At 43.0% G+C, this 288358-nt stretch overlaps 6 protein-coding genes across 26 annotated transcripts; 2 read left to right on the top strand and 4 right to left on the bottom strand.

Annotated features, from left to right (window-relative positions):
* Positions 1-17054: 17054 nt before the first annotated feature.
* Positions 17055-23864, bottom strand: ITPRIPL2 (ITPRIP like 2). The gene has a single exon (XM_066274735.1). It carries the CDS (start codon positions 23361-23363, stop codon positions 21765-21767), a length of 1599 nt encoding a protein of 532 aa, XP_066130832.1. The 5' UTR covers positions 23364-23864; the 3' UTR covers positions 17055-21764.
* A 20726-nt stretch (positions 23865-44590) lies between these two features.
* Positions 44591-68888, bottom strand: COQ7 (coenzyme Q7, hydroxylase). 4 transcript variants are annotated; one of them, XM_066274731.1, is made up of 7 exons: positions 68747-68888; positions 63234-63412; positions 61701-61815; positions 60839-61014; positions 60095-60163; positions 55688-55766; positions 44591-44609 (listed from the first exon to the last, which is right to left on the bottom strand). In XM_066274731.1, exons 1-6 carry the CDS (start codon positions 68793-68795, stop codon positions 55689-55691), a joined length of 666 nt encoding a protein of 221 aa, XP_066130828.1. In that variant the 5' UTR covers positions 68796-68888; the 3' UTR covers positions 44591-44609; position 55688. The 4 variants fall into 4 exon arrangements, with proteins under 4 accessions (XP_066130828.1, XP_066130827.1, XP_066130826.1 ...); XM_066274730.1 differs by lacking the exon at positions 44591-44609 and adding an exon at positions 44656-52258; XM_066274729.1 differs by lacking the exon at positions 44591-44609 and adding an exon at positions 44656-52198.
* A 4227-nt stretch (positions 68889-73115) lies between these two features.
* TMC7 (transmembrane channel like 7) lies at positions 73116-134842 on the bottom strand. Of its 5 annotated transcripts, none has more exons than XM_066274723.1 (16): positions 134621-134842; positions 119542-119785; positions 118031-118179; positions 110038-110205; positions 105559-105641; positions 100600-100745; positions 97329-97476; positions 95999-96172; positions 94769-94926; positions 91501-91618; positions 91098-91195; positions 82827-83013; positions 80420-80550; positions 78638-78796; positions 76129-76207; positions 73116-75226 (listed from the first exon to the last, which is right to left on the bottom strand). In XM_066274723.1, the coding sequence occupies exons 1-16, from the start codon at positions 134685-134687 to the stop codon at positions 75161-75163; spliced, it is 2175 nt and encodes a 724-aa protein (XP_066130820.1). In that variant the 5' UTR covers positions 134688-134842; the 3' UTR covers positions 73116-75160. The 5 variants fall into 5 exon arrangements, with proteins under 5 accessions (XP_066130820.1, XP_066130821.1, XP_066130824.1 ...); XM_066274724.1 differs by having other exon boundaries at positions 78638-78793; XM_066274727.1 differs by having other exon boundaries at positions 119542-119781; positions 134621-134780.
* A 19301-nt stretch (positions 134843-154143) lies between these two features.
* On the top strand, positions 154144-235707 carry TMC5 (transmembrane channel like 5). Of its 12 annotated transcripts, none has more exons than XM_066274715.1 (22): positions 154275-154412; positions 178127-178260; positions 182881-183933; positions 185980-186137; positions 188482-188568; positions 192412-192511; positions 194787-194874; positions 195285-195533; positions 197580-197731; positions 199406-199550; positions 200233-200388; positions 203284-203435; positions 207978-208056; positions 208833-208930; positions 210687-210782; positions 213868-213943; positions 214126-214259; positions 224851-225024; positions 226112-226190; positions 229319-229423; positions 234548-234590; positions 235177-235706. In XM_066274715.1, the coding sequence occupies exons 3-22, from the start codon at positions 182921-182923 to the stop codon at positions 235221-235223; spliced, it is 3231 nt and encodes a 1076-aa protein (XP_066130812.1). In that variant the 5' UTR covers positions 154275-154412; positions 178127-178260; positions 182881-182920; the 3' UTR covers positions 235224-235706. The 12 variants fall into 12 exon arrangements, with proteins under 12 accessions (XP_066130819.1, XP_066130812.1, XP_066130810.1 ...); XM_066274713.1 differs by having other exon boundaries at positions 154280-154462; XM_066274710.1 differs by having other exon boundaries at positions 154280-154551.
* Positions 235708-240358: 4651 nt separating this feature from the next.
* On the bottom strand, positions 240359-255427 carry GDE1 (glycerophosphodiester phosphodiesterase 1). Of its 2 annotated transcripts, none has more exons than XM_066274707.1 (6): positions 255016-255427; positions 253551-253726; positions 250622-250727; positions 245960-246052; positions 243331-243542; positions 240359-241910 (listed from the first exon to the last, which is right to left on the bottom strand). In XM_066274707.1, the coding sequence occupies exons 1-6, from the start codon at positions 255274-255276 to the stop codon at positions 241763-241765; spliced, it is 996 nt and encodes a 331-aa protein (XP_066130804.1). In that variant the 5' UTR covers positions 255277-255427; the 3' UTR covers positions 240359-241762. The 2 variants fall into 2 exon arrangements, with proteins under 2 accessions (XP_066130804.1, XP_066130806.1); XM_066274709.1 differs by having other exon boundaries at positions 253551-253722; positions 255016-255149.
* Positions 255428-256832: 1405 nt separating this feature from the next.
* Positions 256833-285052, top strand: CCP110 (centriolar coiled-coil protein 110). 2 transcript variants are annotated; one of them, XM_066274705.1, is made up of 16 exons: positions 256833-257010; positions 258573-258717; positions 262619-262774; positions 265865-265993; positions 268284-269928; positions 272499-272629; positions 273156-273333; positions 273898-274037; positions 274297-274413; positions 274764-274865; positions 275043-275159; positions 278409-278482; positions 279122-279184; positions 279851-279910; positions 280395-280480; positions 283151-285052. In XM_066274705.1, exons 3-16 carry the CDS (start codon positions 262634-262636, stop codon positions 283201-283203), a joined length of 3036 nt encoding a protein of 1011 aa, XP_066130802.1. In that variant the 5' UTR covers positions 256833-257010; positions 258573-258717; positions 262619-262633; the 3' UTR covers positions 283204-285052. The 2 variants fall into 2 exon arrangements, with proteins under 2 accessions (XP_066130802.1, XP_066130803.1); XM_066274706.1 differs by lacking the exon at positions 280395-280480.
* The last annotated feature ends 3306 nt before the right edge of the window (positions 285053-288358 follow it).

Here is a 288358-nt window from a genome sequence, read left to right as displayed (position 1 = left end):
TCCCTCTGGTCCCCATGACACCTCACCACATCAGGAACAACAGGACCTCATTGTCGACATATTGCATCCCAATGGCAGGCCCATTAGTTCTTCACTTCAATGGGAAGTCCACGAGTGAGATGGGAGGGACTTCCTTAGTCCATTCCACTCACCCCTCTTAGCATGGTTCTCCCTCCTTTTCTCTACTGGCATCTGGAGCCCTCAGACCCTTTCTTCCACCATCCCTAACTCGCATCCCAGAGCGCTGGTACTTGCGAGGTGAGGGAGCTGGAGTATCTATCCGCCAGTCTCATCATCATCAGCTGAGGGCTCTCTGGGCCTCTGGCTCCAGCAATCCTGTCTGGTCCTGAACGTGGGTGGAGTGTCTTGCCTCAGCGGGTTAAGAGCCCTCCCGCCTGAGGTGCAGGTGTTCACTGGGGGAAGCGGTCAGAGAGGGGAGGTGAAAACCGCATCACTGTGCATGCTGAGGGGGGACTTCGGCGGCACATCCCCCAGACCTCAGTATGCAATCAGGGTGTCGGTCTCCTTCCCAGCCTTGACTTATGCCACAAAATGCCCTCCCTTCATTGCCTCTTCCTTGGCAAGTACCAGCCTCAGGGAAACGAGTGCCCCAAGGAAAAGCACACTCCTCCTTATTCTGTGGATTCACGTGGAATCCCCCTTCCTGGGGGAGGGGGGCGGCTGGAAGCCCTGCCCTCAGCCCCAGCCCCACAGAGGAGTGATGGAGATGGGGAGGGCGCAAAAGCAGGGGGCACCAAAGCCAGGGGTAGCCCTGCCTCTGGGAAAGGAGAAGCTGATGGAAGAGATCAAAAGCAGCTCCATCCTTTACAGATGCAAGCGCTTTCAAACACGGAGATGAAATAAACATCGAAAACTATCCCTGGGCTGAAAAGAAAAGCTGCCTGCAGGCGTGATCACACCCTAGAACAGGGGTCTGGAACCTATGGCTCTGAGCCAGATGTAGCTCTTTCGATGGCTGCATCTGGCTCGTAGACAAATAAATCTTTAATTAAAAAAATAATGTTAAAAATATAAAACATTCTCATGTATTACAATCCATTCATTTCCTACTGCTCATATTCATGGTTGCAGGTGGCTAAAACCAATCACAGCTGTCCTACTGGACAGGACCAAATTTTTATTGGAAAATGCGTAACGTACACAGGTTGTTGTATGGCTCTCCTGGAATTACATTTTAAAATATGTGGCGCTCATGGCTCTCTCAGCCAAAAAGTTTCCCGACCCCTGCCCTAGAAACTCCCGCGGGAGAGTCTGAGCTGTTCCTCTGCTTTCTCTCCTGATTTTGGATCATCTGCCAAAACAGTCAGATTCCTTCCCACACTGATGAAGATGATGATGGCAACAGTAATAACAGTGGCCCTCACCACTGAGGCTTGGGTATGTCACTTTGGTACTTTACATCCAGTAACTTATCTAATCATCCCACTTTTCAACAGTGCAGGAGGGAGGTTCTATTAGCCCACTTTTACCATTGAGGAAATTGAGGCTCAGAGAAGGGGGGTCACAGCTCACAAACTTAAATGCTTACAGAGGCAGGCAGGCAACATAAATGAGGAGGTGGGGTGAATCTATCCATTCTGATTAATGTGAACCATGTGAACTGGAGATGGGAGCTCGTGCGCAGAAGAAAGGGGACCTTCCTCAGCGCCATCCCTGATGTGGACACAAGGGCAAGTGGGCTCAGGGTGGCCAGAGCTTATTCTTCAAGTGAGGACAGAATTTTGGATTTGAATGTGACATCTTCCCCTTTTTGTCAGTAGCTACATCAGTTAGGATTAGGTTCCCCTCCTTATAACAAAAAAACCTGAAAATAACAAGGCTGAGATAAAAGTTTATTACCCTCTTACATAAAAAAGACTTGGAGACTCAACGTCTCCAAATACAGTTACATCCTGGGTACTAGGGGTTAGGACTTCAACATATGAGTTTTGGAGGGGCCACAATTCAGCTCATAACATTGTCCATCTCCCTCACCCACCTACAGACTCCATAAAGGTAGAATTTATGTCTGGTCAGAGGAACTTTTGTGTTTTTTAAAAATAATTCTTGAGGTGACATTGGTTAATAAAACCATACAGGTTTCAAGTGTACAATTCTATAACACACCATCTGTATACTGCATGGTGTGCTCACCATCCAAAGTCAAGTCCCTTTCTGCCACCGTTACGGGCTTCTTCACCCTCTTCTTCCTCCCCCACCCCCTTTCCCTCTGGCAATCACCGTACTGTTGTCTGTTTTTATTTTTATATTTTCTTAATCCCTTCACCTTTTCACCCAGCCCCCGATCCCCTCCTCTCTGACAGCTGTCATCTTTATGTATCTATGAGTCTGTTTCTATTTTGTTTGTTAGTTTAATTCATTAGATTCCACATATAAATGAAATTATATGGTATTTGTCTTTCTCTGACTGGCTTGTTTCACTTAGCACAATGTTCTTCAGGTCCGTCCATGCTGTCACAAAAGGTAAGATTTCCTTCTTTTTACGGCCCAGTAGTATTCTATCACTATATGTCCCACAGCTTTTTCATCTGCTCATCTACTGATGGGCACTTGGGCTGCTTCCAGATCTCGGCTATGTCAGTAATGCTGCAATGAACATACGTGTGCACATATTCTTTCGAAGTAATATTTTGGGTTTCTTTGGATATATTCACAGAAGTGGAATTGCTGGATCATAAGGCAGTTCCGTTTTTAGTTTTTTTGAGGAACCTCCGTACTGTTCTCCACAATGGCTGAAACATCTTGTGTTATTTTATAGTTGAATACATGTATAATTGGTAGAACATGTGACATACATGATTTACTTCAGTAGATGTTTAATTATAACTAGCACAGCAAACCAATCATTTTACAGGTATTGTTTGGAATGAGGCTAGAGGGGGAAAAAGCAACATTAAGAAAAAAGATTACATACGTAAGGTATGCTAGTGTGGCCAAGCCTATGCCAGTGGTACCTCACGGGCCGGAGTAGGGGAAACTCGGTACTGAGAGCTGGTTCTAATGGCACATGAACTTAAACTTTGTTTTTGGATCTCTCCTTGGCTGTATGACCCTGGCCAAGTCACGCAGGCTTTCAAAGCTCCAATTTCCTTATGTATCTAATGAGCATTCTAAATACAATGTCCCATAGGGCTTTCTGAGAGTTCCATAAGGCTTGTCAAGAAGACCTCAAGGCTTGGAACCAGATACCAATCCTGACTCTGATGCTCACCAGCTGTGTGACCTTGAGCAAATTACTTTACCTCTCTGAGCCTGCTTCATCTTCTGTAAAAAGGGCATATAATGGTACTGTCAACGTAAGAAATGTCCCAACCTGTAGAGAATTTTTATAAGTTTATTTGAGCCAAAGTGACAACTGCCAGGGAGCAAAATCTTATCAGCTTGAGAAAACACTCCAGAGAATGGCAGTTTTGCGGCTTGTTTTATACATCGGAATCAAAGGAGGAGACAGAAGGAGGGCTGCGTGCAACCCACTGGTGGTAAACTAAGGAAGCAGAAGAAAGCAAAGCAGGAAAATCTCTGGGATTGGATAAAGAGTGAAACAGGAAACACACTTCCTTTATATTGGTGGGTACAGAATAATTAATACAGCACGTAGAGATGGTACGGGGGAACCAGATAACAATGTGGGGTTCCGCGCTCTGTGCTCTGACGGAGGCTGTGCCCTGAGGGGTCTGGGAAAAGGGATTACTCTGACATTTTTCTTTTTTTGACAGAGACAGAGAGAGAGTCAGAGGGACAGACAGGACCGACACACAGGAAGGGAGAGAGATGAGAAGCATCGATTCTTCGTTGCAGCTCCTTAGTTGTTCATTGATTGCTTTTTCATCTGTGCCATGACGGGGGGGGGGGGGGGCTGCAGCAGAGCAAGTGACCCCTTTCTCAAGCCAGCGACCTTGGGCTCAAGCCAGCAACCATGGGGTCATGTCTATGATCCCACGCTCAAGCCAGTGACCCTGCGCTCAAGCTGGTGAGCCTGTGCTCAAGCCAGCAACTTCGAGGTTCGAACCTGGGTTCTCCACATCCCAGTCCAACACTCTACCCACTGCACCACCACCTGGTCAGGCTACTCTGACATTTTGAAGGTATGTTATCATAGATGCAAAAAGACAAGAGACAGGCCCCGTTAAGGGAAAGATTAACCTTTGTCAAGGAAGCTACTGGCCTAGGACGTGACTACCACCATGACTTGCTTTGTTAGGAATTTTTATGTTCAGGTTATCCTATGAGGTTACTTTCGGTCGCAGTTTGTTAAGGACTGCCATCCAGGCCTCCACTGAACTTGTCAGGTTTAGTACGTGGCCCTGAGGATTTGAAGAGTTAATTCACCTTTTGAGTGATGTCCGCTGTACTGTGAGAGTTCAGTCACCATTACTACTATTGTCGCTCTGGGAACAGCTCTGGACACAAGCTGAAATAGTCCCTCCTAGAGGCAGGCCTTGACCCAGTCAAGTCCCAGCTCCAGGCTAAGCCGTTTCCAACTAGGCTGACGTCAGAATTCTAAGTTGGAAAGCGGAGTCCTGCTATTATCCCTAACACCATGGCCTCAAGGCAGGGAGATGATGTCATGGGAACTGATGCTTTTGTCCCCAAAAGATCGGCAAGGGGCAGTGGTAGGGGCTTCCTAGGGAAGTGCTTTCCCCCCAGTCCTGCTTGCTCTCAGCAGGGGAGGTGGGGAGCTTGGGCCAGAAGTTCTAGAGGTGTTCAAAGACCTTTACTTCTTTCTCATAGTCTTTGGCATGATTTGAACATTTTACAGTGAGTATATATTACTTCTATGATCACAAACAAACAAGAAAGCTATTTTCATTTTGAAAAACCAATCCAGAGCCAGCTGGTACCCTTCTAGAGTCTCAGGGTCAGTTTCTGACCTATTTGGGTCACTTGCTCCTTGGCCTGGCTCTCTGTGAAAATAACAGAACAGGGAGTCTCTGGTTCCTTCAACTGTAGCCTGCTCTGACTCAAAAGTGAAACTAAGAACCCTAGCTCCCTCCGAGGCCCAAATGAGCTGTAGACTTTGTAGCAAGGTGCCAAGCACATAATGGGTACTCGATAAATGGCATCTTTATTATTTTCATGAGTGTTCGTTGTTCCATGCCAAATACTTTGTATGCTTTATTTTACTTACTCTACACAAGCATCCAAGAGGCAGGTTCCCATTTTAGAGATGAGGAAACTGAGACTCAGAGAGGTAAAAGGACTTCCCCAAAGTTCTCAAGTTGAACCACCTGGCATCTTCTGCCTGGCATGTCCTTTCTCTAAGTCTGAATTCAGTCCAATGTCACTTCCCTGAGGGGCCCCTTCATTAGCTGATTCCCTCTGACCTTGCTTTGGACTCTTTGACCTGCCTTCCCGTTTGAATCATCTGGGGAGCTTGCAAAAATCCTGTTGAATCATAATCTCTGGGGGTGGGACCCAGACACTGGTCTTTTAAAAATCTTTCTAGGCCAATATAATGACAGGCTAGGGCTAAAAATGGCTGTGATAGATAATCACCCAATGAAGGAGTAAAGGTAGATGTTTCTTCTCTGCCTCGTGTGAATCTCCCTGGTGTCTGACTCACAATGTGTGGAGAGCATTTCTATTCTACCTGCTCTCTACAGCCACTAAGAAAAACCAGTATTGAAGCCATCAGTATGTACCTCAATAGGTGAATGGATAAACCAGGGGTCAGGAAACTTTTTGGCTGCGAGAGCCATGAACGCCACATATTTTAAAATGTAATTCCATGAGGGCCATACAACGACCCGTGTATGTTACGCATTATCCAATAAAAATTTGGTGTTGTCCCGGAGGACAGCTGTGATTGGCTCCAGCCACCTGCAACCATGAACATGAGCAGTAGGAAATGAATGGATTGTAATACATGAGAATGTTTTATATTTTTAACATTATTTTTTTTATTAAAGATTTGTCTGCGAGCCAGATGCAGCCATCAAAAGAGCCACATCTGGCTCGCGAGCCATAGGTTCCCAACCCCTGGGATAAACCAACCATGGTACATGCAGATGATGGAATGTTACTAAGCACTAATAAAAAATGAGCTGTCAAGCCATAAAAAGACATAGAGGAACTTCAAATGCATAACATTAAGTGAAAAAAGCCGACTTGAAAAGGTTACGTACTGTATGATTCCAACTATATGGCATTCCGGAAAAGACAAAACTATAAAGACCTTAAAAAGATCAAGGGTTGGGGTGATGGATAGGTGGATCACAGGATTTCAGGGCAGTGAAAATGCTCTGTATGGTACCATAATGATGGATACCTGTCATTACACATTTGTTCAAATCCATTAATTCACAGTCCAAGAGTGAACCCTAACATAAACTACGAACTTTAGATCAATGTAGATTTATCGGTTGTAATGTGTGTACCACCACTCTGGTGGGGATTTTGATAATGAGGGAGGCTGGGCATGACTGGGGGTGGGAAAATTTGGGAAATCTCTGTGCTTTCCTCTCAATTTTGCAGTGAACCTAAAACTGCTTCTAAAAGAATAAAGTCTTTTTTTTTTTTCTTAAATTCAATGCTGAACAAATGCTTCCAACTCATTCATTCATTCACTGGGCACCACTGAGCCCCCAGTGCCCGGCCCAGCTGAATACTGGCAGGTTGGTGTGCACTATCAGCTCAGTGGCTTCTGTTGTTTGGCACGGGGCAATGTACTTAACTCCTGGACCTTAATGATTCCCTCCACATCCAGCATCAACTGAGGTGCCTGAGTTTTAAGTCCTACAGCCATTACAAGTGGGACTGGGGATTCAGGGTCCTGGACCACAGTAGAGGGAGACTGCACAATGGTGGGAAGGCAGCAGGCCTTTCTGGCACCAAGAGGACAGACACCTTGTGCAAAAGGGAAGAGGATGAGGTCTGCTGAGTACCTGGAGGAAATGACTGTGGTCAGTGGAGAAAGGGAGCAAATAGTGTATATGTGTATTCATGTACTCAGGTACATGATTATGTACACGAGAGTGGAGGGGGTATCTCTGAGGGTATAAATGCCAGGAGTGTGTGTGTGTGTGTGTGTGTGTGCATGCAGTGGAGTGTGTATATGCAAAAGCTTGTCTACAAATATTAATGCATGTATATATGAATTTGCATTAGAATTTGGTGTCTATATGAGGATGTAAACATGCGACTATGTAAGTGTATTACAGTACTTATGTAGATTGTGGATGTGTATGCAGTGGATATATATATAGTATATATATATATATATAATGTGTGACTATGTAAACACGTGCACATTTGTGTGTGTATGAGGTTGTGTGTATATTACTATCTGGATATTGGTTGTAAAGATATTCATCCTTATGTGCCTCAGTTTCCTTATGTCTACAATGAAGGTAAGTAGTTACCATGGTGGATTAAAGGCCACAAATTCTTTGCTACTCCTGCCATTGATTGATAGGTGGGGGAGGGTTCTTGTCAGTTGCTCTTCAACCTGGGCTGAGCTTGTGATTTATACTGACCAGTGGAATCTGGGCCTGGAGAGATTGCAGTTCAGCATTTGCACACGCAGAGCACTGCCTCCCAGAACCCAGTGCCCGAGCTGTGAGAAGCTAGAACCAAAAGGTGAGGCCACATGGAGGGGAAATGCCAGCTGAGCTCATCACCTACAGCAGCACCAACTGCCTGTCATGGGAGCGAGCCTTCTTGGACAGGACAATCCCTCTCAGTCAATCCTCAGAAGACTGTGGTCCCAGCTGACATTAGTAGGAGCAAAACTGTCAGCAGATCTCAGTTAATACACACAATTGTGGGAGAATGGTGGTGGTTGTTTTTAAGCCATTACATTTCAGAATAGTTAGTTATGTAGCAAATTGTCAACAAAAGGTCACTGCCACCAATCCAATGCCAACACGCCAACAGGAGTCCCCAATCTGGGGTGAGGTAAAAGGAGAGGCTTTATTCAGGTAAACAGTTTGAAAACGATAAGCAAAGCCTCCACCAAGCCTCTGAAAGAAACTAAAAGTAGCTCCTCCAGACAAAGAGGCCTACTTATATAGAGAAAGTGCCCACCCTGGTCCCAGATTGGTCCATTTTTATACAAATGGAGGATCTAACTTTGTACATTTGATTGGTCCAAATTGCTGGATTGATCAGAATAGTTTTTCTTGATTGGTCGCTCCTTATGGCACCACTCTGATTCGTCAGGAAGGATGCAAATGAGGATATTGCTGTGCAGCTCCAATTTGATGGGCTGGTCTTAGCCCATTGGTTGAAATAGGACACCAGGAACTCCTACACAGCTGACAGGAACAGGAGGCATGAGGCTTGGCAGTATAGCCTGGGGCTTTTCCCTTAAATGCAAAATGCATGTGAGGTCCTTTAAAGCTAGCAGTCGCTCTGCTGTCATGGCCATGCACATGCAGGTTCACATTAGATTCGGACAGACGGTAAAACAGTGGAGCCAAAAAATGGTGGCCATTCCTTTATTAAAATCTTACACGGGCCTACGAGCAACAAACAGGGAAACCACTTCCCTTTCACTCAGGGCTCTCAAAGCCACCAACACACTCTCCGGTTCCACAACCAGGAGAATCTTCTCCGGTTTCTCCTCGAATCAAAGGCCCCACCAGTGTCAGTGGAGCTTGCAAAAGCCCCTCACCTGTGGTTCCCCATCTGCACACCTTCTCCCTTCTCTGCACACGGCTTCTTCTTCAGCACTCTGCATTCTCTCAGCTCTCACTCTGCAAATATGGCTTCTCTCTGCCTCTTCTTCTGCTCTTTCTTTTCAAAACTTTCTGGCATGAAAACCTCTCCTCCAGCAAACATTAGCAAAATAATGGCCTTTCCCAAGCAGAGAGATAATTTGCAATTTGCAATCAACTGCCCTGCTCCAGGGGCAAGCACACACGTGGCTGCCCAGCACCATATTTTAACAATAAAAGTGAGCAAACTCAAAAAATACAAATTTTACAAACTAATTTTCCCAACAGGTCCCCTTCAGACAACGGCTGATGATTATGAACTTGGGCCCAGTTAACCACAGGAGCCCTTTTTGACAAGTTTATTCCTTCTCAGAGTCAACAAAATAGATACCATACTTTGTAGAAGCACTTTGTTAAGCACTTACAACAGGAATCTTGAAAAGGGCCAGGTATTTCAGCTTTGCTTTTGCTGTTGTAGTGCAAAAGCAGCCACAGATAATGACTGTTGCAATAATCAACAGAGTATGGGTGTTACAAAATGTGACTGGCTGTGTTCCAATAAAACTTTATTTACACAAACAGGCAGCAGGCTAGATTTGACCTATTGGCAGTCATTTGCTCAGACTTACAAAACTACCTGGAACACACTAAGAGCTATGAAAGTGTTAGCTATCAGCTTTTAAATGTGAGTTCAAGAGCATGGATGTCTATGCATGCATATGTGTACATGCATGTCTGAATGGAAAGCATGTGTCTAAATGGGTATAAATGTGTCTGTGTGCTTAATATGTTTAGTTGTGTAAAAACAAAGCCATAAACTTGTACCAGCCAACATTTCAAGGCAGCTACCTCCGGCCTTCCCGCTTCTATTCTGGGGAGAAAGGGAAGCATCTTAGAAGGCCAAGAGAAGAAAGAGCTGGTATGTTCTAGTCCATCTGGGTTAAGTTTGGAGGGAAGCCATCGTTGGTGGCTGGGCTACTGTAGGGCCAGCAGCCCACGCCTTTCCCTCTACAGGAAGGAGGATGAGGTCAGCCCTCTGGGGGGCAGGGGGAGGGGCACTGTAAAACTGAAAAAGGAACTCTGGAGCTTTTAAGGAAGGGTTTGGGAGTTGGGAGAAGCTATTCCCCCCCCCCCTTCCTGGGTGGGTGGCTTTTCCAGGCAAGTTGTAAACATCTGCCTGCTGGTTTCATTTTGATCTCCTGCTGTGAGACTCAAAAGAGGCTACTTCCTGCATGATTAACCTCCTAGGCTGGCTTTGCAAGGGCCAGAAATGCAGCAAGTGTTCCTTTAGGAAGCGACAGATGTAGATTCAAATCCCTGTCTGTACTTACTTTGCTAAGTGGCCTTGGGGCACGCGACCTCATTTTGCCCAGCCTCAGTTTCCTCATCTGTAAAATGGGGGTGATAGTAGTACCACTTCCTAGGATTTCTGCAATGACCAGCTAAGGACAGTATGTGTCACACATTTGGCATGGAGCTTTGCACAAAGTAAGTGCTTTGCAGGGTGATACCCTGAGACAGACCCGCATGGTGGTTTAGTGTGCTGGGCTTCAAAATTTCAGGGCAGCCTGCCCTAGTCCCTCAGGGCTTCGATAAGGTCCCTTCGGATATACAGTGTCACAGGAACCTGTTTCTTTCCTTCAAAACATTCACCTCTGTTCTTCAGCACTCATTGGCATGCTTATTCGATGGGTGCCTGTCTCCTCCAGCGGACTGGAAGCTGCAAAATGAGATGGTGTCTGTTTTGCCAACCACTCTATCCTGAGTGCCAGCCCGGCCTAGCATGTAGTTGACACTCAGTGATTATTTACTGAATGTGTGAATGGGGATAGAACACTTCATAATTTGGAATTCCTTGGGGCCTAGGGAAAAGCACCTTCTCTCCATTTTTAGTTATCACATGAAATTGAGGGGCTTCCAATGGGATCTTCCAAAATGGAGTTATGATAGAAGCCCTCTTCAGCATCTTGTTGCATTAGTTAGGTTAGGTGGGACTACGCTGTAGTATCAAAGAACTCCAATGTTTTGTTTCAGAGGATAATATCACAAAGCTTGCTCTCTCACTCATGCGAAGTCCAGTATGAATCAGGTGACTGTCAAAGGCAGCTGTTTGCTTTGTAGTGAGTCAGTTCCATCTTGTGATGCTGCCGTCTTCATACGTGGTCTTTATCGCCTCTGTAGGATCACACGTAAGTCCCTTCTGCTCCCGTCCATTGGTCAGAACCAGTCACGTGGCCCTCCTAACTGGAGGAGTCTGGGAGATACTGGGTTCCTCAAGGATATTAAACAAGCAGAAGTGTACGTGCCACGTGAGGGAAGGGCTCAAACTTCTTGGCTGAGTTTAGTGAGACAATACCCAATGCATTTTGAAGATTTGGCAAGTGAAGATTCCTACTAATTACCTTGCTTTTGAAAACCAGGTATTTATCAGAGGAAAAATAATGAATCATCACAGATCCTTTGCTTAAAATATGGAGCAGTGCTTTCAGTGCTGAGGGATCCTATTCTCCAAATGCTACACTAGTTTTCTATGTGGTTGAGATACATTTTAATGGTTTCATTTTGATAAAGATCAACAGTTTACTCATCAGAGGCATAGCTCCTAATTTGAGGTGACCAATGATTAAATAAACCCCAAAGATAAAAATACTTTGATGAGAGTATTTAACTTAAAGTCCTTAAAGGCTTTTAGTTTGAGTCTGGCACACAGTAGGACTCTTAATTCTTCCCTGATCCCCCCACCAGTTTCATTGCAAGGCATCTTGATGGACTTTAATTTTTTTTAAGTGCTAGCTCAAAATCCCTGCATCTAAAGATGGTGGGGGTGGAGGGGGCAGAGATTGAGACAAAGTGTGGGAAAAGTCATTGAATATTCATGAAAAGAGCCAGCATTTTGTGAAGACAGGCTGTATCTGATATATGTTGTCTCTGGGCTAGACTAAAAGAATGAGGTTACTGTCCCTCCAAATATAGAGGCTTTTCTTTGCTGAGAAATATCAGTATAACTCTGATGGCTTTTTAAATTTTTTTCAAAATATTTTTCATCATTTCCATCTCCCTGGGTTTGAGGAAAGGAGAACTGGCAACAGGATTAAACTGTGTGCCTACTTCGCAATGACATTTTGCCTTGTGTCTCTCAGCCACAGAGTTCTGTCCTAGGGTTTTTTGTTGTTGTTTTTTTGTTTGTATTTTTCCGAAGCTGGAAATGGGGAGAGACAGTCAGACAGACTCCCGCATGTGCCCGACCAGGATCCACCCGGCACGCCCACCAGGGGCGATGCTCTGCCCTTCTGGGGGGTCGCTCTGTTGCGACCAGAGCCACTCTAGCACCTGGGGCAGAGGCCAAGGAGCCATCCCCAGTGCCTGGGCCATCTTTGCTCCAATGGAGCCTCGGCTGCGGGAGGGGAAGAGAGAGACAGAGAGGAAGGAGAGGGGGAGGGGTGGAGAAGCAGATGGGCGCTTCTCCTGTGTGCCCTGGCCGGGAATTGAACCCGGGACTTCTGTACACCAGGCCGACGCTCTACCACTGAGCCAACCGGCCAGGGCCTGTCCTAGGGTTTTATTCCACCCTCATCCCCCCACTCCCTGCTTCTGCTATCTCTCCCACATAGCAAACTTCACAACACCTGGTGGGGAAATCACAGGTTCTCTACTAAAAGGTTCCAGAAGGGCCATCTGACCTGTCCGTGGTTCACAATGCTGGCTGCATTCTAGAATGATCCAGGGAGCTGTGGAAAGAATCCATGCCTGGGCTGCACCCCGAGTCTCTGACCTTACCAGGTCAGGGTAGAGTGCTGAGCATGGGTAATCTTATAAAACCCCTTGTATATTATTTTAAGTCCAGATTGAGAACCACTAGCTAAAGCTTTCTGCCAGGATTCAAGCGATGCAAATCAAATTTTACTTGAGAAATAAAATGGGGAGAAGGCTTAGAAGAACATGACACAATTTAAAAGAAAGAGATATGAGGGCGGTCAATCCTCTCACTGAATGCTCTCCCCTCTGGAAACATGTACAACAAATATTCACAACTGTGGCATACTCCCAGCCCTGTGGGAAGGAAGGTTTGGTGATGGGGAGGCAAGGGGTAGAGTGCCCCAGGGTGACCCCCCCTTAAGAAATGGATTCCCCTTTCTGTTGTCCCAAAGCTGCAGGGCACTACTCCTAAGAGAACACAGCTAGCATTTGGGTAGCACATCTCAATTTCACACGCATCACTCTTTGATTCTCCCAACAAACCTATGAAAGGAGGAGCTGTCATCTCATTTTGCAAATCAGAAAACTGATGTGCAGACAGGTTAACTGACTTGCTCAAAAGTTTATGGCCACTGAATGGTAGAACTGAGACTTCAGTACTAACATCTATGGAGCGTTTATTATCAATATATGCTAGGATTTAGGCAATATAAATTATATTATTACAGAATTATAAATTCCCTAATTACTTCTCATTTTTTTGACATCATCTATTTGTTTCTAGCACTTATGTGGCAGAATCTTATTTACCCACAAATACCCATTCTTCCTGCATATTTTGCTCAAGGCTGCTGTTTGACAGGTGCCAGGCTCTTTCCTAGCTTCCCTTATTAAGGGTGGTCATGTGACACCATTCTGGCCAATGAGATGTAAGAGGAAGTATACCGTGTTCCCTAATCCATTTTTTCTTCTTCATGCCTGTAGCAGCCACTGTGGGCTCTTGACATGACAAACACAAGGATAAAATAAAAATAGCATATGAGAAGCAATCAATGAGCAACTAAAGTGCCATAACTATGAGTTGATGCTTCTCATCTCTTTCCCTTCCTGCCTCTCTATCTCTCTCTCACTAAAAAAAAAAGAGAAAAAGAAAAAAAGTTCATCCCCCCCCCCCCCCCCCCCCCCCCCCCGCTAAAAATGGCAGAGCAAAGTGATGCCTGGGTTCCTGATTCATCCCTGCACTGCTGGCTGTCTACCTCCAGGCTTCCCACTGACAAGAAAACAAACCTCTATTTGTCACTATCAGTTAGGCTTTTTATAAGTTGTGGCCAGATACATTCCTAAGTGATACCATTCCCTAATTGCGCTTGGTCACCGCTGCTCTGTTCCCGTACAACTGAGCACCTCCCACCACCTTCACACCAGCCAGCATCTGACTGAAGCTAAGCTCAGCCACGTTAGGGATACTGAACCAGTGTCTTGACTGTGTTACCTTCAAGACCTGCAACACTTCATCACCTGAATCAGCACTTCAGTTTCCCCGGCTTCCATTTGTTTTTACAAGATAAGGACAAATACAGCTGTGTAAACATACTGCCTAAAGATGGCAACCATACCACAAGTGACACCCAGTGGGAGGCTGGCACCCCACTGTGCTTCAGCTGAGGTGAGAAACCTGGGTTGCTTGGTGGTTCACCTCAGTCAAGGGCTTGTAGCCAAGTCTGGCTGTTTGAAAGTCAAATGCACAGAGGTTAAGGACAGCCTTTGTTTACTTCAGCGGCAGCCCTAGCACACCAGGTTTGTTTTTAAGCTTCCAAATCAGTGAGCTGTTGCTGAGCAAGAAAACTACCTCTAACTCAGTGGCTTACAACAATGTTAATGTGACGGGCCAGCCGAGTGGTTCCAGTGACCTGGGCCAAGTTTAGCTGGTCTTGGACGGGGCTTGTGCAAAGTGTTTCAATCCGTCTGTTGTCAGGTCCGCTGTGGGGGAGAAGGGGGTGGAGTGGGGGCTGGTCTGGAATGGCCTCACTCACCTCTCTCATAGGTGGCTGGCTAGCAGCTCTGGTGAAAGGGCTGGATGGGTCATGAGGTCTCTCATCCTTACGTGGTGGAGGCAGGCTTCCAAGAGAACAACCCGAAGCAGGCAAGGTGCCTTGAGGCCTAGGCTAGGCACTAGCACAATGTCTGTCGTGGTATTATATTATATTGAGCTATAACAATGTGCAACACCACAGTCTGTTGACTAAAGAAAGTCACAAAGCCATTCCGATCTCGAGGCAGGCAAAAGGTCACCCCCCCCCCCCCCGGATGGGAGTGACTGCAAAGTGACTTTGCAAAGGGCATGGGTACTGGAAAGGTTGGAGAAAAGACATTTTTTTTTTTGTCATCAGTCCACCGTAGTACCCCGAGTGAGAGCTTTTCATAGAGGGGAACACCATGGGCATCAAGGAAAGAGATGAACAAGATCTGGGTAGCGAAGAGATGCTTGGGTGGCCAAAATGGAAACAATCCTGCAGCGGAGAAAGAATGAGCAGCAAGAGGAACAGAGGAAGAGGCTGGACACAGACCGAATGGCAAGTCCATTCCGATAATTACTCCTACACTGACTTGGAGCAGGTGCTCTTAACGTGTGTCGGGCACTTTGCAGGCACAAGCAACCTGAATCCTCAGTTGTTCCTATAAGGGACATTCCGTTATGAATCCCATATACAGAGGAGGGACTTGAGATCTACAGAGGGTGAGGTCATCTGCAGAGAGACACACAGATGAGAAGTGCAGGAAGCAAGGCTTGAGGAGGGGTTTCTGGGCATTCAAGTGCTGACCTTCATTGCAACACTGTTCTGTCTCTAGGTAACTTGTCTCCCTGTCCCTATGTCGGCTCCGATCACCCTGCCCGAGCCAGGCCTGGACCACTGAGACATCTGCTGACTTTCGGTTTGGTTACGTACAGCCAACCTTTTCTGGAGAGAGCCAGGGAATAAATCTTTTCAGTGTTGTGTCCCAGTTACTCAACTCTGCCCATGGAGGGTGAGAGCAACCGAAGAGTATGTAAATGAATGGGTGTGGCCGTGTTCACATGAAATTGTATTTACAAAATAATTTTGTAAATAAATCACTTGCCAATCCCTGCTTAATCCATTCTCCATCTTGCAGCCAGAGTGAGCCAAACTCAAATGCTGATCGTGCCATTCCTTGCCCATCGGCTGTCTTCTGGATCAGCCCAACTGGCAGCATAGTTTACAGCAGGGGTCCCCAAACTACGGCCCGAGGGCCACATGCAGCCCCCTGAGGCCATTTATCCGCCCCCGCCGCACTTCCGGAAGGGGCACCTCTTTCATTGGTGGTCAGTGAGAGGAGCATAGTTCCCATTGAAATACTGGTCAGTTGGTTGATTTAAATTTACTTGTTCTTTATTTTAAATATTGTATTTGTCCCCATTTTGTTTTTTTTACTTTAAAATAAGATCTGTGCAGTGTGCATAGGGATTTGTTCATAGTTTTTTTTATAGTCCGGCCCTCCAATGGTTTGAGGGACAGTGAACTGGCCCCCTGTGTAAAAAGTTTGGGGACCCCTGGTTTACAGCCTTGTAGTCGAAGCATGGCCCCTGACCCAGCAGTACCACAGTCACCTGGAAGCTTGCTGGGAATGCAGCGGGTCAGGTCCCACTCAGACCAGCTTAATCAGAATAACAAGACTCCCAGGTGATTTGCACACCTGGGGTGTTCCTACCTCTCCCAACTCATCCTTGGCCACTGAAGCCTCCTCGCACCCCCTCATTTACCAGCCAAACTGAAATGCTTCTCTCCCCCCTGGGCTTGATGCATCCTCCAGCTCAACCCACTTCCTTCACTTAGCAAATTCCTGCCTAATTCTGGATCTTGATTTAGATATCACTTGTTCCAAGCAGCCCTCCCTGAACTGCAGGTGGCCCTCTTCGTGTTTTTATAACCTTCCCCTACCTAACACTCACCACACTGTATGGAGACGTCTCCTTTAACTGCCTGCCTCTCACAATAGTTTGTGAGATCATATTGGTCTGGGTCATCGCTGCGTGTGTTCTCACCCCCCCCCCAATAGCTACTAAATAACTACTTGTTAAAAACTGAAGGCAACATACCCCACCCACCTTTCCCCCTGGGCAAGCATCCTACACAACTACTGTTTAATCAGCCTGTGGGTACAAGTTTCCCTAAACTTTCACCAGCGCCAAGGCTTTGAAGAGTCCTACACAGCCTCCAAGACTCCATCTCTCACTAAGCCTGGTGGTTTTTCATATTAGCGAATGTTTACCATTTGCAAAGCGCCCGAGGACCTAAGAGATTTCTGGGCAAAATTCTTGAGATATAAATTAGCCACAGGCCAAGACTTGAATTACATTTAGGAGTGTGTGTGGGAGCAGGAATGGGGGGGGGCAGGGGGGCAGCAGAGGGGCATAGGCAGAAGGGTCTAGGCAAGGAAAAAGAAGACCTTAAGACAGGCCCCCAGGCCGTATGCCTACAAAGCTCTGAACTGGCATCTTTTCCCACCTGTGTACCGAGCCAATTCTGTGCAGTGACCCCAGCTTGCTGCATGGGGGATGACTCCCATACACCCAGGCGCCGGGGTCAGGTGAGGCTTCCATAAGGAATCGTCAGCCAGGAAGATGAGACCCCTCCCCAAATCTAATGTCCAGTCCAGAGGTTTTTATAAGTTCCTTTATTAGCAAAGCAAAGTATAAAAGAACAAGGTCCCCCAATGACCCAGATGATTAAAAGTGCAAATTTACTCCCCCCTGAAATAGAAAACAAATGGCAGGCCTTGGTTATCTGGGCCATGGTAATTTGGTGATTAAAACGCCTTTTAATCACACAACTGTAGCAGCTGAACCATATTTGATTAAGTCTTTGGTCTCTGTTATTGGAACAAAACATATGCTATGACTGTAGCTGACATACTGCATCATAATACGTACACAGTTTGAGGTCAGAACACACATCAAAAATCACATTAAAAATTAAGAGGAATGTTTTAAAGTCAAGTGACTGAATCAAGGCACATTTTTGTTTAAAACAAAAGGTGCTAAAAATATTCCTGAATATCTGATAACATCAAAAACCAGATTATATATAATTTAGACGCATATTGTCGTCTATTCTCTCTCTAAAGATGATCACATATATCTTTACTTGCTCCCCATTTATACTTGCTTTATCCCCACCAAATCACGTGCCATGGAGGTATGAAAAAAATAAACAGTCGTGTCTAAGTAACAAGCATGCAATTTTTAAAAAATTAACAAGTGCCACATGAAAACACTGAACTTCTTTCCCGCTCAAGGGACACTGGAAATGTTAAGAAATTCATTTTTTCCACTACTGGGGAGGGAGATAATAACCTTCCTCTTTGTGGGTGGGGATAAGTTAAGTCTTTGGCATCAAGGTCAAAGCCACATTTTACAGAAAAAGTGACTTACTTCAAGAGGATAAAAGAGATGCTTTGGAAGCTGTTGGGTTCATTGCTTCAGAACACTAGGCTCTTAATTTTGGCGGGAGCCACTGAGTCAGAAAGGGATAAACGCATCTTGTCAGAACAGTGTTCTTGCCTACTGGAATGGTAACAAGCCTAAGAAGCTTGGCCTAAAGACCCAGCACTGCTTTTTCTGGTGTTCCAAGGTCACCAATTCTCATTGCTAAGACACAGATAAGGACATTACTAATAAAATAAAATAATAAAATAGAATAAAATAATAATAATTTTAAAATAAAAATACAATGCAAATAATAAAGAAACAAGTTATTCTTCAATCCTTGCCGATGACTCATCTTTAAACTCTGACATAGCCTAGGAGTTCAGCCCAGACTCACCAGGAAGGAAATGCCAGGAACTGGTCCCCAGTGGTTTGCAGGAGGATCTGACTGCAAAAAACAGCTCCGGGGTAGAGGGTCCTTCTGGGAATTCTGAGTGAAGTGTTATCTGTAGCCCTGTTAATTTTTTTGGTTTGTTTCTACAATAAAGCTTAGCTCTGAGAAATAAAGAAGACTAAACTATCACTCCCCCAACTATGTATAACATCATATCCATAACAATAAATACAACCTTATACATACATAGTGGAAGGTTAAGTGCGAGGCAGGGGTCGTAAACTGGTAGCCCGCAGGCTCAACCAAATGTTTTGTTTGACCCACGTGGTGTTTTAAACATGTTTTAAAATTACTTTGTTTAAAAGTCAAGAGTTTCACTTTTAAAAAAAAATCCCGATTTCCGGTCCCTCTGTACTCCGTTTCCCTGTATGGAGCGAAATAATGGCTGTCCCCTTAAGACAGGCATTCCCCACTGCCCACCCACCCCCTCTCGACCTTGCTTCTGCAGGCTGCTGAGTTTGCGACCCCTGATTTTGAAATAGCACATATAATACCTAAATATGTGTTTCTTAACCCAAACCTCTCTCCCACCCTCATATGATTTCCAACCCATCTCCCCTTCCTTTCACTTCCATCTTAAGTCCTCCTTCCTGAGTCCTTCCGGCTTTTCTTGGTTCCCTCGCATTCTCCCTTCCTTCACTTCAGTTACATTTTGCAAAAAACCTCCACCTCCTACTCTCAGCCCAGGAGCATTCCGGCAAGACTCCCAACACATGGTCGGTTCCGGAAGGGCGCCTCGTGGCAAAATGGCTGAGTCATTTTCCCCAAACACTTCCTTTGGGCACTGGCTGGACAATTAACCCCATCCCCTTTTTTAAACATGAGCCATTCTGAGCTTTCCTATATAAAAATATTTGCAAATATCAATCTCCAGTACCAAGTATACACCAAAAATGTGCACTTTTCTGATCAAGGTCATGACGAAGCCCTAATAAAATACAGAACTGAGCTTAATTTAAGTGCCCTGGGCAACCATCATTCCTGGCTAATGTGCCATATTATTTCATTTGTACACAGTACATGTTTGAGATTACTAAACATTGATCAAAATTGATCAGAAAACTCTTAAGTTTTGGTTACCATATACAGAGAATAATTGCTCAGCATGGCATTTAAATAAAACATTAATATTTAAAAATTCACAAACACAATGTCCCATTAATTTAAAAAAATAATAACATTTTAAAATCTTGAAGATGGGTGAGGTTTTGGGTAATTATGAAAAACCTGAAGAAAAAAATAATAATAAAAACCTACAAGAACAGTATGTTAGCAGATTTAAAACTTCAGAACACTATTGAGTTTAAAAAGGAATCTATTAACTCAGCTAAAAATCTTTGGAAAATTCGGCTTTTATAGCTTTATAATTGCTCCAAGCGCCTTGCTGTCCCCTGCTCCAGTAGACTTACTGACTACAGGGACATTGTAGCTGACTATAGAAGCATTGTAAGATCTAATTCCTATTAGCATTTACTTTAACGAGTGATTTTTTAAAAACACTATGCAGTTTATATCTTTGCAGGGAGTTAGTAGACGGATTCCTTCCCTTATGTAGTACCTTGTAAGCTAACACTGACCTCAAAAGCTAGGAATGATCTTTTGTGGTATTAAGGGGAACTCTACCCAAAACAACCTCAAAGAGAAAGCACAACATTTGCAACTGTTTCTCTTACGGTCTAAGGTTGCAAACGATAGAAGTCTCTGCAGTTCTGATGAGGCTTTCCTATAAATTTTTTATTCACAATGACTTCCTGCAGTGGCCGATTAGGTCCCCGAAAGAAAGTTTAAAAGAATTTCCTCAAAATAATTCAAAAATTAAACAATGGCCCTATTCAGGTGGTTACTTCTGTCTTCCAAGTTTTACCTCTAAGAGTCTAAGGGAGTACATGTCTTTGTTTAAAAAAAGAGAAAGAAAAAACTCAAAGTATAACACTGGGACTGGCTGCAGTTTCTATAAGGCAAGCATATGATGGACCATGCTAAACTAGGAATTGTGGGCTGTTAGACATTAGGGAGGACAAGGGATTTCAGAATGGGCTCTGAATCCTGGCTGCAAAACACATCCAACCTGGTGATATTTCTGTCCAAAGACTAAAAGAGCTGACTGCTGACAAAGGCTATCTCGCTTCGTCTCTGCACATCTCTTCTTGCCTCCTCTACTGTATTTGTCCTCTGCTGACTAACCAGGGAGTCACTGATCTTCAAGAACAGAGCCCAAGATACTGAACTACACATAAGTGAAATGCTTTGCAAGACCTATGCTGAATCAACCACTCCTCGAAGTCGCCGGAGGACTTCTTAAAGGCAGCTCGGGCAATGGGAGACTAACTTTCCGACCACTAACCATTACTGAGCACTGAGAGTGCTAACTACATGACAGGCAGTCTCAATGCTCAGCCTCCTGCAGTAGGCACTTCCTCTTCCTTATCTCGTTCAACTCAGAAAGAAATCTCACGCAGGGTCTGCTTAAAAGCCTTAAAACAAAAAGGTTTCTGTCTCCAGCCAGCAGCACGTCCCAGTGAGACACCTTGAGAGACAAAGACTAAAATACATCTTTCTTGAGACCCAACATGTTTTCTGCCCTCTCCAGAGTTGTCTTAGACATGCACTTTGATGTTTCTTTGCACGGTGCCTGGCTCACAGTATGCGATCAATGAATGGGTGTTGACTGGTACATATCCTGGCGTGTGCCTGGAGGGATGTAGGGCGAGCCTGCTTTTCAAGGCTGCAACTTCTTAATAGTAAATGCAAGCTAGCCTCTCTTTGCAGATGCAACACTTGGCACTAGCAATTACCACAAAACAAAGGAATTGATCAAAATAAAGTGCTATTTGCTCTGGAAGTTTCTCAACCAACTCTTGACTGCCTCTCAACCTGTGACTTACTTCTTCACAATCCCATCAAACACCCGTGATTGCACCATTTAAAAATACATTAATATTAACTTGAAGAGTGGAAGCTATGGTCCTCAGAACAGTAGCCCCTAGAATAGAACTTCAATTCCAGTTGTAGATATTCGTATTTTTTTAAAAGAGAATTAGGAACCCAGGACCTAGCAAGTAGTTATACCAAAAAATACAAACTTCTTTAAATTTGAGAGCCAAGGAGATCTGTGTCTCAAAAACCAATAGAGGGAACTTTCCCTGCTGCTAGTTCTTGCTTCCTTCACTGGACTTCCCTAAAATCCACGGATCCTTCTACAGAATCATTCCACACAAACCAACATTTGGACCAACTCTGAGCTGCTGCTTTTGGATGTCTTTCCAGAGCCTTCCTAGGACACCCTGGTGGGTGTGAAGAAGATACCGTTCACTATACTGGATTGTGGACCTAAGGGTGACATTTAAACCACGAAATGTCATTCTCCGAATTTTCCAACACATTCTGCAGCTCATCTTCCTGGAGTTGAACTGGCTTCATTGCCATCTTCACCCCTGGCTGGTAGGAGAGGTTTTAGGAGCATTAGGCCAGGTAGGAACACCGTCAGGATTTACGGGTCATCTTTAGGGAACCCCTGGGTGCGCTGATTCCGGGATGTGGGGCACCTGGCAAGGTAGCGAGGACCCCCATATGCCCGGAGTAGCTGGGGCAGCCTTCGCCAGGTGGACAATAACCGTGAGGCCGCGAGTTCCCGGGTGTGACCATTGAAAGCAGCCAGGAGGTCAACTGGGGCGGCTTCACGCAGTACCTTGGGGAGTGGGCCCACTTCGGCTGCTGCCCCGCCAGGGCCCAGGATGCAGTGGAAGAGTGTCTGGCGTCGCAGCAGGCAGTCCCTAAGAAACCGCACTAACTGTTCCAAGCGCTTGACCAGGTGCGCCTCATCCCAGCCTTGCTCAGGGGCCCTCTCGCGCAGCAGCACCGCCAGCAGTGCCGTCTTGAGCACGTATGAGGACAGGATGCGTCCCCACTGGGTGGCGGCAGTGGGGTCCAGCCCATGGGCGCCCAGGTCTCGCACGGCTTTAAGCAACTGCAGGCACTTGAGGTAGCAGGCACCTGGAGGTGCCCGTTCCTGCAGCCAACCCAACAGCTTCTGCTCCTGGCGGGCTGTGTTCACGCCCCATAGTGCATCCGCCCGCAGGCCAGCCGGGAGATCTGACAGAGGCCCAAAGGGCGAGGATGGCGGTGGTGGAGACACGAGAAAGACGCCGTCGCCCAAATGGACTGCGGGAATGAGACGCACCGCCATGGAAAGACGGCAGCAGCCGTAATCGGTGCGGCAGGGCAGGATGTGCAGGGTGGGAGGCTGCTCCAGGCCGCCCGGGGTCAGGCTTACCCGACAGCGCCCTTCCAGGCTGTAGCGCACAGTGGCCAGAGAGCGCTGCAGATGCGACTGGAACCAGCGCAGCACCAGGGTAGCCGAGAGATGGCGCCGCCCGCACATGTCCACACAGAAGCCGTCGGCGAAGGGTTTGCAGTCCCGGAGCCAGTGACCCCCGGAGATCCCCGGCGGCGCCTTGAGTGCGCACACGAAGCAGCCATTAAAGGCTGGAGCCAAGTCAGGCTGGGCACCCAGGCTCCGCGGCTCCAGCGCCACCAGCGGCGGCAGGCGCAACGGTACCAGCACGTCGAAGGCGTCGGGCCGGCGGATTTTATGCTGCTCGTAGGCGCTGCCCACCTGGATGAAGTCACCGCGGAAGGCCAAAGCCAGTGTGCCCCCGGGAATGGGGCCTGGGGACCCCCGGGTGCGTCCAGCCCGCACCAGCTCGCCCACAATCCGGCTCACGTGTGCCTTGCTGTGGCCCAGCACGTGCGGCGACAGGCGTACCTCGTGCTCGTAGTAACTCTCCAGCAAGATGCTGAGGCTCGGCTCTTGGAAGTGTCTTGGAGAAAAAGCAGAGTGGCCCCCCAGGCGGGGAGAGCCGGGCAGAAAGCGCTGCCGGACAGCGTGGCGACAGCGTAAAAGGATGTAGCCGAGGAGGAGCAGAACAGACACCTTGAGCAGCGGGAAGCCGCCGTCCGCGCCGTCAGGGGGGTCGGCCCGGGCGCCCCCACTCCCTCGCAGGACATGGTAGAGGCACACGAAGGCAGTGCACAGGCCGGTCACCAGGGGCCAGAAGACGCGCAGGTTGAGGGTGTAGTGCACCGACATTCCAGGCGCGGGGGCAGCCCAGGGCGCGAGCCCAGGGGGCGTCCCCGGCCCAGCATGCGCGCAGCGCCCTAGCAGCACCGCTGTCCCGGTGTCCTTTGCCTCCGCGGCAGCTCCCGGGGTCTCCTTCGCCTCCGCGGCGGCTCCCCCCTCGCAGAGCCGGGGGAAGCCGCCCTCCAGCTTGGCCTCCTCTCCCAGCTCAAGTTCTCTTTCCAGCTGAGGCCCGCTCTGCGCTCCCAGGCTCCCGGCCGCGCCCTGCGCCGGCTGCGCGCCGCGTCCGGTCCGGCGGCCCTCCCGATCCGGCGCCCTGGCGCGCTGCCCACAGCCAGCCTCTGGCCCGGCCCGGCTCGCCTCCTACCCGAGCGGCCCTCCTGACACCGGGCTCCCCCGCCACTCTCCTCTGCGCTCTTTCCCGTTACTTGGGCCCCGGGAGTTTCCTCTTCCGAGGGTAGGCGAGGCCGCGCCAGCAGGGAGGAAATGCCGAAGTCTGGAGCCGTGCGGGCGGGCGGGCGGGCGGGGTCGGCCCCCTCCCGGGCCTCCGCCTTAAAGCGACGCGGGACGGCGGGAGGGACTTCAGGACGCGCTTGGAACTGGTCTCCTGCGAGCCAACCCCCTTCTCCCTCCCCTAAGGCAGAACCGAGAAGGCCCTGATTCCGGGGCGGTGGCCTGGTCCAGGGAGCTTCTGGAGTTGTGCTTACATGAAGTTACACTGGGAAGTTAAAAAAAGGGGGGCTCGCACCCAGACTGTCCCTCCTCCACCCGGGCAAGTCTTGTCGGTGTGGTATTGGCCAAATGGCAGGCCCCCAATGAAAGTGGCCTCTGCCAGAGTGCTGCTTTATTCAAACCAATATTTATTGAACACCTACTATGTGCCAAGTGGGAGCCTAGGTGCTGGGGAAATAGCAGTTGACAAAATAGACAAGATTTCTGTCCTTCGTAAAGCTTACAGCCTATTTTGTTTGTTTGTTTTTTAAAGGAAACCAAGAGAAGGGATCCTATAGCAGAAAATGCTCTGAATAAAACAAAACTATATGAGGGAGTGAGAAGGTGGGATTGCTCCGTGGAAGCTGGAGGCTCTGTGAGGTGACATTTGGTCTGAGATGTGAATGAGGAGGAGCCAGCCTTGGAAATAATAGTAACAGCTTTTACAACAGACTTACTGTGTGTCCTACTGTGCTGATCACCTTACACGTGTTCACTCTCTCCTGGTGTGAATCCTATCAAGGGGGCACTGTCCTCGTTTTTTCAGATGAGGAACCAGGCACAGGCAGGTTCAGCGGCTTGCAAGCTGTGCCCTGAACACAGGCACCTAGCTCCAGAGAAACCAGGGGTCAGGACTCAGGGAGGGGACCAAGAATTCCCCTTCCTCAACTGCGGGAATTTGTCTGTATACTTTGTCAGGACCTACTTGGGACCTCAGTCCAGGGAAACTGTGTTTTGTTGCATAACTAGGGAGCACTCCCTGAAATAATCTAGGTTTAAATAATTATTTTTATTTATTTACATTCATCACACCTTCCCTGCCCCCACCATCAACTAAAGAGAGCAAGGGTGAAGGCAATAAAAATGTTTAGAACCCAGCTGCCCCCTGGGAATCCGGACAGAGGATGGCTCCTGGATTAGGCACCAAGATTACTCCCAGGAAATCCTGAGCTGAGCCTCTTAGAGCTAAGCAAACTTGCTTTCAGATCCCATCTCCACCACTAATAGCGATGAGACTATAGTAGATTAGTCAGGATTCTTTGCCTTGTAAGTGACAGAAACACAGCTCAAAAAGAATTGATTGTATCATGTAAACAGAGGTAGGGGATTCTACTTCAGTAATGCCGGATCTAGTTACTCTCCGTAGGCGTCTTAGCTCTGCTTTCTTCCAGCTGGCTGCACACTTTGCCAGGTCCTCACAAATGCCCCTGGCTGCTCTTGCCTCACATTATCCTCAGTGCGGAGGAAAAGAAAGCTTTGATTGCCTGAGAGTTGCAGCAAATGCCATACAGCTTTGGGTCGTATGCTAAAAGTGACCAAGTCAGAGACTGCACTGATTAGCCTGGCTTGTGGTGGAGCGATGGACTGCATTATGCCCTTCTCAAAAATTCACAGGTTGAAGGTTTACCCACCCCCCCTCCACTGAAACTGTATTTGGAAACAGAGCCTTTAGGAGGTAATTAAAATTAAATGAAGCCATAGTGATGAGCCCTAATCCAACAGGATCGGTACCCTTATAAGGAGAGGAAGAGAGAGATCTCTTTCCTTGTGTACACACCAAGGAAAGGCCTGTGAGGACACAGGGAGATGGTGACCATCTGCAGGCCAGAAGGAGAGCCCTCATCAGAAGCCTGACCGTGCCAGCCCTTGATCTTGGACTTCCAGTCTCCAGACTATGAGAAAATAAATTGGTTTCTCAAGCCACCCAGTCTGTAGTGTTATATACGCAGCCCCAGTTGACTAGACAGTTGGATCCCCAACCCTAGAAACAGGAGGTAGGGTGAGCCCTGCCCAACCATGGGACCATTGGTGGGGTGTCCACCAAGGACGGTCAGGGTGTTGTGCTGGAGAAGCAGGAGGGGATGTCGGCATGCAAAAGCAACAGGCCGACACCATATTTGGATAAATCCCTTCGTCTCATTTTGCTTTAATTTCCGCATCTATAAAATGGGGGGTAATTCTAACAGAGTGACTTATATTTTCCCTAGTAGATACGGCAGCGTGCCGTCATCAACTGTACAAAAGAGGGCGATGCTCTAGATCAGAGGTCAGCAAACATTTTGTGTAAATATTTTACGGGTGTGGGCAGTACACTCTCTGCTACAACTACTAAGGTTGGCTCTTGTAGTTCCAAAGTAAAGTTACACAAACCGGGTGGCTTAGAACAGCAGGAATTTATTCTCTCACAGTTCTTGAGGGCAACAGGCTTTACTCCCTCCGACGCCTGTTGGGAGGAATCCTTCCTTGCCCGGTTCAGCTTCTGGTGATGGCAGGTGCTCCTTGGCTTGTGGCTGCATCCCCTTATCCTCTGCCTCCATCTTCACATGCCCTTCATGTGTCTGTATCTCTTTCTTTTCTTCTTCTTCTTCTTTTTTTTTTTTTGTATTTTTCTGAAGCTGGAAACGGGGAGAGACAGTCAGACAGACTCCCGCATGCGCCCGACCGGGATCCACCCGGCACGCCCACTGGGGCGTCGCTCTGTTGCAACCAGAGCCACTCTAGCGCCTGGGGCAGAGGCCAAGGAGCCATCCCCAGCGCCCGGGCCATCCTTGCTCCAATGGAGCCTCGCTGCAGGAGGGGAAGAGAAAGACAGAGAGGAAGGAGAGGGGGAGGGGTGGAGAAGCAGATGGGCGCTTCTCCTGTGTGCCCTGGCCGGGAATCGAACCCGGGGCTCCTGCACGCCAGGCCGACGCTCTACCACTGAGCCAACCGGCCAGGGCCATTTAACTTAATTTTGAGTCTACCCACAATACTGCTCCCCCCTCACTTCAGATGCCAATTGCCAAGTTATAGGCCTCCAGGTTTCCTACAACTGCTGCCCAACTTGGCTACAATTCAGAGGGTCCCTTTACCGTCTTCTCGAGTTTAATTTTCTAGAGCGGCTCACAGAACTCAGGGAAACCTTTACTTGTTTTCCAGTGGATTAAAGGACATGATAAAGGATACAAATCAACAGGCAGCTGCAGAGATACAGAGGGTGAGGTCTGGGAAGGTCCCAAGCACAGGATCCTCTGTCCCCGAGGGGCTGGGGTGCGTCACCCTTTTGGAGTGTGTCACCCTTTTGGAGTGTGAACGCTTCCTGAAACCCCTACTACTGGGGTTCCTTGGAGTCTTCCTCACACAGGCAGGATCCTTGTTAACTCCCTTTCTCTCTGGAGAAGAGTGGGGAGGCGGAGCTGGAAATTCCAAACTTCTAATCATGGCTTGACCAGCCATGGTGACCAGCTGCCACCCAGGAGCCCACCCAGAGTTCCCTCCTTAGAACAAAAAATGCTCCTAGAGCTGTCATCACTCAGGAAACAACCAGGGCTTTAGGACTCTGTGCCAGGAGCCTGGGGCAGAGACCAATCTGCACATATTCTCCTTTCTGGTGACCAGCTGCCACCCAGGTGACCAGCTGCCACCCAGGAGCCCACCCAGAGTTCCCTCCTTAGAACAAAAAATGCTCCTAGAGCTGTCATCACTCAGGAAACAACCAGGGCTTTAGGACTCTGTGCCAGGAGCCTGGGGCAGAGACCAATCTGCACATATTCTCCTATTGCACAGGGGCCAGCATTCACCCACTGCACCGAGTAAACGCTGGCTTACTGTCGCCGCTCTTCCTACCTGTGCTTGGTCTCCACGGCTCGCTTCCTCTGCAGAGTTCAAGGTACAGGCCTCAGAACTTTACACCTGGAAAATCTACTGTATGTGTCAGAGCAAATACAGATCCACTTAGTCGTTAGTTTGCTCGCCGCTTCTGTGGGTTCTTAAGGTGTGCCAGGCAGAGGGGAAGCTGAGGGGAAACAGGGCACTCCGAGCTGTCAGGTTCAAATGCTGCACAGCGCGCGGGTGTATTCAGAAAACTGCCACTCTTTTGTGAACTTTTAATAATTATTTCGTTAAAAATTTCTTTTAATGTTTCATCCTTAACAAAGACCACTCCACTTTTGTTTTGTTTTTTAATTTTTATTTATTCATTTTTATTATTAGAGAGAGGAGAGAGAGAGAGAGAGAGAGAGAGAGAACAGAGGAGGAGCAGGAAGCATCAACTCCCATATGCGCCTTGACCAGGCAAGCCCGGGGTTTCGAACCGGCAACCTCAGGGTTCCAGGTTGACGCTTTATCCACTGCGCCACCACAGGTCAGGCTTTTGTTTTGTTTTTTAACACCTTAGCAACTACATAAATACAGCTCTCCCAACACTTCTGATATCCCAGAGGTGTGTCCCACGGAGGAAGAATGGCCACACAACACCGATGCGGGGAAGAGAAAGAGAGGATGACTCATTTTCCATGGAGGCCCAGGGAGGGGTCACAGGAGGGGACATATGACCAGGCTGTGAAGAATGGGGAAAGACAGTACTGTGGATCACATCGATCACGTGCCTCCCGGACACAGCCCTTCCCATGCAGTACCTCCTGAAATGCTCAGAACCAGCTGAGGTAGGCGCTGTTATCAATGCCATTTCAAATAGGGGAAAAGTGAGGCTAGGAGGTGAGTAACTTGTTCAAGGTCACAGAGCTGGCAAGGCTACCTGAGAGCTGGGCTTTTATCCCTGGTGCTTCTTCCCCTTCCACCCTGTAAAGGGTTCTATTGCACAGAAAGAGAGCATTCTGGGAAGGCAGGTTCATTTATGTTTGTATCTGTCTCCCTAACCAGCTGATGAAGTTCTTGGAAGCAGGGACTTGGCCAGTCATCTTGGTATCAGAAGCACCTAACACCTTGCCTGGAACTATAGGAATTTGTTGAATGAATGGACGAATGAATGAATGAATGAATACTATTATATTTTTACCAGCAGAAAATCAGGGAGGCCATTCCAGGCAAATGCACAGCAGTCCAGGAGCAGGTGAGAGTTGCGGGGAACAGGATAGCACTCCTATTGTTGCAGAAGCCTGGAATTTGTGAGCGGAGACTGTGGCATTCACTGGCCATCCATTCCAGCCTTCTCTCAGCAAGCCCCTTTTCTGCAGCTGTGGCTGGAAAGCAGAACACATTCCCACATTCCCTGGCACGGGGACAGGAGCTGCCAAGGCACCTGCTTTGCTAGTGCAGCTGGCAGCAGAGGTGGGTGGTTTTGAAAGCCACAGCTGGGCCCTGACTCCACAGGCAGCCCCCTGGTGGGGCAGAGGCAGCAGCTCCCTTGGTGGCCCCGTCTGCTGTGTAACTTAGGGATTCGTCCTGGAAGATCTGGAGTCCTTGCCTGCAGCTTTCCGCAGCTTCTCAAACTGTCTGTAATAAATGATCTGCTGCTGTTTCTTAAAATTTCCTGTTGGTTCTACTATGCATGGCTGTTACACAGCACATGTCACATGCTGCTCAGAACACCCACAAGGATATGTCCTCTAAGAGAGACGAGCCCATTCATCACACTTCCGTGCATGTCACAGCAATGTTAAGTTCATGCAGATGTCTCATTCTTGCTCTAAAGTGACTGGAGCGGGGCAGCCAGTAACAAGGGGGCCTGACACACAGCTTTACCAACAACGCCACCCAATACTGGATGGTGACTAAGTGACCCAAACCTATCTGCGCAGGCCTGAGGGCAGAGGGGAAGTAAAGCGGGGGGGGGGGGGGGGGGGGGGTGCATATGCTGCGGTGCCTTAGGAAGCTGCCCACAGCTCTGCAGCGCTTTGCAGCAGGCACAGCTGGCTCCCCAGTCTGAATGGGACGCAGAAGCCATTAGGAAGCAGAGCTGAGAACTAAGCAGAAGGCACTGAATAGGCAAAGGCTTTGAGAAAACAGAAACCACAGCAGGTCAGGGGAGGGCAGGAAGAAGCGAGGAGAGCAAGCACCTGTTCTAAGAACGGTGGGAATCCGAGTAGACGTCGGGCACCAGGGCTGCTTGTGCCCGGATGATAGTCTAGATCACCTTCCCTTCTGAGTGAGCAGCTGCCGCCTGGGTTCCCTGTGGGTCCTTATCACAATCCCTGGCCGAACTCAGGCGTGGCTGAGGCGTGGCATGAGGCGGGGAGACATTTCAGCCCGGTCCCCTAGCAAACAGAACCTAAGGGGGCAGCTCGCATAGGAATGTGTTCTGGGGAGTGCAAAGCCAGTAGAGCAGGGGAGGGCAGCGGGGAAGAAAGGAGGGAGTGTACAATGTGGTGCGTTACTGAGCTGGCCACAGCCCTGCGGCAAACACAGCTGGCTCCCCAGCCTGACCTGTGGTGGCGCAGTGGGTAAAGCACCGCCTGGGATGCTGAGGTTGCCGGCTTGAAACTCCAGGCTCGTCCCGTCAAGGCACAAACAAGAAGCAACTATGAGTTGATGCTTCCTGCTCCTGCCCTTCCACCCCACCTTTCTTTCTCTCTCCTCTCTCTAAAATTGATAAAATCTTCAGGGAGAAGAAAAAGAGTCTACAAAGATGCTGCATCAGAGCCCCTTTACCTCCAATCAGCCCCGGAGAGGAGGGGGCAGCCAATTCAATGGATGGTTCCTTCCTATCTCCTGCCCCTCATCCTTCAAAGTATGCCCACTGGGCACTAAATGTCTGCACTTCCTAGCTGGTCTTCAGGCTGATGGAGAAGCCAGAGGCTCTCTAGGTCTAGCCTGGTCGGTGCACGTGCGGGCAGTCTCTCCTTGGTTGGCTCCATGCAAAGGAAGTCCTTGGTTGGTGGCAGTGACGGCAGCTGGTTCTTTCCAATTGTGAAAATGGAGTCAGCTGGCACTAGGGCTGCTCTGGGCAAGAAACAAGGCAAGCAGACAAGGCCAAATGGTCTGGGTGGCCCATAAACTGGGTTTGGTACACAGTGCTCCCTGGAGGAGGTGGCTGCGAAACTGATTCTGAAAGATGAATTGATCATTGCCAGACAAAGGGGATTGAGAAGGGCAAACCTGCAGAAGTGCCTTCATGGATAGAATCCTGGGCAAGTGAAAGAGCATGGTTTGAGGAAAAAAGGCCTAGCCTGTGGTGGCACAATGGATGAAGCATCGACCTGGAATGCTGGGGTTGCTGGTTCGAGACCCCACGCTTGCCCAGCCACAGCACATATGAGAAGTAACTATGAGTTGATGCTCCCTGCTCCTCTCCCCTCCCTTTCTCTCTTTCTTTCCTCTGTCTAAAATCAACACATAAAATCTTAAAAAGAAATAAAGTGTGTGGTTTGGATTTCAGTAGGTCTAAAGGTTGGGTCTGAAGGGAGAAATGTTGAGAGATAAGACTGGAGAACTGGTCACGGCCTGTGTATCATGCTATTTGTTTAGGCTGTTGTTGGCTGCTAGTAACAAAAGACCCCCCCCCCCCCCCCGCTCAGTTAATTTAAACAGCAAGGATATGTTGCAACCTCACAAGATGGAAGTCTGTGGGTAAAGTGCCTCCAGGTTTGCTTAATTCATTTTTTTTCTTTTTTTTCTTTCTTTCTTTTTTTTTTTTTTGTATTTTTCTGAAGCTGGAAACGAGGAGAGACAGTCAGACAGACTCCCGCATGCGCCCGACCGGGATCCACCCGGCACGCCCACCAGGGGGCGATGCTCTGCCCCTCCTGGGTGTCGCTCTGCCGCGACCAGAGCCACTCCAGCGCCTGGGGCAGAAGCCAAGGAGCCATCCCCAGTGCCTGGGCCATCTTTGCTCCAATGGAGCCTTGGCTGCGGGAGGGGAAGAGAGAGACAGAGAGGAAGGGGGGGAGTAGAGAAGCAAATGGGCGCTTCTCCTATGTGCCCTGGCCGGGAATCGAACTCGGGTCCCCCGCACGCCAGGCCGATGCTCTACCGCTGAGCCAACCAGCCAGGGCGAGGTTTGCTTAATTCAGTGGCTTCACCACATCCTCTGGTTCCTTCCATCTTTCTGCTCTACTATCTACAGACGAGCTCTCCTCCTAGATACCAAATGGCTGCCATGTTCCAAGCTTCACATCCAGACACACAAACATCCCTCAGAAGATGGACCTAGCACCATGCCTGATACTTCACTGAGGTGGCTGTCTCCTATGGATCTCTATTTTAGAGCAAGGAAATATTTCACAGGAATTCCCCAGCAGAACTTTCTGAAAGCTTCATGGCCTAGAATTGCATCATGTCCCGGCTCAAACCAATCACTGGCAGGAGGACTGGAGCTGCTCTGATTGCCTTATATTAATGAGCACTTACCTCTGAGCTAATGCTATAGTCAACCTTTGTTGAGTTGATACCTGAATAAATTCGGGGTTCTCTTCATAAGGAAGAAGGACTGATGGATGTATTATTTAAACTGTAAGTTCTGTTGTGACAGAAACCCTTTATCTCTCATGGGTCAGTCATGATGTCAGGAACTCAGATTCCTTCTGTCTCCTTGTTCCATCACACCTAGGTGCTGCCATGACATCTCTAGTGCAAGATGGCATTCCAGCCCGTGGGAAGGAGGAAAAGGACGAAGGAAGGGCATGGCATGGAACTGCACATTCCACGTCTGCACATTCCATTGGCCAGAACTCAGCCACATGGTGTAATATTGTGATAGTTAATAAGAAATATAGATTTGGTCTTTGTCCCATTTCCGGCACAGAGCTCCTAAAACCCTTGGGATTTCCTAAGTGACAGGAGTGTTGAGGTGTCATTGTTACGTTAATGAGGTGACTTTATTTCACTAGTATCTGAGGATGAGCTTGTTGCCAGGAGAACCAGCCATGGGTAAGAAGGCTGGGACTTGCAGTCCTCTTCTCCCCCTTAGCCCCTCCCCCACCTCCAGGGAGGAGGAAAGGGCTGGAGATTGGCTCAAATATCAATGGCCAGCGATTTAGTCAATCAATAATGCAGTATCCATAGCAACCTGAGAGGATGGGTTTGGAGAGTTTCTGGGTTGGTGAACACGTGAAGATGTGGGAGAAGTGGTGAGCCTGGGTGGGCGGGGCATGGGAGCTCTGGGTCCCGCCCCCTCTGCATCAACTTCCGTCTGGCTGCTCCTGTTATAGCCTCTCATAATAAAATGGTGACCTAGGAAGTAAAATGTTTCTTTGAGTTCTGTGAGCTGCTCTAGCAAATTAATCGTATCCAAGGGGAAGGGAGTTCCTTGCCTGGCAGCAGCACAGGGGACAACCTGAACTTGCAAGTGTCATCTTAAGTGGTACGGGGGGGGGGGGGGAGGCATTCTTCTGCGACTGAGCCCTTAATCTGTAGCATCTGACGGCACAGATCACTAGGCAGATAGTGTCAAAATTAGGGTGAATTGTAAGGCACCCCGTGTCCAAGAATTGCTTGGTGATGTGGGAAAACGCCCTGCCACACACTGAAACTGGTCCCAGAAACGTGTATGGCCACACATAACAGCCAAGGAGGCTGAGAAATGTACTCATTGTCCTAGAGCACGTATCCTGCTAAAAATAAGTGTTTTATTGTGTGCAGATGATGTTTTATTGAGTTGTATGCTTGAAACCGGTAGGTTTTGTGAACCAATGTCACACCAATAAATTCATCTTTAAAAAGTGTTTTATCACTTAGGAAAAGGAAGGGAATAAATATAAGGAGTCAATCATCAGCCTCCTGCCATAGCAGGCAACCGGCAGTATCTACTCCATGGGCTGCTGCTGTTGGATTGGTTCTGTCCTAATTGTGATTCATTATTTGTGTGATTACTAATTAAATGTTTGTATTTCTAAGTCTACTATATGCTTTTCTTGTGACCAGGAACCATATCAGTCCTGTACACACTCAATTACTAATTGTTGACTGACGGACTGCCTTAAAGAATAAATGAATGATTCTTATTTCAAAAGTCCAGCAAGTTAGCCCTATATAGATAAAGAGCTTTTCACTAGAGAATGTTCTTCTCTGGTCTTTATTTCCAAAGGCACCATTTATATGAGAGTCATGAATAATGAAACCAACATCAGTCAAAGGAAAGCTTCGGTCTGGCAGAGATGAAGGGCCAGGAGAGAGCTAATGAGTCTGTAATGCAATTTCTTGCCAATAAAATGGCACGATATTAAATTCAAGGCCATGAGATTTACACTATAAATCCAACACAATTAGAGAGTAAGAATCCAATTCTCCACCTGCTCCAGTTCTTCTAGTTTGAGTCATTTTATGGACATAGACTTCCCACTGGCATTGTCTGATGAGGTCACAATGAGAATTTTGACAGTCATTTAATTTCTGGTTGGAGGGCCAATGGAGCCAAAAGAGACTCAGAACGGAGTGGAACATAAAATCACCAAGTTCAGAAAGCCACTATCTGCAAAGTTAATGAGTCAGATATGAGGCCCCTTCTTCCCTGCCTCCTGCTATCAGTGTGGAGATGAGCCTGCACTACTCCAGAGGCAATGTACTAATTAAATTGAGCACTTAACATGGTTTTCACTCATTCAGCCCTCACCACACAGAACACCTTATGAGGTGGGTTCTATCTTTATCTCCATTTGTACATAGGGAAACTGAGTCATAGGTAGGATACATACTTTGCCCCAGGTCGTACAGCCAGAGAGGGGCACAGCTAGGATTCTAACCCATGCCTCCATGCTGAACTTTTAACAACCTTCCAAACTGCCTTGAGTCACTTGTTTCCAGATGGGCCTCACATGTTTTCCAGGGTCTGGGGGAAAAGACCGAAGACAGACAGGGGAAGGGAATTTTTCATAAAGCCCAATGTACAGTGGAGTCTCCTCTTACAGGACAGGGACATTTCAAAGTCAGCATGCAGCAAAATAAAATTGTATTTAGTTCAAATTGCCTGAACAGATTGGCAGGGGTTTGGGCTACACATCTGTCAAAACTCAATGAAATGTCTGACTTACACATTTCACTGTGGCTAAATTTTATCTAAAAAAAAATTATAGGCCCTGGCCGGTTGGCTCAGTGGTGGAGCGTCGGCCTGGCGTGCAGAAGTCCCGGGTTCGATTCCCGGCCAGGGCACACAGGAGAAGCGCCCATCTGCTTCTCCACCCCTCCCCCTCTCCTTCCTCTCTGTCTCTCTCTTCTCCTCCCGCAGCAAGGCTCCATTGGAGCAAAGATGGCCCGGGCGCTGGGGATGGCTCCTTGGCCTCTGCTCCAGGTGCTAGAGTGGCTCTGGTTGCAACAGAGCATCGCCCCCTGGTGGGCAGAGCGTCGCCCCCTGGTGGGCGTGCCGGGTGGATCCCGGTTGGGCGCATGCGGGAGTCTGTCTCTCCCCGTTTCCAGCTTCAGAAAAATAAAAATAAAAAAATAAAAAATTATAAACCCATACTGGATTCTGGTGAGTGCAGTTCATGTTAAAGTGTTTAGGGGTGAAGTGAACTGGCTTCAGCAATAGCCTTTGAAATATATCAGACAATCAGAGGGACTGATGGGTGGAGAGATGGATGGGTAAGTGACAGATACACTACATGATACAGCCAGTGAAGTTAAATGTTAACGGGAGAATCTCAGTGGTTATATGGTGTTCTCTGGACAGTTCTTTTGATTTCTCTGTTTGCTTGAAAAAATTTTAATATAATGTTGAGAGAAAAAAATACATTTGAAAATCCGTTAGGAAGTTGCCAGTTTGGAAACTGATACTCTGTCTCTCATTAGCCATCACAGTCAGATTTTTCTCCAGCATTGAGACCAAAGTTCGATTAGTCGAGCACCCGATGAGTTCACTGGCCAAGCTACGTAAATAATATGTATCTTTAAGCACTTGGCATGGTGAGTGGGCGAGTGTAAGAGATGGACAATGGGAGACAGTGAGATCAGCTCTTTACCTACAGTCGTTTAAGTACAGCAATATTGTCCACACTATTTAAAGTGCTCTCTCTAACACCTCAAATCATTTTATTTATGTAGCGAATCCCAATAATTTTAACTTGCATGTAATTTGGTTTTAATACAGTCATTTGAAAAATCTTTTAAGAGTATGCCTCTCCACTCTGTTGAATGTTAAAATATTCACCTCTGTGGGCAGAGCGTTGGCCCAGTGTGTGGATCTGGGTTTGATCTCCAGTCAGTCAGAGCACACATGAAAAGCAACCATCTGATTCTCTCTTCCCTTTCCTTTCCCCCTTCTCTCTCTCTTCTCCTCCCATGGCCAGTGACTTGATTGGTTCAAACATTGGCCCCAGGTGCTGAGGATAGCTCAGTTGGTCAAGCATCAGACCCAGGGGTTGAGGATAGCTCAGTTGACTTGAGCATCAGCCCCAGATAGGGGTTGCCAGGTATACCATAGTCAGGGCACATGCAGGAGTCTGTCTCTCTATCTCCCCTCCTCTCACTTAAGAAAAAAATAACCATTTTCTTTTAAGGAGAAATTGATAGAAACAATAAGCATGGGAGATTGGTTTATCTCCTTCAGTACTAACTTAGCAAAATGAAAAGTTGGTGATCCTAGGTCAGTCTCCCAAATCACTTCACCTGCCACACACATGTGGTCAGGGCTTTGTCTGCCTGCTTTGTGCCCTGTTATCTCCCCAGTGCTTGGCACAATTTTCACTCCATAAATAAATATTTGTTGAATTCATTTTACCAGCCTGTGAAATCTAAAGGGTTGGGAAGAAGAAAAGCCTGTACCTGGGAGCAAGAAGTCATTCCTAAACCCACGATTGATCCAGATGGGACTGCACTAGGGCTCAGTCCCACACAGACACCCTGTGATCATTTGTCTAAGGATATGGTCATTGATGCGTTCCAATCAGCAAGAACAGAACTGTACCCTGGCCAGAACCCCCCAGCGTAACTCACTCACACATTTCACCTGGGACAACCTTCCTTCAAGGACGGAAGCACTGCTCTTTTATTTGCTTCAAAAGCCAAGAGGACCCTTGTGTTTTGACACCAGAAAAGGATCACTTGGCATTTGCCTTTCTCTGGGAAGAGGAAGCACAGCAGAGAGAACCCCAGGACCCCTATCGAGGAGGGTATTTCCCTGCACTCTGGGTGGCCACAGTGGAAATTCTGCCACTTAAACTTATGAGACCTGGCTTCTTGGCACCTGATGCATCTACAGACCCAACTGTCCATGTTCCTGACACCTGCTATGTGTCAAGCACTGTGCTTTCCACATGTGTTTTCCCTAATGCTCACAGACAACTTTTATATATCAGGTGGGTATTAACATCATCTCCCACTTTACAGACGAGGAAACTAAAATTCAGAGGAATTATATAACATATCCAAGGCCATCCAACAATTTAACTCAATTACATCTGGCTCCCACCCCAGTGCCCTTACGATTACACCATGACAGCTCTTTGAATTGAATGTCAAAGAGGCAGTGTTGTCCTTAGGGCTATGCTGCAAATGAGAACTAGAACTGAGGCCATTAATGCAAGCTCCCATAGATTACCAGTGGGTTAGAATGCTCTAGTAGGCATCTCTTGTTTCCGCTTCCTTGGCATCCATCTGATGATAGCACCTTAATTTTTCTTGGGAACTTCCCCTCCTTCAGTTCTCTGTTTGATTTGGGTGGCATTGGCCATACCCCCCAGCTCCAGGAGCAGACACATGACCTAGGCTGGTCTGTTGAAAGTACAGTATTCCCTTGCTCACTGATTCAGAATGAGAAGGTGACCCAAGTTGATCCATAAGTACCAGTTAGTGTTTGCTGCATAACAAACAACCCAAACCTTAAAAGGCTGAAATACAAATATGTTATTTTTTATAATTCTGTGGGTAGATAGGGTAGTTTATCTCTAGACCAGCTCAGTTTATCTCAGTGGTCTCTTGGTGGCTTGCCTAGAGCTGAATGGCCTAGGATGGCTCACTCAATGCCCAGTGGTTGGTAGGCTGGTTTGTCTAGGGACACATGGAACAGCATGTTCCTGATCTATGGAATTTCTCATCTTCTGGTAGGCTGTTCCAGGCTTGTTGCTGTGGCAGCAGCATTCAAAGACATCCAGAGCACCCTGGGCAGAAAGCTTGGTTGGTTAGTTAGAGCATCGTCCTGAAGCAGCAGAGGTTGCTGGTTCAATCCCTGTTCAGGGCACATATAGGAACAGCTCGATGTTTCTCCTCTCTCTCTCTCTCTAAAATTAATAAAATAAACATTAAAAAGAAAGAAAGAAAAGAAATTCAGATCTAAGACTGTAAAGCACATTGAGACTTAGACTTGGAACTCCTACACTGTCACTTTTACTGCATTCTGTCGTTCAACCCAAATTACAAATCCAGCCCAGATTTAGGGAATGGTGTAATAAATTCTACTTCTTGGTCGAAGGAGCTGCAACAAATGTGAGGCCATTTGCAGTTTATTACAGGGTCAATCTTGGGACTTTCACTGGAAAACTGAGAAATGGAAGTTCTTTTTCTATCAGAGTTGCTGCTCCATTGGGCTGTAAGCCTGCGGATGCTGGCAGGCATCTTGTCAACACAGCGTTAAGGCTTACTGGAGAGGAAAGGATCACCAAGGCGAGAAACAGAAATTGCTGATGGTTTCATTTGCGCCCCTGGATCCAGCCATGCCTATATTTAGTGTGGTTTGAGTCTCTCCTCTAAGAGATTGGAAGTAAGAGAAATGAGGGTTTCCTTCCTTCTGAATACCTTACTCAGACCCCCCAAAGCCCACCTCTTAAATGGTGACAACAGCTATCCTTCATAATTGGATGTGCCTTGAGCTTCTGTAACAGACTCCCATAGACTGGCCGGCGTATACACAAGAATGTCTCTCTCACAGTCCTGGAGCCTGGGAAGCGCAAAGTCAAGACACCAGCAAAGCTGGTGTCTGGTGACAGCCCACTTCCTGGTTCATAAACAGCCATCTTTCACTGTGTCCTCACACAGCAGAGGGGTAAGGGAGCTCTCTGGGGTCCCTTTTATAAGGACACTAATCCCATTTTGAGCGCTCCACCCTTGTGACTTAATCACCTTTCAAAGGCCCCATCTCTTAATATCACACTAGGGGTCTGATTTCAACATATAAATTTGGGGGTACACAGACATTCAGGCTTGAATTCCATCTGAGCTCCTTGCTTATCTTTTGTTATTATTCTACTGAAATAAATGATTTCCGTGGAGATGGGAGTGAGGGACAGGCTGGTAAAGAAGATGGCCATGGTGGGTTTCACACAAGTGCTTGCTTTGAATTCAACAGAGATGGGGTAAGGCTGCAGGGATTTTTCAGAAAAGATGCCAGGAATATAGTAACATACAAATTTAATGATGATCAGGCACCTGGAAGAGGTCTCTGGTTTTGAATGCTGGTCACTTTTTTGGTAATAACTGACTCCATGGCATCCAAATCTCTACCATGTAAGTTTCCCTGTTAGGGTGAGAGAAACCCCATCCCTTGTAATTTATGTGAATTCAACCATAGTATGTGGCAGGAAGAGGTGGGAACACGAAGAAGAGAGAAAGAGAGAGAGGCGTACAATGTAAACATCACAGGGGAATCGCTCATCTACCTTTGGATCTAGCGAGCACGTGCTTTTCAGTGGGCGTAAGGTGGAGGCTGTGTATCTGCTGTTGCCATCCTAGTTCTCACCTGCTGGGTGCAAGTGGTATTAAAGCTGGCTAGTTCCCTTCAACATGGTCCTAAGAAACAAGTTCCTACAGAGGCCAACCAGAGAAACGCAGTGATGGGTTCCAGCCCTGGCAAAATATCAACCAGGTATGTGGAGTTTCTGGGAGACAGCACAATGCTGTATTTTCTAGGGAGTTTTAGAAATGATTTCATAGGAGGGAATCGTTCCCAATGCATGCTTTTCACCCACCATCCTTACTGACTTTGGAACCTCCCCTATTCCATCCCCACACTGGAAGGGATAGTAAATAGGAAAAAGTCATTCGCATTCTCTGAAACCTTCCACCTTCATCCTTTGTAATGGCTTCATCAAATGCAGTTTTGATGATTCCTACTGGAGGGTATGACACCTATGACACCTTTCACTGGATCACTTGAGTCCATCACAAATGCAGACGTGATTTCTTTTTGTATTTTTTGAAGTGAGAAGGGGCAGGGGAGACAGAGAGACAGACTCCCGCATGCGCCAGAACAAGGTCCACCTGGCATGCCCACCAGGGGGCGATGCTCTGCCCATCTGGTGCGTTGCTCTGCGGCAATCGGAGCCATTCTAGCGCCTGAGGCAGAGGTCATGGAGCCATCCTCAGCGCCCCGGGGCTAACTTTGCTCCAATGGAGGCTTGGCTGCAGGAGGGGAAGAGAGATACAGAGAGGAAGGATGGAGAAGCGGATGGGCGCTTCTCCTGTGTGCCCCGGCCAGGAATTGAAACCAGGTCTTCCACACGCTAGGCTGATGCTCTACCACTGAGCCAACCGGCCAGGGCCTAGATGTGATTTCTAAGACCCCAAAAGTCAGCATCGCCAACAACCTCAGTTTCCTGGCTCTGAAGATCTTGAGCAGCCTTCCCAAACCGCGCCCAGGTCCCAACCTGACAGTGCCAGAGGGCCGGCATGAACAGATGCCCCTCTGCTGACTGCTGCACTGTTGCGTTCTCCCAGCCACATCAGGCTGCCTGGAACCCAGGTGGCATCTTATTTGTGGCTTGGTGCTCTAGCCATTAGCTTGACAAAACATTGAGTTGCCTTTGTGTACCTTTCATGTGGACACAGAAGGCCTTTACATTTCCTCCTTTGTAAAAGGCACACTGCGAGGAAAGGAGTGAAATCAGCTTTTTATAGCCCTCTCCAAAGGTCAGGCTTTCTTCTGCGGCTGGAAGTGGCCACGACACACTGAGCATAAAAGAGATGGATTATCAGCCTTACCTTAAAGTCAGGGCTGTGCTGAGCACAGAATCTATCTCCCTTTTCTTTTGCAAAGCCACAGGGGGCTCAATTTCATGTGTTCTATTTCTGACCCTGCATGAGGGATTTATCCCCCTGCCCCTACCCCAATAGTCCCATTCTGTAGGAGGCTTTGAACAATACTCACTTCCTTCTTCACCTGGGATGACCAGTTAGGACCCTCCTGGTTTGAAGCGATGTTCGATTTGCATAAGTAAAAACACAAGACCGGAACTATGCACAGCTTGCTGTAACCACATGGAGGAACCAAGCCCCAGGCATCCACGTGTGTTGAGTTATTTTAAAAGAACAATCCTGGTCCCACTGTGTGACTTTTGTTCACCTGACAGGTACCTATGTGAATTACTAAGAATTCACTCAATGTTCATTGATTGAACACGTACTTATTGACCACCTATTCTGTGCCATACTGTTCTAGGTGCCTGGAATACACTCAGTGGACAAAACAAAGATCTCAGCCCTCACTGAGGGCTGACATAGAAAGCCTTGTCCATTACAGTGGGGGCCATAGACTTTATTGTTAAAATTCAGACACTCTTGGGAAGTAAACTGACTGTCAGAGATAATTAAGTCAGACAACAGACACAGACCAGAACCACCCTGGGCAAACTGCAAGGGAGGTGTGCAGCGGTCTGAGAGTTTGCCTGTAGTGAACACAGCTCAGTAATTAGGGGCTTCTATAGCAAAAAGAGCACGTACTCTGGAGGGAAGCTGTCCTGGGTTTGAGTCCCAGCTCAGTGACTCGCTGTCATCAACTATTCATCCTCATCCTTTCTTTTTGACTTTCAAATTCCCTGGTAGTATGGATTACATGAAGTAAGATATAGAAAGATCTAGCACACCCGGCACATAGTACAGTTAAGTCACTGATGGCTCTGCGACTTAGAGCGAAATGACATAAAATGAAACCAATTTTACCGCAGGCTAAATGATATAAACACGAGTTAAGTTCCTGCAGCATCTTATCACTGTTATAATGAGACGATGTTGAACAAAATGATGCTATTCAAGGACCTGCTGAAGAGGCTTAACCACCGCTGGTTTCTCATCCCTTAACTCAATGCCAACACCAACTCCCTCCCCGCAACACACACACACACACACACACACACACACACACACACACTAGATTTGGAAGTTACCCTTTAATATCTAAAGCGATCTACCTGGATTTGCAAGAAACTTACGTTGGTTAAATAGCTACAAGAAAGCTTCTACTGGAGGAGAAATAATAAAACCAATGAGAACATCATAATCACTACATTTATAGAGTTTACTATAAATGCTAAGTTGTTTGTATGTTCATTGTGTTTTTGAATCCTTACAATCTCTATGAAGCAAGTCATGTTTTTTTGACATATTTTAAAGATGAGTCAGGCCTAGATCAGGGGGTCAGCCAATGATTTTTGTAAGGGCCAACAGGAAGTATTTTAGGTTTTGCAGGCCATAGGCATTCTGCTGCAACTATTCAAGCCTGCTGATGTAGTGTATAGTAGGAAAGCAGCCATAGATATGTGTTCCAATAAAACTTTATTTATAACAGCTGGAGTTGGCTCCAGAAACAGTCTGCTGACTTCTGACCTAGAGATGTAAAACCAGCCCTGGCCGGTTGGCTCAGCGGTAGAGCGTCGGCCTGGCGTGCAGGAGTCCGGGGTTTGATTCCTGGCCAGGGCACACAGGAGAAGCGCCCATCTGCTTCTCCACTCCTCCCCCTCTCCTTCCTCTCTGTCTCTCTCTTCCCCTCCCGCAGCCGTGGCTCCATTGGAGCAAAGATGGCCTGGGCGCTGGGGATGGCTGTGGCCTCTGCCTTAGGCGCTAGAATGGCTCTGGATGCAACAGAGCGACGCCCCAGAGGGGCAAAACATCGCCCCCTGGTGGGCATGCCGGGTGGATCCCGGTTGGGCGCATGAGGGAGTTTGTCTGACTGCCTCCCCATTTCCAGCTTTGGAAAAATGAAAAAAAAAAAAAATAGAGATGTAAAACCTAGCTCAAGCTATACACACAGTTCTGTGTCTTGGTTTATCCCCACTAGTGTCAATGCTGGAGATTTTTCCCTATCACAACCAAGACACCTCATTCTTTTTAATGGCTACAGAGTAATTCTTGTTATGGCTGAACTGTAACTTGCTTATCTAGCTGGTCGCCTCCTGGCAGGTACAGAGGTCAGTTACAATAGTTTGCTATCATAAAGTATGCTGCAGCCATACCTTGAATACATGTCATTTTGCACATGTTGAACTGTATTGCACCTTCAGAATGGCTGCTGGAGTTCCAGCCACAATATCCATATCCCAGGCTGGACGCAACATTTGGAGGAAGGCAGAAAGAGCAGGTTCCAGTTGTCAGTCCCTCGCTGAGAAGCTTTCCTGAAAATCCCACCTTGTTTATACTTCACTGACCAGGCACAGTCCCATGGGTACATGCAGTGTGGAGGAAGGCAGTCCCAGAGCCTCCCCTGGGCTCCCGTGGAAACGGTGGACAAACACGATGTCCCATGTCACTCCAAGGAGATGGGAATGGACCAAGCTGTCCCTTCTTGCTGTGGCTTTCTTAAGGTTCGCTTCCCTCAGATGGGGACAAAGTATGAAATGATCCTCAGGAGGCCAGACTCTCAGCCTTAGCTGTCACCCAGGGTGGGTGTCTTTTTCTATCTGGAGATGCTCTCTCTCCCCCTCCCATCTTTCTTCCACTTTAGTCTGTTTTGACTAATGGCACTTCATAGAAAAAAATGCAGGTAATTTTCCTTTGGACACTATCTCTTCCCCTAAAAAACATGTAACATTGTTAGCAGCACCCTTTCTTTGTCACCTTAAGTAATGCAGAAGTGGGAATACACTGAGACCTAAGTGAAATCATTACGAATGTTGTGGATCTTAAAGGGTGGGGGAAGGTGATTCCAGTGAAAGCACTCTCTACCAGGAAATGGATTTGACAGAAATTTGGGGAGGTAAAATTACAAATCTTAAGATTAATTCAATGTGGCGAATGATGCTGAAGAAAGAGCCAGAAGGCTGGATTCTAGCCTCTAGTTTACACAGCCACATAGGTCCTTTAATTCCCGGTGGCTGGCCCTTTACCTGGCATAGGGCAGATGCTTGATAAATGATCTGTGAGTGAAAAAGAATCTTTTCCTCCCAAAACTAGTCACTTCCTTTGATACGATTTCCTTATTTCTGTCCTATGTTTTGCTCATTTTCCTAGTTATTCAGCCTGAAACTCACCACTGACTTATCTTTCCTCTAGATCCTGTATTAGTCAGGGCTCTCCAGAAAAACAGAACCAATAGGGTGTGTATATATACAGAGAAAGAGGACTTATAAGGAACTGGCTCACATGATTACGGAGGCTGATAAGTCTCAAAATCTGCAGTCAGCAAGCTGGAGATTTCAGAGCCAATGGTGGAGTTTCAGTCTGTAAGCTGGCAACTCCAGACCCAAGAAGAGCCAATGTTTCAGTTCAAATCTGAAGGTAGAAAAAGACCACTGTCCCAGCTCAGCAGCCAATCAGGAGTTCCCTTTCCTTCTGTTCAGGCCTTCAACTGATTGGCTGAGGCCCACGCACAGTACAAAGGGCAATATACTTTATGCAGTCTACCAATTCAAATGTTAATTTTAACCAAAAACACCCTCACAGACACACTCAGAATAATGTTTGATCAAATATTTGGGCACCTGTAACCTAGTCAAGTGGACACATAAAACTGACCATCACTAGTCAACTTTAGGTGTCCACCTGACCGATGAGCCAACAAGTCCTGCTCTTCTGGAGAGGTGCTTTCTATGCAGTCAGGTCCCGGCAGGCAGAGAGGCACTCAAATGGGGATGCTTGAATGGGATTTAATGAAGAGAGCTGTTCAGAAAGGTGCGGACAGGATGGAGAACTTAAACTTGATAGATGGTGAAGCCATCAAGGTCCTGAGACAAGTGGAAGCTGCCATAACCTCTGGGTCTGCTGGGCAGAAACGGGATGAGCCAGACACTGTTCAAAGCACTCTGACACATATTAAAAGGTTTTATTAAGATACAATTCACATACCATACAATTCACTGATTTAAGGTGTACAAGTCAATGGCTTTTAATACAATCACAACATTACACAACCATCACTGTGGTCAAATTTAGAACATTATCCTGAAAAGAAACCCTGAACTCCCAGCTATGACCTTCCAACACCCCCCATTTCTCCCAGCCCTAGGCAATCACTGCTTTCTGTCTTTATTGATGTCCCTATTCTGGATAGTTCATGTAAATGAAATCGATAAAGTGGTCTTTGTGACTGGCTTCTTCCACTTAGCATGTTTTCAGGTTCATCCAAGACAACCCAGGTGCAATCATTTTACAAGTGGGTGAATTAAGGCACAGAAAGGTTAGGTAACATGTGGTAGACGGTAAAGCAAGAATTCACATCCAGGTGTTTTGGACCATTGTTACACCGTCTCTGTCATCACAGAGCCTCACCCAGCTACTCATCCACCATCAAGGGGGGCACATAGTAGTGCCCCCACCCAGGTCTTACCTCCCTGATCCAGTCCATCCTGAACCCACTACCCCATTTAAATCCCCTCAAGTTCTGTCTTCATCATGACCTCTTGGGCTCAGGGTACATAGGCCTTTTTACCTGCCCAACATCTGTTCTCCTTCCTGGTGAGGGGACTCTGGCTTCCTTTGTGGGAACCATCCCTACCCCACTCTACACCCATGTGGCTTGAGTGAAGTTGTCCCCACTTCACCAGCTTCAGGTGTAACCATGGGACTAGGCCTGGCCAATGAGAGCACCGCAATTCCCCAGGCCACAGTGATTGGTCAGGGGCCAGAACATGATCTGATTGGAGAAAAATGAGACTAGGGGTGGCCGTGGGGGTGAGGGGGAGTATATGCTGTGAATTCTGGGAAAGCAAAGTTTTCTCCCTTCTGCAGAAGCTAGAGGAAGAGACACTCACCCTTGCTGTGGGTGGAGGTGATTAGGAGGTGATGGCTGCAGCAATGCTGCTGCCACACACAAGGGGCAATGGGAGTCACTGGGAGCCCAATTACAACACTGTGTAAAGCAAAGATAGGAGAAAGAGAAGCCAGGTGTTTGTTTCCAGGAGCTCAAACTATACCTGAAGAAAATGACCTCTGGACTTCTCATTTAGCAGAGCTAATACTCATGAGAAGCAAAGGTAAGCCTGACCTGTGGTGGGGCACTGGATAAGGTGTTGACCTGGGATGCTGAGGTTGCCGGTTCAAGACCTTGGGCTCGCCCAGTCAAGGCACATACGAGAAGCAACTGCGAGTTGGTGCTTCCTACTCCTCCCTCCCCCTCTAAAAATCAATAAACAAAACCTTTTTATTTCATTTTAGGTGAGAAGACGGAGGATAATGAGGTAGACTGCCGCACGCGCCCTAACTGGGACTCACCCGGCAAACCCCCGTCTGGGGCTGATGCTTGAATCAACTGAGCTATCCTCAGTGCCTAAGGTTGATGCACTCAGCCCAACTGAGCCATCCTTAGTGCCCAAGGCCAATGCTTGAACTAATTGAGCCACTGGTTGTAGGAAAAGAGAAAGAGAAGGGGGAGTTGGAGGGGAAGAGAAGCAGATGGTCCCTTCTCCTGTGTGCCCTGACTGGGGATTGAACCCGGATGTCTGCACACAGGACCAACGCAATTATCCACTGAGCCACCAGCCAGGGCCAAATCTTTTTTAAAAGAAGCAAAGGTGAGATGTTTTGTGTCTCTTCTAAATGACATAAGGGAGTGAGAATTTCACGTTCTAAAATCCTTTTATTGCACAGCACATAGAATAATATGGTTCCCTAAAGCAGCCAAATAAATGAGATAATTAGTCTTTTAATGCCCATACTGTCTTATTAAAACACATAAACACACAGAGAGCATCAGCAAGTGATTGCAACAGGTGGCATCTCCACGCAATTTTTTATTGTTTCAATAGGGCCACTAGGAAATTCAGCATGGAATACCACACAAAGGGTGCAACCCTCCCTGCCCCCAGTAGAACGGGGAGCACTGCTGTCACAATTGTTTCCACCTGATAAGGACAACTTGGTCCGGAACGTGTTTCCAGCTGTCATGGCAAAATGCGCTGGAGAAAACTGGAACAAGAAGTCACATCTTAGCAGAAAACAGGCCAGGAAAAGTGGAACAGAACAGAAACCCTGGATCAGCCCAGAAAGTAGGATGTAAAGTAGGGAACAGCATCAATTTGGGGGCAGATACAGCCCCTGTGGAATAAACCAATGGTGTGAGTCTTTCTTTTAAAAAGAATTTTTCAGTCAGTACATATTGTCCTTTTTTTTAATTGATTACTTTTAGAGAGAGAGAGGGAGAGGAGGAGAGAGAGAGAAGCATTCATTTGTTGTTTCACTTAGTTGTGCATTCAAAGGTCGCTTCCCATATGTGCCCTGACCAGGGATCGAACCCACAACCTGGGTGTTTAGGGATGATCCTCTTAACCAACTGAGCTAACTGGCCAGAGCCTAAACCACTGATTCTTAACCAGGGTGCATATTAAACCCTTGTATGAGTTTTTAAACTATAGTCATCCCTTAGGCCAGTGTTTTTCAATCAGTGTGCCGCGAGTCATGGTAAGGTGTGCCATGGGGAAATTAAACATGGGTCCCCAAACTAGGGCCCACGGATGCTATTTATCCGGCCCGCCGCCAGCCGCCTCTATCCGAACATAAACATTCCCCTCACAATCCCTCCAGCTATCTGCGATAGGAAGAGTGGAGGCACAGGGAACGCTCACTGACCAATCACCTTCTAGGATTCATCCTGACCACTAGCGATGAATAGCAGGCCGCCTCTCATCCACACCCAGGAAGGTCCCCGCTCGGGCTGCCACGCACTTGTCATTGTGTGGCCGCGGGGAGTAGTTGAAGCTGCTACTCCTCCCCATGGCCCCAATTTCTAATCCTGGTCAGGACTGGAGGTAAATGTTGCCACCACTAGATGAAGCCTCAGCCTCAGCTGGTTATGTCTATCCTGATGGTGTATATAGATATTTGACCTTTTTCTTTTTAAAAGAGGCCCCTGCAGAGGGTGATATACAATGCATCACAATGTTATCTAACTTTAAAGCTAAAGTTTGCTGATCTTCCTTTGGACAATTTTTGGTTATCTGTTGCCAAGGAGTTCTCCATTCTGGCCAACAAAGCTATTTTGACATTGCTCCCGTTTTCAACCACATATCTATGTGAGCTGAGCTTCTCAAGCTTGATTGTGATTAAAACTAAAAACAGAGACTGAGAACTTTTGAGGAAGAGCTTTGTGTGTGTCTTTCTACCATTCCTGCCAGGATATCTTTTTTGTGTTCATGGAAACAGGCCCAGGTTTCACACTGTGAGTATAAATACATTTAGAAACTATATTATTAACTATATGTATAGTATGTACTGTGTTAGAGTGTCATTTTGGTAGGTGGTGTGCCCCAGGATTATGTAAATGTAAAAAATGTGCCGCGGCTCAAAAACGGTTGACAATCACTGCCTTAGGCCAACCTTATAGCGTCTGCTTTAGTAGGACTGGGGTAAATTTTTTTAATCTCAAGAGTTTAGTCTGATGTGCACGCCTAGTTAAGAATTCTAAATTAAACATTAGGAAACTCTGTATAACTGGAAATATAATCAAAATTTTTAAAAAAGAAAAGTATGAAGAGAAATTCTTAAAAAAAACCCAAACACAAAAAACCAACCACAACACAGCAGCTATAAATAAAAAGCATTTCAAGGAAGAGTTGAGATGCAGTTACAGGTGAAATGTTTGTCAGGCTTCAGATGGGTTGCAGTGCAGATGGACAAGAAGACTGAAGGACACTCACAAGTTTGCCCCTCCTTCCTCACTTCATACTTTCATCCAGAAGTTTCTAGGTGTGCTCATATTAGATCAGGTGACTGTCATTAATTGTTTTGATTCATTTTGTTTCACTCTAAGAGCTCACATGGTTTGTTTTTAGCTTAGGTTCATTTATCAAATGTTGGCCAAGGGCCTGCTAAGCTTCAGGTACAAATATTGATCGACTTACGACCTATGCAACTTATGACCATTCGATTTTACGACCACAATCACTAGCCACGACTGCTCCACGTCAGGCAGCACAAGCGTTGCCCAGTTGGGCGTACGACAGTGCAGATCAGCTTCCGGCAGCACTACCATCTCCACGTGCACCATTTCAACTGTTATCCCAGACTTGGTACAGCAATTTGTGTTTTGTGTCTTTGATCAAACCCCTCCCAAGATGTCTACCAAGAGGAAATTGTCTTTGCAAATATTAAACCAATTGTACTGGTAATGCAGTGTTTTACTTAAACCTGACGAATGTAAAAATAAGAAACAAAATGGTGTAGAGATGATACAAATGGCATAAAATGGACAAAGAAAATTATGATATATAGATATAACAATAATGAAAGAAAATTATAAAATATGACTTAAATATTTTTATAACATAATTTCACAGTACTGTACATATAGCCTATTCAATTTACGACCAAATTGTGTGTTACGACTGCTCTGTCAGAACCAATTGTGTTCATAAGTCGAGCACTAGCTGTACTAGGGATAGTCCTTGACTTTGAGCAGCTCACTGACAGGCTGGAGAAACGGTACACAATCATGCAATGAGAGAATGCAATACCAGTGCAGGACAGCTAAGATATGCAGGGATGGGAGAGAGGGTGTGGGATGGTTTCACCTAAGAGATGGGGTTTGAAAGGGCAGACAGCCTTCATCAGAAGGGCAGAGCATGTGGATCAGAAGGTGGCAGTGAGCAAGGTGAGTCCAGGGAGCAGTGCCAACTAATGAATGCATGTTCATTGTAGCCCACTGGACACTGCTTGGTGCTTGATGCTGGTTTCTCCATACGGCAACCCTAAGACAGAGACTCATCAACCTACTGTGTTTTACTCCCTCCCTTTTCTGAAAAAGAAAATGCCTCCTCCCTGAAAGGATCAAGTCAGTGGCCCAGCACAGAGAACAGCCTGCTGAGTGAGCCCTGGGCATCTTGTAGTATGCAAATGTGACGTTCCCCTCTCATCTAACAGCAAAGATCAGGAGGTGGGATTATTGGGGCCAGATGATCACATGCAGCAATTGCCTGTCCATGCTCTCCAGTCATTGTCACTACAACATTCTGGAAATGACTAGTAGGGTTGGTATGGCTGTCGGAGTTGGGAATTCACGGTAAGGGTGCCCTCTGGTGGCCGCAGGTGGGTACGGGAAGCCCCAGACCTTCCTTGCCCTAGGCATGCCCAGCAGCAGACCTTTCTTTGCCAAGCAGGATCAAAGCACCATCATGTTCAGTCACAGTCCTGCAGGGCTGCCATTTCGGGAGGCAGGAGTGGGAGGACGCATGTCCCCGAAGGCAAGAGGGGCCTTTTAAACCTTTGAAAACACATCCAATAGAAAAGTGTTTTCCAGCAAGCCAGAAAAAGGCCTTTTTGAGGAAAGATTTCTTTTGTTCCCCTCTGTTGGGAAAGGTCGTTTTCTTCCCTGCAAATCAACCAGGTCCAAGGGTTTTAAGGAGGACCTTTATGATGAGTTTATGGGGTGAGGGTCCAGTTTTTATCATATTCTCAAGGAGGTATGGGATCTCCAAAAGGATTAAGAACCCTGCAGGGTCCCTCTTGAAACTCCATAGAAACTATGTTCAAATGTGGTCTCCCTGAAGTATCACAGGTCCCCAAAGTCTGTTAATAATCCAAATGTCCCCTGATGGAGAAAGAGGAAATAAGATGCTGGACTGCCTTGTGGTCATGTTCAAGCCTCTCCAGCACCTAGCAGACTCTGTTAATGGGGGACGAGCAGACTCCGTGCACACAGGTGGTCCCGCAAGTCCCGGGGGCAAAGCAGTTGAGACAGTCCACAGTCAGCAGCCAGTGCAGGTGGCAGTGGCTCCGCTGTGAAACGGAGGAAGAGCATGGCAGCCAATCGTGTACATACTGACTTGGAAAGATGGGCAAGTAGGTCACCAAACGAAAAAGGCAAAGTGCAGATCAGGATGCACAATCCCACTCCATTTGGGGGACAACACAAACCCAAACATGCATGTGACTGGATAAGAGGTTTTTAAAATAATCTGGAAAGGTACACAAAGAATTATGAATAGTGGTTACTTCTAGGGCAGCGGTTCTCAACCTGTGGGTCGCGACCCCGGCGGGGTTGCCTAAAGCCATCGGAAAATACATAATGCATATCAGGTATTTACATTCCGAATCATAACTGTAGCAAAATTACAGTTATGAAGTAGCCACCAAAATTATTTTTTGGTTTGGGGTCACCGCAACATGAGGAACTGTATTGCGGGGTCATGGCATTAGAAAGGTTGAGAACCACTGTTCTAGGGAATACGTTTGGGAGAGGTGCTTTCTTTCTTATATGCAGTTCATATTGTTTGATTTTGAGGCATTACTTCTGGAAGGGAAAAGAAGGAAAAAAATGTCTTATGTGGCTAGCAATCACAAAGGAAGGTCAGTGGTCAGATGCCTGTTAGTCAACAAGCAGTCTGCAGGGAGACTTACCGGCACTGTAAAGGTGCTAACAAGCACTGCCGGAGTATTCTACACCATGTGCATTCATGTATTTTTTTTACAAAAAAGGTTTTAACTTTTAAAAAACAGGGCAATTTAACTTTGTATTTAGTCTAAGAAAAATGTACTGAGTGTCAGATGCTATGCTAAGCGCTGAGGAAATGGAAGGACTAAGACGATCTCTGCCTTCCATCCAGATCATGGTCTAGTTCAGGGCTTTTCCAACTTTGCTTCCACATCGCCTGCAAGTGTTGCATACTGGTTAGCAACTGCTGAAGAGCAAATCGCCCCAAACTCTGCAGCTGAAAACAACATTTATTATCTGACAGTGAGGAATTCAGGACTGACTGAACTGGGTGACCCTGGCTCTGGTGTCTCGTGTGGCTGCAGTCAAGATGTTGGCCGCAGTCATCTGAAGGCTTGACTGGGGCTGATGGAGTCATTTCCAAGATGGCACACAAACATGGATATAGGCAGGGGTCCTCAGGTCTTGGTAATGTGACCCTCTCCAGAGTAACTACCTGAGTGTCCTCATCAGGTGGCAGCTGGCTTCCCCCACAGTGAGTGATCCTGGAGAGAAAGGTGGAAGCTGCAGTCTTTTATGACCTACCAGCCTTGAAGTCATACTCCATCATTTCCACTGTATTCTGTTTGTTAGAAACAAGTCATTAAGGACAGCCCACACTCAAGGCAAGGAGAATTCAGTTCCACTGAGCAGAGGAGTGTCAGGGAATTTATGGACATACTTTAAAACCACCACATCTTGTTCAGAGGCATATTCTGATTTGGTAGATCTGGGGAGGAGCCCAAAGTTTGCCATTTCCAGCATGCTCACCGTTGATACCACTGCTGTTGGTCCATGGACCGTACTTTGAGTAGAGAGAGAATCACACATACCAACAACGACAGTTCAGATCACGTCTTTGGAACTACAATGCTTGCAAGAATAACATCCTTTGTCATCCTGGTATCATTTTTGGATGGTGTCCAATTTTAAAGTCACATTTCCTCTGAAAGGTCAGAGCAGTAAAGCAAAAGACAAGATTACCTTGTTAATACACGAGGACAAGCTGTAATGAAATTAAAAAACAATCAAAGGGGAATTAAAAAATTCTCTCTGGTCATGTTTTGGAAGCTCTCAGAAGCTTAAAACATCAGCCATCAATTCTGAAGGGAATGCTAAACAAACAGCAACAAATCTGAGCTTTTAATAAAGATGGTACAAGTGCTTTCCTAAGCCTAAGACTCCTGCTGCAATACTTACAAAATCAGCTTTAATACAGGAGGCAACACACCACCAGCATCTCCAAACCAGGGCTGCTATAAGCTCTGCTGGCTTCTAGGGTGGTAATTAAAGAAGGCATTTCCCCATTCAACAGCCTGTACTGAAACTTGCTTTCAGATACCACATAAAACTAGAAATCCTGCATTGTTTTATTGCTATGATTCACATGCCACAGAATTCCCCATTTTTAAGTGTATGATCCAGTGGTTTTTAGTATATTCACAAGGTGGTACAACTACCACCACCACCTAATTCTAGAACATTCATCACCCCCAAGAGAAACTCCATATCCTTTAGCAGTTACTCCTCAAACCCTTGTAGCCCCAGCTAAAGAATTTACCACTTTAACCATTTTATGTGTAGAGCTCAGTTGCATTAAGGATATTATTGGGTAACCATCATGACCATCCACATCCAGAACTATTTTCATCTTTCTAACTGAAACTCTGTACCCACACTTCATTTTTCAAGTTCATCAATGTTACTAGCATATCAATACTTCATTCCTCTTTGTGGCTGGAAAAACTCCCTTGTATATACATACAACCAAAGGGGGGTTCTGAGCTGCACAGTGACATGGAATAGGAAAAACAGCTGTGTTAGGGTTGATGGCTAGCATTCTGCATGATCAGCGTGTGAGCCTGTGGCAGAACCACGTGTGCACAGCCTATGTAAGGCTAGGGTGCTTTCCTCCAGCGCGGTTTTGCACGGATTGCTTGCCCGCCACTGTGAGGGGCAGTTTTGCTGTTTGTTCACCTGCTGCCGTGAGAAGCGGGTTTCCCCTGCCTGTGTGCTTGTCTGCTGTTGCAAGAACCTATTAAATAGGAAGGACCCAAAGCTTTCTGGCTCTGCTGTTCCTCTACCGTCTGCCCGAATCCAAGGAGAACCTGCCTGGCCTTGGCCACCAGCATTATACATGGTCTGGCTTATGGATCAAAGGATCACTCACTCACCTGCTGCGCTGAGAAAGAACTGTAGGAGGACAAGGGTAAGGCAGAAAATCCTAAAATAATCCAGGTGAGAGATGAGGATGGTTGGGCCCTGAGAGGAAGCACCAAAGGCAACGAAAAGGATTTGAAGAGCCCACAGGATGGCCCAGGCAATTAAACAGGAGTATAATAGAGGCAGGCGCCAAAGGTAACGCCAGAGGTTTTGGCCTGAGAACCGGGAAGGTGGAGCTGCCACTCATTATGAAGGGGAAAGCCAACGGGGAAGCAGGACTGGAGGTCAAGGGAGGTGAGTTCAGCTTGGGCAGCTGGAGCCTGACATTCTCTTCAACTTCCAAGTGGAGGATCACGTAGGAAGTGGGCTATCTGAAAATAAAAAATCTGGGGTGGGAATACACATGTGAAGGAATCAACCGCAAGGTAGAACGAGCTACTAAGAAAAAGATGTAAACAGACAGGGCCAGGGACCTCAGCCTGGGTCCCCTGGCACCGAGAGATACATAGGAGAGGGGGAACAGCACAAGACGCTGTGTTAACAGCAGTTTGCAGCTGCTTAATGGGAATGTCTTGATCTTTCCCTCACCTCCTTTCTCCTCCTTTCCTTTTTCCTTCTCCTCCTCTGTCCTTTAAACAGGCACTACAATGTATCTGGATCAGAAAAGATTGTTTGCTCCCAAGAAGCTCATGACATAAAATAATGTAGTCACTGAATAGGAACTTGGCTTTTCAGTTGTTAACCAACTACACTAAACTACACTACAGACCTCTGTTCCCTAGCACTAAAGACTTGGGAATCTCCAATTGTCTTCAACTGTTCTCTCTCCTGTTTAATTTATTGCAGTTATTATCAAAAGACTGATTTACTCATCATATAAAGTTAAACTCGCTCTTGGTTTAGAAAAAGAGATCTTGACTAATCCAAACTATAACAGTACCCAGTCCTACAGAACTGGACCCGCTGGGGGCAGGTCATGCCCCCGCATGTGGTGCTGATTAAACCCGGACGCAGGGGGAAGGCAAAGCCTTACTGACGTCATCCTTCACAACAACAGGCTCAGAGTCTAGGCCAGAAGTCCCCAGTCCTGATGCACACTGGAATCACCTGGGAGCTCTGGTAAACCATTCTGATCCTGGGCTCCACCCTAATTCAGAATTTTGGGATTACCACCTGAAATTGTTAAAAGGTTCCTCAGGACATTCTAATGTGCAGCCGGAAAGGAGAATCACTGATCTAATAATTTGCAAAATTATTTCAAATTTTGCAAACCATAAAAGATTTCAACACAATATGAAAAGTTTAGTCTGTTTTGCTCCATTCTTTTGGTAACAGACCTAACGAAAAGTATTATAATGCAACTTTACAAATACTCCACAATTTAGTATATTCTCTAATGGAGGTAACCTGACCTCAACCCACAATTCAAAGTAGAAACAATGACAGTATTCCACTTACCTAATGACCGTGACAGTCTTGTTTTGTCACACTTAAACACCATTGTGTTTTCAATTTCCTTTTGTTACCAGCAAACTCTAATTTTTTCTCTAGATTCCTATTACTTTCTTAATGATTAATTCTTGATGTTTTAGGAAAAAAATAAGCTATAGACCAAACAATGACCAGCTTTGTTTGCTGCAATGTGAACGCACCCGGTGAACTGTCAGCCTTATGGCATACACACAAAAAAATCAACACCAAAGAATTTTATTAAAAAAAAAAAACTTGCAGTTTATTAACAAAATTACATCACAGTAATGTAACTGTAAAACTAGCCTTGTTCTGTTCCTAAAGAGATTATGTTGTTTTTCAAAAATCTCAAAATAAGGCTGAATATTATGCAGACAGGACAACCCACTAGAGAAAGAATTCAAAGTCACTGGGTCAAAATCCACCATGCAATACACAACGCCCACCCCTGAATTCAAACAGCACGTGAAAAGCTGTGATTCCTAAGCACCTGTGCACCAGGCTTTCACTATGTTTAATCAATGTAACACTATGACCATGAACAACTTCCTCTACTTCTTCCTTTAGATGTTTCCCAAAAACCGTTGGTCAGGGAGACAGATTTGAGCCTTGCTTCCTGTCTCAATTCTGGTGGACCTCGCAATTATAATCTTTTTTCTCAAAAGATGATGCCATAGTATTGGCTTCCATGTGCATGAGGCAGTAAGCCCTTGTTCAGTTACAAGAACTGTACATTTCTTTTCTGCCAACATCACTTGTTAAATTACTACCATCTTTTATAGACTGGGGAAAGTGGACATACCTTAAAATCTTTCTGATAAATATATTGCCATGCCACATCCAGCCTGGATAACCTTCTTCAAAACAGCATATGCTGGAGCCTATTAAAGATAATAATGAGCACACTGCATCAAGAAAAAATAACAGAAAAATTATAACTAAATTACAAAACAACGATCATTCAGAACTGCCTAAAATCGGGCTGAATTAAGTCCTACACGTAGGGATTTAATGAACAAGCCAAACTGAGACTGGCAGGAAGGGCAGAGACACAGAATGGGCTGGTCCCACACCCACGTGCGGAGGATAAAAATCAGGAAGGGTAATTGGCTGCAGAGGTTCTCTCTTAAGAGCGAAGGGCCCAGCCCCACAACACGACTTCCAGCCCAGGGTTCCAGAGCCAGGAAGAGAAATCCCTGTAACTTCTAGCTGTAAAAACCAGGGGGATTGTGGCTGAGTGAGGTGGAGGGCTGCTGGAGTCTGACAGTTCCTCTTAAAGGGCCCACACACAGACTCACTCCCTCTGAGCTCCAGCACTGGGACAGCAGCTTGAAAGGCACCAGGAACATAGGAATATGGGAAGGAGCTGAACTGTCTGCCATCAAGGCAACTGCTGGAGAGGGGGGCAGCTTTCTGCCAGACAGTAGTGCTGGTGGAGGTCACTTTTCCTTTTCTGAGATCCCCCTGGCCCCCAAAGAGCTGGCAGGCAGGTGCCATATCTGAGTCTCTATCAACCCGGTTCATATTGTTTTCCCTGCCCAGATGATGGATTCCCTGAGACTCCTCCCCATTCAACTTGTGAGCCCACCCAAGCTGTTCCAGTGACTTTCCATACAAATGGCCTCTTTTGCCTCATCTTCAGACCTTCCTAAAATCTCTCAAACAAGCAGCATATGGGCTCAGTGTAGCCTGTATCTTTTGCTAAGTGGCCCCAGGTCTGGCACTAGCAGCAGCCTGCCTTGGGTTGCAGCCTGGCCATTCCTTGGCAAATCCAAGCCCAGCACAAGTAGCAGCCATCTTCAGATTGCCCTATAGCTCGTATTGGGTGGCCCCAGGCAGAATACAGGTGACTGTGCACCTCCTGGGAGTGCCCAGAGCCAGTGCACCCTGTAGACAGCTTCAGACCACACTGTATCACAACCCGACCAACTATGAGCAATACCCTCAAGGTGTGGACTAAGTGAGCACCAGACCCCCAATGAAACAAGTCCTGCTCCATAGGGTTGGCTCCTGCACAGCAATTCCTCTGCCGTAGCCACAGCTAGTCCTCAAAGCTTATCAGCCTTGGGAGGGGGGGCACAGCATCAAACCCTCCTATTGATGCCAAAATCAATTAGGTAAAGTTCAACTACAACAGGACAGTGCACACAGCCCACACATGGGGGCACCTCAGGTTCCCAGCTCGGGTGACTGCAGAGGCTGTGCACTGGGCATCTACTACACAAGGCCCCTCTACCAAGTCCAAGAGACACGGCTGCTCTACCTTCTACACAGAAACAAACAAAAGGAAGCGGTTAAGATGTGGAGACAAATGAAAGAACAGGAGAAATCTCCAGAAAAAGAACTAAATGAAATGCAGGCAAGTGAACTACCGTATATAGAGTTCAAAACTTATGGCCCTGGCTGGTTGGCTCAATGGATAGTGTTGGCTCAGCAAACGGATGTCCCAGGTTCAATCCCTGGTCAGGGCACACATGAAAGCGACCATCTGCTTCTCTTCCCCTCCCTCTCTTCCTCTCTTGCAGCCAGTGGCTCAACTGGTTCAAGCATCAGTCCCAGGTACTGAGGATAGCTCAGCTGGTCTGAGCGTCACCCTCAGACACTGAGGATAGCTCAACTGATTTGAGCATTAGCCCGAGATGGCAGCTCCCAGGTGGACCCCAGACCCTGTTGGGGTGCATGTGGAAGTGTCTTCTTAATTTCCCCTCTTCTCACTTAAAAGAGACAAACAGCCTGACCAGGTGGTAGAGCAGTGGATAGAGCATCATACTGGGATGCAGAGGACCCAGGTTCAAAACCCTGATGTCACCAGCTTGAGTGTAGGGTTGTTAACTTGAGCGTGGGATCATGGACATGACCCTATGGTTGCTGGCTTGATCCCAAAGGTTGCTGGCTTAAAGCCCAAGGTCCTGGCTTGAGCAATGGGTCGCTCGCTCTGCTGTAGCCCCCCAGTCAAGAGGCACATATGAGAAAGCAATCAATGAACAACTAAGCAGCCACAGTGAAGAATTGATGCTTCTCATCTCTCTATCTTCCTGTCTGGTTGTCCCTATTAGTTCCTCTGAAAAATAGATAGATAAATAAATAAAACAGATAAACAAACAAAAACCTTATACTCAATGAATTTAGCAAAAATTTCAAGAAATTTGTTGAGAATTTCAACAACATGAAAAAAGACACAGAAACCATAAAAAAGAACCAGTCATAAATGAAAGATCCACTAACTGAAATTAAGAATAATTTACAGTGAATCAATAGTAAAGTAGATGAAGCCAAGATTCAAATCAGCAATTTGGAGTATAAGGAAGCAAAAAACACCCAATCAAAACAGCAAAAAGAAAAAAAAAAATCCAAAAAAAAAAAAAAAAATGAAGACAGTGTAAGGAGCCTCTAGGACTGTGATGGCAAACCTTTTTATAAAAACCACCCACTTTTGCAGTGCTGGTCAACCTGGTCCCTCCCACCCACTAGTGCAGCGGTTCTCAACCTGTGGGTCGCGACCCCGACATATATTAAATAAAATATGTATTTCCGATGGCTTTAGGCGACCCCTGTGTTTTGGTCGTTCGACCCCCGCCGGGGTCACGACCCACAGGTTGAGAACCGCTGCACTAGTGGGTGTTCCAGCTTTCATGGTGGGTCATAGCAGAGCAACCAAACTGCACTGTAATTGTTTGTTTATAAAGTAAACAAACAAGAAGAACAGAAATAGACTCAGATACAAAGAACATTATGACAGTTCCAGATGGGAGGGGGTATAGGGGGATAGGTGTAAAAGGTGAAGGGATAAAGAAGTGCAAATTGGCTCTTACAGAATAGTCAAGGGAAAGTAAAGTACAGCAAAGGGAATACAGTCAACATTCTAATAAATATCTATGGTGTCAGATGGGTATGAGATTTATTAGGATGACCACTTAGGAAGCATGTAATGTCTATTCACTGGAGCATATACCTGAAACTAATAATAATAACACTGTATGTCAACTGTAATTGAAAAATAAATGATTAAAAAAAGATAAAGATATAACACTTCTCAATATATATGCACCCAATCAGAAAGCACCAAAATATATAAGACAGAACTAAAGGGAGAAACTGACAAAAAAACAATCATAGCAGGGGGTTTAAATACTCCATTGACACCTCTAGATAGATCATCAAACAGAAAATCAATACAGAAATATGAACCTTAAACGACACATTAGATCAAATGGACATAATTGACATTTACAGAGCATTTTATCCCAGAACATCAAATTGTACATTCTTCTCCAGTGCAAATGAAACATTCTCAAGGACAGATCATACGTTGTCATAAAACTAGCCTCAACAAATTTAAGACTGAAATCATTCCAAGCATATTCTCTGACCACAATGCTTTGAAATTAGAAATCAACTGCAAAAAGTAAAAAATACCCACATATATGTGGAGATTAAATACTATGCTACTAAAAAAAAATTGTCAAAGAAGACAACAATAAGCAAACAAAAGAAAGACATCTATGTTCACTTTTAGTTGTGAAATACAGGCCTAGCAGGATTGAGACTTCTCAGGATAAAAAATAAGATCTAAGAAAAAATTCATTTTAATTTGGAAAAAAAAAGAAAAACTTATTCAAAAAGTTCAAATACTACTGCCAAAACATTAAGTCATCTGGTTTCTCAATGTAAAGGGAAAAGAAGCTGCTAGGGCAAAGGATAAGGGAAGAAGCAAGAAATAAGAAGGGCTTGTTCTTTGTCAAGGCAGTGTATTGGTTTTCTTTCTTTGGCAATCACTTTGAAATCTTTTTTTTTTTACAGAGACAGAGAGAGAGTCAAAGAGAGGGATAGACAGGGACAGACAGGAACGGAGAGAGATGAGAAGCATCAATCATCAGTTTTTCGTTGCGACACCTTAGTTGTTCATTGATTGCTTTCTCATATGTGCCTTGACCGCAGGCCTTCAGCAGACTGAGTAACCCCTTGCTCAAGCCAGTGACCTTGGGTTCAAGCTGATGAGCTCTGCTCAAACCAGATGAGCCCGCGCTCAAGCTGGCGACCTCGTGATCTCGAACCTGGGTCCTCCGCATCCCAGTCCAACGCTCTATCCACTGCGTCACCGCCTGGTCAGGCAAAATCTATTTTTCTAAGAACAGAAACCTTCCCACCCCTCGACCTTCCAAATAGGTGCTCAAAGCACCACAAGCAAATAGTAAAGGTAGGTCCTTACCAGTTCTGCATCGTGTTCAAGGCCTATGTCATGGTGCTCAAGCTCTTCATCCCTAAATTTCTTTATCAGCTGGTTAAATAAAAAAGAAATTGAAGCAAGTCAGCATTACACCTCTCCCGGTGTTCTGTCTTATTTTGGAGGCTAAGGACTCGTGATTATCTAAGACAGGGTAGGTAAATTCTTCCTATAAAGACAGAATCAACCCTTCATGCTCTGTATGGTCTCTCTCACATCTACTCATTCTGCCATTATGGAGGGTACAGCAGCCACGGACATGTAAACAAATGGGTGTAGCTGTGTTCTAACAAAACTTTATTTACAGAAACATGTGGTCAGTCACAGGCCATAGTTTACCAACTCAATTTAAGCTTTAAAGAAAAGCCAGGCCTGTTTCTGTTTCCTTACCTGCTATGGAAAACTATCTGAGGGTATCTTTTAATTCATTTATTTAAACTGAAGGGTTTGTGTGAACAGCATTTGCTCAGGATCTACCAATAATACAGCAATGGAGAGAAAACAGGACAAGGCTCAGAAGACACAGTTTCCTGACCTCAGCCCAAGCATATTGCGAGAGCACACAGCTTCAGCTCTCTGTGCCTTAGTGTGCTTGCCTTTAAAAATGAGGCACTGACCTAGATCTCTAAGGTCTCATCATTCCCTAACATTCTATTTTTTTCTTCTTACCAAATTGTATGCCTGCCTCTTTACCCCTTACCAGCCCCTTTTCAGAGTGTAGTCAAATACCTGAAGAAGCTCCTCATATTTTTCAGAATCCTCCTCCATCAGTGTTCTGATTTGGTTATTGTAGTGATGAGCTATGGACTCTTCCACAGCAACAGTGCAGGCCATCGCTCCCTCCTTCCCAAGTAGAGCAGTCCCTGCGCCTGGAATTGTCAAATACAGAGCAGCAAAGGATGGGGCTGATAACACAGGTAAGGGAGAGCATGTCAGGTCAGGGCCTGTCAACCTTGGCACTACAAACTCTGGGTCCAGATAATCCCTTGTAGTGAGGGCTGCCCTGTGCATCAGAGTTGTTTTTAGGAGCATGCCTGGCCTCTACCCACTCGATAATGGTAGTATCCCCAGATGTGACACCAAAAATATCTTTAGATATGCCAAGTGTCTTCAGGAGCACCTTGCCCCTGTTGAAAACCACTTTTATGAGGTACAAGGTCAGTGTTAAACCTTTACTAACATTGTAAGAATACTATTCTCTTTTCAGTGATCTCCCCAACCTGATCAAGGCAGGGAGAAAGTCATCATTGGGGATAAGTCTTTCATTCTCTTTTTTAAAGACTGAGCGGATTTCAGGTTCAGAGCCTTTGTCAAGAAACATCTGGCTACAGCTGAATTAGTTGAGCTTTGTTTCTCCTTCGGTTGTATTTATTTTTATTGAACCTTTTATTTATAAAACTACTGATTTTAAGATTCTATCTAAAATAAATTTAAGCAAAAAGAACAAGTCAGGCAATTTAATTTTAGAAAAATATTAAGTAAATTAAAAAAGGCTGTAGGAGAACACAGCAAGAATTGTGAAGTGGTACTTAAAGGACACAATCATCCCAGACCCCTCAGCTCCCATAAGCTCTCCTGGACAGACACACACCCAGCGCAAACCCCACCACGTTCCAAAAGGGCATCAGAATCGTTGGCCGGACCCTGAAAGCAACCATCAATTCACTGAACTTTTTCAAGTGGTCCTTTTCTTGATCCCACATTTTCTGTAAGAAACATAACAATAAAAACATGTAAGTAGTCTATACAGGCTGCTGCTGTATCCGAAGGAAGCTACATGCCCTATCCATGACTCAAGGCTCTGGCAGAGGCCCCTCAGACCCACAAAGTGCCTATTAAAGGGCAAGGGTCCATATTCATGAGAAATTAGATGTTTAGCTAATTTCAAAATTATCAGCTATTGTGTAATTTCCTTCCAGACTGCTAGCATATAAGTATCATTAACATCAAAAGAAAAAGGGAGGAGCCTGGCCAGGTGGTGGCGCAGTGGATGGAGCGTAGGACTGGGATGCGGAGGACCCAGGTTCGAGACCCTGAGGTCGCCAGCTTGAGCGCGGGCTCATCTGGTTTGAGCAAAAAGCTCACCAGCTTGAATCCAAGGTCGCTGGCTCCAGCAAGGGGCTACTCGATCTGCTGAAGGCCCGCAGTCAAGGAACACGTGAGAGGGCAATCAATGAACAACTAAGGTGTTGCAATGCGCAACGAAAAACTAATGACTGATGCTTCTCATCTCTCTCTGTTCCTGTCTGTCTGTCCCTGTCTATTCCTCTCATTGACTCACTCTCTGTCTCTGTAAAATAAATAAATAAATAAATAAAAAATAAAAAAATAAAAAAGAGAAAGGGAGGATGGTAATAACACCTAACATAAGGCACTGCCTAAGTACCAGGCGCGGTCAAACAGTTTTATGTAGGCAACTCATTTAAGCTGCACAACTGCTTTATGAAGAACAAACTATTATTATCCCCACTATACAGATAAAGTGAGGCACAGAGAGGTTAAGTAACTTGCCTAAGGATTCAGAAAAGGAAATTTAATTTGTGTTGTCTGTTACATGCCAGGCATGGTATCAGCTGCTCAATAGCAGCTCATTTATTCTTCACCAAAACCCAAAGAGATGTTACCAGCCCATTCTGCAGATATGGAAATGAAGACCCAGAGGTTATGTGACTTCCCCAATGTCACACAGCTAAGAAGTGAGAGAGAGTTAGGCTGGGTCTGTGTGACTACAAAGCCTAGGTCTCTCCATTGCTTCTTAGTATAAAATATCTCCACGGGGCTCCACTGGGGGCAAGAGTACACCTCTCAGCAACCAGTACTTTTATCTAACGCAGTGAGTCTCAACCCCTTTTTCATTTTCACCCGCCCCCACCATGAAAATTTAATTCTACAGATATACCGTGAACCTGTTTTCTAGATGTCCATCTATGTACTAATCATAAAAATAACATGCTTTTCACTCCTCTCCCCCCAATATCCAACTTTCATTCGTTTAGGGACAAACAATATGTCCGACCCCTGAGAATGCATGACCTAATGTGACTCATTACTTGAAGGTGTTTGGGTGCCTCCGCCCCCAGCCCTGTTCAGTAGACCAGACTGAGAAAGATAAAGCAGCACCCACCTGAATGACTGGCCCAACACTTGTGCGACCTAGGACAGCCATCTGCCCTGCATAGATGCGATTTGCTCCATATTCACCTGCATGATCCACACGGATAATTCGATCCACAGTTGCCCGATTGATACCGTCTAAAGTCGTTCCTGAGCTGCAAAATCGGACACTGATCCTTCCTCCATAAACTGCAATGCAAATGTTTACTATCATCCTCAAGTAAAATTGAGATATCTCCTTTTAACCCATTTATGCTGGAGGTTGAAATTCAGTTCAAAAACTTTCCAAAAATCCATACCACTTTTTTTTTTTTTTTCTTTTTCTTTCTGAAACTGGAAACGGGGGGAGACAGTCAGACAGACTCCCGCATGCGCCCGACCGGGATCCACCCGGCACGCCCACCAGGGGCGATGCTCTGCCCACCAGGGGGCGATGCTCTGCCCCTCTGGGGCGTCGCTCTGCCGAGACCAGAGCCACTCCAGCGCCTGGGGCAGAGGCCAAGGAGCCATCCCCAGCGCCCAGGCCATCTTTGCTCCAATGGAGCCTTGGCTGCGGGAGGGGAAGAGAGAGACAGAGAGGATGGAGGGGGGCGGGGGTGGAGAAGCAAATGGGCGTTTCTCCTATGTGCCCTGGCCGGGAATCGAACCCGGGTCCCCTGCACGCCAGGCCGACGCTCTACCGCTGAGCCAACCGGCCAGGGCCACACCACTTTTTGACAAGCTCCCAGCACACCAGTATCTGCAGCAGAGACTAACTCTGCGGACCATGTGACAACAACGTACTTTCAGGAGGCAGACATGTGTGAAAAATCAGACCTGGGGCTGACCCCAAGCAGTAGGATATAAATAACTCAGTCATAATGGAACATGAGGCATAAATGGGTCATGGACAGAAGTAAGGGGCACCTGAGAACAAAGGTAACAAATGAATTCTCTGCAGGCACATGCCCCTAAGCATATTGTTTATACTGCAGTGGGTTTTTTTCTTCAGAAACAGTTGCTTAATTGTTTTGTTTTTAAGTGAATTAGTTACCTACACAAAACAGAAGACTTTAGCCAACTAGGTGGATTTCTAGTTTCACTTTAAGTGTAAAGTGAACATCTGGAAATTATGAGTCTATCTTCTCTCCAGGCAGCTGGCTCTAGACAGGAATGGTTCTATAGTTCACCAGCCCACCTGGCTGTGCTGAACCTTCTAGCGAGCTTTCAAAACCATGACTGCTCCCCCCAGTCAATTTGTGGGAGGGAGCACTGATATTTTTAAAAAGCTCTGTGCCCGAATCTTGTCTGCAGCCAAGGTTGATAATCATAGATTTAAGTTCTCTTAAAATACCCACATCCATGGGCATCTTATTTTGAAAAATAAACCTTGGAATTCTGGTTTCATCACATATGGTACACAACCAATTCAACTGACTTATTCTTGCCATCAAAATGTCAATTCTTTAGGACAGATTAGATTTTGTCTTTAAAAATCTGCTACAAGTAACTCCTGGACTGTATTCTTTGAGCCTCGTATGAGGGCATACCAAAAGTTTTTTTCCCCAAGAGAAGGGTTCTGTAACGTGTCCAGGTAGGTAAGGTGTTTTCACCCCATTTTGCGGATATGGAAATGGAGACCCAGACAGACTAGTTTATAGTGTGGACTGTGACCTGTACTGGTATCATCTTGAGAAGTGTTCCGATGCTTATGTACTACAACAAAGTCTTTAATAGATACTTTTCATTTAGGCTAACTTCAACACCCTGAAATTGTGTAGAAATTTTCATTTTGGGTACATCTGTGGTTTTTTCATTAAAAAGGATTGAGTGCTTTGCACAGACCGTGATGGGTAGACCTGGTGGGATTTGGGGTCAGTTGTTCTGCATTTCAACTTTTTGGCCAGACGGGGTTTAAAATGCCTCACTCTAAACAAAGAAGTGTGGACATGGAGGTCTGAATCAGCGTGGTGACCCAGCTTTGATCTACTCCTCTGCACAACCTGCTCACTGAGCATATTTGACTCAAGAACTAGACTCCAGTTCCTGAACTCCAAGTTCTGCCAAGTGTAATATATCACTCTGTTCTGTGCTTTCAGATAATGGGTCACTGTTGTCTGTGGTCACGCTATCATGTGGAGAACAATTTGTGACATTAGTCAAAGTCAAGGTAGCTTCTTGCAAATTTTTGCCTTCTAGTCCAAGGACAGGTGCTTCCATCAATCTGACCTCCTTGAGAAAGATGGGGCCCAGGAACTGAAATGGAAAATGATGAGCTGGCTCTATTTCTCAAAATAATCTTATTTCCTTGTTCTTTCATTCATCCTCTGTTCTCACAAAAACATGTCAATAGGAAAGAACTTTAAAGATAACCCCGTACTCTTTTTAAAAATTTGCTGCCTGACCAGGCGGTGGCGCAGTGGATAGAGCATTGGACTTGGACATGGAGGACCCAGGTTCGAGACTCCCCGAGGTCGCCAGCTTGAGCATGGGCTCATCTGGTTTCAGTACAGCTCACCAGCTTGGACCCAAGGTTGCTGGCTCCAGCAAGGGGTTACTCGGTCTGCTAAAGGTCCATGGTCAAGGCACATATGAGAAAGCAATCAATGAACAACTAAGGTGTCGCAATGAAAAACTGATGATTGATGCTTCTCATCTCTCTCCGTTCCTGTCTGTCTGTCCCTATCTATCCCTCTCTTTGACTCTCTCTCTGTCTCTGTAAAAAAACACACACACACAAAAATAAAAATTTGCTGAAAAAATAACAAAGGGCTGAGAACATAGAATGCATTCAAACACAAAGTTGACTTTTGATGGATAGGATTATATGTACATTAAAAATATACTAGACTGTTCCCTAGCACTGTACCACCTTTCCAGATTTAGGCACTTAATAATGATGGGGGAGTTAATATGGAGGATTGAGTATCATATTTGTCATTTCTATCGTTTCACAATCTCTGCAAGCTGTCTTAAATAAGTACAGAGGGACTACAAAAAGGCATAGAGTTTGAGTTAGAAAATACGTGTCTTGTCTCAAATGCTAATCTTGGACAAATCAGAATTGCTATTTCTTACATATCAAATTGATAATAATCAGATTATTTCCTTTTTGGCCTGACCTGTGGTGGCACAGTGGATAAAGCGTCGACCTGGAATCTGCTGAGGTCACCAGTTCGAAACCCTGGGCTTGCCTGGTCAAGGCACATATGGGAGTTGATGTTTCCTGCCCGCCCCTTTTTCTCTTTCTCTCTCTCTCCTCTCTGAAGTGAAAAATAAAAAGATTATTTCCTTTTTAAGGGAAGATGTATGATAATAAAATCTTTCTGAGTTATCATGAAAATAAAATGAGAAACAGAAAGCTGGGTAACTATCAATGAAAAATTATCGTGTTATGCTTACTGGCTCAACAAAGCATTAAAATTCATGTTCAACAATCTGAGTTTTGCCTGTACTGTCACACGCGTTAAAAAATAAACTAAACTAAACTTGAGGGCCAGAACTAAAAGCTCTCAAATGCATCATTTTATATTTGTGTTTTCCAAAGTTTGAAAAATATACTAATAATGTTACCCAGGAGATTTTAAGAGGTACATGGGAAGATCTTATGTAGCTTATAAAAGGACATTAAATAATACATAGTAAAAATTAGTTTTTTAAATTCTCTTCCAATTCTTTTGATTTAATCAAGGAGGTGCTGGTCTCTTTTCAGCTGACAGATCTTAAACTTAACACTTGCTAATCTCCCTTTTTTACAAAAAAAGAAAAAAATTTTAAAAAGATAGCTTTGGGTTCAAGCCTTGGTAGGCAACAGTATCTAATACTACTTAGTAACTTTTTGTTTTCTGCCTATTAGTTGGTTTTTTTGTTTGTTTCCGAAGCTGGAAAAGGGGAGGTAGTCAGACAGAATTCCACATGCGCCGGACCAGGATCCACCCGGCATGCCCACCAGGGGGCGATGCTCTACCCCTCTGGGGCATCGCTCTGTTGCATCCAGAGCCACTCTAGCGCCTGGGGCAGAGGCCAAGGAGCCATCCCCAGCGCCCGGGCCATCTTTGCTCCAATGGAGCCTTGGCTGCGGGAGGGGAAGAGAGAGACAGAGAGGAAGGAGAGGGGGAGGGGTGGAGAAGCAGATGGGCGCTTCTCCTGTGTGCCCTGGCCGGGAATCGAACCCAGGACTCCTGCACGCCAGGCTGACGCTCTACCACTGAGCCAACCGGCCAGGGCCTGCCTATTAGTTTTTGATGATTATTTGGGGCAGGCATTACTGGTCTTCTGTTTACCATAAAGATTTAGTTTCCCTTAAATTATTTTTCTTTTTTGTTTTGTTTGTTTTTTGAGAGAGAGGCAGGGAGAGATAGAGAGACAGGAACATCCAGCTGCTCCTGTATGTCCTGTGACCAGAGAATGGAACTGGCAACCTCCGCGCTCCAGAGGACCCTCCATCCAACCTGGCCGGGGCTTAATTATTATTGATTTTTAGAAAGACAGAGAAAGGGGAGGGAAGGGAAGCATTTGTTCCACTCAGTCCTGCATTTTTTTTTTTTTTTTTTTGGTTGGTTGCTTCCGGGTGTGCCCTGACCGAGGATCCAACTCACAACCTTGTTTCTGGGTGGCACTCTTAACCGACTGAGCTAACTAACCGGCCAGGGCTTTCCTTAAATTACTTAATTTATAAATGGTACACGGACTGACCTATGGAGGCGCAGTGGATAAAGCGTTGACCTGGAATGCTGAGGTTGCAGATTGGAAACCCTGGGCTTGCCAGGTAAAGGCATATACCAAAAGCATGATGCTTCCCGCTCCCCCCCCCCCCCCCGGTAAAAAATCAATAAATAAAATCTTTAAATCCTGAAAGTGTTACACAAACGGTTTAACTTTGAGAAAACGACCTCAGGACAATTTTCTGAGGCAGCTCAGATGAAACTAGCAAAGGGAAAGCGAAGACCCAAACTCAAGTCTCCCTACTCCAAATTCGATGCTCCCTCTCCCCCGGTGTTACTCAAACTAATGTATACACTTCAATCCAAGGGCTTGTTAAACACTAGACAGGTATAGACTCAACAGGTCAGTGGAAGGACCTGAGAATCGCAATTATTTCTAACAAGCTCGGGGGTGGGACTTAGGGGGAGAGACTCTGGCCCGCGACTACATTTTGCCTGGCAAGGCCCTCAGCGAAGGCAACGATGTCACTCATGGGGCAGCGAACTTTCAGTCGCCAACTGTCCTCAGCCGGAAACTCCGACCACACCTGCAGTGATATGACGGCACAGGTGTGCAATTAATTCCCCAGCGCGTCAACCCTGAGCCACCCCAGAGTCCTTGCAAAAGACCATTCCGTACTCTTCCGCATTCTCCCCAGCACTAAAGGACACACGTCGCAACCCCCGTAGTTCCAAGACTCGCAGTCGCGCTCCGTCGCAGCCTTGTGACGTATTAACGTTTTCCCCGTGACCTCTGCGGTCCAAACACCAGGAGTAAACTCTCTGGCTTGCCCCCCCCCCCCCCTCCCAGCTAAGGACCGCCGCCGCGCTCCCCCTTTACCTGAGAGGGGCCCGCGCGCGCGCAGCCGCCACAGGGAGCGAGACGCCATCACACGAACACAGCTCACAGCCGGGACAACAAAGCAACTACACCCCTGACCCAAGCCCGCCAACCGTGCCCTTGGCGCAGACTTGTGGCGCAAGCAGACACGTAAGGAAGACGCAACTAGTATTTGCATTGGTGGAAACGCCCCTAGGCCCCTGGTTCTATTCCATTGGTTAAAAAAAATAAAATTACAAATGAAAAGATTCTATTGGATGCGGGCACTATCAATCACTTAAGAGCTCGACAGTGGTGAAGGAACTTTGGGTTGTTATGGAGGTGAGGATGCTAACCTACTCTTTCCAAGATCCCAAAAGGGTCAAAAATTTTAATTGTATATATATTTAAAAATTTTAAATTACACTTGATGTACAATATTATATAATGTGTCTGTAAAGTCATGGTGCGCTTTCAACCGGTCACAGGAAAGCAACAAAAGATGATAGAGATGTGAAATCTGCACCAAATAAAAGGAAAACTCTCCCAGTTTCATAACTATTCAGTGCAGTTCAATGTGGGCTCACACAGATTTTTTAGGGCTCCTTAGGTAGCTATCCCGTATAGCCTCTACAGACTCGTCACTGACTGATGGCCTACCAGAACGGGGTTTCTCCACCAAACTGCCGGTTTTCTTCAACTGCTTATCCCACCGAGTAATGTTATTCCTATGTGGTGGCGCTTCGTTATAAACGCGCCGATATTCACGTTGCACTTTGGTCACAGATTCGAATTTAGCGAGCCACAGAACACAACTTTCCTCTGTACCGTCCACATCTCAACTGGCATGGCCGTGGGCTGCTCCACTGTATACACTGTGTAACGTCATCATCTGCGCATGCGCACATGCTGCCACATCATCCTACAGAAACTCGGAGGGTTTCCCTTTTATTTGGTGCAGATTTCACATTTCTATCGTCTTTTGTTGCTTTCCTGTGACTGGTCAAAAGTGCACCATGACTTTATGGACACACTGTATTAGTTTTAGGTGTACAACCCTCGTGATTAGATATTTATGTAACTTACAAAGTGATCGCCCTGATAAATCTATTGATAGTAACCCATCTGATACCATATGTAGTTATTACAGTATAATTGACTGTATTCCCTATGCTGTACTTAACAACCTCATGACTATTCTGTTACTACAAATTTATACTTCTAAATCCCTTCACCTTTTTTACCCATCTTCCTCATCACCTCTCCCATCTCTGACAGGGTAAAATAAAGCTTTCACACCTTAATTCCAGGGAAAGAGGACCATGAATGAATGAATTTATTGGCATAACCATTGTACTTTATTTTACCAACATGGGAAAGATTTTTTTCTTTTTATCCTACATCCACTTCAGAACAGTAGAAATGATATGCTGAAATTAAATTCACCACATGGCCAAGTGTTGTTATCTCTAGGTATTGGGGCTCACAGATTACTTAAAACTGATTCCTAATGCTTTTCTCAGTTTTAGATTTTCTGCAGAAAACACGTTATTTTTCGTGGTTGCACTTATATCGGGTGCAAACTTTTGGGAAGAGATTTAGCAACATATATCATACTTTTAAAAGTGCATATCTGCCTGACTAGGGAGCGGCCAGTGGATACAGTGTCAGACTGGGATGCAGAGAACCCAGGTTCAAAACCCCAAGGTCGCTGGCTTGAGCGCAGACTCATCCAGTTTGAGCGCAGGGTCTCTGGCTTGAGCATGTAACCATGGACATGACCCCATGGTTGCTGGCTTGAGCAAGGGATCACTCACTCTGCGGTAGCCCCCCAGTCAAGGCACATAGGAGAAAGCAATCAATGAACAACTAAGGTGACACAATGAAGAATTGATGCTTCTCATCTCTCTCCCTTCCTGTCTGTCCCTACTTGTCCCTCGCTCTGTCTCTGTCACAGTAAATAAATAAATAAATAATGCATATCTAATGTGTCAATTAAATTCATCAGTTGTAACAAATATACCACTCTGGTAGGGGATGTTGATAGCGGGGGAGGCTATGCATGTGTGGGATAGGGGGTATATGAGAAATCTTAATTTTACCTTCTTAATTTTGCTGTGAATCTAAAACTGCTCTAAAAAATAAAAACGTTAGAAGGAAACTTGTTGGAAATGTTTTAAAAATGCATATCCACTGATACAGCAATCCTACTTCTAAGGAGCTAACCAACAGAAATAATTTTTTGAATGTGTAAAGTATATAAGTGAGGGCAAAAAAAAAATCAAGGATGCATATCTGGAAGGATATATAACAAAATGATTAATTTTAGTAACTTCAGAGAGTTGGTATTGTGGGAAAGCCCCCTTCAGTTTCTATTTTGCGCCCTAAGGTTTTATATATACTGTAAAACATTTATGATACACTGCTATTGTAAAATAACTGAGTTTGCTAGTTGTTTTCAAATTAACTTAATACACTGCAATAGCTTAAAATTATGATGAACTATTATATAGCTTTTTATACCCAAGTACTTAGTGAAAGTGATGGTGATGTAACATTCGCATGTATAGCCCTAGAGTATAAATCTGGCTCTCCAAGCCTTAAAATGTTATGAGCTTCCAGGTCTCTGTCTCTGAGAAGAAAAATGTTGACAAAGATTTATGGATGTCCCAGCTATTTATTATCAGGAAAATTTGAAAATAAAATGTTAAGCAGAGGCCCTGGCTGGTTGGCTCAGTGGTAGAGCATCTGCCTGGTGTGCGGGAGTCCCGGGTTTGATTCCTGACCAGGGCACATAGGAGAAGCGCCCATCTGCTTCTCCACCCCTCCCCCTCTCCTTCCTCTCTGTCTCTCTCTTCCCCTCCTGCAGCCAAGGCTCCACTGGAGCAAAGTTGGCCCAGGTGCTGAGGATGGCTCTGTGGCCTCTGCCTCAGGCGCTAGAATGGCTCTGGTTGCAGCAGAGCAACGCCCCAGATGGGCAGAGCATCACCCCCTGGTGGACGTGCCGGGTGGATCCTGGTCGGGCGCATGTGGGAGTCTGTCTGACTGCCTCCCCATTTCCAATCTCAGAAAAATACAATACAAAAAAGAAATGTTAAGCAGAAAGGGGATGTGTTTTTAAAAAGATTCATTTGTATGATGTTAATATTATGCAGCCCATCGAAGTGTTTATAACTTTTTATAACAGAAGAAAACACTTAAATGAAAAATAAATGAGAACAGCAACCTATTTTTCTTTCTCTTCTCATTGTCCTTCCCTCTCTGTGATTATCGTAAAAATAATTTTGCCAAGTTTAAAAGTGGCAATCTGGGTCCTGGCTGGTTGGCTCAATGAATGGAGTATTGGCCTGGCGTGCAGACATGCTGAGTTCTATTCCTGGGGAGGGCACACATGATAAGCCACCATCTGCTTCTCTTTCCCTTTCTCTCCCCCTTCTCGTTCTCTCTCCCTCTCACAGCCAGTGGCTTGATTGGTTTGAATGTTGGCCTCAGGTGCTGAGGATAGCTCAGCTGATTCAAGCACTGGTCCTAGACAGGGTGGGGGGGGGGGTTGCTGGGTGCATCCCAGTCAGGGTGCATGCATGAGTCTATCTATCTCCCCTCCTCTCACTTAAAAAAATTATGTTTATATATATTATATACATATATATATTATATATATATATATATACACACTTCAATATGTATTATAATTATCTGGGAGAATAAAATAAACATCATCAGCCATCATAGTGGTTCCTTTGGGAATGCTTGAAATAATTTTATGAATTTTAAGTTTAAAACACACACATACATCCCCTGTAGCTTCAACAGAACCAAGGAGCCTTAAAAACTCTCATCGGGGCCCTGGCCGGTTGGCTCAGTGGTAGAGAGTTGGCCTGGTGTGCAGGGGTCCCGGGTTCGATTCCCGGCCAGGGCACACAGAAGTGCCCATCTGTTTCTCCACCTTCCCCCTCTCCTTCCTCTCTGTCTCTCTCTTCCCCTCCTGCAGCCAAGGATCCATTGGAGCAAAGATGGCCCGGGCTCTGGGGATGGCTCTGTGGCCTCTGCCTCAGACACTAGAATGGCTCTGGTTGCAACAGAGCAACACCCCAGATGGGCAGAGCATCGCCCCCTGGTGGGCATGCCAGGTGGATCCCGGTCGGGTGCATGCGGGAGTCTGTCTGACTGCCTCCCTGTTTCCAGCTTCGGAAAAATAAAAAAAAAACAAAAACAAAAAAAAACTCTCATCAGATGATTTGCTATAATTAAATACTTCTCTCTGATTCTAGGAAAAGGCAAAGAACAACTTTACAAACTTATAATTTTCCATAGTCACTAGATTATTGACAAGAAACCTCCGTGAATTCAAATATATACAATCACATTGAAAAACCTTCAAGACTGTTTAATCATTACTTTTCATGCACATTTGTTATTGACAGCTGCACTTGAACAATTATACAGACATCACTTAAAGTTATTAAAGTTATCAAAATACATATATTTTATATAAAAACATTCATGTAAGAGGTATGCAAATTAGCAGCATTTAATTAAAACAAATATATTAGTATATTTCAGTATCAGTTTTAAAATAGGAAAACAGAGCTCCCATTTCTCTCTCTCTCTCTCTCACACACACACATACACACACACACACACACACAGAAAATTTGACTATCCTCGGAACCATGGTGAAGGTAGAAACATTATATATATATATCTATAAATATACTAGGGAGAAATGCCCCAAATTGGAATTTTTTAAAAACTGAGGGTGGAATGACCCTTTGTTGACACAAAATTCCATGACACTAGTTATTAGACTAAGAAAGTCATAAATGTTATGACAGAAAAAGCTTAAGAAGCTCATTGGTCTCATGGGTACAAAAATCACTCAGGTTACTTTATATACATACTAACTTTGCAGAACGACAGTACATGGCTGGGCAAAGGGACAAGACAGCAATGTGTAAGCCAGAGTAAGCTTGCTTTGCTTGTCATAGCGGTCATTTTTTTTCTCAAGTGAGGGGTGGAGGGGATGGGAAATGTCCCCACAGCAGCAGCTTTCTGAAACCTGCACTCGTGGCATCCCAGGCCATGAGTCAGTGAAGGAGGGCAGCCTCCAACGGACTGTTACAAAACTTACATACAGTACTTTGCAAATGATCTGAAGGTACAGAAAGGAAACCTTATTACATTAAACAATAATTTAGGCTTATGTTAAAAAGTTCAGATCGATCAGTTGTGGAAAGCTTCAGATGAGGTATTTATTGCATACGGTTTTTACTGTAATAGAAATCTTAAGAGGTACTCTGCATGTTTTGTAACATAAAGGCACTTGTGTTTAAAATTTTAAGCACAAGAAAACCAACAATAGCCCTTAACAATTTGGATATGTGTATTTAAGATAACATTCAGTCGAATTTGGTACACTTGCACAGACTGGTCTGACTGAGAGGCAGAGCTGCAACCCACATCCCCAAAACACTAGTACATATAGACCCACAACTCAAATAAATACTCAACAACTCTTTCCACCGTGGCTCTGAACTGCTCAGTGTCCTTCAGAAATAGAGACCTCAGTGCAGAAAGGGAAACGGTGGTATTTGGAAGACTGAGAGATAAACTTTGTCTGCCTCTTAATTTTTATGGGACAGGGCTCTCTGCTAAGTCTCTGAATTCAAGCCTAGACGGGAACTAAAGGCTTGTGCACATCCAGCCCCTGAAAGGGATCTTCTGCCTGAGTAATAAGGTTCAGCTCAGAAATCACTGCCACCCTGCAGCAGTCCCCCTCCTCATGAGGCTCAGTCTAGGACATTCACAGACTGCCTAACTTACACATCCAGAACGTCTTTTCTCATATTACTACCACGGGGCTGAAACTAGCTAGCCATCCTCTCTCCATGTTCCTACCACCTGTCCCCAGAAATCATGATTCAAGTCTTTCTCTTCATTAAAAAAAAAAATCAGGTTTCATTTTGAGTCTACAGAACCATTCAAAGGAGTCACTATTTCTCAAAGAACACTTCCTAAACCCCTAGAACCTGGTTAAAAAGAACTACCCCTCATGAACAGATGACCTCTACAGTTCACATTAGAAGGCAAAAAAATAAGCTCTTAAAAAATATGTAAGGTCTCTCTGCCGTCTTTGGTGTAAATGCTTAACTGGCTTCATGAGTCAGAGTTTTGGTAGTCACTGAGTGGCTGGTCAACAGGCAAAGACCTGCTTTTAAACCTGCTTTTCTAAGTCATTAAAGCCCTAAGTAGGAGCTGGGTCACACAAACATGGCCACCACAACTGCACATTATGACGCCACCTTCAGAGAAGTCCCGAACTCCAGAAAAATATATATTTTTAATTTCTCCTAAAACCTAGGTGGACTTTTTAGGTTCTGCAGGTCACTAAGTCAGTATCTAAGCAACACAGAACGACATCTTCACCATCCGTCGTCAGTTCCTCACATCCTTCTGGGCTTCTGTTAGTTTCTGGATTAGATAACGCTTGTCACGACTTTCCTTAAAAAAAAGGAAATAGGTTCAAGAGCACATCAATATACTTGGAAACAAATGCCATTATTTCGACCTAATAAATTACCTGTCGGACATGAGACTAAGGATTCTAAATACTGGACGATTGTAATGGCCTTCAGTCTAGTCTGTGTCTTTCACTCTTGCTCCCTCCAGAGCCCCTTGGCCAGAGTGGCCAATACTCTTTTTAAAATGTACATCAGACTTTTACCACATCTTCATGTGGCTTCCTATGGTGCTCAGAATGACGCCCAGACTTCTGAGCAGAGCCGTCAGGCTTATGCTGTGACCTGGATGCAGTCCCGGCATGATCTTGCCTAACAGTCACACTGCCCTCCTGCCGGGCCCCATGTCATCCCTCGCTGTAGCCTCTGTCTGTTACTCTCATCCCCAAAACCTCCCTTCGGCCCCTTCTCATCATTCCAGTCTCAACTACAATGTCAGTCACCTCCTCAAAGAGGCCTTCAGGGGCCACCATCTACAGCAGCAAGTGGCCCACCTGTCACTCTACCTTGTTTGTATTACCTTCAGAGCAATAACTGCTATCAGAATTTATCTTTTTTCTTCAACTGCTTGACAGTCTTGTCTCCCTTCTTTACTACTATATCCCAGCACTGCATGAGGCACAGATAATGCTTCATATATATATACACACATATATGTGTGTGTGTGTGTGTGTGTGTGTGTGTGTGTGTGTGTGTGTGTGTATATATATATGAAATGAATGAGTCAGTAAATGAATGAAGTTGGGGAGGCCTGGCCTGAAGGCAGAATTCTGGGTGGTGGTGGTGAGGGGAGCATTAACATTCCTGGGAAAAGTGCCATTTTCTATTAGGTGTCCTGGGTGAATGTCCCGAGCCACGACCCCCCAGACCTGCGTGCTTCCTTACCAGGGACAGCTGCTCTCGGAGCTGGACGACCACCCGCTTGTGCGCTCCGGCCAGGGCAATGAAATAAAACATAACGAGGCTGCAACACAAGGTGGAGTGGTCACTGGGAGTCTGTACCATTTGAAGGTCACTAGAAAAAACAACCTGACAGATTTTTCCTGGAATGTTTTTTACTCATTAGGAAATTCAGAAAAGAAAACCCACACCTCTTCTAAGCAGAGAGCATCAGAAACAGCCAAAGGGGTGAATGATTATTGTGGAAGCTCTTTGGCCTCAGTTTTCTCAGCTGTAATATGGGGATAATACAGTAGAACCTAGTGATATCAAGCTTAAGATAATACAATTTTAAATAAAAGCAATTAGCAAATGGTTCCTGTTTTCTGTGCAGCCCCAAATCTCAAATGAGGGGAAGTGGGTGCTTGAAGTTCTATCTTTGGGGAGTGGGGCATGTGGAATGGAGGCATCAGGCAAACTCATTCTATGAAGGGGAGGTGGTTTCCTGTCTAGTCTCCCCAGAAAGAACCACTGGAATTACTGATATCAATGACACTCTTCTGGGAGTCCCCACGGGCAAGGACAAGAATGGTCCCCAGAGATGCTGAAGCCAGATCAGGTAAACACCACCAGATGGTGCCAGCCAAAACACAGCTGGGGTGAATGACTCAGGACGGACTAGCTAAATCCCAGAATCCACGGAATTCCAGGCTGGTTGGCTGCACAGCTCCCCCAGCCCATTTTCTTAATCTCATCCAAGGGATCCTGCCTTAAACAAGTGAATTTTCCCCCCCACTTCTTGTATTATGGTGGTGTTTTCCTGTAACAACGTCTTCATCATGGGTAATTGTGATGATTTCACGAGTTAGTACATGTAAGCTACAATCCCAGTTATTTGTGGCAGTCTATAAAGTCTCCAGGAACACCAAATTAGTGAATGTTGAACCAATGCCCTTAGGAGAAATACAGGCTTAGGTTCCTATACGGAGTCACTCCATTTTTGTCAACTGACTAAAAACTTGCCTTATGTTTCCTGCTTATTGAAAAAGGTTATCAACATATAACCTTGTTTCTGTTTAAAGACATTTAATAGTCACTAACACTGAACTGACAGCCGACAGCACTGCAACTCATGACTGAATGAAGCTTGTCTAATGTACATTTTTTTCTCTGTAAAGCACAACACAGTCTCCTCACATTTGGGAACACTAGCCAGCACTTTAGCACTATGTGAGGGGCCATTTCAGACAGTGAAATCACCTACCAAACACATAAAATGAAAGCAACATGGCCCTAAATAGACTATAGAGAGGACACTTGTTTATGGCATGATAACAGAAATAACATGGCAATATACTTATGGCCTTGCTCAACCTCAGCTGGGAAGGTGCATGCTATGGTCTACATATTTGTGTCCCCTCCCTAAATTCACATGCTAGAATCCCAATGCCCAATGTGATGGTGTTAGAAGACAGGGCCTTTGGGAGGCCGTATGTCATGCGGATGGAGCCCTCATATTTGGATTAGTGCCCTGGTAAATGGGACTCTACAGAGCTCCCTGGCCCCTTCTGTCCTGTGAGGGCACAGTGAGAAGTCTATGAGCTGGAAGAGAGTCCATCTGGCACAAAAACTGGGAGAGATAAATTTCTGTTGTTTATAAGCCACCTAGCCTGTGACATTTTGTTATAGCAGCTGGAACAAACTAAGACAGTGCACACCAGGAGACTCAGAAATTTCCCTACTCTGTGCACATCCACAAGTGAACGTGAAAACTGCCGTGAGTACCGATTTTGTGATTTCAAAAATCTTTCAGTGAGTTGGCACACAGGAAAAAAAAGAACTGAATCCGTGAATAATGAGGATCCACTGTAATTAGAACATGCCTAGCACATAGTAAGCCCTCAATACACACTTGCGATTAGAATTACTTTTACACAAAACGAATCACTGTGCAGCAAAGACCCTCATCACCCTTGCATATAACTCCTGACATTTACTGAGTCGTTACTGGCCAGGTCCTCTGCTAAGCACTTTATGTGTATGATCACATTTCTTTCCTGTCACAACCTTAACAGGTATGTGCCATTCTTATCCCCACTTTCCAGGCAAGGAAACAGAGGCTCCGAAAAGATACGCCATGACCCATGGCTACACAGCTTCTAAGTGGTACAGCCAAGGTTCAAGTTTATGCCCTGTTCTCTGCTCAATCATAAGTTTTTCTTTTTCAAAAAGCAAGCGATTTTGTGAATAATCAGTAATAATAATAGGCAGCATTTATTAGGTTTTTTATGTCAGGCATTGGGCTAAGTGCCTTATATGTGGGATCTTACTGACCCTGCTCAGTGATCTTCTGAAAGAATTAAAATTATTATGCTTTCTTTAGAGATGGGAAGGTGAGGCTCAGAGGGGCTTAGTCACATCTAGGGGGTAGCAAGCAAGTCCCGTTTCCCAGTGGAAAGACACCCAGCTGCTTCAATGGGAAATACTCACAGGGGTCCAGGTGGGTCCCACTCACCAGATGATCATGAAGAAAGGCACCGCAAAGGCTTCAGACGTAACGCCGTGGACCAGGGACTGCAGCGAGCTGGGGAAGGTGCTCACCGTCTTGGGAACCACCTCCCAGGTGGTGTTGAGGTTGGTGAACGGCCCACAAGCTTTCGAGGAAGGGATGCTGCTGGGACACACAGACCAAGGAGCCCAGGTGAGGCGCGCTCCCAGGCTGAGGGCTCCTCCTGCACATGCCCACAAGGCTTTGTTAACAGTAAACAGCGAGAAGTGAGGAGCGGCCTGACCTCATGGCCTTCTTGGAATATTCTGGTCAAAAACGCATATCTTAAAATGTTATCAAGTCTCTAGCCCTGACTTTCGATTTACAGGAAATCCAGGACAGAACAAGTTAAAGGACACCACGAGAAAATAGACAAGTTCAGGATGTGGCAATTTTATTTTCTAGTCTTTCATTTAGGGGGTGAGGAAACTGACCTGGACTCTTCAAAAAGAATCAAAGATTAAAAGAGACTAAAAACACATAACTACGGGCAATGGGTAAAACTTGAAAGATCTTCATTTTAAAATAAAGCTAGGAAAGACTATTTGGGGACGACTGGAGAAATTTGAAAATGGCAGGATATGACATTAGTATTAATTCTCTCAGATGTGACAATGTTATTGTGGATGTATAGGTAGGAGAATGTCTTTATTTTTAGGGGATGCATGCTCAAGGATTTAGGGGTGAATGTCCTGGTGCCTATACAACTTAATTTCAATTGGTTCATCACACACACAACAATGTATGCATAGAGAGAAAGAAAACAAATGTAACAAGATGTCAACAACTGGGACATCCAGTTGAAGGGTATATGTTTTCACTGTGGCTATTTCTTCAACTTTTCCATAGATTTGGAAATTTTCAAAGTACAAAGTAGGGAAAAAATAAAATTATGATGGAAGGAAATTAAATTAAGCCCCACAAAGAGTTGCCTACATTCACATCACAACGTTCTGTGTAGGCCCTGGCCGTTTGGGTCAGCAGGAGAGCATCAGCCCGGTGTGTGGAAGTCCCAGGTTCAATTGGAACACAGTCATATTCATTAGTTTCTATATTGCCTGTGGCTGCTTATAGACATTTTATAGCCCACAAAGTCTAAATTATTTACTCTGTTGCCTTCTGGTATAAACAACTATACACCTAGAAAGTGGCACCACTGGGGCTTGAAACCTGAACTCTGATCCTTAGTCTTGAGCGTTTCTGCTCTTCCCAAATTCCACACCAGACCCTGCATTCCTATGTCATACGGTAAATGTCTTTACACCCCTAGCATCTAGCACAGTGCTTGGTACACAGAAGGCGTTAAATAAATGCTTGCTAAGTGCAACGCCTCAACCAACGTGAAGGGACTATGGGTGACTTCTTACTTTTTTCTTTTTCTTTTTTCCTATGCTCCAAGTTTTCTACAATGACCATGTATTATTTTCATAATCAGAAATAATCCAAGAGGGGATGAGAAGAGAAGTTTCAGGAAAAAGGAGCTGGATAAGACAGACCCAACTGGCACTCTTGAAAATAATGGCCACCCAGCAAGCCCAAATTCTAGAAATAGACCAAGACATTCCAGCAACCAGAGAGAGCTTCCAAAACAAGGGTGGGCTGGGCTCAGCCAGGAGCAACTTAATAACCTGACCCCTGAAGGTGGTGCACTGTGAGGAAAGCCCATAGAAAATGCAACGGTCCCTTTAACATAAATGAGGACCATGTGAAGAAGTGGGGAAATGTTTTAGAAAACAAAGTGGTACTTACTGTGCCATGCTGATTGTCAGTGGTATTACTGCCAAACACAGGCCAATCAACAACACCAACAGGAAGAAGAAATTAGAATTGGATGCTCTGAACTGCCTTGGGGAGGGTTTGCAGGTATAAAGAAGACTCATCTAAGGGGAGAGAAAGAAAGAGGAAGAGTTAAAAGTACAGCTTCCTTGAGAATAAATGAGCACATCCAAGCATTAGAATGGGAATGTAAATTGGTCTAACTTTCTAGAGTGCAGTCAGCAATATAAGTCAAAATGAAAAATATTTAATCCAGACCCCAACATTGGGCCAAAGTACATGTATGTAGATATTACTGCTACAGTTGTTGATAATAGGGAATAACTGAATTGGAAGCAACCAGAATAGCTCTCAAGTGGTGGGAGCGGTCCTTAAATTACACTCATACAATGGAATACCATGTAGCCCCTAGAAGGGATGAGAAAGCAAGCTTTACATGCTATGAGGGCTTGTAAAATGAAAAGAGTAGATTTCGGTACTCTGTCCTGTATAATCTCATTTAAGATTTTATTTTAATTTTAAAATTTTATTTATTATTATTATTTTTTAGCTAGAGAGAGAGAGGGACAGACAGGCAGGAAAAAGAGAGATGAGAAACATCAATTCTTTATTGTGGCACCTTAGTTGTTCATTGATTGTTTTCTCATATGTGCCTTGACTCAGGGGCTCCAGCTGAGCCAGTGACTCCTTGCTCAAGCCAGCGACCTTGGGCTTCAAGCCAGCGACCTTTGGGCTCAAGCCAGAAACAATAGGGTCATGTCTATGATCCCACACTCAAGCTGGTGACTCCATGCTCAAGCCAGCAACCCTGCACTCAAGCCAGCAACCTCGGGGTTTCGAACCTGGATCCTCTGTGCCCCAGGCCATTGCTCTATCCACTGCGCCTCCACCTGGTCAGGCTCATTTGAGTTTTTTAAAAAAGTATTCTTCACAGGGGTTTAAATGTGTATTAAGTGTATCTACAATAATCTATAATAAATTAAGAGATATTTTACTTGAATTTTTATAGCATGTTTATTTTTCCAATATTTAAAAATAAACATTTCCATTGAGGGAAAGAAGACTTGAAGGAAATATTGAGTAAGGAGGCGGAGAGAGGTATAGTAACAGGCATAATATTTCTCCTTAATATTTTTAAATGCTATATTACTGGGTGGAGGCACCAAGCTCTTCTGACTTCATCAGCAGCCAGAACCTCTGTGAGCAGAGGGCACTGAGTAGCAAGAACGCTCAGTGTCTGGTCTGGGGGCAGCCGGTCAGTCAAGCTTGGAGTGAATGCCAGAACTCAGCCCAGCGCCCTTAACCCAGCACATCCCCCTGCACTGCCTTACTGTGCTGCACACTAGAAAGCCACTGGCCAACCAATATTTTCTGTCAAAGGAAAAAGTTCCTGTGAGTGTTTTTCTTCTCTATTTCTCCTTTGGTGACTTCAGCCATTTGAAGTTTCCAAACGAAAGCATCAGAACATTCTTCAAAGGTCAAAACATCCAGGTAGAAAGTCTGGCCCAATTCAAGGCCCTGCTTACCTACCACGTTAGTGGCTCTGGAGTAAGATAAACCTGGATTCAAATCCCAGGAGTCATTTATAAGCTGTGTGACCTTGGACTGGTTACTTGACCTCTCAGAACTTTAGCTTCCTAAGAATTTGGCAGAGTGGGGGCAGATGGTGTTATTAGTATTCGCTATTATTATTGTCATTATTATTAATACTATTATTATTTCCATTTTGGAATCCCCAGGCCTTGGGATTAGAGGTAACCAATAAATGTTGGGCTCGTTAACAGAGGGTACCTCTGGAAGAAGGGATGAAGATTACTGTATACTGTATATTATATCTGTATTGTTTAAATGCTTAACATTGAGCCTCTGTTGCCTCTTTAATAAGGAAAAGAGAAGTCTGGTTAATAGCCCAGATAGGTTAATCATATGCAGGACCACTTTACCCATTAAGCACTTACTTCAGGCAAATGCCTAGGGCCTATGAGCTGTTCAAGGACCTACACGAATAATTGAGCCCTCCAAATAAATTCACTGGCTCCAAAATCCAAACAAAAAATTACAAAATTTAAATTAATAAGCATTTCGTCAAACATTACCAAAATGTACCCCTGTCAACTGATCGTTCAATTGCAACTCAACTCTTAGTGAGTTACATATAAAAATACAACATTTAAACCACAGGAGCAAGACAATGCTTAACAAAACTCTCAAAATTATATAAATGTGAAAATCTTTTTTCCAGAAAAAACAAACAAATAAGGAATGCAATTTTGATATGTCTGACAGAATGTGGGTGAGCTCCGAATATGTGTGCTGAACGCAGCCACACAAGGTCAAAAGTGGTACAGAGTATCAGCCCACCACACCCACCTCTCCTTACCTCCTTCACATAAAAGATGATGATGAGTTTCAAGGTTGCAATGGCAGGGATAAGGGGGGAGAAAAAGGCTCCGATCCAGCATATGGTTTGCCCATAAACGATCCCTAGAACATTATCGGGAATGGCGAATTCCTGCTGCCCCCAGCACTGCATCAGCTTCCACGAGGAACAGTAGGTCACCAGGAGCCTGGAAACAAATGAGACCATTTCTCACTTGGACCACCAGTGTCTTCCAAGGCCACGGAACCATGTCCACAAAATCAGGCCTGTTTCCACATAGAGTCTTTCATGGAAACTGGTCAATCACAAGTCTAGAGTAGATGCAAAATACAGTGAATTCCAAAATCATTAAGGTCTGAGTCTCAGATCTGCAACTGACCAGCCAAATATATTTAGACAAGGCTTATTTTTCTTATCTGTGGAATATGGGGAGATTAAAACACAGTTAAGTTCACAGAGTTGTGGTGACAATAAGTAACATGAGGAGTATCTGCACTCTGGCTTGCCACTCAGTCCACAGTGTCATGTGCATCCATGAAGAAAATGCCTTATGAGGACCCTATGACCTGGCATGCTAGAATCCTAGAGGCTTCCTACAGATGCCCAAGGACCCGGGGCCTGAGATAAACACACACCATTGTTCACTACAGCATTGCCACGTATTAGCAAAAATACTGGAAACAACCTAATGCTCATAAATAGGGGCTGGATTGACAAATTATAGCCATGGACATAGTGGAATATTATACAGTCCTTAAAATAAATGAGGGAAATCCATGTGTCCTCCCATGGAAAGTTCATGATATTTTGTCTTTATGGGAGATAAAAAAAAGCAAGCTGCAGATCAACATGGATATACCATGATCCCATTTTAAGGAGGAAAAATGAGCACGTCTAGTAAGACTGTGTGTCTATTTACATATGTATTTATGCAAGTGAGTGCTTCTATTTTTAAGGACTGCTGGATCTTTCCTAAAGTATTAACAACGTCCATCTCTGAGGAGTGGGGTGGGATTGCGGAGTTAGGGGGTATGGTAACAAACAAGAACTCTCACTATTCTCCCAGACTTCTGTGTTTGTTTAAATTCTAAATATTTAAAAATTAACAATAAGCACATATTCATGTCATATTTGTATACTTTTTTAAAGGACAGTTCCTTTTTGAATGTTCATTTTTTTTTTTTTTTGTAGATTCAGAATCTTTTTTTTTTATTTTTTTTATTTTTTTTTTAAATTTAATGCAGTGACATTGATAAATCAGGGTACATATGTTGAGAGAAAATATCTCTAGATTATTTTGCCATTTGATTGTGCTGTATATCCCTCCCGCAAAGTTAAATTGTCTTCTGTCACCTTCTCTCTGGTTTTCTTTGTGCCCCTCCCCTCCCCTAACCCCTCTCTCCTTCTTCACCCCCTCCCCCCTCCCCCAACCCCCCCCCCCCCGCCCCTGTTGCCATCACATTCTTGTTCATGTCTCTGAGTCTCGTTTTTATGTCCCTTCTATGTATGGATTCATCTCAGTTTTTTTTCTGATTTACTTATTTCACTCCGTATAATGTTATCAAGGTCCATCCAAGTTATTGTAAATGATCCAATGTCATCATTTCTTATGGCTGAGTAGTATTCCATAGTATATATGTACCAAAGTTTTTTAATCCACTCGTCCTCTGACAGACACTTGGGCTGTTTCCAGATCTTCGCTATTGTGAACAATGCTGCCACAAACATGCGGGTGCATTTCTCCTTTTCGAGCCGTTCTATGGTGTCCTTGGGGTATATTCCTAAAAGTGGGATAGCTGGGTCAAAAGGCGGTTCGGTTTTCAGTTTTTTGAGGAATCTCCATACTGTTTTCCACAGTGGCTGCACCAGTCTGCATTCCCACCAGCAGTGCAGGAGGGTCCCCTTTTCTCCACATCCTCGCCAGCACTTATTCTGTGTTGTTTTGTTGATAAGCGCCATTCTGACTGGTGTAAGGTGATATCACATTGTGGTTTTAATTTGCATTTCTCTAATGATTAGTGATGTTGAGCATTTTTTCATATGCCTATTGGCCATCTGTATGTCCTCTTTGGAGAAGTGTCTATTCATCTCTTTTGCCCATTTTTGGATTGGGTTGTTTGTCTTCCTGGTGTTGAGTTTTACAAGTTCTTTATAAATTTTGGTTATTAACCCCTTATCAGACGTATTGTCAAATATGTTCTCCCATTGTGTAGTTTGTCTTTTTATTCTGTTCTTGTTGTCTTTAGCTGTGCAAAAGCTTTTTAGTTTGATATAGTCCCATTTGTTTATCCTGTCTTTTATTTCACTTCCCCGTGGAGATAAATCAGCAAATATATTGCTCCGAGAGATGTCGGAGAGCTTACTGCCTATGTTTTCTTCTAAGATGCTTATGGTTTCACGGCCTACATTCAAGTCTTTTATCCATTCTGAGTTTATTTTTGTGAGTGGTGTAAGCTGGTGATCTAGTTTCATTTTTTTGCAGGTAGCTGTCCAATTTTCCCAACACCATTTGTTAAAGAGGCTGTCTTTACTCCATTGTATTTCCTTACCTCCTTTGTCAAATATCAGTTGTCCATAGAACTGTGGGTTTATTTCTGGGTTCTCTGTTCTATTCCATTGATCTATATGCCTGTTCTTATGCCAGTACCAGGCTGTTTTGAGTACAATGGCCTTGTAGTATAACTTGATATCAGGAAGTGTGATACCTCCCACTTTATTCTTCTTTTTTAAGATTGCTGAGGCTATTCGTGTCCTTTTATGGTTCCATATAAATTTTTGGAATATGTGTTCTATATCTTTGAAGTATGTCATTGGTATTTTAATTGGTATTGCATTGAATTTATAAATTGCTTTGGGTAATATAGACATTTTAATGATGTTTATTCTTCCTAACCATGAGCACGGTATATGCTTCCACTTGTTAGTATCTTCCTTGATTTCTTTTATCAATGTTTTGTAATTTTCCGAGTACAAGTCTTTAGTCTCCTTGGTTAAGTTTATTCCTAGGTACTTTATTTTTTTGGTTGTAATTGTGAAGGGGATTGTTTCCTTAATTTCTCTTTCTGACTGTTCATTGTTGGTGTATAAAAATGCTTCTGATTTCTGAGTATGGATTTTATATCCTGCCACTTTGCTGAATTTATTTATCAGGTCCAGTAGTTTTTTGACTGAGACTTTAGGGTTTTCTATATACAATATCATATCATCTGCAAATAATGATAGTTTTACTTCTTCTTTTTCAACTTGAATGCCTTTTATTTCTTCTTCTTGTCTGATTGCTGTGGCTAGGACTTCCAGGACTATGTTAAATAAGAGTGGTGAAAGGGGGCACCCCCGCCTTGTTCCTGATCTTAAGGGTATTGCTTTTAATTTTTGCCCATTGAGTATGATGTTGGCTGTGGGTTTCTCATAGATGGCTTTTATCATGTTGAGGTATGTTCCCTGTATTCCCACTTTGCTGAGAGTTTTGATCATGAATGGGTGCTGGATTTTATCAAATGCTTTTTCTGCATCTATTGAAATTATCATATGGTTTTTCTCCTTCTTTTTGTTTATGTGATGAATCACATTGATTGATTTACGAATATTGTACCAGCCTTGCCTCCCCAGAATAAATCCCACTTGATCATGGTGTATGATTTTTTCCATATATTGTTGGATCCGGTTTGCTAATATTTTGTTGAAGATTTTAGCATCTATATTCATCAGAGATATTGGCCTATAATTTTCTTTCTTTGTGTGGTCTTTGCCTGGTTTTGGAATCAGAATTATGCTCGCCTCATAAAAGGAGTTTGGAAGTCTTCCTTCCTCTTGAATTTTTTGAAATAGTTTGAGAAGGATAGGAGTTAGTTCTTCTTTGAATATTTGGTAGAATTCCGTTGTGAAGCCATCGGGCCCCGGACTTTTCTTTGTTGGGAGTTTTTTGATAACTGTTTCGATCTCCTTTGGTGTAATTGGTCTGTTTAAGTTTTCTGATTCTTCCAGATTGATTTTTGGAAGATTGTACATTTCAAGGAATTTGTCCATTTCATCTAGGTTGTCCAGTTTTTTGGCATACAGTTCTTCATAGTATTTTCTTACAATATTTTGTATTACTGTTGTGTCAGTTGTTATTTCTCCTCTCTCATTTCTAATTTTATTTATTTGAGTCCTCTCTCTCTTTTTCTTGGTGAGTCTACTTAAAGGTGCATCAATCTTGTTTACCTTTTCAAAGAACCAGCTCCTAGTTTCATTGATCCTCTGTATTGTTTCTTTAGCCTCTATGTCATTTATTTCTGCTCTGATCTTTATTATTTCCTTCCTTCTACTACATTTGGGCTTTACTTGCTGTTCTTTTTCTAATTCTTTTAGATGCAGGGTTAAGTTGTTTATTTGAGCTTTTTCTAGCTTCTGAAAGTGTGCCTGTAGTGCTATGAACTTCCCTCTCAGCACTGCTTTCGCTGTGTCCCATAAATTTTGAGTTGTTGTATGCTCATTGTCATTCGTTTCTAGGAATTTCTTTATTTCTTCTTTGATCTCATTCTTAATCCATTCATTATTTAACACCCTGCTATTTAGTTTCCATGTGTTTGAGAATTTTTGAGCTTTTCTGCTGTGATTCATTTCTAGTTTCATGCCGTTGTGATCGGAGAAAGTGCTTGATATGATTTCAGTCTTCTTAAATTTGTTGAGAGCACTTTTGTGCCCTAACATGTGGTCTATCCTAGAGAATGTACCATGAGCACTTGAAAAGAATGTATATTCTGCTGCTTTAGGGTGAAAGGTTCTGAAGATATCTATTAAATCGAGTTGATCTAGTGTTTCCAATAAGTCTGCTGTTTCTTTGTTAATTTTCTTTCTTGAGGATCTATCTAGTGATGTTAGTGGGGTATTGAAATCCCCTACTATTATAGTATTGCTGTTGATCTCGCCCTTTAAATCCATCAAAGTCTGTTTTATATATTTGGGTGCTCCTATATTAGGTGCATAGATATTTATAATAGTTATATCTTCCTGTTGGATTACTCCCTTTATCATTATGTAGTGGCCTTCTTTATCTCTTACTATATCCTTTGTTTTAAAGTCCAATTTGTCTGATATAAGTATTGCTACCCCAGCTTTTTTTTCATTTCCGTTTGCATGAAACATTTTTTTCCATCCTTTTACCTTCAATCTGTGTGTGTCTTTTGTTCTAAGGTGTGTCTCTTGTAGACAACATATGTATGGGTCCTGTTTTCTTATCCACGCAGCTACCCTATGTCTTTTGATTGGATCATTTAATCCATTTACATGTAAGGTTATTATTGATATGTAGTTGTTTATTGCCATTTTCTTCTTTAAAGGTGTATTCCTTTTTCTTTTTCTTTTTTTTTTCTGTATTCTTTTCCCACTTTATCTGTTTACACCAGGCCCCTTAATATTTCCTGCAGCATTGGTTTGGTTGTAATGAATTCCTTGAGTTGTTTTTTGTCTGGGAAGCTTTTTATTTCTCCTTCAATTTTAAACGATAGCCTTGCTGGATAAAGTAGTCTTGGTTGTAGGTTCTTGTTCTGCATTACTTTGAATATTTCTTGCCATTCCCTTCTGGCCTCAAGTGTTTCTGTTGAGAAGTAAGATGTCATCCTTATGGGGGCTCCTTTGTAGGTGATAACTTTTTTTTCTCTTGCAGCTTTTAATATTTTCTCTTTATCGCTTAGCTTTGGTATTTTAATTATGATGTGTCTTGGTGTAGGTTTCTTTGGGTTTCTCTTTAATGGAGTCCTCTGTGCTTCTTGGATTTGTGAGAGTTTCTCTTGCATTAATTTAGGGAAGTTTTCAGCTATGATATGATTGAACAAAGTCTCTATCCCTTGTTCTTTTTCTTCTTCTTCAGGAACCCTTATGATGCGGATGTTATTTCTCTTCATGTTGTCACAGAGCTCTCTAAGAGTTTCCTCTGACTTTTTGAGTCTTTTTCTCTTTTCTTCTCTGCTTTCATGCCTTCATTCCAGTTGTCTTCTAACTCGCTGATTCGATCCTCTGCTCTATCTATCCTGTTTTTAATTCCTTCCATTGTGGTCTTTATTTCTGATATTGTATTTGTCGTCTCCAACTGATTCTTTTTTATACTTGCTATTTCTTTATTTAGGTTTTCAAACTCCCCCTCCATTGTTGTTCTAAGATCCCTAAGCATCCTTACAATCATTATTTTGAACTCCGCATCTGGAAGTTTGATTATTTCCATATCACTCAGTTCATCTCTCGAAAGTGTCTCTTGTGGTTTCATTTGGATTGCACTCCTTTGTTTTCTCATCTTCTTCTTCTTTTTTTTTTTTTATTTGTAGAGTTGATTGAGTCTAGGCTTGGTGTTGTCTGCCTCCAGTTTTCAGTTGTGTTATTTTTAGGTCTTCGTGGCTTGGTATCAGCTATTATTTGTAATCCACTTTCGGATTTGGGCAGCTTTGAAGTCTTGATTTGTTTGTTTTCTTAACAGGTGATAGTCTTGTTAACTGATCTCAGCAGGGGGCTTCCTTGAAACTGTATCCAGGAATGCTGTGGGTGTAACCTGAGACGCTGAAGGTCTCTTCCTCCAACTAATCTCACTGGGGGCAGGGTTTTTTCTCTCAGCTTCAGTAGGGGGAGGTGTATCTCAGATCTCCATGGAGACCTGAGTTACTGCCCCTCCTCCCCACTTCTTGTTTTCAGCTGTGTCTTGTTGTGCTGATTGGAGCTGGATAGATGTCCGGAGATCTCTGATCCGGAAGCACTTCAGCTCTGTTTTGTGAAAGGTTCAGTCCCTCCCCCAGCTATGGCCGCCTCCAGCACGAATGAGTGAGCTTTTTTATTTTGTTTCTTGCATACCTTAGCCCCTCACAGTCTGTCCCTCTCCCTGTCTTTTCCACTTGGGAGATAAGCTGGTCTTTTCAACCCACCTTGCTCCCTGGTCGCCAGGTAAGTGGCTGTGAGCAGTAGTTTCTGCTCTTTTTCCTCTGTGAAATCCTCTCTGGGCTCTCAGCCTCACCCCCCTCCTTCCCTTCCTGTAAGCAGAGGAGATTCAGGCACTCCTTACCAGGATTATTGTGGCTTCCTCTTTGCTCCTTGGTTTTTGAGAGCTGTTCTTGCAGTTCAGTGTTGGTTTTTCATGCTGATTTTTTCTTTTTTTTCTTTTTTTTTAAATTATTTTTTCTTTTCTTTTTTTTCTGAAGCTGGAAACTGGGAGAGACAGACAGACTCCCGCATGCGCCCGACCGGGATCCACCCGGCACGCTCACCAGGGGCGACGCTCTGCCCACCAGGGGGCGATGCTCTGCTCCTCCGGGGGGTCGCTCTGCCGCAACCAGAGCCACTCTAGCGCCTGGGGCAGAGGCCAAGGAGCCATCCCCAGCGCCCGGGCCATCTTTGCTCCAATGGAGCCTTGGCTGCGGGAGGGGAAGAGAGAGACAGAGAGGAAGGAGGGGGTGGGGGTGGAGAAGCAAATGGGCGCTTCTCCTATGTGCCCTGGCCGGGAATCGAACCCGGGTCCCCCGCATGCCAGGCTGACGCTCTACTGCTGAGCCAACTGGCCAGGGCCGATTTTTTCTAAATTGATTTGTATTCCAGTTTGGTGTTGAGAGCTGGGTGTCTGTGCATCCGCCTACTCCGCTGCCATCTTCTCTCCCTGAATGTTCATTTTTAAGGGCTTACTGGACCTTTGACATGCTTACAGAATTTGTACATCTGGGCAAAAAAAGCCATTAAGTGAACAGTGTTTCACTTAAGGGTCAAGGAGATGCTGAGAATAATTTTTTTTAAAAATAACAGCACACTAATGATAACCATCATGGTGCTAGTCAATGTTTTGCTGAGTTTTGGAGTGTTCTTAGTTCTTTCATCTGTGTTTTCTCATTTAATCCTCATCACAGTGCTGTGAGGCAGGTACTGCTACTGTACCCATTTCACAGGTGGGAAAATAAACACAGACCTTAAATTACCTGCCCACGGTCACATGACTAGCAAACAGCAGTGCTGGGAAATGTGGTGTCCACTGAGGTCTGGAGGGTTTTCATTGACCGGGCTAATGAAAGGAAGTCATCTCCATGGAAACCCCATGGGAAGCAGCGCCATTTCCAATCTTCACACTGCCTTTGGGGGTGGCTAATGGACTATGGGGTTGATGACCTGGAATTGTCTGAAGCCACTGACAGTGGTTGTCAGTGGTTTCCCAGGACTGTGGAATTATCCTGCACTTTATGGAGAGCAGCTGTGAAAGGGTCCTTCAGCTGGGGCAGGGGTGGGAGGAGTGGAAGAGATAATTGGGTTACCTCTCACACTTACTTTCTAGGAAAATCCACAAAAAGTGTCACAGCCAAGATGATGATGAGGTCAAATATCATCAGCTTGTACATTTCCTGCCCAACTTGGGTCTCCCAGCACTGAAACCAAAAACAAGGAGAGACAGTGAGACCCAACGCAGGGCAGAGAAAACTAGGTTCTCAGGCTCCTCCCAGTGCCCATCCCCTCCCCAGATCCTGCTGCTGCTGGAGGCTATCAGCTGATGTGCCTCTGAGCTCCAGCACAAACTTGAGTTTTCAAGCCTTTAGAAGTGTCTGGTGCAACATGGTGAGAAAGTAGCTCGACTGAGATGCGAACTCATGGCTTCAAGGCATTTCTCTTGACCTTGAGGCTATTGCTCCAAAATGACCCACTCAGCAGGATGCTCCCATTCCCTCGGTCTCACCGGGTAGAGTTTCTGGTTGTAGCCACAGAGCTCACAGGAGAGGTTATCACAGGATGTGATCTTGGAGCCCAGGGTAAACACCAGCACACAGATGGTGGCCAACCGCATGAAGACACACCTGCAGGATGAGAGGGAGGAAGGAGGAAGGGAAGAGGAGGCCATGGGGCAGGCCAGGTCCTTGGAACTAGCTAGGGAGCAGAGAAGCTGCCCTTTTAAAAAGCAAACTCACCCTGACCAGGCGGTGGCACAGTGGATAAAAAGCAAACTCTCAGGCCCTGGCCGGTTGGCTCAGTGGTAGAGCGTCGGCCTGGCATGCAGGAGTCCCAGGTTCGATTCCTGGCCAGGGCACACAGGAGAAGCGCCCATCTGCTTCTCCACCCCTCCCCCTGTCCTTCCTCTCTGTCTCTCTCTTCCCCTCCCACAGCCAACGCTCCATTGGAGCAAAGTTGGCCAGGGCACTGAGGATGGCTCTGTGGCCTTTGCCTCAGGTGCTAGAATGGCTCTGGTTGCAGCAGAGCAACGCCTCAGATGGCAGAGTATCGCCCCCTGGTGGGCATGCCGGGTGGATCCCGGTCGGGCGCATGCAGGACTCTGTCTGACTGCCTCCCCGTTTCCAACTTCAGAAAAATACAAAAAAAAAAAAAAAAAGCAAACTCACAAATGGGTACAATTTCTGTTTGGTGTGATGAGCAAGTTTTGGACAAGGGTCACGGTGGCTCCATATTAGGAATGTACTTAAGACCAGTGAGTAGTACACTTAAAAATGTCAAATTTTATGCTAATATATTGACACAATTTTTTAAATTTCAGGAAAAAAAAAAGAGAAGAAAGCTGGGAACTCCTGAATCTATGATGTTATAGCTACATTTTAGAACATTCTATATTTCTGAAAAGAACTACTGTAGTTGAATCTTCTAAGCTGAGAGATTTCTGATAGATTGAGAAGTGAATACAGCACACTGCAGAGTTTCACACGGACATGAATCTGTTTTTTAAAGAAAACGTGTGGTTGTTGGCACGAGCAAGAGAAACCGTGCCTATGAGGACTGTCCGGGTAAGTTGAATTCAAGAGAAGAGGGCAGAGTGCACTATTATTCTTTTTTTAAAGATGCTTTCCTATTATTTGGTTTGTAATAAAGAAATAAATAAAGACATTAAAAAGTGGGCGATAGAGAAAAGCAAGCCCACACCATGGGCTCGCCTCTCGCATTACTTAGCATGTTGCCCGACACTTCGTGCCCCATGGTGGGATGAGAACCCGGCAGCTCTGAGGAGGTTTCTGTAACTAAAAACTGAAATGGAATAAAGGAAAATGTTTGAATCTACACAGTAGTTTACCATGACTATGGGTACGGAAAAACAAAATACGCCATGAGAAAACAATGAACTAAATGCAGACGAGGGAACCTTCTATGGCAAATACACCGGTCTCTCCCACAAATCACTAGCATAACACGAGGGGAGGGAGAATTCATTAAAGAATAAAAGGGGTGTACAGTTCTATAACACATCATCTGTACACTGTATATTATGTGTCCACCAACCCAAGTCAAGTCTCCTTTCATCATCATTTACCCCCTACACCCTCTTCTACCCACCCCTCCCCTTTCCCTCTGGTAATCACCATGCTGTCCTCTGTGTCCCCGTTTGAGCAAACCAATCCTACAGAGCCATCTGCAATGCCCTCAGGGAACTGACTTAATTTTATTAAGGGTCATGATGCTCATATTTAAAAAAAAAATCCTTGTCACTTAGAGATACACTGAAGTGATTACAGGTGAAATGACATATTGCCTGAGATTTGCTTAAAACAATCAGCAAAAGAGAGGAGAACAGATGAAACAAGGCTAACAAAACACTGGTATGGAAACTAAGGGAGGGGCACGTGGGGGTTCATTATACCATTTGTTCAGTTTGAAATTTTCCAAAATAAAAATATATCTTTTAAAAAGATGCAAATGTAATCTGAGGCATTAAAGCAGCAGCAGAAACTGCTCATTTTACATGGCCCCAACCTGGTCCTCTTCAACTCATTTGTGTTAACTCCATGCACTCTGTTTTATACCTGTTTTTTAAAATAAAACTGAATATCTATTTAATATGGAAAGAGATATTACAACTTATAAAAAGTCAACTGTAGCACACACTACAGCTGTGGGTGACCTGGCCACATTTTGTCAGCACCCACTATGCCATCAAATGCCTCAGGTTCCTCCCGTAAGGACTTGTACTCTCCACCCAAGGCCCACGCGTGGGGGTAGGGGGGAGCACACGTGGGGCGTTAATGCTCCTGGGAGCAGCCATCCTTAGGTGGTAGAGGCAGACTATCCGGTTTGGTGGGAAAGGGCTAAGGTATTTCCCACACAAACTCCCAGTTACCCAGTAGGACTGAGAACCAGCTGTCAACAGCAGCAACTTGCCCGGTAACACACCCTATTCCACAGGGGTCCCCAAACTACGGCCCGCGGGCCACATGTGGCCCCCTGAGGTCATTTATCCGGCCCCCGCCACACTTCTGGAAGGGGCACCTCTTTCATTGGTGGTCAGCATTTATATCCTGTGCTCCTGGAGTAGTAGCAGCGTCGCTCACGTACAGTACTACTTCCAGTGACACGGGATGCACGCGTTACGGCTCCGGAAGTGCATCATATCACTTGTTACGGCTAGCAGTGACAAATATGGAACCGGACATTGACCATCTCATTAGCCAAAAGCAGGCCCATAGTTTCCATTGAAATACTGGTCAGTTTGTTGATTTAAATTTACTTGTTCTTTATTTTAAATATTGTATTTGTCCTCGTTTTGTTTTTTTACTTTAAAATAAGATATATGCAGTGTGCATAGGGATTTGTTCATAGTTGTTTTTTTTTTATATTCTGGCCCTCCAACAGTCTTGAGGGACAGTGAACTGGCCCCCTGTGTAAAAAGTTTGGGGATCCCTGCTTTACTAGCTGTCTTTCCTTCTCTCCCACTTCCTCACCTCCCTTGTCATTTCTAATATCTTCAGAGCAACACCTCCTCCTAGGGGCCTACCTCACGCCCTCAGGTGTCAATGTGCAGATACGTGAACCAAAAATATAATACTGATGTAAACTCTTAGGTCAAAGAGCCTTCATTGCATGTGCAATTCTGATTCATTCCTGGGGGATGGCTGAACGTTGAAGAGGATTCTTGGCTTAACAGGAAAATGTGTCACAATTGATTAGCAACGTTTGCCATGGGAAAAGGAGGGGCAAGTGGTGATCTGTTTGGCACGTCTAGACCTTACCTAAGGATTGTCAGCCGGATCTCAAAGCCTGGGGAGTAGTCCTCATAGTGGATGATCTTGGCGAAGATCACTGGTGTGATAAAATTGGCCAGCGTGATCACAATAGAAGGCAAGTACAATATCAAGAGGTTTTCCCCAAACACCATCTTGTCAATTTCCTAGGAAGATAACAAAACTGGTCAGGAGTATAATAAGGAAAGTCGCATCACAAATGAGTTGATCTTAAAAGAACTCAACTATATATAGTAGGCTGTGTATTTTTAACATACACAGTGCAGTATATCAATTATACCTCGGTAAAACTGGGAAAAAAACCCTCAAATATATGTTTATTAGCAAACAAACAAAATAAAACATACATGCCATTCAACAAGGCCTTTAAACATAAGCCATCTCCTTCCTCCAGTGTTCTAAAAGAGGACACATGATCTAGCATCATACTAGAGGAAAAATGAGCTCTATCAGATTTATTTGAGTTATAAAAAGAAATCCATGTTTCTGTATTAATGGGCAATGTATTTTCAAGGCTGTAATAATGACTTAGAATAGCTATATTCTTCTTCTTTAGACTATTTAGCTATCTATATATATGGCTATCCAGGACAAAACTAAATTTTCCAGCTTCCCTTGTAGCTAGGTACAGCCATCTGACTAAATTCTGCCAAAAGGATGTGAGTGGAATTTTTAAGTGCAGGTCATAACCTTGAAGGGGAGGGGTGTTCCCTCCCAATCTCCTTCCCATTGGCTATATGGTAAGCTATCAAGTACCATACAGAAGAGGGCCACACCCTAAGAACGGCAGAGCCACAGGATGGAAGAAATCCGGGCCCCTGATAATTGATTTCATGAAGCACAGCCATGAGACCAGCTGGAGTTTTTCTTATTTTTATTTTTTTTCAGCTGGAGTTTTTAAAGCCACTTTTATTTTAGGTAAACCGAGGCCCCTATCTGTAAGTAAAGGAGTTGAAAATTAAATTAGGAATCAAGCTGGATTTAAATATTGTGAATTTCAGGGAGAATAGGTACCTCAAATACTCTATCTTGGATGCCTTTTATTTCTATTAAAAGTAGAAATTGATCACTTCTGATTTCTGGTTCTGTCATATCAGCCAATTTTATATCCATATGTAAAACAGAAATGATGATATTATCTGTCTCAGAAGTTTACGATGTACTTAGCATAACGTCCGACCATAGTTAAAGTTAAATTGACTTTCAAGGAGTCCTTACTTTTTTCATGTGTTCTTGTGAGAATATAGTTGCTCTGTAGATTGCATAAAAGCATGCCGCTAAAACAGCCAGAACAACACAATTCAAAAGTAATCTCAAAGAGTAAATTCGTATTGTGTCTTCAGAAGTCCTTTCTGCTATCTTCTGGCGTATTCTTTCTTCCTCCAGATCTGCCTGAGGAGCAAAGAAAACTGCTTTGTAAGCATGGGGCTGAAGGGATACTCAGGGGTGGAACCTCTGACGTATCTTTATACCCTGTCCATCTTTAAGACTTTCCTTAAATGTTCATCTTTCCCAAGGTACCTTCCCAGAATGAAGCCCAACTAGTTTTTGTGTCTACTAAAGGCCAAAGTCAAGGTAGTATCTCCTATTTAAGATTGCAAATAGACTTTGCAGTAAATGTGGAAACAGAACTGTTAACCTATTCATGACATTACTTATATGTTACATGCATTATTTCCTTTTTTATTATTGGTTGATTTTAGAGAGACAGAGAGAGCAAGGGAAAGAGAGACAGAGAGAGAGAGAGAGAGAGAGAGAGAGAGGCATACATCTGTTGTTTCACTTAGTTGTTCATTCATCGGTCACTTTCCATATGTGCCCTGACCGGGATCGAACCCACAATCTTAGTGTTTCAGGACAACACTTTAACCAATTGAGCTAACCAGTCAGTGCCACATGTGTTATTCTGGAAATTGTATATAAAGTGGGTGGAGTTTTTTAAAAAACTCAGTTGGGCTCTGCATTTAATAGAAGGATTCAATCTGTTAATATTTAGTGTAACAGATAACACATTTGACTTGATTTCTTCTATCATACTTTATTAAGCTTTGATATTATTGTCCCCTCCTCCTTTTCGGGGGGGATAGGTTTGATCATGATGTTATTTATTACTCCTTCTCTCCTTATTAGTTAATAAATTCTCTCCTACTTTTTCATATTCCTTTCACTTCACCTTATCATCGTAGCATTCCATCCTAAGTTCCATTTTCCCTGTTATAAAAAATGTCTGTGATCGGATCTCATGAACTGGAAAGATAACAGGGTGGCAAGGGGAGGACGGGAAGTACCACTTCCTCCCACTCACTGTGGTGTGTCCCCACCTCCCTTCCCAGCCCCAGTTTACCAGCTCCATGCTTGGGTGGAAGGCCATCAACCCCAGGAAGCTGTTCTTGGTGAAAAGCTCTTGAAAACTACAAAGGGGGAAACTTGCAAAGCACTGCAGATTGCCTGGTCCACACCCAGCTCTGCTGGAAGCTGCAAACCCCACCTCCCAAGGCACAACCTTGCTGGCAAGAGAGCCCCCAAGAGAAAGGCCAGCAGCACTCACTCGGAGCTCGTAGCGCAGGCTGCTGTGCTTCAGGTTGGCCATGCTGCGGTTGGTGATGCAGAAGTCCCAGCCAGCAAAGATCTTGTTGCAGTAACTCTGGAAGTGCTCCTCACTCTGGATCAGGTTGACTTTGAACCCTTCCACTGACCTGACCCCAAAACATAATTATGCTTCTTTTAAGAACAACAACAAAACACAGGCCCATGGGTTGGCTTTGTCAAGAATAAAATGGTTACCCATGGCTGCATTTTCCACCCATTTTGACATGGTCAAGTTTTAAACCATACTAAATATATGTGGTAGCTAACCAGGCATCTCATGGTTGAAAATCATTTCCTTTCGTCCATCAAAGGGCTCTTCTCATAGCTGGAAAAAATGCAAACTCTCTAACACAGCCTAGAGGGTCTACGTGATCCTGCATGATACCATCTTTCTTCCCAGATGGCCACTCTGATGATACTACACTGGCTTTTTTTTTACTTTCTATAAACATACAAACCTCAGCTCCTGCCTCAGGGCCTTTGTACTTGCAGTTCCTGCTACCCTCTCCTGGGACAGTTCTTCCCCGCCTCTTCCTATGGCTGCCTCCTTTCCATCTTTCAGGTTTCACCTCAAATAACCCCTCCATGGATTCCCCACCACCTCATCTAAAGTTGTGACTCGCACTTCAAGTTAGCTTCTTTCATTTCCTTTAGAATAATGAACAGAATCTGTAATTATCTTACCTGTTTACAGCTTATAATCTCTGGAGCCTGACTGCCTCACTACCTTTATATCCAGAAAGCCTGGACCATAATATGGCCACTACCCAATTGATGGATAAATGAATGAATAAATGACTTTAAAGAGTAAATAAAACTCAATATTTAGTGATCACTTGTTCCAATCAGATGCAATGCTTGATAACTCTATCCATTCAAATGCTTTCATGGAAGAAAACATCCTGGCATTTGATGACACAAATACATCAACTGCCACACACTAGATGAAATGGGGTGTTTTTAGGATTTTTCCAGTGAGTTCTGGGACAATAAAAAGTGGAAGGAATAATTTATTCTGCCAAAGGTTGCAGCAAAGAACTTCTATCAGAACCATCTGAGTGCTTTTCCAAAATGCAGGCTCCCAGGTGGGTTCATACCCTGAGATTTTCAATCAGTAGGTCTCGTGTAGGGTTCAGAAATGTGCTCTTTTATACAGCTCCATGGTGACTCTGAGACCCTGCATTAGATCAAACCTACATCTAACAGATGAGAACACTCAGGTCCAGAGAAGAGAAAATGATTTCCTTAGAATCAGAGAGTTAGTGGCAGAACTGAGGCCAATTTGAAGATGATAATTTTAATTTAATGAATGTTTACCAGGTGTCAGGCCCAGTGCTAAGTTCTTTACCTGCCTTGTTTCAGTGAATCCCCTCAACAACCATGTATGTAGAATAGATGAAGAAATAAGTTTAAAGAGATGAACTGACCTTCAAACCATGGTCTTGGGACCCCAAAGTCCACTCTTTGCCACTCTAGCACTTCCTCCTCCAGGGGTGGGCCTTTCCCCATCACACCACCCCCAGGCCACCCCCGGTCATCCCCAGGGAGCAATCAAGTGAGGAGCTTGAGCAAGACCTGGAGAAGGATTCACTGTTTGGCTAATAAATCTTATTGCTTCGTCAGGGCCCCTTCCAAAAGCCCTGAGAGCACTTCTGGTAATGTCTTCATCTGGTCCTGTTGTCTGTATACTTTCTAATTTAAAAAAGAAATTTTTGTATTCTTTCTCTTAAAGAGGGCTCCTCCAAATTGTCCCACTGCGAGTCTCTGAAACTCGATTCACCCACCAGCACTATAGAGTGGTGCCCAGGTCAGCCAGCACTTCTTCACCAAACATCTCTCTGCCCCTCAGAATGAGCTACTGCTCCTTCCTGTCCATACGCTGCCCATTCTGATGGGGAATGGACACACACTAGGTAACTTTCATTTCATGGCTTCTGACTCAGGATATGAGTGACCAGCTGCGCTCTGGGGCTTTCTCTGTGGTGGTAAACCCTGGTCTTCATGGAAGGCAAACTCAGTCCCGAACATCTTGGTCTCTTCAACTTCTATGAAAAGGAGCGTCACTGCCCCATGGCTCGTAGCACAGTTCATGCTCTCACATGGACAATGAAGTGGGTAAGAGAGGTGTCCATCATGATCCTGTCTGCCAAACAATCGCCCCTGGGGCAGAGACAAAAGCTGACCATGAGAAATATGTGTTTCCCATTCCATAGCATGTGTTAGTGCTGGGAAGTGGCCACCAGCCAGGGGTAACATTTCCCAGCCTCCTTGAAGTTAGCTATGGTCATGTGACCAAGCTGTTGTCAATGGAATGTGAGTATGTGGGTCACTTCAGGCCTAACCCGTAAACACCTTCCATGGGATACGCCCCCACACTTCTCCTCCCTTCCAGAGCTTAAGAGGAACGCCAAAGCTGCATGCTGAAGAACTTCGGCCCGCCTGAGTCCCACAACGACTAAGAAGATGTCTACCACACTAGCCTGTGCCTCACTCAGAACTTTATGTGAGCAAGACACGCACTTCTGTCGTGTTTGGGCCATTGTACTTTCTGGGGGAGTTGTATGTTAGTAATTAAAGTAATTAATATTCCTCACTTTTGTTTTCTTGGGAACGGACACCCTCACTAAACCACTTGTTTACTAGAGAAATACCATGGTCTAATGTGACCCTAACCCAATGGCCATAGCTGAAGGTCAGGGTTGGGGACCTGAATCAAGCAGAGCCAACACATCTCTTCAAAGGATTTCTGAGCCTGTGACCCAAGGAGTCCTTATATAGAAGCCACCACCAGGAGGCTCAGAGATGAACAAGCTCTTGTTTTTGGATATCTCAAAGCCACACCTTTACCTGTGTCCTCCCTGCCTTGGTTATCTGAGCCACTCAATTACCCTTTGCCCCAGTTAGTCAGAGTTGGGTTTCTGCCATTCAAAATCCAAGACAGACCTGGTTACATACACACACCAGATCAAAGATGAGGTGAGGGGATGGTATTGGCAACTGTGCACAGTAACGATTGAGTAAAGATCTCAGGCTGCTCATCCAGCTCCCAAATACTGCCTCCATTGCCTCCGGGTCCCCTGAGTCTCCAAAACACTGACAAATCTTCTTCCACAAAGCCCACCCTCCACTTGCCTCATCTTCTGAGCAGTGGCTCCCAGAGTCCATGGCCTCTAATCATCTTCAGCCATCAGGATAATTCAAAGAGAACACAATGATAAGATAAACTTTACCTTTTCACTATCCAAAGAAGACTCAGGACCAAGTACATAACTGTGCTTAACAAATAAGCCAGAGGTAGATCATAGGTGAAATTTTGAAATTTCACCCCATTAATGGTGTAATGTCCATAAAAGAGGCAGGTCTCCTCCAAGAAACCCTGAAAAAAAGCCACAAGCATGAGATCAGACTGGTAAGTTCACTGGAAGGAACCAGGAGATCAGTCTTTGCCTCAAGAACTCACATTTCAGTGTCATTGTTTATCCTAGATCCCCCGATACTGGAATAACCCCAGAGGTGTGAGGGGTGCTTAGTAATCACTGACAGAACTTGAGCACTAAAAATACACAGTTCTATGATCCAAAAATAAAATTAAGAAAACAATTCCATGTGCAATGACAGCAAATAATAATAATAACATACTTAAGAATAGATTTAACAACTAAAATGTAAATCATTTTTTATAGCTACAGAGAGAGTTGGACAGACAGGAAGGGAGAGGAGAGAGAGATGAGAAGCATCAAGTCTTCATTGCAGCACATTAGTTGTTCGTTGATTGCTTTCTCATATGTGCCTTGACTGGGGGCTACAGCAGACTGAGTGCCCCTTGCTCAAGCCAGTGACCTTGGGCTCCAGCCAGTGACCTTGGGCTTCAAGCCAGCGATCTTTGAGCTCCAGCCAGCGACCATGGGGTCATGTCTATGATCCCATACTCAATCCAGCGACCCTGTGCTCAAGCTGGATGAACCTGCACTCAAGCTGGCAACCTTGAGGTTTCGAACCTGGGTCCTCCACGTCCCAGTCTGACACTCTATCCACTGCACCACCACCTGGTCAGGCTAAATCTTATTCTTAAAGCTACAAAACATTGTTTAAAAAACTTAAAGAAGATCTAAATAAATGAAGAAACATCCCATGGTTATGGATCAGGAAATCTATGGCAATACTCCTCAGGTTGATTTATAGATTCAACACATTCCTATCAGAATCCCAGCTGGCTTCCCTGTAAAAAGTTACTAGCTAATCAGAAAGTTCATATGGAATTGAAAAGGACTCAGAATAGTCAAAACAATATTTTTAAAAAATGTTGGAGGACTCACATATTCCAATTTCAAAATTTGCTATAAAACAACAGTAATCAAGACAGTGAGGTACTGCCTGACCAGGCGGTGGCGCAGTGGATAGAGCATCAGCCTGGGATGCTGAAGTTCGAAGCCCCAACGTTGCTGGCTTGAATGTGGGGTTGCCAGCTTGAGCATGGGATCATAGACATGACCCATGGTTGCCTGCTTGAGCCCAAACGTCACTGGCTTGAAGCCCAAGGTCACTGGCTTGAGCCCCAGCCAGGAGGCTGGCATGAAGCCCAAGGTTGCTGGCTTGAGCCCACGGTCACTGACTTGAAGCCCAAGGTGGCTGGCTTGAGCAAAGGGTCACTGGCTTGGCTGGAGCATCCTAGCCAAGCACATATAAGAAAGCAATCAATGAACAATTATGGTGCCACAACGAAGAGTTGATGCTTCTCATCTCTATTCCTTCCTGCTTATCCTCCCCCACTCCTCGCTTTAAAAAAAATACAATGAGGTAGTAACATAAGAATAGCCATATAGATCAATGGAAAAGAATTGAGTCCAAAAATAAACCCATACATTTCTGGTTAATTGGTTTTTGATAATAATAATGGGCTAAATCTTCATGACCTTAGATTTGGCAATGGATCCTTAAATATGACACTAAAAGAAATAATAGCAATGAAAGAAAAAATAAATTGGACTTTATCAGAATTTAAACTTTTGTGCTTCAAAGGACACTATCAAGAAAGTGAAAAAACAACCCACAGAATAGAAAGAAATAGTTTTAAATAATATACCTGATAAGGTACTTGTATTTAGAATATATAAAGAATTCTTATAACTTAACAATAAAAAGACATATAATCTAATTAAAATGTAAAGAGGATTTAAATAAACATTTATTCAAAGAAAATATGCGAATAGCCAAAAGCACATAATAAGATGCTCATTAGGGAAATGTAGATAAAAACCACGAGGACATTTCATTGCACACAAACCAGGGTGGCTATAATGAAAAAAATCAGGTAATAGCAAGTACTGACAAGGATGTGGACACATCAGACCCCACATACAGTGCTGGTGAGAATAAAATGGTGCAGCCACTTTGGAAAAATCTAGCATTTCCTTAACAAGTTAAAGATAGAGCTACCATTTGACCCAGCAATTCCACTCCTAGGCATATACCCCCAAAGAAGTGAAAACATATCTCCACACAAGAAACTCACACATGAATGTTCATTCCAGCATTATTACTAAGAGCCAAAATGTGGAAACAACCCAAATGTTGAATAAGCAAAATGTGGTATTTCCATGCAATGGAATCCTATTTGGCCATAACAAGGAATGAAAGACTGATAGATGTTACAACATAGATGAACCTTAAAATGTTAAATAAAAGAAGCAGAGACAGAAGACCACATATTACATTATTCCATTTACGTGAAATGTCCGGAATAAGCATTTCATAGAGACATAAAGTAGATGAATGGTTGCTTAGGGCCAATAATGGGGATTGGGAAGAGCTAGGTAAAGGGCATAAAATTTCTTTTTGAGGTGATGAAATGTTCTAAAATTGACTGTGGTAATGATTGTACAACTCAGTGACTGTACTAAAAACCACTGAATAGAACACTTTAAAAGGGTGAATTATACAAAGGTAAACTATATCTAATAAAGCTGTTAGCAAAAAAAAAAAAGAAAAAGAAAAAAGAAGTGACTTTATGTAAAAATATAGCACAGAGTAGTCCCTGACTTCTTTTTTTTTTAATTTTTCTGAAGTGAGAAGTGGGAGGCAGAGAGACAGATTCCCACATGCGCCCAACTGGGATCCACCTGGCAAGCCCACCAGGGGGTGATGCTCTGCCCATCTGGGGTGTTGCTTCATTGCAACCAGAGCCATTCTAGCACCTGAGACAGAAGCCATAGAGCCATCCTCAGCGCCTGGGCCAACTTTGCTCCCATGGAGCCTTGACTGCGGGAGGGGAAGAGAGAGACAGAGAGAAAGGAGAGGGGGAAGGGTGGAGAAGCAGATGGGTGCTTCTCCTGTGTGCCCTGGTCAGGAATCGAACCCGCGACTTCTATACACCAGGCCAATGTTCTACTACTGAGCCAGCCGGCCAGGGCCCTAGTCCCTGACTTCTTATGGAAAGAATAACTGATCACCTCAAATTCCTCCCTGGATGGCAGGAAAATTCCAGGAAAACGCGAAGAGAACCTACACAAAAGCAGTGTTACAGGTATACAGGTATACAGGTAGTGCGAAGATGTTCACCACAGCATTGCTTACAAAGAAGGAAAATGGAGGCAACCTGAATGTCCAACAACAGGGGCCTGGCTAGATCATAAAAAAATCCACATTGTACAATATTAAGCAAGACCTCTAAGGTGCACGAGAAAGGGCAAGAGGGCTATGAACCATAGTGTTCAAGGTGCGGTGACTTTTGGGGAGGATACTTTGACGTTTTATTCCATAAATTCTGAATTTTTTATGACAACTGTGTATTCTTATATTAAGTAAAAATTTTAACAGGAAAAAAATGTAGAAACAGAACATTCAGGATTTTTTTTAGCTCTTCTGAAGCCGGGGCACACAGGCCATAAAAACTTGTCCAACGATCTGAAACCTGTTTATATTTCCCAGGCGTTGATATCAGGATTGCCATTAATCTCTCTCTCTCTCAAAATTATGTAATATTATAGGGTCAAGGTTCGCTGGGCCAGGAAAAGAATTTTTCTGATTACAGCTTGTCTCAACTGTTTTTAGCAAAGACAGAACACTGTTGAATTCTCTGGCTATCTCTCTCTCTAAGGCCAATTTAAACTTAAACTTTTCATAAAGTTAAAATTCAGTCTCTCAGTCACACCTGCCACATTTCAAGTGCTCAAGAGTTTGTGGCCATCGCAGTTCCAGAACATTCTTGTCATTGTAGAAAATTCCTTTGGACAGGGCTGTTCTCTCTCACGCATATTTTATTAAACACTGATAATCAAGTGCATCTAAGTCTCCCATAAAGTATTTCCTATAAGGTGGAAGGTTATGATGTGTGAAGCTCTACAGCAGGGGTCCCCAAACTACGGCCCGAGGGCCACATGCGGCCCCCTGAGGCCATTTATCCGGCCCCCGCCGCACTTCCAGAAGGGGCACCTCTTTCATTGGTGGTCAGTGAGAGGAGCATAGTTCCCATTGAAATATTGGTCAGTTTGTTGATTTAAATTTACTTGTTCTTTATTTTAAATATTGTATTTGTTCCTGTTTTGTTTTTTTACTTTAAAATAAGATATGTGCAGTGTGCATAGGGATTTGTTCATAGTTTTTTTTTATAGTCTGGCCCTCCAACTGTCTGAAGGACAGTGAACTGGCCCCCTGTGTAAAAAGTTTGGGGACCCCTGCTCTACAGATTGCTCTTTTGGGATGTAATCTAAAGAAATGAGGCTAACAGCAGTTTTGGGATTTGATCCCACTTTGTCTTCAATAGCGGTGTGACCTTGGGTGAGTCACTGAATTTTTTTTCTCCTTGCATAATGGACATCTCAACACTGATCTGACAATTCCTCTCAGTTATTTTGAGAAAAATGTGACACATGAAAAAGCACTTTTCCAGGATTAAACAAACACAATGGACAAATTCAATACTTTCTATTTATCTATTCAGAAAAGTGGAAGTTCAATGACATAGTATTTTATACCAATAACTTTCACAAAGCATATTTCCTGTATATTCTAGCAGGGGATGGGTGAACTTTAACCTTGCAGATGAGTCACTGCAAATCCTGTCCTTTGCACTGGTACTTGTGTCAACACTGAGTTTGGCTCTCACTAAAGACATTCGGGAAACTGATGTTTACATTAACCTATCTTCAAGATCTTGAGGGCCTAAGTACAGAATTATATTAAATACTTACAGTGCCAGAGAGCAAGTCTATGATATAACTGTAAAAGTAGATGAGTCCAGAACTACTTATTGGATATACTGTGCATTGAATATCTGTAAAAAAAAATCCCAAAGAACAAAAACAAGGTCAGTGGAAACAGTCTCTATAACTTGTCTATTACGTTTTATGTAGATAGCATGTATACATGTCTATACACACTTAGATGTCATATATATTGATATGTCTGTGTAGAAATGTGTCTATATGGTTGTGACTTTCTATTTTCAGACTAAACTCCAATGCACCAAGTATAGTAGCATTTTCTCTTTCACTATTCTCCTTAAACATCTGGGGATGTGTGTTTTTTCTGTACATTTTGCATGTGGATCTACTTATAGTAATGTTTTCTGCTTGTATTGGTATTTTGTGTTTGGGAGTTCATGTTTGTGCATGTTTTAGAAAATGTGATTGATATCATTGTTATTCCATTTTAATCACATCCAATTTTAAAAGATCTCTATGTGCTCTGGCTAGGTAGCTCAGTTGGTTACAGCATTGTTCTGTTATGCCATGGTTGCAAGTTCAATCCCTGGCAAGGGCACATACAAGAATCAACCAATGAAGATCTAAGTAAATGGAACAACAAATCAATGTTTCTCTGTTTCTTTCTCTAAAGTTAATTAAAAAATTTTTTAAGTAAACATGAAGTTTCATTTGAGAAATACATATATTTATATATGTGTAATTAACTAATAAATTATATGAATAGAGATTTTAGTGATACTACCTTATTCATGAATTAATTCACTTCCTCTATATCAGTCAGCTATTGCTGTGTAACAAACAACCTCAAAGTCTTCAGTGACTTCACATGCCAACCATTTATTTTCTCATTCACGGACCTGCAGTTATGATTAATTCAGCTGATTTAGGCTGAACCAGGATGACTCCAGGCTTCCACTTGAGCACAGGTCTGCTCCCCAGGGACTCCATTCTGGAGCCCAGGCTCAAGAGGAAATGGCTTACCTAGGGGATGCTCTCCTCATGGTTTCTCTCATAAGGCGAGTCACACAAAAGCTATTTCAAGCTAATACTCCACTAGACAAAACAAGCCACATGACCAAGTGTAATATCAATGGAGCAGGAAATATTTTCTGCCCACAGAGAGAGGCCCTGCAAAGTGACAGTTGCAATGGAGCGACAAATTGGGAAAAATAATTCAATATACTACCCATTTTCTAGGTCTTAGTTTTCCCTTTATTAAATAAGAGAATTGAACCAGTTTCTTCAAGGCCAAATTCAGCTCTTACATTTGTAATTCTAACATACATGTGCTCATTTATTCATTCAACAAACATTTCTTAATCACTTAAATACTGGAGTTAAAACGACAAGCAAGGAGCAGCTCCTGCTCTTGAAAAGCTCACCATCAGGGGTAAAGAAAGACAAGTAGTAGTCAGGCCTACATAAGGTAGTCAAATGGTTGCATGAACATAGTATATGTAGAGGAAGGCAGCCATTCTGTTTGGAGTCCAAAAAATGGAATGAGATCTCTGCCACTCTGGTCCTCACTCATTCTCTTCTAGCCTAGAGGTCAGCAAACTATGGCCCATGGGTCAAATGTGACCAGCTGGCTGTTTTTGTTAATATAAAGTTATGGGAACACAGCCATGGCCATTCATGACACCTGCCTATGGCCACTTTTGCGCCATGATGTCAATGTTGAACAGTGGCAACAGTAAAACAGTATGGCTTGCAAAGCCCGAAATATTTACTATCTGGCCTTTTATAGGGAAAGCCATGCCAGGCATTTTGTTTCTCTAATATGTTGAGTTATTTCCCAGCTGGGGACCTTTGCAGATCCTGTTTCTCTACATGAAGACGCTTCCCCAAGTTCTTCAACAGTTGACCTCTCCTCACCCCCCTGGGCTCAGCTTAAATGTCTCTGCCTTCACAGAGGGATCTGGGGATGCCTTAGCCTCTGGGGTCCTGTCCAACTTCTCAGGACTTTATCACTTTCCTTTTCCTATGGCCCAATCCATCCCTTCTGTACTTCGTGTGCTTAATTACCTAAAGTTCACCTTCTGCTAGAATATATCAACACTGTAGATGCAGGTGTGGTGCTCCCTGTTGTAGCTTCAGTGCCAGGCTCAAGCTGAGCACACAGCAGGTGCTCAGTAAACACTTGCTGAAGGAATGAAGACAGGCAGAAAGGTGAGGAAAGGAAGAGAAAGATTTCTGGTCCTTTTCTTAAGGGGCAGTATTTACTAGGTAAGTATTTTTTTCATTTTTATTTTTTTATTATTTTTTTGTATTTTTCTGAAGCTGGAAACGGGGAGAGACAGTCAGACAGACTCCCGCATGCACCCGACCGGGATCCACCCGGCACGCCCACCAGGGGGCGACGCTCTGCCCACCAGGGGGCGATGCTCTGCCCCTCCGGGGGTCGCTCTCTTGCGACCAGAGCCACTCTAGCGCCTGGGGCAGAGGCCAAGGAGCCATCCCCAGCGCCCGGGCCATCTTTGCTCCAATGGAGCCTCGGCTGCGGGAGGGGAAGAGAGAGACAGAGAGGAAGGAGAGGGGGAGGAGTGGAGAAGCAGATGGGCGCTTCTCCTGCGTGCCCTGGCCGGGAATCGAACCCGGGACTTCTGCACGCCAGGCCGACACTCTACCACTGAGCCAACCGGCCAGGGCTTGTTTTTTTTTTTTTTTTTTAAGCGTCTGTGTGCAGGGGGAGGATATAACACGAGGAGATAATGATGAGAAAGACGGGATGCACGCCAACCACACTTAGTCCAGCTGCATTTCCTACAGCGGATGCCTCCCCTACAACCAAGGCCCGGCCTACGGCTGAAGGGAGAAGTGACCAGGCAGTTGAGTCTACTGGTTCAGTGCTCAGGCTCCGGGTTCACAGAGTGACAGAATGGCACTCAGTGCTTCTAGAAAGAAACAGCACTAAAAAATAAGTAAATAAAAACAGCTGCCATTTATTGAGTGCTTTCCATGTGCTGAGCATTGTATTTTCTTATTTAATACTCATTTTTAAATTGACTATTGCTTAATTATTTAACCACTTTTATTTTCTAATTTAAATAATATCAAATGTATAGTATTATTTGCAATTATCATATATCAATATTTATCAATTAAATAAGTATTCTTTTTAATGAGCTAAGTATTAGTGGTGTTATCTGAATAATGAAATTAATCATATCATTATTTAAATTGCCACCGCCAGTCTATGGATTGAAACCGAGGCTCAGAAAGTCTAGTCAACTAGCAGAGTTAGGCCTTGAAATTGAACCCCAGGTTTCCACATAGCAGCAGGTAACACTGATCTGTAAAATGAACTTCTTAGAAAATGAAAATGTGGCACCTGGCACACAGTAGGCACTCAATCTGAGTACCAAAGCCCTGAACTAAGTCAGTTTCTACATTATTCTCATTTTATTTTGAAGTGTAATAGAATTAAGACAGGACTGAATATGATGAAGAGGAATGTTCAGGGCCACGGAAATGATTCTGGAGAAGGGTTCTTCTAGGGAAGGGAGTTATGTGATAAAAGAAGCAGGAGGCTGCCCCTTCTAACCCAAGTCCAGAACCTGGTTCCTAGAGCAGTGGTTCTCAACCTTTCTAATGCCGTGACCCCGCAATACAGTTCCTCATGTTGCGGTGACCCCAAACCAAAAAATAATTTTTGTGGCTACTTCATAACTGTAATTTTGCTACAGTTATGATTCGGAATGTAAATACCTGATATGCATTATGTATTTTCCGATAGCTTTAGGCGACCCCGCCGGGGTCGCGACCCACAGGTTGAGAACCGCTGTTCTAGAGGGTAATCAAATGACTATAGAATGACTGAAACTCTTCCCATCTGAATTAACAAAATGTCTAGAAGATCTGACTTATGTTGAGAATTCAAAAAGAAAACACAGGTCCAACACTTACTATTGGCACATGATTGGTGTTTAATAAATGGTAGCCTTGAGCATCACTATTATTGAAAATGAAAGTCTTATAATGAAAACACTAGCATAGATTGAATTATGTTTGCTAAATGTTCCACTTTCTGACCCTACAGTTCTCTTCCCAAATGCCTTGCTGAACTCAGGAGTGGCCAAGTGACTTGCTTTGGCTAATGAGATGTTGCAGATACGATGTGTATGATCATCAGGCCGAAGCTTTAGGAGTCAGTACATTTGTCATGGCTCATTTTGCTTTGGACATAGTGACTGTCAGTGGTCCAGAAAGAGGCTGCTCCATCAGCTTGGGCCCCAGCATGAAGATAACATGAAAACACCACCAAAGAGTGATGGACATGGACTGTGAGCAAGAAAGAAACCTTTGTGGTTATTAGGTGCTGAGAGTTACAGGGTCATTTGTTCCTGCAGCACAACCTAGTCCACCCTAATACAGTAACCCAAGATTAAGAATATACATATTTCTAAAGAAGGAAGCATTGCAGCCAGTAACACTGCTCAGGGAAAAACCAGGCCTTAGACTCACCTATGTCTTTGGATGGAATGAGCACAAAGCTGCTGTTGGTGATCTTGTGTTTGGTGAGCAAGACTGGGAGCAAAATCAGCATAAAGATGATCAGAAATATCACCAAATTCAGCAACACCAGAAATCTCAAGAAGGAGAAATAGGACTGAATTCCAGTGCCAAATTTCCCTGGAAAAAAAGAAATCCAGCCATCAGTGACCAGGAGTGTGAGCCCTACTACCCACTGTAGATTTAATCAGCCACACAGGGCTGAAGTTAGAGGAATCCTGGTAGGAGGCAAGGAGAAAGAAACATTTTATTTTTTCTACTGTTGGCTTGAAGATTCTACTTCCAACGGTTTTAAACTTGAACTTGTAAATATACAATCCTGAATGAACCATTGGAGAAAGGTGTGCAGGGGTACTCAACAGTTACCTTTTCTCATGTGAAAATCTAATTCATTTCTGCGTTATTTATTGAAAGACTATCCTTTCCCCAATGATGTGCAGTAGTGCTTTGGTAACTGACCATAATGTATGAAGCTGTTTCTAAATTCTCTGCTCTGCTCTATTGGTCTAATTGTCTTTCCTTGCACCAATACCAGACTAATTACTGTAGACCTGACATACAGTGTTATAAGTCTTTCAGCTTTGTTCTTCCATGCGTACATGAGGTCCTCCGCATTTCTATATAAATTTTAGAATCAGTCTATTAATTTTCACACAGACACAAATACACAAAATCTGCTGAGATTCTGATAGAAATTCCATGGGATATATATGGGTCAACTGAAGGACAAGTGACATCTTTCTAGTATTGAATCTCTGATCCATGAACATGATTTATTGAGGTTCTTTAATGTCAATATTATATATTTTATGTGCAGAATTATTCAGATCTTACTTTTTTTTGAAAGACTTTATTTATTGATTTTACAGAAAGGGGGCAGGGGGAGTGAGAAGTATCAACTCATAGTTGTTTCATTTTAGTTGTTCATTGCTTGTTTGTCATATGTGCCTTGACTGGGCAAGCCCAGGGTTTTGAATCGGTGACCTTAGCATTCCAGGTCGACTCTCTAGCCATTGTGCCACCATAGGCCAGAGAGATTTTTATTTATATATATTCTCGATTCCTTTTTTTATTTAATTTATTCATTTTAGAGAGGGGGGAGAGAGAGAGAGAGAGAGAGAAGGGGAGGAGCAGGAAGCATCAACTCCCATATGTGCCTTGACCAGGCAAGCCAGGGTTTTGAACTGGCAACCTCAGTGTTTCCAGGTTGATGCTTTATCCACTGTGCCACCACAGGTCAGGCCTTAGGTACAACGTTTTGCAATTGTAAATTATATTATTTAAAAATATTCATTTTCTAAGTGTTTGTTGCTGGTAGATAGAAATACAATCGATTTTATATAGAGATCTTGTATCTAGTAACTTTACTAAAAAAATTTTATTTTTCCATTCCACTCACTATGCCTTCCCCTCATCATTGTACACTGGCTGAAACTCCCAGAATGATGTTCATTATTAATGATTCAGTGATAATTGGCACCCTTTTTCTCATTCTCAATCTTGGGGAAAACTTCAATATTTCACCATTAAGTATGATGCTTATTGCTGAATTTTTATAGACAGTCAGAAAGCACTTGAAGAGTAAGGGTGTTTGCCTATTCTTTGTGGGGGCAAAGAATTTATCTTCTGAAACAGGAGATATAAGAGACCACAATTTTGGCTTCTCTCTAAAACCAGCAACCTTGCCAAAGCAAGGAGCCTGCCTATCACATCTTGACTTCCTGCCAAGTGAGTGCCGAGCCAGCCAAACAATCACAGGAGTGGAGTCACTGAAGAGAAAATCCAGGTGTCAGTTCCCAAGGGAGAAACTACCCTCCCATCCATAAACCATTTTCTGAGTGAAAATCTCCAAAGGCCACCACTTAGCAAGAGAGGTGTTGTAAATAAAACCTTAGTCTCTGAAGCTTTGTAGGAATATGCTGTGAAGACTTGCAGAGTTAGGACAACAATTAGAGACAGAGAGGTGCCCTAGGCCACAGTGGTCAGCAAACTCATTAGTCAACAGAGCCAAATATCACCAGTACAGCGATTGACATTTCTTTTGAGAGCCAAATTCTTTAAACTTAAACTATATAGGTAGGTACATTCCTTATTGAGGTAGTGCCCACATGTGGTATTTTGTGGAAGAGCCACACTCAAGGGGCCAAAGAGCCACATGTGGCTCGCGAGCCGCAGTTTGCCAACCAGGGGCCTAGGGTGAAAACCCTGAGTGGACAAGATTCCTGGGGACTCTCTGACCCATACTGGAAACAGTGCGTGCTGGAAACACCAAAAGAGAAGGATAAGATTCAGCAACAAATGCAGCAACCAAGAAATGTTTAGGCTCTCAAAACAGAGATTAGAAGTCAGCATGTTCCTTGTCCTTTACTTTACTACCTGAGAACTTCTTTTGTCTGTGTCCTTGAATTATTTGTACAGGCTAAGAAATATCCGAGTAAGGCTGGGGACAGGGCTTCAGTCCTTGGATCTGCTGATCAGAGCTCATCCCCTCATGTTGCCTCCCCTCACCCCCTCAGAGCATTTCATCTGGTCTCTGAGTAGTTCGTTGTCACTACAACAAGTGGTGCCCTGTGTGAGGAATCAGAAGAAATGAAAGCCTGGCAAAGGAAAAGGCTGTCCATTCACCCTGTTTGGTAAGGGACACAAGCAGCAGGGGAAAAGCCCTTGAATGCTTGCAGCGAGGTCACTTTTAGGGATCAGGACAGGGGATTTCCCTTTCCCTTCATCGCTCCTTCATCATGGGGACTTCCCTTTCCCCTGAGCAGCAGAGTCTCAAGTTACAGCTACAGTGACTCCTCCCAGCTGCAGGGTGTCTGATGGGAATTTAACTGCCCTTTTGCTCACTATCCAAAAAACAATGCCCTTGGTATCCAGAGGAGGGAAGTTTATATTTAGAAGATTGGGACAGCACTTTTACCAAGGGGATGGTTGAAGCAATCGGGACAAGATATGAAACGACCCCTTGGGATTGGAAAGGTCTTATAAAAACTGTTCTCACCACCTAGCCCGAATCTCAGACAAGCCCCTCTAGATATTTCACTGATCCTAACAGCAGGACATAGCTACAGAAGAAGAGACCTTTGCCTCTTTTTCTTAATAAACAAAAAGCTGGAATGGTAGGTTTGGGTCCAGGGTGCCTTTAAACTCAAGGCCCTTTTAAACTCAAATTCCCCTCATTCAACCTCCCACTAGGGCAATTTCTTCATTAAGCATCTCCCTCACCCAATCCTCCCCTTCCTTTAAGCAACTCCCCCATCCTGGGAAGGTTCTGGGAAGTGTCCTTGGGACAAGGCCTTCAGGAGGGACCTGAGGGTTAGGAAAGGGAGACAGTTTGTGACCAAGGCCACAAACCTGTTACAACTGTGGGAAAGAAGGACATTTTCAGAAAGATTATGGGCAGAGCCTGATAGCAACTGTGTAGCTTGGCTTTTGTGTGTGCCCTGAGGAGTTAATTAAAACACAATCTAAAAATTCCTTATAAAGTTCCACTAAAGCAGATTGTAAAAAGCCAGTATGATCAATTACTATTCTTATATTTATACAAATTACCAGGCCACTTAAAACTAGACTTAATACTGTAACTAGGATAATCTTAATTTGGCTCTTTGGAAAAAATAATAATAATAAGGGTAATTTTAGGAAGAAAAGAAGAGAAACCAGGTCATTTAAATATCTTAAAGTAGCCTGACCTGTGGTGGCACAGTGGATAAAGCATGGATCTGGAAATGCTGAGGTCGCCGGTTCGAAACCCTGGGCTTGCCTGATCAAGGCACATATGGGAGTTGATGCTTCCAGCTTCTCCCCTCCTTCTCTCTCTCTCTCTCCTCTCTTTCTCCCTCTCTGTCTCTCTCTCTCCCTTTCTCTCTCCTCTCTAAAATGAATTAAAAAAAATTAAAAAAAAAATATCTTAAAGCCTTCCCCTAGCCTGACCAGGCAGTGGCGCAGTGGATAGAGCGTTGGACTAGGATGTAAAGGACCCAAGTTTGAGACCCCGAGGTCGCCGGCTTGAGCACGGGCTCATCTGGTTTGAGTAAAAGCTCACCAGCTTTGACCCAAGGTCGCTGGCTCGAGCAAGGGGTTACTTGGTCTGCTGTAGCCCCCGGTCAAGGCACATATGAGAAATCAATCAGTGAACAACTAAGGTGTCACAATGAGCAACGAAAAACTAATTGATGTTTCTCATCTCCATTCCTGTCTGTCTGTCCCTGTCTATCCCTCTCTCTGACTCTGTAAAAAAAAAAAAAAAAAAAAAAAAAAAAGCCTTCTCCTAGAAACCTGGGAACCATTGTAATCTTAAGAACAATTGGAGAATTAACACTTCTCGGGACCCTGGACAGGCTGTAAAGATGGAAGGGATAATGCCAAACCTCTAGTAAAGGAAGAAAAATGTGCAAATGACACTTTTAAAATCCAAGCAGCTCAGTAATACCCCATCCCCTTCTCTTCAGTCATCCTGGAATGTTGCCAAGAACAAATGAAGAGTCTTGCCTTCCCTGCAATTATTAACAATACTGTAAAAATAAAACTATTCCAATTTCCTGGATCTATAAAAGGTTCCCGTTATCGCTGTGATGTCTTTTTAAAATACAAGTGTACTTGCCAATGAAAGAATCTGTTTCTAAAGGTCATAAAATATGTTCCTAAAAGTAGCAATCTAAAATTGCTAATTACTGACTTAGTTGTCACTGAAAGTAAAGGTTTTTTAGAAATTGAGAATTTTAATTAGAAAGAAATTGTACAGTTTTAATAATAAAAGGTATAAGGTATAGAGGTACTTTTGAAAGAAAAAGGAAGAAAGTAAATAAGTTCTGAAAGCTAGTTATTTCTGAATAGAGAAGGTTTGTGGAAGTTGCAGAAGGTTTGTGCTGGTTATTGAAGGTTTGTGCAGAGGGGAAAAAAAACAAAAAGAGAAGGAACTGATAAAGTAGACTAAGGTGAGAAAAAAAAGAGAAAGGAAGGACATTAGAAGAAGAATTTTCCTGAAAGGAAAATAAAAAGGAACATTAGAACATTCTTAGGGGTCTCAGGAGCTTGATAAATTCACCCAAAATTACAGGTATTACAGAAAGAGCCAATGGCCTTCTTTACCCCAACTACGCAAACAAAACAGGGGGAGTCAGAAGGAGAGACTCACCCCACAAGAACAATTGTATGAGGCTCTTTTTATTCTTAATTTTTTGAACATTTTCTCATCTGGACTTACTATAGCCGAGAAGCATTTTATACCAGCTGGGCCTAAGTTTCTCGTGTTGTACCAGGATATATTAGCTGGTCCTGCGTGGCAGAATCCAGTCAAATTACTAACCTGGGAGTGAGGGTATGTTGCAATTTTGTCATCAACAGATCCTCTTTGGATACCAGCAAGAAATGTGAAGCCTTATCATGAGTTGGCATCAGCCCCTAGAAAGTAACCTGGTTTCAGAGGTCTGGAAGCTGATAGTGAATCCACCTCTGGAAATGAACCCAAAAACGAGAAGGACTCCCAGCTCACTCCCAAGCACTCAGGGAGCACCTGATGTCACTTTAAAACATCTAACCAGGCATGCTGAAGAAGTTTTGCAAAATACAAGCACGCCTGTGGCCACTGAAAACCTGCTTCTCTCTATGCTTGCCCTTCACCTTCCACTGCAACCGTCTAACCATCTTACCCTTTGTTAATCTTTACTAAAACAAAAAAAAAGGGGGATCTGTAGGAATATGCTGTGAAGACTTGCAGAGTTAGGACAATTAGAGACAGCAAGGTGCTCTAGGGTGAAAACCTTGAGCGAGCAAGTTTCCAGGAGACTCTCTGACCCTACTGGAAACAGTGCATGCTGGAAACAGCAAAACAGCAAGGTAAGACTCAGCAACAAAACCTGTTTAGGCTCTCAGCACAGAGATTAGAAGTCAGCATGTTCTTGTCCTTTACTTCACCCCTTGAGAACTTCTTCTGTCTGTTTCCTTGAGTTATTTGTACGGGCTAATAAATATCTGAGTAAGGCTGGGGTTGGGGTTCATTCCTTGACCAGGGCTGTTGCCTCCCCTCACCCCCTCAGAGCATTTCATCTGGTCTCTGAGTAGTTCGTTGTCGCTACAACAAGTGGTGCCCTGTGTGAGGAACGGGAACCAAATGACAGGTTTGCTACTCTTGAGTAGTCATTGTCACTGCGACAAAGCTTGACTGACAGGGGTCAACTTCTGGGTCTGCTTCATCCTAGCCAGCGAATTTGCACAAGTATTTTAATGTCTCTGAGCCACGCAAGTGATAAATACCTGAATGAAAGGAGCTTCCAAGGACTGAGATGATGTGAGCGAAACGTTTAACACAAGGCCTGGTTTGTAGTAAAGGCTCAATAGGTTAGCTTTCATTATTAAATTTTATTCCAAACATGATGTTCACTTAACTTTCAAAAGCGCGTGGTTGAAGGTATAAGTTTCTAATGAACCTCCCTAGAAATATGTTTACATTCTTTCAATAAAACAACCACCGAAAAAGGTAGTTCATTGAATAGATGTTATAGGTCTTGTCATAGTAATAATGGGGACAATAATTTCTTCCATTTAAACTGCAGCATTCCTTATAAAATTTCCATTCTAGTAGTGTTGAGGAGATACTTGTAAATCATTTTGCTTTGTGGTAGAAACTATATAATCCTAACAGGTATTTTCCTCTCTGGTTCTGCTATGCCACCCAAATGTGGAAATGTGTTTTTTTCTAACTTAATATACATATTTTGGCACAACTTAAAATTTTTGTACACTTGCTATAGAATGAGTTGTATTCTCCCCCCCCCAAATTCATATACTGGAGCCCTAAATTCCCAATGTGATGGTATTTGGAAGTGGGGCCTTTGGGGGTAATTAGGTTTAGATGAGATCATGGGGGGGCCCTCATGATGGGATTAGGGCCCATGTAAGAAAAGACATCATTGAGAACCTGCTGTCTCTCCCTCTTCCTTTCTCCTGGTGCATGCATTAAAAAAAAAAGCATGTGAGGCCCTGGCCAGTTGGCTCAGTGGTAGAGCGTCGGCCTGGCGTGCAGGAGTCCTGGGTTCGATTCCCGGCCAGGGCACACAGGAGAAGCGCCCATCTGCTTCTCCACCCCTCCCCCTCTCCTTCCTCTCTGTCTCTCTCTTCCCCTCCCGCAGCCGAGGCTCCATTGGAGCAAAGTTGGCCCGGGTGCTGAGGATGGCTCTGTGGCCTCGGCCTCAAGCGCTAGAATGGCTCTGGTTGCAACAGAGCGACGTCCCAGATGGGCAGAGCATCGCCCCCTGGTGGTCATGCCGGGTGGATCCTGGTCGGGCGCATGCGGGAGTCTGACTGCCTCCCCATTTCCAACTTTAGAAAAATACAGAAAAAAAAAAGAAAAAAAAGGCATGTGAGGACACAGTGAAAAGGTGGCTTGATCTTGAACTTGCAGTCTCCAGAACTGTAAGAAAATGACTGTCTGTAGTTTAAGCCCCCAGTCTATGGTACTTTGTCGTGGCAGCTGAGCTGCCTGACATAATTCTGCATCCCACTGTCACATTATGGAAAAGTAGGGATTCTCAGGGTCTTCAGGGCCATGGGCAGCTGTGGCAGCAGGGGGAAGCCGGATGAGCCACATCGCAGAACAGGGCTTTAAATGCACAAAATACAAACAAAACCAAATTCCTGACAGAACAACGCATGGGCATCTTCGTTAGCACATTAAATAACAAGATCGAGTGGCAGATCTAAAAACTGCTGTAATGTGAAAATAGTGATGGCCATACGTGGTTTTCCATGATAATTACAACTGGAGGAATAGGAAAATATCTGTGATTTTCCTGGTGATGAAGACACGGGTTCCGTTAACCCTAACTATACTGTTGTTCATACTCATCAATGGAAGGAAATGCTAGATTTCAGCTATAAGTGAACAACGAAGCTGTCCTCGCCCCCCAGCACGGTTCTGGAGGAGCATGTGCAGTGTGGGGTGTGGTACCTTCTATACTGCGAAGGTCCTCCCGCCACAGCTCCAGGTGGGTCGTCATTTCACGAGCTCTCTCTAGGAACCTCTTCCAAGACTTGCTGCTGTACCGTTTCCACTGGTCCCATTCAGATAAATACTTCATTTGGGTCTCCTGAATGTCCCTGCATTAAAAAACGAGCATGACAGTGACTATGGCACCCTTGCCAAGCCTCAGCATCAAATAAAATGCCAGCAGAGAGGATGTGGAAACCCTGGAGCCCTCATACATTGCTGGTGGGAATGTAAAATGGTGTGGCCACCAGGGAGAACAGAGTGGACAGTCCTCAAAAAGTTAAACCTAGAATTAGCATATGACCCGATAATTCCACTCCCAAGTAGATACCCCGAAAGAATAAAAAGCAGGGTCTCACACAAAAACTTTTACCGGAATGTTCATAGTAGCACTATTTACAATAGTCAAAAGGTAGAAACAAACCAAATGTCTGTCAACAGATAAACAGATAAACAAAATAAACTATATCCACACAATGGATTATTATTCAGCCATAAAAAAAAAATGAGGGACTGATGCATGCTAAAACATTATATTCTGGACTGGCCTTATAACCTGTTCAGACCACAGAAGGCATTCTGTGCCAGTTCCAAGCCAAGGCTTCAAGACTTGCAGAATTCTGCTCCTCTCCTAGATGCCAACTGCTGCCACGCAAACAAGCCTGAGCTCAGCTGACGGAGGATGAGACCGTTCCAGACCAGCCTACAGCCAGCTGACCCTGAGCCTAGATGAGCGGAGCCACCTCTCTGACCACAGCTGGCCACAGACACATGGTGAGCCCAAATTAAACTATAATAATTGCCCAGGGATGACTTATAGACTTGTGAAATTGTTGTTTTAAAACCATTAAGTTGTGGGATGACTTATTACGCAGCACAGCTAGCTGGTGCACTCATATGCCATACCCTGTCCCTTTCCACTGGCTAGATGCAGACAACAGTGGAGCTGTGGAGGGTTGCAGAGCCATAAGATGGAAAGAACCTGGTCCCTAATTGATTGCAAATTCCTTCATTTACCTAACCTAGGACGTTTATGTGAGCAAGAAATGACTTCTAATAGATTGAGCTTTTATATGTTTGGGTACCTTTGTCACAGCAGCTTAGGTTACTGTAAGTACCATATTTCCCCATGTATAAGATGCTCCCATGTATAAGAAGCACCTTAATTTTGGGGCCTGAAATTTGAAAAAAAATGTATTACATAAAGTTATTGAACTCAAGTTTTATTTATCTACAGCAATGAGTGCAAAATCAAGCACAAAAAGGCAGGAAAAGCAAGTTAAACAACCTAAAACCACTATATAAGATGCACCCAGTTTTTAGACCCCAATTTTTTTTGAAAAAATGTGCATCTTATACATGGGGAAATAAAGTAATACAGTTTTTATTATGTGAGCTCTTCAAGAAATGCAGTCCATGCATAGAATGCATCTGCCCAAAGCCTACATCAGATAGATGGCCACTAAACAAACCTTAGTCTCCGCTTCTCAGAGATGTTTAGTGCATACTTCCGAATGGATTGGCTATCGAGGTTTTCAGTGATCCCTTCCTCCAGCTGGGAGCTGTAAGAGTCTATCGGCTTCAGCAAAGTGCCACTTGGCTTGTCTCGGGAAAGGATATTTGTCCTCTTGCGTGCAGTGGACCGGTAACTTGGCAGTTCTTGGAGGAAATTCACAGGTGGAGAAGAAAAGCAAGTGGAGTCCAAAGAGAGACTGTCTGGGTAGGAAAGAAGAAAAGCATCGTTCACCCCCAGTGAGCCAAACAACAAAAGTCGAATAGGAGACTTGGACCTCAGAGATCAAAAATAAATCTTGCAGATAGCCACTAGCCTGGGCCACTGATAAAAGTATTTTTATCTTAATTATTTTATTTACTAGCATGGTGTTGAGGATAATGAAATCATCTGCAAACTGGTTTCCTTTCAACAGATGTGTTTGCAAATATGCTTTTAAGTTACATGATAGCTGAGTGCTCGTATTTGGCTGCAGCCCTAGCTAAATGTGTTAGCTTAGGCAGCACCTAAACCTTTCTGTTCTTCATTTGTCAAATGGGGCTGGTAATATTGGCCCCAGTTATCCTCACAGAGCATAGGGTAGAATGACATATGGAATAAAACAGTGAAAAGTATAAGGTGTTATGCACAGTAATAACAACAGTAATGTTTACTGAACAATTCCTATGAACCAGGCACTGTGTGTAAGAGCTTCTCCTGCACTCATAGGATCTGGACTGGCCCTGTGACCTGCTTGGACCACCAGAAGGAGTGGAAATGATGTTATGCCAGTTCTAAGCTTGTGGGTTTCTACTGCTCTCTGGCCCCCAGCTACTGCTGTGTGAACAAGCTGAGCTAATAATGATCAATGCCCCGAGACCTCCCCAGACAAGCCTACAGCCAGAGGATGCACATACACTCTATGTACTGGGGAAGGGTCTATTATTCCCATTCTATGGATGAGAAAATAAAGTCATTGATAGGTTTACCAGACCCTTGTGTAGGCCCTCGAAGTCCTGCCTGATCTGATTCCTGCCTGCCTCTCCATCCTCAGCCTCTTTGCTCTCCAACCATACACTTTTTTAGGATCTTTCCAATATAAAAACACATTCCCTCCTCCTCAGGGCCTTTGCACATGCTGTTCCCTCTGCCTGGAATGAACCTGCCCGCCTCTTTAGCCTCTTAGCTCCTATTCAAACATCACCTCCTCAGGTACTGCCCGTACCTCACTGCACTATTACAGGTGTCTTGTTACACATTTTCTCATACCGGTTACACATTTTCTCATACTTGTTACACATTTTCTCACACAGTGCTTGCGTGTTCTGTAAAGACATGCATTTGGGTGATCGTGTGAGTACATCTGTCTCCCCAAGTGGACCCAGGACCTAGTACCATCCTTGGCTCAGAGTAGGAGTTAATATTACATATTGGGCTGGTGAATGAATGGATGGATGGAACTCTTAATTTGCTCATGTTTAGAGAGCCTATGAGTAGGGATGCTGGAAACAGAACCAGGTCTGTCTGGCTCAAAAATCTGTATTTGCTCTACTTTATCAGGTCACAGCTGGAGGCCATGCTTTGCTGTGCCTTGTGCAGTGGTCTAAGGGAAGTCTTTCTGTTGAAGGTGAGGGACACCAACTTCATGGTGGATTTTATACCTGATTTGATTTTAGTTGTGGGAAGACCACTCTGAGTGCAGAGAGATAGGACACAAGGAGAGAAAATAGAAGGCAGCCATAATTGACTCAGCAATGAACCCTACAGGCAGCAAAGCTTCTATGGCTCAATGTTAGATGCTAAGTTGTTTTAGGTTTGAATTCTGGCTCTGTCAATTATACCTGTGTGTCTTTGGAAAAGTTATTTAACCTCTCTGAGCTTCTGTTTCCTCAACTCTAATACTCATTCATTCAACAAATATATCTACCACATATCAGATCTGGAGCTAGAGCTGCCACAGAGAACAAAGCAAATATCCTACTCATGTGGCAGTTATATTCTGAAGTAGGGGCAGGGGAATTCAGAAAATAAATAGGCAATGAATAGTATGGCAGGAGGTGATAAGTGAGAAAATAAACAGTGGGATAAAAGGGAAGAGGTGATGGGCAGGGCGCATTGTTTTTAATAAACTGGAGTCAGGTATGGTCTCTCTATTAAGGTGGCATTTAAGCTGAGGCTCAATGGGTGGAGTATGAGCTTTGTGGATATCTGGGGAAGAGCATCCCAGCAGAGCAAGTGCAAAGGCCCTGAAGCAGGGATGTGCAAGGCATTTTTGAAGAAGATCACGGAGTGGCTGAAGAAAAGTAAGTGAATGGAAGCCTGTTTCATTGGTGACCTCTGATGGCCACTCCAGCTCTTCATTGTCCTCTCCTCTTAAATCTGGGCTGGGTCTATGACTTACTTAAACCAAAGGACACAACAGAAGTGACACTGCTTGTTGCAGACCCAAGCCTTTATAAGAGCTGGAAGCTTCCACTTCTGCACTCTTGTGAGCTAGGGCTGCCATGGGGAGAAGTCAGGCTAAGCTGCTGGGACAACCACACAGACAGGAAGAGGTCTCAACCTCCAAGGATTAGAACCAAGGTTCCAGACTCATGACCCCAGCAGGACAATACAACCAGTCCCCAGCCCTCCAGGCCATTCATGCCAGGCAACTCTGTGGGTGTAAAGAGTAATTTAGACACTTGGGCCCCAACAGACCTGACATGCATCAGAGCAAACGAGCTCCTCCATGCTCTGATTTCCTGACACACAGAATCAGCAGAAACAATAACATGGCTTTAGCCAGCATGTTTGGAGCAGTTTGTTAAGCAGCAATAGGAAAATGGAAGAGGGGGAATGGAACAACAGAAGTCAGAGAGGTAGCATGGACAGACCAAGTCAGACTCTGTGGGCTGTGCTGCAATGCTTGGATGTGGCAGAAGGGAAGCCACTGAGGACTCTGGCCTGAAGCCTGTCATAATCTGGCTACATTTTAAAGAATCACTCTGCAGGCAGCAAAGCTAAGGACAGGACCCACCGCAGGGGCCCACTGATGAGCACTAAAGGTGATCACACAGATAGATGCACTCAGCCCCGTGCCCGGCAACAGTGGACCCCATGAATGTATGTGTAGCTAACAGGATGAGGGGGGCTCCTGAGCAGGGACAGAGGGGGTGCAGGGGAGGAGAAAACGGGCCTAGGCCTCACTCTGAGTGCAGAACTATAATCTTCGCCTCTCTGATGGGCTTGTGCAGACACAGTGGGACAGCTGTCCCATTGCAGATGACACACAGCCACACGTCTGGCGCCTGGCCAGTCACCAAGTGCAAGCCTGCCAGTCTCCCTTCAATTTCCATTTCCCCGCCCCAGCACACCCTGAGGATATGACACACTTCCAATTAGTAATGGTGGCTCTCTAAAAGCAAATCTTAGGGAGTGGCAGGCAGGGGCCTGGAGGCTAGAAGGTCCAAGTCTAGGCTGGCGGCCTCTCCTCCCTCTGCAACAAAGAGCTGTTATTAACCATGAACAAAGGTCTTTAAATATGGAGCAGCACTGACTTATTGAATATTCAATAGCTGGAGCTGAAGCCTGGGCTGGCTTGTCACCCACAGCCAGGTCACTCCAGGCAAGGCAACGACCATGTGAGTCATATGTTTCACATCTCCAAAACTGGGAATATGACACCATGGACTTCATCATCTGATTGTGAGGATAGAGTTACTGGCTAGGATTTATTGAGCACTTACTGTAATAGGCTATTCGAGGTCCTCAACATGTATCACCACACTTAATACTCTGAACAACCCTTTGAATAGAATTATCCCATTTTGCAGATGAAGAAACTAAGTCTTGGAGAGATAAAGTGCCTTTCCCACTCACACAGCTATTAAGTGCTGGAACTAGGACCCTATCACAGGTTTGTCAGAGGCCAAAGCTGTGGTCTTCCTCATGAAACGACTCAATGGGCCGTGAATTTAAAAGTGTTTCATAAACACTAAAATGCCGTTCCAATTAATGATTTGATGGTTCTTGCATATGTTCCACAGGAAAGATACATCCTATTCACATTCATAACAACAGTCCCTGGTGGAAAACTATATTTTAAAAATGGCTACCATCTTTTTAACTTGAATTTATGAGATGACATTGGTTCGCAAAACCATACAGATTTCAAGCATACAACTCAATAAAACACCATCTGCGCACTGCATCGTGTGCCCTCCACCCCAAGCAGTCTCTTTCCATACCCATTTCCCCCTCTGCCCACCTCCACCTACCCCCCCATTCCCTCTGGCTATCACCACACTGCTGTCTGTGTCTATGTGTTATGTACATGTTTTTTTTTTTTTGCCAATTTCTTCACTTTCTTTCATCCAGTCTCCTAGCCCCTCCTCTCTGGCAGCTGTCAGTCTGTCCCATGTGTCCATGCCTCTGTTTCTATTATGCCCACCTGTTCATTTGGTTGATTAGATTCCAATATAAGTGAGATCATATGGTACTTGCCTTTCTCTGGCTGGCTTATTTCACTTCACATAATACAAAATGGCCATCATTGAAAAGGAATGATTTTTTTCCCCAGACATTTAATTGGAAGTTCTCTATCTTCAAATTAAAAAAAGTCACAACCATACCTTTGAACACAGGCATCATATTTATAACCATGATCCACCTCCTCTCGTTTTCCTACAGGACCACACACTGTTCAAAGCATGACAGCATCTGGTTTCTCACGCCAACCTGCAGAGACGGGCAGTGAAGTGCCCTGGCTTTGCATCAGGGACACTGAGGCCCAGAGGGATGGCAGCTTGCCCAAAGCTTTGATGTCAAGCAGACTCCTGGTTCCACCGCTTCTTACAGAGGCGTGTCACGTCACCTCTCCGAGGTCTGGTTTTCTCACCCCCAGAAAAAATAAGAATGTTTCATTATAGTTATTGTCAGGTGTTCTCCTGAGCTGGTCCAGCTGACAGTGTCAGCAGCATGGCCCCTTAAGTCCTGTTGCCAATGTGTGGGCAGTTTGCTGATCATTTGCACGGGAGGCAGAAACATATTTCAGATATTGAGGTGTTTCCATCTAGGAATACCTACAGACTGTTTGCTATTGGAGCCAGATTTCTGCAATTAAATTATAATTTAGGTGGGTAGGTGACTGGCAATTACAGGACAGATGAGGACAGGGGCAGGTATAAATGCTTTTTCTGGTATCTTATATTCTTCCAGGTTAAGGAAAAGTTAGTCTCTTTGAGGCTTAGAGCCGAGTCTTGTTCATAGAAGGGCCTCCATCTGAAGAATGAATGAATGAGCAGATGTAGGCACATCTGGAGAGCATCTTTAGGTCCCAACTTTCTTAGCAGCTTTTTCCACAGGACACCAAATCCTACCAACAGGCACGAACACTCCCAGGATGTGGGCACAGGCCAACTGTGATCTGAATGGTACTAAAACAGCCTCCCTCGAGGGCTTGCCAAGAACACAGCCCCACCGTATTTGGACCGGGTTCATGCCAGGGTTTCTCTTCCCACTCGCAGAACCATGGAAACTTTAGATAAGACAGGCCCTTCCAGGTCATCCAGTCCTGGCCTCTCACCAGCCGCTGTGGGAATTAGTTTGTTTGCACAGAGCCCCTCCCTGCACGGGACTCCATGCTGGGCACTGGGACTCTGGAGAGGATGAAGATTTGCAGGCTCGCTTCCTGCCTTGATGTCACTCACTCCTTCAGCCAGCACGTATCCCCTAAGTGCCCACCCCACATCCCTGTCATTGTTCCATTCCCCTCCCTAACTGTTTACTTGTGTGTAGTCTCTGATCCTCTCTCTCCCCCATCATTCTATAACCTCCATGAGAGCAGGGACCCCATCTCTCTCCTTCACCACAGAATGAATAACGAATAAATGAATTTGATGCTGGGCATACAGGAAACATTGAATCACCCAGCGGACAGACTAAAGCATGTGCTTAGCATACCAGCAAAGCAGGGGCACCACAAAATGAGAAAAAGAGTTAAGGAATTTAATCATTTAACATTATTCTCTTCTATATGGGTGTTATTTTTTTCATAATTAGAAAATAAAGAGGGGGGAAAAGCTAGCAAAAAATATTCAGATGTTGACCATTTATTTCATTCTTCCTACGTCACATACTTTACACAAACCAACCCAATTAGGGGCATACTTTGCTGTTACTGTCCAAGAAATAATCAACTGGCATGTGCACACCCACTCTGATATTACTCCTAAGGGAATGTGGACACCAATTTCAGAACTTTTTGGACTTCTTTCTGTTCATATTCTATGATTCCACATTGCTTTTATTTTGGATGCTAACCAGAGGTTGGGTGCCTGAGTAATGTGTACTTACAGCTACCAAATGGTCTTAACCAGGGGCTCACAGTCCAGGGAATCTTAAAGTCCAGCAGTTAAAGCTGCCCATGTCAGCCCTGGCTGGTTGGCTCAGCGGTAGAGCGTCGGCCTGGCGTGCGGGGGACCCGGGTTCGATTCCCGGCCAGGGCGCATAGGAGAAGTGCCCATTTGCTTCTCCACCCCCTCCCCTCCTTCCTCTCTGTCTCTCTCTTCCCCTCCCACAGCCGAGGCTCCATTGGAGCAGGGATGGCCCGGGCGCTGGGGATGGCTCCTTGGCTTCTGCCCCAGGCGCTGGAGTGGCTCTGGTCGTGGAGGGGCGACCCCCCAGAGGGGCAGAGCATCGCCCCCTGGTGGGTAGAGCCTCGCCCCTGGTGGGCGTGCCGGGTGAATCCCGGTCGGGCACATGCGGGAGTCTGTCTGACTGTCTCTCCCCATTTCCAGCTTCGGAAAAATACAAAAAAAAATTAATTAAATAAATAAATAAATAAATAAAAACCACAGGGTTTATTCATGAGGGGGTAAAAAAAGAATAAATAAAAAAAAAAAAAAGCTGCCGATGTCTCCACATTGCAGCACTGTTCACAGTGGCCAAGACATGGAAACAACCAAAAAGCCCTTCAATAGAAGACTGGATAAAGAAGATGTGGCACATATACACTATGGAATACTACTCAGCCATAAGAAATGATGACATCGGATCATTTACAGCAAAATGGTGGGATCTTGATAACATTATAAGGAGTGAAATAAGCAAATCAGAAAAAAACAAGAACTACATGATTCCATACATTGGTGGAACATAAAAATGAGACTAAGAGACATGGACAAGAGTGTGGTGGTTACCAAGGGTGGGGGGGGAGGGAGGACATGGGAGGGAGGGAGGGAGAGAGTTAGGGGGAGGGGGAGGGGCACAGAGAACTAGATAGAGGGTGACGGAGGACAATCTGACTTTGGGCGAGGGGTGTGCAACATAATTTGATGACAAAATAACCTAGACATGTTTTCTTTGAATATATGTACCCTGATTTATTAATGTCATCCCATTACCATTAATAAAAATTTATTTAAAAAAAAAAAACAAAAAAAAAAAAACACCTGTGAGGCCAGAGACCTATCACTGCCCTACCCCTTAAAGCCCCCCCCCCCTCCACTCATCCATCCATTCACTCACTCACATACTCGAAAGCATCTACTGGGCAACCGCTCTGTGCCAAGCACTGTCATAGGACTAGAACACAGCCCCGAATATGACTCACAAATTCCCTTGCCTTTATAGGACTTATATTCTAGCTAGACAAGACAGAGAGTAAACAGCAGAACAATATATTTTGGGTAGTGATAAGTATGTGGAGAAAAATAAGGGAAAGATGGGTTTGAGCAAAGCCTGAAGGGAGATAAAGAACCACATAACTAGCTGAGAGAAGAGCAAGTGCAAAGGCCCTGAGGCAGGAACATGCCCAGCCAATTTAAGGAACAGGAAGGAGGCCAGTATAGCTGGAGAAGAGTTAATAGGAAGAAAGTATTAGGGTAGGAGTTCAAGGCTACCAGGGCCTATTGGCCAAGGTGAGGCCATGGCTTTTACTTTGGTAAGGTGCAAACCATGAGGAGTTTTGAACAGAAGAGTGACATGGTCTAATTCAGATTAACAAGATCTCTATGGCCAGCCCTGTGGCTATTTCTGTCCTTGAGCTGAGCAGTTTGGCATGGCTAGGTCCCATGCCAGGGCATCATGTGTCAGGCTGCATAGTCCCTCTGCAATAGTAGAAATGTTCTATATCTGCACCGTACAACATGGTAACTACCAGCCATGTGCGGCCGCTGAGCAATTTAAAGGTGGTTGATGAGACTGAAGAAATGAATTTTTAATTTTATCAGACTTTATTAAATTTACATCTTCATAGCACACGTGTACTGAACAATGCAGAAGGATCTCGTTCACAGGATCCCAGAGCCTCGTCTGAGAGGAGAGGAGCCAGGAGCCTTGGGGACCTCCCCTATCTGCCAGACTTCAGAACTTCAGGGCTGGGCGGGCCTGCATGAATCATGGCACCTGGCACTTGGGTGGGGCCTCGGGACTCGCTGGGTCCAAGGCTTTTAAACTTATGAGCAAACAGCCTATAGGAGAAGTGACTAATTAGGTAATCAGAGCCATGCTGGGCCCAGGACCCAGGTGTCTTGGTTTTCAAGCCAGTGGAGCATCCGGTGAGCTGTCACGGAGCAGTTCATCACACGGTGGTTAAGAGCACAGCCTGGATTCAAAGCCCGGCTCCACCTGCCACCTCAGTGACCTGGCAAGCCTCTCAGCCGTTCTGTGTCTCGGATTCCCACACTTAAATAGGGGTAGTAGTTCCCACTTCGCACAGCCATCCTGAGGGCTAAATAGCTATGCTATATAAAGTACTTAGGAATAGGTTAGCAAAACTTTTCTGTAAAGGGCCCAATAGTAAATACTATTTACCACCAGTCTTTGTCACAATGACTCAACTCTGACACTGTAGCAGGAAAGCTACCGTAATCCTCAAATAAATGGACAATGACTGTGTTCTAATAAAACTTAATATATATAGATGGTGGCCCAGATTTGGCCTGTGGGCTGTACTTTGCAGAGCTCTGGCTTACAGTAGTGCCTGGAACACTGTGCTATACACGTGTAGTTATGAACTGACTCTGGTTGTTGTGAGTCCTGAGAAAGAAGACACCTATCACCTACTAAGAAGGGCTCCTGGTGGCTAACTAGGCTCAAATTTTAAAAAGCAGAGTTTAGCAGCCATTTCTGCACAAGGGCCTCTCACATATACTGTACTTCAGGGAGAAGCCTGCACTGCACTGCCTTCCTGCACTGTGTTTCTGACATCTGAGTGAGCCCTTATTTAGGAGTTCTTAGAATCCTATTCCAACCATTAGAACTGAGGCTTTCCCATCCAATCAGGGTTGTGCAGCTCTGACCAGCCAGAGAGGCTCTATTCTGACCAATCAATCTGTGAAGATTTGGAGTCTTCATTTGCATGAGGACAGACTAATCAGGGACCAGGTGTGGGGACTTCTGTCCATATAAGCCAGCTCATCTGCGGCTCTAAGAGAGTGTACTTTCCCTTTCTCCTAAAAACAGAAGAGTGTGTTTCCCTGGCTGAGTTGAAACTCTGAAGATGTATCATGGTAGCAGAGCATAGCAGACCAGCACAGCGCAAAGCAGACCAGCAAAGAGCAGAGCAGACCATTGAGGAGCAGAGCAGAGCTGTCCAGCCAGAGAGGGGCTCGGCCCCAGGGTCACCTCGCCCTAGGACTGCCTCACAGCTGTGCTGTATCACAATTGAGCTGTTTTGCACTGAATAGTTTCCTTCTTCATCCCAAATTAAGGATTCTTGTTGGTGCTGAATTGGCACCAATGACCATCAGGTGATGTTACTTACTGATGAACTTAACGTACGTGAAGAATTATATTTGCAGTGGGATATCTTCCTGTTACGGACCAAGCTACTTCTCACATGGAGTGTTTATCCAACTTGGCCAGGACCTCTCCAAAAGAGATTTTCATGACAACTAGCATTTACAATGTGCTGTGATTATGCCAAACTCTTTACATACTTACTTCCTGTGATTCTCACAGTGACTTCACGCATTACCCTGCTTGTGCAATACAGAAAACTCAGAGAAGACAAGAACTTTGTCCAGGCTGAACTAAGGACTGAACCCCGAGGGCAAAGACATCTAATCTGATTCTCCTGGAGATTAGCATGAGTCTGATACATAACAGGTGCTCAAATAAACATTTGTCAAGAGAATACTCTAGATTCTCAATGTAATATCCTTCTGTTTCAGGAGCTTGTCATGTAACTTCTCACAGCCTCAGTTTCCACAAGGATAAAATGGGCAAGCAACACCCACTTCATTGAGTTGATATAACAAATTAAGAAAGTTACATGTTTGGAACCAAAATCAAACGGCTGACTGGGGCCTAGCAGGTCCTCAGGAACTGGTTTCTGCTTGCCTGACCTCACTCCTTCCCCTCTAAGCTCCAGCTAGGGCCCTCCTCAACTACACAAAGGCCATTCCCACCTCCTGCCCTTCGCTGTTCCCGCACCTCCCTATAAAAGCTCCTTTGACCCGCACTTCTAGTGTCCCCTGCACCGACTCCTTGACATCCTCAGAAGTCTCCTCCTCAGAGAGGCCTTCCCCACCACCCAGCTAAGCAAGTCCTGCCTCCTCCTTCTCTATCCCATCGCCTGTTTGCTTCTGGTTAGTTGTAACTACCCAATTTTTGTCTTTACCTGTTCGGTGAGTGTCTCCCCTGCTTGCCTATAAGCTTTGTAAAACGGTGTCCCTGGCCTGTCTCTTTCGCTACTAGACCCATGCCTGGTGTCTGGTTAAGGCTTAGGGTCAGTTCCTTTCCTCCTCCTCTTGGTGGGTGGAGGGGAAGCTCCACAGAAGGACTGGGTGGGACCCACACCCAAACAATGCTTCTTTAAAAAGCAACCAGATTGCAACAAAGTTACAACACATAAAAGTCATTTCCCCCCTTTATCTAAATTCTTCACTTCCTAAAAGAAACAACAACAACAAAAAGCCACTGTGGCTCTCTAGGACAAATCCCGGCTGAGTTGCTGGGCAGAATTCCGCCTCTTCCAGGCAGAGGGGAAAAATAAGCCCAATGGCTGGCTCACCAGGAACCCACTGCAGCCTGAGAATGGCCTGTGTAATCCCCAGCTGCCCAGACCTGCAGCAGCTCCCTCCCCTCAGGGACACCTGTGAGGTTGATGAGTGACCGAGTGAGTGACCGGATGAATAAGCTTAGCAGATAGGGGAAAAATAAACACCGTAGGTTGAATGATTATCTCAAGTTTAATACACTCTATTGGACTAAAACAGGCCAAAGAATAGTAAACTATATAAAAATCTAATAGCACAGAAAGTATAGGCACACGGCCCATGCAGTCATCAAATCTTATAACATTAAGGCTGGAGAAGGCCCAAATAATACCAATACCAACAGCTACCTTCCAAGTTCACAGCACCTGCCTGGTGTGGTGATAGCCTCTTGACATCCTTACCTTCTACATCCTCTTAGTGACTCTAAAAGACAGGTATGATTATCCCAACTGTACAGATAAGAAAACAGGCTCGGAGAGGTAATAGGACTTGCTCAAGGTCACACAGCTGATAACTGGTCAAGACAGGATCCACACCTAGGCCAGGCAGCTCCATAAGAATTACCACCAGAGGTTCTCTTCATTTATCTTTAAAAAGAAAACCAAATACCAACTCCCCTTCCAGGAGGAGTCTAACAGGGCTATTTAGTTTTGTCCCTTCACCCCTCTAGGTGTTCCCTGCTTCAAAGGCCCAGACCGAGTCTCACCCTCCAGCAAGTGGAGTCAACCCCAATACACTCACATCAGGGCCCTCCAGGCCCCTCCTAAGAGCGGCAGCCCTTGAGGAGGAGAAAGGCAGGGTCAGTGGCTCTGTAGCCCTCACACAGGTGTTAATTCTGCCCGGCCACCACATCATGGCGATCTGACCATCCTGGTTGTTCCGACCATCACTTTATTTCCCCACTGAACAACAAGATAATGGTCATAGGGACTTTTCACAGAAGGATCAGGTGTCTCTGGGTTTGGCCCTCCCTCAGAAAGTGAAATAAAGAAATACCATATCATCTAGCAGCTCTACTCCTGAGTATATGTCCCAGATGACAAAACAGATATTAAAACAAAATCTCGTGCATAAATGTTCACAGTAGCATTTTCCCCAATAGCCAAAAGGTGGAAACAATCCAAATGTGCATCAGCAGATGAATGGACAAACTGTGGTACGTCCACACAACGGAATAGTCCTCAGCCCTGAAGAGGAATGAAGTACTGGTACCTGCGACAATACGGATGAACCTCAAAAACATTATTGTTTTTAAGTGAGAAAAGAAAACAACCATAAGAGGTCACATTTTGTATGGTTCCGTTTATATGAAATGTCCAGAACAGATCAATCCAGGGGGACAGAAAGCAGACGAGGGGATCAGGTGTCTCTGGGCGAGGGGAAACAGGGAGTGACTCCGAACTGGGCACAGGGTTTCTTTGGGGGGTGGCTGATGAAAATACTTTGAAAGTAGATAGAGGTGACGGCTGCACAACATTGTGAATGTGCTAATGCTGCTGAACTGTATCCGCCCAACAGTTGATTCTGCTTCCTGAACTATATACTTCAGTTAGAAAAACAGTCACCACATGCATGCTAGTTGACGTGATATCAAAAACATTTGGCAAAGGGGAAAAGGCAAGAACAGTTATTCTATTCAACAAACAATATAACATGCCAGGCACCATGGGATCTGAGGGACCCAGGCACAACGTCTCTTAGGGGTACTTGAAATCTGGCGGGGTTTTTGCCTCTTGGAAGAGGTAACATTCCAGTTGAGATCATAGGTGTGAGGAGCTGGCTGTTACAGGAAGAGCAGGGTGAGGGTGTCTCAGGCAGGGGGGACAGTGACTGCAAAGATATGAGAAGGGAAACCAAGGGAGCGGGTGGCTGGGGCCGGGGGTGGTGGTGGGGGCAGCAGGTGTGGAGGCTGGAGAGGTAGCAGGGACCGGCTCAGATGACAGTCCTCTCTATTGGTCCTGGGTCAAAGTGGTCCTCCACCTTCTACTTCTATCAGAACCTCCACTTTATAGATGGTAAAACTGAGGCTCAAAAAGGAAGTAACTTGCTCAAGGCCACAAGGATTGAGCCTGATCAGGCAGTGGATAGAGTGTCGGACTGGGACGCAGAGGACCCAGGTTTGAAACCCTGAGGTCGCCAGCTTGTGCAAGGGCTCACTTGGCTTGAGCGAGGGGCCGCTGGCTTGAGCGTGAGATCATAGACATGACTCCATGGTCGCTGGCTTGAAGCCCAAGGCCGCTGGCTTGAGCGTGAGATCATAGACATGACTCCATGGTCGCTGGCTTGAGCGAGGGGCCGCTGGCTTGAGCGTGAGATCATAGACATGACTCCATGGTCGCTGGCTTGAAGCCCAAGGCCGCTGGCTTGAGCAAGGGGACACTCACTCTGCTGCAGCCCTCTGGTAAAGGCACATATGAAGCAATCAACGAACAACTAAGGAGACTAAGGAGCTGCAACAAAGAATTGATGCTTCTCATCTCTCTCCCTTCCTGCCTGTCTGTCCCTATCTGTCTCTCTTCCTGTCTCTCAAATAAAAAACAAACAAACAAAAAAAACCCCCTTAGAATCCCCCTTAAACACCAAGTAAAGAAACAAAAAAGATGAATCTCTTGTCCTCTGTATAGGAAACCTTTTACTGATATTTTTTTTTTCAGGTGAGAGGAAGGGAGATAGCAAGGCAGACTCCTGCATGTACCCCGGCTGGGATCCACCCGGCAACCCCATCTGGGGTGGATGCTTGAGAATTGAGCTATATTTAGCCCCTGAGGCTGATGTGCTTTGAACCAACTGAGCTATCCTCAGCGGCTAGGGCCACACTCGAGCCAGTTGAGCCACTGGCTGCGGGAAGGCTAGAGGGAGTGAAGGGGGAGAGGGAGGAGTTGAAGCAGATGGTCGCTTCCCCTGTGTGCCCTGACTGGGAATCGAACCCCAGATATCCATACGCCAGGCTGATGCTCTATCCACTGAGCCACTGGCCAGGGCCTACTGGCATCTTAAATGTGATGGGCTGTCGTAAAATATGAAGAAGATAAATAGAAACCAAATTTTAAAAATCATTGAGTGGCCATTATTGAAAGGCTAAAACTGAGCTGATGGCAGCAGTATTAATAATGAGCTAAAAAGAATTATCATCAAATCCAGCCTGAGTTCTGATTCCTGAGCAAGTTCGCAGGGTTCCCTTTTGGATGTATTTTTCTTCTTCTTCTAGATGCTGAGAACAATCTAATCATACAGGCCTAATGCCTAAATCCACACTCATGTTTTACTGTCCTGTAAATCCTTGTAACAAAACCAGTATCTCAAACTGGATTAGAGAAAACACTGCAGATAAAACTCACAATAGGGCCTTGTGTTTTGTTATATTTGTTAAATGCAAGATATAAATGTTACAAGGGTGCTGGCAACTTTTCTATCTTGCCTGGCTGGAGGTTGTACATGATTTTGTAAAAATTCACAAAGCAAGATACAACTTTCACCCAAGAAAAAACAAACAAAAAAAAATGGTTACAGTGCTTGCATAGTTACCCTTTATTGTTCTTTCTCCCTAGTAGACACCGTGTTAGACCCTCACACATTTTCTCTCACCTAATCCCACCAACATCCCATTCCCATTTTACCGCTTATGAATCTGAGGCTCAGAGAAGGCAAGCCACTTACCAAAGACCACACAACAGTAAACAGCTGAGGCAGAATTCGGTTTCCATGCCCATCTAATAGTAAACCCTGAAAAGTTTGGGGGGGCTGGCACCTCTTACCAGAATGTTTGACCTGGCAGAGATCTCAAAATCTTTTCATTTAACAGACAAGGCTATTTAGAGACTAGCCTAGGATCCCTCGGCTAGTAACTGGAAGGCAAAGCCACCGCGGTCCGGACTTCCATGCTAGTGCGCCTTTGGTAGGGCATGCGCCTTCTTAACCGGGTGAGGATGGGTTGGAGGAGGGAGAGCAGGAATAAGAAAGATCGCTTTCCCCAAGATTGGTAGGTGGGGAGGAGGCTGGCCCTCGTCACTTCTCCGGCACCTCGCGCCCGCCGCGTGCCCTCCGACCGCTGGCAGCACCGTCCCGCCGCCCTACCTGGATGGACGAAGCGCTGCCTGCTGGGCCTGCGGGGCGGGAGCGCACTGGCCCCGGGCTCGCTCATGGCTGCGCTGCGCGCCCCGGAGAGGCCACCGGAGACCGGCTCCGGCTGCCGCGCCGCCACCTCCTGGCCTTCCCTCGCGGAGCCGGGATTCCAGGTTCCGGCGGGGACGTCACAGAGGCCGGGGCGGGGCGCGGAGACAGCTCGGAGCTCGCCCGCGCGGCGCTGGACCACTCCGGGCGGGGGGAGGGGGGGCACGCGGCCGGGATGTGTCGGCGGTTGGTCGTGTGACCGCCGCGTCCTGCTCAGGGACGGGGGACATGGCTGGAGTTCCGGGACGGCTCCATCCAGCGGCCTGTTGAGGAGCGACCTTCCAGATGCCTCTCTAAAAAATTTTTTAAACTATAATAAAAATAACCACACAGCAAACAAGTGTTTCTTCTAGTAAGTTATCATTTGGATGCAAAACGGAGAGAAAAAAGAATATATCTGTACATGTTTGTAAATGCATAAGATATCTCCAGAGTGGGGAGCTGATGGCTGGGAGAGAAAAGTTCTAGAGCGGGTTTTCCCTCTCCACCGTGTCTGTCTTTTAAATTTTACACCACGTTTCATCTCTGCCTGTATGCATCTGTCCATGTACAGTTTAAAACAAAATGAAAAGTAAATGCCAAATAAATGTAATAGTGTATATATTTGTGTATGATACAAATAATTGCCAAATTAAATAAACAATGGGGAAGTGTCTTGAGCAGAAGAATTTCAAATAGTATATGTGGATATTTCAAGGACCCGGAGAATAACTCCCCGTCCTTTAAGTGTGAGCTGCACACAATGACTTCCTTGCAAAGAGGACAGAATGGAAAGGAGGGGCGACGGGCACAAGTAACTTGACCTAGATAACATCCCATGAACACTCTCAGGCAGACCATCAGGGTCACAACAGTCATAAGTCATCTTGATGGTACGCACCCTTGATGTGAGGTCATGAGAATGACACTTTACCTGTGAGGGTCTTTCTACCCAAAATCCATAACCCTAGTGTGATCATAAGACAAACATCAGACAAACCCTAACTGAAGGACATTCTACAAGATACCTGATCAACTCTGCAGAGCCGTCAAAGTCGTTGAAAATGAGGAAAACCTGAGAACTGTCACAGCCAAAAGGAACATATGGAGACATGATCACCTAAGTGTACTGAATGTGGTAGCCAGGGCGGGTATGTGGAACAGGAAAAAGTAACAACTAAGCAATCCCAAATAAAGTGTGGACTTCCGATAATAACAATGTATCGATATTGCTTCATCTATCCTGAGAAATGTGCCATACTGATTTAAGATGTAGTAATCAGACTGAGTCTGAGATTTATAGAAACCCTCTGTACTGTTCTCAAATTTTTTCTGTAACCCTATAAACTATTCCAAAATAGAAAGTTTATTATTATTATTTTTAAAGTAATTGTCTGGCTCAAAATAAAGATTATTTTATTGTATCAAGGATAGTGTCACTGGTTTCCACTTGGAACTTAGTTTCCAGTCATTTCTTGAGTGACCTGGGCCACATGCCTCGGTCATGCTGAGCCTCTGTTTTCTCATCTGTAAAATGGGCATATACTACAAGATACAGATACTGGTGAGAATAATCACCGGAAGTGCCTAGGCAGAGCATCTGGGGGGAAAACCTAATCTGACACCAACATCACACTTATATAAAAGAAAATCCAAAGATATAAATGTAAATAGTAAAACCATGGAAGTAATAAAATAATAATAATAATAATAATAATAATAATAAGGTGGGATTTTTTTAAGTATCAGAGAGGGAAGACCTTACTAAGTTTGACCCAAATCCAGAAGCCCCCCCAAAAAAACATGATAAGTTCAACTACATAAAAACTTTAAATTTTACAATACAAACAATGACATTTGTACAAGGATATTCCTTGCAATGTTATGCATAATAGCAATAGTGGAAGCAGCCTAAAGCTCCATAGAAAGGAGCCTGGTTAAACCAATTTTGACACACATGTTCAGTTCCTATAGAGCTCTCTATGTAAACATATAGAAAGTTCTACCTATAAGAAGTATATAAGGTAAAAAAGCAAGCTGCAGAATTGTAGTAAGTAAGCCACCATTTGGGTAAAGAAAAAACAAGAATATATATGTGTATGGCCTGACCTGTGGTGGCGCAGTGGATAAAGCGTCGACCTGGAAATGCTGAGGTCGCCGGTTCAAAACCCTGGGCTTGCCTGGTCAAGGCACATATGGGAGTTGATGCTTCCAGCTCCTCCCCCCTTCTCTCTCTCTCTGTCTCTCCTCTCCTCTCTCTCACTCTGTCTCTCCCGCTCCTCTCTAAAATGAATAAAAAATAAAATAAAATAAAAAAAGGTGATTTAAAAAAAGAAAAGAATATGTATGTGGATGTAAATGCATAGTATGTATATCCCAGGACAACGGTAGGGGGTCTTTACTGATTATTTTACTGATTATTCTTTTTTTGTGTGTGTGCCGCATAGACACGTTTGAATTTTTTAAAAATTACCTTTAAAGTCTATGCACAGAGGAGTGTCAATAAATGATGGCTGTTGCTATTGTAAGACAATGGTGCCCTCTTTCCTTCCTCACCAGAGGCCATCACCCTGCCCCTTATCCGAGGCCACAGCTCTGGAGGGGGACAGGTGAAACCTATTTTCTTAAAAAATGGAAAATAGAAGGTGGAGGTGATGGTGAGTGGGCAAGTGACCCTAGAGAGTAGGCTCAGAACTCCTGATGCCCCTCTTGCTTCTGCTGATGGCACCTGGCACCTGGCCCTGGCTGGGGTAAGCATTCTGGTCAGCTAAGGTCTCAGGTCTCTCCGGGGCAGGGAAGCCAGCCCAGGCTCCTGAAGGAGGACTGATATTACAGGACTAGAAATGGGTTCATTCTTTGGGAAGAGGTCACAAAAATCTCCTGTTTGAAGGGATTAGAAGAGAAAGAAGGCTGGATGCCAAACAGAAACTCAGGCAGAAGGATGGTGCCTAAGAACCAAGAAAGGACTCCTTGATTCCATTGATTGCTTTACTTCAGAAGAGGCTCATGCCTTGCCACAGCACCCCCTATGGGTGTAAACACTTAGCCTACTGAACTGCAAAGCACCCGATTTCTCATGACTAGTACTTTTTTGTACGACTTCTGTCTATGGTATTTTCTACGCTGAAGCAGCGATTTTCAACCAGCGTGCCACAAAAAATTTTAAAACATACAATACCTGACTATTTAGTCAGGGGCACTAACCTCTTTTCCCTTAGATTATCAAATAAAAAATCACAACAGCCAACACAATAGCTGTCAGGTATGAATGGATCAAAATTATATATATATTTTTTTCAGATTGGCAAAAAATATATTTTTTTGGTGCGCCACAGAAATTTAGTAATTGGTTTATGTGTGCCATGAAATGATAAAGGTTGAAAATCACTACTGAGAACTGTCACAGTGACTCACTAGAGTATAAGCTTGGTGAGAGCTCGCTTTCTTTATTAGGGGGGTAATAATAATAATAATTAATAATCATAATAACAATAACGACCACTTATTAAGAACTTACTCTGTACCAAATCCTCTCATTTAATTTTCATCATCCATAAGAAGAGAGTAGGGAACTTCAATCTTCATTTTATAGAGAAAAGAACCATGCCTTACTCCAAAAGAGGGACAGAGTGAAACCCCTCTTCCCTGCCCACCTCCTGCTCCAAGTGATCACCTAACCGAAGCACCACTGCCTAAGCCAAGCCAAGGACTGCTTCCTGTCTTCCTCCTCTGTTCAAGCCTTGCCCACCCAGCAGTCAGAACATCCATAAGAGAGAAATGAAAATTATTATTTTGAAACATATTATAATATACCTGTTCATTATTGGTATATTTCTTCTTGAGTCAAACTTGTGATAGAAAAACACAAAGATGCTGATAAAATAATTTCTATCATTGTGTAACTGCTAAGAACAACTGGCCCTGCTAGTTTGGCTGTGTGATCACAGACAAACCATTTCATCCATGGAGTCCTCTGATTTCACATTTGTAAAATAAATGTGGATTAGAGCAGTGGTTCTCAACCTGAGATGATACCGCCCCCTGGGGAGCATTTCAGAAATGTAAGGAGATGGTTTAGTAGTCACCATGAATAGGGGATGCTTATGGCTTTTAATTCAACAGTGGAATTAGGTTGCTCTCTGGCAAATGAGCTGATTGGTCCCATCCTACACAATAAACACCCTATTTCCCAGGACACTCACCACTCAAGACCCAAGCAGACGCGCAAGCAAGTGAGAATTTGTTCTAATCAAGAACCAAGCTCCATCTGACAGCTAAGCACTTAGTATTTTTGTATGACTTGAACATGTACTGAATTTTCCAAGAATGCAGCTACCATGTATGGTGTGAGGAGAATATGTACTATTGGCAGAATGTCCCCAATTCTGCCAAGATTTTCAGAGAAATCAAAGCCACTCAGGATGTTTGGGTCATCACCACCACACTCCTCTTCGCTCTGCTTTTGCTGAAGCCTTCACAATGTTTCTCCTAGAAGCCAGCTTCTATTTTATTACTCTTATCTATGTTTTTGTTTTGTTTTTCTTTTCATTTTTCCGAAGCTGGAAATGGGGAGGCAGTCAGACAGACTCCCGCATGCGCCCGACAGGGATCCACCCGGCATGCCCACCAGGGGGCAATGCTCCACCCATCTGGGGCGTTGCTCTGTTGCATCCAGAGCCACTCTAGCGCCTGAGGCAGAGGCCACAGAGCCATCCCCAGCGCCCGGGCCATCTTTGCTCCAATGGAGCCTCGGCTGCGGGAAGGGAAGAGAGAGACAGAGAGGAAGGAGAGGGGGAGGGGTGGAGAAGCAGATGGGCACTTCTCCTGTGTGCCCCGGCCGGGAATCGAACCTGGGACTCCTGCACACCAGGCCGACGCTCTACCGCTGAGCCAACCGGCCAGGGCTATTACTCTTATCTAATTATAAAATACTTTTATCCTTCTTCTCTCTTTGAGTCAGGTCAGTATATTGTTTGGTTCTCCATATTAGTTGTGTAGGAAGGTTTACACCACGTGCAGGGGACACGGTCCCCCCAGAGAGTCATGTGACTCACTCCCTAAGCGCCTCCTTCCTGTGCTCAGACTCAAATGTCCCTTGTCCACTGACCTCCTTCCCTGACCACTTATTTGACATTGGCTCCTCCATTCCCCCCTTTCCTGGGCCCGCTGCCTCTGCTCTGTATATGCCCCACCCCCGGCAGGTATCACCTAACAAAATATACACCTGACAGTGTTGTGTTTGTTGTGTGTCTTCCCCACTGAAATGAAAGTTCCAGAGGGGAAGGGGCACTGTGCTCTCTGTGATCCCTGATACACAGGTGCTCCTTGACCTCTAATGAGGTTATGTCCTGATAGATCTATTTTGTAAGTTAAAAATATAGTAAGTCAAAAATGCATTTAATACGCCTAACCTACTGAACTGCACAGCTTAGCCTGGCCTACCTTAAATGTGCTCAGAACGTTTACATTAGCCTCCAGTTGGGCAAAATCCTCTTAACACAAAGCCTATTTTTAAATAAAATGTTGAGTAGCTCCTGTAATTTATTGAATACTGTACCAAAAGTGAATAACAGAACGGTTGTATGGGTTCTCACCACTAACCACACAGCTGAAAACACAGCATCACTCAGTTGAAAAACTGTTAGTGGAACCATCACCTATCAGGGACTGTTTTCCCTCCACGTGCCTGGACTGCCTGGCACGCAGACACATTCAGCTGGCTGACGCCGGCTGAGTGCATGAATGGGTGGGTCTGTGAAATTCACTTTAGAGCTGGGAAGGGGGCTCCAAACTCTGGGTCAGCCCCTGACAGCATGGGCTCTGGACCCTGTTGAAATGTGAAAGATAACGGAGCGAGGGAAGGGAGTCAGTCTCTCTTTCTGGTATGAATTGTTCCGTGATGTTTAAATGCAATACTTCTTTATTTGGGGTCATGAGAGGCAACCTTAAGGTAAATTGCAAAGTAAATCACAAAAGGTTAAACACCTCTGAGGTCAGGAGAGGCCAGGTCCACTTTTAGTTTTCCAGGCTCTTGGCTGCCAGCAAAGGGCCCTTTCACAGAGAGGTTCTCTCTCCCTGCTGGAGAGAGTTCAATTGTCCTTCTAAGGCCTGAGTGTTTATGGTCTGCCTCTGACACAGGTGTGTCCCTGCCCAGGAGCTCGGAGCTGGACCACCGGGTCCATCTAGAAAGCACGTCCATCCTTCCTGTCTCCCAGTCCCTACATCAGGGGTCCCCAAACTACGGCCCCACGGGCCGCATGCGGCCCCCTGAGGCCATTTATCCGGCCCCTGCCGCACTTCCGGAAGGGGCACCTCTTTCATTGGTGGTCAGTGAGAGGAGCACAGTTCCCATTGAAATACTGGTCAGTTTGTTGATTTAAATTTACTTGTTCTTTATTTTAAATATTATATTTGTTCCCGTTTTGTTTTTTTACTTTAAAATAAGATATCTGCAGTGTGCATAGGGATTTGTTCATAGCTTTTTTATAGTCCAGCCCTCTAACGGTCTGAGGGACAGTGAACTGGCCCCCTGTGTAAAAAGTTTGAGAACCCCTGCCCTACATCTACTGCAGCCCTAAACCACACCCCCTTCTCACTAAGCACAGACTATGCCCCCTCTTCCAGGGACAACCCAGTTTTAATCCTGGTCCCTTCAAGAGCTGAACTGTAACAAACACGAAGATCAGAGATCGGCATCCCCCTGCCGCTGCTCACAAGCCTCAAAACCAAGGCCCAGTGGCCTCCTCTTGACCAGGCTGGGAAATTCTCCCCATCAGCTCTTTTTGGCACTTACCACAAGCTGTGGCGCACAGAACTTTGGGGCATTAAATTTTTATTACAAGTCCCTGGTACATTTATCTGTGTATTGTTAGGTCGCCAAAGGAGGGACGCACAGGCCTGATGAGTTTTTTCCGGTCAGTCGTTATAGCTCGGTGTTGAGGAGTGATAGTGAGTCCTAAGTAAATGACTCAGGGAGTTAAAATTTGGACTTCTTTAGGTGAAAGTTGGTAACCTTTACTTGCTAGGAAGTTGAGAAAGAAGGGTGATGGTACGTTGTGATAATTGATAAGAAGGGCTGCAGAGGAAGAGATCTACATATTGGAGAAGGACACTAGGGTTTAGATTAAGGGTCCCCAAACTTTTTACACAGGGGGCCAGTTCACTGTCCCTCAGACCGTTGGGGGGCTGGACTATAAAAAAAAAAACTATGAACAAATCCCTATGCACACTGCACATATCTTATTTTAAAGTAAAAAACAAAACGGGAATACAATATTTAAAATAAAGAACAAGTAAATTTAAATCAACAAACTGACCAGTATTTCAATGGGAACTGTGCTCCTCTCACTGACCACCAATGAAAGAGGTGCCCCTTCTGGAAGTGCTGCAAGGGCCGGATAAATGGTCTCAGGGGGCCGCATGTGGCCCGCGGGCCGTAGTTTGGGGACCCCTGGTTTAGATCTAAAGTAGAGAGGTCATCTAAAGGTCCTGGTTCCATCCTGGGTTTCAGCATCAAACGTTAGGTCGCCAAAGGAGAGATGCACAGGGTCTGATGAGTTTTATAAGAAGTTTGTTTATGCATCTGTGAACAGATGGGCTGAGACCCTAGTGGTGTCAGCAGAGAGAGGATGAAAAGCCTCAGCCTATAGAAGAGTGAGTTTGGCTGTATTTCTCGCTGCAGGGGGGAAAACCATTACCTGTGGCAGATGAAAAATGGAAGTGTTAAACAATGAAAGAGGTGGTGACTAATAGCCAAGCAACAGAACGGTCGGTCGGTAAATGAAGGGGAGAATGACTAGCTGGCCGAATGTCCGAGGGTCAGGTATCAATCAGGATTGCTGAGGTGGAGAGCTACTGGGACTGCCCTGGCCCCGAGTTACTTTACTTCAAGTTTAACCTGGCCCCTGGTAAGGGGCCCTGGACCCAAACCTAATATGTATATGAGTGTGTCAAGTTGCAAAGCCTGCTTTCTTGGGAAGAACTGTTACATTCTGCTCTGTGATCCCTCCTTTTTTTTGCATTAAAATGTCCTATTTGCGGAGAGAGGTGGTTAAGAGCATGGGTTCTAGAGCTAGCCAGCCTGGGTTCTGCAGCTGGCTCTGCCACTCACTAGCTGTGATCTGGAGCGAGTTGCTGAACTTCTCTGAACTCTTGTTTTCTCACCTGTCAAATGATTGCAATGACAGGGCCTGCCGCCAACATAGGGCTGGGACTAGAGTAAGGCAGGCAGTGTGCCTGGGCACAACACAAGAGACACTCAGGGTTTTTCAAGTGCTGTGTTGGTACCTGAGAGCTAGTGTCTCTGATCCCACCACTCCCTCGCCCCGGTTCCAGCCCAACTCTTAAAGTTGTTGGAAGATGAAGTCATCTTTGTAAAGCACTTAGAACAGTGCCTAGCCCATAGTAAGTGGTATATAAATGTTTGTTAAATTCACTCAATTGTTTTTCATTAGATGTTTGTGTTAGTGAATGGTAATGTTGATTTCTTCTTCTAGTTATGTAATTTTACCTGGTGTTGGCCAGGTGAAAAAAAAAGTTACCCTAAATTAGTTTTCAAAGTTTGTTCGGGAAATTTTATTGCTTTGTATATTTCATGTTCCATCACCAGGAAGTACCTGATGTCGATTGTTCTACTGTTGGTGATGTTAAGTTTGTCTGCTGTTCTACTGTTGGTGATGTTAAGTTTGTCTGCTTTATTGAGGTGTGAATTTGGGAGTTTAAAGCACCAAGTTTGGAACAGTTTGATTTGTTGACATTCCGGTCATATCTGTAAATTTATATTCTTTCTGTTCACATTTATGATTCTTCTTTAGGATCTTCTCTCAGGGTCAAGATTTGGGTCTATTGAATCTTTGCAATTTCAAAAAAAATCAAATGTCAGAGTGATTTGTGATCGTCAGCACAAAACAAACAGTACCTGCACATTAGAGACATTTGTAGGCAAAGAAGAGATCCAGTTCGAAAGCACCAATGGGATAAAACTTCCAATGTGACATAACCTTACCTATGAACTGAATCGGCTCAGGAGGAAAGGGGCACAGCCCAACTGGGCACTTCCTGTGCAGAAACTGGCCTACATGTTCAAAAATGCCAATGTTTTAAATGACAAGACAAAAACATAACAGGGACAAATGAAAGATTAAAAGATTAAAGGGGCATAAAGAGGCATGAAACTAAATGCAATTCATGATCCTTGATTGGATTCGGCCTTGGTTCCTCCCCACATGGGTTTTTCCACAGCGCTTCCTGAGTGTTCTCCCAACATGGCACTGGCTTCTCCCAGAGCAGGAGGCTCAAGAGGGAGCGCAAAAGGCAGAAACAGCAGGGTCTCTTATGACCTAGCCATGGAGGTAACATACTGTCATTTCCACAATATTCCACTGGTTATACAGATCAGCCCTACTCAGTTCATGAGGACAATACACGGAAGCCTGAACACCAGGAGGTGAGAGTAGTTGACCGCCATCTTGGAGGCTGGCTACTACAAGTCACTTACCTCACAGGGCTGTTGTGGGAATTAAATGTATTTACAGTAAGTGCTCATAAATGTTAGCATTTGTTATTGTTGGCACACAGGGCAACATTTTCACTTTCTTCAGCTACATATTCCTATCACAATTTATAAGGTTATAATATTTCAATCTTTAATTCAGCGTGCCCCTCAGAATCACCTTGTGGAATTTTCAATTTAATTATACCTTTTAAAACTATTTTAAATGGCTTTTGAACTTAGGAAAATACAGTAATAATACTTGTTCAACTTTACAGAGATATATATATAACATATGTTTGTTTCCAGTGACACAGAAACAAGAATAAAAAGTACTTAGCCTGGGTGAGCTCCCTTTCCTGCCACTGCACCTTCTGGACAGACTTCAGGATTTCCTACCAGGAGGAGCAGGGGAGCAGGTCTGAGTAGATCGCATCCCTTGAACTGAGCACAGACCCGACTAGCAGAGGCTCAGAGGCTCCCTTTGTATTCATTGCAAGCACCCTTGCAGTGTACAAACACCATCATCTCGGTGGATGGTAAAATGAAATTGTGTCTTGGACATAATGAGTGCTCCAGGGGATGTCAACAGCTCTGCCCTACCTCTGGGGAGCCTGCCTTCTGGTTGCTGTGGAAGTTTCACAGCCACTTTCTCCCCACAAGCACTGTTTAAAACCGCTTTTGTGACCGAAGCCTTAGTTTTGCTATCTTTAAAATAGATAGTCTCAAACTCTCCAGTCCCTCCCCATCTAGTTAGCTGAAAAAATGTGGGCCGATTTGAGGGCCACTCCAAAAACATTCTTGAATGAACACAAAGATGATTACATTTAAAAAAATTTAAACCAGCTAATTGTGACATCCCAGATCTCACCTCAGTCAACACTCAAAACAATCCTATGAGATAAGTACTATTATTTTCCCTGTTTGATAATTGAGAAAATGGAGACACAGAGAGGGCTAGCAACTTGCCAGTGTCACACAGCTAGGGGGTGGTATAAGCAAATTTCAAAATCTTGTCTATCCAAACAGCTTGCACGCCTAACCACTGCACACATAGCCTTGCTGCTTGAGATGAAAACACCTGGACTGGAGCCAGAAGACATGGTTGAATCACAGTATTTTTACCCTGAATAAATTGGTCCTGCTCAAATCGCCTGGTTTTGTCTGTTTCTCCATCAAAAATTGCAGTCAAGGACAATGTGACTCTTGACTTCACTAATATCCCTCCTACAGGGTTGTGTAGTTGTCACACATGATAACAGGTATGAAAGTGCTTTTAAACTGTAAAGAGATGTACAGAGCTTGGGGCAAGATGTAGATGTGACTAGAGGGATGAGGAAGGTGGCTATGGCTCATAGGAAAGAGATGAGGGGGTTATGTAGATCTCTGAGGGAACATTGCTCCAGGCAAAGAGAAGAGCAAGTGCAACGGCCCTGAGGCAGGACTGGGCTGTGCTGGAGTGCACTGGAGAGGCCAGTGTGGTGGAGCTGAGTCTGCAAGGTGGAGAGTAGTGAGGGATGGAGTCAGCAGGGGGATGGGGCAGAGCACTGGACCTCACAAACCATCATTGGGGCTTTGTGGCTTTTACTCTGGGTCAGGTGGGAGCCGCTGAAGGTATGTAAACGAAGAGGGACAGGATCTGCTTGTGCCTTAGCAGGCTCAGCCTTAATGCTGGCTTGAGAGGAAACCGTGAGGGACAAGGATGGATGCAGGAAGACCATGACTAGGTCAGTGCACTAATCCAGAAGTGATGGTGGCCTGGGCCAGGGAGGTGGCAGTGGGTACAGTGAGAAGTGGTCAGATTCTGCATATAAAGATTAGACCACCAGGATTTGTTAGCAGAGTAAATATGAGGAGTAGAAAGAGACATTGATGACTTCTCCAAGGTTTCTGAGCAGGGCAGCCATCTGGAAGGATGGAGCTGCCACTTCCTGAGAGGGGAGCATGCAGGAGGACCAGGATAGAGGGGGAGACCCTCGGGGATCAATATTAGCCTGCTGGTTTGGGAGGCACCCTGCTTTTATACAAGAAGTTGGATTCTGTAAGGTTACATTTGCAAAAGGGTATGCTTACAGGGATGGGAGGAACTTGTGACCATTTTTGCAATATATCATAGCATGAAGAGTGATTAGCACAATTAGTGGCATACAATTACATTTTATTATATTTCACAAGCACTTCCATAGCCCTTACAGTGTGTCAGACACTGCATATATCATATAACTCATGGTATACGCTACTTCATTAAATCCTTAAAACAGGTGTGGTAAGTCTTGTTATTGTCCCTATTTTACAGATGAGGAAACTGAGGCACAGAGATTCACTAATTTGTCCAAGATTATGAAGTTAGTAAAGGAACACAGCAGAGCTGGAATCTGAACTCAAGTTGTCTGGTTCAGAATCTCTACATTTACCAATAATGTTAATTAAGTAATGAACTGTGGATTAATTTTTTGTGCATGTTGGTTGTTATCATCATTATCAATTGGTTTACAAAGCATGAAAGTTTGAGAGAACCGCACTATATAAAATAAATTCAATCTTCTCATGTGCCCAGTTTCCCTGGGGTCTTTGCATAGGCTTCCCCCTCTACCCATACTGCCTGCCCACCTCCCCTGTTTAACTCTGACCCTGAACTTATCCAAAGCATCACTTCCTTATGGAAGCCTCCCTTGACACCCGATACACTCCCTAAATTTAAAATCCTATCACACCACATAGTTCTCCTTGGTCGCAATGATCACAATTGCATTCATGCTATAGTACAATTTTTCAGGTTGTGTCAAAAAACACATAACATTAAATTTACCGTGTTAACCATTTTAAAGTGTACAGCTTAGTAGTGTTAAGTATATCCACATTGCTGTGCAACAGATCTCTAGAATTTTCATCTTGCAAAATTGAAACTCTATACCCATTAAATACTAATTCCCCCCTCTTCCTCCCAACCTTTTCTATTTTCTATGATTCTGACTACTTTCAATACTTCATATAAGTTGAATGATACATTACTTGCTTTTTTTGGAAATGGCTTATTTTACTTCGCATAATGTCCTTGAAGTTCATCCATGTTGTAGCATATATCAGAATTTCCTTTTCTTTCTTTCTTTCTTTCTTTCTTTCTTTCTTTCTTTCTTTCTTTCTTTCTTTCTTTTTTTTTTTTTTTTTTTTTTTTACAGGAACAGAGAGAGAGTCAGAGAGAGTGATAGACAGGGACAGACAGACAGGAATGGAGAGAGATGAGAAGCATCAATCATCAGTTTTTCGTTGCGACGCCTTAGTTGTTCATTGATTGCTTTCTCATATATGCCTTGACCGCGGGCCTTCAGCAGACAGAGTAACCCCTTGCTCAAGCTGGTGACCTTGGGTCCAAGCTGGTGAGCTTTTTTTTGCTCAAGCAAGATGAGCCCGCGCTCAAGCTGGCGACCTCAAGGTCTCGAACCTGGGTCCTTCCACATCCTAGTCCGACGCTCTATCCACTGCGCCACCGCCTGGTCAGGCAGAATTTCCTTCTTTTTAAAGGTTGCATGATATTCCATTGTATGTATATATCACATTTTCATTTTTTAAAATACTTTATTTATTCATATTAGAAAGTAGAGAGAGAAAGAGAGAGAAGGAGGGGATGAGGGGAGGAGCAGAAAACATCAACTCCCATATGTAGCTTTGACTGGAGAAGCCCAGGGTTTTGAACTGGCAACCTCAGTGTTCCAGGTTGATGCTTTATCCCCTGCACCACCACAGGTCAGGTCTATATCACGTTTTCTTTATCTGTTCATCTGTTGATAAACATTTTGGTTGTGTCTACTTTTTGGCTATTTATTGTCAATAACACTGCAATAAACCTGAGTGTGCAAATAGCTCTTTGAGATGCTGCTTTGAATTCTTTTGGATGTCAGCCAAAAGTGAGATTACTATTTTTAATATATAAAGGAATTTCCATACTGTTTCTTAAAATGGCTGCACCACTTTACATTCTTACCAACAGTGCACAGAGTTTCAATTTCTCCACATCTTCACCAACATTTGTTATTTTTATTTTAGTTTTTATAGTGGCCATCCTAATGAACATAAAATGATATCTCACTGTGGTTTTGATTTGCATTTCTCTTATGATTAGTGACAGTGGCATCTTTTCATGTGTTGTTGGCCATTTATATATTTCCTTTGGAGAAATGTCTATTCAAGTCTTTGGACCATTTTCTAATCTAATAATTTGTTTGTTGTTGTTGAGTTATTTTTTAACTTTTTTTAAAATTCTGGATATTAATGGTTTATCAGATGATTTGCAAATATTTCCCTCCATATCTTAGGTTGCCATTTCTGGTGTAGACTTTGAGAAGGAATATATCAGCCAAGAAGGATTCCTCATTGTTAACTGGGCATTAATTTATAACTAGAGTCTAGCAGAGCCCTCTAATACACACTATACTCCATGAAAAAGCTACAAACTGAACTGCTGTCCTCCTGTGTCTAAATCAACCCTTTGAAGGGAGTTCCTGTTATCATCTTCCAATCAATGAATTGAGACCTGCCCCATTCAATCATCTGCATCATACTGACCAATCAGAATGTCTTCACAACAGCTTATCAGGGTGCAAGAATCCAACCACTCTATTGCCATTTGGACCAAACTGACTGCAAATTTGGATCCTTTGTTTGCATAAAAAAGGACCAAACTGGAACTAAAGCAGGAACTTTATAAAAAGGAGCTTCTCTTGAGTCTGGAGGAATGCACTTCCGATCTCTACCAGAAAGCACATTTCCTATTTGTGAACTGTTTACCTAATAAAGTTTCTCCTTTACTGCACCCCGGACTGGGGACTCCTGTTAGCATTAGATTGGTGGCATTAAACTTTTGTTGACACTAATCATCATACACTTTACTTAGTAGCCCTCTCTCACCTGTCATTTGTTGACCAATGGTAATTGGCATCAATTTAACATCAATAGGAATCCCCAATTTAGGGTGCAGTGAGAAAAGGAAGCTTTATTCAGTGCAAACAGCTCAACTGTGATACAGCCTGGCTGTAACAACAACATCACCATTAGTAGTAGTCCGTACTGGTCTGAATGCTCCAGGCTCCAGTCAGACTATCCTTAGTATTTCATTTTTAGTGTTTCAGTTACAGCCATGGAAACACAGTCCTCACTCTTCTGGGAAAGGGAAAGTGCACTCCCACAACAAGAAGGGAAATGACTTATATAGACAAAAGTCCCCACCCCTGGTCCCTGATTGGTTTGTCCTCATGCAAATGAAGACTCCAAATCCTCACAGTTTGCTTGGTAGAAAAGGCACTTTCCTGATTAGTCAGAATTGAGACATTCTGATTGGTCAGTAAAGAAGCTGATGGGGATATAGCTGCACAGCTCCAATGAGATGAGGTAAACCTCAGTCCTATAGGTTGAAATAGGGTTCCAGGAACTTTGTTTATAAGGGTTGGCTCAGATGGCAGAAACACAGTACAGGTAGGCAGGTCAGAAGGTAGATAAGTACAGCCTTCTTCCTAAAGTACAGTTTGCATTTCTCCTGTATAGAAATGGTTGCTAGGTTCTGTGTGTTGAATTTGAGCCCAGTTAGCCACCAGGAGCTCTTCTTAGTAGTTATCTTCTTTCTCAGGGTCCATACCTATGAGCAATATGAGGTGATGGGCAGACTCTATTACTTTGCTCTTCACTCTATTCTCACACTGTCTAGCTGTTAGGAGAAGTAATAGAGAGGAGGTGACCACCAGTTGACCAGAGAGATGGACCCAGGCAATTGGAGGATCTTCGCCCCTACCCCCTCCTTGGAATGTAAGTTCTACCCACTCTTCCTATATGAGGAGCAGTTTCAAAAATGCAGCCTTGACATTCAAGTTGGAAAAGAAGAAGTAAAACTATCATTATTTGCATATGATATGATATTGTATATAGAAAACCCTAAAGTCTCAGTCAAAAAACTACTGGACCTGATAAATAAATTCAGCAAAGTGGCAGGATATAAAATCAATACTCAGAAATCAGAAGCATTTTTATACACCAACAATGAACAGTCAGAAAGAGAAATTAAGAAAACAATCCCCTTCACAATTACAACCAAAAAAATAAAGTACCTAGGAGTAAACTTAACCAAGGAGATTAAAGACTTGTACTCGGAAAATTACAAAACATTGATAAAAGAAATCAAGGAAGATACTAACAAGTGGAAGCATATACCGTGCTCATGGTTAGGAAGAATAAACATCATTAAAATGTCTATATTACCCAAAGCAATTTATAAATTCAATGCAATACCAATTAAAATACCAATGACATACTTCAAAGATATAGAACACATATTCCAAAAATTTATATGGAACCAAAAAAGGACACGAATAGCCTCAGCAATCTTAAAAAAGAAGAATAAAGTGGGAGGTATCACACTTCCTGATATCAAGTTATACTACAAGGCCGTTGTACTCAAAACAGCCTGGTACTGGCATAAGAACAGGCATATAGATCAATGGAACAGAACAGAGAACCCAGAAATAAACCCACAGTTCTATGGACAACTGATATTTGACAAAGGAGGTAAGGAAATACAATGGAGTAAAGACAGCCTCTTTAACAAATGGTGTTGGGAAAATTGGACAGCTACCTGCAAAAAAATGAAACTAGATCACCAGCTTACACCACTCACAAAAATAAACTCAAAATGGATAAAAGACTTGAATGTAGGCCGTGAAACCATAAGCATCTTAGAAGAAAACATAGGCAGTAAGCTCTCCGACATCTCTCGGAGCAATATATTTGCTGATTTATCTCCACGGGGAAGTGAAATAAAAGACAGGATAAACAAATGGGACTATATCAAACTAAAAAGCTTTTGCACAGCTAAAGACAACAAGAACAGAATAAAAAGACAAACTACACAATGGGAGAACATATTTGACAATACGTCTGATAAGGGGTTAATAACCAAAATTTATAAAGAACTTGTAAAACTCAACACCAGGAAGACAAACAACCCAATCCAAAAATGGGCAAAAGAGATGAATAGACACTTCTCCAAAGAGGACATACAGATGGCCAATAGGCATATGAAAAAATGCTCAACATCACTAATCATTAGAGAAATGCAAATTAAAACCACAATGAGATATCACCTTACACCAGTCAGAATGGCGCTTATCAACAAAACAACACAGAATAAGTGCTGGCGAGGATGTGGAGAAAAGGGGACCCTCCTGCACTGCTGGTGGGAATGCAGACTGGTGCAGCCACTGTGGAAAACAGTATGGAGATTCCTCAAAAAACTGAAAATCGAACCGCCTTTTGACCCAGCTATCCCACTTTTAGGAATATACCCCAAGGACACCATAGAACGGCTCGAAAAGGAGAAATGCACCCGCATGTTTGTGGCAGCATTGTTCACAATAGCGAAGATCTGGAAACAGCCCAAGTGTCCGTCAGAGGACGAGTGGATTAAAAAACTTTGGTACATATATACTATGGAATACTACTCAGCCATAAGAAATGATGACATCGGATCATTTACAATAGCATGGATGGACCTTGATAACATTATACGGAGTGAAATAAGTAAATCAGAAAAAAAACTGAGATGAATCCATACATAGAAGGGACATAAAAATGAGACTCAGAGACATGAACAAGAATGTGATGGCAACAGGGGCGGGGGGGGGGGGTTGGGGGAGGGGGGAGGGGGTGAAGAAGGAGAGAGGGGTTAGGGGAGGGGAGGGGCACAAAGAAAACCAGATAGAAGGTGACAGAAGACAATTTAACTTTGCGGGAGGGGTATACAGCACAATCAAATGTCAAAATAATCTAGAGATATTTTCTCTCAACATATGTACCCTGATTTATCAATGTCACTGCATTAAATTTAATAAAAAAATATTAATATTAAAAAAAAAATGCAGCCTTGAGAGAGTAAGGACCACACATGTGACTAAACCCTGTTAAGATCTCTATAGAAACTTTAAGATTCTGGTGTGGGTTTGGAGATCTACTTCTCTATGGCGCCCAAGACAGCCTGGTAGCTAACTTCCCTGGATTGCTAACACTGCCACCTTCGCATCTGCAGCAGTCAGTCTTTTTCTTTCCTCTCTTCTTGCCGTGTGTGTGTGTGTGTGTGTGTGTGTGTGTGTGTGTGTGTGTAGGTGGTTTCAAATGCATCCTGAGAAACTCCCGAGTTTGAGAACCAACATTAGTGTCAGGACCGGTGAATACTAGGCCTTTCCCAAATATTTTCTGAAGGAAGTAAGGAAGAGCTGAATATATTCTAGAACGAAGAATCAGGAGAGGTACCATATTTCCCCATGTATAAGATGGACCTTAATTTTGGGGCCTGAAATTTGAAAAAAAAAAGGTATTACATAAAGTTATTGAACTCAAGTTTTATTCATCATAAAATTCATACAACTCCTCGTCACTGTCAAAACTCTCATCCATTAGCTTGTCCTCATCTGTGTCTGATGACGAATCACTGTCTTCAACAATGAGCGCAAAAACAAGCTCAAAAAAGCAGGACATGCAAGTAAAAGAAAAATCTACAACCACTGTATAAGATGCACCCAGTTTTTAGACCCCAAATTTTTTTACAAAAGTGTGATTATACATGAAGAAATATGATATTTGGGAATAGCCTATGGGTTCCTGCCCAAGACCAACATTATCAGATAGAAGTGAAATAGGCATAATTTTAATTTTGGAGGGGAGTCTCTTCTTTATATTTTATTCAAATATGTGTGTTAAAATCATTTAAGATAAAAGAATGCATAATTAAAATTGATTTACTTGAACAATCTATGAAATATCTTAGCAGTACATGATAAAACCAAACTTAAAATTAAGTCAGTTTATGCAGTTTAACCTTTGTTCTGTGCCCGGAAAGACTGTCCCCGCCCTGGCGCCAGGACCTGGTGAACTTCCTCACCATAATAAGTATCAATTAGATGCTCTAACCAATTGAGCCAACCTGTCAGGCCTAGATGTAATTTTAAATTGTCTAGTAGCTGTATTTTTAGAAAAGGAGAAACAAGTGAAATTTATTTTAATAATATTTTGTTTAACAAACTATACCCAAAATAATACCATTTCAACACGCAATCAGTTTAGAACTTGTAACTGCGTTTTAAAAGAATTCATTTTTGCAAAAAGTTGCAGGAGTTCTCGGACGTCACAGTGATGGCGCGGTAGGAAGCGATACCGAAAATCTCCCCATAAACTCAACAAGTACTTCAACCAGAAACAGAAAAACCTATCCTTGGAGTCTTCAGATGCTTCACAACACACCCGAAGGTAGGATCAAGCGAAAGATTGGCTAAATATATGGTTAAAAGAATTCATTTTTGGTCCTACAACTTAAAAGCATTTCAGGTCAACTTGACCAGGTGGTAGCAGGGTGGATAGAGCATTGGCCTGGGATGCAGAGGACCCAGGTTTGAAACCCTGAGGTCGCTAGCTTGAGCACAGGTTCACACAGCTTGAGTTCAGGGTTCCAGCTTGAGCGCAAGGTCCGGGGTTTGCGCGTGGGATCTTAGCCATGACCCCAAGGTCGCTAGTTTAAGCCCATGGCTTGAGCAGGAGGTCACTGGCTGGGCTGGAGGCCCCACCTCCTCCCGCAAAACACCAATTTTACACTTTTTTCTAATGACACCAAGTTTGGTTTCATATGTGCAATTTTAACATTAATAGTACATAATATTTTTTATTTATTTAAAAGTATGGTTAACATGTGTTTTTATTTTCCCTCTCTTTTTTTTAAGGACCTGAATATTTTCTTCTGCACCTGGCGCCTCAACCAACCTTAATCCGCCTCTGTCTTTCACTAAGAAACAAAACAAAAACATTCCAGTTCATTGGAGCCACAATTTCAAGTGCTTCATAACCAACCACATGCGGCTAGTGGAGAGCGCAGCGCTAGCCCTTGGCGCTCTGGGTCCTCTGGGAGCCTGCCGCATCCCAGCCTGCGCCGGGCATCTGGTGGGCGCTGGGTAAGGTTTGTTGGGTGGAAGGAAAGAGTAAATGCAGACCCGGGCAGTGAATACGCCAGCAGGTGTACACGCCCAGCACTCGCAGGAACTGGGCTCAATTCCAAGAAGAAAACAATCAGCCCTCCAGGCAGCAAGTCTGCCTCTGGTGCCTAGACGCGCAGTCTACCGGCTGCCCTAGGTTCAGGTCGCCGACGTGCTCCGCCGCCAGCAGACAGGAGCTGGGGACGCAAAAAAAAGCCCGTGGGAGGTGAGGAGGTTCGCCAGGTCCCGGCGCCAGCACCGGTACAGTGTTTCCAGGTATCCGCATGGGCGGATTGCGGAGCCTCTTCTCCAGGTCCGAGAAAGGATGGAAGAGAAAAACGGGGTGTCCCCAGAGGCAGATTAAGGTCGGTTGAGGCTCCGGGCACAGAAGAAAATATTGTGCCCCTTAAAAAAGACAGAGGGACAGGGAAAATAAAAATACATGTTGACCATATTTTTCAAATAAATTAAAAATATTATGTACTATTAATGTTGAAATTGCACATATGAAACCAAACTTGGTGTCATTAGAATAAAGTGTAAAGTTGGGGTTTGGCGGGGGCCCTTCAGAAGTTGGGGCCCAGGGCGTGCGCCCGTCGTTAAATTCTTCTCTGGCGATCCCAAATGCACGGCTGCAGCAAGGTGGCCAGGGGTGGCAGCTGAGGTCGCAGAGCGGGAGCGAGCGGGGGTAGGGTACGAGAAATGGAGGGAGAACAACCCGGGGGCGGAAATCCGGGATTGGCGTGGAGGGGGGTGGCCCTGCGGTGGCTCCAGCTCCAGCCGGCCGCGCGCTGACACTCTTGAGTTAGCAAAGTTTCAGGGAAGGGCAAGCAGTCGATCGCCCCCATTCAGCCCGCCCGGCAGCCGCAGAGAGCAAAGAATAATCGCACCCGTTTAGCAGGAGTTTGCGCAGCGGTGCGGGACCAGGTGAGCTTTTCTCTGTGCGGCGACGTGGTGCAGAGCTCGGGCTTGGAATCGCAGCGTTTATGCGCTGTGCGCCTCTGGGCAACTGACTTACCCTTTCTGAGCTCGTTTCCATCTTTGTTTTTTAAAGGGCTAAAAATAGGACGTTCCTCTTAGGACTTCTGTGAGCCTTCTGTGTGCTGAGGACCCAAGAAGCACCTTCTAAATGTTAGATGGTATTTCCCCTGGGATAGTCTTCTGAGATAGGGTCTCCTGGTCCCATTTTACCCATGAGGAGATGCCGGCTCAGACAGATTAAGTAACTTGCCCAAACAATTAGATGAGATGGAGATTCTAGCAGACAGATCGGTTAAGTCCTCCCAATATGCCGAGTTTGTGGATTTGATGCCCCGTCAGGGCAATGTTTCTCTCTCTCTCTCTCTCTCTCTCTCTCTCTCTCTATTCCTCCCTTCCTCCCTGCTTCTCTCCCTTTCTTTCTACCTCTTTCTTTCTTTCTTTCTTTCTTTCTTTCTTTCTTTCTTTCTTTCTTTCTACCTCTTTCTTTCTTTCTTTCTACCTCTTTCTTTCTTTCTTTCTACCTCTTTCTTTCTTTCTTTCTACCTCTTTCTTTCTACCTCTTTCTTTCTTTCTACCTCTTTCTTTCTTTCTACTTCTTTCTTTCTTTCTTTCTTTCTTTCTTTCTTTCTTTCTTTCTTTCTTTCTTTCTTTCTTCTTTATCTTAAATCAATTTTAAGAAAACAATTGGATGGCTGTGCAGGTGCAACTCTCCAAGGAGGATTAAATAAAAATACCTTTTCCTTGAACACCTTCTCACATAGAGAGTCGCATTCCAGGGATCCCCACCTGTCAAATCCTTGCAGGTTTGTGTTCTGATAGGACAAGTGCTACTCTGAAGTGTGCCAGGGCAGTTCCTGGGGACAGTAAAACTGTAATGGGAAGGGCAGTGTGCTCTCTGCTTAGGAAACGCCATCCTTTGATGTGGGCCCTTGGTAGGGGTAGGGATCCTAGTTTTTAATATTATTTGAGTTGTTAACATTTGTTCTGCTTACTCTGTGCCAGGCATTGTGCTAAGCCTCAGCTCTAGTGATCTATGGAACCTGGATTCCAGAGCCAGGCTGCCTGAGTTCCAATCCTGCTTCTGCCACTTTTTAGCCATGTGACCTAGGGCCAAGTTACTTAACCTCTGTGTGTCTCAAATCTGTAAAAAAAAGGATGATTGTAATATACCTAACTAATAAGGCTGCTGTAAGAATTAAATATAATCTATATATGCTAATAAGAACAATGTAGTGGTAAACGTTACCCATTTATATGTTATGAGTATCTTCATTTTACAGCTGAGGAAACTGAGGCTCAGAGAAATTAAGAATTTTCCAATGACACGGAGCGCTATCCTTTCTTCTCTGCAGCCGCCCATTGTTTCTCATTCCTCTGCCACCACCTTAATTCATGCCTCCCTCTTTCCACAGCCACGTTCTTTTGTCTGCCCCTATCTAGGATCTCTGTTTCCTCTGTGTGTGTGTGTGTGGGGGGCTTCCAGCATCTTCTGTTTGTTCTCTCTCTTCTCCACTTTCAAAACTTTAGTTAGGAGTTCCCCAGTGATCTTGGAATTAGTTTTTTGTTTTTCTTGTTTGTTTGTTTGTTTTTTTCCCTCTTCATCTAAGACAGAAGAGGTGATTTATTATGCACTTTACATTCAGTCACAAGTGAGAACAAAACTAGTTGAGGATGTCACAGGCCCAGGGCAAAGGACCAAAAGGGAGTGTTTTTGTCTGGGCAAAGTGGGTCTCTCAACAGGTGGTTGCTGCGATCAGATGGCGATGTTGCGCTAGCTAGGTCCATTGAGAGGTCCTAGACACCGGGCACGCAGCCCAACAATTTGGACCACCGCCTCTAGCCTCGGGCTTCCCTTATTTCTGCTCCCGTGGCTTCCATGGGTGCTGAAGCTAGTGGTTTACTTGGACCTCTGCCTCATCTTTCTTCTTTTGCACTTAGTATGCACAATCGCTTTTTTCTCCACTTGGCTCTCAGGGCCTAGAGTTTCCTAAGATGGTGCTAAGGACGAGAGAGACTAGTTCTTTTTCTTTGACTCTTCCTATGGTTTTTCTCTGATTAGAAATATAATGCATGTATAAGTTACTTTAAAATTTTATGCCTTGCCTGACCTGTGGTGGTGCAGTAGATAAAGCGTCAACCTGGAAATGCTGAAGTCGCCGGTTCAAAACCCTGGGCTTGCCTGGTCAAGGCACATATGGGAGTTGATGCTTCCAGCTCCACCCCACCTTATCTCTCTGTCTCTCTCTCCTCTGTCTCTCTCTCTCTCTTTCTCTCTCCTCTCTAAAATGAATAAATAAAATTTAAAAAAAATTTTATGCCTTACAAAGATATTTCGTAGGAAGTAAGAAACTCTGCAATTTCATCCTCTGGTGATAATCATTGTTCCGCATTTCATGTATGTTTCTTTACGTTTCCTGCATCCCCCCAGTATGCTAACATAGATTTTTTTTTTTAGTTATCTTTTAATAAAAATGAGATAATGCTATTCAAAAGTGTGTGCAATTCACAGCAGAAAATTTAATTAATTAATTAATTTTTAACTGAGAGGAAGTGAGATATTGAGACAGACTCCCACATGGGCCCTGACCAAGGTCCACCTGGCGACACCAGCCTGGGGCAGATGCTTGAATCAACCAAGCTGTCTCCAGCGCCCAGTCTGATGTTCAAAGCAATTGAGCCACTGGCTGTGGAAGGGGAAGAGGAAGAGAAGGGGGAGAGGGAGGGGAAGAGAAGCAGACAGCCGCTTCTCTGGTGTGGCCTAACTAGGGATTGAGCCTGGGATGTCCACATGCTGGGCCGATGCTCTATCTACTGAGCCACAGGCCGGGACCTAAATTTATTATTTTATTTTATTTTTTTTTTGTATTTTTCTGAAGCTGGAAATGCGGAGAGACAGTCAGACAGACTCCCGCATGCGCCCGACCGGGATCCACCCAGCACGCCCACCAGGGGCGATGCTCTGCCCCTCCGGGGCGTCGCTCTGCAGAGACCAGAGCCACTCTAGCACCTGGGGCAGAGGCCAAGGAGCCATCCCCAGCGCCCGGGCCATCTTTGCTCCAATGGAGCCTTGGCTGCGGGAGGGGAAGAGAGAGACAGAGAGGAAGGAGGGGAGGGGGTGGAGAAGCAAATGGGCGCTTCTCCTATGTGCCCTGGCCAGGAATCGAACCCGGGTCCCTCGCACGCCAGGCCGACGCTCTACCGCTGAGCCAACTGGCCAGGGCTAAATTTATTTTTTGAGTGTTACACTGACTCGTGGCATAAAATCCAAAAGATGGCTAAGCAAGTATTGAAAATCTCTCCCTTTGTATGTGTTCTCAGCTGCCAAGTTTCTCACTCTGGAGAAAGCTTGACAACTTACAGTCCACCTGCAGACAAAGGAAGAAACTTAATTACAGTTTATAGGGCATAACAGGTGTCCTAAACCACAACATGTAAAAATAAGATATAGTTTGTAGAAGTGGGGAATTGGAGGGGGAGAGAAACTTTACTAGAGGAGAATGCTGAGGTGCTACTTTCCTTTTCTTTTGTAATGGGAGTCAGGAGATACGAGCCCCCAAGTTCCTGGAGCATCTCATTCACAGCAGTGGTTCTCAGCTGGGGGGATTTTGTCTCCCAGCGGACATGTGTTCATTCCTGGAGGCAGTTTTGGTTGTCACATCTGGTGGTGGTGGTGGGGGGGAGTGTCCTACTAGCATCTGAGAAGTAGAAGCCAGAGATGCTGCCAAACATCCCAGAATATTCAGGAACGCTCTGCACAGTGGACAAGTATCTGACCTAAAATGTCGATAGTGCTGAAGTTGAGAAACCCAGATTTATTAATAGCTACAAAAAAATTACTGATTTATCCTTTTGCCTCAAACTCCAGTTTGGCTCACATCCACACTGATTGGCAGGCAGGACCTGGAAGTCCAGGTGTTCTGTGATTCTCACGCTTCCAAGTACCATTATCTCACCCCAGGCATTAGTTCTTCAGGCAAATAAAACCATCTTCCTGGAGACCACCACCTATCTCCTCTCATTGTGAGCCCTCTCCTTTGATTGTACAATTTATAAAACAAGTCTCTGTCTCTATCATAGAAGAAAATTTCACCCTTTCTTTGAAAAGCTACTAAATTTGTATTTATTGGGTGCATTAATGCATTAATGGGAACAGTATTTATGGGCCTCCAATTCTTCTTGTGAACTACAGAAGACTTCCTTCTCTTTTATTAAATGATACTCAGATTCAAATGTCATAGGAAATGAAACCTATTTGTTCTGGCACTCATAAAAATATGGAAATCTTACCCAGTCCTGGGTCGTCTATTTCCATCTCTTTTTTACGCCTGAATAAAGCGTCTCCTCCCAAAGATAACTGCTTGGAGGATTGTCCATTGGCTGGAGTTCTTTCTGGGAACTTGAGTTTTAGGCGGCAATTAATAACCTGAACATTAAAATGGTCTAACTTCGCCTGACCAGGTGGTGGCGCAGTGAATAGAGTGTTGGACTGGGACGCAGAGGACCCAGGTTCAAGACCCCAAGGTCGCCAGCTTGAGCGCAGGCTCATCTGGTTTGAGCAAAAGCTCACCAGCTTGGACCCAAGGTTGCTGGCTTGAGCAAGGGGTTACTCGGTGTGCTGAAGGCCCACGGTCAAGGCACATATGAGAAAGCAATCAATGAACAACTAAGGTGACACAACGAAAAACTGATGATTGATGCTTCTCATCTCTCTCCATGCCTGTCTGTCTGTCCCTATCTATCCCTCTCTCTGACTCTCTCTCTCTCTGTCTCTGTAAAAAAAATAAAGGTCTAACTTCCCCTGGCTGGGTAGCTGAGCTGACTAGAGCATCATCTCAATATGTCAAGGTTGCAAGTTTGATCCCTGGCCAGGGCATATATAAGAATCAACCAATGAATGCATGGATAAGTGGAAAAACAAGTCAATGTTTCTCTTTCTCTCTTCTTTCTCTCCCTCCTCTTTCCTCTCTCTCTCTAAAATTAATAAATAAAAAAATTTTAAATGGTCCAATCTTTTTCAAAGATCAACCCATTTCATTCTTATCAACACTCTGAGCAGATAGGGTACATTGTCTCCATTTTGCAGATGGGAGCAATTGAAGTTCAGAAGGGTAGAGTCCTCTCAGAACTGCACAGTCCTAAGGTGTCACTGAGAGTAGGATTAAAGTCAGCTTGCCCGGAAATGTGGGCTGGCTCCACGCCGCCTGTCCTCTGATTCCTGGAAGGGATGCCATCATAACTGTGAAGGTAAACTGTAAGGTCTGAATGTTGCCCCCGGGGCTGAATCAGCAGAACACAGTGGCTGTGCCTGAGGGTGTTTCATGGAGCATCATGCTCCAGAAAAATGCTTTATTGAATAAATGAAAAGATAGTCTCTTTCTCTTCCACATCACTCTCTAGGGTAAAAAAAAAAAAAAAAAAAAAAGAAAAAAGAAAAAAAGTGACTTACTTCCTTATGGTGTCCAAGAAATAAAATATTCTCTAGAGAAGACTTTGTTCTTTTTACTGCACTTATGCCAAAAGAACATTTGTGAGAGGGAGGGGTTGAAATTCAGGAAGAAGGAAATACACAGTTTGGTCCTTGAGTAAGGGCTGCTTCTTCTCAAACCCAGGACACAAGGGCCATGAGGCAGCCATGATGTTGGGGGTCGAGGACTGATCTGCGTTTAACAAGGGAGACCCAGTTATTCACTGGCCGGCAAAGGGAGACATGATAACCAGGGTGGCATAAGACGGTCACAAGCTGGTAGTCATCCCCTCCTTGAGAGCACAGCAACATAGCTAAGATTAAATAGGGCTGTGTTTAAGGTAGAAAAAGATGGGTCAGTAAAAAAAAAAGGATCTACTGTCTCTGCAAAGTGGAGAGGAAGTGCCTGCATGTTCCCACAGGTAAGAGAGGGTGCTTTGAAGGGGAGGGGGCAGGGACGCAGATGATGGGGAACCCTTCAGAATGTGTCATAGGAGGAGGACAGAAATGGGCTGTCCAGCAGCCGGGTACAGAGAAATGCACAATAAATATTTGTTAGAAGGAAAAATGACTAGGGGAAGTGGCAAGCATGAGAGCATGTGTTGGCTGTAAGAGAAAGCTCTAGAACTGTCTGCCTGAATCAGAATCTGGGCTTCTCTGGATCCTAGTTGTGAGACTGGGTGAGTTACTGTACTTTCCTGGCCTCAGTTTGTGTGTCTGTAGAATGGGCACTATGCTAAGAGCACCCACCTCCATGGGTGGATATTAGGGCTAATAAAATATGGTATGCACTATAAGCACTCAATAAATTTTCCCTTTAACTCTCTCTCCTTTTCCTCCTCATATTTCTCTTCTTCCTCTGATAACAATGATGTTGATAACAATGATCAAAGTTCAGAGAGCAGGGGTTTGAGTCCCATCCTGCCTCTATTTAGCTGTGTAATCTTGGACAAATTACTTAATCTCTCTGGATCTCACTGTAATCATCATATAGTGGGGATAATAAGTCCTCTCCATAAGGTTTAGGGTTTGTTTGTTTGTTTGTTTTACAGAGGGGAGGGAGAGAGAAGTAGGGATGAGCAGGAAGCATCAACAGCTGTCATATGTGCCTTGACCAGGCAAGCCCAGGGTTTCAAACTGTCCACCTCAGCGTTCCAGGTTGATGCTTTATCCACTGCACCAACACCAGTCAGGCAAGGTTGAGGGTTTAATTGCTAATTCATGGCACAGTACCTGGTGTTCAAGTTGGTTCTGGGGAAATGGTCCTGTCTTTAGCTTATTATTATTCTTTCAGGACACAAGAGTCATCAGGTTCAAGGGTTAACTATCTTTTTTTTTTTTTAAAGATTTCTTAAAAAAAATTTTTTTAATTTTATTTATTCATTTTAGAGAGGAGAGAGAGAGACAAGAGAGGGAGAGAGAGAGGAGAGACAGAGAGAGAAGGGGGGAGGAGCTGGAAGCATCAACTCCTATATGTGCCTTGACCAGGCAAGCCCAGGGTTTCGAACTGGCGACCTCAGCATTTCCAGGTCGACGCTTTATCCACTGCGCCACCACAGGTCAGGCTTAACTATCTTTTTTTTTTTTTTTTTTTTTTTTGTATTTTTCTGAAGCTGGAAACGGGGAGAGACAGTCAGAGAGACTCCGGCATGCGCCCGACCGGGATCCACCTGGCACGCCCACCAGGGGGCGACGCTCTGCCCACCAGGGGGCGATGCTCTGCCCCTCCGGGGCGTTGCTCTGTTGCGACCAGAGCCACTCTAACACCTGGGGCAGAGGCCAAGGAGCCATCCCCAGCGCCCGGGCCATCTTTGCTCCAATGGAGCCTTGGCTGCGGGAGGGGAAGAGAGAGACAGAGAGGAAGGAGAGGGGGAGGTGGAGAAGCAGATGGGCGCTTCTCCTGTGTGCCCTGGCCGGGAATCGAACCCGGGACTTCTGCACACCAGGCCGACGCTCTACCACTGAGCCAACCGGCCAGGGCAACTATCTTTTTTAAAGCTCTGTGAATCACTAATGTTTGCCATGAGTCCCCAGAATGTAATGGTGAGAGATAGGGGTGCCTTAGAGCTCAGGTTATTTCCAGTGACCTAAGAGTCAGTGTTCCCAGAGTTAAACCCCAGCTGAGGGAATACTAATCATTAGGTAGGGTCATTTCTAGGAAGGACACTCCTTAATCATACGGAAAGAAGTAAGAGACTGGATGATATTTCTGTATTTTTACAAATAACAGAACAAGTTGTTTCCTATGGCATTTGAATCTGGGTGGGTATCACTTAAAAGAAGAGAAGAAAGTCCTATTACTGTAATTCATAAGAAGAATCAGAGGCCCATAGTTACTGTTCTCAACCTTTCCTGTATTAGCTCCCCCAATAAATGCAAACTAGTGGCTTTCCAAAGGAGAGACAGAATCCCCCCCTATGGTAGAGACTTGTTTTGTAATTGTACTATCAAAGGAAAGGTCTTAAAGTGAGAGGAGGTAGGAGGTGGTCTCCAGGAAGATGGTTTTATTTGCCACAAGAACTGTCATTCCTGAGGTGGGATGACAGTACCTAGCAGCATGAGACTTACAGAACACCTGGATTTAGGGCTCCTGCCTGCCAATGAGCATGTAGCTGAGCCAAATTGGAGCAAAAGGGACAAATCAGTCATCTTAATCAGGTCTTTATTGGAAATGTTATTTGGCTCATCATGGATTTTTGCATTATTTTCTCCTTTTAAAAATATTGCTTTATGATATTTTTCAACTTGATAACTAAGATTTTTGCTACCCCTTAAATTTGCATCCCAGGCCAGCACCTCATTCTTTTACCCTACTGTTGGGTTGTTGTTGTTCAGTGCCAATGGCACTGAATCTAGAAACTTCCCAAGTTTAACATCATACTTACCTATCACAAGCAAAGAGATGGCCAACATCAAGATGTGAATGTGAACAAATGAGTGAAAAAGGGAGCACCCTGGCAGGTTAGGTAGGTCGGAAGAGTGTCGTCCCGAAACATCAAGGTTGCAGGTTCAATCCCTGGTCAGGGCACACATGGGAAGCAACCAAGCAATGCATGACTGAGTGCAACAACAAATGCTTTCCTTCCCCCTCCCCTCTCTCCCTTCCTCTCTCTGTCTCTAAAAATCAGTAAAAATTAAGCCCTGGCCAGATAGCTTGGTTGGTTGGAGCATTGTCCCGGAGCACGGAGGTTGCCAATTTAATTCCCTAGTCAGGGCACATACAGGATACAGGAGCAGCTCGATGTTCCTGTCTCTCTCTCCCTGCCTCTCTCAAAGTAAATAAATAAGAAAGAAAAAGAGAGAAAGAGAATTAGTTTCCCTGAGAGAATGGGTATTTATAATACTCTATTCCAAACTAAACACTACTATGCTGCCTCAAAACCATGGTACCCAGGCCATCTCTGGGGACTGTGGTTGCCCAAAACCTCCACCAGTCCTTTCTTTGCATCTTTAAATCCCTATTTAATTTTTGCATTTGGATTTTTAAACATCATGTTTTATTTTCAAAAAGTCATGAGATATATGTATATACATGTCAAAAAATATTTCAAGTGACACAAAAGTATAGGCAAGAAAGGTAAGTGCTTCTTTCTCCTGACACCTAGACCAGTGGTCCCCACCCCCCTGGCCACGGTACCAGTCCATGGGCCATTTGGTACCGGTCCGCAGAGAAAGAATAAATAACTTACATTATTTCCGTCTTATTTATATTTAAGTCTGAACGATGTTTTATTTTTAAAAAATGACCAGATTCCCTCTGTTACATTCGTCTAAGACTCACTCTTGATGCTTGTCTCGATCACGTGATACATTTATCCATCCCACCCTAAAGGCCGGTCCGTGAAAATATTTTCTGACATTAAACCGGTCCGTGGCCCAAAAAAGGTTGGGGACCACCGACCTAGACCAGATCTCACACTGCAGAGGCAACCAGCTTTAATCCTTTTTGGTTTCAGTGCTTTCACTGCTTTCAGCCACCAGAAATCAAGATGGTTTCTTCCTTCGTCCTACGTCTTTAGTGTGCGCTGACTCTGCTCTATGAAAGCCGAGGAATTTCACTCACACTTGATTTCCTCTTCTTTCTCTTCTGTTCCTTCTAGGCTATTTATTCTCTCTGTTTTATTATTTATATATTTTAAATTTGTTCCTTTTGTAGCAATAAATCAGGGTTTCTCAACCTTTGCATTTATTAGGTAGGATCATTCTTTGCTGGGGGCTGCCAGGGGCACTGTGGGATGGTTAGCAGCATCCCTGGTCTCTACCCACCAGATGCCAGTAGCTCACATATGCACATTCCAGCTGTGACAACCAGAAAGTTGCCTGACTTTGCCAAATGTCCCCTGGAGGCAAAACTACCCCAGTTTGAGAACCACTGCCAGTGTAGATATAGTTACAGATCCATGAACTTCAGACAGTATTTTCTGACTTCCCACTTATGGTGAGGAAATTAGCTTGACATTCTTCTCGGGTCGTTCTTCTCCCATCCATTTACCCAATCCTAGAAAGTATGCTAGACGTTTACCTATCGTGGTTTAGGAATATGTATATCCTGTCTTATACACTACAATGATATGATTCTTGCATTGTCTTTGAGTGGACTGTAAAGATTGATAATACACATGGCTACAGGGTTATAGTTACATGCGTATTAGAGAAGGTGGATCACAGAAAAGGACCTGTAAGAAATTAAGAAAATGTATGGGGTTCCTAAAAATATTCAATTCTAGGAAAAGAATTCACTGCTTGAGTACTCTTCCAGGGTCGTCATGACCACTGTTCTATTACTAGAAGCCTAAAATAATGACTGACAGACAGTATGAAATAAGGAAAGGGACATGTAATCGTTACTAAATCTGAGCCCCTGGAGGAAGCTGATTCTAAAATTCCAGTGAATTGGGTTTTCATTATATGATCTTCCTTAATTATTCAGTCAGGTCAGAGTTTAGTTATTTCACGTTCAGATCATGACTTTCTTATTCAGCTTTTGGGAATGGCTTGGAGTTTCCAAGCATCTTTAATTTTTCTTGTTGACAGAGAAAACACGCACAACTCCGAGCGCATCTGACGTCACGCAGGTTCCTACTCACCCCTTTGGGAGCTGTTATAATTTGCACTGACCACTTTTCAAGACTGTTGCAATTTCTTTCTTTGTGTTGCCGCATCTTATCCTCTAAGAATTTTTAAGCAAACAAAAGCACCGATGATAAACTTTCTAACCTTTTACCCATCTGTCCATGTCTCTATTTTTGTCCTCAGCTTGCTTCTGTAGCTTGGCAAGGCACAGGATCTTAGATTAGGAGTCAATTTCCTCAGGACTTTGTGGGCTTGGAAATGACCTCCCAGTAGCAGTGCCCACACCTCTCTTTTGGTAAGGTTAAATTCTTTACAATGAGGTGTCCATCCTAAAATCAAAGGGAACCCTGTCGTTATCAGAATGGAAGCAGCCTGCTTATTATTCTCTGGGAAGATTAAATAGCTAATTATTGCTCTCAGCCTCTGCAGGAAATCCTTACCTGCCTGCCAGAGCTTGGCACCTTCCTGGCAGTGAGCTGGGGGAGTGTTCCACCTCTGCCAGTCTTACCTGGTGCCTGGTCTACAGTCTCCTCCACCCTGGCTTACCACCCATGCATCCATTCACTTTCTGTATTTTGGAAATTCACTATCTCTAGTCCAATGGTTGCCTCCCTCTTGTCTTGTTCTTTACATTATCATGAATTTATTCCCATTTATACACCTTTTCTGTAATTCACTGAGACTTGAGGAGGGAGGGAAGCTCTGTCCCTCAGGCTCGGTCTGCCATCTCGAATCAGACTGCAGTTTCTTTTGTTACATTCTGAATGTAATATGATATATATTTAGCACTTTGTTCCTTCCTCGCAAATCACTGCAAGAAATTTGTCATGTGAACAATCAAAGACAAATTAAATTTGTCATGTGACTCCATCAAGGACAAGCCATTGAACTTCTGGCAAATGACTTTATGTCTTTGGAAACTATAGAGTACAATGAGGCCAATTTTGGAATCAGCTTACCTGGTTTTATATCCAAGCTCCACTTCTTTTTTTTTTTTTTTAATTTTTATTTATTTATTTATTTTTTACAGAGACAGAGAGTGAGTCAGAGGGAGGGATAGACAGGGACAGAAGACAGGAACACAGAGAGATGAGAAGCATCAATCATTAGTTTTTCCTTGCGCGTTGCAACACCTTAGTTGTTCATTGATTGCTTTCTCATATGTGCCTTGACCGTGGGCCTTCAGCAGACCGAGTAATCCCTTGCTGAAGCCAGCGACCTTGGGTTCAAGCTGGTGGGCTTTTCCTCCAACCAGATGAGCTCGCACTCAAGCTGAGGACCTTGGGGTCTCGAACCCAGGTCCTCTGCATCCCAGTCCGACGCTCTATCCACTGCGCCACCACCTGGTCAGGCTCCAAGCTCCACTTCTTACTGGCTGTGTTTCCTGGCTGAATTACTTAGCTTCCCTGTGCCTCAGTATCCTTCTCAGTAAAGCAAGGGTAATAATGACACCTTTTGTAAGGATTTAATGGGCTAACACCTGTCTGAGTCTCATAACAGTGTCTTACAACATACATATTAGTTGTTTTGTTATCATTGGTTTCTGCAAATCAGGAACAATAATACTTAGGTTGTGTTACATAATGTCTATTTAAATGGGCAGTGTAAGGACTATAAATCAGACTAAATTAGGCTTTTACAGACTGTTGGTTCACAGAAGGGAGGGAGTTTGGGGACCTGAGTGGAAAAGGTAAAGGGATTAAGAAGTATAAGTTGGAAGTTACAGAATACTCATAGAGATATGGTACAGCATAGGGAATTTAATCATAATATTGTAATAACTATATACAGGGAGACCACTCTGTAAATACAAGCTTGTTTAACCACTATGCTGTGCATCTTAAACTAACATAGAATAATATTGAATGTAAACTGTAATTGAAAAACAAACAAACAAAAAAGGACAAAAATAAAATAAAATAAGCCTGTAGCTAAAAAAAAAAAAAAAAAAAAAAAAAAAAAGAAGAATTAAGCTTCCAGTCCAAGGGGTGGATCTAGAAGGAGGTCCTTTTTCTTCTAACAGAGGGAGGCTGGACACAGACCCAGAACCACAGTGTGTCAGGCTCAACCTGGTTTCACTGCCCTTCCTGCCTTTCTAAGACCCACTGGTAGAGAGAGCTGAGAATCCCTAGCCGCAGATGGCATTAGGCTTATCGTTTTTCACTGCTCCTGGCAGGATTCTGAGCACATGGACAGCGGGAAAGGGGCAGGGAGGGTTTCTGTAGCCTGCAGGTCTCCAGGAAGCAGTCCTTCCTTGGGTAGCAGAGGAGCCCACTCCTTCCAGAAGGTATCAGTGGGTACAAAAGCCATGAAGGGCACTTCATGTGGCCCTCTTTCCCCTGGGATGGGCTGGGACACCGCAGCCAGACAAGAAAGCACAGAGATGCCCACGCTCAGGCAATCCACGAATCTACTCCCCCCTCCCACCTTCCCACCTGCTCCTTGCAGCCTCCATTAGCCTGCAGATCTGCAGTGATTCTCAAAGCCTGGTGCACAGAAGAATCGCCAGCAAACCCAATAATAAGGCAGCTCTCAGGTCCCAGCCCAGAACCACGAAATCAAAACTTCTGGGAATAGGACCTGAACTAGGGTGGTTCGCCCAGGTTCCAAGGACAAGGAACTTCCAGTGTTACAACTCAGAACATTCTGGCCAAACTGGGATGAGTTGTTCACCAGATGATCCACAGTGCCCCACCACCTCCCCATCTCCAGCAAGCTCCCAAGTGAATATCACAGACACCCCAGCTTGATGCTCACTGACACACACCGATCAGCAAAGTTTAAATGTTGCAGTTCCTTTGGGCTCTATTCTTCCCTAGACTTGCTCTGTATAATATGGTAACCTCATAAGCCAGGTGTGGCTATTTACATTAAAATTCATTAAAATGAAATTAAATTAAAAATTCAGTTCCTGAGTTGCACTAGCCACATTTAAGTACTCAATAGATACATGAGCCTATTGGTGGCTGTGTTGGACAAACTGATATGGGATGATTTCATCATCAAAGACTTCTATTGGATGACAGTATTGCCCTAGATCAGTGGTCCCCAACCTTTTTTGGGCCACAAACCGGTTTAATGTCAGAAAATATTTTCACAGACTGGCCTTTAGGGTGGGACGGATAAATGTATCATGTGACCAAGATAAGCGTCAAGAGTGAGTCTATAGACGGATGTAACAGAGGGAATCTGGTCATTTAAAAAAAATAAAACATCGTTCAGACTTAAATATAAATAAAATGGAAATAATGTAAGTTATTTATTCTTTCTCTGCAGGCTGGTACCAAATGGCCCACGGAGCAGTACCGGTCTGCAGCCTGGGGGTTGGGGACCACTGCCCTAGATATAGAGTGAGGTTTGAATCCTGTAGAGTAAGGTTTCCTGACCTTGCCACTATTGACATTTTGGGCCAGATAATTCTCTTTTGTGAGTGGCTGTCCTGGGCATTGTAGGATGTTTAGTGGCATCCCTGGGCCTCTAACTAATAAATGCCAATATCGCACCCCTTGCTTCAAGTTATGATGACTGAATATGGCTCCAGACATTGTGAAATCTGCTCTCAAGGGGAAAAATTGGGGCCAAATTGCACTGACTGGGAATCACTGCCCTAGACACATGACTTCCACAAATCTCTTTCTAAAATGGAATAAAAGCCAACCACGCACCCTGCACTTCAGACACACACCAGAATGCAAATGCTGTCCTGCAGTTCAGGCGGATCAACCAGCTTTCCATGTGAGGCCTGTGGCTTTCACCTCCTTTGATGGCAGTCTTATGTACAAGAAAGAAAGTCTGGTTATAAGATATCATTTGCATGGGGTGGTTAGGGTTATAGTAAGGATGAAACCCCTGGGAAGAGTTTGGTCCAGAAATTTCCACTGAGAAAGGATTACAGTTAAAAAGGAGGCATCTTAGTTAGTATAATGAGATTTGAGATGCTTCGAAACATCCGTGTAAATGAAAGAATCATCCCAGTCTTTTCTTGAATTTTCCTTGTGGAGATTAATTGGTGACATTTGCCAACTCTGTCGTCCCAAGTTTCCCAACTCTTATTTTGAAAGATACTGGAACTCATGTAGCACATTTGGCCATTCTCTGAATGTATTTTTACTATGTCTGGATGGTACCCTTCATGGGATTAAAGTTCATATTTACTTTTCAGCCTCTGAAACTTTTTCATGTGCTTAACAAGCTATAAAATCTTACATTCCTTTTGCATTCACAAAATATGATTTTCTTTCCTCATGAATTAAGTCAGTATCTTGAAAATTTAGTAAATTTCTTGATGAAGGGAAAACATAAATAAAAAACAAGAACACATACCCATTTTGTTTAAACTTGCATTTTAATCTTTTTTTTTCTTTTATTAATTTTTAGAGGGGGGGAGAGAAAGAGAGAAAGAGAGAGAAGGGGGAGGGAGGAGCAGGAAGCATCAACTCCCATATGTGCCTTGACCAGGCAAGCCCAGGGTTTTGAACCTGCGACCTCAGCGTTCCAGGTCAATGCTTTATCCACTGCGCCACCACAGGTCAGGTGAACACATACCCATTTTATTTTATTTAGATTTCCCTGCTTCTGTTCATAGCTTTGATATTGGTTCTTGCACACACAGATCTTATTTTCCGAAGGGTCTAAACTTATGGCTACAAATGTACCTGGGTCAGAGGTGGGAAATGCTTGGGAAAGGCCTGTGGGACCTGCACTGACAAATATTTAGTTATGGGAGGGTTTTGTTCAATGGGTTGATTAGAGGTTATGCACTCATATGCTTTTAAGAAACCGTTTGCATTGCCTTTATTTCCTTGTTCTAAAAATCACACGTGACAAGTAAGGGATTTAAGTCTTTGTTTGTTGTGACATCAGTGATGACAGCCAGAATAATCATTAAGCCCAGACAAGCCCAGAAACAACAACGCAGTCTTTGCAAACAAAATCTGCGTCTCTGCTGAAATGTGGATGTGTTTGAGTGTTGGCTCTCCTGCTGCCTGGGCAACCGCTCAGGGACATGTAGTGGCCTTCACCCTTTGTGTTGGAATTGCCTTTCCAAGATAAGGAGAAAGGAATCGAAGCTTCCAGAACTGTGATTATAAAAGTTTTGTTGAAATGAGATGCCTCGTATGAGCCATTTCTTTTGGCTCAAAAAAAAAATTCTTTTTCCTTTCTTTTCAAGAATTTTTGGAAGCACAGACTGGTTGTGTGTGTGTGTGTGTGTGTGTGTGAGAGAGAGAGAGAGAGAGAGAGAGAAAGAGATGGGGGACGGGGGTGAGTACACATTTATATTATGATATAATGTCCATTGTTTCCCCAAATTTAGAAATTTGTATACTATTTTCATAATTTTACCATGCATACTAATAGTTACCTATTCTTTTTTTTTTTAACCTAATATATTTGTCTTAAAAAGAAACTGATGTCATTATTGTAAATGGAGAACTTGGACCACTTGCTTATAAATATAGGTGACTATATAGTTATATGCATACATACATACAGGGAAAACCAAACTGTGTTATTAAATTCTAGCTAGATTTTTAAAAAGATTTTATTTATTTATTTTTAGAGAGGGGAGAGAGAGAGAGAAAGAGAGAGAAAAAAAGGGGACGGGGAGGAACAGGAAACATCAACTCCCAAATGCGCCTTAACCAGGAAAGCCCAGGGTTTTGAATTGGCAACCTCAGTGTTCCAGGTCAACGCTTTACCCACTGCACCACCACTGGTCAGGCCAAATTCTAGCTAGATTATACTGAGTGAAAGAAGCTATATTCTGTGCAATTCCATTTATGAGATATTTTGGAAAAGGCAAAACTATAGGATCAGTGACGGGCAAAGGGTTTGAGGGGTGACAGGAGGGGTTTGGAGTGAGGGAACTGCTCTGTGTCCTGATTGTGGTGGTAGTTAAGCACGTGTTCAAACTCATAGAACTAGGCACCAAAAGATATTTTATTGTATGTTAATTTGAAAATGAAATAGTGATGTTGTAGTCATAAACTGTGGCCTCATGAAGGTTCTGAGCTTGGAGCTTCGCTCTTTGTGGTTAGAGGCAATGGCCAATTCAGAGGTGCTAAACACTTACTAGCACCAATGGAGACTTTACCTGATTGTTAATTCAAAATACTGAATGGGAATTAAAAAAGAAGGAACTATCGCTGGGAGATTCCTTGTTATTTTCCACCAGGGAAATGATCCTTTCGAGAATTCCTGAACTTATCCAAAACCCTCAATTTATAAATGGGATGTATGTGTGCTAAATATGGACCCAGGCATGCGAAGTGCAGGCCCGAGTGAGCCTTTCCCTCCTCCAGAGTAGTCCGGCTGGTGCCCGTGTGGGTCTATCTCCCTTCCTATTGGCTGAGGGCGGCCACCACCAAGGAGGACTAGGTGATGGATGAGACAGATGAGAACGTTGTGGGACAACATTCGTTTGTTCATTAAACGATATTAATTGAGTGCTTTCTACGTGTCAGGCATGGTGTTAGATGCTAGGGATAAAGTGAGCAACATAAAATATCCCTTCCCTTATGGAGCTTTCAGTCGAGTGGAGGACAAATATTAAACAACATGTACACAAACTTAGTTTGTAATTAAGTCCTGTGGGAAAAGGGCAGGATGCTACAGGACAGGCTTTCTAGGGGAACTATGTGAATGTGGAGGGAAAAAGAATGCCTTTCTTTGAAAGAGAGGTTAGCCGTGCCAGAGATTGTAACCTTCCATATATCGTCTGAAGTCCAGGGAAAAGGATTCTAAGCAGAGGGAACAGCATGTACTAAGGCCAAGACGCAGGAAAACAGCCCAGTGGGTTCAGTGCAGGGGTTGGCAAACTACACCATGCAGCTCAAATGTGGCCTGTGAACTAAAATGGTTTTTATATTTTTAAATTGTTGATAAAAGAATAATAATTCATGACATATGAAAACTATGACATTCAAATTTCAGTGTCCATTAACTGAAACACAGACACACCCATTCAATTATGTGTTCTCTGGGGCTGCCAGCTCTCTTTGCGAAGGGCAAGTAGGGTTGGAAATGTGTTCAGGACTGTTGGTTTTCATTTCCTTCTATTGCGGTGACAAATGTTATATTTAACCTTTCAGTGATGGTTTTATTGTGCTTGTTTTGAGGCTGTAAGTGATGTATACTTCAAAAACTCAGTACATCTTGATTACAGCAAATTTTCATTTATTTTAAAGCCTCCATAGTTTATTTGGGGATTGGGCAAAAAGGCATTCACACAGTCAGCATATTCCAGCTCTTTCTGTCTCCCTTTCTCCTACAGTGCTTTAGTGTTTTACTCTTTTTAGAAACTAGTTTTTATTTTTAAATGGCTGTGATTTGGAAAAAAATGTCCTCTTTTTTTGTTTCTACTATTCTTTTTTTTTAATTGTGGTAAAATACACATAACGTCAAATTTATTGTCTTAACCATTTTAAGTGTACATTTTGGTAGTGGTAAGTACATTCACATTGTTATGCAACCAATCTCTAGAACCTTTTTATCTGGTAAAACTGAAACTCTATACCCATTAAACAATGAACAACTCCTGTTTTTTATTTCTATGAGCTTGATTGCTCTAGATAACTCCCACAACTGAAGTTACACAATATTTGTCTTTATCTGACTAGATTATTTTACTTAGAATAGTGTCCTTTAAGGCAGTGGTCCCCAACCCCTGGTACTGGTCCATGGGCCATTTGGTACTGGTCCACAGAGAAAGAATAAATAACTTACATTATTTCCGTTTTATTTATATTTAAGTCTGAATGATGTTTTATTTTTTAATTTAATTTAATTTTATTTATTTTTATTTTTTTGTATTTTTCTGAAGCTGGAAACGGGGAGAGACAGTCAGACAGACTCCCGCATGTGCCCGACCGGGATCCACCCGGCACGCTCACCAGGGGGTGACGCTCTGCCCACCAGGGGGCGATGCTCTGCCCCTCCGGGGCGTTGCTCTGTTGTGACCAGAGCCACTCTAGCGCCTGGGGCAGAGGCCAAGGAGCCATCCCCAGCGCCCGGGCCATCTTTGCTCCAATGGAGCCTCGGCTGCGGGAGGGGAAGAGAGAGACAGAGAGGAAGGAGAGGGTGAGGGGTGGAGAAGCAGATGGGCGCCTCTCCTGTGTGCCCTGGTCAGGAATCGAACCTGGGACTTCCGCACGCCAGGCCGACGCTCTACCTCTGAGCCAACCGGCCAGGGCTGATGTTTTATTTTTAAAAAACGACCAGATTCCGTCTGTTACATCCGTCTAAGACTCACTCTTGACGCTTGTCTCAGTCACATGATACATTTATCCGTCCCACCCTAAAGGCCGGTTTGTGAAAATATCTTCTGACATTAAACCGGTCCGTGGCCCAAAAAAGGTTGGGGACCACTGCTTTAAGGTTTATCCATGTTGTATCCTATGTCAGAATTTCACTCCTTTTTACACTTGATCTTAGCCAGAAGGCCAAGAAGCGGTGAATTTCATTCCTTTTTGAGGCTGAAGAATATTCCACTATGTGGCTATACCAATTCTGTTTATCTATTCATCCATGAGTGAACACTGGGTTTCTTCTACCTTTTGTTTTTTGTGAATAATGCTGTTATGAACATGGGTGTACATATATTTCTTTGACGCCTTGCTTTCGACTCTTTCGGATAAATAGCCAGAAATGGGGTTGCTGGATCATGTGATAATTCTATTTTTAATTATTTGAGAAACCTCCATGCCATTTTCTGTAACAGCTGAACCATTGTACATTCCCACCAACAGTACACAAGAGTTATGATTTGTCCACATCTTTACCAACACTTGTTACTTTCTGAGTTTTTTTGGTTTTTTATTTGTTTGTTTTTATAGTGGCCATTCTTATGGATATGCAGCCATAACTCATTGTGGTTGTGATTTGAATTTATTAATAATTAGTGATGTTAAGCATTATTTTATATACTGTTGGCCATTTGATTATCTTCTTTGGAGAAATGTCTATTTAAACCCTTTGCCCATTTAAAATCTAGGTTATTTGTGAGTATTTTTGTGGTTGAGATATAGAAATTCTTTATATATTCTGGGTATTAACCAGTAATCATATATATAATTTGCAATTATTCTCTCCCATTCCATGTGTTGTTTTTTCACTTTTTTGATTGTGTTCTTTGATGCACTGATGTTTCAAATTTTGATATAGTCCAATTTGTCTACTTTTACTTTTGCTGCCTGTGCCTTTTTTTCACATTCAAGAAACTATTGCCAAACCCAATGTCATGAATCTTTTTCCCTGTTTTCTTCTAACAGTTTTATATTTTCTTAGGTAAGACCTAAAAATTTATTTTGAATTAAATTTATTTCACTTTATTTTGAGTTAAATTTCTTCATATAGTGTAAAGTAAGAGACCAATTTATTTTGAGTTAAATTTTTTATATAGTTTAAGGTAAAAACCAACTTCATTCTTCTGCCTGTGAATACACAGTTTTCTCAACACCATTTGTTGAAAAGGCTGCTCTTTCTGCCTTGAGTGGTTTGGCACCCTTGTAGAAAATCATCTGATCCTATAGAAAAGGGTTTATTTCTGAGCGGTCTGTTCTTTTCCATTGGTCTGTGTGTCTGTCTTATTAACAATTCTTGTCTCTTCTTATTTAGCTTTGTTTATTGTTTTTCTTTCTGCAAAGAAGCCTTTTTTCCCTCCTGAATCAAAATTGTGTTGTTTCTGTTATCTATCTTTAATAGGAGAACAAACTCAGACCATCATTGGTTGTTCAAAAGATTTATGTAATTAAGTAAATAAATTTAAAAGTGAAGAAGTCAGTTTACGTGGGAGATGGCCAAGGGCAGTTAAGGAACTTATATTAAAATCTTTGCTCCTACTGACTATCTGGTAAAACTCGGAGAAGTTACCAGGTTCTTCTAAGCCTTAATTTTCTCATCCATGTAATGGAAACACGAAGAGTCCCTCACACTAAAATGAGTGATGATTCTAGGAGAGTGTGCGTGTCCGTTGCTCTGCTCCATGCGTGGCTCAGAATAGGCAGTAGAATTTATGCCTCACAGTACCCACTTTCTTACTTTGTCTATTTTACTTCCTAACCTAGATGTCACTTTCATCCAAAATGTCACCCCTTTCTCTTTTTCTTTTTTTTCCTTTTTTTTTTTTTTTTTGTATTTTTCTGAAGCTGGAAATGGGGAGAGACAGTCAGACAGACTCCCGCATGCGCCCGACCGGGATCCACCGGACTGGGATCCACCCAGCATGCCCACCAGGGGCCACACTCTGCCCACCAGGGGGCGATGCTCTGCCCCTCCAGGGCCACTCTAGCGCCTGGGGCAGAGGCCAAGGAGCCATCCCCAGCGCCTGGGCCATCTTTGCTCCAATGGAGCCTTGGCTGCGGGAGGGGAAGAGAGAGACAGAGAGGAAGGGGGAGGGGGGTGGAGAAGCAAATGGGCGCTTCTCCTATATGCCCTGGCCGGGAATCGAACCCGGGTGCCCCGCACGCCAGGCTGACGCTCTACCGCTGAGCCAACTGGCCAGGGCCCACCCCTTTCTCTTTAATGAGAAAATCTCCCCTCTGTTTCCCTTCTTTTTTTATTTCCTGTGAATTTTTCTTTGTACCATTGACTTGGAGAGTTGGAAAAGCCTATGTTAATGTCAGTTTAACTTGGTCATTCTCAAACACAGAGGCTGGGGTTTGGGGGAAGGAACAGTGATTATGTCCCCCAAAGACATCTGGCAATGTCTGGACATACCTGGTTGTCACAACTTTAGGAAGATGGTACTGGCACCTATACTCAGAGGCCAGGTCTGCTGCGGACCATCCTACGCGGCATGGGACAGCCCTCCCAACAAAGAATTCTCTGGCTCCAAATGTCAATAGTGCTGAGAAGGAGAAAACCTAGTTTAGCTAGGCTGGTCCTGCCAGTCTTATTTTTCTCTATTAGCGTCTTGCACTAGCCTTTTGCAAGCTGCATTTGGTACTGACTGGGTGTAATCCAGAAAAAAGGGGTCAAAGATCAATTTTCGGAACATCTTTGGTTGTTCTTCTAGGGTAAAAATGTGAAAATGAGTAAGTTACTTACCTGAGGCTGTTAAGAATTAGTACAACTACTTAGGGCCCATCTCCAACAGGAGCTCAAAACATAATATGGCAAAACCACTTCCAGGTCTCTTCCTTGGAGAAATGTGTTCCTGGGCACAGGGAGATGCAGATGAGTACCCACTGATCATTTTAATAGTGAAAAGTGAGCAACAGCTTAAATGTCCATCAGTAGGAGAAGGAATAAATACAACGTAGTTGGGTCATGCAATGGAAAAGTACACAGCCATTGAGAAAAACAAACCTCTAGTCTAGACTGATGTATAAACCATTAGCTACAGTTACTAGAACTATCAACATGGATAAATCTCAAAACCAATTGTGTGTTTAAAAAGACAAGTTGCAGAAAATATATCGGGTATAAAATAGATAGCTGTAAATACAACTTTCATGCATGAAGCTATAGTATTGTCACCTAGTGACACATATATGTGGCTTCACTAGTTTCCTACACTGCTGTAACTAGGTACTATAGACTAGGTGGCCTCAATGACCAAAACTCGCTGTCTCACAGTTCTGGAGGCTGCAAGTCCGAACATAAGGTGTTCGCAGGGGAATGGTCCCTCTGCCACCCAGAGGGAAAGGACCCTTACTTGCCTCTTCCAACCTCTGGTAGCCCCAGACTTTCCTTGCCTTGTGCCAGGATAACACCAGTCTTCACATGGTATTATTCCTGTGTCTCTTCACATGTTCTTCCCTCTGTGTATGTCTCTGTCCAAAAGTGTCTTTTTGATAAGGACATCAGTCATATTGGATTAGGACTCACCCTCACGACCTCATTTTAACTTAATTACCTGTGTAAAGACTCTATTTCTAAATCACATTCTGAGATGCCAAGGGTTAGGTCTTCAATGTATCTTTTTTTGTGGGGACACAATTCAACCCCTAACATTGGTCAAAGTATAAATGATATGACCTGGAAAGTCACACACCAAGTCCATGATAGTGGTGGTTTTCGGACAGAAAAGAAGAAAGTTGGTGGGAAACTGCATGGGGGAGAGGCATAGAGAGCTTCAGCTTTACCGGTAATGTTTTATTTCCTTGGTAAAATAAAACAAATCTTGAATTAATATGACAGAGATTAGTATTTGCTAATATTTGTTCTTTTGTTCTCTGTACTTCACTGTAGTCTAATTTTTTAAAAAAGTTAGTTAGAGGAAAGAAAACAGAAAGCATGTGAGCCAGCATTTCTCGCTTTGCCTATGCACCTGACTGAGCTGTACAGTATGAAATACACTTTTATAGAAGCCAAAGTCCTCTGTTTTTTTGAGTATGTGGCTCTGCTTGCAATCAGCAAGTTGGAAAATTCAGACTTCGGATCAGTGTCAGAGATTGTAACCTTCCGTATATCGTCTGCAGTCCAGCTCCTGTCACTAACTTGCCGGAGGGAAGCCTCAAGTGCATCTGACACCTGTGGTTCCCAACAAGATCTGCAGACCAAGTTGGTTTGTGTAGCTTGCATCCATTTGGGAGAAAGTGAGAAAAATAAAGGAGTAAGTATTTTTTCCATTGATTTTGAGAGAGCAAGGAAGCATCAACTCATTGTTCCACTTAGTTGTACACCTGTTGATTGCTTCTCATACGTGCCCTGACCAAGGCTCAAACTGGTGACCTCAGGGTCCAGCAGCAACCCTGGGATCAAGCTGGCAAGCAACTTCGGCATTCCGAAACAATGCTCCATGCACTGTGCCACTGGTCAAAGCCAAGGAGTGTTTATGAAGCTATTCAACTAAATGGCTTCCCTTTCTTTTGAGATTGGAACCCCCTCTTTTTTAAAAAAAAAATCCGTAGCTCTGGCTGGATAGCTCCGTTGGTTGGAGCATCATTACAGAGTGTGGAGGTTGCCAGTTCAATTCCCTGGTCAGGGCACATACCGGAGCAGATCAATGTTCCTGTCTCTCTTCTTGCCTCTCTCTTTCTCAAAAAAAAAAAGTCCATAAAATGTTTTATGAAATAATAGTGATAGTAGGTTTTTAGCTGTCATTGATTTTAATGTCCTTATTTAGAAAAATAAAATGTTTTTTCTTAAAAAAAATTTTTTTTAATTTGGTCAGTCTTTTAAGCCTGACATGTAGTGGCGCAGTGGATAAAGCGTCAAACTGGAACACTGAGGTCGCCAGTTTGAAACCCTGATCTTGCCTGGTCAAGGTATATATGGGAGTTGATGCTTCCTGCTCCTCCCCCTTCTCTCTCTCTCTCTTGCTTTCTCTCTCTCTCTTAGCTTTCTCTCTCAAATGAATCGTCTTAAAAATATTTTTAAAAGTTTGGTTGATCTTTTAAATCAAACGGGTAGTGGCTCATTGGAACTAGTTAGGAATTTCTATAGAATCACTTTGATAATTTGACATTGGGTTTTAAATATGTACCTCATATCATGTATAGAATCGTAACTAGCATAAGCAATGTTGATTTCATTTAGGTTGTAAGGTTTACCTTGCCACCTGTTGGCCTGACAAAGTTCACTCCTTTAGGAAAACATGATAGGTACATCTAAAATTAGAATTTGTGGCTTTGCTTTGCCTCTTATCGGGTGTTGTCTTGCATTTAGTGATCAGGTTTGTTGTTTTATGGGTCTCTGTTTTCTTTTCTTTCAGGTAATAAATGACCTCATTAGTAAAATTCACCTTTGCATAGTTGACAACAGCATGGCCATGATATCCTGGCCTTGACCTGGGTCAGGAAGTAGACAAAGGAGATTAGAGAGAAGAGCCATGACCAGAAATTTATTGCTGGTGTAAATCTAAAAATAATTTTTTATTGATCTGAGAGAGAGGAAGGGAGCAAGAGAGAGAAGGGAAAGCTGAGAGAGAGAGAGAGAGAGAAGCATCAACTCGTTGTTCCACTTAGTTGTTCCATTCAGTTGTGTACTCATTGATTGCTTCTTGTACATGCTCTGACCAGGAATGGGACACACTATCTTGGTGTGCCAAGATAACACTTTATCCACTGAGCCACTGGTCGGGGCCTAAAACATTCTCTTTTGATAACACTATGATTTTTCACTATGCAGATGAGTTAACAGATTTGGCCCCTTCCCTGTTGATGGGCCTTTGGATTATTTCCAGTTGTTTGTTATTATGCCCAAAGTTTGGCATGACAACCCAAATGACTCTGTTCCTGTATTTTGTGAGGTTGGCAGCTGCAGAAAAGAGCTGTGGGTGGCTTACCTTGGCTTATGTTGGTTTAAGACCGGCCAAGCTAAGAGCAGCAGAGAGACCCAGAGAAATAGCCTTAATGTTACCTTATCATGGTTATAAAATGTACAGTTTAAGTCCTCACTTAATGTTATCAATAGGTTCGGTGACTTTAAGTGAAATGCTGTGTATGTAACAAAGCCTATTGTACCATAGGCTAATTGATATGAACAAGAATTAAGTTCCTACAGCATCTCATCAATGTTAAAATGCAATGACATGAACAAAGTGACATTCTTCAAAGACCTGCAATAATTTAATCTTGATTATTCCTGGACTAGCTGAATGATAAATGCAAGGTTGTTATGCTCACCCATTCAAACCAGGAACCTTGCAAGGTCAAACTGGGACTCTACAATGAACAGACTTATACTCTGGTTTCTCTTCAAATCGCATAAATCTTTCACCTTTTACAATGAACAGACTTAGAAAGCATATAATTGCTTGGGATTGTGACTGAAAACCATTGAAACAGTGAAGTGGGAAACCCTAAGTGGGATGTCAAAAAGGAGGATTCAGAATAGATGGTTCAGTGGCCCTTATTAAGAAGGTACCAGAGCAGTAAGATCTGGAGGGGAAATAAGTATCTCATCCTCCTTGTTCTTTTTCTAAGACACGAAGCAAAATTACTCCTCTGAAAGGGCAGGGTATTTGTTCCTCTAACGGTGAATAGGAAACTATGAGTAAGGCTCTTAGATGACCACGCCTACTTCATTTGACCATTAATATAAGACTATTTCCTTATAATTATTTCCTCCTCTCTTTCCTTTCCCAATCCTTTTCTGTGGGCTTAGCTTTTTGTTTATTTAGGAATTTGTCCCAGTGCAGTTTGGTAGTGGTTAAAGCATCATTTGTGCTTAGACTGTGAAAAAGGCATGCAGTATACAAACTCCTATCTAATGACATTAGTAGAACAGAGAATGGTATCCATAACTTGAAACTAAGTGTTAGCTGATCATATATAACGTCTATCTATCTATCTATTAATCTATCTATCTATCCATCTATCCATTCATCTACCCATCTACCTACTTCCTACTTATCTATCATCTACCTATCATCTAGCTTTGTATCCGTGTGTGTGCTATATGAATATATATGTGAATAAGTATGTATAAATAGATTTATCAGAGACTCTGAACAAAGCTGACTTATATCAGTCAGTCTAGGCTGAGCTCTGGCACATCAAGAAACAAGCTTAAAATCTCAGTGGTTTAACACATAAAGCTTATTACTTGCTCATGAAAGATATTGTGGGTTCATGGAAGCAGAGGTGGACTGTGCTCCATTTAGTAATGCAGGAACCTAGGCTGATGAATGGGACCTCATCTGAAGTGTCACTTGTTGCTTTGGCAGGAGAAAAGGGAGCCAGAGGGTTGAGCTTTGGCAGTTAAATGTTTGGCTTAGAAATATCACGGCACTTATGCTCACAGCCCATTGGCCAGAAATAGCTGTATGCCACTGCCTTACTGCAAGGTGGTTGCTCATCTCCTCACAGTGACCTGGAGGAGTCACCAGAGCCTTCTCTCCACTCTAGTCCTGCTGCTTATCTTTCACTAGAGCACATGTTGAGTGTGGGGTTGCCAGCTTGAGTGTGGGATCATAGACATGTCCCCAGTGGTCGCTGGCTTGAGCCCAAAGGTTGCTGGCCTGAAGTTCAAGGTCGCTGGCTTGAGCCCAAGGTCTCTGGCTTGAACAAGGGGTCACTGGCTCAGCTGGAGCCTCCATTCAAGGCACATATGAGAAAGTAGTCAATGAACAAGTAAGGTGCCACAACTATGAGTTGATGCTTATCTCTCTCCCTTCCTGTCTGTCTCTGCCTGTCTCTCTCTTTCACAAAAAAGAAAAGAAAAGAAAAAAGATTAAAACTTCAACATTTCTGATTTGAAAGTATGCCATTTCTATAGATGAGAGCTCATGGAATTCATAAAATCACATTTTCAAACTGGAAAGGATGCTACCAATTGTCTCCTTACCTGAGTCCTCTATTTACCATTAACTATTCTTCTTTTTGAGCACACATACTAATTTATGCATTGAACCCTAGAACCACTAGGCAATAAAGTACTCAAAAGGTCCTTGTTCCTTCCAATCTTTTGGATCATTATACCCCTCTCTCCCAACTGAGGGATTATATTGGTCAGGATATAAGTTTGGCCACATGCATCAGAGACCCAAAAAACAGTTTACGTAAGATAAATGTTTCTGTTTTGTTTTACATAAATGCCCAAGATGATATATCAGCAACCCAGCTTCTTCCTTCTGTTGTGCTGCTTATCCCTAGTGTGGGTGCTGCCTTTGTGTGCATGCCCTATCAGTGGTCCCCAACCTTTTTGGGGCCACGGACCGGTTTAATGTCAGAAAATATTTTCACAGACCAGCCTTTAGGGTGGGATGGATAAATGTATCATGTGACCGAGACAAGCATCAAGAGTGAGTCTTAGATGAATGTAACAGAGGGAATCTGGTCATTTTTTTAAAAAATAAAACGTTGTTCAGGCTTAAATATAAATAAAACGAAAATCATGTAAGTTATTTATTCTTTCTCTGCGGACCGTTACCAAATGACCCACGGACTGGTACCGGTCCGCAGCCCGGGGGTTGGGGACCAGTGCCCTAGATAGTACACCATCATTTCTACACTGCAGCCCACAAGAAGCAAGGACTGAGAATGGGAGGGATACCCCTCCCCTTTAGGAGCACAACCTGGAAGTTGTATATATGACTTCTGCTCACATCCCATTGATCATGGTAATGGCCACACCTAGGTGCACAGGAGGCTGGGAAACATAGACTTTATTCTGGGCAACTGAGTACCCAACTATGAAAGAAAGGAGGACAAATACTGAAAGATAACCAGCAATCTCTATAGGGAGGAAAGGAAAACATCTGACCTTTTCCTTCCTTTTTGTTTTTCAGATTTAAAAAGACGTCCCCAGGGTAAAGGAGCTGTCCCAGCATGTCTGCCTACTACAGGAATACTGCGTATAAGGAAGATCCAGATGACCCTGACTACTCAGGGTCTCAGAACCACACACAGGGGTATTTTAAAACTCAGGATTATCCCAATTCTCTAGGCCCTCTGAACAACTCCAATTACTCCAAAACCAGGGGCAACCCATACTCTGCAGACCCCAGAACAAGTCCAGACTATTCCAGGTCTCTAGCAAAACCAGATTATCCTGGATTTTTGAGTAATCCAGACTCTCCTGGCACCAGAAACAATCTTTACTCTGCAGACTCCAGAAGAAATCCAGTTCCAGACTATCCTGAATCTCTAGCAGAGCCAGATTACCCTGGATCTCAGAGTAATCCAGACTACCGTAGCACCAGGAGCAATCCCTACTCTGCAGGCTCCAGAAGAAGTTCAGACTATCCTGCATCTCTGGCAGAACCAGATTATCCTGGATCTCAGAGTAATCCAGGCTACCAAAGCACCAGGAGCAATCCATACTCTGCAGGATCCAGAAGAAGTTCAGACTATCCCACATCTCTGGAAAAGCCTGATTATATTGGATCTTGGAACAATGCATACCATCCACATTCATTCAAAAAACCGGATTACTCTGAATCTCAACCAAATCCTGACTTCGCAGGTTCTAGAAGCAGTGGAAACTATGCAGGCTCCAGAAGAAATCCTGATTATCTTGGCTCCTTGGGAGAACCAGACTATCCTGGAGCTCAGGGACATGCTAACCATCCTGACCCCAGAGCCAATTCCAGCCATCCAGGCTCTAGAAGGAGTCAGGAATATACTGGTTCCAGAACCAAATCATATATAGACACTCTGGGAGAGCCTGATTATCCAGGAGCTGAATGTCAACCTAACTCTCCAAACTTTTTAAGGAAACCAGACTATCATGGTGCCGAGGACTACCAGAACTCTCCAAATTTTTGGGGAGAGCCTGATTACCCAAACGCTGAGGATGGTCATGAATATAGCTCTTCAGATGCTCCAGAAATGACCAGGGAGTAAGTGCAGGCATCTCCTTCCACTTGGGGTGGGGGTTGAGTCGATGAAATTTGGCTGCATTGTATGGGTTAGGGACACGTATGGTGGTTTTTGTGACCTGAAGTTGTGGTGAAACTTTCATACCTGCCTGTAGACTTCACCTGGGCCATGGACTCTCAGCCTGAGGCTTCAAACTTTTACCTGAACATAATCTTTCATTACCTCTTGCTTGGATAACACTCTCCCAATCTCCATTTAGTATCCAGTTCCTGAAAAACATTGAGATCTCCACTGTTTTTTCTTAATACATTTTAATTTTTAAAAAATTTTGAGAGAAAGAGAGAGACAGGAAGGGAGAGAGATGAGAAGCATCAACTCATAGTTGCTTCACTTTAGTTGTTCATTGATTGCTTTTCATATGTGCCTTGACCAAGGGGCTGCAGCCAAGCCAGTGACCCCTTGCTCAAGCCAGTGACCTTGAGTTCAAGCCAGCAAGCCTGTGCTCAAGCTGGATGAGTCAGCACTCAACCTGGCCACCTCAGGGTTTCAAACCTAGGACCTTAGCCTCCCAGTTTGACGCTCTACCCACTGCGCCACCACCAATCAGGCAGATCCCCATTGTTTTGACCTGCTATTTTGTAGGTCAAAGACTTGATAAAGTTAACACTTGATAGTTACAACATTTTAACCAGAAGTATATCAACAGGAATGCATTGTAGTAAATAAAATGTCTTGAAGAACTAACTGCATGAACACAATTTAATTCCTCCATTGATTATCTTTATGGCTGAGCTATAAAATCACTTTAATATTCCAGCAATTTTTTTGTTGTTGAAAAATTTTACTAAATGTAGTTCTGAACATTACAGTGCTAGTTTGGGTGACTCAGTCTTACTAAATTTAATTTTTTCTGGGTTACAGTTTTCAATGTTCATGTATCCAACAAGATGTGATTCTTTAGTCAGGTTTTTTTTTTTTTTCTGTAACAAATTTTACCACGTGAAATTTTAACCAATATGAGTCTCATTTTTGTATGTACTATTTCTACTAGTGATATTTATGACATCAACAAAAACTAATGACTTGTATTTATCTTGAGTAACAAAAACATGAGATTTGTATGTGTAGCAGGGTCAAAATGTCTTCAGGTCCTAAAAAGTAGGGTTAACAAGACCAGGTCAAAATGCCCTCTTTGGACTTGTCCCCCTGCCTGATTCATCATTCCAAAATATACTTCTGACCCTGTCACTCTTTTGCTTCTTATCTTCCATGAGTCCCTATAAACTTTGGGGGGAAGGCCACTACACCTGTGAGAACATTTAAGAATAAGCATGTACTGGGAAAATTGTAAGATGCCAAAGACCAGCCTGATTGACTTGACCTCCCTTCTCCTCTCCTATCCTTTCTCCACCTTAACCTTATATCCAAGGTCAGTGGTTTTTGACTTTGGTTGATCCTTAAAATTAACTGATCACCTGGGGAACTTCAAAAACATTACAGATGCCAGGGCCCAACTTTCAGAGCTTCTGATTTAATTGTCTGGGTGGAGCCTGGGAGTTGGTATATACATAAAATTGGGAACCACTGTTCCAGGTTAATTGATTTTCATACTATTCCCTTTTACAGTCAACACTTTCTTGTCTCACATCTTTATTTATGCTGTTCTTCATCCTTGGAATGACCTCCTCCTAACTCTTTTTGTATGAATTTATCCTTCCAATCCCAGAGTGGATGTAGATTTACCCCCAAACTCCCAGCCAGAATTCCTCTCTCCTTCCTCTGAACTGCTTGGGCTTATTTTCTGATACTCATTAGTTACTACTTGTATTATAATTGCTTGTGATTGTTTCAAAGAAGCTCTACCAGATTGTTTTGGGAGGTTCTTGATGGTAGACAGACACCCCATGCCTTTACTTTATGTTCTCACCCCCCAGCCCTTGCCTAATACATGATTAGCACTCAGTTGGCATTTGTGAAATGAATGGATGGATAGATGGATAGATGGATGGATGACTATCCTTACCATGTTATTGAATGAATATTGATCCATCATTTTGGGATTTCAGGGTGCTCAGCAAAACATCTTCAATACAGCCCTCATTTCATCATGTGGGTGACAGCCCCTTGGGCTTGCTTGCAAGAAGGAATGAAGATTATCCTGAAAGCATTGAAATGAAATCCATGAAGGAAGCAAATCCTTATGACCACTCTAGCAATAGCTATGGTAAGTATTTGTTAAGATGAGAATCATATCTTGGGAAGAAAGTAAAACTTAGTGGACTTAAGGCAGCAATCATTAAAGATTTATAGTAATAGAAGAATGGTTTAACCCTCTCTACTCACATACCCACTTTACAAGAACTCAAAGTCTAGAGAACAAGCAGTATCATAAGTTATCAGAGTGGGCCAAGTAGGAGTTATGAGTACGTGAGGTGGCCAATGTTCAGATTTGATGCATTGTGGTTATGCAGAAATGTGGGTTCAGGGTGGCCAGATCATAGTATTTTTCAAAAGAAAAGAGAAATCTTTGTTTTTGCGTGAAATCTCCTGATTTTTACATGCTCCAAAATAATAATAAAAAAGTAGAAACACTGGGCTGGGCAAACAAAATCAGTAGGTTAAAGTCAGTTAGTGTGCTGCCCATGGCTAGTTTCGTTTAGCTCATCCTAAAGGTGATCAGATGGTCAGCACCTGTGCTTCCCAAACCTACTGTCAGGCAAATGGAATACGAAGTAGCTCTGTCCTCAACTTATTTAAAGCCTAAGTGAGTAGCTGACACCAGCATAGTAAGACTAAGGAAAATTAAACAAAAAAAGAGGAATGACTAAAGAAAATTAGCAAGAAGACTATTAATATGTAAAAAATTGCATCATCTTCAAAATCTGCTGTGTGTGAGGTTTAGCTCTGGGAGGCAAAGGAAGTTCCACCAGTTCTTACCTTGTTGGAGGGAAAAGGGACTGTTACTGGTAGATGAAGCCATTTTATTACATATAAGTCAATGTTACAGAAATTCAGAGCTCACGGGGACCAGAAAAGAGAGGGAGTGTTCAGCCAAGAACAGAACGAGGGACCCAAGTGCTGGTTGATGCAGAGGGAGAATTGCTCAGCCCTGAAGGAGCCGGTGGGAGAGTCTGAAGCAAGCAGGGAGGAGGGGATGGGATGCATGGCTGCCCTGATGAAAAATACTGACTACTACACATGTGCACGGAAAACATGCATGTTGGCTACTAAACCTTACGTCATGCATTATCAATGTGGCAGAATCAATCCCAAGGGATGAAAAATTGATTTGTAAAAGGCTATAAGTAACCTTTTTCTTTTTAATATAGAAAGCACAGATACACATACTGACATAAACAGATATACAGTCTGATAATCAGTCTATTTGTGGTATTAACATTTCATGTGGGAAGGCAATGAAGAAAGAATGTCTAGAAAGATAACTTATAGAGTCATTAATGAAAAAGATATAATCTGTGTTTTAGAGACTAAGATGTTAAAACTCAGAGAGGTTAAGTAACATGTCCAAGGACACGGCACAATGCTAATAAGTAGCAAACCTGGGAAACGATCTTTGGAAAGTTCCAGAACCTCCTGAAGTGTTATAATGTGCATGTCACCATGAAAATATGCTCCATTTTCTCTTTTGAAGAGTTGAGCCTTTAATGTTTAACATGGGCTGAATAAAAAATATTGAAATGTGACACTGTCATAGATATGCTGTGACTGACCTCTGTCCCTAAGAAAATTATGTCATATTTGAAATTCATTAATGCCTCATCAGAAAATGCTAGGAAGGAACTTCTATAATTACCTAGACAAGTATCTTTTACTTAATTAAAAATTAATAAGACTGTTTTTTAGGTACACAGTAAAATTGAGGGGAAGGTAACAGAAATTTCCCATATATCCTCAGCCTCCATTATGTAGCCTCTCCCATTATCAAGATCCCCACCTGAGTGGTACATTTATTACAATCAATGGACGTACATTATCACCCAAAGTCTGCAGTTCACATCACTGTTCATGCTTGGCGTTATACATCTATGGATTGGGACAAATGTATAATGACATGTATCCATCATTATCATACAGAATATTTTCATTACTCTAAAATCCCTGATGCTCTGTCTATTCATCCCTCCCTCCTAGACAAGTATTTTTCAAACTCTGAATATCACTCATTAACAAGTCATGAAATTAATTTTAAAAAATGAAATAGAGAAGAATGGAAAAGAGTAAAAATATATCAGAGTGCTGTTTATGTAGTCAAGCAAAGCATTGTTTGTGAAATTTGTGTTTTAGTTATACATGTGTAGGTACATCCCAGATCTCAATGTAACAATTATTTTTTAAGTATGGCTTGTAGTCAAATGAAAACCATTGATCAAGCTTGTTTGTATTTAACAGCATCGTTTGTGTATGTGAGTCCTATTTTTCAACCAAGAGCTTAATTATTAGTCTATTAGAACATCAAGGTCAAGGTCTCAGCCTTACTGACCATTACATGCTCAGTAATAGCTAGTGAGGCAGGATTAATGGTGATGTCTCCTACCTCTTCATTCCAGTGAACCCTGCTTATGTGGATGAAAATAGCCCCAGCCAACCTTATGGAAACCCACCATCTGGTAGTGATTGGCACAGGTCACCCCAAGGTAAGGCTTAAATGGACAGTGACCAAAAATTTAATGCTAGACAAGGAACGTCCAAGCAACACAGACATAGCCATTTCCTTTTAGCCTCTGGTGTGGTAACTAAGCAGTACTTCCTAAATGTTTGACAATGGGGTTTTCTTTTAGATAGACATGCAGAATTTTTTCTCTCTTGGATATTGAGATGAAGATGATTTCATTAGCACTTTTCTGTTTACAAGTGACAGACACCCACGTCACACTGGCCCAGTGTGAATTTATTGGCTTGTAGGGGGGGGAAGGATTAAGGGGAAACAAAGAATTGAAGGTAGAATTACCTTCCAGCACCTGCACAGTGCCTGGCAGATGGCTGGTACTTGGAGGTATTTGTTGAATTAATTTGTTGAATAAGTTACAGGATCTCTAAGTGTAGAGCTAGGGGTTTAGTGCCTCCTGGATTCTTTTTTTCTCCATCTGTGCTTGACTCAGCTTCCTTTGAGCTTCACCTCATAGCCAGGCCTTTTTCACAGTCCAGGGAGCATGACCAACAGCAGGCCTAGATACACACCCTCATTAGAAAGCCTTTCTTTCTCCCTGGGTCTGTTAGTCAATGCTGGGGAGAGGCTCTGCCCAGCACTCTTTGGGGCCAAATGCCTACATGTGGACTAATCAGTTTTACACCTTGTAGCTAATACATCTGTGGGTGAGGTGGCAGTGCATTCATCAATGTTTTTTCTGAATCATCATAGAATTATTAGTGATGGTGGAGTGGCGAAGCAGTTGGACTAACGAAAGATAGAAGGCTTTGAAATCAGCCAGGAAACTGTAGTGATTACTAGGTGTCTCAATGAATGTCTAATCATAGAGACTAAGAAACAAAAAGGAAGCAACAGAGGAGAGAGGCCAGGGAATGCTGGAACCTAGAGGCAAATCTGTGAACAAGAAATGAAACCATGGCATCCTCAATGTAATAATGCAAATTGAGGAGCCCCATGACTTAAAACTGCAGTATCTCTCACCTTCAGACCCCCTAGTCTACATGATAAAATTTAGCCTCATTCTTAGAAAACTTCTCGAGGAAGTGTGTATCCTCCAAAAGGGTTAGCTATTGCTACTTGGAGGGAAAATCATGGAGACATAAACAATCTCCATTGGGTTCCCATGGGGGCAGAGAATGGCTTTAACTACTGGTGAGAGGAAATGTCTTTAAACTTCATTAGACTGCTCTATCTAGCCAGCATGAGGTTTGGGGCCTCTGATAAAAAAAAAGGAGCCCCCAGGAAACAGAGAGAAGTAAAGAAATGGAGGACCCAAAGATGAACCTGGCTTTCTTCACCATTTTGCTTTGAGTTAGTTCTGATTCTCAGACCATGTACAATTAATTGGAAAACAGCCTTCTGACAAAGCATCACTTTGATGGATTATGCTGTGCACCTAAGAAAGCACCTGGCACACAATAGGTGCACATAAATATTCATACTTTTATGAATGAATGAGTGATAATTCAACATCTTGTAACAGGAAGGGGCCAGGGTGAAGTGATTAGGGGGCCCTGCTTTGGGGCCAGACAGACCTGGGTTTGCTCTGCTACTTACTGCTTTTTGTAACCTCAGTTTGCTTAGCTATAAAATGGGGTCTATTATAGTACTTACTTTAAAATGTGATTATGAAAATTAAATAATATACACTATTTAAAGTACCTGTCTTGCTATCATGGCAAGTATCGTTACTGTTAATTATCGTTGGTGGGGAGGAATAGAGTGCTACTCCCATCCTGCCATTTAATGAGTGTGATGAGGAGGAGGGTCACTTCGTTACCCTGCACCGCAATATCTCCAATTATTAAATATACAGCTTGGCTGAGCTGATTTTGAAATCAGATCAATGGGATAGGAATTGTGTTCAGGTGCCTGGCACCGAACGAAGTAGGATGGTGGCTTAGCAAAGGGTGGCTTTTCTCATGTAACTGGCAGTGTGGAGGGAGGGAGTCCAAGTTTGTATGGCAGCACTGCCCATAAGCTGTCAACGACTGGGGCTCCCTCTGGAGCTTTTTTTTTCTCCACTATTCGTAGCAAGTAAATGTTTGTCCTCTTGTTTTCAAAATGGAGCTTGTGGTCAGGAAGAAGGAGAATGGATGAAGGACAGAAAAATAAAACCAGGCAAACTCTCACCTTTTAAAGGGCATTCCTGGAAGCCACATCGTCTCATTGGCTGAAGTGGCGTCACGGGTCCACACTTAGCCACAAAGGAAACTGGGAGAATTTTACCTGAGCCCAGTGTATGCCCAGGAAAGGAGGCTTCCGCTGGTAGGAGAAAAATGGAGACTGGATGTTGAGAGGCAGACAAGCATCGGGGTTGGCCAACCGAGGCAATCAAGAGACAATAATTGTTTCGCTATAAACCTCTCTGGTTCTATATAGGCATGTAAAATTATTGTAATATAAAAATATAAGTTTTAGGCCAGAGACACCAAATGAAAAAGAAAACCTTGCCTTTTGATTATGAGTCACTTAGAAGACTCTCTGCCTTCTGTTTCTAGAATCCCATTGTCTTTAATGAAGGATTCTGTTTCCGGTTTCTTACATAGCTACCGAGACAGACCTCTCTTCAGGACCACACGCCTCCTCCTAGGAGACTCTTCTCTTGTAGATGTGGGGAGTTATGCTGTGATTGGTGTGGGACTGGCTTTGGCGATCTCATCTTTGACATTTAAAAGAAATGTGAATGGAGCATCCCTCTGTGATGTTATCACTCTTTTCAGTGGTTCTGGCCAATGCCGGCAGGACAGCCATGTGAGGTCTGTGGAAGCCCAACCTCAGTGCAGAATTAAGCTTGGGGGAATCGAGAGATGCTCTCTGATGACCAAGTAAATGAAATAATCGTAGATGTTGAGAATGTTCCATCTGGGGTCCAAAGCCATCTATCCTCAAATCTGAATGTTCCAACAAAGATGCTGGTGAACTCGAGCTTCAACATGGTCTCGTCCATACCTAATATCGATGTGACAGACATTCAGATTTCCAGCCACCAAAATGACAGAAAAGCCAAGCAGTTGTTACGGTTTTCAACATCTCTGAATGAATCGTTTTCTCAGTCCCTTCATAGCGCAGAGAGTGTGGACGTGGACACTCCTTGTACTTCACGTGAAAACATTCCAGGTAGTTAAGATGCTGGAGCAAAGAAGCAAAGACAGCTTCCAAGTGATCCCCAGGGTTTTTTAGTTTTAAGACATCAGGTGGGTTATATGTCCGCACCTATACCGGTCACATGCAAGGGGACAGGACCTCAGGATTGGCTTGGACTCGCTGGGACCTGTACCCTGTTCCTGGAGATGGGTCCTACCCTGCAGAAGCTCAGGGCCATGGGAGGAAGAGGGTAGATTTCCAAACAAAATTGGGATTCTATTGAAAAGGAGAGATGACTTGAAGATAGGCCACCAACAGTATCTGCCACGCTGACTCCAAATGTGATTATTAGATATCGGGAGAAGAGGTGGGGGAGTCATTCCAGGTGGCAGGGCATCTGACAACAGTCAAGCACTGTAAGAGGATGCTGGGGTCTGAAGTCCAGGAGGCAAGAGAAAGTGGTGTGGGGTATGAAGTGAAAGATATTAATGTACAGGATGATGTTTTCATGGAAAAGGAACATATTGAATTGGGATTCTGTGCAGACATCATTTTCTTTGGCTTTGAGATTTAACACAGATAAATGCTATCATCTTGTTTTTCTCTGTGACCTTTGGGATGAGTACATTCTTCTTTCCTTGTGCTCTTATAAAAGCATGCTCTATCTTCAGCACCATATTTTTAAATGCCGTTATTTTATTAAACAGAAAGAAATTAAATTCTGTTTTATTTTCTTCCATAGGACAAAAGTTAATTGCATCTCTCATACCCATGAACTCTAGAGATAGAATTAAAGCCATCAGGAATCAGCCGAGAACCATGGAAGAGAAAAGGAACCTTAGGTATGGACCAAACGCTTTTGTTCTTTCCCAGATTTGACACCAAACTCAATCTTCTACTTTGTCCCCATCTCAGAAAGATAAAAAATAAACAAATGCAAGAAAAAAGACCATCTTCCTACAGAAAATTCCACATAATCTGTGGTCTCCCAGGGTGTGTGTGCTTAGTGACCAGCATCCCAAGAGTAGTGTGTGGAAGTAATGTTCCAGAGGTGAAGTCCATCTAACACTACCTCAGCCAGGTAATCAAGGTTGACATCCTCAGAGATAAGTCATGTGACCAGAAGGACATATCCCCTCTGTGGCACTCTCTCCTGAAACTTGTAACCCTAGTGTAACAAGAGAAAAAAGTCAGTCAAACTCAAACTGAGGGACATCCTACAAAATACCCAACAGGACTCCTCAAAACTGTAGGGTCATCATAAACGAAGAAAGTCTGAGAAACTGTTACATATTTGAGTATTCTAAAGAGATAAGGCAGCCCTGGCAGGGTACTCTGTTGGTTAGAGCAGTGGTCCCCAACCTTTTTTTGGGCCACGGACCGGTTTAATGTCAGAAAATATTTTCACGGACCGGTCTTTAGGGTGGGACGGATAAGTGTATCACGTGACCGAGACAAGCATCAAGAGTGAGTCTTAGCCTGACCAGGTGGTGGCGCAGTAGATAGAGCGTGGTACTGGGATGCCGAGGACCCAGGTTCAAGACCCTGAGGTCGCCAGCTTGAGCGTGGGCTATCTGGTTTGAGCAAAAGCTCACCAGCTTGGACCCAAGGTCACTGACTCAAGCAAGGGGTTACTCGGTCTGCTGAAGGCCCGCGGTCAAGGCACAAATGAGAAAGCAGTCAATGAACAACTAAGGTGTCACAATGCGCAATGAAAAACTAATGATTGATGCTTCTTGTCTCTCTCCGTTCCTGTCTGTTTGTCCCTATCTATTCTTCTCTCTGACTCTCTCTCTGTCTCTGTAAAAAAAAAAAAAGTGAGTCTTAGACGGATGTAATAGGAAATCTTGTCATTTTAAAAAAATAAAACATTGTTCAGACTTAAATATAAATAAAGCGGAAATAATGTAAGTTATTTATTCTTTCTCTGCGGACCAGTACCGGTCCGCGGGCCGGGGGTTAGGAACCACTGGGTTAGAGCATCATCCTAATATTTCAAGGTTGCAGGTTTTATTCCCAGTCAGGGCACAAAGAAAGATCAACCAACAGGCCCTGGCCAGTTAAGCACAGTAGGTTACAGCGTTGTCCCGAAACACCAAGGTTGCGAGTTCAGTCCCCGGTCAGGGAACATATGGGAAGTGTCCAATAAATGTACAACTAAGTGGAACAACAAATGAATGCTTCTCTCTCTCTCTCTCTCTCTCTCTTTCTAATATCAATTTACATAATAAATAAATAAATAAATAAATAAATAGACATGGCAACTAACTGCAATGTTGGATGGGATCCTGGAATAGAACATTCCGGCCATCTCAGTCTCCTTGGCGCTTCAAGGGCCCCTATGCACGGGACAGTCTCTTATTCATATACAACAAAGCCCTCTCTACTTCCAAGACTTCATTCAAATGTCACCCTATTTCAAATTGTCACATGGTACCACCTCAGCATTCCTTCTAACCCTGTTCTGTTTTCCTTTTTCTTCCCCATAGTATAAATCACCTTCTAATATATCATACAGTTTAGCCATTCTACTTTTTAAATTTTTATTTATTTATTTTTAAGTGAGAGCAGGGGAGATAGACTCCCACATGCACCCCAACTGGGATCCACCTGGCAATTCCTATCTGGGTTCAAGGCTCTAATTAACCAAGCTATCCTCAGCACCTGAGGCTCAGACCAGTCGAGCCACAGTCTGCGAGACAGGAAGAAAGAGAGAAGGGAGAGAGAAAGGAGAAGAGAAGCAGATGGTCGCTTCTCATGTGTGCCCTGGCCAGGGATCGAACCCGGGACATCCACATGCCGGGCTGATGCTCTATCCACTGAGCAAACGGCCAGGTCCTAGCCACTTTATTATTATACTTACTGTTTACTGTCTTTCTCTTCCAACTAGGATGTCAGTTCCATGAGGCAAGAAAATTTGTCCCTCCTTTTATTTTTAATAACTTGTTTTGAGATTTCATGTACTAGTAATTATTTTATTTTATTTGAAATTGGTCTCTTTATCTCTGCCTTGGACTGAGCCTGGCATGTAGTAGGTGCTCAGTAAATATGTTGGGAATGAATGTACAGTATTACAGCATTTATATCTCTCACTTTCTTCTGCTATCCCCCCTCAAGGAAAATAGTTGACAAAGAGAAGAGTAAGCAGTCCCGCCGTACCTTTGAGCTCAACTGCTGTACTCAGTGCCTGAACTCCATTTCACTGGTGGGTCAGCCTTTACTGCAGTTGGTAAAATGAGCACAAGAGGGTGGAAAGAGGAAGGTGGGAATGAAAGGGGGCTCATGGGGAAGAGGAACTAAGTTCAGCGCTGTTTCACTGAAAGCCATTAAAATTGGGTCACTGCAGGTGTGGGGAAGCCAGGTGCCTGTGTGAAGATCTGAGTTATTTGGGCAATTTAGCCACTGTGAGTGTCACCTTCAACAGCAAACCTGGGAAAACAGTAATAAACTCACTTTAGGGAGTGGTTTTGTGGATTAAATTAAATGGCATTTGCAAATGCCTAGTAAGGTGCCTGGCATATTGTAAGGCTCTAGAAATGGTGGTTCTTTTTGCTATGGCGGGACCTCCTCTGTAGATATTTGTTGAGGGAATGTCAAGCCTCGTCCTAACCCCAGGTGTATCGGAGAGCCAGGAACTGCCTGTCGGAGCTGCTCGACTCCATCAGCCTGTGGCAGAAGACGCTCAAGGTCATCGGAGGCAAGTTCGGAACCAGTGTCCTGTCCTACTTCAACTTTCTGAGGTGGCTTTTGAAGTTCAACATTTTCTCATTCATTGTGACCTTCAGCTTCATCATAATCCCTCAGTTTACTATGGCCGGGAGCAACAACCTCCAATTCACAGGACTGGAATTTTTCACTGGGGAGGTAAGTTCTCCATTCTCCCACCTGGTCTGACCACCTCAGAAATGCAGAGACACAACTTGCTGGTCCCTGTTCCAAACTTCTTACTTTTTCCTGGGAGTCAGCTGCTGGGGAAAGTGTGGTTTAAATAATGTTCTTCTTTTTTCTCCCAAAGTAACATATTATATTTTTATATATAATTCAACATAGAAGGATTTCTGTCTCCACAGGTAACACTTTGTGTTGTTGAGAATCCTGAGAACACAATATGTGTGCACATATGCCTCCTTTTTCTTTTTTTTACAAAAGATGATTTATTTTAAATACTGCCTATGACTTGCTTTCTTCACCTAATATGTAGTAGATATCTCATTTTGGTGTTCATAGATCTACTTTTCCCTCCTACAGAAGTTAATGCTCCTTTAGAAAAGTTCCTACTACAGAGAACTAAGAGAAGCCCATTTTACCTTTCTTCCCTGTCTAACTCCCCAGCTCAGAGGGTATCTTTGTCCCATGTTTTTCTTCTATACAACCATATATATATATATATATATATATATGTAGGTAAGTAGAAAGGCAGGTAGGTAGGTAGGTAGGTAGGTAGAGATAGATAGGTAGATAGATAGACATTCTTTAAAAAAAGAGAGAGAAAGAGAAAGAATAGAATTCAACAAGTCTTGTTTTGCAACATTTTTTACTTTACCATGTCTCTTGGGTATCTACATAGGTCCACATTAGTCCACATTGAATAGAAACCATGAGATCCTGGCTGGCTCAGTAGATAGAGTGTCGGCCCAGTATATGGATGTCCCAGATTCAATCCCCGGTCAGGGCACACAAGGGAAGTGACCATATGCTTCTCTCCAGGCCCCACTCCCCTTCTCTCCCTCTTCCCCTCCTGTAGTCGGGGCTCGGGGCTCGGTAGATTCAAGCATCAGCCCAAGATGGGGATTGTTGGGTGGATCCCAGTCAGGGTGCATGTGGGAGTCTGTCTCACTATCTCCCCTCCTCTCACTTAAAAAAAAGAAAAGAAACCTTGATATATTTGCCCAACTGTTTCTTGAGGCCCTCAGCCCTCCCTTGTGAGTTCACTTCTGGGCGAGAAGTCTGCCACTAAGAGTCTGGAGACCAGGGGTCAAAAAGCTGCAGCCGGGAGCCAAGTCCGGCTGGCCAACTGTTTTTGCACAGCCTGCGAACTAAGATTGGTTTCTACAGTTTTAAATGCTTGAAAAAAAACTCAAAAGAAGGATAACATATTGAGAAGCACGACAATGATATGAAATGCATGTTTCAGCGTCCGTAAATAAAGTTCTTTGGGAACTCAGACGCACTCGTTAGTTTGCGGGTCTGTGCTGCTTCTCTGCTGCGTCAGCAGAGTTGAGGCATTGTGGGCTGTCACATTGGCCTGACATTCACTTATCTAGCTCTTTACAGAAAAAGTCTGCTGACTCTTGCAGGGGGAATGTTCAAAGTAAGATTCTTCCATTTGTCTTTTTTTTTTTCCTTTTTCTGTTAAAATGATTTCCCTTGGTACATTTAAATGAAATTCTTGTGTCATTTTTTTTCTCATTACTGTTTAAATTTTGTGTATTTGTATCTATGAAACATTTTATTCTGAAAAATTTCAAACATACGGAAAGATAAAAAGCAGTATAATAACATCCATACTATGTAGATTTAAAATTGTTAATATTTTGCCATATTTGTTTTATCTTATTATTTTGGGGGGCATTTTACAGTTGATTACAGATATCAGGACATTCCACTCTGAATTACTTCAACGTGCATCCTGCTGTTAGTCACGCTTCACTTGGGCACCATGTTCTGGTGGTAACAGCTGGGTCCCTCTGTTGTAAAACTCTGCTGGTTTGGGATTCCTTTCCAATTCTGAAAGCCTAGTGATAAAATGTCTAGTTGCTCAGTGGCCTTGGCTACATCTTCCCTTGCAAACAAACATCTAAACTGACTGGTCCAACCTTCTACAAGACAAAAGTGGTCAACTGTGCTGACCATAGTCACTCATTGTTTTCTCAAGAGACTCACTGACCTATGGCTTACTGTCCCCTGCAGGGTTATTTCAATGACACAGTGATGTATTATGGCTTTTACACCAATTCCACGATCCAGCATGGGAACGGTGGGGCGTCCTACAACATGCAGCTGGCCTACCTCTTCACCATCGCAGCCTGTCTTGTCATCTGCTTTTTCAGTTTGCTATTCAGGTATGAAGTGTCTGCATTTCCTAATTCTAAGCTCTTTTTAGATTTAGGCAAAATTCAAGAGACTCGAAAGTTACCTAGGAAATAGTTTCTCTGTAATCTGTCTGATCCTTCCTTGTTCTGCAACATGAACTATCAGTTAGGACAGAAAAGATGCTATAAAAGAAATTGTGCTTTAGAAGAAATTGGTCAGTCTGAACATAAGGATGCAATGAGTCAAGAAGTTACATGGACAGAAGGACATGGATGGAACAATTGTCAAAGAGGAAGTACATATGTTCAACCTCTGTATTAGTTTGCTAGGTCTGGGTGGTTTAAGCAACAGAAATTTATATTCTCAAATTCTGGAGGCTGGAAGTCCAGGACCAAGGTGTTGTCAGCGTTGGTTTCTTCCGAGGCCTGTCTTTTGGTAGATAGCCATCTTCTTTCTGTATCCTCACATGGTCTTTCCTCTGTCCATGTCTGAGCCCTAATTTTCTCTTCTTATAAGGATATTAGTCATATTGGTTTAGGGCCCACCCTTAATGGCCTCATTTTAACTTAATTACATCTGTAAAAATCCCATCTCCAAATAGTATCTGAAGTTCTGGATATTAGAACCTTAACTTACGAAATTTGGGGAGAAGGGACACAATTCTATCCATTACAACCTCATTGCCAGCACAATAATTTGAAAGTAAAATGAGACTATTTTTTTTGTCCTATCAAATTAGGAAATGCTTCCTAAGCTGCTATTACCAGTGGTGGCACATTTTGGAAAGGGAGTTTCTATTTTACTCAGCATTTATTTGTCCTGAACCTGATTTCATTGAGTCCTCCAGACATCTCCATGATAATAATAGCTCCTTTATTGAGTGCTTATCCTCAGAGCACTACATTGACTTTTGTGGTCAGCTGAATAATGTCCCTCACCACCCAAAGATGTCCACATTTTAATCCCTAGAATCTGTGACTATGTTACCTTACCTGACAAAATGCACTTTGCAGATGTGATTAAGTTAAGGACCTTAAAAAGGGAAGGTAAGCCAGGATTATCCAGGTGAGACCAATATAATCACAAGGGTCCTTATCTGTGGAAAGCAGAAGGGTCAAAGTCAGAGACAAATTGTAAAACATTACTCTGCTGGTTTTGAAGATGGAGGAAGGGGCCACAAGCCAAGGAATGCAGGCAGCCTCTAGAAGCTGGAAAAGGGAAAGAAACAGATTCTCTAGAAGAGCCTCCAGAAGGAATACAGCTCATCTGACACCTTGATTTTAGATCCATTTTCTGATTGCTGACTTTCAGCAAGAGAATAACTTTGTATTATTTTAAGCCATTAAGTTTGGGCAGTTTGTTACAGCAGCAACAGGAAGCTAACACACCTCTCATAATAACTCTGTGGGGTGAGTACTATTTCTTATCACTATTATATAGATGTGGAAACTGAGGCTTGGAGCAGTTAGAATGACTAAGATTCCCCAGTTGGCAATTTAGGACTGTAAGTCAGCCCTGTCAGATCCTAAAGCCAGAGCATTTAACCATTATGTTTGTGATCACGCTGTTCCAGAAGAACTTGGAGTTAACTCTTCCATGTTGCCTTTCACTGTTAGAGACGGCACTGTCCTTCGTTTTAATCCATGCACTCCCCAATGCTTGTCCGAGTAAGCGTTGGGTATTTTGGTTTCTGCCTTCCCTAGCATGGCCAGATATTTCCGGAACAACTTCATTAACCCCCACATCTACTCCAGAGGGATCACTAAACTTATTTTTTGCTGGGACTTCACCATCACTCATAAAAGGGCTGTGAAGCTGAAACAGAAGAATCTCAGCACTGAGATAAGGGTAAGTAAGGCAAGCTTGCTTTTTACGACACCTTCTCCCGCCCCCAGCCTCCCTCTCTCCTTCAGTATCTTTGAAACTTTTCTTAAAGTAATAATGACTTTTTTTTTACTCATGAGATTGGCCAAAAAAAGAAAAAAAACACAAAAGAACGTTTATAATGCCTGGTGCTTGTGACAGTGTAGGGAAATGAACATTATCACATGACAAGGTGGCTTTGTAATTAGGAGGGCAGTTTAGCAATTTATAAAATGTTAAAATATAAGTATTTCTTGACCTTATAGTTTCAGGTTTAAACTTTTACCAGTGGTTTTCCACCCAGGACAGTTTTGCCCCTCGGGAAATATATGTTCATGTATTTTTGGTTGTTACCAAACTGGGGAAGGGGTGCTGTGGGCACCTAGTGGATAGATGCAGCTAAACATCCCACAATGCACTGGGCGGCTGCCACAACACGGAGCTGGACACAAATGTCAATAGTGCCAAAGTTGAGAAACCCTGATCTATAAAAATAACTGATTAAAAAGAAAGCAAGCAGAATGTCTAAACAAAAGGGCTTTGTCAAAAGAATTGCAGATATTAACTTCTCATTCTTCCAGAGTTTCACGACTTCGGGGTACTTTCCTCGGGAGCACGGTCCCAATCTGCTGGTCTGTGGGCCAATGTGACTTTCTTGTGTTTATAGGAGAACCTCTCAGAAATCCGTCAGGAGAACATCAAATTAACGCTCAGTCAGCGGCTCACCCGCTTGTCAGTCCACCTGGCCGCCTGGGTTGTCTCTACCGGAGTGGCCATTGCCTGCTGTGTAGCTGTTTATTACCTGGCTGAGAACAACTCAGAGGTAACCAGAGCGCCAAAAGCAGCAGGGCCCAGAGCACAGAGATCCAGACGAAGGGCTGGGATGCTGGAGGGGAGAGTGAGAGAGACTCTACTCAAATGGGGTCCATCGGCATCAGTTGGAAACTTGTTAAAAATGCAGAATTTGGGGTCCCTCCTGTAGCCCATAGACTCAGAATTGCATCTTAACAATGTCCCCAGGTGGTGTGTGTGCATGACTTAGAGTGAGAAGCTCTGGGCTAGTGGAGAGGTGGGAACTTTGGCTGCAGACCTGTGATAAGTTCTTGTTTCTTCCTTTATTATTGTATCCCTGCTGCTTCCCACAGCCCCTGATACACTGTAGATGCTCACTAAGTATTGTGCTCTGATGGACTCTAGCAAAAGATTTAATCTTTCTAAGCCTCAGATTCCTCACCTATAAAATAAGAATCATCACACCTGGCTTTGTAGGTGTGTGGTCAGGACTAGAGGAAGTTATATGGAGAGTCTACCCACTGCCTGGTACTGTGGGTGATGAAGGAATGTTAGTTTTATTTTGTTTATTTGGGTTTTTTTTTTACGTGATATGAACTCGGGTTAATTAGCTGTGTGGCGTGGGTAAAGTACTGTTTTTCTGTAGGTTTCATCTTTCTCCTCTGGGGCTAAATGTAACCAACTTGCTGACCTCTAGAATTGTGGCACAGGTTGGTTATATATATATATATAAATTTTTGTGTGTGTGTGTGTGTTTGTGTGTATTTTCTGAAGCTGGAAACGGGGAGAGACAGCCAGACAGACTCCCGCATGCGCCCGACTGGGATCCACCCGGCACACCCACCAGGGGCAACACTCTGCCCACCAGGGGGCGATGCTCTGCCCCTCCAGGGCGTCGCTCTGCCACAACCAGAGCCACTCTAGAGCCTGGGGCAGAGGCCAAGAAGCCATCCCTAGCGCCCGGGCCATCTTTGCTCCAATGGAGCCTTGGCTGCGGGAGAGGAAGAGAGAGACAGAGAGAAAGGAGGGGGGGTGGAGAAGCAAATGGGCGCTTCTCCTATGTGCCCTGGCTGGGAATCGAACCCGGGTCCCCCGCACGCCAGGCTGACGCTCTACCGCTGAGCCAACCAGCCAGGGCTGGTTGGTTATATTTTTTAATGGCTTTCTATTACCCTCAATATAAAATCTATCCTCTGTGGCATGATTGGTAGATCTTTTATGATCTGACCCCTGCCTTAATTTCCACAGCAACACTAAATGGTGTGTCTGTAGTTTCCTGAACAGACTGTGTTTTCCCTCATCTCTAGATGGTAAACATGCAGTCCATTCTATGTACCCCCCTCACTTCCCTTCATCTTGTAAGTTCCTTTTCCTCCTTTAAACCTCAGCATTGGTGTCACTTCCTCTGGGAAGCCTTCCCTCACCACCATCACTCTCATGAGGCAGAGTTAGGTGCTTCTTGATCTGCAGGCTTTCCCTGTGCACTTGTCACATGCAGCATTGAAAATACCTGTTTATGGATCTGTTTCTTCAAAAGACTGCAGCCAGAAATGTGGCCTAACACCTGGCACACAGTAGGTGCTCAACAAATGGATGAGTACGTGAAGGAGAAGCCAGTAAGAATATGGATGTGGGATTATACAACCCTACAGGTTTTCCATTAACATATTAAGGTGTGCCCTGAAGTGGAGTCAGTCATCAGGGGCCTGGCATTGCCTAGCTGGGGAGCCTAGCTGGGGTGCAGCTATGACAGGGCAGCTGTGGGTATAAAGAAAACTTATGAGTTTCCTCTTCACCGGAAGGTTTTCTCCACATCCACTGGAAGTGAAGGAGGGTAGCAGAGGAGGAGAGGAGGAAAAGTAGCACCATTCCCATTGTTTGAACATCTGCTCTATGCCCTGCAGGATTGACCCTTTTCACAACTCCAGGGGTCACATTTATTGGAAACTACAATTTCATGTGAATGGTGCCTGAGCAGTGTCATTTAGGGGCCAGACCTTGCCTTACCAGTCTCATTTAATTCTTGCAATGCTCCTATGGGTTACATGACAATCTCCCCATTATACAGACTGGGGAAAACGAAGCTCAGAGAAGCTATTTATCTGGCCCTGGTCCTTGCAGTTTATAAATATGGGTAAGGGAACAGAATATGCTGGCCCCCAAGATACTGCTCAAAATTTGAGTGGTACTTTCAAAACCATCCAGAGGTAGATGGCAGCAGGGTCAAGCCTGGGCATAAGGAAGAGGGGTTGTGAGACATCAGATAAATCCAAGGGAATCTTTTACTCCAAGGATGTCTGGCAGCGGGCAGCCCAGGCTCCACTCTGAGCCAAATGCCAGGGAGTTGTGTCCACGTGAAGGAAGGGGGCGCCTCGTCCGACCTCACTCAGCGACGGGGCATGGGCTTGCAGAAGCTCCCCTCCCCCTAATTCAGCACCAAGGACAGATGAAGCCTTGTGAAAATGAACCAGGCCATGCAGGAGCAGGAAAGGATGTTCCACAGGGTTGAAACCCCTGTGCTGTAGCGTCAGTAAGCACAAGCTTTGCTCCAACAACCAGAGAGCGCATTTTCATTGCAGGAAAGTCACAGATTGGCTTTTTGAGGTCAAGCTCCTGAGTCAGACAGACTCGGGTTCAAATTTGTCACTTCCTAGCTGGGTGACACAGGGCAAGCATCTTCACCTGAGTCTCAGTTTTCCTGTCAGTTATATCAGACTTAACCTGCTGGGCTGCAGTGAGGATAAATGCAATCATGCGGCTAATGAATGCTTGGCCCAGGGTAAGTGCTCAATAACCAGTAACTTAATCCCAGAGGAACTACTTCTGCAGTGTTTCCGTGGTTGGGGAGGGGGGCATCTTCTGAGCGAGGCAGAGAAGGGTCCAGTGCACAGTTGGCATCTGGATTCTCTCCCTTCATCCCCTGCAGTTCCTGCAGAGCCACACGAACCCCGGGTCGGTGCTGTTACTGCCTTTTGTGGTGTCCTGCATCAACCTGGCCGTGCCGCGCTTCTACTCCATGTTCAGGCTGGTGGAGCACTATGAGATACCACGGCAGGAAGTTTACGTCCTCCTGATTCGGTAGGTGTGTCCATCAACACCAGCTTCCATTTTCACAGAGGGAAGTAGAGTAGGCGCTAGAAAGGGTTCATCTCAAGCACCTAAATTCTGGTTTCAGAAAGAATCTCAAGAGTATAGTGTTTTTGTGTAGAATGTTTTAATAGCCATGAAATCCAAAGAGCCCAGAGAAATGCCAGGTTTTTAGTTACATCTGCCTTTTGCACAAAGTAATGGCTTTCTCTTTTCTAGTGGCTGCCAGCCTAAGGCTAAAAATTGTTCTCAGGTATAAGATGTACAGATAGGCAGTTGTACACTGCACATAGGTTCCTGGCTGAGGCATTGTATGCGAACTGAAATCATCTGGTGTGTCCATGAGTCACACTGTGAGCCCTGGTCTGGTTCCCTCTGTATCAGCTGGGAGGAAGAGGCACATATTTATAATTCAGCCACCCAAACTAAGGTGGAGGGAGTGCTTTTGGCAATTCATTGGCTGAGGGTGGTGGTGCCTTATTTTGATTCCCACAAAAGCATTGTATGTGCTTAGAAGTGACCCCGGGGTTTTGATAAACAAAGCATAAAACTACCCAAATTGCATTCTTCTTCTTGGCTAGTTCCCCAACCAGGTGTTTGCTATGCTGGTGTTTATAACAATAGGGCTGCCCAATGCTGATTGAGGTTCTTTACTGATCAATTGCAGAGTCCTAGCCTGACCATGGCCTCTGAGGTCTGGCTCCTGGCCAGCTCTTCAGCCTCATTTCCTATGCTTTCCCCCGTCTCAGTGCTCCCCCTGACATTACTGGCAACTTAACTATTCACAAACATGCCAAACTGTATACACCCCTCTAGACCTTTGTGCTGGCCCTTCCTTTTCCCTGGAATGCTCCCTCCGCAGGCAGCAAATCTATACTGACATCGATATACACATTTTTGTTACTCTCAAAGTTATAACAAGGATATTTTTGAAAACCACACATATATGTGTGCCTATGTTTTAGATCAGGAGTTGACAAACTATAACCTGCAGGCCAACCTCCTGTTTTTATAAATAAAGTTTTATTAGAACACCACCATGTTCATTTGTTGACATATTGTTGGCAGCTGCTTTCATGCTACAATGGCAGAATCAGGTAGTTGCAACACAGACTGTGTGGCCACAAAGCCAAAAATATGTACTATCTGTGTCTTCACAGAAGAAAATTTGTTGACCCCTTTAGATCATTTTTAGAGTTAAGCTACATATGTATTATTCTCCCAAAGAAAAATCTTAGCAAGCCCTCACTCCTGCCCACCTCACCCGACTAGAGGCCTCCTCTCTGTGGTTACAAACCATTGAGACTTTTTAAAATTGTGATATATATCATAAAATTTGCCATTTTAACCATTTTTAGGTGTATAATTCAATGGCATACAGTAATTTGAGGGGTTTTTTCTCTCTCTTTTTTTTTCTTTTTGGTGGAGGATGCAGGCAGCGATTGAGGGGTTTTTTGTGTATGCATTAATAGTAAGTTTCACTGGCTTCTTTGCTCGCTGCTGTTTACTTAATGTATTCTACTTACAACCTCCTCTTTTTATATTGTAAAACTGTGGAATTATTTTAGAGTAGGTATAGCGATGGTCACCTTTCTAAGTACATCCATATTTTAACATATCTTTATTTTACCTTTCTACTTACATGTGGGTTTGGGTGGGCCAAAGACTCTGTATTCTAACTAACCTCTTCTAGAATCTACAGGTGTTTCTTTGAGATTTTCTAAATTTTTCTTTAATTATTTTAGAGAAAGAAGAAGAGAGAGAGAGAAACACCGATTTGTTGTTCCACTTTGAATTTATACATTCATTGGTTGTTTCTTATATGTACCCTAACCATGGATCCAACTCACACCTTGATATATCGAGACAACACTCTAACCAACTGAGCTGTCTGGCCAGGGCTGCTCTGAGACTTCCTGACATCTAGTGTGGTCAAATACCCACCCAGCCGCTCTCTCCAGATCTTTTGCATTGGCTGTCTCTAAGCTCCAGGCATTCCCAGAACTACCACCACCTCTGAGGTGTTCCCCTGATAAATTTGTTTTAAGCTAAGGTTTTCTCCAGTCTTATTTCTCCATCAACCTCCTTTCATCTTTTTGTCTATCACTTATTCTTTCTATATTCCATAAATTCCTCTATATTGTTTGTCTGGTCATGACGACTTTTCTTGTTCTTCATTGCTTTATGAATCTTTTAGCTTCTGACTTTCCTATCGTTTCAATAAAATTTGAATGGAGGTGTGGTAGACATATATACTCAGCATGCCACTTTGATCCAATGGCTCTGCTATTTAATTTGCATTTATCTGATCACTAGAGAGGTTAATTGTCTCTTAATATACAGTAGCCATTTGTATTGTCTCACAAAACATTCGACATTTCTTCTACATGAAGATGGGAAAGCTCAGAAATACACAATCTTTCTATTTATGATAAGCTTTCCTTTGCTTAGAAGAGTGTTTTCATATGTAACATGAGGTTACACTGCAGTATATGTAAAGTTCTGACACCAATTGCAATGTGTGGACTTTTCCCCCACGCCCCCAAGCAGTTCTCTGACACTGGCTGATGTCTGACAATTCAACTCAGTTCTGATACAATATACCTGGAGATTACGCAGGTTAAGGACACAGTACTACAAGGCAGCCCACACCTACACCTTCAGATGCCAATTGGAAGTTTAGATTGTTATCCGTGATTCTGATTTATCGGCTATGGACTGGAGGTTTTAGTGCTGTCCCCCCTCAGGTTAGATTAATTTGCTAGTGTCTCACAGAGCTCAGAGAAACATTGTACTTACTACGTTGCTTGTTTATTGTAAAAAGGATATAACTCCAGGAAGAGCCAGATGGAAGAGATGCACAGGGCAAGATGTGGGGAAAGGGCACAGAGCTTCCATGCCTCTCCAGGCACATCATTCTCCCAGCAGCTCCAGGTGGTCACCAGGGTCGTCAAACTTTTTATAAAAACCGCCCACTTTTGCAGTGCTGGTCAACCTGGTCCCTACCGCCCACTAGTGGGCGGTCCAGCTTTCATGGTGGGCCAATCGCAGCGCTGTTTGGTTGCGGGTTAGGGACCAGGTTGATCAGCACTGCAAAAGTGGGTGGTTTTTATAAAAAGTTTGAAGACCCCTGGAAGGTTTCCAAACCCTGTCCTCCTGCATTTTTTATGGAGGCTTCATAACAAAGGCATGATTGATTCAACTTCCAGCCCCTCCCCAGAGGTTAGAGGTGGGGCTGAATGTTCCAGCCTTCTTGGTGCTTCCAAAAAGTATCTCCTTAGCATAACAAAAGACACTTTTATTGCCCTAGTTGCTTAAAAAATTCCAAAGGTTTTTAGGAGCCCTGTGTGAGAAACTGGGGCCAAAGATCAAATATATATTTCTTATAACTTACAATATCACAGTATACTAAGGCTTTAATCTAGTAGATATCAAGGGTCATAGAAGGGCTTGACAATGGGTAGGAAGTTGGGGATCTGGCATTGAGAAGGCAGATCCAGTTACCCTCCTTCACGGTGGAGTCTAGCACAATGTTCTCAACCTCTAGTGTGCACCAGAATTACCTGGAGGGATTGCGAGGCTCCACTCCCAGAGTTTCTGATTCCATAGGTCTGGGGTGGGGGCTGAACATTTGACCCCTAACAGTTTTACAAATGATGCTGATGCTACTGGTACTGCTGGTCTGGGGACCACACTTGGAGAGCTACTGGTCTGGTGACGCATGAGTCTTGACACAGCAATCCTGAAGCCCTAGTAAAACCAGCTGGTATTGATTTAAATTCCTGGGTTTAAGAACTGGAGCTGTGAAATCAGATGGTCCTCAGTGTGAATCTTTGCCATGATCCTCACAAGCTGTTTGACCTTGGACAGCTTATTTCATTTCTCTGAGCTTCAGTTCCCTCATTAGTAAGAGAGTCATAAAATACTATTTACTTTATGGTAGAGTTGTAAGGATTAAGAGGAATGGTTTAATAAAGTGCTTAACACAGCATACTGTCTATGGTCGCACCCAATGAATAGGTTACTAATGAGAAGTGAAATCAGATAATTTTGAGATACATTGAAAGAGGGTGTATCAGTCAGAGTAAATTAGATTATGCTGCAGGAACAAATATCTCCCGTCACCCAAATCTTAGTGGCTTAAAACACAAAGGTTTATTTCTTGCTCGTGCTACATGTCCATTGTGGATTGATTGGCAGAAAGTTTTTGCTCAGGTTAGTCATGCAAGGATCAAGGCTGAGAGAACAGCAGTCATCTTGAATATCGCTGATGGCCATTCCAGAAGGAAGACAATAGTTCCAGGGCGGGGGAGAGGTGGTGGTGGTCTCATTAGCATTTCAATGCTCCAGGCTAGAAGTGACACACATCACTTTTGTTCACAATTCATTTGCCAGAACTAGCTCTATGGCCCCACTTAACTATAGGGGGACAGGAATTTCTATCCTACCATGTGCCCAAAAGGAAATATTGGGAAATAGAACTAATGACAGCCACAGACAGTAATGATAATTGTTTTTTCTTCTGTTATTCAGGAACATCTTTTTGAAAATATCAATCATTGGAATTCTTTGTTACTATTGGCTCAACATTGTGGCCCTGGCTGGTAAAGAGGTGAGATTTCCATGCTGTTCTGCCTTGTCCATGCTGTTTGGTTTCTTAGCCTTTGACCACCAGGGAAGAAGTGAGTTTCTCAAGTTTTCAAGAATTTCTATTGATAGTATTAGAGCAAATATCATGTTATTCTTCTCTCTGTCCATTTATTTATCCATTTCTTTATCCATCCATCCACCCACCCACTATCCTTGGGGTTGCACATCCAAAACTTTCCTTTCCTCCTTCAGCCAAGTCTAAAAGGTTTCACTCAGTCCATCAGCACATAGTACTGACTTCCTATAGTTTCATAAGCTGACTAATTCAGCCTTCCAGTTTGTGCTAGCTTGTTACACCTCTAAGCTACTTTCTTAATCATGCACTTATTACTTGATTTCTCATAAGCTTAATAAGCAAAAGGAGTGGAGGCATTATTAGCTATTAACGCCTCCTACTCTTCTGAAGAAACTGATTAGACCTGGCTGAGAAATGGGATCCAAAGGGCATAGGACAAAAATGAAAACTATTTAAGAGAGAAAGAGAGAAAGTTTGGGTGCATGGAGAGGGCATGCCTGAATGGAGGAAGTGTCACAGGAAAGGAATATCATCCTGAAAACAAAGTCGACCCAATTATGGGTTCCTGCCCATAAGAGGGCTCTGCTTTTCTGGGCACCCAAGAATTCTGGTCAGACTAAACCACCAGCCATGCCCTCATGAGTACAGGGTGCCAGGAACAGATGGAAAGAAAGCGGAGGCAACAGCTCCTTCCCACAGCCTGACTCTTGTTTGCCTTCCAGTGTTGGGAAACCCTCATTGGCCAAGAAATCTACCGGCTCCTTCTGATGGATTTTGTGTTCTCTTTAATGGATTCCTTCCTGGGGGAGTTCCTGAGGAGGTAAATATTTGTCTGTCTTGAGGGATAAGTACCTAGCATTGCAACTGGAGCCATTGTCTTGACTGAGCAGGAAGTATATGGCTCTCTCCCATTCTCTAAGAGTTCATTGTTCTAAATCTACCTATTGTCCTTTGGGATATTATTTTCTTTTGAATCAACTGAAGTTTCACCTTCACTTGTTGTCAAAGTTTTTTTGGTTCAATTGGCCTTTTCCAACCTTCTCTTTAAAAATAAATGTTCTAGAATAAAACACAAAAACTGAGAGTCACTTAAGATCTTATTCACCACAGATAATTTTAATATTCTACTGTATATTTTCCCAGATTTTTCTATGCACATACTGCTTTGTGTGTGTGAGCTACATAATTATCAAAGGCAAAAATGAGGTCACACTGCAAAATCATTGTGGAGTTTGCTCTTACTAGTCTAATCACAATGTTTTGGCACCTTTCCTTGCCAGTACATATAGATTTATCTCATGATTCATTTAACTGAATTTAGTTAATGTACTAATTTTTATTTTAGAACCCAGGTGTACAGAATTGAGGCAGTGGCATCACTTGTCCACCTGCAGTCCTCTTTTATTTACTTACTTATTCATTTTTAAATAATGCCATGAGCATCTCATTCCTTGTGGACATTTACATATTCTGCGAGCTGCCGCAGTGCTGAGATGGCGTGACACATGCTGGTCCTCTCCTCGGTGGGTGGGCTGAGTGACAAAACTTCTCACTCGGTCTTCCCCAAATCACTTTTATTCCAGTCTCTCTCTCTCTCTCTCTCTCTCTCTCTCTCTCTCTCTCTCTCTGGAGTGGAGACAAAAAGGTGAGAGGTTTGGGGGGCGGGGTCTTGACGGCCATTTTTGTTGGCAACTTTTAAGTATGAAGAAATAAAAGTGGTCTCAAGTTTGCTCAGAACAGACGAGGACCTCGGTTTCTTCCTTGTAGATTTGAAAACAGGAAAACACCATTAATTCAAAGTAGTAATCAAAAATTGAAAAGACTCCAATTTATTTGGGTTGGAAGGGACTGAGTTTATTTGGCCATGAAAAAATAAGACTTAATAAGCCAACAGTTAGGCCCTGGCCGGTTGGCTCAGTGGTAGAGCGTCAGTCTGGCGTGCAGGAGTCCCGGGTTCGATTCCCGGCCAGGGCACACAGGAGAAGCGCCCATCTGCTTCTCTACCCCTCCACCTCTCCTTCCTCTCTGTCTCTCTCTTCCCCTCCCACAGCTGAGACTCCATTAGAGCAAGGTTGGCCCTGGGCGCTGGGGATGGCTCTGTGGCCTCTGCCTCAGGCGCTAGAATGGCTCTGGTTGCAACAAAGTAATGCCCCAGATGGGCAGAGCATCGCCCCCTGGTGGGCATGCCTGGTGGATCCCGGTCAGGCATATGCGGGAGTCTGTCTGACTGCCTCCCCATTTCCAACTTCAGAAAAATACAAAAATAATAATAAGCCAACAGTTGTGTAAGCAAGAAAAAAGGTGAGATCATTTAAATAATAAGGTAACAAATGTTCTCTATAATTTTTTAGCTGTACCTCCCCACCCCACCCCACCCATTCGCATGCATTATGTCAATTCCGTTTTCCCTCAATTATTTCTTTAAAAACATGCTTATACTTTGAACTTTTCCAAAATTTTGCAAAGGGACTTATGACTTTATTCCACACTGGTGAGGGTCTCCTTGGTTGATTGTGCAGAATCTTTTGAAAGAGGGAGTTGATGGTTTGGGTGTGAAACTTAGCGTGTTTCCACAGAGTCATTGGGATGAAGTGTATCACAAGTCTTGGCTTACAGGAGTTTGACATTGCCAGGAACGTCCTAGAACTGATCTACGCACAGACGCTGGTGTGGTAAGTTTTGAGAATCGTCAGTGTGCCCAGTGGTCAGTCCCAGAATCTGTTTTTAAAGCTGCGTGGGCAATACCAAAGCCAGCCAGTCTGAGAACTGGGAATGTACCATATGTCCCCTTTTCTTTATGAGGTCTTCAGGCAAGAATCAAAGTAGAGCAGGAACCCCAACCCGAAGGCCCCCAGGCCGTATCTAGACTGCAGGTGTATTTTGCTTGTCTCACAGTGCTTTTTTCTAAAAATGTGAATTAACCACCAATATTTAAAAGTCAGAAGATTTTTATATAAAATTTCTGTCTTCTCTCAAAAAAAAAAAAAAAAAAAAAGGAAGGCTGGAGACCATCTCCTGTTCTAGTGACAATTGGCTGGGTCTTGAAGTGGTCTGAGCCTCCAGCTTGCTGTAGTCCCCACCTTGCTATTACCTTCCCAGCATAGCTTTGCCATTTCATGTTGCCCTCATGGCATTGGTTTTCTGATGGTAGACTGTTTGACTGTGATGTTTCAACAGAAGTGGGGGAATGAAGAAAATCAGGGCTGTTTATTTCTTACACCTGGCCTGCTTCACTCACTGATATAACCCATGATGGGGCCTCTGTAGCCTTTGGGGCTTGCGACCTGTGTTAGCAACTATATATATATGCGTGTGTGTGTGCACGGGTGCCTGTGAGTACGCATGTGTGTTTTGAGACTAGCTGGCTAGTTGCATCAGATTTTTGACAAGTTCACCTAGACATTCAAACCAATAGCCAGTGACTATTTTTATTTATTCGAACAGGATGTAATTAAGGCCAGAATTCTGTATGGTGCATTACAGTCCCAGATTCCATCTGTTGGGGCGTTGCTGATTTGAAAGCAGGGTGTTTGGAGTTAGAAGCAGTCTCCCTCTGTATTGGTTTGTTAGGCCGCCATATCGAAGAAACTTGGATTCTGAGGCTGGCTCTGCTCCTCACTGAGGTCACTGAGCGTCTCTGAGCCTCAGTCTCCTCGTCATGCTATGTAAAATGCACATAATTATAGCTGCCTTTGAATTGTGTTGAGTCAGATGATATATGAAAACTGCTTTGCAATCATCAATATGACACACAACTGGGAAGTGTTTTATTTCCCAACTCATTCAAGCTGCCCTGGGCACTTTAGCTATCTGCAAATAACTTGCTAATGTCAATGAGCTTATTCTTAGAGGTAGAGAGGACTTTTTCTTTCTGTGGTTTAGATGATGCATTGTACACTGTCTGGTTACTCCCTGGCCACTGGGCAACTTATAAAAGCCTTTCACCCACATTATGCCAACTAAGGGGACACCTTTGGGCAAGTTACCCAAACTGTCTCTAAACAGTTTTCCAATCTGTCAGTGGGAGAGATAACAGGATCTACTTCATAGGCTGAAGTGAGCATTAAATGAGAAACTCAAACTAAGTGCTTAGTGAGTACCCGACTCAGAAGGGTTATTGTAAGTGAGGGAAAAGTTACAATCAGAGATGGCTATTGTTACTTCTGGACCTTTAAGGTTTCTGTTAATAAAATGTAAATAAGCACAATTGAAAACACATGTCTTTTTCTTTCTTGGTAGCAATCACAGATTTAACACCTGTGGGTTTTAGGAGACTATTGCCTTTGATGATGAGCTTTAAAGGAAGACAAGATAATAACAGAAATTGAGTGATGTTGGGGATGATGGTAGAGATCAGGTGAGGAACATGTTTCCCAAACCTCAGTCTTTTGTACACCAGCCTGCCTATCATTGGCATATCTACCGTCAATGTAAGAAACGTCCAAATCTGTAAGAATTTTTGTGAACTTATTTGAGCCAAACTGATGACAGTTGCTGGTAAGCAAAACCGCAATAGATTGAGAAAATGCTCTGGAAAATGGCAGTTTCATTACTTATTTTATACAGCAGAATCAAAGGGGAAAGTGTAAGGGGGTTACATGAAATCCACTGCTGATAGATTAGGGAGGCAGGAGAAAGCAAAGCAGGGGACTTTTGGGGATTGGATCAAAAGTAAAACCTATACACATACTTCTTTTACATGGTAGGTAGAGGATTGGTAACAGTTAACAATTATCATGATAATATAATGAGGGGGTTTGTGGTCTCTGCTTTGTTGGGGTGGTCGTGCCCTGAGGGGTCTGGAAAAAGTTACTCTTATATTTCAAAAGCATGTTGCTCGTACATTTTAAAGGTATGTATTGTATGATAGATGCAAAAAGTAACAGATAGGCTGCAATGAGTTACAAGTGAGAAGGCATCCCTCTTCAACTCTCCTCAGTGCACCTGAGCCCAAAAGAAGAGGTCGGTTTGGTGCCAGAATTTCTTTAACTCCTAACACTTGTCAACCTCCCATTTTATTGAAAAAAAAAAAGGAGCAGGCTTTAGACTGGGAGTCTTGGCAGACAGCAGCATTTTGCTAGAATTTAATGACTGCTCATGATGAGATTGACTTTAGATTCAGGTTACTCACAATTGCTGTCAGACAACACTGGTTTTCCATGTATAATTGTAAAATAAAGACTCCTTTAAAATATATTTCAGCTAAGGAAAGGCAAATAGTTTTAAAAATAATATTAAGTAAAGAAAAAGTGCAGTTGATACATGCAGTGTGGACAAAAAAGGGCCGCATCCTAAACCTGATGAGCTCAGGGGAGGCCTGAATGGCGGCCTTATAAACCCAGAGACCGGGGGCTTACACAGCACAGATTGATTTCCTCAGAGTTCTGGAGGCTAGAAGTCCAAGATCCAGGTGTCCGCAAGGTTGGTTTCTCCTGAGGTCTCTCTCCCTGGCTTATAGAGAACCATCTCCTCCCTGGGACTTCACATGGTCTTCCCTCTGTGTCCCAATCTCTTTTTTCAGAGGATTAGATGAGGACCTCTCCCCCCAATGACCTCATTTTACCTTAATTACCTCTTTAAAGGCCCCATGTCCAAATACATTCTGAAGTACTGGAGTTAGTCACTTGTATTTATATACACTTCTGAGGGACACCATACAGGCTATAACACCCCCTTTCCCTTCCCTTCACACCCCATATCTGCCCCTACTCCCTGTGTCTTCCCTGATCTCTGACACTCACGCTCTCTCCCTCACAGGATTGGAACCTTCTTCTGCCCTCTGCTGCCCTTTATCCAAATGATTACTCTTTTCATCATGTTTTACGTCAAAAATGTGAGTCAGTCCGCAGTCGGAACCAATCAGCCTGGCTCGGTCACATGTGACCCAGTGGTGGTTGGAATTGGGAGTGGGGGTGTGGTGGGGGCACTGAGGAGGGTATCACGAAGCAAGTGTCTGTGGGGGGGGGGCCCTCTGGCATGCTCACAGATGGTAGGTGGCTCCTTCTCTCTCTTCAGATCAGCCTGATGATGAATTTCCAGCCTCCGAGCAAAGCCTGGCGGGCCTCACAGATGATGACTTTCTTTATCTTCTTGCTCTTTTTCCCGTCCTTCACTGGGGTCCTGTGCACCCTGGCCATCACCATCTGGAGGTAAGAGATGGTGACTTTAGGATAAGGTTTTAGAGCTGTGATGGGGGTTGGGGGACAATGTTTTAAAATGTAGGCTTTATTATTATTCAGATGTGATAAGGCCAACAGATCGGTAAATGACAAATGACTGCCACTGAAAGATAATTTGTTGCCTTGGCTGGGTATCTCAGTTGGTTAGAGTGTCATCCTGATATGCCAAGGTTGCTGGTTTGATCCCCTGTCAGGGCACATATAAGAATCAATGAATAAATGAGCAGAAAAATGAATTGAAGTTTCTCTCTCTCTCCCTTTCTCTTTTTCTAAAATCAATAAACAAAAAAAATTTTTAAAAAGAAAAGATAATTTGTTATACTCACAGATCCCCCCAAAAGGGAGCATGGCACCCCACGAAGGGTGGAGGGGCACGTAGGAAGGCAGTGAAGTTCGGGAGGCAGGAGGAGCACTGGGGAAAGGTGGCCAGAGCCTTTATCGTGGTTTCTTTTTTTTTTTTTTTTTATATATATAAATAAATTTTTATTTTAATGGGGTGACATCAATAAATCAGGGTACTTACATTCAAAGAAAACATTTCCAGGTTATCTTGTCATTTAGTTATGTTGCATACCCATCACCCAAAGAGAGATCGTCCTCTGCCACCCTCCATCCAGTTCTCTCTGTACCCCTCCCCCTCTCCTCCCCCTCTCCCTCCTTCCCTCCCCCCACCCCCCATAGCCACCACACTCCTGTTCATGCCTCTCAGTCTCGCTTTTATGTCCCACTAATGTATGGAATCCTGCAGTTCCTGTTTTTTTCTGATTCGCTTATTTCACTCCGCACAATGCTACCAAGACTCCACCATTCCGCTATAAGTGATCCAATGTCACCATTTCTCCTAGCTGAATAATATACCATGGTGTATATGTGCCCCATCTTCTTCATCTAGTCCTCTTTTTTTTTTTTACAGTGATTAAAAGCCTTTAAGCAAACTCTTGGCCAATACAGCAAGAATCCATAAATGAGTAGTGTCCTTAACATGTTCCCCAAGTCCAAGTTGGCCCCCTCACCATGCCAAATCCCTGAAAAATGCAACCCAACCACAGTTCAGTCTGTTAGGAGCTGTCACAGGGAGCAGGAGTCCAGGAAAGTTCCCCACAGGAAAAGTCCGTATGGCACTGGAATTGTTGTCACCATTCTATACTTTGCAGCTCATGTCCAAGTCCCAATGACCGCTGCTTCTAGCTGGTAATGATTCAGGTAGACTGGAAAAAGCCATTTGCAGCATGCGTGGATATGGAGCTTCTGTTCTCCTCTGCCTGGAGAGTTGAGACCAGGTTGCTTTTCCCTGGAGCTCTGTGACTGTGGCCTGGTAAAGAGAACCTTGGGATACACTAAGCTGGGTGGCAAAGGTAAATTCATAATACAAGTTGGCAAAAGGAGGAAAGAGAGCTCTAAATTAAGAGTAGGTCCCAGCCTGAAATATGAGTGGGGCATTGAGGTAGGAGGAATAAAGGAAACACTATATATTAAGCAAAGCAGCAGAAAATAGGACTATCAACACCCACAACAGAGATCTTTGAGGGAAGAATAAAGAACCTGACTATTCAGGCAAAACATAGTTAAGTGGCCTTTGTGCAAATGAGATCAGTTTACCTGCTTCTTGGAAGAAATACCCTAGGCTCGTCCACAGTGTCGTAGATGGGGTCGACGGCCCTGGGCACCTTCAGCCTTCAGTGGCAAACCCCAGCATTCTGGGCAAGGTTAGGTCATAGGTGGCTGGAGCAGGCCTGGAAGAGACTGAACCCTCCCTTAGAGGAGCGAGGGGGAAGCCCACCTTCCAGTGTCCCTGTTTCCTCACAGCAGAGGTGTGTAAGCCTGGCAGGCTTTAGCTCAATGACCTTCCTTTCCACTATTGAAGCAGGACCCAGATGGCATCCTATGAGACCCCTTTGGGGTGCTGGAGCCTTTAAGGGTGTATCCTAAAAGCTGGTAGTTCCCCCTGATCTCTATTGGGCTTTTTCTGCCTCTAGGTATCTTAAAAGCCATTCTCAGAAGATCTCGCTGAGGGGTTTGAGGATCCCCATCCGCCTATATAAATCTTTTCCATATGTCTGGAGCTATTTGGAAAAAAGACAGAACAGTGTTATTAGCTAGATCTAATAAAGAAGGTAGATTTGGTGTCTCCTGTTCATCAGCTTTCAAAAGAAATGTAAATTTTTTTTTTTTAAGTAAAAAGCATGATATGGTAGACCCGTCGGAGTCATTGGCCTGGTGTGCAGGATTCCCGGGTTTGATTCCCGGCCAGAGCACACAGGAGAAGCGCCCATCTACCTCTCCACCCCTCCCCCTCTCCCCCCTCCCGGTCCTTCTCCTCCTGCCCACAGCCAAGGCTCCACCGGAGCAAATCCACCCTGGGCACTAAGGATGGCCCCATGGCCTCCGCCCTAGTTGCTAGAATGACTCCGGTTGTAACAGAGCAACATCCCAGATGGGCAGAGCATTCCCCCCGGTAGGCATGCCAGGTGGATCCCAGTCAGGCGCATGCAGGAGTCTGTCTGCTTGCCTCCCCATCCCCATCCTCAGAAATATACAAAAAATAAATAAATAAAAGAAAAAATACAAAAAAAAAAAAAAAAGGGGGGGGGCATTTGTGCTAAAGCACCAGGAAGCATGGAGTGAGCTTGAGTATGTCCTATGAAACATGGAGCTCTATGTTTACATATAAGTCTTTGAAGAAGGAGGAACTGCTGAAATAGTTTGTCAGCATTTGTCCCTAAGACAGCAGTCTTTATAGTGGGAACACCATACGTAAATATTTGCTGTCTGTCTATAGATTAAGGGGGGAATATGGCCAATGCTGAAAAGCCATGATCTTTGTGCCCCTCCCCTCCCCCAACCCCCTCCCTCTCCTCCCCCCACCCTGTAACCCCAACACTGTTGTTCATGTCTCTGAGTCTCATCTTTATGTCCCACCTATGTGTGGAAACATATAGTTCTTAGTTTTTTCTGATTTACTTCTTTCACTCAGTATAATGTTATCAAGGCCCATCTATGTTGTTGTAAAAGATCCTATGTCATCATTTCTTATGGCTGAGTAGTATTCCATAGTATATATATACCAAAGCTTTTTAATCCACTCATCCTCTGATGGACACTTGGGCTGTTTCCAAATCTTTGCTATTGTGAACAATGCTGCCATAAACATGGGGGTGCATTTCTTCTTTTCAAACAGTGCTATGGTGTTCTTGGGGTATATTCCTAACAGTGGTATAGCTGGGTCAAAAGGCAGTTTGATTTTTAATTTCTTGAGGTATCTCCATACTGTTTTCCACAGTGGCTGCACCAGTCTGCATTCCCACCAGCAGTGCAGGAGGGTTCCCTTTTCTCCACATCCTCGCCAGCACTTATTCTGTGTTGTTTTATTGATGAGCGCCATTCTGACTGGTGTGAGGTGATATCTCATTGTGGTTTTAATTTGCATTTCTCTAATCATTAATGATGTTGAACATTTTTTCATATGCCTATTGGCCATCTGTGTGTCCTCTTTGGAGAAATGTCTATTCATTTCTTTTGCCCATTTTTGAATTGGGTTGTTTGTCTTCCTGGTATTAAGTTTTACAAGTTCTTTATAAATTTTGGTTATTAACCCCTTATCAGACGCTATGTCAAATATATTCTCCCATTGTGTAGTTTGTCTTTTTATTCTGTTCTTATTGTCTTTAGCTGTGCAGAAGCTTTTTAGTTTGATAAAGTCCCATTTGTTTATCCTGTCTTTTATTTCACTTGCCTGTGGAGACAAATCAGCAAATATATTGCTGCGAGAGATGTCAGAGAGCTTACTGCCTATGTTTTCTTCTAAAATGCTTATGGTTTCATGGCTTACATTCAAGTCTTTTATCCATTTTGAGTTTATTTTTGTGAGTGGTGTAAGTTGGTGGTCTAGTTTCATTTTTTTGCAGGTAGCTGTCCAGTTTTCCCAACACCATTTGTTGAAGAGGCTGTCTTTACTCCATTGTATTGTCTTACCTCCTTTGTCAAATATCAGTTGTCCATAGAGCTGTGGGTTTATTTCTGAGTTCTCTGTTCTGTTCCATTGATCTATGTGCCTGTTCTTATGCCAGTACCATGCTGTTTTGAGTACAATGGCCTTATAATATAACTTGATATCTGGAAGTGTGATACCTCCCGCTTTTTTCTTCCTTTTCAGGATTGCTGAGGCTATTCGTGTTCTTTTTTGGTTCCATATAAATTTTTGGAATATGTGTTCTATGTCTTTGAAGTAAGTCATTGGTATTTTCATTGGTATTGCATTGAATTTATAAATTGCTTTGGGTAATATAGACATTTTAATGATGTTTATTCTTCCTAACCATGAGCACGGTATATGCCTCCACTTATTCGTATCTTCCCTGATTTCTTTTATCAATGTTTTATAATTTTCTGAGTACAAGTCTTTAATCTCCTTGGTTAGATTTATTCCTAGGTACTTTATTTTTTTGGTTGCAATGGTAAAGGGGATTGATTCCCTGATTTCTCTTTCTGACAGTTCATTATTAGTGTATAAAAATGCCTCTGATTTCTGAGTATTGATTTTATATCCTGCCACCTTGCCAAATTCTTTTATCAGGTCTAGTAGTTTTTTGACTGAAACTTTAGGGTTTTCTATATACAATATCATGTCATCTGCAAATAATGATAGTTTTACTTCTTCTTTTCCAATTTGGATGCCTTTTATTTCTTTTTCTTGTCTGATTGCTGTGGCGAGGACTTCCAGAACTATGTTGAATAAGAGTGGTGAAAGGGGGCAACCCTGCCTTGTTCCTGATCTTAAGGGGATAGCTTTTAATTTTTGCCCATTGATATTATGTTGGCTGTGGGTTTGTCATAGATGGCCTTTATCATGTTGAGGTATGTTCCCTGTATTCCCACTTTGCTGAGAGTTTTGATCATGAATGGGTGCTGGACTTTATCAAATGCTTTTTCTGCATCTATTGAAATTATCATGTGATTTTTCTCCTTTCTTTTGTTTATGTGATGAATCACATTGATTGATTTGCGAATATTGTACCAGCCTTGCCTCCCAAGAATAAATCCTACTTGATCATGGTGTATGATTTTTTCCATATATTGCTGGATCCGGTTTGCTAATATTTTATTGAGGATTTTTGCATCTAAGTTCATCAGGGATATTGGCCTATAATTTTCTTTTTTTGTGTTGTCTTTGCCTGGTTTTGGAATCAGAATTATGCTCGCCTCATAAAAGGAGTTTGGAAGTCTTCCTTCCTCTTGAATTTTTTGAAATAGCTTGAGAAGGATAGGAGTTAGTTCTTCTTTGAATATTTGGTAGAATTCACTTGTGAAGCCATCAGGCCCAGGACTTTTCTTTTTTGGGAGTTTTTTGATAGCTGTTTCAATCTCATTTGTTGTAATTGGTCTGTTTAGGTTTTCTGATTCTTCCAGATTGATTTTTGGAAGATTATATGATTCAAGGAATTTGTCCATTTCATCTAGGTTGTCTAGTTTTTTGGCGTACAGTTCTTCATAGTATTTTCTTACAATATTTTGTATTTCTGTTGTGTCAGTTGTTATTTCTCCACTCTCGTTTCTAATTTTATTTATTTGAGTCCTCTCTCTTTTTTTCTTGGTGAGTCTTGTTAAAGGTTCATCGATCTTGTTTACCTTTTCAAAGAACCAGCTCCTGGTTTCATTGATCCTCTGTATTGTTTCTTTAGCCTCTATGTCACTTATTTCTGCTCTGATCTTTATTATTTCCTTCCTTCTACTAGCTCTGGGCTTTACTTGCTGTTCTTTTTCTAGTTCTTTTAGATGCAGGGTTAAGTTGTTAATTTGAGCTTTTTCTAGCTTCTTGAGGTATGCCTGTAATGCTATAAACTTCCCTCTCAGGACTGCTTTTGCTGTGTCCCATAAATTTTGAGTTGATGTATGCTCATTATCGTTTGTTTCTAGGAATTTTTTAATTTCTTCTTTGATCTCAATGTTAACCCATTCATTGTTTAATAACGTGCTATTTAGTTTCCAAGTGTTTGAATGTTTTTCAATTTTTCTATTGTGGTTGGTTTCTAGTTTAATGCCATTGTGATCAGAGAAAGTGTTCGATATGATTTCAATCTTCTTAAATTTGTTGAGCCCGCTTTTGTGCCCTAACATGTGGTCTATTCTAGAGAATGTCCCATGAGCGCTTGAAAAGAATGTATATTCTGCTCTTTTAGGGTGAAAGGTTCTGAAGATATCTATTAAATCGAGTTCATCTAATATGTCCTTTAAGTCTGCTGTTTCTTTGTTAATTTTCTTTCTTGAGGACCTATCTAATGATGTTAATGGGGTATTGAAATCTCCTACTATTATAGTATTGCTGTTGATCTCGCCCTTTAAGTCTATCAAAGTCTGCTTTATATATTTAGGTGCTCCTATATTAGGTGCATAGATATTTATAATGGTTATATCTTCCTTTTGTATTGCTCCCTTTATCATTATGTAGTGACCTTCTTTATCTCTAACTATGGTTTTTGTTCTAAAGTCCATTTTGTCTGATATAAGTATTGCTACCCCAGCTTTTTTTTCATTTCCATTTGCGTGAAATATTTTTTTTCCATCCTTTTATCTTCAGTCTGTGTGCATCTTTTGATTTAAGGTGTGTCTCTTGTAGACAGCATATGTATGGGTCCTCTTTTCTTATCCACGCAGCTACCCTATGTCTCTTGATCGGATCATTTAATCCATTAACATTTAAGGTTATTACTGATATGTAATTGTTTATTGCCATTTTTTTTCTTTAAAACTGTTTTTCTCTTTTGCTATATTCTTTTTTTCCTTTGATCTGTTTACAACAGGTCCCTTAGCATTTCTTGCAGCCTTGGTTTGGTTGTAGTGAAATCCTTTAGGTTTTTTTTGTCTGTAAAGCTTTTTATTTCTCCTTCAATTTTAAATGATAGCCTTGCTGGATAAAGTAGTCTTGGTTGTAGGTTCTTGTTCTGCATTACTTTGAATATTTCTTGCCATTCCCTTCTGGCCTCAAGTGTTTCTGTTGAGAAGTCAGAAGTCATCCTTATGGGGGCTCCTTTGTAGGTGATTGTCTTTTTTTCTCTAGCAGCTTTTAATATTTTCTCTTTATCATTTAGCTTTGGTAATTTAATTATGATGTGTCTTGGTGTTGGTTTCTTTGGATTTCTCCTTAATGGAGTTCTCTGTGCTTCCTGAACATGTGAAATATTTTCCTGCCTTAATTGGGGGAAGTTTTCCGCTATAATATGTTTGAACAAAGTCTCTATCCCTTGTTCTTTCTCTTCTTCTTCAGGAACCCCTATGATGCGGATGTTATTTCTCTTCATGTTGTCACAGAGCTCTCTTAGAGTTTCCTCAGACTTTTTGAGTCTCTTTTCTTTTTTCTGCTCTGCTTCCATGCCTTTATTTATTGTGTCCTCTAACTCACTGATTCGATTCTCTGCTTCATCCATCCTGCTTTTAATTCCTTCCATTGTATTCTTTATTTCAGATATTGTATTTGTCATTTCTGTCTGATTCTTTTTTATTTCAATGTCCTTTTTTATATTTGTTATCTCTTTATTTAGGTTTTCGTAATGGCCATCTATGGTGGTTCTAATATCTTTGAGCATCTTAACAATCGTTATTTTAAACTCTGCATCTGGTAATTTGGTTATATCTGATTCACTTAGGTCCTTTTCTGGGGATTTATCTTGGTTTATTTGTGTTGTATTTCTCTGCCTCCGCATTTTCTCTTCACGAGAGTGGCTGTGATCATGTGCTCAGGTGCACAAGGGTTGGTGGCCTTGGCCTTTGCCCCGCCCCCGTGTGTGATGTTATGCTCGGTCCTGAGGGCACTGGCGAGCACCTTTGCTCAGCTGCGGGTCGCCGCCTGTTTCCGAGCTTTCGCCCTGCCTTTGCAGGATGATCCCACTCAAGGAACAGCTGCTAGCCTTGGCTCTACCACCAGGAAAGGCTGCGTGCCCAAGCTCAGCTTCGTAGCGGAACTCCGCCTCTTCTGGGCTTTTGGCTCCACCCCCGTGGGAGGAGCCTGCTACCAAGTCAGACCGCAAGCCTGGGTTGCACAGGCGGGGCAGGGATGTGCTCCTCTGCCCTTGCTCCGGGGCTGGTTTCTACCCTTTCTGGATTTCCCGCCCTTCTCCCGGAGGCTGGATTACAGGCTGCCGGCAGCTGAGCTTAGCCGCTTTTGCACGCCCCCTTCTCCCTAGCCGGGCAAGATTGAGCTCACACCTGAGCCCACTGGTGGCCAGCCGGCTTCCGCCCCTGCCAGCAGAACCGCGCTTTTGTCTCCCGCTGCCGCCCGCTCTCCGGTGCGCCCTCAGCCGTGTGGGTGGGGGCGTTGCAGCTCGGACCCTAAGACTCACTACCGTAGACCCGAAAGCTCCCTCCTTCTATGCGACTCTGCTCTGAATGCCGCGGGGGAGCTTGTTTGGCTGCTCTCCTGCTTCCCTTTGCTGGTATTGCTGTTTCCGGGGGAAATATTCACTTCAGCTTTGGGGAGTGACTCGTCCCAGGGGTTAGGGTGGCTATCTCCCAAAAATGTTTCTCCCTATGCCTCCTAGATTGCACTCTCTTCCTGTTACTGTGGTTCTCTCCCCTCTCCCTCCGTCTCCAGGAGCCCCGGGTGAGTGTTTGTGAGAGAGATGTTCTGCGTGGTCCCTTTAAGAAGGATCCTGGGTCTGAGAAATCAGACTCTCTCACAAATAGTATCCTGACTTGTTTCCAGCTAAATACTGTCCTTATGCTTCTTCTGGGGTCTGGGGCTGCAGGCTGGGGCTTTGTTCCTGGGGCTCAGGGCCCTTTCCCCTCTGCTAAACTCACTTCCCGCCACGCGAGTCTCTCCCTGCTGCCGTTCGCTCTGAGAAGCTGGGCAGCCCTCTCCGCGTTTCCGCTTTTCCTACCAGTCTCTGGGTGGCTTCTTCAGCGTTCCTGGGTTGAAGAGTCCTTTTAGTTTAGTCCAAAGTTGGTTTTTCCAGTTGATAGTTCATAAAATTACTTTGTAATCCACATTGGTTCTGGGAGGTAGATGCTGGTACGTTCGCCTACTCCAGCGCCATCTTGTCTTAGCTATCGTGGTTTCTGTGGGGAGGAACAGGTGAACAGGGAAAGCAAGTTCAGGTCGGGCTAGTAGTTTGAATAATTTCAGTGGGCTCTGTGGCATTGGGGCTGTCTGGAGTTGCTGGATATCTGGCCCTGGGGTGTTTAGGGCAGGAGAACAGTGGCCCCAGATGTGAAAGCTGGATAGAGGAGCTGTGGGGTTGGGAGGCGGGGGTGTGGGCTCTGGTTTGCATATGAAAGACTTGCTTTGTCATTTAGCCCTGGGAAGGGCAATCTCTCCAGGGTCAGTAAGGCCACAGTTGCCAAAACAGCAGAGTCAAGAGACTTGTCTAAATACAGTGTTTAACCCAAGTTCCCCAGCAGACATTATAACCAAGGGAGGGAATATGTCTGACTTAGGTGCCCACTATCACAACTGGCAAAGCTTCCTCACTTTCCCCCAGAATGGGGAAAGGCCAGTCCCCCCACCTGGAGAACAGAACTCCATCTAAAATGAAAGGCCCTGTCTGATCAGGCTCTCCCCTACTTCTCCAACCTCACCCCCACTGGCTCCATCCTCCTCTGGCCCCACACTTCCCCCTGCATTCCTGGGACTCTGAGCCCCTCCCCCATGGAGCAGGGTCCTGTATGTGAGGAGCTCTCCCCACTCCCTTTACTTGGGAGCCTCCTTTCCACCCTCTGGTTATTGGTTCAAAATTCATCTCCAAGACCTGACCTTCACAACCATCCTTGTCTGTTGTCAGTTCCACCTCTACTTTCTCTCAGGCCAGTTTCTTTTCTTCATTCCATAGTTCCCAGTCAGAAATGCTTTGGTTTGAATCTCTGTTTAATTGTTTAGATATTGGTTGTCCATCTTTTCCACTAGAATATAAATCTAAAAGGGCAGGTACCCTGTCTGTCTTGTTTCCTATGGATTCTCCAGGGTTTAGTATCTAGCACAGTGCCTGGGACAAATGCAATAAACCTTGAATGAATGAATGAACGAACAAATGAATGAATGAATGACATTGATTTTTAGGGTACATATGGAACTGGAACATTGACAATTCACATGGCTTCAGGGCAGACTGCTCTTTCATGATTTCCTTGCTACTCTCTTGTGTCTCCTAACAGTTTCTCGTTGTCCTCTAGTTCCTGCTTGTTCCTAACAACTGACTGCACGTAGCCATCATTGCCACAACTTCAGGTTCCATCGATTACAGGGTCCCCTCTTCATAATTCTTAGTTCAAGTTCCCAAGAAAGAGCATCTGGTTGCCCCAATTCATTTCTTTGGGCCAAGGTACAGAAAAAGCTGCTGCCTGGTCTTTGGGTTGACTACGGTTGGATCAGGTGGTAGTCTTGTCTGCGAGCTGTTCCTCAGAGTATAAAATATACCAGCTGAGGCTGGAAGAGGAAAAGTCTCCTTTGGAAGTGGGGTGTGGGTGGAGCAGGCAAAAATTGTTGGTTCCAGAGCCCAGAAAGGACACCCTGATCGTAGGAGAAACTAGACCAGAGTCTCACTGAGAGATGTTTTTCTGACCCTTGTTTCACCAGATTGAAACCGTCAGCTGACTGTGGCCCGTTTCGAGGACTGCCCTTCTTCATTCACTCCATTTACAGCTGGATCGATACCCTGAGTAAAAGGCCCAGCTACCTGTGGGTGGTTTGGATCTACCGGAACCTCATCGGAAGTGTGCACTTCTTCTTCATCCTCACCGTTATTGTACTGTAAGTGGCGCAGTTGGCGAACCCTTTACTACAACATGTGGACGGCCGTAGGGATGTTTGCTGGGAAAGCAAAGGGCTATGGCATAACTTAGTGTTCTGGATGATCTGACTGCCCTTGAGGTTTTTTTAAAAATATGTTTGATATTTTCTTATCTTAGTTTTTTTTTTTTTGGCATGTTTGATTAAAAAACAATAAATACCTGCTCCCTGCCTCTCTTAAGAGATAACATGAAAATAAAATGAAAATACAAGGATATGAGAATGCTTAGGACAATTATATGTGTGATTCTTTCTGAGATTGTGACATATTAAAGTGAGTTGGGCATTATTGATACATAGGATAGTGTATTTTCATTTCAAATAGAAAAAGAGCAATTTCTGACCTCTTATTAAAAAAAATAGATCTGCCACGACTGGGCCCATTTTCCTGCATGGACGGACCCTTGGTTAGCTGACCAATAGCTTCTGTCTTTGGAAGCCCAGCACTGACGGTATTAGAGATTGTAACTCCTCATGTAGACAGGACACTGCCGTCAGTCAGGCCCTCCCTCCCCAGCACTAGGTTGCCATTGGCCTTTTTAAATGGTGAGCTCTCCTAGTGTCTTGCTCCTTCAAATTTCTGATTCACTGGGAGCTTGTAACAAATGCAGGTTCTGAGGCCCTACCCCAGACCTACAGAATCTGCACCTGCATTTTAACAAATTCCCAGGAAGTTTGTATCACGTTGAAGTTTGAATAGCACTGTCCAGAGTCATAAAACCTGGCTGCACGTTAGAATCACGTACCTTGAAAAAATGCTGATGTCTGACCCCGCGCCCAGAGACGCTCAATGAACTGATCTGTGAAAGGACCGTGGCAAGAGTCTTTCTACCACCGCCTCTTTGGGGCTTCCGTGTGCAGAATGCGCACAATCATCGCTATAATGTAGTCAGTCTATAATTCAACCAGAGGCAACTTTTCGGCAACATGGCTGTGGCCAACATCTATTATCCCGCAAGCATTCCAGTTCCTTTACATCCAGTTGGAATTCCGAGCCTTCCGAACACTTGCGAAAGTGTCTGTCCTTCTTTCTTTTCTTTCCTTCCAGAATCATCACCTATCTTTACTGGCAGATCACAGAGGGAAGGAAGATCATGATCAGACTGCTCCATGAACAGATCATTAATGTGAGTTCTGTTGGCCCCCTCTGTTCTCCTCTCTGTCTTTTTACATTTTATAATGAAAAAAATTAAAATACTCTCAAACAGAATAGTACAAAGAACCCCCACCTGCCCACTGCCCACCCCAACAACCATCTACAATTGTATGCTCTTATTCCATTGAGCTACTATCCCTGCACTGCAAATCTCTAGGTCATTTTAAAGAATTTTCTAGACTTTATACCTTTTTATCTGTAAAAACTTCTATAGGCCTCAGATAACCAGACTTTTAAAGAAACATGACCACACCACCAATGATCACACCTAAAAGAAAACTTAATAATTCCTTACTATCATCTAATATCCAGTCACGGTCAGATTCCCCCAATAGTCCCATTGAGTGTCTTTTACAGTGGGGTTATTCACATCAGGATTTCAAAAAGTCCACGTGCTGCATTTGGTTGTACTGTTGAAGAAACCAGGTCATTGTCTTCTAATAGCTCCCATATTCTGGATATGTCTGATTTTCAACCCTGTGGTCATGTTTGGCATGTTTCTTTTTACTGTCTATTTCTTGCAAACTAATGGTAAGATTTAGAGACCTCATTAGATCCAGATTCAACATTTTAGCCAGAATACTTCATAGATGGTGCTATGCACTTCTTATGGCGTTGAGATGGGAAATGTAGTTGTCTTTTTGTTGTGTGATGTTGAGAGCGGTTAGCGGGCCCACGCTTTGTTAGCCTGACCCATCCATTATAAAGTTCCCCATCAGCCTCTCTCTAATGGGCTTAGCAGCCCTTGATGAGAATTGCCTAGAAGATCCATTTATTTCACTAGGGATTATAAAATAGTGATACTCTAATTCTATAAATGTTTCTGCATTTATTAGCAGAAAATTTACTCACCAACGATTTGATCACCTTGAAATACAGTTCACGCATAGTAAATGCATGATTCTTCCCTTCTTTTCCAAGTTTTCAACATGCTTACTGTATTAGTTTCCTAGGGTGCTTTTGAAAATCACCACCAACTTGGTGGCTGAAAACAACAGAAATGTATTGTCTCTCAGTTCTGGCTAGAAATCCAAAACTAAGGTGTCAGCAGAGTAGGTTCCCTCTGGAGCTCCAAGGCAGAACCTCTTCCGTGCCTCTCCCAGCTTCTGGTGGCAGTTGGCTGATCTTGGCATTGCTTGGTTTGGGGTTTCAGATCATTTGAATAGGTCCTTTTGGGGGTGTAAAGAAAGGGCATGGGTTAGTTATGTTCTTTCCCCTGCCTGTCCCCAGAAACATCACCCATATTTTTCTGATGAAGCACTCTGAGTGGTTTGGTCAAGTCCTACAAAGATCTTAACATAGGAGGGATTTGATTCTAAAATCTCCGGTAATAAAGGCAATGCCGGGGAGGTGTTTGGACAGCATCAGTTCAGCGAGGCACCATAAGCATCACCACAGACCTGCCGGCTTAGAAGTCTTGCCGAGAGGAAGGATCACAAAGAGCCCAGACAAAGAGGCTGGAAATAGGCACAGCAATCAATACAATACAATCACCTACATCAAAACTCCTGAATGCTTGTTAAAAAAAGCAAATTCCTGTTACCCTTTCCTTTCCACCCAATAGCAACAGATAACACTTATTGAGCACTTATGTGATACCTGGTATTATGCTAAGTGATAAACAAAAATTTGTGTTAAATTTTCATTTTTTCTACGCACATACATTTCTTGAAACCCCTATTTTAAAATTAAGAAAACCGAGACTTACAGAGTGAAGCAATTTGCCCAAGGTTACAGGGCTCATGAATGGTAGGATTTGAACCAGGCAACTCCAAAATTTGTTCTCTTAACTACAATGCAATTTTGCCCCCCTGAGTCAAAATCTGTTGAGGAAAGCCGAAGAGTTTGCTTTTTTTTTTTTTTGCAAGCTCTCCAGATAATTCTAATTCATTCTGCTACATATGAGAGATTTCCAAAACAGCTGGCTGCATCTCAGACTGCTGGGGGAACTTATTAAAAATAGGAATTCCCCAGTTCAGCTCTTCCTTAGAGAAGAATTCCAATTAATAAATGTAGAAGGAATGAGGGGCATAGAAAATCATCACAAAGCAAATAGCACAGCAATAATTATTGCACATGAGATCCACTAGTGGGTGCTAAAACTAGTGGGTGAGAGTTTAAGAAAAAACGAGGGCATGGGAACTGGATTGACCTAGACTGGACAGACCACCAGTGGTACTTCCTAGCCCACCTCAACACAGATGGAACACGGTCTTATCTGCAACAGACTCACGGGAAAGTGACACACCCTCCCGGGGAGGCATACCCTCTTTCTTACTTCCCCCTCCCAGCTAGGGAACTATTTAACTGATCTATTCCATTAACACAGATAAAACTGACAAATGAAAAATACTGGATATCCTTAGCTGCTGAGCTGTAAGCTTTGACAAGACAGAGTACTCAGAGCTCTGGGGCAGAGGGAATGCCAAGAAGGGGGATACAATAAATCAGGGGTCCCCAAACACAGGGGACCAGTTCACTGTCCCTCAGACCATTGGAGGGCCGGACTATAAAAAACACTATGAGCAAATCCCTATGCACACTACACATATCTTATTTTAAAGTAAAAAAGCAAAATGGGAACAAATACAATATTTAAAATAAAGAACAAGTAAATTTAAATCAACAAACTGACTAGTATTTCAATGGGAACTATGCTCCTCTCACTGACCACCAATGAAAGAGGTGCCCCTTCTGGAAGTGCGGCGGCCGGATAAATGGCCTCAGGGGGCCCCATGTGGGCCCGCAGGCCCTAGTTTGGGACCCCTGCAATAAATCATTTGTCCCGGGCCTTCAGACAGTGGCGTGTAAGTTGCTGCTAGCAACCAGGCTAGAGAAGGCTTCTACTCAAGCCTGCTAGGGGAATTGCTTTAGAGGAGAATATTCTAATTCAGGAAGGCTTTAGGGGATAATTCGGCTTTGCTATTAAATGTTTCTTTTCTTTCATCAAGAGAAAACATGGCGGCAAAATCCATCCAATGGACCCTACCTGCCTAAAAAGAAACCTATCATTTGTCTAAAAAGAAACCTATCATTTGTTCTCAACCCCACACCATCATTCATCATGTGTGTTTTTGTTTTCATTGTTCTTCTCGGCAGGAAGGCAAAGATAAAATGTTCCTGATTGAAAAGTTGACTAAGCTGCAGGATACAGAGAAGAGAGCAAACTCCAGCTCGTTCACACCGGAAAGTAGAGACGTGGAGGTGAGGCTGCAGGCTGCCTGGGTAACCCTGAGACACACACTTGCCTCCCTGTGAAAAGGGCCTCAGGGAACCAGAATCACATAAGGACATTTCACTTTCTATGTGTAAGATATTTCTAGGCCTGGCTGGTGGCACAGTGGATAGAGGCGCAAGCCTGGGGTCATGGCTCAATCCAGGGTTGCCTGCTTGATCTCAAGAGTGCTAGCTCAATCCCAAGGATGCCAGCTCAACACCGAAGTCATCGGTTCAAGCCCGAGTCAGGGCACATATGAAAAGCAATCAATGGCACAACTAAGTAAAACAATGAGCGATGTTTCTCTCTCTCTACCTTCCTCTCTCCCTCCCTATCTCCCTCCTTCTCTCTAAAAAAAATAAAGACATTTCTATATTTTTTACTTTAAAAATTATATTCATTCAACACTTTCCATGCCTGGCCTTGTTCTAGGTGCTGGGGTTATTGTAGTGAACACAACAAAGGCGCTGCCTACATCTTTCCTATAACCTGATCATGTAAACATATAGCCTACTGAGATGGAAAGTGCCCTGAAAGCTCGCCCCACTATATTAATGCTTCCGGGTCTATCCCTCCAGATCCATCCCCATAGGCATCTGCAAACATACATGCATTGAACGTTTTCGTTTATTTTTTACAAAAGTGAGGCTATACTATGCACATTTCATAACCCCCCCCCACCTTAATGCAGTGGTACTTTGACATATGAGCAGACCAACATACAATTTTTAAGATACGAGCTGCAGCTCGGTCCATATTTTTGTTCGAGATCTGAGCGAAATTCCAAGATACGAGTCGTGATTCGGGAAGCTGCCGCTAGTTGGCGCTTTGGCGCACGGGTCCACTATTGGCAGCACAACACCAGCACCTCGTTCTTTCTCACGTGCTACCCGCAGAATCAAGTCGAATCTCGTGCACTGTACTCATTCTTGCATCATTTTTGCATTTTTTACTAACTTTTTTGTGTGCTATCATGGGGCCGAAGAAAGTGAGTGTAAAGGACAGTGGTGAGAAGAAGAGAATGTCAATAGAAGTAAAGCAAGAAATAATAGAAAAACATGAGCGTGGTGTACGAGTGATTGAACTGGCAAGGCTGTACGACTGCAATATATCTACAATTTGTACCATCCTTAAAAGGATGCCATCAAAAGCACAAATCCAGTGAAAGGAACTACAATTCTGTCCCAGTTAAGGACAAATATCCATGAGGAAATGGAGAAGCTTCTGCTGGTGTGGGTGAAAGAGAAAGAGCTGGCAGGAGATACAGTGACGGAGACTGTAATATGCGAAAAGGCACGTATTATTTACGGTGACTTGAAGAAGAAAGAACCATCAACCTCAAAAGAGGCAGCAGAAGATACGTTTAAGGCAAGTCACAGCTGGTTTGAAAATTTCAAGAAGAGACCTGGCATCCACTCGGCGGTGAGGCATGGTGAAGCTGCGAATGCTGATGTTAAGGCAGCTCAGGAGTGCATCGCACGTTTTGTTGCGCTTATCACAAAGGAAGGCTACATCCCCCAACAAGTGTTTAACTGTGACGAAACAGGATTGTTTGGGGAAAAAATGCTCCAGAGGACTTTCATCACTGCCAGGCCATAAACCAATGAAGGACCATCTGACCCTGGCATTGTGTGCAAATGCTAGCGGTGATTGTAAAGTAAAGCCACTGCTAGTGTATCATTCCGAAAATCCTCGAGGCTTTAAGACTCACAAGATTCTTAAAGAAAAACTGCAGGTTATGTGGCACGCCAATGCTAGGTCATGGGTTACGCGGCAGTTTTTTATTGAATGGGTAAATCTCGTCTTTGGTCCTGCAGTGAAGAAATATCTTCAAGAAAATAAACTCCCAATGAAAGCATTACTAATCCTTGATAATGCTCCAGCCCATCCACCTGGTCTTGAAGATGACATTCTTGATGAGTTCAAATTTGTGAAAGTCCTCTACCTCCCACCCAACACGACTTCAGTCTTGCAGCCTATGGATCAGCAGGTCATTAACAACTTTAAAAAGCTTTACACAAAGCACTTGTTCTGCGCTGCTTTGAGGTGACTGAGAATACAATTCTAACCCTTCGAGAGTTTTGGAAAGATCACTACAACATCGTGATATGTTAACGCATTATTGACGTGGCATGGCTAGAGGTTACAAGAAGAACCTTGAACTCAGCATGGAAAAAGATACGGCCTGATGTTGTTGCAGACAGGGATTTCAAAGGATTCGAACCAGAGACCAAGACCGAGGTAGAAGCGTTGGAGGAGATAGTGTCCCTCGGAAAGTTTATGGGTCTGGACGTAGATGAGGACTATGTAAACAAGCTTGTTGAGGAACACAAAGAAGAACTCTCTACTGAGGAGTTGACAGAGCTACAGATGATGCAACATATGGAGCTTCTGCAAGAAATTAGTAGTTGAAGAGAGGTAGAGTTGGAGGAAGTGATTTCTACAAATTAAATTAAAGACATGCTGGCAATGTGGGAGAAGCTTTCAAGTTTTATTAAAAAAAAAAACCCAGAAAAGGTTTTAACTGGTTGTGCTTCAGCACTTTTTAATGACACTTGTTTGTCACATTTCTGTAACATTTTAAAAGGCAGGCAAGGCCCTGGCCGGTTGGCTCAGTGGTAGAGTGTCGGCCTGGCCTGCGGGAGTCCCGGGTTTGATTCCTGGCCAGGGCACACAGGAGAAGCACCCATCTGCTTCTCCACCCCTCCCCCTCTCCTTCCTCTCTGTCTCTCTCTTCCCCTCCTGCAACCAAGGCTTCATTGGAGCAAAGTTGGCCTGGGCGCTGAGGATGGTTCCATGGCCTCTGCCTCAGGTGTTGGAATGGCTCTGGTTGCAGTGGAGCAACGCCCTAGATGGGCAAAGCATCGCCCCCTGGTGGGCATGCCGGGTGGATCCCGGTTGGGCACATGCGGGAGTCTGTCTGACTGCCTCCCTGTTTCCAGCTTCAGAAAAATACAAAAAAATAAAAAATAAAAGGCAGGCAAAAGCAAACCTCTTTGGCCCTGGCCAGTTGGCTCAGTGGTAGAGCGTCGGCCTGGCGTGTGGGAGTCCCGGGTTCGATTCCTGGCCAGGGCACACAGGAGAAGCACCCATCTGCTTCTCCACCCCTCCCCCTCTCCTTCCTCTCTGTCTCTCTCTTCCCCTCCCGCAGCCAAGGCTCCATTGTAGCAAAAATGGCCCCGGCGCTGGGGATGGCTCCTTGGCCTCTGCCCCAGGTGCTAGAGTGGCTCTGGTCGCGACAGAGCGACGCCCCGGAGGGGCAGAGCATCGCCCCCTGGTGGGCGTGCCGGGTGGATCCCGGTCGGGCACATGCAGCAGTCTGTCTGACTGTCTCTCCTCGTTTCCAGCTTCGGAAAAATACAAAAAAAAAAAAAAAAGCAAACCTCTTTGGATAGATTTTTATTCAAAAGTCCTGCAAGTGAAAGTGCCAAGAGTGCAGCCAAAAAGGCAAAAACAGGTGATGATTAAATGAAAAATATGTAATGTTAAGCTTAGGTTCAGTTTAAAGTTAAGAAAGTGCATTTTTTTACAATTAAGTTTCTGTGGTTTCATTTTAAGTAAAGAAAGTGCAGTTTTAGATTTGTTTAAAGAAAATGCAGTTTTAGTTTACATTTAGTGTTAAGAAAGTGCAGTTTTAGTTTACGTGTCTACAGTGCCTGCATCCCTTCCTTCCTCCCTCCCTCCTCCACCATTCACCTTTCTTAGCCACACTCGTCTGTCTCCAAGGTAAGAATACAGTACTAAATAACACTTTTTTCTTTTATTTCATATATTTTGTTATGCATTGGTAAAGTATATATGTGTGTTTCTTAATTAAAAACATGTCTTTTTTTATAATTTAGGATGGTTTGGGGATGTTTCACAGGGTTGGAACGAATTAAATCTATTTCAGTTATTTTAAATGGGAGAAATTTGTTTGATATGCGAATTGACTGACTTACAAGCTCGGTTACAGAACAAATTAAACTTGTATCTCAAGGTACCACTGTATCTCAGACATTGTTTCAGTCTGTACATATTTGGATGTTTGAGTTATTGCCATGTTTTTTTTAATACTAAAAACAGTGTGCAAGGACCCATTTTTTTTATAATTTCTTTATGCGACTATTTCAGCCATAGGACAGCCACATGATCATGTTAATAGTGCCATACCACTTTCTTTTTTTTTTTTTTGTATTTTTTTTTTCTGAAGCTGGAAACGGGGAGAGACAGACAGACTCCCACATGTGCCCCACCAGGATCCACCCAGCACGCCCACCAGGGAGCGACGCTCTGCCCACCAGGGGGCAATGCTCTGCCCCTCCGGGGCGTCCCTCTGTCATGACCAGAGTCACTCTAGCGCCTGGGGCAGAGGCCAAGGAGCCATCCCCAGCGCCCGGGCCATCTTTGCTCCAATGGAGCCTTGGCTGCAGGAGGGGAAGAGAGAGACTGAGAGGAAGGAGAGGGGGAGGGGTAGAGAAGCAGATGGGCGCTTCTCCTGTGTGACCTGGCCGGGAATCGAACCCGGGACTCCTGCACGCCAGGCTGACGCTCTACCACTGAGCCAACCAGCCAGGGCCCATACCACTTTCTTAAAATGATTTTACCTATTTCACTCTTTCCAGGACAGTGTAAGAGATGCCTGGAAACCTGTCTAATTCCACAGCCCAGGCCAGCTTCCCTGATGTTCCAGAAAATACAGATAAACAGTAAACTCACCTTAATTCAAATGCCACCAGTTTTTAGGAGTTATGATCTTGTCAGAAGAGACTGCTTTCATTTACTACCTGTGAAATTAATACTGTCGGTACCATTCAGGGAACGAGACGCCCAACTGTCAATCCTGGGAAAGCACGGACCATGCCCACTCCTTACAGCCCCAGGTCCTAATCTATTACCCGGCATGTTGTAAATACTCTGTGAAATGAATGAAAAACTAAATGGAATCATAGTCCCTAAAAAACACAACAAAGCACATTTGATGTTTCTATGGTTGAGCCTTGTTCTTAATCTGTCACCTCTCAGTTTTAAAATGGTGAGCACTCACAAAACTTCCCAGCTATGCAACCGAACCTGGTGCTCAGCCTACATTACCTTCCAGTGACGAGGCTGCCTGTTTTCTTCTTTTTCAGGAGCCAAGCCCTTTGCACATCAGGGAACATGAAGCTGCTTGTGGTGAGTAATCAAACAGGTACTGAAAAAAGACCTGATTTATCTAGAAGACATACCCCGAGATAGAGGACCAGAATTACTCGTGTATCAGTTACTCATTCAATTGCAAGAACTGACCCAAAGTGGCTTTAGCAAAAACTCAAGAATAATTCTTGCTTTTAAAGCTGGGGCTCACAGTATGTCCGAAGAACCTGGTTCCTTTCTGTTCAGTTCTTTTCCATGTTAGCTCCCTTCTCAAGTAGGCTCTTCCTAATAATTGCAAAACAGCTTTATCCACCTCTGCTGTCGACTGTGCAGATCTGAGTCACAGGTCTGATCTTGGGGAAGAGTGGCTTCCCAGGGAAAAGCTGCGGCTGATGCCAAAAGGGAAATGAATGCTGGGACTCCTCCTAATTCATCTCTTGGGATAGCATTTATCGACAGCATCCAATGATGGGAGTTCAAGGGGAAGAGTTGAAGAAACTTAAAATGAGGAGGCAAGGAAGGCCTGAGAAGCTGAGGGATCTTGAAGGCCAGGCTGGCCTTCCCCTTGCAGAGATGGGGCAGTGTGTGTCTCTGTGTGCTCATTTCTCTTTCTGTGTTAACCCAGACCTGCGATTTAGGCGGTCAGTTCAAGAAGATAATTCAAAGGCCTGAGGATTGATGATTATTATGGTAGCCAGACACCGATCAAATAAGGAAAGAAGATAAAGATGGAGCAACTTTTACTGTGACACCTGGGCATTTCAGAGCTTCTTAGAAGGAAATTTAAGCCATTTGCCAGGAATGGAAACTGACCACAATGTAAATACTGAAGTAAAATTGGCCATACTCTGCTGGTATTTTACACTTGAATTGCTTATTTTAAGATAAAATATTTGGGATTTTCTAATAAAGACTGTTGTAATGATTTACTTGTTTACAAAAACCTGGGAAAAGATAACCTGGGAATGGTGTATTGTTTCTTTGAGAGATGGGCATATGAATTATTGGTCCTTAGGAATCTCTTCTCCCAGACTTCCCAGACCTGGCACATTTGGAAACTGGTGCTAAGACAAGTGGTCCAGCCTGAATAAAAATGTGACCCATTGTCAGGCATACGATGCCTCTGAATTGTGGAAGCTGCATTTGTTCATGACTCTGAACTAAAAATAACCTGTTACCCAAAGGTGAAATACAACCACTGGTCTCTCTGGGAACTTGACTGCATATCACGTAGATATGTCCTTGGGCTTGGACGGGGAGGTGGTATGCGGGCTGAGACTCTGCCCTGTGAGGTTTCACATGTAACCATCAAAGTCCTTTCTTTTTATTCTGTATTTTTCTGAAGTGAGAAGTGGTAAGGAGGCAGACAGACAGACTCCTGCATGCGCCTGGCCAGGATCCACCTGGCATGCCCACTGGGGACGATGCTCTGCCCATCTGGGGCATTGCTCCGCTGCAACCAGAGCCATTCTAGCGCCTGAGGCAGAGGCCATAGAGCCATCCTCAGTGCCTGGGCCAACTTTGCTCCAATGGAGCCTTGGCTGTGGGAAGGGAAGAGAGAGATAGAAAGGAGAGGGGGAAGGGTGGAGAAGCAGATGGGCGCTTCTTCTGTGTGCCCTGGCCGGGAATCAAACCCAGGACTTCCACAGGCTGGGCCGACTGGCCGGGGCTAAAAGTATTAACATGTTGTACCAAATATGAGACTAGTGGTATATATGAAATATATATATGTATGTATATGTGTGTAAGGAATTAATATGTGTATGTACATATATATACATACACACATATATAGCATTCTTCTGTAGATTTGCCAAATGATTCTCAAGGCACGTGACTATACTTAAAATTGAAGAGTCCAGCAGAAAGGTACAACTACCAAATTACTCAAGGCACGGGGAGCCTCCTTTGAGTAATCACTATCATGAAATCTGATTGAAACTGAATTTAGAAAACATTTACGGTACATTTAAAACACAAACACCCAATCAGTATTCATTCACGGATTCTCTTTTTCATTCACTTATTCATTCATTCATTTTGTCATCTGAATTTCTGTTGGTATCATCTTTGCCAGTGGTTGCTAGTAGCATTCATTTGTTCATTAATTTCACAAATACATGCCAAATGGTGAACAAGATAGTGAACAAGTCAAGACACAATCTCTGACCTCATATGCTTATGTCTAGCAGGTTAATTTAGACAGGAACTTATTAAACATTAATTATAATTGTGATAGGTGCTGTCAAGCAGAAGCCCAAGAGAAATGAGGGTATAATTTGGGGTCAGTGAAGGCAGCCTGTGGAATTGATGTTTGAAGTGACTTTCTTCCCTTTGTGTCATCTTAATGCTGCTTGTCTCTGGCTTCTACACTGAATTATGAACTCCCCTCTGAGTGTCATTTTTGCTGACTCATCATATGCTAGGGGTTTATACCTCCATTCACCTCATGTCCTGTTTCTGCTTCTATTAAGCCCTTGCTTCTCCTGGAGACACCAACACCATAGAAAGAGCTAGTCTGTGGGCCTCACACAAACATGTGGGTGTGGGGATGCTTTTAACACTTGGTCTTGAGATAGGGGGTGACAGGGTATTTGGCTGTCATAACTGAATACCACAGACTGGGTGGCTTAAACAACACACATTTATTTTCTTACAGTTCTGGAGGCTAGACATCCAAGATCAAAGTGCTGGTGTCCAGAATTCTGGCTTCATTCTGAGGCCTGTCTCCTTGGCTTGCAGATGGCCACATTTTTGTTGTGTCCTCACATGGTTATTTCCCTCTGTGCGCACCTTAATGGCTTCCTTTTAATTTAGTCACTTGTCTAAAGGCCTTATCTCCAAATACAGTTACACTCTGAGGTACTGGGGGCTCAGACTTCAGCACATGAACTTTGGGTTAACACAGGTCAGCCCATAACAGGAGCCAGCTCTCCCCCAGCCGTCATAGCCTCTCTTTAGGCGTCCAGGGTCTCGGTGCTGGCTGCCCTCCGGAGCACGTGGGGAGCTGTCTGACAACAACCAGCCCCAGGCCCCACTCTAGATGGACCAAATCAGGCATCCATACTTTTTCTTTAAAGCTCTGCAGATGGTTTCAGTAGGAAGCCACGGTTGAGAACTACCAAGCTAGGATCTAGAGTAGTCCTTCCCAAACTTACATTTCCATAAAAATCACCTGAGGCACTTATTAAACATGCAAATGGTGAGCTCAGAATACTTGACATCAAAATCTTCAGGGGACATTCCCCTCCTCCTCTTCCAGCCTTTATTTCAATTAGTTCAAAATGATAAAGCATATGCTTTCCAGCCGTCCCTTAAAAGCTGGATAACCCCTGCAGTTTCAAGTATAAAAAATAGCCTCTTTTGAATTTCTGCAGGATCTGGTCCTTCAAGTGGCCTCATGACTCACCCAGTTCATATGAGGCTGTGAGATGATTTTGTGTGGATTCCAGTGATTAAAGGATTCCAAAGCACAGACTGGCATGTTTTTATAAGCTTTGGATTGAGAACAGGTGGTAAGAATTCAGCTCATTAGCAGGAACTACCTCTGAGTATGGTAGCACCTCACAGTAATCCCACCAAACTTCTCCAAGTTGAAACTCTTTCATAGCATTTCCTGCTATGATCAACTGCTAGACCACCGAGAGGAGCTCAAGTGTGGAGCGAGGGGCCCTCTGCTTTGCTCAGGACTGCACCTGCCTGGTGTGAGTAGCACCTTACACCTGTGCAGTGTTACTCTCCGCTCAGTGCCTTTCCCACCTGAATCGCCAGGGCTCGTTACAAAGCAGATTCTGCCGGGGAGTCTTTCTATCCAGTGCTACGGTTCTGAGGACCACACCCTGAGTAGCATGGTCTTAGAGCATCTCCACATTTTTTTTCTTATTTTCTCTCTTTAACAATATTATTACACTATTAACACATTTCCCAAAAACATTCCCACTTTTATCACTTGAACCTCATGACATTATTGCTATAAGACAATTAGTGCAAATGTCATGACCTCCATTTGAAAGGTGATGATGAAAACTTGGGCACATTTGCGTAGGGTCTCCTAGTTAGTGGCAGAATCAAGGACTTGGGTTTCCTCCAGCTCAGTGGATCTCAGGCCTGTAGACCTATCAGAACTGCCTGGATTGCTTGTTAAAACGGATCCTGAGCCCCACTCAGAGTTCCAGTAGTTCTCGGATGGGCTCTGGGAATTTGCGTTTCCAACAAGTTCCCCCATAGCCGATGTTGAATAAATGTTTCAAACAGCATCCCCTGTGCCTCGCTGACATCCAGCCTCTTAGTAATTGGTGCTCCGCAGATATGTTTTGAGTATAAAGTGTAATAATGGAACACACAGTCATTAATTTTCAGTATTTTTTATCAAAGAAATCAAATAGCCTTACCATACAGGAACTACATCACTCCATGCTAAAGGTTTGAGCGGATGTTTGGAACATTTTATCAGCTCACACCCTTGTCCTCAAAGCTGTGGTTAACTGTCCTGTTGAAGCACTATTTCCACTTTGGTAGAATTTTATTTAGAAATCTGCATCTAATAAAAATGTCTTAGTGAAATTCTTGTCCGAATTAGAAAATGAGTAAGTAGTGGATTTCTTAAGCCTGTTGAGGTGGCCCTTCAATGTTATGTATCCCCCGCACCGAGAGCAGAGGTGCAGTCCAATGAGAGCAAACGTGATTTTTATCCGTATTGACGTTCATAGAAAGAATGCTATCTATCGGGATTTTGGATGGCCCCTTGATACTGCTGAATCCTGAATCACTTGTCTAAACTCCCAAATTTTCATCTCACAGTATCTGTATCTCTAGTTTCCTCAAGGAAGTTTCCGCTGACATCCTGTAATTCATTGAACATCTACTGTGTGACAGGCATTGTTATAGGTATAAACCAGACATGTTAAGGGTTTAGGGTGTGGGCTCTGGAATTATACCACCTGGGCCTGAATCCTTATCCTACACTGGTTGTGTAACTTTAGTCAAGCTCCTTAACTTCCCGAGCTTTGGTTTTCTTCAGTACATAATAGTATTTACCTCATGGTGGTGGTGGTGCTGCAAAGTAAACACATGGAAAGCATCTGAAAGTGTCTAGGACATGGCACACAATGTTAGTTATTAACAAGCCTTTTGCATACTTTCATTTAATCACAACCACCCTCTGGGGTGTTACTAATACTGCCCTTATTTTACAATGAATTAAGTAACTTGCCCAAAGATCATTCAGCTGGTAAAGTGCTCATCAGGAAATCAGATTTACCTTTCTCTAATCCCAAATCCTGTTAACCTGTACACCAAGCCTTTCAAGTAAGTACTTAATAGCAGTGTTATTAACATCTTCTTTCTTCACCTAAATTTTCCTTCTTTTTTAAGGGAAAGAGGGAGCAACATCGATTTGTTTTTCCACTTATTTTTCATTGGTTGATTCTTGTATGTGCTCTGATCAGGGTTCAGCCCACAACCTTGGCATACTAAGATGACACTCTAACCAACTGAGCTACCAGGCCAGAGCCAAAATTCTCCATTCTTCAAGGCCCAAACCACTTTAGCATAGGATCTAAATCCTTAATTGGGTATGGCAGAGGCAAGAGCAAAACGGATTTGGGACAAAGGTCAAGACACAGTGAGCTGGCTTTCAAAAGGTATTCACACAACAGAAGGGATGTTGTTAACTACACTGCCTCAAAGAGAATTCCTCCCCTGTTGTTCGTGTTGTCTCCAGTCACACTGAAGGAGGAATTCAAGACAGAATTTTTGGGTCATTCTCCTCGTCATTCTAGTTGTAAAGTGGTACGGAATACACACAGTTTAGATATATGTTCCATTTATTGAAGAAATCTTTGTCCCATTAATTATTAAACTCAAGAAAATTTTTTTGTAAATGCTGATTGAAAACGTCACAAGCCCCATCTACATGCCCCTGCCAACACTAACAGTAGCCAAAGTCAGTTTGCTTCTCACTGCCACCTAGTTGTGTGGACTGCTGGTCTGCCTGCTACAAGTGTGAGGCTGGTGACCCACTGGGACTCCGGGGACATCATAACTAAACTGTGGTGCTTGGGATCAAGGCTACAAATGGGGCTGTAAGGTGGGGGGGCCGCTAGAGGAGAGAGGCAGCTTTGCAATTTTCTAAAGACTCAAGTTCATTTTAAATATTGCTATTTAAGTTCAAAGTAACACCCTCCAGAAGCTCACACGGGAAGGAGCTGGAAACCAAGGGCTTTACTGTATAAAGGCAGCCAGGAAGGGTAAGAGCAGAGGCCCTGAGTCACAGCAGTCTGGATTTGAATCCCAACCGCACCAAGAAACTTGAGACCTGAGAAGGGAATTCACTCTGCGGTGCCTCCGCTTCCTCGTCCGTAAAATTTGAATACCTCTAAGATTTTTGTGAGACTTGATTACGATAATGTGTTAAACCACCAAAGTTCCTGGCAAACAGTAAACAAGAACTTTTAGTTACACTATCAGGCTCTGCTAAGTGGAAGACCTTCCCTTCCACAGGTTTCCGTTTTCACGGGTAAAATGAGGATAAGCCTAGATGTCCTTGGATTGTCCTGAGAGTACAACTGCTCCTTCGTGGTCTGCAGTTCTTATTCCAAGATACCACAACTAATCCCTCAGGCTGGTGTCAAGGCTGCCCTGACACCTGTGCCACATGAAGCTGCTGCCCTGGTCCCTCACTGCTGAGAGCAGCCTCCCTGAACTCCTCTGCCCTAGGATACGATACTAGATAAGCAGTTTGCCCTAAGTGCTTCTTTTAATGATTTTATTAGTATGGTCACAAGTTTGATGTCTACAGTACATTGATAACGAAGCTGAATACAAATATTTTAACTAACTAAATTACATATATGTATATCAAGTTTTCAAATGTCAACTTTGAGTGATCATGCATTTCCCATGCACTTGCATTTGCACCCCCAAACTGCACAACTCAGTCTGTGCTTATCCTCACTGGGTCTTGGTGTCTGCCTCCGCTAGGTCTGGGCAGGAGAGTTGTGCCTTTTTGCAGACCCAGATTTTCAAGAGCAATGGTGTTGAGCTCAGGCATTCCATGGCACAGTGGCCAACACCGGGTTTTGCTTTGGTTCGGGTAGAAATGCCAGCCCCGACTACTGCTTATGCAGGCCACCTGACCCCATGCCTTGGGCTAGCACAGAGGTCTTCTCAGGCAATCTCCGTACCCGTGGCTTCCCCACTGGGGGGAAAGTCTAGAACTGAGATGCGCAGTCTTCCAACATGCTGTCAGTGATATAGCTGGAATGAAGATGGGATTCATAGTAACTTTTTTCATCAAAAGTGTTAACAGTCCAACCAATAACCTGAATACCTTTAGCTGACCACTTCTTTAAGTAGTTCCTGGAGAAAGAGGAAAAACCAAATGTTAGAACAATGATCAGCTGGTCCAAGACTCTGCAGTGGTCACTAAGTATGGTACTCCTGGAGTACTAACTGCTCAGAAAGCCTAGTAGCTGGCCTCTACACCAAGTTCAGAAGGAATGTTCCCAAACCCAGTGTGAGGGCCTCCTCCACATCACTTCAGCTTCAAACTTCGGTGGCTGGCTAAAGAACCCCTCCCCCAAGTCATAGGGGAGGCCATACTGGCTCAGCCCCACCTACCTCTTCGGCCTCATCTTAAACCATACTCCCCTTTTCTGGTCTGTGCTGCAGAATATTGATTTTCTTCCCATTCTGTGGAAGAACCAGGCTCTTTCCTGCCACACTTGTCATGTGTTTCTCCCTCCGACTTGATCTCCACCTCCCCCCCTCAATTTCTACTCAGACCTCAGTTGTTATCTCCTTGGTAATGTTTCTTCCCTACTCCCCGGTTAGGTCAAATTATATATGTACACTGTTCTCTCCCACAGAGCGTCTGTCTTAGCTGTATTCATTAAATTTTCATTCGATTAGCATCTATCTCTTCCACTTTGCTATAAACTCCGTGCAGAAAGACCATGGTTTTGTTTACCAAAGTACCTTCAGTTTCTTTTTTTTTTTTTTTAAAGACTTAATTCAATTTTCAGAGAGGAGAGAGAGGGAAAGAGGGAGAGAGAGAGAGAGAGAGAGAGAGAGAGAGAAGGGGGAGGAGCAGGAAGCATCCACTCCCATATCTGCCTTGACCAGGTAAGCCTGGGGTTTCGAACCGGCGACCTCAGTGTTCCAAATCTATGCTTTATCCCACTGCGCCACCACAGGTCAGGCCCTTCAGATTCTTAATACAATACCTTCCAACATTGTGAACATACACCAAATAATTACTGTATTAAATACACACATGCTTGAAATAACATGAAACTTAAATTATTATTGGCTGAAATACACAGCTATAAAACTGCTAGAAGATTCAGATTACCAGCACATTAGGGCAACAAAAAGTTTCTTGGAAACGACAGAGCAGAGCCTGCAATGCATAAGGGAGTGGAAGGAAAGATGGGATATGAGCGAGGTGACCACAGGACATCTTCGTGGAGTTCTGACATGGATCCTGTGTAGGTTTTCAAAGGGAGCCAATCACAAGGAAATGTCATCTCCATCTCATCAGTTTGGCAAATTTAATTTTTCTTTAAAATGCACTTAAAACCAAAATATTTGACTAGCTTGTTTTGGGAATAAAATATACCTAGACTTTTCCCATCTAAGAAGCTAGTGGCATTCCGACTTCATAAAGCCACAGTGGGCTTTGTGGGTGGGAACCAATCCAGGCTGTCCAGTGTTAATCCTTCCCTTCCAGAAAGGGCACTTAGGAAATGTGTCAAGAGAAGAAAAAACACCAACTTACGGGGATACAAAATCCTTCTGTATGAGGAAAGCTGAAATTCCACAAAGGTACCACAGGATATTGTGCATGCTCCAATCAAGCAAAATGTCTAGGACCACAAACACGGATTGTGTCCAGATAGTTTCATAGCGTGGTTTCCCATCTCCAGTATGGCTGAGGCTCCAGGGTCTGTGAGTTAAAGCTGTCACTACATTCTGATCTGCTTGTCTCATCTGGAAAGAAGTTGTAGAAAATGAAATAACTCTCATAAGTCCAATACCTCTGACTTGCTATTTAAATGTAGCCAATGTTCTAATTCTGAAAAGTAGTCATTTGGTACCCTGTCTCCAATGTCTGCTAAATAAGTACTCCATCATAAAACTTTTGAGACAATAATGTGATGGATGTAAGGCATTTAATATAAGTATAAATAAGAATAGTTCCTTCACAATCCTAAACAAACTGCAACCCTACCTTTAAAATGAGAAAATTATAATCTCAGGAACAAGTTTTAATGTCACAAGAAAATACTTTCAATTAGATATCAATTTAAATTCTGGCCAGAGATCATTAGAACTCAATGAGGATGGAACTAAGATCATTCCAAGAAAAGGGCTGATAAGAATGGTAGGGGTAGGGAAGCTGGATGAGAAGTAAGTGAGAAGACAGAATAGAGAAGAAAAAGTAGGGGCAGGGGACAGGAAGAGGGCAAAGGAGAAATGGGGAGGCGTGGATGGAATTTTCAGTCTGTGTTCTATGCTCCTCTAAAGAAAATATCATACACTGTAAAGGCCTCTACAGCCAAGTAAGTTTAGGAAACACTGATCCAAATTTCGGAAAGCCCTATGACCCTATTCATCTTGATGACAGTTTATATGTGGACAGGCTTACTGTTAAATTTTAAATTTTAAATGTATGCTATGTAGGTCACTGTTGAAGAGCGCTACAGAACCAACTCATTATTTTGGAAACAGGTAAGTTAAGGGAAAGATTAAGCATTTATTTGCCTAACTAAATAGTAGAAGAGAGCTTCTTTTTATAGATGCATTCCAGCTAAGACATGAAGAAATGATAGAATTAAAACATTAACATTTTGCAATCCCTAATAAGTTGAGAGAGCTGGCCATTGGCAACAGTAGCAGCTGTTAACAGCAAGAGTCAGCCAGATGTTATGTGCCTTCTGATGGAAAAATACTCTAACCTATGAAATTACCTTACCAAGAACAATCAAAGCTAATTAGATCAAGCCTTTAGCTCACACTACTAATTTTCAGGAAATACACAGAGGAGAAGAATGTGCTGAATTGTATCATGGCATACTTAGCAAGATCCAGACTCGGGTAAGCGCTACAAAACAGCCTAGTTTCTTCAATAAACCTATCACTAGGGGGAGAAAAGAAAGAGAACTTACAGATTTAAGATTTAAAATTATAACAGGCAGTCTTTACTTGGGTCCTGGTTCAAATTGGCAATTTGTAAAAAAAAAAACAACCATTTTTGCTATCTCTGAGACAAATAAAAATGTAGACAGTGACTGGATGTTTGATGATCTTATAGACTTACTGTTAATGATTTTAGATGAAATAATGGTATTATGGCTCTGTTTTTAAAGGAATCACTTTTTAAAGATAATGCAATTTTAATGGATGAAATGATATGTCTGGGATTTGCTTTAGAATAACACTGGGGATGGTAAGTGGGGGTGATGAAATGAGCTGGAGCATGCATGGATAAAGGGGCTCCTATACTATATTCACTTTTATGCATATTTTAAATTCTCTGAAATTAATAACTATTTTTTTAAAAAAGGTATTTTTGCTGTTCATGAGATGTAGAGAGCTACATAATTCTTTCTGTTCTGAGAACATTTACCCAAGTAATCTGAATAAGCCTATAAACACACAAAAAGTAGCTAAAAAGAAATTATGATATTTTTAAATGGGATATGAGTACATTTCCCTTCCTGAATTTCTCTTGTTAATTTAAAGGTGTTTCTTAACTGATTCAGTTCAATTTAACAGGCATCTGTCTTATGCTTACTTAGCCCATTGCTTTATTACCACCAATTAATATAATACTATGTATGACAAAATCCTGAGCCCTGGCCAGTTCACTCAGTTGGTTAGAGCATCGTCCTGAAACATCAAGGTTGTAGGTTCGATCCCCTGTCAGGGCACATACAGGAAGCCACCAATGAATGTATAAATAAGAGGAACAAATCAATGCTCCCCCCAACCCCTTCCCTTACTCTCTAAAATTAATCAATTTTAAAAAATCCAGGGCCCTGGCTGGTTGGCTCAGTGGTAGAGCATCGGCCCAGTATGTGGAGGTCTGGGTTCAATTCCTGGTCAGGGCACACAGGAGAAACAACCATCTGCTTCTCCATCCCTCCCCTTCCCCCTTCTCTATCTCTTCCCCTGCCGCAGCCATGGCTTGAATGGTTCGAATGAGTTAGCCCTGGGTGCTGAGGATGGCTCCATGGCCTCGCCTTAGGCTCAGTTGCTGAGCAATGGAGCAGCAGCCCCAGAAAGGCAGAACATTGCCTGGTAGGGGCTTGCCGGGCAGATCCCCGGACGGGGCGCATGTGGGTGTCTAAAGCACTGTCTCCCTGCCTCTCACTTAATTTAAAATAAAAAATCCTTAATTTTACCTTATAGATAACTTCTGGTAAGAAAGAGCAGACCATACTATTGTTGTGTAGTTGAGGAAACTCCATATATATTTTCTTTAGAGCATCAGTAGCCTATAAAACAGAAGAGATGAATGTATTTAAAATCTATTACAATGTAATAGTCTTAGTCAATAACAATTATATACTAAGTACAACCCTATCAAGTAAATCAGAACTTTATTAATATATAGGGATGTTGAAAGGAGTATTAGTAGAATCCACTATCCACTGGGATAGATTTTATTTTATATTTTAGAGAAAGGAGAGAGAGGTGGGCAGGGACGGGAAGCATCAACTTGTTGCTTCTTTTATGTGCCTTGACCAGGCAATCCCAGAGTTTCGAACCTGCGATCTCAGCATTCCAGGGTGACGCTCTATCCACTGTGCTACCACAGGTCACGTGCATTAGTATACATTTTAAACTTACATCTGCAGCAGATAAAGAAGCTGAGTTACTGTTGCTTTACTAGTTTGCTAAAAGGCCCACTCCTTTTGTCATATTTTTGCAAAGAACGGCGGACTGTAGGCCAGTGGAGGCTGGAAGCTAAATTTTAAACTGTTTTACTTATAACCTAGTTCAGTGGTCGGCAAACCATGGCTCGCAAGCCACATGCAGATCTTGGGCCCCTTGAGTGGGGCTCTTCCACAAAATACCACGTGCAGGCACTACCTCGATAAGGAATGTACCTACCTATATAGTTTAAGTTTAAAAAATTTGGCTCTCAGAAGAAATTTCAATCGTTGTACTGTTGATATTTGGCTCTGTTGACTAATGAGTTTGCCAACCACTGGCCTACTTTAATCACTAGGAAAATTCCTTTATTCCACAACTCCACCAATCTCTGCTTTTCCCAGCTAAAACATGAGCCACCAGCCTGGGAACTGCAAAGGATAGATATTTTTCAGCCCAGGGGACTAAGAGGAAATGTCACCCATCATAATATGAAGGCAGAAGCAATGGGACAAGGGAGGAATTAGAAAGAGCTGAAGTTTCTCTTCTCCAGGTGAGCAGAAATTTCTTTTTGTAGTCCAGCTAATAAGTAAAGAAGAAATGATAGAATTAAAATATTGGCATTTTGTAACCTCTAGTGAATTAATAGATTTGGCCATTGGCTATAATGCTGCTACATCATATTTCTTAAAATGCCGCTAATTTTTGAAAGTCACACACACCTATAACCAAATATAAGCAACAAAATGCTTTCAAAAAAAGAAAAAATAGCATAGAAATTATTCATGTTATGCTTTCCCTTCACTAATGTGACGTAGTGTAAGCTATAGAGCCGAAGTTCTTTTCTGTTTGAACTATTATTGTATGCATTGTGTGTAACCCTTCACCTACCTACATTATTTAATTCTCACAACACCCCACCTGGTAGTTTCCATTATTATTCCCATTCTGCCCAGGAGGAAACTGAAGCTTATCAGGGTTGAGGTTCTACCGTACTAAGTCCATGATCTTGGCTCCTGTGCTCTACTAGCTCCAATTTGCTGCCAACACTTGTTCCTTTATGCTACCATTCTGGTGAATGAAACTCTTCTATCCCAAACCACCTGCTGAGCACCAACCAGAAAGCTGAAATAGCTGGATTAAAAAAAGTATTTTTTCTCTCTCTGACCTCCCTTGCATTCTAAAAGACTAAGCATGAAGGTCAGTACCCCACTGGGTAGAAATGTAGGATCTATCAGGGTTCTCAAACACGGGCCATATTATCAATAAAACCTGAAGCACTCATTAAAAATACATGTTCCTTAATCCTGCCACCCCAGACATTTTCAGAATTTCTTCTCTAAGTGGTATGACCCAGAAGTCCGTATTTTTAAGCATTCCTGGTGATTCTGATGCAGATCAAGTGGGAAATCTGGAACTATCACTTCAGCAAAATAATAACTTAACCAGAGCCCCATTCTCCTTTTTCTTCAAAAATAGGAGTTTTCTGTACTAAAGTTAGAATACATACTGAGGTTTATATTTCAGATTTTTTTTTGAGAGAGAGAAAGGGAGAGCCAGAGAGAGACAGGGAGAAAGAAGCATCAACTCATTGTTCCACTTAGTTGTGCATCCATCAGTTGCTTCTCATACGTGCCCTGACTGGGCTGGAACTGCGTTCTCAAGATGGAGCCAGCATTGGTGGGATCAAGCCAGCACCATTGGGACCAAGTCAGCGACCTTGGGATCAAACCAGCAACCTTGGCACTCCAGAACAACACTGGCCAGGGCTGTATTTCAATTTTTTTTTTCACATTGGGTTTATTTTGGCCAAATCTCCTTCAGCTCTCATCCAGTCCAAAGGGACCTGTTTCAGATTTTTTTTTTTTTGTATTTTTTCCGAAGTTAGAGGTGGGAAGGCAGTCAAACAGACTCTCACATGCACCTGACACGGATCTACCCGGCATGCCCACCAGGGGGCGATACTCTGCCCATCTGGGGCATCGCTCCGTTGCAACTGGAGCCATTCTAGCACCTGAGGTGGAGGCCATGGAACGGTCCTCAGCGCCCAGGCCAACCCTGCTCCAATGGAGCCTTGGCTGCACAAGGGGAGGAGAGACAGAGAGAAAGGAGAAGGGAAGGGTAGAGAAGCAGATGGGCGCTTCTCCTGTGTGCCCTGACTGGGAATCAAACCTGGACTTCTACACGCCAGGCCGAGGCTCTACCACTGAGCCAACCAGCCAGGGCCTATTTCAGGTTTTAACAACTAGTTTCAACTATATCATGGAGTAAATTTTAAAATACTGACATCAGTCTACGGCCATACCACCCTGAACGCGCCCGATCTCATCTGATCTTGTGAAGCTAAGCAGGGTCGGGCCTGGTTAGTACTTGGATGGGAAAATACTGACATCATCAGAATTCTAAACCAGTCGATGGCCATCGTGATTATATAACGATTGCTAGAGGTAAATATGCACGTTGTTCAAATAAGGAAAAAAGTATTTTTACTTGAAAAACTGGTTATAAGAAAGCAAATGTAATCTGAACCACATTTTCCCATTGCTTTCCATTGCAATATATTTTTATGAGTAAAAGCATATGTTCTAAAATGTAAGCAAAATTTTATTTAGGAATGTCATACATATTTGAAAAAATAGTAATTTAGTAATAAAATTACCATATATATAAGGTCTACCGGAAAGTTGTGTCCATTTCTATCACAAGTTTTGACACGTAAGCACATGTTTATTTGGCACATGTGTGCCTCTCTATTTTTATCACTTAATGTATACATACTGATGTAGCAAATTAACTAAAACAAAGTTGATTCACGTTAGTCTTATGTTGAAGCAATAGTGTACCCATGGCTACTGATAAAGTTCATTTACGCCACTGTATTTTATACGAATTTCAACAAGGAAGAAATGCTATAGAAGCATGTAGAAATTTATTTAAAGTGGTAAAGGTACAGTTTCTGATAAGACATGCAGAAGATGGTTCGAAAAATTCGAAACAGGTGATTTCGACCTTTCTGATAAGCCACATTCTGGGCGACCATCTTTGATTGATGATGATGTTGTTAAAACCATGTTGGAGCAAGACCCTTTTCTGACAACATTGCAGAAAGGCTTAATTCAGCTCAGCAAACCATTTCGAACCATATTTGGAAGATAGGATTGGTGTGGAAATATTCAAGATGGGTGCCACATGAATTAAGTCAGAAGAATTTGTATTTTGTTTTATTCCAAAAACAGACAGAACTTTCCGGTAGACCTTATAGTAATTTGAGCATAACTATTCAAATCATAGAATAAAACTATACATAAGGGATAGAAATCACACAGACGGGATAAACCTGTGTAAAAGATAAATATCCTATTAGCTATCAGAAGCTTTAAAATTCATCCATTGTTATCTAAGACCTTTAACAGCCAGATGAAACTGGTTGTGCCCAATTCCTGAATTCCTTTTTTCTAATTTTTTCAATTTTTTTTTATTCTTGTTTAAAGCGAGAGGAGGGGAGATAGTAAGTCAGACTCCCACATGTACCCCAACTGACCAGGCTCCACCTGGCAACCCCACCTGGGTCCAATGCTCAAGTACCAAGCTATTTTTAAGCACCTGAGGCTGACAAGCTCTGACCAACCAAGCTATCCTTAGCGCCCGGGGCCACGCTTGAACCATTTGAGCCACTGGCTGCAGGAGGGCAAGAGGGAGAGAAGGGGAAGAAGGAGAGAAGGGAGAGAGGGAGGGAGAGATAAACAGGTGGCCGCTTCTCCTGTATGCCCTAATCAAGAATCAAACCTGGGCTGTCCATATGCCGGGCCAACTTTCTATCCACTGAGCCACTGACCAGGGCCCTGAATTCCTTTTTTGAGATTACTTGCGCAGTCTGTGTAAGAAGAGCCTCTTTACTTTCTATTTAATTTCTCTGACAAACATTTTATGTAAATAAGAGAAACCTGACTGTTCTATTCTGTGCTAGATGTAGACTATCAGGAGTTGTGTAAAAGTTCCATCAAAAGTTTAAAAGATTCTATAATTTGCAGTTTTCCTTACAGATGTGGATTTTTGCATCATACACTTCCATTAAGCAAATATAATTCATAAAAATAATTTTAAAATACTTAACAAAATACATAGTTTTGGAAATGACTAGCAATTAAAGATGTCTTTTTAAAAAGTAACAGCTATGCTATAAATTGTACCTTATTTGCATGGCTCTTGACATCAAAGAAGATTGTGAGGTTATAGTTTAGGCACTCCATAACTGCTTCTCTCAGGGTAGGGATTTTTTCATCAGGGAAATCATTCCTGTCAGAGAGGGAAAAGGCATAGCACATTTGTAGGGGGAAAAATATGCAAGTTTAGTGGAATAGACATCTGACAAATGTCTCCCAAACTGTTTTACCCAACTTCCTTTCTTCAACCACACCAAATTCCAAGGATGATTTCCTATATAGACTTCAACCAAGTATAGATATTCTTGACCAAAAAACAGCAACAACAAAAATCATTTAATTTTTAGGAAATCACTAGATTTCCACTGAATTAATAATATAATTAGTTTTTAAGTTTACTTATTGATTTTACAGAGTAGGGGGTGGAACAAAAAGTAGTTGCTTCACTCTGGCTGTTCATTGGTCATTTGTCATATGGGGTTTGGCTGGGCAGGTCCAGGGTTTTGAACCAGCAACCTTGGTGTTCCAGGTTGGCTCTCTATCCACTGCACCACCACATGCCAGGCTAACAACTATATAATAACTATATAATTAGTATAGTATAATAAAAGTATATATAATTAGGCCCTGGCCGGTTGGCTCAGTGGTAGAGCGTCGGCCTGGCGTGCAGAAGTCCCCGGTTCGATTCCCGGCCAGGGCACACAGGAGAAGTGCTCATCTGCTTCTCCACCCCTCCCCCTCTCCTTCCTCTCTGTCTCTCTCTTCCCCTCCCGCAGCCAAGGCTCCATTGGAGCAAAGATGGCCTGGGCGCTGGGGATGGCTCCTTGGCCTCTGCCCCAGGCGCTAGAGTGGCTCTGGTCGCCGACAGAGCGACGCCCCGGAGGGGCAGAGCGTCGCCCCCTGGTGGGCGTGCCGGGTGGATCCCGGTCTGGCGCATGCGGGAGTCTGTCTGACCGTCTCTCCCCATTTCCAGCTTCAGAAAAATACAAAAAAAAAAAAAAAAAGTATATATAATTAGTAACTACTCTCCAAGGGCAGAGTGTATGCCACCTTTGGAAAATACAGACTTAATTTTAAAATCGTAATTGCCCTAAAAGAATCTTTGCAGGAAAAATTCCTAGGAATACATAAATCTGTTGACTGTATTGTTGTTCATTTAAGTGCAACTGTTGAAAATAATTTTCTAATACATAATTTTATGATATAAAAAGGAAAGTTAAGTGCCTAATAAATTAAGAAGTCGGCTTTTCTCACATAATAAAATTTCACTGTACATGATTTAACTTATGTTAATTCAATTGTATTATTTCACCTATAATACCCTGGCTTTTAAAAAAGATAAAGATCATTTAAATAGCGCCAGCAATTCTGCCAGCCATTCCAGTCAATGCATATTCTCTGGAGTGAGGGATGAGAAATATAAATTTGCTATTCTCTTGGCCAGTCTTAGGTTCCCTGCCCCCCTCACAGGATGACCTTCTCACCCCAGAGTAATTCTTGAGAAACTATTTTTCCCTATAATATGGTTCCTAAGCTCTAGCCAATTACTTCATCTGATGTCTAAGCAAAGAAAATGCAATCTGTTCCAATAAATGCTTCCCCTAAGCATGTTGAATAAAAACTGATCATGTCAAAGATACATATAAAGATGGGTCCTGGGTGGAGGCTCAGAGGATAGAGTGTCAGCCTGGCATATGGACATCCTGGGTTTGATTCTCAATCAGGGCACACAGGAGAAGCGACCAGTGTCGATCAGTGGCTCAACTGATTTACGCATGGACCCAGGTGCTGAGGACAACTCAGTTGATCTGAGCATGTCAGCCTCAGGAGCTAAAAATAGCTCTGTACTCAAGCATCAGCCCCAGATGGGGTTGCCGGGTGGATCCTGGTTGGTTGGGGCACATGCAGAAGTCTGTCTCACTACCTCCCTTCCTATCACCTAAAAAAAACAAACAAAAAACCCGATATAGAGACGGTATATTGACTCTGCTATCGTGCTTTCTTAAAAATTTTAAGAATGATGCTGACCCTAAGCATTTTTTGCTTTTTAAGTGTTGATTCTGAACCTGACATCTTATGTGCAATGTCATTATCACTCAAAACCAGCCCTTCCCTTGCATGCTGCAGAGCAATAAAATATGATTACAGTAAAGAGTAATTCCAGCAGCCTGGATTCAGGACTTTCAATACTTTTTCTAGACTCAAACATGATTTCCTTTGGCTGAATTTTAATTTCTTTCAGATCCTGGGAAAATGAAGTCTAAAAAATCTTTTAGGAAAGACTATAACTTAATCACTGGGTGGCATACTCAGTACTCAAGGTGTAGTCATCATTGTCCAGAGAATTAATATGACATGAATAAGAGTAAACATACATCTTTCAGTATTATAAAGAAAACAAGAGGAGGAGGATTAAATAACCACATTCCAAAGTATATTATTACCCAATACACCAATTCCAAGGTGTTTAAAGCTGTTAATGGTGGGAAGGGTGTGGGTTCTTTGATGACATACAGTTCAGAACACTAAACTGAAGAATTGACTGATATGGACTATTTATTTCCCAGAGGGAACATCTAAGCACAGTGATCTTACTTGAGCACAGAACCCTTTTCTTGGGGAACATGATATAGGGTTAGCTCTGATGTATATACATACACATATATACTTTATATAACAGTACAAAGTAATTGGCATGTTAGTGACTAGACAGAGTATTGTCTTGAGAAAATTCCAAGGCCAAATTTGGCCTCAGTGAGTGAAGATGAAAAACGTCCATGCCATATTTCTGTTGTTCCTAGTACCTGCTTATTACCTGGGAAACATGTATACAGTTCAAAATAAAGCACAACATAATAACTCTCCTGGAGCAACAGCTGTAACTTCTGGTGCCAATGTCTGTCTTTGATCTCCACCAAAAGCTAATGATATGTTTAAGTGACAATCAGCCACTTACCTTAATCTGTGATTTGCGGCAGGATTAAGCTTCCTAATTTGCTCAAATGTCAAATCACACAATCGACCAGTGCCATCTGTAGTCCTATCAACTGTGTTATCGTGCATTAAGACAGGAATCCCGTCAGAAGTAAACTCAATGTCCAACTCCACACCTGTTGCTCCATTCTTAGCTGCCTTAACAAAAACACCAACAACATTAATGTCAAATGTCATTTTACAACATAAACACTCAAGGCAACCAACAGGGTTAGATAAGAAGACAGCTACTTTTACTGGTTCTTTTCATATTTAGTTTATCCATTCCTCAACTTGCTGTTTCCACTCTTCTACTGTCATGAATAACGCTATGAACATTCAGAAACAAGTCTTTACATTTCAATTCTTTGGGATATATACCCTAGGAGTGGAATTGCTGGGGCACATGGTAACTCTATATTTCACCTCTAGAGGGAGTGCCAGAGTGTTTTCCCACCAATAGTATATATATAAAGGTTCCAATTTCTCCATATCCTCACAAACGCTTGTTTTTGGTTATAGCTATCCTAATGGGTAGGAAGCAGTATTTCATTGTGATTTTTATTTGTATTTTACAGATGGATGGTAATGTTGAGTATCTTTTCATGGGCTAATTGGCTATTTGTACATCACAAGCCTTCCAACAAACATACTATACTTATCAAGTGCCTACTATGTATCAGCAGTGAGGAGAGAGTGGTGAGCAAGAAAGAAAAGGATCATGGATCTTACATTTTAATAAGAAACACAGACTATAAACATGTTACAAGTAAAATATGACAGTAATAAATGTTTTGAAAAAAGAAAATCGAGGGTAATGTGAAGGTTAAAGAAGGTAGCAGTCATAAGATAGGGCAGCCAGGTCAAGACCTCTCTAATAATATGATATTTGAGCTAAGACCATAATGATAAATGAGTCAACCATACGAAGATCTGGGGGAAGAGTTTTCCAAGCAGAAGAGATAGCAAGTATAATACAAAGGCCACAAGGTAGGAAGGAGCCACAGTGTATTGACCTAAATCTATAGATTCTTGCCCTAAAGAGCTTACATTTATGGAGGTCTTATCAGTCATTCATATTTCTTCACTGTGCTTTTCGCTCTCTTAAAGTGTCTCATTTATGCGTTTATTGGTTTAAGGCCTGTCTCCTTGACTTCAATGCAAGCTCTGTGAAAGCAGGGGCCCTATCCCATCTGTCTGTTCAGGGCTGTATTCTCTGCCCTTGGCACACAGCAATTATATAAATACTATACTTGCTGTGTTCTAAAAATACTTGAAGTTGGAAGACTTTCCAGAGTTCAAACGGATCAAGGGTCGCTTTAATGTCTTTCTTGTGGAAGAATGGGGTACTGGGAAGGCTATCGTGAGAAGACTGGGGAAGCTTTGGAAGGACAAGCAGAGAAGTCCAAGCTCCCAGAAGGGGCGCGAGGCGTGAGGTGGGGGCTCACCTGCCGAATAGCCGCCAGCGTGTTCTCCGGCGCGTCGTGACTGCCGCCGCGGTGGGCGATGGCGGAAACGCGGTTCCGGGGCCTGAGCACCTGCAGGGCCCTGCGGGCGGGCAAGGGCTCAAAGCTGAAGAGGCGCAGGAGAAGGTAGAGGCTGCAGGTGAAGAGGCAGGCATTGAAGGGGCTGCGCGTCGCCAGCAGCAGTAGCAGCAGGAGGAAGGAGAAGGTGCCCAGGAGGCCCCCCTGTTCTTCCCATAGCCACATGCCGGCGCCCGCACCGGCACTGACGGGAGTCCCGGACCCGCCGGGATCCCGGGACAGGAGAGCGAGAAGCAAGGGCAAGAGCCCAAGGCACTTGCCGCAGGAATACCCTTCGAGGGGTACAGCGCCGCACAATGGCGGCGGCGGCTTTCACATCCGGAGAAGGAGCCAGCAGGCTAACCAATCAGGGCCGGGGATCCCCAGAAGTCGGGGGCGGAGCCACTGGATGGCAACGGAGGCGGGCTCAGGTACAGGCTCACGTCCCAAAAGTGGATTTTGGCTTTTGCTGGGGTTTAGACTTCAACCCGGCTTTCATATTCCCGAAGGGGAGGGATGCAAGAGCCGTTGTACGGTTGTATAGTTGCAAAGGATCTTAGTGACTCCTTCATTCTGCCCTCCAGGACACAGCCCAGGGAGCCTTGAAGGAGCAGGACGCTTTTGACTATTTACTCAATTCAGTTCAAGGTGTGCCAAACACCAATCCGGGTGTTCAGGACACAGCGGTGAACAAGACCTATACGGGGTCCCTGCTTCCTGGGGGTTCACATTCTAGTGGGGGAATATAATAGTGTTAGGGAGCACAGCCAACATTTATAGAGCATCTAACATGTTCTAGGTTCTGTGAGAACAATTGCTTCATGCGTTATCTCATATAGTCTCACAACAGCCTCAGTGGGTAGGTATTAGCTCAGGAGAATGAATCCAGTCGATTTTTCAGATTCTGAAGGAATGAAAGAGCATAGCAAAAGGAAGCATAATCGATTTATAAACCTGAGAGGGATTTTAATGATTCCCTCACTTCATAAATGAGAAAACTGAGGCCAGGAGAGGTGAAGTGGATTGGGCAGTTAATGGCAGAGTCTGGACTGACACCAAGCCACCCCAGTTTTAGGCCATTGCCTTTTCAACCGTTACTCCACCTGCTAAGGACCAATCGTGAGCTTATGTACCAGGCACTGTGCAAGAATTATGTTATTCCTCATAATTAACTCTTGTGACAGTTGCTTTTAAAACTCTCATTCTACATATGTAAAAATATGCACGGGAAGGAGGCAAAAGGTAAAACCGAGTTAGCAAATGAAAGGGGCCACTACATCATATTTCCGAAATCTGGTAACATGTTTAGATAGAGAACTTTGTCAAAAACATTCTGGGCTTTTCCTGCCATCCTGAACCTGTTCTTTTTCTCTGACATTATTTTCCCACTGATTTGCAAAAGGGCAAGCGATGTCTTAAATTTTAGAGTTGGCATCTAGGATTGCGCAATTTTTTATTTACAGAAAAAAAAAAGTTGGTGAATGTCTTATGTTTTCCAACAACTACACAGAAAAAGGGAGCGTTCCCATTCAAATGAATTACAATGGTAGAGGAATTATCTTGCAGTGGAAGACTACATTTCCCACCGTACACCGAGAGTCTCCTACGCCCTCCATCACTGGACCAAGATGGTAACCAGGTGCGCAATGCACCTCGGGGATTGCAGTTTTCTGGTGGCCCAACCGTTCCAACGGCCCGGGAAGCAAACACCGGAAGTATCCGCCCTGAGAGGTGGAGTCCGGGTGGCGGCGGCCGTTGCCAGGAGCCCGCGTTGCTGCCTGAGACCGATAATATGGCCGGGAGGAGGAGGAGAAGGCGGCGGAGGATCGAGCTGCTCTCTGTCAGTACCAATTGAGCCGTTTGCTCCCTGACAAGGCCTGTGGTGAGGAAACGAAAGGCGACCTGGCCGTGGGAGATCAGGTGTGTACGTGCTGAGGGGACCTGACTTCGTCCCCGCGGCGAGGCCACAGGGCGAGGCGGAATTGGCGCCCTGAGGAGCTGAGGGCGGGCTCTTGTACGGAACCGGAGCGCCAGTGTTGGGCTCCCAGGCCTCGAGCCCCTGGAAGGGCGCTGGTGCGCGGAGACCGGTGCCCGGGCACCGGCGACGTCGGGCACGGAGGTGATGCTCGGATGCTGGCACTGCCTGGTGGGCCCTCGGGATGGAGCCTCGTCGGAGGAACCCAGGGAGGTGGGCGTGGGGCGCTGCGGGGAGAGCCAAGGGCCCGGGTAAATCAACTCCGGCCCCAGCCGCAGAACCACGTCCTATCGAAAAACTGGGCCTTCCCCCTGCCCCCCGCGATGCTGGCGAGGGAGGCGTCCCCTGGGTGTGCGCTGGCCATTTCTGAGCGCGGGTTACCGCAGCCAGCCGCCCCAGGAGCGCTGTTGACTCTGCCCTTGCGCCTCTCTGGGCCATAAGCCGGAGCATAATAAAGCACCTTCTCCTGGTTGCCTCTGATGCTGCTAGGTGGTCCCCACGCTTTGCTTCCATCTGCTTTTGATCCCACTTCCCTATCCCTAATTTAGGCCAATGGCAGGCACTAGAGATTGACTTGATGGGGAAGGACTGGAAAGAGCGAAATGAGGAGGCCGATGTCCCCCTTTCCGTGTTTTTTAAGTTACGTTTGAATCTTACCAGGAACCAAGCACTGTCAGTGCCCTCCAGGAGTTCATAATGTAGCGATAAAAATCATCATCATCACCATCACCGTCATCATCGTCATCTGCATAATAAAAGCAGTCCCCATTTATTGATGCTTTCTGCATGTCGTGCAGTGTACTAATTGCCACACATGTATTAGAATCTCTTTGAGACAGATGAGATTATCCCTATGTTACAGAGGAGGAGACTGAGGCATAGAGATGGTAAGTGAATTGCCTAGCTTATAGCTAGTATGTACCTAAGAAACCTCCCCCTGCATTGGCTCTACAAAAAGCTTACGTCTTTGGGAGGATTGATGGGTAAATAACCAGCTAGAATCTGAAACAAAGCCAGATCTGTTCTGTGGTGCTTTACATTCCCTTTGGTGACATTTCTGGTAGAGCCCTGGAGAGGAGCAGGCACCATGGCTGCTGAGTCTGTGGGGTTTGCCCAAAAGGCTTATTTGGAGAAGGGTCATGGTGTAAATGGAGAGGACAAAGCGTGGCTGAACTTGAGGCAACCGACAGATTATTAAGTGGGCCAGTAATGCCTTATGGCAAAGTATGGGGCAGTAGCTTCGTGGTTGGAGTGGCCTTGTATTTAAGACTCCCTTAAAATAAGCCCTGATGACAGGTGTTGTGAGAAAGGAAGTGCTTAATCACATAGGATATGGATGCTCACTTTTTAAATGGTTGCCTTTGCAGTTTAGAGGTGCCACTTTCTTCGAGAATAGGGTCATCCATGAAACTACCATTCTCTAAATTCCACTCTTCCTTGCTAGCTTTTTAAACATTATTATTTAAGCTAATTACCCTAATTTATTTGTTCAATATTTTTTATCAAGTGCTACTGTGTGCTGATGCTGTTCTATGTAATGGGGATTCAGTGGTGAGCAAGACTCAGAAAGTACCTGTGCTTATGGAGCTTACGTTTTGGTGGAAGAAGACAGACAGAAACCAAGGAAATAAACAAGATAATTTCAGATAGTGGTAAGTGCAATGAAAATTGCAAAGCAGCAGTGTAATGTGGTAGTGACTGACGTAGGATTAATTTAATGGGATGATCGGGGACAGCCTTTCAAAGATAAACAGGCTGAGGCTGAAGGATAAGAAGGATCCAGTCATGCTCTTCTGGGATCATTTGGTAATTTCCATAATCATATTAGTACTTGTATTTGGACGTTTAATACATTAGCATATGCCATTAGTTATACTGTAATAATAATAAATTACTATACATCTGTAATATGAATGATGTGCACGTACTGTTTAAGTGATGTGAATTTAACTTTCTGAAACAATGAGGCATAACTATATGATGTTGAAAAAAAATTAAACTGTTGCCATAAAGCTATTTTATTTCCTTAAATTTCCCAGACCTTTAAAATAGAATTTCATGCTTTGAGTGTGTATTCATAGGGATATGTTACATTAATTATGTGAGTAATTTATATATATTCCCTGTAATGTTGGATGTGTGGGTTATTTAAAAAATATTTTGAAGTATTTTAGTAGAAATGGGGTTATTTGATTTCCTCTTACATCTGAGCTTCTGCATATTTTGGTTAAGACCCATAATATGGGTTAAAAGCTAGACTAAAACTTGAGGTCTTGCTGTAGTTATGATGTAGTAAGGTATTGGTTTTGTTTTTTACTTTTGCTTGTTTTATGTAAGTTTAGAAAATAATCTGATTCATACACTAGAGAACCATTTTTTTGAAATTAAACACTCACTTTGCATAAGTTGAATATCGAAATAATTAGAATTGATGGGATGGTAGGAAGAAGTTATTAAGCTACTCAGCTGATCAAAAGTAGCAACATCTTATTTTTCATAATCTAATCATAATTTTGAATATACTTTTTCTTCATTTTTAATTGTGCTATATTTTTTTCCTGACACTTTAGTGTACTGAATTTTTAAGTGTGTTGAGGCTTAGAACAGTATCATATTCTATCTATTTCATCTTTGCCTATTCTACATTGTGAATTGAATTTCCCTACCTCTTTCTTTTTTGTTGATTAATAGTTTTTAAATGAACATTATTAGTTTTTCTCTTTTCACCATTCATTCCGTTATTGGTTATGAGTCTGATGATAATATTCTTTTTATTTTTCCTTGCTTATTTAAAGGAAACAGTGTTGGACATAATGTTGTGGCAACAGGCAATCAAATATTTAAGGCTTGCTAGATGAATGAATATGGTGGCTAATCCTTCCTGTTACTTTGTATTTTCATAGTCACCATCACAATTTCCAGAAATTGTGAAGTTACTGAGCTGATTATTTTAAGTTATTAGGCACTAGTTCTCATTTTCAATAATGAAATAGAATTATTACAAGTCAATAGATTTTCTGTTTTCTGCTGTTGACTGATTTGGTTAGTGATGATGAGTAATAATATATATTTTAAGATATGCAAGTAATAGACTTTGAACTTCATAATAGAAAAATAATTTTTAAAACTAAATATCCTCTTTTATTTGAATAGCCTTTCTGTCTTTTTTTTTTTTTTTTTTTTTTTTTGCTACAAAAGCCCTTTTTTTTTGGCTGCCTTTGTATAATTTAGTTTTGCTTATGCTGTATAATTAAGTCATACTAAAGAAAATCTATTCTATTACTAGCTGTACCCGGCCACGCATTGCTGTGGCTCAGTCTGGTTAAATGGAAAAGAAAGAAAAGAGAAAGTGTACGTTTCTAATATGTTTAACTTCACAATATTTGTTGTTGTTCCATTGTCTATGCAGATATAGAGATTATCTGGTTTGCCGACTCTAGAACACACAACATATGATTGTCCATGTGAGAAGCAATCCGTGTGTAGATCTAAAGCGCACAATTCTAAAGCTTGGCCCTGAGCTTTGTTGATGGTGATTGCAAATGCCAATCAAATTGGGAATTGCAATCTCTTAAATTGAAATGGCATATCCATTGGAATCATAGGAATGTGAGGAATGAGGACATCTTCACCTTTGAAAGGTCCTGTCCAGATTGTTACTTCTACGACATCGCTCATTAATATTTTTACTGCAAGCCACATACCGTTGCAAAGATTTGGCTGGTTGATATTTCGCAACATGATAATCGGCATGCCGATTCTCACTTGCAGTACATGCGGTGGCATCCCTGGCAGATCAAGTGAATTCAAAAATTCTGTTGGATAATTAACCGCTTCATCTGCTTCCACAACAGTGTTGACGGACTTGTATGTGACTGTCTCGCTTTGAATGTTAGACTGAATAATATTGTTAAGTTTGTAGGCGTCTTTGTTCTCGGCCGCAAGAATAGCTAGTTCACTCTGCCAATTGTGATTCTTAAAATTGGCTTGAATATTAGGAAATACTTTTTCAACCAATTCTTCTTTTGACGTCAGTAAATTGCAGGAGTTATGAGGCAATGAAATTCGTCCTGAGGTCAGATCAACCGGCACCTTTCTGTTCCCAATTCCTAGCAATTGATGTGAGAATAGAATATCTCAGCTAATCGATCATTTTGCAGCTGGACATGCATATTTGTAGTTAATTTTAATGTCTTTAAATGTCGCCACAAAGTAGAGTATTTCAGACAAGCATTTATTTCATCCACTGGTGTCAATTGAAGAATTACAGGTAATGCTTGCCTGAAATCTTCTGCAAGCAGTATTAATGCGTTCCCAAATGGTCTGATGTTTCCATGCAAATCTTGCAATGATCGATCAAGAGCCTCGAGCGATTTTTTGTGCACCATTGTGCATTCATCCCAAACAATAAGTTTGCATTTCTGCAGTACTTTTCCCATGCTGGATGCTTTGGAAATGTTGCACGTGGGAGTTTCAATGAATTGCATTTCAATGGCAATTTCAAAGCGGAATGAGTTCTTCCACCTGGTAGCAATTTTGCAGCTATTCAGGATGATGCAAGAGCTAAGGCTATGTCATTTTGGGATTGAATTAATTGCTGCCAGAATCAATCTAATTAGGAACAATTTATCAGTTCCTCCTGGCGCATCTAAGAAGAAGATTTCTCCAACCCTGTTATTGACAGTTTGCATTATTTGATCGTAAATGCCTTTTTGCTCAAGCGTTAGCTTAGGAATATTTGATTGAACATACGACAAAAGATCACCCGTGTTGTAATTTTGTTCACGACGTAATTCTACATCAAACAGAGCAGCAGCAGATTGATTTGGTGATGGCATTCCCAATTGATTGAGAACTTTGTTCACGATTTCTAAGCACAAATCTTCAATCATTATCAACACTTTTTTGTAGATTTCTGCTGTGAAATCCATGTTAATATTTGAATTTTCCTTGCATATTCGACGGAAAATATCTTCAGCCATGTGCGATTTATATTTCTCCCATAACATTGAAATGGAATCAAAATATTTAGTATAGCATGTGTTGCTTTTACATCCAACAGATGGCGCTGTTTTTTTAAAAAAAGGCATGTTTTTACCTGTCAGGTGTGACATCTATTATATATAATAGTAGGTATATAAAAACGCGCATATTCAAATGCAACGTTGTGTCAAATTTTCAAAGTAATCAGTGAAGAACTTTTGGAGATTTAAGATTTTGAACAAACATTTACATTTTTATTTATAGAATTTTGTATCTCTTAAGTAGGTTTTACTGGTAAGTTCTTAGTACTTCTCTGAACTAATCACTTTTAGACTGATTTGCATACAACTATTCAGAAATATCTAGTATTTGAAACAAGCCTCACCTGGGTAGGATCTTGCCCCACTTACTATATACTCAAGAATTAGCTCCTGCTTGGTGAAAAATTTGGGTAAGTACAATTCTAGGAATTGTGAATTCTGGGAACATTTTAGTTCTCTATAAAATTGGTCAAATAATTAAAATCTGTGTTTCTCAGCATATTAAAAATGACATTTTTATCTTTTGTAGTGTGGTTGTGGGAAGATGGAGGAATATGAGAAGTTCTGTGAGAAAAGTATGGCCAGAATTCAAAAAGCATCACTGTCCACAGAGAGTTTTCTACCTATCCAGTCTGAAAGTGTTTCACTTATTCGCTTCCATGGAGTGGCTGTGCTTTCTCCACTGGTAAACGTTCTTTGATTTTAAGTAACCATTTTTCCTATAGTGAACCGCTAAGGCAATTCATAGGAAAAATAAAAAAAAGGTTTATAAATGTCAAAAAGATGCCTAACTTATAATTTAAAAAATACAAATGAGCTAGCGTTATTTTTACCTATTAGATTGGTAAAGATCTTGTAGGACCTAGTGTTCTTTATTTTGGGGAAAAGGTACTTTTGCTGAGAGAATCAGTTGATTTTACTTTTTGAGCAATTTGGTCAGGTTTATAAGAATTTAAAAGTGTACATAGCCTTTGCCTCAGCAGTTCCATTTTGGGGAATATCTTACACTAAATACCCAAAGAAATATTAGAAGATTAGAGTTGCATTGTTTAAAATAGCTAGAGATTGTTGAACAACCTAAATGCCTGTCAGTGGTGGACTAGTTTAACTATGGTCCATTTTATAGTATCTCAGACATGCCATTAAAATGAGTACAGTAGACCTAAACGTGTGGGCATGGAAGGCTCTCAGTGAGCTGTGCTAAATCACAACACACACATCCTCTCGGGTGCAATGGAGACTAGTGGTTAAAAGCCCAGCTCTGGTGCCTTCTGGCCTGGATTCAAATCATTACTACTTACCTGCTATGTGAACTTGCAGGTCTATTTTTCTTGTTTGTTAAATTAGGATAAAAATCATGCCTACCTCACAGGGTTGTTTGGAGGATCACTAATTCGTACATTTAAAATGCTTAGAACACTACTTAGTTCATAGGAGGTACTTAATATATGCTATTTGGATTTTTTGTTTGTTTTTGACTTCAGAGAAAGAGAATAAGGTAAGGGGAGAGAAAGAGAGAAGCATTCATTCGTTGTTCCATTTCATACATTCATTGGTTGCTTCCTGTGAGTGCCCTGAATGGGGATCGAACCCGCAATCTTGGTGTTTTGAGATGATGCTCTAACCGACTAAGCTAACTGGCTAGAACCACTGTTTGGATTTTTAAATAAGGATATTGTATTCTTTCTCTGGGGAGGGATAAGGAAATATAGGATGAGAGGGAAGATGCATTTTTTCATCATAAACCCTTTGATATTGATTGCCTATTTTCAAAATGTGATTCTATTTCAAATCAGAAAATTAATATGATTGAAAGTGAATTTAAATTTTTTTTGTATAATAGGAGTTAAAAGATCAGTATTTTCTGCCATCCTTTTGTGATGAAATTTACAAATATACAGAAAAGTTGAAAGGATAGTACCATGACTACCTATATATCTAGTAGTTAGATTCAACAATTGGCATTTTTGCCATCTCTGCTATATCATGTTTGTGATTTTATATATGTGTGTATGTGTGTGTGTGTGTGTATTTACCTACTCTTTCCATTTTATTGCTGAGCCATTTGAAAATTGCAGATATATGACACTTCTCCCCCAAATTCAGGGTGGGGCAAAAGTAGGTTTACAGTTGTTCTTATGGAAAATAATACAATAATTAATAAGTAATAATACCAGAATAAACCTTGTTTTGTGTACTCACAACTGTAAACCTACTTTTGCTCCACCCTGTATTTTGGTATATATATTCTAAAAATAAAGGATATTCTCTTATATAAAAATCCCAATGCCATTATGACATCTTTAGATAATTAATAATAATTTTAATAGCATTTAATATTCTGTTTATATTCAAGTTTCTGATTTTGTGCTCAAAATGTCTTTTATAACTTCTTTTTTCTAATCTGGATCCAGTCAAAATTCACAAATAGCATTTGCTTGTTACAATTTTTAAATCTCTTTTGATGTAGAACAGTTCTTCTACCTCTTCAAAGAATTTTTTTTTATGATAGTGAATTTTTAAAGAGACCAGAGCAGTTATCTTGTAGAATGCCTTATATTTTGAAATTGTCTGTTTCCTTCATGATAAAGTTTAACTTGTTCTCTAGTCCCTGTAGTTCCTATAAACTGGAAATTAAGTCTAAAAGTTTGATTAGAATTAGGTTAAACATTTTGGGCAAGAATTGTTTGGAGATGGTGCCATGTAATTCATAGTGAATTAAATCAGGATAATGTCTGGTTCCTCTATTTTGATGTTTAGTTTGAATACTTGCTTTTACAGTGGTGACTACCAGATGACTCTTTAAAGATATACATTTTGTTTCATCTTTTTTATTAGCAAGTAAACTGTGGAATGATTCTTTGGTACCATGCAAATAAGAAAATATTTTAAAACAACATTTTTATCAGTTATTTGGTTACATATTGATTGATTAGTTTAATATGGACCAAAATGTCTGCTCCTTATAGCTTAGAATCTATGACTCCATCAGTTACTTATTTATAAGCAAAATCTGAAGTTTATGGACATTAATCCATGCTTTTATATAATATTTGATGGATGAATATTGCAACTTTGGCATAATCTTTTATGACATGTTTTTCATTTGAATAAAGTCTAAAATAAGTCTTGACTCCTTAACACAGTGACTAAATTTCCCAGGACTTAATAATTAAGATTTAAATCCACTGCAAAAAGATATAAGGTCTAGAAGACTTCAGTTTTTTTAGGTACGTTTTATTTTTAGTAGAGGTTACAATAAAGTGTGAACCAAGTATGTGTTCTGATTTTGTAGGCGAATAAATCATCTATTTATTTTACCATTAAACCTTTGGACATTTTCTTGAAGTAGCAAAGAAGTAAAATGTACTTTTATTAGAAGATCGAAATAGAAGAATCTGACTGACCTAGTGAAGTAAAACACTGCCAAGTGAAAAGCTCAGTGGCAAAGGGCTGATTTTCACTCTCAGTTTAGAGCATTTGATAAGGTTCTCTTTCCTTTAACCTTTTTATAGTTGAGAATAATTTGCATACAGTAAAATATACAGATCTTAAGCATTAAAGTTCCATGAATTTTTATATATGGCATAAACTTGTATAACTTACACCCACACTGAACATTTTCATCACCACAGAGATCTCACACACACCCCAGTCGTTACCCCAAACCTCTTCACATTTCTTCCACTAGAGTTTTAAGCACTCTGATTCAAAACTTCCAGACTTTTGCTATTTTTTGTATTTATGAGAAATAATTATTTATGATCTTTTGCAGCTTAACATTGAGAAAAGAAAGGAAATGCAACAAGAAAAGCAAAAAGCACTTGATGCCGAAGCAAGAAAGCAGGCTAATAGGAAGAAAGCTTTACTGACTCGTGTTCAGGAGATTCTTGAAAATGTTCAGGTGTGTAATTTAAACTCTTCAACTATAATTAAGAAATCATGAAGTTAGCACTGAAGATAATATTTCAGAAATATATTTGCACTTAATAGTTAATTACCAATATACTTTACTGTTCTGTTTGAGAAGTTTGATAATTTGTGAAATTCCATTTCAGTTACTCCCCAGAGAAAATTCACTTGCTTGTTTAGTGATGCCCAGTACTTGAATCAGAGGGTACTTAGACAATGGAGCCATACACTGAATATAATTGCTTCTTGTCTATGTCTTATGACTCTAAAAACATTGAATCTCAGTGCTAAAATGATAGAATTGGCCATTGTAGTTTGCCTCTGAACTAATCAGACTATTGACTTAATGACCTTATTCTCATTCTCCACTAAAGTAAATAACTACCCCAAATTTTTTTTGGTGAAAATTCTGCTCTTAGATACACAAATGCATTTTAGATTAGATAAATATAATTGCCTACATGCATCTTAGATCTGAATTAAAACCATTTAAACAACACATCCATACCTTTTGTAATTACTTTTACTTAGCTTAATTTCAATTTGTTTAAACAATTTGTTTTAAGGTCCTGATCATTTCATACTAAAAAGAAAAACGAATTTGATTGAACAAAGAATTTCTGCCATATATAGCACTGTTTTGCTGGTTATCTTTTTTTTATATTCTTGGGGGTTTGTGTTTTGTGTAATTCACAGCAGATGAGACATGCACAATGAACCTTGGAAAATTTTTCATAAATAACTACTTTGCTTTCTCTGTGGGTAGTAGATTTTAATTTTCAGATTATAATTATTTCTCATATTAAGTTTTAAAAATATAATGTATAGCACAATAAAAGTAGGTTTTTGAATTGCTAGCTATTTATTATTGAAACAAAAATGATATATCATTCTTTATCCTTTGAGGGAATATATCAAATACATTATTAAAGAGATTACTGTTGAGTATGAAAACTTTCTCTGAATAATAGCATGTATAGTGTTGAACTGTAATGAATTAATTATGCAGGTAGAAAAGTTTTATATATTAAAAATAGATTTCTAAGCTCTGTTTCATCTGTAAAACCTGTGATTCTATGGTAGATTTTTTTATTACTTAAATCTTGTAACCAAAAGCTTATGTTAGTGGTATACAAAAACATCAAACCTATGAATATGTTCATGGATTTTGTGAATATGTATTTCTTTGTTTAATTTTGGTCCTGAGGTTGTGACTGAGTACAACTTGTACAGTTTATATAGCACAGCACCTAGAAACCATTACATGTCTTGGGATTAATAAGGTAAAATAGGAGTGCAGATAGGTCTAGGAAAAAATACATGCAAAACAACTTGAAAGGCTTTCAATAATCAGGATTCTGGAGTCTATATTCTCATAAGAACATGATAATGATTTCTGCCAGTTTAATATATACTTATATAATCTTTAGAAATCATCCTAGTTTCCTCTAATTTTTTTGCAAACTCAAATTATTTAAATACAAAATGTAATTTTGTTTTGTTTTGTCTTTTGGATCTCTTATGTATACAATTATCCTCATCTTAATTTTTCAAATTTTTTACTTATTTTTCTTCTAAAACTCATTAACAGATTTTGTTTTAATGAACGTCAGTTAATCAAATTGAGATTTGCTTTAATAAATTGGGTTTTAAGATGAAATTTTTCTTATTTTTAAGTAATTTAAACCATATGGCTCAGCTATCATTTACTACAAATTTATTTCATAATATAGAAGGATTTTAGTTAAAATTTGGATGGAATAAATATATAGGAGGCAGGAAGGAGTCTTATTACTGAATTATTTTTTCTTAATCAATATCCAGGGCAAGTTAGTCTTTGTTAAGGAGAGAATCATAATGTAAGAAATTTAACTACTTGCTATTTATCGTATACATTGCTTTCCTTAAGTGATAGCTCTTATAGTTGGAACAGTTGATGATATTAGTAACATATAACCAGAAGAAAGTTAAGGAAAATGCTTTTATTCTAAAAGTAAATTGCACATGGATATATGAATATCTATGTGTGTGTATACACATGCAAATGTTCAGAATAATATTTTTAAGTGTTAATAAATAGTTGAGGATGACTAATAGATGTTATTTATAGTAATTAGAGCTCCACATGATATAAGATAAAGAAAAAGGTAATCTTAGTTTTTGTTTGTGTTTTCAAATATTAGAACTCTGAATTTTCCATTTCAGTTTTATTTTAGAAAACAATGAAATCAAAAGGGTTTTGTGCAGTGAGGAAATAATAATTTTTATATTTCCTTTTTCAGGTTAGAAAGGCACCTAATGCCAGTGATTTTGATCAGTGGGAGACTGAAACAGTTTACTCTAATTCAGAAGTCAGAAACTTGAATGTTCCTGCTACCTTTCCAAATGTCTTGCCAAGCCCTACTGAACACTCTACTTTAGCAAAGTTTGAAAAGATAACTGGAATTTTGCCACTGCATAATGAGGACCAATTTAAATCTAATGGGATAGACTTAGCTAAGGATTCAGAAGAACTTAATTCTCTAAAGCAATGTGGTAGTTCACATCTTAGCCACACAGAAAATGAAGCTTCTCTGAAGACCTTCTCGGCAACCCCACAGGAGACTCTTATTTCTGTTGGTCTCTTTCCAACAAATGAAGAAGAGGATCCATCACTTATGGAAGGAGTTACTCCAGATCCCTATGTAATGAGTCTTCAGAACCTGATGAAAAGGTCAAAGGAATATATAGAAAGAGAACAATCTAGACGTAGTCTGAGAAATAGTACAAAGGGAAGTGTTAATGAGAGTCATTCAGACAAAGAAAATGATGCTGTTAAAGTGACTGACTGTGTAAAGGAGAAGGGCCAGTTGATGGGCAAACACTGTGGTTCAGTAATTCCTGACAAACCAAGCCTTAATAAATCAAATGTTCTCCTCCAAGGTGCTTCCACTCAAGCAAGCAGCATGAATACACCAGTTTTAGGTAGCTTTTCTAAAGCAGACATACCTGTCGGAACTGGCCATCCCACTGTTTCAGATCCTGATTCTGATTTTAAAGTCATTCCCACTTTTGTTACTGAAAATAATGTTATCAAAAGTCTTACTGGTTCATATGCCAAATTACCTAGTCCAGAGCCAAGCCTGAGTCCTAAAATGCATCGAAGGCGTTCGAGGCCATCATCAGCATGTCATATACTTATAAATAACCCAGTAAATGCCTGTGAATTAAGTCCTAAAGGAAAAGAACAGGCAGTTGACTTAGTTCAAGATACTGATGAAAAAACAAACGTACCTGAAACTGTGCCAAAGTTAGCAACTGATTTAACGGGGGTTTGTTCAAGCAAGGTTTATACCAGCAAAAATACATCTGAAGTGATACAGGAAATGGTTTTAGGGAATTCAAATCAGGTATGTCAATCTTCAGGAAATCAATTAGAAAATAAAGTCATTCATGGACTTGCTGTTGTGGAAGGTCAGTTAACATCTGATGGGAAAGGACCCTACAAAATGGACAGTGCATGTATTGCAATGCCAAGGTTGCATGAGCCATATGCCACCGTTCCGTGCATAACAAGTCAAAACTTTGGAACCATGAGTGGACTCAAGTCAACTAGTGTGTTAGAGAAAAACTGCAGTTTACAAATGGAACTGAATAAGTCCTATGATATAAAAAACCCATCTCCTTTACTGATGCAAAACCAGAACACTAGACAGCAGATGGATACCCCTACAGTGTCCTGTGGAAATGAACAATTTTTGGATAACAGTTTTGAGAAAGTTAAACGGAGACTTGATTTAGACATGGATAGTTTGCAAAAAGAAAACTGCCCCTATGTCATAACAACTGGAATAGCTGAACAAGAAAAGCAACATTTGCCAGAAAAAAGATACCCTAAGGGATCTGTCTATATCAACAAGAATAAAATGTCAGAAAGTATTTCCAAAGGTAAGAAACTTGGAAGTGTTTGATACCTGCCAAATAGGTGGTACCTTTATTTAATGCTTTTAATTGACATTTTGCAAAATATATAATAATCATCTTTATCTGTTCATTAGGGTACTAATTTTATTTATCAGAGAACATATAATTAGCTACAGTTGATTGCCATTTGATAGATTTTTCTTACAGGATTTTTAAATTTAAATTATGAATCTTTCATAATCAATCCACTTGGTAATATTGGGAATATTGTTACTGACTGGAAGAAAAAGTTCTTTTTTTTTTTTTTTTTAACAGAGGCAGAGATAGACAGGGACAGACAGACAGGAACGGAGAGAGATGAGAAGCATCAATCATCAGTTTCTCGTTGCACGTTGCGACTTCTTAGTTGTTCATTGATTGCTTTCTCACATGTGCCTTGACCGCGGGCCTTCAGCAGACCGAGTAACCCCCTGCTGGAGCCAGGGACCTTGGGTCTAAGCTGGTGAGCTCTTTGCTCAAGCCAGATGAGCCCGCGCTCAAGCTGGCGACCTCGGGGTCTCGAACCTGGGTCCTTCCGCATCCCAGTTCGACGCTCTATCCACTGCGCCACCACCTGGTCAGGCAGAAAAAGTTCTTGCATGAATTATCACTCATTGTTTTTATTCCGTGTATTGGTATGATGTCTTCCTTTTGGACTGTAGTTTTCATATTTTCATTATTTTGTCCTTTCATCTGTGATGAGATCCCCATATAGTTGGCCTTTAACATCAAATTATTAGAGAAAAATAACACAAATAAGGCTCTATGAATAGTGTCTCAAGAATAGTATTTTTATTGATAGAAATTATTTCAAATTTCTGTTGCATCTAGTATATTAACAACAACTTGTTAAAACATTTATTACTCCTTACTTTGTTGTCATGGTTCATAATTCTTCATTGCTGATATGGGAGACATAAATCAAGTAAATTAGCTTTTAGACATAGACATTTCAGCTCTAATGTGATACATGTCTTCCTGAAAAAAAAACTTCACATTCTGTAAAATTGCATGCTAAAAATAATAGGGTTTATAGAAAAAATAGGGTTGAAGCAGACCATTTAAAACCTGTGCAACTTTATAAGAATGCTAGTAAAAACAACAGATGATAACCTGGGAAGCTAACCTGGATTCTCCCTGTAAACAACACACCATGGCTAGAGACTGTCTCAGTGAATCCCAAACATACACAAAAGCAACAAGTGGGCCAGGGAGGCAGTGTTCCTCTCTAGCAAGGGAGCCCCTTGTCTTGAAGCACTGGGCAGTGTTTAGTGAGGACAGGACTCTCCACATTACTATTTTTTTTTTTTTTGTATTTTTCTGAAGTTGGAAATGGGGAGGCAGTCAGACAGACTCCCGCATGCGCCCTACCAGGATCCACCCGGCACGCCCACCAGGGGGCGATGCTGTGCCCATCTGGGGCATTGCTGTGTTGCAACCAGAGCCATTCTAGCGCCTGAGGCAGAGGCCATGGAGCCATCCTCAGCGCCCGGGCCAATTTTGCTCCAATGGAACCCTGGCTGCGGGAGGGGAAGAGAGAGACAGAGAGCGGGAGGGGTGGAGAAGCAGATGGGCGCTTCTCCTGTGTGCCCTGTCCGGGAATCAAACCTGGGACTCCTGCACGCCAGGCCGACGCTCTACCACTGAGCCAACCAGCCAGGGCCTCCACATTATTAATTATTATTATTATTATTATTATTTTGCAATACTTTTATTTAAAGGCTTTGTCAAAAATACAGCCTTTCGTGGAGTACTTTGAGAAGGGAGGGACAGAGAGCAGAAGGGGCATGGGAAAAAGCTCACTTGTCTGCTCCACTCACACTTATTCAGCAGGACCTTATTTCACATTCCTTTCAATGATATATTTGAAGCGGAAAATGTCACAGGACAGGCGCTTGCCTTTGCATTTCCCGCATAAATCTTGATGACAGTGGGTGCAAAGCAATCCCTCTTAATAAAGTTGTCAGCTTAACTAAGAACATTTTTAATAATGCACATAAAAAAAGTCTTCATACAAATTGTTCTACAGTCCAAACATACAATAATTGGAAAATGTTTAGAAACAAAAGCCAATGTAAAAGGACATTAAAACAACTAGAACAGCGCAGGTTTTGTATGGCTCTGGATTTTACAGTTTCCTGCTACATCATCAATTTCAGAAATCAGTTCCTTCAACTGGCATCATTGCTCAGGATTTAAGGAAATACCTTTTCTTCCTGGTTTCATTTCATCTTGCAGATCCATCCAATATTCTCTAATAACAATTAGTACTACTCTAATATCAATTAGGAGCCAGAGAGAGCCCCTTGCCAGGGGGGGAGCTCCCTCTAGGGATCTGTTGAATGAGTGGGTAAGGGTAGTGAGATTCGGGTCTTTATTTGATAGCATGAGATGAGTCGCAAAAGAATGTGGTTCAAAGTGGGGAGTTGGTATCTTAATTTTATTATGTCAGGTCCAGGAATGCTCTCTGATTAAAGCATAATTTAAATTGATATAAAACATCAAATAATGGATTTGTAAATTTTCTAAATCTGAGGGGACGTGTTTCTTTTCAGAAAACGAAGAGATATTAAAAAGCAAGATGTTAGCTTTTGAAGAAATGCGAAAGAGACTGGAAGAACAGCACGCCCAGCAGTTGTCACTCCTCATAGCTGAGCAGGAGCGGGAACAGGAAAGATTACAAAAGGTGAGGAATTAGAATGTAGGGATATAAGGCTGTAAGTGGAATTTAGCTAGGGTGGGAATACCTAAGAATTTTAGTCACGGGTAGGATACTAGTAATTTCATCCAAATATCTTAATCTAAGGTGGTCATTGATTTTGATTCATGGGTAATATTTTTATTACCAGAATAGGTGGTTTAATGTTTAGATTCTTATCTAAAAATAATGTAGACTCTATCAAAAGGATACTTCATTGAATCCTTGATTCAAAACTTAATATTTTTAAAAGTATTTTATAAATAAATGCTGAAATAAGCATTCTGTGAGAATATACTGTATTGTAAGAGGAGGACACTTGTTTTAAGATTATTATTGTTACTATATCACATTTTAAAATCAAATTGTCCATTTTATTTGAAGGAGGAAAACTTCACATAGATAACAATTTGTTGATAATTACACATACTTTTAGCTAAACCTAAAATAATACTATTTTGGGATAACATTTAACAAAATATCTAGCATGTTATAATAAATTCTTAACCTATAGGAAATAGAAGAACGGGAGAAGATGTTCAAAGAAAAAAACGTGATTACAGCAGAAACCTCTGAACTGGATATGAACAATGCGTTGGACTTAGAATGGAGAAAAATAAGTGACCCCAGTTTGCTAGGCACAGTGCTATCTCAGGTGGACTCACTCCATACTTCAAATTCCAATAGTTCCGGTAAATATTCAAAAGTGCTTTTCCATTTGAAAAACTTATTCTACGGTAAGATATTTTGTTTGGAACACTTTAAGATTGTATCTTTTTTCTTCAAGTAATTCCTTATCCAGCCCACTGCTCTTTACCAGCTGCTTAATAACTAGTGAAAAAGTAGATGATAGCAGCAGATCAAAGACTGGTGAGCAGGTGTTCATGAGAAAGAAAAGCCACCTTAGCAAGGAAAGTATCAGGAAATTTGACTCGGAGTCCAGTCTGTTCATTCACGCAGTAGGTGATAGTTTCAAGTGAAAACAGTTTGCTATCTCCAGAGTGATCTTGAATTACTACATCTAATTTCTGTGCCAGTAGGAGTTTATCTTCACATCTTCAATTATCCTAAGATGCCGTTTGTGTTGAAAAGACCCATCTGGTACATAAGCCTAACATCATAAATACTTTAGTGGATCAGTTTCAGAGACCACTGTCATTCTTTTTGTTGTTGTTCCTAATGAGTGTCATGTTTATGTGGGTGTTTTGCATATTCTGATTGTCTGACCTCAAGTATAATACTATATATTTCTCTAGGTTTCACAAATTCTGCCCTACAACATAGTTTTGGTTCTGTAAACGAAGCACCATTCTACCTCTGGGGATCATCAACTAGTGGCTTGACTAAACTCTCCATAACAAGGCCTTTTGGAAGGGCAACAACTAAGTGGTCTCAGGTGGGCAAACTTAATGATACATGTGTGTCCATCTGTCTTCTGTTTATTTATCTTTTATTTTTTAGCGAGCTACATTATGTTTGATTATTCAAATGAGCTTGGATGTTTTTGTCGTACATCCAATAGTTTACCTTTTATTAGAGTTGAAACTTCAACAGTGCATACATGTATTGAAGAATTTAGTTCATTGCAATAGATTAAGAAAAACAATGTTGAGTATAATGCTCAGATTATTAAAACATTGTCTATATTCTTCTAGGTTTTCAGTCCAGAAGTACAAGTAAAATTTAATAGAATAACTGCTGTGGCAAAAGGATTTCTTACTCGTAGACTTATGCAGACAGATAAATTGAAGCAACTTCGACAAACTGTAAAAGTAAGAAAATTGTTGTAAATTATTTGTATTTCACTTGTGGGTATCAGTTTCCATCAGTCTTGTTACAGCTGAGTTGACAAATTAGTTCAGAACTTAGGTAGATCAAACTTTAGTTACTGTAATATAAGCAATTTTAGAAATCTGATGATTAATCTCATTCAGATAATTTTTAAAAATAGGTGAAGAAAGTATTTTGTGTATTTTCATCTCACAGTAAAGTGAGTGCTGTTAAGTAATAGTTTTGTGTTCTTAGTAATTTTGGATTGACTGAGATAAAGGACAAAAGGAAACTCCAGTGATCACGAATCTTTCTAGAAATACGGTTTTTGAAGGGGCATTTCCTCTTTCAGGACACTATGGAATTCATAAGAAGTTTTCAGTCGGAAGCACCACTGAAGAGAGGAGTTGTTTCAGCACAGGATGCTTCTCTGCAGGAGAGAGTGTTGGCTCAGGTAACTGTACTGGTCCGGGAGGCTTGGGGAAATGGAAATGCTTCCTTTCCCTCCCTTCACTTAACCACTGAAGAGACGTTTCAGTTAAAACTTTTCCTCCAAGTAAAAGAATATATAATATTACCAATCCCTGACCTCATCTTTTTTAATGGGTACAATGTTTTCTTTTGAACCTAGTTGCGAGCTGCCCTGTATGGTATTCATGATATATTCTTTGTGATGGATGCAGCTGAAAGAATGTCTATTCTGCGTCATGACCGGGAAGCTCGCAAAGAGAAAATGCTCAGGCAAATGGTATGTTACCTGATTCGGTGATGAATGAGTGACAGAGAAAACTATTTCTTCCACAGTCACAAAATACTTCTGACAGCAGGTGTCTGGTTTTTCCCCACTGGGTGTCCAATGATTCAGTTCAGTTCTGATAGTACCTACCTGGAGGTATCAGATATTACAAGTTAAGGAGGCAGTTAGACTGCCCCCACTTCAGACACCAGTCACAGTTCCCAGGTCATTTGAACTGATGGCTATAAATCTGAGTTCCCATGTCCCCCACCTTTAGGTCAGTAATTTTCTGGAATAGCTCACAGAACTCAGGGAAACATTTAATTTACATTGACTAGTTTATTGTATAATAAAGGACATAATAAATTATTTAGATGACTAGCCAGATGAAGAGATGCTCAGGGCGAAGTCCAGAAGAGTCCTGAGCAGGAGCTTCTCTTCCTGTAGAGTCGGGACCGTCTTTTCAGCATGTGTGTGTTCGTTAGCCTGCAAGCTCTCTGAACTTCAGGGGTTTTTTTGTTTTGTTTTGTTTTTTTTAATTTATAGTTCATTGAATTTTTTTTAAGATTTTATTCATTTTATAGAGGGGAGAGAGAGAGAGAGAGAGAGAAGGGCAGGGGGAGGAGCAGAAAGCATCAACTCCCATATGTACCTTGATCAGGCAAGCCCAGGGTTTCTTTTTTTTTTTTTTTTTTGGAAATAATCTTTTTTTTTTTTTTTTTTTTTTTTTTTATAATTTTATTTTTTTAATGGGGTGACATCAATAAATCAGGATACATATATTCAAAGATAACAAGTCCAGGTTATCTTGTCGTTCAATTATGTTGCATACCCACCACCCAAAGTCAGATTGTCCTCTGTCACCTTCTATCTTGTTTCCTTTGTGCCCCTCCCACCCCCTATCCCTCTCCCATTCCCCCCTCCCCCCCGTAACCACCACACTCTTATCAATGTCTCTTAGTTTCACTATTATGTCCCACCTACGTATGGAATAATACAGTTCCTGTTTTTTTCTGATTTACTTATTTCGCTTCGTATCATGTTATCAAGATCCCACCATTTTGCTGTAAATGTTCCGATGTCATCATTTCTTATGGCTGAGTAGTATTCCATAGTGTATATGTGCCACATCTTCTTTATCCAGTCATCTATTGATGGGCTTTTTGGTTGTTTCCATGTCCTGGCCACTGTGAACAATGCTGCAATAAACATGGGGCTGCATGTGTCTTTACGTATCAATGTTTCTGAGTTTTGGGGATATATACCCAGTAGAGGGATTGCTGGGTCATAAGGTAGTTCTATTTTCAGTTTTTTGAGGAACCACCATACTTTCTTCCATAATGGTTGTACTACTTTACATTCCCACCAACAGTGTATGAGGGTTCCTTTTTCTCCACAGCCTCTCCAACATTTGCTATTACCTGACTTGCTAATAACAGCTAATCGAACAGGTGTGAGGTGGTATCTCATTGCCGTTTTGATTTGCATTTCTCTAATAGCTAAAGAAGATGAGCATCTTTTCATATATCTGTTGGCCATTTGTATTTCTTCCTGGGAGAAGTGTCTATTCATATCCTCTTCCCATTTTTTTATTGGATTGTTTGTTTGTTTGTTGTTGAGTTTTATGAGTTCTTTGTATATTTTGGATATTAGGCCCTTATCTGAGCTGTTGTTTGAAAATATCATTTCCCATTTAGTTGGCTTTCTGTTTATTTTGTTCTCAGTTTCTCTTGCTGAGCAAAAACTTCTTAGTCTGATGTAGTCCCATTCATTAATTTTTGCCTTCACTTCTCTTGCCATTGGAGTCAAATTCATAAAATGCTCTTTAAAACCCAGGTCCATGAGTTGAGTACCTATGTCTTCTTCTATGTACTTAATTGTTTCAGGTCTTATGTTTAGATCTTTGATCCATTTTGAGTTAATTTTTGTACAGGGGGAGAGACTGTAGTCCAGTTTCATTCTTTTGCATGTGGCTTTCCAGTTTTCCCAGCACCATTTATTGAAGAGGCTTTCTTTTCTCCATTGTGTGTTGTTGGCCCCTTTATCAAAAATTATTTGACTATATATATGTGGTTTTATTTCTGGACTTTCTATTCTGTTCCATTGGTCTGAGTGTCTATTTTTCTGCCAATACCATGCTGTTTTGATTGTCGTGGCCCTATAATAGAGTTTGAAGTCAGGTATTGTTATGCCCCCAGCTTCATTCTTTTTCTTTAGGATTGCTTTGGCTATTCGAAGCCCAGGGTTTCAAACTGGCAACCTCAGGGTTCTAGGTTGACACTTTATCCACTGCGCCACCACAGGTCAGGCAAAACTTCAGGGGTTTTTATGGAGGCGTCATCATGTAGACATGATCAAGTCTTAACTCAGTCTCTGGCTCCTCACCTGTGTCTAGACACTAGGGAGTGAGGCTGAAAGTTCCAAACTTGTAGTCATGCTTGGTCTTTCTGATGACCAGCCCCCTTCTAGGAGTCTACCCAGAGGCACCTCATTGGAACAAAAGTGCTGCTATCACCCAGAAAATTCCAGTGGGCTTAGGAGATCTGTGTCAGGATCTGAGGTCAAAGACCAAATATTAGAACAAAAGATGCTTCTACCTTCCTTATCACTCAGATTACAAGGTTTTATGAACTTAGTCCCATAAGGAATTTGGGTCAAAGACCAAATATTAGGAACCAGGGGCAGAAATAAATATATATAGATTCTTCTGGATTTGGAATAATTGATAGTAAATATCATTCTCTTGACTTTAGCACCCTTCCCACAATTCTTAAGCACAAGTAAATTCCCAGGATTACCAGCAGCATTTAAATCTGTAGATGGATTTAAAAGAAATTGAAAGAATTGCATATTGTTTTGTGATTAGATTTTGGAGTTGAAGCTTTGAATGTTGCTTGCATGCCTGATAAACTATCATCTGCTCCGATGGAATTTCCCTGAAACTATCATGTGGCTTTTGTCTTTTTTGGAAATCTGTTAGAAAACAGGCTCCAGGTTGATTTGAAATATATCTGAGTGTTGGAGATCTGTGGTTTGAATCAATGACCTTAGTGTGAGAAGCAAAAGAAAAACAAGCAAATATTTCATTGGGAAAAAATAATTTTAATTATGTTTTTTAAATTGGACTGAATCAATTATGAAGACTAAGTTAAAGTTCAAAACGCTCGTATGAGATGCTTGTCCATGCCATTGAGGCCATCCTATATGTAATTTAGTGACATTACCGGTTTTAGGGCTTTATGTTACCTTTGTATTTTAAAGGATAAAATGAAAAGTCCACGAGTGGCTCTTTCAGCTGCAACACAGAAGTCTCTTGATAGGAAGAAGTACATGAAGTAAGTTTTTTTCACATCAAATCACATCAGTTACCAAACCAAGTAATTTTAGTCATCTGTTGGCCTGTCTGTATATTCATATTAGAAAAATCAGTTCACTCTTCTGCAGCTGAACTGATAGAAATCCCATTTATATAAAGAGTTTTATTAAAGTCCGGTGATAAATCTGATTTAATCTTTAGATAAATGTATTTATTAACTACTACTTGTGTAAGTGGCAGTCATCCTTATATATAATGCTTATTGTATATCTTTATATTCTTTTTCTAATATCCTAAAGATTTTATGGGAGGAAAACCTTAATGCAAGGAATATCCTACTTGACTTGGGGTGGTGAACACACAATTCAGTGTGCAGATGATGTAGAATTGTGCACCTAAGATCTGTATAGTTATGTTAACCAGTGTCACCCCAGTAAATTCAATTAAAAAGGAGACAAAAGGAATATCCTACTAATTCTTAAAACTTTTTTCTTGAGATTATTCTCAACAAATTAATCTCAAGAGATTAATAGAGGTCTTTTGGGCTACACCAGTTTTAGATGATGATTTGTTTCTGCCACCATTTCTCACATTTGTAAACATTTTTCCCCTTTTCTAAATACGTTGTTTGTGTGTCCTTATTTTGATATTATATCAGAGCTGCTGAAATGGGAATGCCAAATAAGAAGTTCCTGGTTAAACAAAGCCCTTCTGAAATAAGGTGAGAAAAATCACTTAGTCTCAATGAGAGGCTATTTTTTTTTAATTTTTTTTTTTAAAGTGATAAATCCTGAGCTTGCATTTTGTTGGCCTTGTTCCATTTTATGTCATTAGAACCCTTTCTGCTGAGTTGGAGTATCCCCAGGTCAGCATTCATATTAACACCTGGTCATGTACCTGGTCACATGTCAGACCAGATGTTCCTGGAGATTTTTATGGAACATGCTATCTCTGGTGGAAATTTGAGTCCATATGTCCCATATGTTCTGAATTCAGTTCATAGTCCAGGGGGTCTCTGATATTTATTTGAATACCTTAGAAACCTAGCTTAATATTTCTGACCTGTTTTACTTTTGTAAGTGAAGTTTCTTCTCTCAGATGTTTGAAAGGAAAAGTTGGCTTTCTTAAAGTATATAAATAATCTAAAAGAAGAAGGATTAATACTTATGGTGGCTATCTCTTTCCTGACAAAAACCTAAAGTTTGGGCTCTTGGTGAACAAAATACGTATAATTGCCATATTAATTTGTTTTAATCAGTTTGCTTTGCTTTGCAGTATATAGGCCATATTGTGACTTCTACGTCACTGTTACCATTGTTTATCTATTGAATGGGGGGAAAACAGAATTTATCCTGTTGAATTAATTGTTTATTTACTTTGTCAACAGAGTCCTTCAGCCAAACCAAGGACAGAATGCTCCTGTTCATAAGCTACTTAGTAGACAAGGGTAAGAATTCAACACATAAGGGTATTAAAAAATATTGAAATCAAGATTAGCTTTGAGAAGGAAACTAATTTAGTGCTCTTTATAAAGGATAACTATTTTCCAAATGTGATTTTTTTTATAGCATTAGAAAGGCCTTTTAAAGTTTTATGTGCAAAGATAACCCTTTGGTATACTATTGTGTATTATACTTTAATTATCACCTTATGTTGGCATGTTTTTACTTTTCATTTCATACCATTTGCTCATTAAATATTGTAAACATCTGTATAGTAAGTTCAGCATCACCAAGGTGATTCTTCAACAAAGTATGTTATAGTCTCCTGTGAAGCAAAGTATAGCTTCCGTAATGAGCACACATGAGACTTAAATTCTTTTCAAGCTGACTTGTGCTAAGAACAGTAGATGCAGTATGGTTGCTTTCTTTGAATGTTGAACATCTAGACCTTAATGCAAGTGACTTATTAATTTTTTTATATTCAATTAGAACCCCTAAGACATCAGTGAAGGGGGTTGTGCAAAATAGACAGAAGTCTTCACAGAGCAGAGTGCCTTACAGAGCGCCTGGTTCAGGTGTGTAGCAATGAGTTCCTGAAGCCCATCTGAAAGAAGTGCACACGCTGCCCTGCAGTGCAGGCCTCATGCATGGGATCCTTTTCTGTCCTTGTCACCATAACGCTGGCATATTCACAGTCATTCCGACTTGTGATTGTTTGTGTTAGTATTCTGTGGCAGTCAGGAGATCTTAGTAAAACTGGCTGCAGTTTGATTTCTGTAATAGTTCCATGGAAACACTGTTTTATTTTTTTAATCTGAAAAATCTGTAGAATTATAAATGCTTAATTCAGAAACCTTTTTACAAATGAGTGAAATGTAACAATGATCTCGTGCCTAAAGCTGTGCATGTTCAGCTTTGGGGAAATGTAGCTGTCACCCAGGAATGCTTGATCTGCACAGAGGGGAAGAATTTCTCCCTCCGACCACAAGATCACATGTGAATATGCCAGTTGGGAGGGGGTAAGTTTTTTTTTTTCCTTAGTCTTATGCTCAATAAGGAACGTGAGCTAAATCTCTCTTTATGTCCATTATTTGTAGATTCTTTAAGGCTAAACTAAATACTATATTTTTAAAATCTGTGTATGGTGGCAAGAAAACAAATTTAATGTTGAACTAATGCAAAACTCTTAAGCTGATGTTTTATTATTTTTTAAATATCTTTGTTAAGATACTTTGATAAGCTCACCAAAAAATTACGTGACCCATTAAAAATACTTTCAAAATGCTTTTCTTTAACTATATTGCTTTTTAAGCATTTAAATGAAACTAAAAATAATCACTAGGCAATGAAAATTGAATCTTTAATCAATTCTAATCTTATTAATATACACTTAGCATATTTTAGAGCTTTTATTACTAAGTAATTTCTCCAAATTAGGAGGGAACAAGCAACATACGGAATTTTTTTATGTTATCACCACTTGCTCACAGAAATTCAAAGAAGGAACAAGATATTGATCATAGCTTGGAAATGGCTGCTGACTTTTTGAATGAATTTAATTCACAATGTTGCATGTACAGACGATAATTTAAATGTCATCTTTTGGAAGTCATCGTGAGTGGCTGGATTCTTCTAACGAGACTATGCAGTTGACGATCCTGCTTATTCCAGAGTTAGTCAGAGTCAGCTGGTTTGAAAGATAATCTTTTTAAAAACTCAGACCAAACACCGGATCAGTTGCTTGTGAAGTTATTTGGAATTTTTGATTCTTCACCCATGTTAGTGATATATATTGTGAAAAATTCTAGCTAGTTGGGAAATCATTAAGGAATTAGTATTGTTTTGCCTAATATTATCTATTTGCCATAGTGACTACTTTCCATGTTCTTTTCTCATGCATTTCATTTCCACTTTTTGTCATTTGTGAATCTATAAGCAAAATAGCAACTACTGTTTTTATTCAGTAATGCTCAACAGTGTGAAGCATGAATAGGAGCTCATTGCAGTTAATTATACGTAATCAAATTCAGTATTGAGAATTATTGTGGTTACTTGAATCACAACATAATAATAATAATAATAATTTCTAGCACGCGCAAGAAAAAGAGAGACAAACAGGAAGGGAGAGAGATGATGGGGAGCATCAATTTGTAGTTGCATCACTTTAGTTGTTCATTGATTGCTTCTCATGCATGCTTTGATGGGGGGGCTCAAGCAGAGCCAGTGACCCCTTGCTCAAGCCAGCGACCTTGGGTTCAAGCCAGTGACCATGGGGTCATATCTGTGATCCCACGCTCAAGCTGATGAGCCTGTGCTTAAGCTGGCAAACTTGGGGTTTCAAACCCAAGACTTCAGTGTCCCAGTTTGATGCTCTGTCCACTGCATCACCACCAGTCAGGCACAACAGAATTATTAATACAAGTGAACTTAACCCTTGAATTAACATGTGTAATTAATATGTATCTAAACAAGTACAGAAATTCCTATTTTTCTAAAGACTTATTTATACATGAGTGTGTATTTAAATTATTAAAAAAGACTAGAAAATTTTATTCTTTTACATAAAATAGAATTCTAACTATGAATCTCAACACAGGGATCCATAGTTGTTCTTGAAAAGATTACTCTTTCCTGTTTAGATTTTTAATAGCCTGAAATATGTTTCAGACAAATTTGAAATTAGGCTTTGATCTGATCTACATGGATAATAAACCATTTATTAAGCAATTTTAGGAAACTTATTTTTAAATGATAACTCAGACTGACGTAGAATTCTAAGGTGTTAAGATTAGAATTCTAAGGTGTCAAGATTTGCTGCAAAGCACTAAAGGTATTTATAGTTTTTACAAAATAAATTGCAATCTCTGATATCGTATGTTTTAAAACATTGGCTCATTTGATGTTTTGTACTTAACTCAAGAGTTGATAGTGATATTCAAAACCACTCATGAAAGCAATAGGAAGCAGTAATACAAAATAGTTAAGGAATGCAACAAATCACATTGATTGGAGTCGCAGAATCTCCACTTCTAGCTCTGTTACTCAGGTGACTTACTCTTCTGTGGCTCCATTTTATTATCCTTAGAATAGAAGTAACAGTTCCTACCTCAGGCTTTTATGTAAGGATTAAATGTGATAATGCATATTGCTTAACTTACGTGCTTGGTACATAGTAAGCATCCTTTAAATGGTACCATTATAAAAACTAATACTGAGAAGTAATACTAGTTTTTCTCTGTTTTTAGGAGTATATGCAGGAAAAATCCAAAGAAAGCGGCCAAATGTTGCGACAATTTAAGAAGACAACATTCATTAGGATAAAAAGGCAGGGAGGGTTTCATCCATATTTTTGTCCCTGCCCAGGACTTTTCATTTAACCCTGGACTCTGTTTACACAGACAAAGTAACGTCAAAGGGCTGAGTAATTATGTGGATAACGTGGTCAGTCTGGCTAATTTCTTCCACAGCCCCATTTTCCTCTTAATGTTAGGTTTGGATGAAGACAAATTAGTATATAATTAATTGACTCACCTCTATGCTTAACTTGTACAAACATAAGTTTTTATTATGTACCCATGCCTGCTGAGAATCTTTTTATAAATTTAAAAGGACATTTGGGTTTATTTCTACAGAATATAAAAAAGTGTGATAAAATATAAGGTCTGAATACAAATTTCATTCACCTCTGCATACTGATGGCTAAATTTAATAAATTAGATACTGTTCTCTTCAAGGGAAAATTATTGCAGAAAAATGGTTTCCCCTGGTTTTGTAAAAACAGGATTAATCTCTGAGTCTTCATATTCTTGGTCTTACGGGATAACCATATAGAATAAAACACTTGCTTGCAGCCTGTGGTCCACCTCAAGTTACCACAGAAGTGTCTAGGGGTCACAGCATTTTGATCATAAGCACATTTCTCTCAACAGCTAGTTGTCTTACAAAAATGTTAGGTTTAATGTATGTTGCTCCAGTATTCTTGGAAACTTTTCTACTAAATAATGAAATCTTTCTTGGACGGTGACAACTTTGGTGAAGACAGCACAATCTTCCTCATATAATGGCATGCATTATTATTACATTCCTTTCTGTAACAGAATGTTGCATGCAGGTTTACTTTCTATTTAGTCTTTGTGTTTTGTTTCTTCATAGTCTGCTTTTTCTAGCATGCTTGATTTAGGAGGGAATGAAGGGCTATAGAATAAATAATAAATTCAGATTTCCAAGTGGGATGGTAATATTGTCTAGTTGAAATTCTGTATTATTTAAGAGGCACTGCTTTTTAAAGTTTTTCATTACTAACATACATTTAAAATATAAACCAAAAACTGTTACCAAGGAATATGACTTTATGAAAGAGAATGCCACTGTTAATTTAGGATAGCGTTTCCAAAAAGGGCTTTGTGTTTCTCACAGAAAATCAGGACTGTGGACATTTAATCTTTCTAACTTGAATTTTTAAAAGATACTGATATTTTGAAAATGCAGACTATATATTCCTATTATTCTTTAAAGAATGGTGATAAAGGGTTTTTTTCTGTTCTATTTAGATTTAACTTTTACATTCAACTGTAGGCGAAAAGTAATAACCTACTCTGGGTGTAAACTTAATTTTCTTTAATGAGACATATCGTTTATGAAATGAGTGAACCAGAAAATTAGAAGACAGTCAAAAATGTCTGAGCTACCAATTATTTTTTATTTGTAGGCAAGTACATCAGATTATCTTTTTTAATATGATAAATTGTGCTTTATCGTTCTGAAAACTCAGGAGACAGCTTACTTACTCATATCATTGTGGGTCTTTCCAATAAGAAAGATACTAAAAGTTGTGTGTACACTAATGCAAATTAGCTAAAACAAATAGTATGTTTTGGAGAAAGTTAAACTAGTTTTAGATTAAGGATAAAAACTTGAGTGGTTTTATAAAGATGAGAGCTTGTGTGTTTTACATTTTTTAATGTTCACAACTTTTCTCAGAAAAGTGCCATTGTTTTGTGCTTTTAATGGATTTTTATTTATATACTTTATTTTTTTTATATTTACTTTGAAGTGGAATGCCCATTAATGTAAATTGTATTTATTTTTATACTTTAATTTTCATTAGTTTTGCTTCTAGGAAAAAGGCAAAATAAACTTTTCATTTTAAAGGCAATCTAGTTTGATCTGTTTTATTGATATTTACCAAGAAAAGGACTATTATAAGGGATCAATACTAAAAAGTATCTGGTCAAAATGTTAATACTGTAATATAATCATTTTTTTCTAGTTAGAAGTCCCATGAAAGGTATGTCCCACTTTTAATATGTATCCCATACCAGTGCTTATATCAGCATTTAATTTTGCACGAGTTGGGCTTCTCAGAAGACAGAGTTCACTAGGAGTAGAAATGTCTAAGCTTATTGTAATGCCAGTGGCCGAGGCCTGGCAGGTTCACATTGGATTCGGACAGATGGGAGAGAAAGTGTAGAGCCAGAAAGCGTTGGGCCATTTCCATTTAATAAAATCTCACAAAGGTGGACAAGCACGCAGGCAGGGGAAACCGCCTCTCAGGCAAACAAATGACCCCTCACAGTGGCAGGCAGGCAATCGCCATCGGCAGACCCCTGAGCTAAACTGCCTATAGCCTTATATAGGCCACACACATAGCTCACGCAGTAATCAGGCAAAGTTCTTACACCTGGTAACCCCATGAGCAAGCCTCACACAGCCTCCCCACACTTAAGAGCTAGAAGCCTGCTAAGGAACAAAGGGAAAGAATGCTAAGTGCTGCTCACAAAAGTTGCTGATTTGCACAGCTTTAAAAGTCCAGCTCTTATGACTGCCTGTCTGTCATCTAGTGTGAGCCCAGTAAAATGCCCCTCGTTTTCACCTCTTACTGAGATACTGCATTTGAGAATCTGCAAGGCAGTGTGAGGAGTGCCCACACGTTTCTCATGGCCACCCTTTAACCCTTGTTCATTGCATATATTAAGAATAATGGATATGACGGAAACTTCCAAACTCATATTGAGCCAAAAGCAAGGAGCCATTCTGGAGATGAAGATCTTTGTTTTCTGCCTGACCAGGTGGTGGTGCAGTGGATAGAGCGTCGGACTGGGATGCGGAGGACCCAGGTTCGAGACCCCGAGGTCACCAGCTTGAGTGCAGGCTCATTTGGTTTGAACAAAGCTCACCAGTTTGGACCCAAGGTCGCTGGCTCGAGCAAGGGGTTACTTGGTCTGCTGAAGGCCCGCGGTCAAGGCACATATAAGAGAGCAATCAATGAACAACTAAGGTGTCGCAACAAAAAACTTATGATTGATGCTTCTCATCTCTCTCCATTCCTGTCTGTCTGTCCCTATCTATCCCTCTCTCTGTCTCTGTAAAAAAAAAGAAAAAAAAGATCTTTGTTTTCTGTCAGGTATCGCGGTCCTGTTCTGGGGCAGCTGTGTTAGGCTTGCTCCTGGGTGTACCAGCTGCGAGCCTGTGGCAGAGTCACGTGCGCATTAGCCTATATAAGGCTATGGGCTGGATTCCATAGCTTCCCCTGGGCTGGATTCTCCCAAATTGTTCTCCCGCTGCCACCATGAGGTGCAGTTTTCCTTTGTTTATTACCGTTCACTTTTGTTGTTTATTTGCGAGCCTCCAATAAACAGGTATGGGCCAACCCTTTCCTGCTCCACAGTTCCACTACCGGCTGCCTGAATCCAATGTGAACCTGCCTGGCCTCAGCCTCTGGCATTACACCCGTGGACAACTGCAGACAATCTCTCCCACCCCCTACCCTGCCACCATGAAAAGTACTAGTTAAAAAAATAAGCAAATGGAGTTGGAATGTTTTACTTCTAAGGGACCGTAGCAGGCATATGTATATATAGGTCACAAAAATAATGAAAAGGTAAAGAAGACTTCGTTGTTGAATACAGGAAGTCAAACGAACATGGTACAGTGGAGTCACATCCTTGATCAGATTCTAATGACAGCTCTGAGGGCAAAATCGTGCCTTACCAGCCTGACCTGTGGTGGCGCAGTGGATAAAGTGTCACCTGGAATGCTGAGGTCACTGGTTCAAAACTCTGGCTTGCCCCATCAAGGCACATATGGGAGTTGATGCTTCCTGCTACTGCCCCCTTCTCTCTCTCTCCTCTCTAAAATGAATAAAATCTAAAAAAAAAAAAAAAAAAAAAAAAAAAAAAAAAAATTTGTGCCTTACCAAAATTGTGTCAATAAAACACTACTTTTCACATTTATTTCATCTCATTTTGGTTCAGTTTCTCCATGGCTCTCAATTCTTCAGTCTCTTGAAGTAGTTGACAAAGATGCCATCTGATAGTGGTTTTCTTCTCAGCCTGTGGTGGGGAAAATACCTTATTCACACTTTTCCATAGGTTTTAATAACCCATTTCAGGGTGACTTGCATTATCTGTTGAATGTCCATCGGGGTCCCATGTAACCCCATAGCCTGCCACTGTGAGGGGCCATTTTACTTTTCGTTTGCCTGAGAAGCAATGTTCCTCTGCCTGTTTGCTCATCTGCTGTTGTGAGACTTATTAAACAGGAATGGCCCAATGCTTTCTGAGTTCTTCTACCGCCTGCCCAAATCCAAGAGGGACCTGCCTGGCCTCGGCCACTGGCATTACAGTGGGGAAGCTTCCACCCAGGGAAGTAGGCAGTGTGGATAAGCCATGGCCCCACAGGCTTGGGAGCCCCAAAGCCCTAAGCCTGCTGAAGTGCTGCATTCTGTACATCTGCATGGAGTGTGGCTCAGGGTAGCCAGCAAGCGGGACTGGATCACAGGCACATGTTCATTTGGGACAGAAGGCATGTGCCTGAATTCCCATCCTTGTCTTACCAATGTCACTTTTCCCACTGAAGGCACAACAGGGTGTAACTCAAAAGTGTTGCCGTGGAGAGGTGGTGAAGGACCAGCTGTAGAATCTTCCAATGAGGGACACCTGGGAGTCCTGGTTGCTAGGTGGCCACAGCTGCTGGAGGCCTGGGCTCAAGAGTGAACTGTACTTACAGCTTCTGCTTACCTTTCCAGAGCAAGGGGACAAGACTCAGCCTGGGCCCGGTCCTGATGCAGGAACCGGTTCAGGAAAGACAGGCCACACTCTGGGCTCTTGTGGGAAACCAGGCATCTGCCGATGTTCCTGCCTGCCCAAGCATGTAGGATGTTATTCAACAGGAAGACAAATATGGTGAGAACTGTGACACCTTAATTGGTGAGACTGAGCAATCTGGAATGGGAGACACCTAAGAGTCATAAGTCCTGGGTAGGACAGGGACCCCATCACAGCACAATCAATTGGTGACTGACTGTTGCCACCTGTGAATCCCTAGTATTACATCATATTGCGGGGGGGGGGGGCCCTCCATCCAGGACAATGCCCAGAAGGTTTGAATGGGCTATGGTCCCACAGGCCTGAAGGGCCCTGTAGTCCAAGGCCTGCTGAAGGAATGCCTACTGC

The sequence above is a fragment of the Saccopteryx bilineata genome, chromosome 4, assembly GCF_036850765.1.
Source record: "Saccopteryx bilineata isolate mSacBil1 chromosome 4, mSacBil1_pri_phased_curated, whole genome shotgun sequence".
In the NCBI taxonomy this organism is placed as follows: Eukaryota; Metazoa; Chordata; class Mammalia; order Chiroptera; family Emballonuridae; genus Saccopteryx; species Saccopteryx bilineata.
Note: the sequence above shows the minus strand (reverse complement) of the source record. Positions and strands in the feature narration are given on the sequence as shown.

Coding starts and splice junctions, on each gene's coding strand:
- COQ7 (XM_066274731.1), bottom strand. CDS start 68,795: ATGGCGTCTCGCTCCCTGTGGCGGCTGCGCGCGCGCGGGCCCCTCTCA. Junction 61,816..63,233: donor GTGTTGGGCCAGTCATTCAG/GTGGGTGCTGCT, acceptor TGTTTCTTACAG/AAAATGTGGGATCAAGAAAA. Junction 55,767..60,094: donor TTGAACACGATGCAGAACTG/GTAAGGACCTAC, acceptor TATCTTTAATAG/GCTCCAGCATATGCTGTTTT.
- TMC7 (XM_066274723.1), bottom strand. CDS start 134,687: ATGAGCGAGCCCGGGGCCAGTGCGCTCCCGCCCCGCAGGCCCAGCAGG. Junction 100,746..105,558: donor TAGACTTGCTCTCTGGCACT/GTAAGTATTTAA, acceptor GCTTTTTTTCAG/GGTTTCTTGGAGGAGACCTG. Junction 76,208..78,637: donor CCTTTCTTCATGATCATCTG/GTGAGTGGGACC, acceptor CTTGTGTTGCAG/CCTCGTTATGTTTTATTTCA.
- GDE1 (XM_066274707.1), bottom strand. CDS start 255,276: ATGTGGCTATGGGAAGAACAGGGGGGCCTCCTGGGCACCTTCTCCTTC. Junction 253,727..255,015: donor CGCTGGCGGCTATTCGGCAG/GTGAGCCCCCAC, acceptor GTTTTTGTTAAG/GCAGCTAAGAATGGAGCAAC. Junction 246,053..250,621: donor TCAAGAGCCATGCAAATAAG/GTACAATTTATA, acceptor TCTGTTTTATAG/GCTACTGATGCTCTAAAGAA.
- ITPRIPL2 (XM_066274735.1), bottom strand. CDS start 23,363: ATGTCGGTGCACTACACCCTCAACCTGCGCGTCTTCTGGCCCCTGGTG.
- TMC5 (XM_066274722.1), top strand. CDS start 182,921: ATGTCTGCCTACTACAGGAATACTGCGTATAAGGAAGATCCAGATGAC. Junction 214,260..224,850: donor CTGGCCATCACCATCTGGAG/GTAAGAGATGGT, acceptor TTGTTTCACCAG/ATTGAAACCGTCAGCTGACT. Junction 226,191..229,318: donor TCCATGAACAGATCATTAAT/GTGAGTTCTGTT, acceptor TCTTCTCGGCAG/GAAGGCAAAGATAAAATGTT.
- CCP110 (XM_066274705.1), top strand. CDS start 262,634: ATGGAGGAATATGAGAAGTTCTGTGAGAAAAGTATGGCCAGAATTCAA. Junction 272,630..273,155: donor AACAGGAAAGATTACAAAAG/GTGAGGAATTAG, acceptor CTTAACCTATAG/GAAATAGAAGAACGGGAGAA. Junction 274,866..275,042: donor AGGAGAGAGTGTTGGCTCAG/GTAACTGTACTG, acceptor TTTTGAACCTAG/TTGCGAGCTGCCCTGTATGG.